This window comes from Momordica charantia, assembly GCF_013281855.1.
Source record: "Momordica charantia cultivar OHB3-1 chromosome 11 unlocalized genomic scaffold, Mcharantia_2.0 BLBB01000011.1, whole genome shotgun sequence".
NCBI classification, from domain to species: domain Eukaryota; kingdom Viridiplantae; phylum Streptophyta; class Magnoliopsida; order Cucurbitales; family Cucurbitaceae; genus Momordica; species Momordica charantia.
The window spans coordinates 6,617,975-6,854,079 of NW_028275159.1; the positions used below are offsets into that span (position 1 = coordinate 6,617,975).

At 32.9% G+C, this 236,105-nt stretch overlaps 27 protein-coding genes, 3 long non-coding RNA genes and 1 pseudogene across 58 annotated transcripts; 8 read left to right on the forward strand and 23 right to left on the reverse strand.

Annotated features, from left to right (window-relative positions):
• The first annotated feature begins 1,314 nt into the window (after nucleotides 1-1,314).
• LOC111025854 (cytochrome P450 CYP72A219) lies at nucleotides 1,315-4,140 on the forward strand. Its single transcript, XM_088120018.1, is given in 6 exon segments — nucleotides 1,315-1,874; nucleotides 2,250-2,467; nucleotides 2,553-2,613; nucleotides 2,616-2,796; nucleotides 2,885-3,278; nucleotides 3,563-4,140. Coding segments are annotated over 6 exon segments (1,554 nt in total). The 5' UTR covers nucleotides 1,315-1,600; the 3' UTR covers nucleotides 3,989-4,140.
• A 4,701-nt stretch (nucleotides 4,141-8,841) lies between these two features.
• Nucleotides 8,842-10,079, forward strand: LOC111007181 (cytochrome P450 72A397 pseudogene; annotated as a pseudogene).
• Nucleotides 10,080-10,515: 436 nt separating this feature from the next.
• On the reverse strand, nucleotides 10,516-11,288 carry LOC111022967 (uncharacterized). Its single transcript, XR_002603053.2, has 2 exons — nucleotides 11,162-11,288; nucleotides 10,516-10,761 (listed from the first exon to the last, which is right to left on the reverse strand). It is a non-coding gene; the product is annotated as an uncharacterized LOC111022967 (long non-coding RNA).
• An 8,828-nt stretch (nucleotides 11,289-20,116) lies between these two features.
• LOC111017168 (cytochrome P450 CYP72A219) lies at nucleotides 20,117-23,120 on the reverse strand. The gene is made up of 5 exons (XM_022292878.2): nucleotides 22,754-23,120; nucleotides 21,658-21,875; nucleotides 21,271-21,515; nucleotides 20,794-21,184; nucleotides 20,117-20,714 (listed from the first exon to the last, which is right to left on the reverse strand). Exons 1-5 carry the CDS (start codon nucleotides 23,028-23,030, stop codon nucleotides 20,289-20,291), a joined length of 1,557 nt encoding a protein of 518 aa, XP_022148570.1. The 5' UTR covers nucleotides 23,031-23,120; the 3' UTR covers nucleotides 20,117-20,288.
• A 6,617-nt stretch (nucleotides 23,121-29,737) lies between these two features.
• On the reverse strand, nucleotides 29,738-32,534 carry LOC111010835 (cytochrome P450 CYP72A219). Of its 3 annotated transcripts, none has more exons than XM_088119797.1 (5): nucleotides 32,186-32,534; nucleotides 31,544-31,762; nucleotides 31,230-31,474; nucleotides 30,377-30,764; nucleotides 29,738-30,283 (listed from the first exon to the last, which is right to left on the reverse strand). In XM_088119797.1, exons 1-5 carry the CDS (start codon nucleotides 32,480-32,482, stop codon nucleotides 29,855-29,857), a joined length of 1,578 nt encoding a protein of 525 aa, XP_087975923.1. In that variant the 5' UTR covers nucleotides 32,483-32,534; the 3' UTR covers nucleotides 29,738-29,854. The 3 variants fall into 3 exon arrangements, with proteins under 3 accessions (XP_087975923.1, XP_087975921.1, XP_087975922.1); XM_088119795.1 differs by having other exon boundaries at nucleotides 32,200-32,395; XM_088119796.1 differs by having other exon boundaries at nucleotides 31,544-31,772; nucleotides 32,200-32,340.
• Nucleotides 32,535-40,570: 8,036 nt separating this feature from the next.
• On the reverse strand, nucleotides 40,571-44,262 carry LOC111010820 (cytochrome P450 CYP72A219). Of its 2 annotated transcripts, none has more exons than XM_022284391.2 (5): nucleotides 43,953-44,262; nucleotides 42,860-43,074; nucleotides 42,079-42,320; nucleotides 41,394-41,784; nucleotides 40,571-41,306 (listed from the first exon to the last, which is right to left on the reverse strand). In XM_022284391.2, the coding sequence occupies exons 1-5, from the start codon at nucleotides 44,233-44,235 to the stop codon at nucleotides 40,878-40,880; spliced, it is 1,560 nt and encodes a 519-aa protein (XP_022140083.1). In that variant the 5' UTR covers nucleotides 44,236-44,262; the 3' UTR covers nucleotides 40,571-40,877. The 2 variants fall into 2 exon arrangements, with proteins under 2 accessions (XP_022140083.1, XP_022140092.1); XM_022284400.2 differs by having other exon boundaries at nucleotides 41,107-41,277.
• Nucleotides 44,263-49,351: 5,089 nt separating this feature from the next.
• LOC148208053 (uncharacterized) lies at nucleotides 49,352-51,651 on the forward strand. Of its 2 annotated transcripts, XR_015788725.1 has the most exons (3): nucleotides 49,352-49,507; nucleotides 49,595-51,112; nucleotides 51,229-51,651. It is a non-coding gene; the product is annotated as an uncharacterized LOC148208053 (long non-coding RNA). The 2 variants fall into 2 exon arrangements; XR_015788724.1 differs by lacking the exon at nucleotides 49,352-49,507 and having other exon boundaries at nucleotides 49,518-51,112.
• A 1,941-nt stretch (nucleotides 51,652-53,592) lies between these two features.
• On the forward strand, nucleotides 53,593-55,145 carry LOC148208054 (uncharacterized). Its single transcript, XM_088119671.1, has 3 exons — nucleotides 53,593-53,781; nucleotides 53,925-54,236; nucleotides 54,858-55,145. Exons 1-3 carry the CDS (start codon nucleotides 53,593-53,595, stop codon nucleotides 55,143-55,145), a joined length of 789 nt encoding a protein of 262 aa, XP_087975797.1.
• Nucleotides 55,146-60,078: 4,933 nt separating this feature from the next.
• LOC148208055 (uncharacterized) lies at nucleotides 60,079-61,209 on the reverse strand. The gene is made up of 2 exons (XR_015788716.1): nucleotides 60,564-61,209; nucleotides 60,079-60,463 (listed from the first exon to the last, which is right to left on the reverse strand). It is a non-coding gene; the product is annotated as an uncharacterized LOC148208055 (long non-coding RNA).
• A 553-nt stretch (nucleotides 61,210-61,762) lies between these two features.
• On the reverse strand, nucleotides 61,763-62,887 carry LOC111009159 (Carbohydrate-binding X8 domain superfamily protein). The gene is made up of 4 exons (XM_022282126.2): nucleotides 62,461-62,887; nucleotides 62,335-62,363; nucleotides 61,995-62,229; nucleotides 61,763-61,909 (listed from the first exon to the last, which is right to left on the reverse strand). Exons 1-4 carry the CDS (start codon nucleotides 62,513-62,515, stop codon nucleotides 61,884-61,886), a joined length of 345 nt encoding a protein of 114 aa, XP_022137818.1. The 5' UTR covers nucleotides 62,516-62,887; the 3' UTR covers nucleotides 61,763-61,883.
• A 1,720-nt stretch (nucleotides 62,888-64,607) lies between these two features.
• FAP3 (Chalcone-flavanone isomerase family protein) lies at nucleotides 64,608-69,257 on the forward strand. Of its 2 annotated transcripts, XR_015789008.1 has the most exons (6): nucleotides 64,608-64,960; nucleotides 65,634-65,735; nucleotides 66,224-66,379; nucleotides 66,468-66,682; nucleotides 66,828-67,271; nucleotides 68,599-69,257. XR_015789008.1 is itself a non-coding variant. In XM_022285154.2 (5 exons), exons 1-5 carry the CDS (start codon nucleotides 64,753-64,755, stop codon nucleotides 66,984-66,986), a joined length of 840 nt encoding a protein of 279 aa, XP_022140846.1. In that variant the 5' UTR covers nucleotides 64,608-64,752; the 3' UTR covers nucleotides 66,987-67,402. The 2 variants fall into 2 exon arrangements, 1 of the variants encoding a protein (XP_022140846.1); XM_022285154.2 differs by lacking the exon at nucleotides 68,599-69,257 and having other exon boundaries at nucleotides 66,828-67,402.
• Nucleotides 66,971-68,693, reverse strand: LOC111011399 (Protein kinase superfamily protein). Its single transcript, XM_022285143.2, has 5 exons — nucleotides 68,558-68,693; nucleotides 68,131-68,469; nucleotides 67,792-68,043; nucleotides 67,584-67,717; nucleotides 66,971-67,311 (listed from the first exon to the last, which is right to left on the reverse strand). The coding sequence occupies exons 1-5, from the start codon at nucleotides 68,691-68,693 to the stop codon at nucleotides 67,111-67,113; spliced, it is 1,062 nt and encodes a 353-aa protein (XP_022140835.1). The 3' UTR covers nucleotides 66,971-67,110.
• Nucleotides 69,258-70,420: 1,163 nt separating the features above from the next.
• On the reverse strand, nucleotides 70,421-77,580 carry LOC111008576 (SH2 domain-containing protein B). 4 transcript variants are annotated; one of them, XM_022281319.2, is made up of 12 exons: nucleotides 77,066-77,576; nucleotides 76,000-76,185; nucleotides 75,460-75,666; nucleotides 75,258-75,347; nucleotides 75,085-75,162; nucleotides 74,618-74,782; nucleotides 73,854-74,216; nucleotides 73,388-73,671; nucleotides 72,922-73,084; nucleotides 72,053-72,402; nucleotides 71,049-71,126; nucleotides 70,421-70,918 (listed from the first exon to the last, which is right to left on the reverse strand). In XM_022281319.2, exons 1-12 carry the CDS (start codon nucleotides 77,195-77,197, stop codon nucleotides 70,900-70,902), a joined length of 2,115 nt encoding a protein of 704 aa, XP_022137011.1. In that variant the 5' UTR covers nucleotides 77,198-77,576; the 3' UTR covers nucleotides 70,421-70,899. The 4 variants fall into 4 exon arrangements, 3 of the variants coding, with proteins under 3 accessions (XP_022137011.1, XP_022137027.1, XP_087976214.1); XR_015789003.1 differs by lacking the exons at nucleotides 70,421-70,918; nucleotides 71,049-71,126 and adding an exon at nucleotides 72,513-72,657 and having other exon boundaries at nucleotides 72,261-72,402; nucleotides 77,066-77,580; XM_022281335.2 differs by lacking the exons at nucleotides 70,421-70,918; nucleotides 71,049-71,126 and adding an exon at nucleotides 72,594-72,657 and having other exon boundaries at nucleotides 72,265-72,402; nucleotides 77,066-77,580.
• A 1,484-nt stretch (nucleotides 77,581-79,064) lies between these two features.
• On the reverse strand, nucleotides 79,065-80,279 carry LOC148208056 (11-oxo-beta-amyrin 30-oxidase-like). Its single transcript, XM_088119911.1, has 3 exons — nucleotides 80,272-80,279; nucleotides 79,790-80,183; nucleotides 79,065-79,505 (listed from the first exon to the last, which is right to left on the reverse strand). Exons 2-3 carry the CDS (start codon nucleotides 80,153-80,155, stop codon nucleotides 79,080-79,082), a joined length of 792 nt encoding a protein of 263 aa, XP_087976037.1. The 5' UTR covers nucleotides 80,156-80,183; nucleotides 80,272-80,279; the 3' UTR covers nucleotides 79,065-79,079.
• Nucleotides 80,280-81,880: 1,601 nt separating this feature from the next.
• Nucleotides 81,881-87,306, reverse strand: LOC111007168 (cytochrome P450 CYP72A219). Of its 2 annotated transcripts, XM_088120082.1 has the most exons (6): nucleotides 86,986-87,306; nucleotides 86,573-86,582; nucleotides 83,555-83,795; nucleotides 83,225-83,469; nucleotides 82,743-83,136; nucleotides 81,881-82,458 (listed from the first exon to the last, which is right to left on the reverse strand). In XM_088120082.1, the coding sequence occupies exons 1-6, from the start codon at nucleotides 87,260-87,262 to the stop codon at nucleotides 82,033-82,035; spliced, it is 1,593 nt and encodes a 530-aa protein (XP_087976208.1). In that variant the 5' UTR covers nucleotides 87,263-87,306; the 3' UTR covers nucleotides 81,881-82,032. The 2 variants fall into 2 exon arrangements, with proteins under 2 accessions (XP_087976208.1, XP_087976207.1); XM_088120081.1 differs by lacking the exons at nucleotides 86,573-86,582; nucleotides 86,986-87,306 and adding an exon at nucleotides 84,148-84,681 and having other exon boundaries at nucleotides 83,555-83,772.
• A 3,804-nt stretch (nucleotides 87,307-91,110) lies between these two features.
• LOC111004838 (Pentatricopeptide repeat (PPR) superfamily protein) lies at nucleotides 91,111-94,915 on the forward strand. Its single transcript, XM_022276060.2, has 2 exons — nucleotides 91,111-94,149; nucleotides 94,224-94,915. The coding sequence occupies exon 1, from the start codon at nucleotides 91,499-91,501 to the stop codon at nucleotides 92,876-92,878; it is 1,380 nt and encodes a 459-aa protein (XP_022131752.1). The 5' UTR covers nucleotides 91,111-91,498; the 3' UTR covers nucleotides 92,879-94,149; nucleotides 94,224-94,915.
• Nucleotides 93,284-94,577, reverse strand: MSRB1 (methionine sulfoxide reductase B 1). Its single transcript, XM_022276088.2, has 5 exons — nucleotides 94,394-94,577; nucleotides 93,971-94,088; nucleotides 93,829-93,894; nucleotides 93,543-93,740; nucleotides 93,284-93,469 (listed from the first exon to the last, which is right to left on the reverse strand). The coding sequence occupies exons 1-5, from the start codon at nucleotides 94,575-94,577 to the stop codon at nucleotides 93,439-93,441; spliced, it is 597 nt and encodes a 198-aa protein (XP_022131780.1). The 3' UTR covers nucleotides 93,284-93,438.
• LOC111004846 (protein SRG1) lies at nucleotides 94,629-98,393 on the reverse strand. 2 transcript variants are annotated; one of them, XR_002600661.2, is made up of 5 exons: nucleotides 97,876-98,393; nucleotides 97,534-97,772; nucleotides 97,083-97,407; nucleotides 95,356-95,675; nucleotides 94,629-94,765 (listed from the first exon to the last, which is right to left on the reverse strand). XR_002600661.2 is itself a non-coding variant. In XM_022276071.2 (4 exons), the coding sequence occupies exons 1-4, from the start codon at nucleotides 98,242-98,244 to the stop codon at nucleotides 95,418-95,420; spliced, it is 1,191 nt and encodes a 396-aa protein (XP_022131763.1). In that variant the 5' UTR covers nucleotides 98,245-98,393; the 3' UTR covers nucleotides 95,223-95,417. The 2 variants fall into 2 exon arrangements, 1 of the variants encoding a protein (XP_022131763.1); XM_022276071.2 differs by lacking the exon at nucleotides 94,629-94,765 and having other exon boundaries at nucleotides 95,223-95,675.
• A 2,203-nt stretch (nucleotides 98,394-100,596) lies between these two features.
• LOC111010463 (RING/FYVE/PHD zinc finger superfamily protein) lies at nucleotides 100,597-102,833 on the reverse strand. Its single transcript, XM_022283949.2, has 2 exons — nucleotides 101,629-102,833; nucleotides 100,597-101,013 (listed from the first exon to the last, which is right to left on the reverse strand). Exons 1-2 carry the CDS (start codon nucleotides 102,595-102,597, stop codon nucleotides 100,966-100,968), a joined length of 1,017 nt encoding a protein of 338 aa, XP_022139641.1. The 5' UTR covers nucleotides 102,598-102,833; the 3' UTR covers nucleotides 100,597-100,965.
• Nucleotides 102,834-104,420: 1,587 nt separating this feature from the next.
• Nucleotides 104,421-107,570, reverse strand: LOC111005764 (Sodium Bile acid symporter family). Its single transcript, XM_022277427.2, has 7 exons — nucleotides 106,820-107,570; nucleotides 106,099-106,192; nucleotides 105,988-106,021; nucleotides 105,847-105,901; nucleotides 105,410-105,493; nucleotides 105,036-105,323; nucleotides 104,421-104,933 (listed from the first exon to the last, which is right to left on the reverse strand). Exons 1-7 carry the CDS (start codon nucleotides 107,339-107,341, stop codon nucleotides 104,796-104,798), a joined length of 1,215 nt encoding a protein of 404 aa, XP_022133119.1. The 5' UTR covers nucleotides 107,342-107,570; the 3' UTR covers nucleotides 104,421-104,795.
• A 1,092-nt stretch (nucleotides 107,571-108,662) lies between these two features.
• Nucleotides 108,663-123,794, reverse strand: LOC111015419 (structural maintenance of chromosomes domain protein). 7 transcript variants are annotated; one of them, XM_088119948.1, is made up of 9 exons: nucleotides 123,600-123,794; nucleotides 123,380-123,506; nucleotides 122,373-122,974; nucleotides 122,102-122,268; nucleotides 120,363-120,445; nucleotides 117,837-118,004; nucleotides 112,096-112,163; nucleotides 109,149-109,419; nucleotides 108,663-109,019 (listed from the first exon to the last, which is right to left on the reverse strand). In XM_088119948.1, exons 2-6 carry the CDS (start codon nucleotides 123,380-123,382, stop codon nucleotides 117,912-117,914), a joined length of 948 nt encoding a protein of 315 aa, XP_087976074.1. In that variant the 5' UTR covers nucleotides 123,383-123,506; nucleotides 123,600-123,794; the 3' UTR covers nucleotides 108,663-109,019; nucleotides 109,149-109,419; nucleotides 112,096-112,163; nucleotides 117,837-117,911. The 7 variants fall into 7 exon arrangements, with proteins under 7 accessions (XP_087976074.1, XP_087976077.1, XP_087976078.1 ...); XM_088119951.1 differs by having other exon boundaries at nucleotides 108,663-109,419; nucleotides 123,395-123,506; XM_088119952.1 differs by having other exon boundaries at nucleotides 108,663-109,419; nucleotides 120,363-120,439.
• Nucleotides 123,795-125,051: 1,257 nt separating this feature from the next.
• LOC111012091 (uncharacterized) lies at nucleotides 125,052-126,920 on the forward strand. 2 transcript variants are annotated; one of them, XM_022286120.2, is made up of 2 exons: nucleotides 125,052-125,581; nucleotides 126,726-126,920. In XM_022286120.2, exons 1-2 carry the CDS (start codon nucleotides 125,194-125,196, stop codon nucleotides 126,875-126,877), a joined length of 540 nt encoding a protein of 179 aa, XP_022141812.1. In that variant the 5' UTR covers nucleotides 125,052-125,193; the 3' UTR covers nucleotides 126,878-126,920. The 2 variants fall into 2 exon arrangements, with proteins under 2 accessions (XP_022141812.1, XP_022141821.1); XM_022286129.2 differs by having other exon boundaries at nucleotides 125,052-125,571; nucleotides 126,726-126,854.
• A 331-nt stretch (nucleotides 126,921-127,251) lies between these two features.
• SWEET2 (Nodulin MtN3 family protein) lies at nucleotides 127,252-129,797 on the reverse strand. Its single transcript, XM_022286109.2, has 7 exons — nucleotides 129,307-129,797; nucleotides 128,628-128,664; nucleotides 128,290-128,506; nucleotides 128,032-128,190; nucleotides 127,824-127,943; nucleotides 127,596-127,731; nucleotides 127,252-127,462 (listed from the first exon to the last, which is right to left on the reverse strand). Exons 1-6 carry the CDS (start codon nucleotides 129,359-129,361, stop codon nucleotides 127,618-127,620), a joined length of 702 nt encoding a protein of 233 aa, XP_022141801.1. The 5' UTR covers nucleotides 129,362-129,797; the 3' UTR covers nucleotides 127,252-127,462; nucleotides 127,596-127,617.
• Nucleotides 129,798-138,078: 8,281 nt separating this feature from the next.
• TPS1 (trehalose-6-phosphate synthase) lies at nucleotides 138,079-154,719 on the reverse strand. 3 transcript variants are annotated; one of them, XM_022279712.2, is made up of 18 exons: nucleotides 154,544-154,719; nucleotides 146,162-146,633; nucleotides 145,590-145,687; nucleotides 145,077-145,465; nucleotides 144,630-144,744; nucleotides 144,419-144,520; nucleotides 143,845-143,995; nucleotides 143,085-143,173; nucleotides 142,824-142,872; nucleotides 141,736-141,836; nucleotides 141,250-141,437; nucleotides 140,584-140,701; nucleotides 139,873-140,049; nucleotides 139,670-139,792; nucleotides 139,488-139,575; nucleotides 139,261-139,391; nucleotides 139,063-139,161; nucleotides 138,079-138,699 (listed from the first exon to the last, which is right to left on the reverse strand). In XM_022279712.2, the coding sequence occupies exons 2-18, from the start codon at nucleotides 146,553-146,555 to the stop codon at nucleotides 138,319-138,321; spliced, it is 2,793 nt and encodes a 930-aa protein (XP_022135404.1). In that variant the 5' UTR covers nucleotides 146,556-146,633; nucleotides 154,544-154,719; the 3' UTR covers nucleotides 138,079-138,318. The 3 variants fall into 3 exon arrangements, with proteins under 3 accessions (XP_022135404.1, XP_022135412.1, XP_022135396.1); XM_022279720.2 differs by lacking the exon at nucleotides 154,544-154,719 and adding an exon at nucleotides 147,760-147,945; XM_022279704.2 differs by lacking the exon at nucleotides 154,544-154,719 and adding an exon at nucleotides 147,191-147,454.
• Nucleotides 154,720-167,180: 12,461 nt separating this feature from the next.
• On the reverse strand, nucleotides 167,181-170,988 carry LOC111008476 (zinc finger BED domain-containing protein RICESLEEPER 1). Of its 4 annotated transcripts, none has more exons than XM_088120050.1 (3): nucleotides 170,799-170,988; nucleotides 167,604-169,612; nucleotides 167,181-167,529 (listed from the first exon to the last, which is right to left on the reverse strand). In XM_088120050.1, the coding sequence occupies exons 2-3, from the start codon at nucleotides 169,567-169,569 to the stop codon at nucleotides 167,474-167,476; spliced, it is 2,022 nt and encodes a 673-aa protein (XP_087976176.1). In that variant the 5' UTR covers nucleotides 169,570-169,612; nucleotides 170,799-170,988; the 3' UTR covers nucleotides 167,181-167,473. The 4 variants fall into 4 exon arrangements, with proteins under 4 accessions (XP_087976176.1, XP_022136908.2, XP_022136915.2 ...); XM_022281216.2 differs by having other exon boundaries at nucleotides 170,682-170,988; XM_022281223.2 differs by lacking the exon at nucleotides 170,799-170,988 and adding an exon at nucleotides 170,478-170,639.
• A 1,749-nt stretch (nucleotides 170,989-172,737) lies between these two features.
• On the forward strand, nucleotides 172,738-175,853 carry EMB1473 (Ribosomal protein L13 family protein). Its single transcript, XM_022278511.2, has 4 exons — nucleotides 172,738-173,119; nucleotides 173,775-173,960; nucleotides 174,107-174,277; nucleotides 175,497-175,853. The coding sequence occupies exons 1-4, from the start codon at nucleotides 172,847-172,849 to the stop codon at nucleotides 175,611-175,613; spliced, it is 747 nt and encodes a 248-aa protein (XP_022134203.1). The 5' UTR covers nucleotides 172,738-172,846; the 3' UTR covers nucleotides 175,614-175,853.
• A 197-nt stretch (nucleotides 175,854-176,050) lies between these two features.
• LOC111006439 (putative leucine-rich repeat receptor-like serine/threonine-protein kinase At3g14840) lies at nucleotides 176,051-184,858 on the reverse strand. The gene is made up of 24 exons (XM_022278391.2): nucleotides 184,732-184,858; nucleotides 184,085-184,274; nucleotides 183,935-184,006; nucleotides 183,782-183,850; nucleotides 183,608-183,679; nucleotides 183,466-183,537; nucleotides 182,310-182,381; nucleotides 182,135-182,206; nucleotides 181,987-182,058; nucleotides 181,826-181,897; nucleotides 181,672-181,743; nucleotides 181,379-181,450; nucleotides 180,660-180,722; nucleotides 180,087-180,149; nucleotides 179,966-180,001; nucleotides 179,815-179,855; nucleotides 179,173-179,549; nucleotides 178,797-178,992; nucleotides 178,516-178,674; nucleotides 177,931-178,049; nucleotides 177,628-177,838; nucleotides 177,289-177,526; nucleotides 176,967-177,117; nucleotides 176,051-176,626 (listed from the first exon to the last, which is right to left on the reverse strand). The coding sequence occupies exons 1-24, from the start codon at nucleotides 184,841-184,843 to the stop codon at nucleotides 176,291-176,293; spliced, it is 3,009 nt and encodes a 1,002-aa protein (XP_022134083.2). The 5' UTR covers nucleotides 184,844-184,858; the 3' UTR covers nucleotides 176,051-176,290.
• Nucleotides 184,859-186,932: 2,074 nt separating this feature from the next.
• Nucleotides 186,933-190,978, reverse strand: LOC111006509 (putative LRR receptor-like serine/threonine-protein kinase At1g53430). 3 transcript variants are annotated; one of them, XM_088120052.1, is made up of 6 exons: nucleotides 190,737-190,978; nucleotides 190,390-190,520; nucleotides 189,821-190,018; nucleotides 189,493-189,731; nucleotides 187,793-187,943; nucleotides 186,933-187,631 (listed from the first exon to the last, which is right to left on the reverse strand). In XM_088120052.1, exons 3-6 carry the CDS (start codon nucleotides 189,860-189,862, stop codon nucleotides 187,347-187,349), a joined length of 717 nt encoding a protein of 238 aa, XP_087976178.1. In that variant the 5' UTR covers nucleotides 189,863-190,018; nucleotides 190,390-190,520; nucleotides 190,737-190,978; the 3' UTR covers nucleotides 186,933-187,346. The 3 variants fall into 3 exon arrangements, with proteins under 3 accessions (XP_087976178.1, XP_087976177.1, XP_022134191.2); XM_088120051.1 differs by having other exon boundaries at nucleotides 189,821-190,031; XM_022278499.2 differs by having other exon boundaries at nucleotides 186,936-187,631; nucleotides 189,493-189,721; nucleotides 189,821-190,031; nucleotides 190,737-190,975.
• Nucleotides 190,979-197,092: 6,114 nt separating this feature from the next.
• On the reverse strand, nucleotides 197,093-211,301 carry LOC111006465 (putative leucine-rich repeat receptor-like serine/threonine-protein kinase At3g14840). 3 transcript variants are annotated; one of them, XM_022278432.2, is made up of 24 exons: nucleotides 211,144-211,301; nucleotides 209,119-209,302; nucleotides 208,816-208,887; nucleotides 208,669-208,737; nucleotides 208,501-208,572; nucleotides 208,346-208,417; nucleotides 208,118-208,189; nucleotides 207,936-208,007; nucleotides 207,775-207,846; nucleotides 207,608-207,679; nucleotides 207,458-207,529; nucleotides 203,279-203,350; nucleotides 201,782-201,847; nucleotides 201,619-201,681; nucleotides 201,495-201,530; nucleotides 201,349-201,389; nucleotides 200,783-201,159; nucleotides 200,460-200,655; nucleotides 199,664-199,804; nucleotides 199,278-199,396; nucleotides 198,973-199,183; nucleotides 198,643-198,877; nucleotides 197,790-197,940; nucleotides 197,093-197,563 (listed from the first exon to the last, which is right to left on the reverse strand). In XM_022278432.2, exons 1-24 carry the CDS (start codon nucleotides 211,235-211,237, stop codon nucleotides 197,213-197,215), a joined length of 2,982 nt encoding a protein of 993 aa, XP_022134124.1. In that variant the 5' UTR covers nucleotides 211,238-211,301; the 3' UTR covers nucleotides 197,093-197,212. The 3 variants fall into 3 exon arrangements, with proteins under 3 accessions (XP_022134124.1, XP_022134114.1, XP_087976175.1); XM_022278422.2 differs by having other exon boundaries at nucleotides 198,643-198,880; XM_088120049.1 differs by lacking the exon at nucleotides 209,119-209,302 and having other exon boundaries at nucleotides 198,643-198,880; nucleotides 211,144-211,229.
• A 1,123-nt stretch (nucleotides 211,302-212,424) lies between these two features.
• Nucleotides 212,425-222,670, reverse strand: LOC111006454 (putative leucine-rich repeat receptor-like serine/threonine-protein kinase At3g14840). 3 transcript variants are annotated; one of them, XM_022278410.2, is made up of 24 exons: nucleotides 222,499-222,664; nucleotides 222,003-222,186; nucleotides 221,132-221,203; nucleotides 220,946-221,014; nucleotides 220,770-220,841; nucleotides 220,627-220,698; nucleotides 220,386-220,457; nucleotides 220,204-220,275; nucleotides 220,046-220,117; nucleotides 219,880-219,951; nucleotides 219,735-219,806; nucleotides 218,284-218,355; nucleotides 217,294-217,359; nucleotides 217,131-217,187; nucleotides 217,008-217,043; nucleotides 216,871-216,914; nucleotides 216,301-216,677; nucleotides 215,977-216,172; nucleotides 214,861-215,007; nucleotides 214,484-214,602; nucleotides 214,182-214,392; nucleotides 213,830-214,067; nucleotides 213,223-213,373; nucleotides 212,425-212,901 (listed from the first exon to the last, which is right to left on the reverse strand). In XM_022278410.2, the coding sequence occupies exons 1-24, from the start codon at nucleotides 222,596-222,598 to the stop codon at nucleotides 212,557-212,559; spliced, it is 2,988 nt and encodes a 995-aa protein (XP_022134102.1). In that variant the 5' UTR covers nucleotides 222,599-222,664; the 3' UTR covers nucleotides 212,425-212,556. The 3 variants fall into 3 exon arrangements, 2 of the variants coding, with proteins under 2 accessions (XP_022134102.1, XP_087976171.1); XM_088120045.1 differs by having other exon boundaries at nucleotides 217,008-217,073; XR_015788977.1 differs by lacking the exon at nucleotides 213,830-214,067 and having other exon boundaries at nucleotides 212,761-212,901; nucleotides 217,008-217,073; nucleotides 222,499-222,670.
• A 1,874-nt stretch (nucleotides 222,671-224,544) lies between these two features.
• LOC111006481 (putative leucine-rich repeat receptor-like serine/threonine-protein kinase At3g14840) lies at nucleotides 224,545-233,829 on the reverse strand (the record flags this gene model as incomplete). The annotated part of the gene is made up of 24 exons (XM_088119672.1): nucleotides 224,545-224,792; nucleotides 224,909-225,279; nucleotides 225,706-225,856; nucleotides 226,174-226,411; nucleotides 226,527-226,737; nucleotides 226,827-226,945; nucleotides 227,213-227,356; nucleotides 227,604-227,799; nucleotides 227,991-228,367; nucleotides 228,616-228,656; nucleotides 228,789-228,824; nucleotides 228,917-228,973; nucleotides 229,069-229,134; nucleotides 231,388-231,459; nucleotides 232,323-232,394; nucleotides 232,468-232,539; nucleotides 232,655-232,726; nucleotides 232,813-232,885; nucleotides 232,935-232,938; nucleotides 232,975-233,041; nucleotides 233,209-233,280; nucleotides 233,377-233,448; nucleotides 233,535-233,603; nucleotides 233,693-233,829. Coding segments are annotated over 23 exons (2,757 nt in total), but the record flags the coding sequence as incomplete, so codon positions are not given.
• Between the last annotated feature and the right edge of the window lie 2,276 nt (nucleotides 233,830-236,105).

The window sequence follows — 236,105 nt, forward strand, 5'->3', positions numbered from 1 at the left end:
CATTTAGTCTCTTATATATCATTGATATACCTCAAAGTCATACCATTTAGTTTTTCTATATTGATGTACCTTATTTAATTACCGATATATATATGTATCCTGATATGCTATTGATGATTGACCGCCTGTCTTCCCATATGATTTTAGATTCTTTATAAATCACTAATTTTGAAGTAAGAAAAATGAGGTTGTGATCATGTATATATATAACCAACCCAACTTAAATATTAGTTTATTACATCTTTTCCGTTCATAAAATAGAGTATAGAGTATAGAAGAACTATATATAAATTGTAAATCAGGAGTAAATAAAATTTAATCATTAACGTGGCAAGGTATATCAAGTTTTACTATAAACTTTTAATTTCATCAAATTGCACTTTAACTTAGATAAATGTTGCAATCTTCATTTAAAATTTTAAAAAGTATTTCAATTTGTACTCTTCAGTAGATTTTCGTTTTAAATTTTATTAAAAAACGTATTATTGTATATGTCAATTAGTTATAAAACATGTATAAGTTACAAAATTGATAGAATTGAGACAACAACATTATAGATGGTTTTTTTTCTCCTCTTGTTAATTTTTTTTTTTGTCTTTGAAGAGTTTTATAATGGTAGATTTATGGCACTAATCAAATTTATAATCTTGATTTTCATTAAATTAATATGTTTTTTTAAAAGTTTTTTACATTATTTTTATTTTAAATTAGTGGATAACCTGCCAGCTGCATGAGCTCAACTCTAATTGACATCAATCTCTGAACAAGAGTTAAATATATAGATTAAGAGTGTGTTTGAGAGTGATTTTGGCATGCATTGTTAAAATCAATTCCCTTTCTATTAATCAATCATGTCTGACAAATTAAAAAATTGATTTTTAAGATATTATTTCGATGGTAATTTTAAAAAATCAATTATATTAAACATATCCTAAGTAATATTTAAAAACTAAACTATAATAAGTCATTACGACATTAGATGGAAAAGTAAAACAAATAACCTAAAGTATGACTTTATACCTACATAATTTGATATTAACTTATTCAAAATAAAATATAATTGAATTATGTATAGAATAGAGAGAATGTCTACTAAAAAACAATAAGAGAGATAATTAAATTTAAAGATATTTAGTAAAGTTTTTTTTTTGGTTAAAATTAAATTTCTTAATAAAATAAAATGACTTAATTTAAACGAAAAAATTATTTAATATAATGTGATTTTTCTAGAAAACGAAAAATATACTTAAATGAGACATAATAAATTGCATGGAAGATAGAAATATGATAATTAAAAAAAAACACGAAAGAGATTAAATATGAGCCAAAAAGAAATAAAATAACTAAAAAATTTTGGAGAGATATCAAACTCCTGTGCTGTCAATTGTGAATGTAACAGATGTTCACTTAGAAGCCACTAAGCTAAAGCCCATTTTTAGAGGTCGACATATATTACTCGAAATTCAAGGTCCTCGGTAAATCCGTCCCAGGCCACCTATTAAAACCACCGTGTTCGTAAATGAGTCGATCCGATCAAAGAATTGCACCAAAATTCTCTCAAATAACTTAGTATTTGTTATTCCTCGTGTGTGGAGAAGATATGTCAGTTGTATGGATTTGGATGGTGGTTTTGGTGAGCTTGGTTGGATTATTATGGGGATGGAGTGTTGTGAACTGGCTTTGGCTCAGGCCGAAGAGACTTGAGCAGTTGCTCAGAGGCCAAGGCTTCGCCGGAAATTCCTACCGGATTTTCTACGGCGACTTGAACGACGGATTGGCCCTGTCGGAGCGGGCAAACTCCAAGCCGATGAACTTCTCCCATCATATTGCTCCACGTATCATCCCCTCCGAATATCAAACCATACAAAACTATGGTAAATTTACATCCCTTCTTTATTCGACCCTTACGACGGATGCTAATGAGTTCTCAGTACAAATAATATTTAGGTGTTTATCAAGGTAGGTATATCATTAAAAAAATTGTCAACTACTTATTTTTATTTTCTCCATACATTCATATTTCTTAATTATCATTTTTTAGTGGTCTTACCTATCGGCAAACACTTAAATTTTATTCTCATTTGAATAAAAACAAAGAGTGATGTTTAAATAACTTTTCTCGAGAAAGTTATTCCACTCTATGATGGATCTATTTGGATGACTAGTTCTAAGATTTCTTTACGAGAAAAAAGAGAATTTAAATGTTTATATATTATGTTTAAGGAGTGGATATATGAAATATGTTGCAGGTAAGAATTCATTCACGTGGTTTGGGCCGTATCCAAGAGTGCACATAATGGAGCCAGAAAAACTCAAAGATATATTTTCTCTAATTGATGATGTTCCTAAGCCAAATTTAAACCCCATGATCAAGCTACTTTTAGAAGGAATTGTAAGCTACCAAGGGGCAAAATGGGCCAAACACAAGAAGATAATTGCCCCTGCATTTCACTTCTTAAAGTTGAAGGTATTGAACATTATTAATTCTCATATTATTCCTTTTTCTTTTGGAGTTGCTGAATTCTAATTGTTAGATCCACACACATTTACAGGACATGGTACCAACATTCTTCAACACGTGTAACGAGATGGTTAGCCAATGGGAAAGATTAGTTTCAAAGACGGATCGTGCGAGTTGGATGTCATGCCTTATCTTCATAATTTAACGGCCGATATCATCTCTCGAACCGCATGTGGGAGTAGCTACAAGGAAGGACAAATGATCTTCCAACTTTTGAAAGAATTGATTGAGCTGGTAACTAAATCAGCATCTGGGTTTTATATTCCAGGATGGAGGTACGTAAAACTAATCATTTCTAATTTAAAATTTCTCTTCTCCCTGATCACAAGCTATTATTATTATTATTTTTGTGTGTGTGTGCAGGTTTGTACCAACCAAATCGAACAATGAAATGAAAAGATTAGACAGAGAAATAAGTAATTTGCTTTTGGGTATCATAAAGAAAAGGCAAAAGTCCTTAGAGAATGGTGAATTAGCAGTACAAAAAAGAGATTTGTTAGGTCTTCTCTTGGAATCAAATTTAAATGAAATTCGAGAACATGACAATAATAAAGATGTTGGCATAAGTTTAGAAGATGTTGTTAAAGAATGCAAGGTTTTCTATCTAGCTGGCCAAGAAACCACAGCATCATTACTAGTTTGGACGATGGTTCTATTGAGTTCACACAAGGAATGGCAAGAACGAGCTAGAGCAGAGGTCCTTCAAGTCTTTGGAAACAAAGAACCTCATTATGATGGTTTGACTCACCTTAAAGTCGTAAGTCAATTTATTCTCTACTATTTTAATTATTATTGTTTATCTTTTAATTAAAAAAGTATAGTACTATAAGTGAAAAATAAAACAATAAGAAGAGTATAAGGTTTGAATCTCTGCCATGCATTGTTGAACTAAAAAAAAGAAGAATATATTGTACAAGATCTTGAGAAATAATGTGAATTTTATGTTAAGATTCATAATTGGTGATAAGAGGAGCTGCTAATGCATCTTATAGGCCTTGTTAGGTCCCTTCATGTCTTCCTTAACATCTTACAATGCCACAGGTAACTATGATTTTGAACGAGGTCCTACGGCTATACCCACCTGCTGGTATGCTGAATCGTATTTTTGAAAAAGAGACCAGACTTGGAGAATTAATAATGCCTGGGGGAGTGTTGTTGGGCATACCAGTTATTCTAATCCATCGTGATCGTGAAATATGGGGGGAGGATGCAGATGAATTCAACCCAGAGAGATTCTCAGAGGGAGTTTCTAATGCAGCAAAAGTTCAACCTGCTTTCTTCCCATTTGGATGGGGTCCTCGAATATGCATGGGCCAAAACTTTTCTATGATGGAGGCAAAAATGCTACTATCTTTAGTTCTTCGATCCTTCTCATTTGAGCTTTCTCCCTCATATACTCATGCTCCTATTGCTATTATGACCACTCAGCCTCAACATGGAGCTCATATCATCTTTCACAAATTGTAATGGTAGTCACCCTACGTTTGTGTTAAATATGACTCGTTTTTTAATTTTGGAAGAGATCAATTTATGGGATTGATATTTAAATTATTTAGCAAATTATGAGAACATATTTATTCTTCAATATCAAAATAAAAATGCAACCTCTCTTGCCTTTATTACAAGATATGAGATATTTTGGGATAAAAAGGACCAATCGACAGTTTAATTTTAAAAATGATTTTTATTTAGTTTTTAAAACTTGGCTTAAATATTAAAAACGTTTCTAAAAAGTAAATATCATAGTAGTATTTATAAGTTTAAGTTAGAAAATTAAGGGTCCGTTTGATAACCATTGTAGTTTTTGATTTTTGTTGTTTTTAGTTTTTGGTTATTGGTTTTCTGTTTTTAAAAACAAAAACCATATATGTTTGATAACGATTTTTATTTTTTGTTTTTGAAAAACAGAAAACCAAAACATGTTTGGTAACCATATTTAGTTTTTTATTTTTAAAAAGTTAGAAAATTGAAAATACATATTAGAGAGAGAAAATTTTTATGTAGAGAAGATATGACAATGGTGTGGGAACGAGTGGGGATGCTCTCCCCCGTGAAAATTTTTAGTCTCCGTCTCCACCTCGTTCTTGGATCCGAGAGATATTCTCGAGAAAAATTAACGATTTTATAATTGTTTATAATTATTTTTAGAATTTAAGTATAAAAAAAGTGTAACAAATATATATTAATTATTTAAAAAATAGAATCGGGGACGGGACGGGGTTGGGACATGCATTTCCTATTTTTGGGATATGCGGAACGCCTAATGTACAGACATGAAAATACAAGTTTAGAGGAATGCAAATAAACTTTTGAAAGATAAATTTTAGAGAGATAAATAAAAAAATTTAGAAAAAAAATAGTGAAAGAAAAGTTAAAGACAAAAAGAGAAAAATTGTAGAGAAAAAAAATAAAGTCGAGAGGAAAAGATATGTTAAAGAAAAAAATTATAAAGAAAGAGAAAAATTATAGTGGAAATAAATTTAGAGATAAAAACAAGATTCAAAATATAATTTTTAAAGAAAATAAATAAATACAAAGATAAATAAAAGTTACCGTTAAAGAAAATTGAACGAAAAAATAAAATCAGAGGAAAGAATAGATTACGAATAAAAAGAAATGTTATAAAAATGAAATTTTAAAGAGAAAAAAGTTAGAAAAGATATTAAATTTTTAGACAGAGAAAAACTGGTCTATAAGGAAAAAAAACAAAAATACAGCAAAATTTGGAGAGAGATAAATAATAATAAATATTCAAAATATGAAAACTCTTCACAGAGAAAAATAAAGTTTGTAGAGAGAAATTTAGAAATAATAAAGTTTTAGAGTGAGAAATAAATTGTTTAAACATAAATGAGAGAGAAAGAAAAAAAAGTTGAGTAATAGAAGAAAAAATGAGATTTTGAAAACTCCATTTTTTTTTGTTTTTGAAATTTATATAGAATTTCAAAATGGTTTTTGAAAAACAAAAAACAGAAGATTGAATTAATTATCGAATAATCATATTTGAAAAACTAAAAATAAAAAACAAAAAACAAAAAACGAAATGGTTACGAATCCAACCTAAAACAAACAAGTTTTGGTCCAAGTGAAAGTGTTGAAGAAAAGTATAAGAAGAAAGTGACAAATGGAGAGAGAACTTGGAATCGCGGTGCCAAGAGGCAGACTTCACCTTGGGATAGTTATGAGCAACTTGTAATTTTGAAATTTTAGATTGAAAGAAAATTGCTTTTTTTTTTTTTTAAATCTTTATTAGCATATAATAGAATGTGTATAAATCTTCGTGGGTCTATGGAAAATACAAAGACATGATCCATTTTAGACTTGTATATCTTGAGTGAAATTATACACCATACTTTGAATTCTGTTTTCAAGTTCCGTTTCATAACCATTTTATTTTTTATTTTTGGTTCTTAGTTTTTCAAAAACAGGTTTGCTTGATAACCAATTTAATTTTCTGTTTTTTCTTTTTTCAAAAACCATTTTGAAATTTTATGTAAATTAAAAAAAAAAAAAGTAGTTTTCAACGACATGTTTTTGTTTTCAAAAATCTGATTTTTTCTTCTAATACTCAATTTTTTTTTCTTTTTCATATTATCTTTAAAAAAATTTATTTCTCATTCTAAAATTTTTTTATTTCTAAATTTCTCTCTACAAATTTTCTTTTTCTCTCTCTAAAATTTTCATATTTTGAATATTTATTATTATCTGTCTCTCTTCAAATTTTTATGTATTTTTTTCCTAACAGACCAGTTTCATTTCTCTCTCTAAAAATTTAATATTTTTCTTAATTTTTTTCTCTTTAAAATTTCATCTTTTATAATTTTTCTTTTTCTTTGTATTTTTTCCTCTGAAAATTATATTTTATTTTCTCGTTCAATTTTATTTCACTGTAACTTTTATTTATCTTTGTATTTATGTATTTTCTCTAAAAATTATATTTTGAATCTCGTTATTATTTCTAAATTTGTTTCCATTATAATTTTTTCTCTTTCTTTATAATTTCTTTTTTTTCTTTAACATATCTTTTCCTCTCGACTTTATTTTTTTTCTCTACAATTTTCCTTTTTTTTGTCTTTAATTTTTCTTTCACAGTTTTTTTTAAATCTTTTTATTTATCTCTCTAAAATTTATCTTTCAAAAGTTTATTTACATATCTCTAAACTTATATTTCATGTCTTTACATTAGGGGGAAGACAAAAATTTCCGCAGGGTCGGGTCCAATAAATAGGAAAAATATATATTTATTACACTTTTTTTATACTTAAATTCTAAAAATACTTAAAAATAATTATAAAACCGATAATTTTTCTTCAGAACATCTCTCGGACCCAAGAACGAGGGGGAGAGGGAGACTAAAAATTTTCATGAGTACGAGAATGGGGGAGAACATCCTCGCTCGCACCCACATTATTGTCATCTCTATTCTACATAAAGGAAGAAAGATATCCGAACATAAGATTCAGTGTTTCACATGAGTGACTCATAAATTGTCTCTCTATTTTGATAAATATCTAAATGTTAGAGTTTTTAGGTAATTAAATGCCTAAAAAATTCTAGTTCAGTTGCTATTTAAAATTTACATTATTTTCGTAATTTGTGCTTTAAATAACATTATTCTCAAAAACCTTCGTTATCCAATCTACAAGGCGAGACACTACTCTAGCATCCAAGCCAACTTTTCTTACCAATTAATTTCTCAATCGATAATCTTTGAAAAAGTTGATGGAATTATAACTGTAGTTGTAAATGCATCAATGACAATTTTAAACTATCATTCAAGCTCATATTTCTAGTAGTGCAATAGTACATTTATGTTGTCTTTTGTTCAATAATTCACATGTTTCTTGATTGTTAAGGCTCTCTCTCCATTTATCGGTTGGTTGGAATTCTTGGTAGCATCAATTTTTGTACTCTCTCATTTTCAGTACATGGCTCTGAATCTCCCGCTTTTATATCATTTTAAGGATGAAAAAACCATCACTCAACCGAAAAGCTTAAACTGATGGATTGAATAAATCTAATTCATCTATTATTATCTCAATTGAAGAGGGTATTCACGCGATTCACATGAATGAGATACAAAAAAGAAAACAAATCTTTTTTTACTATATAAATCGATCGGTCGGTCAGATCGACATCGGATCAATGCAACTCTCAAACCGTTCAACGGACTTCAGTTTGATTGGTTTTTTGGTCCACTCACAACTTCCTAGCTAGTAATTAGCTCAATACACATCTCTCTTCATAAACTTTCCCACTCCTCCTTTGCTTGATATCCATCCAAACGGTGAAACCGAACTGCTAGAACCGTCCATTTTTAGTTCGGCTCGGCTTGGTTTTCTACCTATCTTGTCATTCGGTTCAGTTTAATAATTATCATTTCTGAAAATGCGGTTCGGTTGACGGTTGACGGTTGACGGTTGACGGTTTTTATTTCAATGGCATATTTGTGTCGTTTACAGATAAATATCTGATTTGCATTTGCAATATCATTATTTATTGTGTTATTATTGCTTTATACATTTTTATTAATTTTATTTTTGAGTCAGTATATTGGGTGTTATTATTATTATTATTATTTTTCTTTTAAAGTTTAACTTTGTGTTCGTTCTTTGACTGCAGGCTATTGGGTGTTGTTTTGCAATAAATGGTTCGGTGAAATTATTTATTTCGTTTAAATAAAAATACACACAAGTTTTATCCATTCTTTGAGTAAATGAAGAGAGAGGTTTAAGTAACTTTTCTATGGAACTTACCCCACCCTATTTCAACCTATTTCAACAGTTATAAGATTCCTTCACTGAGAAAAGAGAGAATTTAGGATGTGAATAGAGAGAAAAGGTGATTTTATTTCGAGATCATGCATGCAATATTTTCTTAGAAAAATAAAATAATTGTTATTTTTTTAATGGTGGAAAGTGAGGAGATCATACCTACCCACGGGTATTAAAATTCTTTGAAATTATTCAACATGAAATATAATTAATATATAATTAATGTTATTGCTCTCTTCTTACCAGAAAAAAAATGTTTGTTGTATTGTCCCATATAGTGACAATAACATACATTTGTATATTATGTTTAAGGAGAGCATAATATATATATAATATGGTTGGAATTTGATGGTTGCAGGTAAGAATTCATTCTAGAAGGAATATAAGCTACCAAGGGGCAAAATGGGCCAAACATGAGAACATAATTGGCCCTGCATTCCATTTCTTGAAGTTGAAGGTATCAACATTAATTAATTGTCATATTACTCTTTTTCTTCGAGAGTTGGTGAATTCTAATTATTAAATCCACACACACATGTATAGGACATGGTACCAACATTCTTCAACACACGTAATAACATTGTTAGCCAATGGGAAAGACTAGTTTCAGAAGATGGGTCGTGCGAGTTAGATATCATGCCTTATCTATACAATCTAATGGCTGATATCATCTCTTCGAACAACTTGTGGGAGTAGTTACAAGGAAGGACAAATGATCTTCCGACTTTTAAAAGAATTGACTGCTCTTGTAACTAAATCGACATCTGGATTTTATATTCCAGGATGGAGGCACGTAAAACTAATCATTTCTAGTCTAAAATTTCTCTTTCCCTCATAAGCTATTATTAATTTTTTGTGCAAATTCGTACAAACCAAGTCGAACAATGAAATGAAAAGATTAGATAGAGAAATAAGCAATTAGCTTTTAAGTATCATTAAAAAAAGGCAAAACACATAGAGAAAGGTCAATTAGCAGTACAAAGGGATTTGTTAGGTCTTCTCCTAGAATCGAATTTAAATGAAATTCGAGAACACGACAATAACAAAGATGTTGGAATAAGTTTAGAAGATGTTAAAGAATGCAAGGTCTTCCATCTTGCAAGCCAAGAAACCACAACATCGTTACTAGTTAATTTGGACGATGGTTCTGTTGAGTTCACACACGGAATGCCAAGAGTCGAACTAGAGCAGAAGTCCTTCAAGTATTTGGAAACAAGGAGCCATATTATGATGGTTTAACTCACCTTAAAGTCGTAAGTCAAATTATTCTCAGCTATTTAATTATTATTGTTTATCTTTTAATATCTTACGGTGCTATAGGTAACTATGATTTTGAATGAGATTTTAAGGCTATACCCACCTACTAGTATGCGTCTTTTAGAAAAGGAGACAAAACTTGGAGACTTAACAATGTCAGGAGGAGTGTTGTTGGGCATACCAGTTATCCTAATCCATCATAATCGTGAAATATAGAGGGAGGATGTAGATGAATTCAACCCAAAGAGATTCTCAGAGGGAGTTTCTAATGCAACAAAAGTTCAACCTGCTTTCATTCTATTTGGATGGGGTCCTTGAATATGGATGGGCCAAAATTTTTCCACGACGGAGGCAAAAATACTACGGCTTTCTCCATCATATACTCATGATCCCATTGCTAATATGATTATCAGCCTCAACATGGAGGTTATATCATCTTGTGGTCCCATGTTTGTGATAGATATGACTTCGATCTGACTTTTTCTTCTTACTTATTTATTTTTTTATAGTTTGGGATGCAACTGTGAGGTTGCCATTGCATTTAAACTATTTAACGAGTAATGAGAAAATATTTATCGTTGAATAGGAACATAAAAATGCAACCTCTCTTAGCTTTATTCCAAGACATGGGATCTTTTTTTTTTTTTCCGATAAAAAGGAGCCAAACCACTGAAAAACTACTCCTCCCACGAAAGAATATCCAAGATGAATGGAGTAAATTTAATTCATTTATGATATCTACCATAACCACATCATAGTTTATATATCTCAACAATTCATCAATAAGTAGTCCCATACTATGATTCCAAGAATGAGGGAATTCCATGCTAGCTCTTTCCTTCATCCCCAATTTATTATAATTCTATGTCAAATTTAAAAAATAAAAGCAAAATTTATGAAAAGATAGCATTAAAATAATCCAACTATTTTTTTAAATTGATCATATCGGTTTGATTCATTCGGTTTAACCAAAATCAAACCGAATCGAGCCCGATATTATTGTTATTATTATTATTAAAAAAAAACCCTCTCTAACTATGAGCCTCATTCTTTTTCCCTCTTTGATTCGAACTCCCCATCCTTTATTCTTCTTCTTAGCTCTCCCCTAGCGATATCTCCTCCAAGCGACGAAACCCATCGGCGAACGGTGCGACCTTTTCCTCTTCATCACGAACACGGTGCAACACATCCTTCCCCTTCGTGCGTCTCCTGGTTCGATACAGTTTTTATTTTTTAGGATAAATTTTTTGGTTTGGTTTCAATTCAGCTCTTAAATCGAGTTGAACCAATTGGTGAACACTCTCTAATTTTGAAAACTACTTTTATTTAGTTTTAAAACTTTGATGTTGGAAAATTAGGCGCTGCATAATAATTTCAGCCAATTACAAAACAAAGAAAAATGTAGGGAAAATAATAAACGACGCAACAGATTTATATTGGTTCACCCCAATTATTTATGGTCTAGTCTTCCGCACTCTCAAATATATCTCCCCACAAATGTTCACTCTCTAAAGGTCCCAACAAAAAACTCCTAGCTTCTAAGTATTTAACACAATAATGATACTTAGGTAGATGAATGAAAAATTCACAAGAATCAAGATTTAATTACCTCGAATATGACTATCTTGATCTATCTCAATGCTGCTACCAATACCCTGAGCCTATGTTTCCAATCTGCCACAAACTGCTATGACAAACAACTTGAAATAGTTCAAAAACCTAAAAAACGCGATACTGCATAATTTATAAGTCGATACAGCGCCATGGCATGTGGACGAAAACTTTGTCTGTGCGCCCACATCAAGTTCAGGAGTCTTTTGTATATGGAAAATGTCTTAGCACCCCACAATACTCGTTCATGAACAATAATTTATTTTCTCATATTATTTTCAAGAAAAATGGCTTTCAAAGAAAAAAGAATTTTATTTTTATTTTTAAATGTAATTTGGCCTCTTAAATCGCCATAGAACTTTTTTTTAGAAAAAAAGATCTAGAAAAATATTAAAGAAAAAGATTTGATCGGTTAACTTTTAGAAATATCAAATACTTCTAAAAAATGTCAAACTCTTTTTTAGGAGGGGAGGGAGTGCTTCTACAAAAATATTTTTTATTATTTAAAAAGCCTTTTTTAACCACAAAACTAATTACAAAAATGAAAAAAAATATATTTTTTTAATTTTTAAAGAAAAGGTGTTTATTTGTTTTGAAATTTAATTTTTTTTAAATACAAAAAATTTTGTATTGTTGATTTAATTATTATTTTTAAAGCAAAACATGGTTATAAATGAGAAAATGACGATTAAAAACACACAATTTCATTACGAAAGTTAGAAAAGATATCGAAAATCAAATCTTGACCTCCCGAGATATTGATCTTTTAACCTCAAGAATCCAAAGAATCCAAGAATATTGACCTTCCGAGTATTTAAGGTTTTATTGTTAGAAAGTTGCAAATTTTAAGTTGAAGATATTTAATAAAATTAAGAAAAATAACATTTATTGTATAATATATTACATAATATATACATTTGCCAAATATCATAGGTTAGAAAGATAATCAATAAGATCTCATGTTACAAATAGTTCAAGCAACCATAATATGAAATTAGCAAGGAGTATAAAGGAAGAAACATATCCGAACAATAATGTCGAAAGAATTAAATTTATACTTGGAACATAGGGTAGACAAAAATAATACATGAGGAAGTACATCAATCTACTTTATTCGATAACAATATGGAAACTTACCGTTCTGAAAACAAACTCCAATTTTGCCTTCTTATTTAAACGTATTGCGAATCAAACGATGAAGAAGAAAGTTATGGTGAAAATAGTGATAGAGCAAAATTTGAGAGTAAATGAATAAGGAGACAAAAAAAAATGAAGAAAATAAAATAAAGTAGTAACCAAAGAAAATGGAAGAAGATAAAATAAGTTAGGGTGAGTGAAATACCGTGCGATAGAATACGAAAAATGAGTGAGGAGTGGTGAGAGAGAAGTTTATGACTAGTAGGCCTCTCTTTGTGACTGCTTCTCCCTCCCCAAAACCTAACCACTTGGTTGTGAATTCAAACTGTCATTTTAGGAGAAGATCAAGTCCTTAAAATTTTTTTTTGTTATTAATTAGTGGAATCTTTAAAAGAAAGAAAGAAAAACGAATTATTATTCCAAACATCAGTTAAAAGAAAAAAAATTATTATTCCAATCATTAATTAAAAAATTATTATTAATTAGTGGAATCTTTAAAAATATCTCCGGTTCATTGCTTTCTCAACTTTCCCTTGTTAACTAAGGCATCGGAGCCCCACCGGTTCAGATCGATTTGGTTTTGCAGGTATCATCCCTAAATTATCGAGTTACGTGTGTGTGAGGAGGAGAATCAGAGGACCGAAATCCACGCATCAACAAACTCGAAAAAAAGAAAAGAAAAGATGATACAATCAATAGATAGAGGGATAAAGATTAATTAATTGAGTGGCAGTACAAAAAGTATATGTAACATCAACATAATCTCTTGGAGGTACCATTTATAGTAACATAGTCTGTATAGCCGATCCAAACATGGTTAAGACACTTTTCTTTTGAATTTCGACCTACTTTTTTTTTTCCTCTCCCTATATTCAAGTAAAATTTTGATGGTTGTTTTGGTAAAAAGACATTGAGATTCCAAAATCTGCTGTTATGTGGATTTGTAAGGATGATTCTCTACCATGGAAGAGTAAAAATTATTCACATTGGAATTCTGTTACGAAGAATTTCTTACGTGGAAAATCTATGTAGAACTACGTTATGGGTGTGCGCTTTAAACCTAAAGACACAAGGCAAATAATTATGAATCTTTGGTAGTTAATTCGCAGGCTGACAATTTGAAGATTATCACGTGGATAAATTATTCTATTACGCACTCCATTGAAGCTCAGTTAGCAAAATATGATACTACTAGCTTGTATACCAAATCTAACTTTGTCAAACAATATCAATTAGAGACGGATATTATTAATGACTCATTACATTTATTTGTGGAACATGCGGTTTCTATTAAAGATCCCACGTTGAAAAGAAAAATGATCTTACACAAGTTTATAATAAACATAGACTACTCTTCTCATTATCAATTTATTTTGAAATGAAACCCCGTGAATATTGATAGTTTTAAAGGGGATATATATATATATACACACTTATATATATTCACACATAAATATACATATATTTTGACCAAACCTAATCTCTATTGAAAATCATTGGAAGACTTTCATAAATTCAAAAGCATGCAAAATAATCTAACATAACCAATAACCAACTACAATTTGTGATACTATTTTTGCCTCCATCAAAGTTTTGTCCCATGCATATTCGAGGGCCCCATGCAAATGGGAATGTTTAATTAGTTAATTAATTTATTTGAATATCTTTTAAAATAGGTTTTAAATTTTTTAGTTATATTTAGTTTTAAGTTTTTCCTTTTTTTAAAAGAAAATATTGGAAGAAACCATCCTGAATTGTTCATTGGTTCAAATTTCATGATGCCCAAATTAGTAATTTTTATTTATTTCACATAAAAAATAGATAATTTTTTTTCTGTTATTCAAAAAACTAAAAGTTATCACCATGATGACAACCGATAAGAACCTAAATAATGCCTTATCCTACAGGAATAATAGAGCCACACAAGACCTAGTCTCTGTTCAAAAGCATACAATATAATCTAACATGACCAATAACCGTCACTAGCTGTAAGAAACTGGAAACAAACCTCAACTAAAATATATGAAAAAGAATATCGTAGATATTGTAGCCATTTTCCATTGTTGGGATATGATAAGAGGTTAACCAACCCAATGATTAGATACTATATTTTATTTGTAGTAAAAAAAAAAAAGATACACTATATTATATTATATTATATTATATCTTTCGTCGTACTTGAATACGAATAATTAACAATGATTAATCGACACCATGATCGTGCGATTTTGCCTGTTTGTCGTGCTTCACGTGTTTCTTTCTTTCTTTTCTTTTCTTTTTTTTTTCTTTTTGCTTCTTCTGATTTCTTAGCATAAAAAACTTTCAACCATGAGTTTGGATTAATTTGTCAACATTTTAAAATGGTTTGTAATTTTGTTCTACGAATTTTAAAAATATTACAATGGTTACTGTTCTTCATCCATAGTGTTCATGTCCGATTACTAAATGCAACAGAGACATAGATCTAGAATTTTATGGTAGGGACATAAATCCAAATAAATATAATAAAAAGATAAATAACTTAGAGATTAAGAGGTAGTATGACCGAGGATCGTAGTGTAGGAAACCAACTGGCCACTCTTGTTCTATTGAACAAATTGTATACTATGTTATATTTAATTAAAATTGATTAAGGAGGCACGTACCTTGGTCCCAACGTGGAACCATCCCTGCATGCAACAAAGGAAATTAGCATTAGTGTATTACTATAATGGTAACAATCATATGTTTTTATTTTGACTCTTTAATCGATGATATATAAATTAACTAACGTGTTGAGCTAGACTTAGATTGGTTACGTGATAATTAAATTAATATTTGACCTTTATTAATAGTAATGATAGTAATTACTAATTAACCTATATGTAGGTGGACATAATTGCTTGTTAATTAATGAGAATTATTGATTTGAATGGTTATATTTGCAAGTATTGTTTGAGGTGATATTTTTGTATATTTGTTTAAGTTCTTGCGATACAATAAAAATGTCGATTAACTACTTATGTCAATATCGCACCCCGAACATATGAAAATATTTATAAAAGTATCGACATGGCAATGGAATTTTAATACATAATTCTCCTTTTTTCGAAATTTCAAACATACAATACTAGACATGAACAAATATATGGAAATCAAAATTGGTGAATTGATTGAGGCCTATAAAGAAGACGAAGTAAACATTCAATTCTAGCCTACGTCAGGTCAGAATTGGTGGAAGAGACTCACACCGTTGAAAAAGAAAAAACAATGAACAAAATGTCAACAAAATATGAAAAATGTCACAGATAAGAGAATATTATATTAATCATTTTAAACTTATATAGAAATTTTTATTCGTTGATTTATATATTTTATTCTTTACGATTTTTTTTGTTTTTATATTTTTTCAAAAATATCTATCGATATCGACATTTTATTAATATTTCCATCGACATTTAAAATCTGAATCATCAAATCAAAGATATTTTTCCAACTAATCCTTTGTTTGTTTTGCTATCCAAATATTTTGTGTATTTGCATTATATTAAAAGAAAAAAAAAGTGTCGTACATTTGCAATAAAATATTTTGTCTATTTGCATACGTTTGAAAAAAAGTTATCAATAACAATAAGACACTCACTTATTGAATTCAATAATTGAGTTGAATGAGTGAATGAATGACACTGACGAATCCATTTTTTGTTTTTGAAAAAAGAAACATAATTTGGAGAGTAATTAAAAAAAAAATGCTTAGACATAGAGAGCTCCATATAGAACAATACAATTTAGCCTACTCAAAAATATCTCCCCCATCCCGTTCTTTGGAAGCTTCTTAAATAAATTCTAAAAAATATATATGGTGCATTAGGTTTGTCATTTCCATTTTTCTAACTTATCTTTCTCACCCTCTCCTTTTTAACTCTAAAATTTCTCTAACTTTTGATGGGAAATTGATCAACCTTATTGATTTCCTCTTCTACGGAAAATATCTAACACAACCACAAATATGCAAATAGGAAGAGAAACAGTAAACACAAATAAACGACACAACAAATTATACTGGTTCACCACTAAGGGCTACGTCCAGTCTTCCACTTACATGTGGGTAATTCACTAATATTGTTTAGGATAAGATATAATAACACTCCCCAAAATATCCCTTAGAAGTCTCAACAAAAACCCCTAGCTTCTAAGTATTTTACACAATTGATACTTAGGAACAAGAATGAAAAACTCACGGAATCAAGATACAATTACCCGATAATATCGATCTTGATCAACCCTAAAGCTTCTACCAATGCCCGAGTAGCTGTCAAAACCCGCTAAAAAACGGCTGCAAATAATCTCTTATTTGGTTGGTAAAACCCTAAAACCCGAGGATTCGTATTTATAAACATTGAAACAGTGCCATGGTGCTACGGACGGAAAACTACTCCCACGCACCAACCAGGACAACGTCGAGGCGCTGTCCCCTAGTGTCGCAGTGCTGTCTTCTTGGCCCAAGTGGCCTGCAGCATCTCGCTTCTCTGTTTTTCATCCTCGTTTCGACCTCGAAGTGTCCCGACTCTTCCCTAGCTCGTTCCGACGTCGTTCTGACTCCACCAATCCCAACAACTTTTTTATCTTTAACTATTATTTTTGTCTCCCTAAATTTTTTCTCCCAAATTTATATGATCTCTTGAAAATTTATTTCTCCAAATAACTTCTATTTTCCTCTCTTGTATTTGTCTTCTCTGGCCTATCTCTCCCCCTCGTATTTTTTTTTCTTTCGTTTCTTTAGCTCTTAAAAACAAATAATAATATATAGATATCAAACATATTTGGTTTTCTATTTAAAAACGAAAACAAAAAATTTATCAAATAAGCACTTTAAAATATATAGAAAATAAAAAAAAAAACTATTTCAAAAAATTAAAAATTAAGAAGTTTTTCTAAGCATAAACCACCATTCAATCCAAAAGCTTAGATTGATGGGTTGGATAAATTTAATTCATGAATATGGATTCTAACAGGGTTATGACAACGTGTACAAACAAAAATATCTAAAAAAAAATGTATATTACTAATATATTTGTAGTTATCAATAAAAATATAAAAAATTGTATATTATACTTATATTAATTCCTGGTTATAAATACAATTATAAAAATGTATACTCCTAGTTCTTATTTCTTAATAGAAATATATGAAAATAAAATATATTAAAAATTAAATGTACTCGAAGTTACTATAAATATACTCCTAATACAACATAAACTCCAATAAGTTCTTCCCCATAGCAATATCTCACACACACACACACAAGAAAAAAGAAAGGTGGAAGGAAAGTTCCAACATATCAGAGAATGCATGAAAAACATAATTTTTGTCAAAAAGACACACAGAAACAGGAAAGAAAACAAATAAAAAAAAAACAGGGACCTTTTTGTAATATTATAAAAATATAACGAATTATTTACAAATTGTTTTTAAAAATAGTGCCCATCCCAATACTAGCTCTGTCTCTCAATAATTATTCCGACATTAAATCATCTCCTTTTCTGTACCAGAGGAGACCGTCTCTTAAGCAGATAACATGACTAGACATTTCTTTATAGATTTATTTGCTTAAAAATATTTACTAATTTACTAATTTTGTAGATGCTCTTCTTGGATGATTTTCGAAAAAAGTCATTTTTAATTAAAACCACTTTTCTATTAGTACTTTCAATTTCCTAGGTAATTTTAGATAGCTAAAACTGGATTTTTAAATTTTTTTTTTTAATAATCTTCACTATTTTTTCAGATTTTTTTTAAATATTACTTTGTCTTAAATTATTTTCAAAACATGTTATCCACCGAACTATTTTCAAGAATAATGTTTGAAAAATAATTTAAGAGACTTGCACAAACTGACTTTTTTTTGCCTTTTTGTTTTACAGGTCATCTTTGAAAAGATAATAACTGATATAATTTGTTTTTCAAAATCTGATTATTCTGCGGCACTGCAAAGATTTTCTTATTATTTTTTAAAAACAAACTTCAAATTAAATTTAACTAAAAAAAATCTAATTTTAAAATAAACCGAGAAATCTGTTTTTTTTTCTAAAACAAACTTTAAATTTAATTTAAGTATAAAAAATCTAACAAAATCTAAAAACAATAGATAGCAAAAAAAAAATTAAACTAAATTTAACTATTACAAAATCTAACAAAATCTTAAAAATTGATTTAAAAAAAAACAAACTTTAAATTAAATTTTTTAAACAAATCAATTTAACTAATTATTATTATTAAACATTTAAATTTTAAACTATATGAAGGTAGTATTTTAGATTCTAGTCAAACATGTGTTTGTTCCATGACGTTCTTTACAACCCAATAATACTGAGTCATCGATCTCCAACTCGATAATCACTTACAACTCATTTTTCCTTCACCAACCTCTCATTCATTCGCCGGTTCGATATGCAAAATGACAACTTTAGTGAAAAATCATTCTCTCTTTATGACATCTAGACTTGAGTTCTAGATCCCACGTAACAATTCTCCATCATCAAGTCGTTTCTTTTCCATTAATATTTATGGGGAATATATCATCAATTTCATTAATATTTATGTGGAACATATCATCAATTTATTTTTTAAATTTTGAATGGATTAATTAGTTAATTAATTTATATTAAGAATTTTTAAAATAGGTTTTTAAATTTTTAGTTATATTTAGTTTTAAGTTTTTCTTTCTTTTTAAGAAAATATTGTAAGAAGGTAAGGACATGGAAGATATTTTAAAAAAGACCTATACAAATCTCAAAGGTGGTCAGAGACAACCTGCATTGCATGACTCTCACCTAGCATGATCTTTAGAAAAATATATATTTTTTTAACGTAGCACCGCATCTGAATAGTAGAAGACCAATTATTTTCCAATCATTATTCCTGAAAATAGCTCGGCGGAGAGCCTATGTTTTGAAATAGTTTAAGAAGAAAACAATATTAAAAAAAAGTCCCTGCCTTGTCACAAGCAAAGAGGTATTTTGAAGTTCGGGAAATATATTTAAAATAATAGTGTTGTTTATGTTTGCCTTCTTTATTTTATGTTGTCTTTTCCACCTGCTTTCTAATTTAATTTACTTTAACTCGTCTGATCCACAATCAACAAGTAATTTCCAACTTTATTGTTAATTGATTTTGTTATTCACACAAGATGTGATCATTTCAAGGCACAAGAAGAGAGGAATATTTAGATGTGTTCATCCTGCAAAATAGAAGAGTACTAAAGATCGGTGTGACTCTTGTCACACAGACTTCGATGTTTAAGTTAGAATCGGACTAGTCGAATATGGAGAGTAGGACATTTTATTGTAACAAATAGTAAGGACTTGTAACGTATTTTAGCGTGCCTTTAGGGTTTGGTTCATCCTCTTATGTATAGAAGTCAAATCCTAATCCTTTTATGATTTACATAAGTCGAATCCTAGTGTACTCAGGAGATTCAGACTCCTGGACTATGTGTTTCGTCGTGGGCCTAATATCGAATCGAGGGTCTAGACAAGGTAGGTTTGGGTTGGGTGGCACAAAGGTTGAGAGAGAACTGCCAGGGTTCTCAGCCGGTGGCCGAGAACTCCTCGGTGTCGACCCCAAGTCGGTCGGGTCGACCGTGGTCGACTCAGGCTGCTGGGTTCGGGCTTACCTGGTTTGTGTGTCTGATCTTTCGGATTGATCTCCCCTTCTGCGGCTTGGTTTGTTCTTTTTTTATCTTCCCATAACAACACCCGTCTGTTTTTTTATCACCATTGAATTTATGATAAGAGGAGAAAAAATACAAAATTTTTTTTTCCTATTATTCAAAAGAAAAACTAAAAAGTTATCAAATTTTTATTGATAGTCACCATGATAAGCACCTAAATAATGAATTTTCCTAAGGGAACAATGGAGCCACACAGACCTAATCTTTATTGAAAGCCATTAAGAAAGTTTCACAAATTCAAAAGCATACAATATAATCTAACATTACCAATAACCAACTATAGTTTGCGTAGGATGATATGAGCTCCATGTTGGGGCTGAGTAGTCATAATAGACGTGGGAGCATGAGTGTATGATGAAGAAAGCTCAAATGAGAAGTGTTGTAGAATTATTGAAAATACTATTTTTGCCTCCATCATTGCAAAGTTCTGCCCCATGCATATTCGAGGGCCCCATGCAAATGGGAGGAAACCAGGTTGAGCTTTTGATGCGTTAGAAATTCCTTCACTGAATCTTTCTGGTTTAAATTCATGTGCATCATCGCCCCATATCTCTCGATCACGATGTATTAAAATAACTGGTATACACAATATTACTCCAGATGGTATAGTTAGATTTCCAAGTCTAGTTTCTTTCTGAACAACACGATGTATAGTATTTGCTGGTGGGTATAGCCTCATAACCTCATTCATAATCATAGTTACCTGTCACGATCGTAAAACTCAGGTGCGTAAATGGTATAAAAACAAATAAGTACAAGAAAGCTGATATAATTCGACTTACAACTTTTAAGGAACTTAAACCATCAAAAGTTGGATCTTTGTTGCCAAACACTTGCAGGACCTCTACTCTTGCTCGATCTTGCCATTGCTTGTGTAAACTCAAACAGAGCATCGTCCAAATCAGTAAGGACGCAGTGGTTTCCTGGCCAGCAAGATAGAAAATTCTGCATTCTTTAACAACTTCTTCTATGCTCATTCCATCACGTTTGTTGTTTCCATGTTCTTCGATTTCCCTTAGATTCGATTCTAGGAGAATGCCTAATAAGTCACTTTGTGCACCCAGCTCGCCTTTCTCCATAGCCTTTTGCCTTTTGTTTATGATACCCATAAGTAAAGTGTTTATTTCTCTATCTATTTTTTTCATTTTTCTGTTTGACTTCGTTGGCACAAACCTACACAAAATTATAATGAGAGTTCGTGTAAATATAGAAATTAAGTAAACTTGTAACAGTTTCTAATCACAAATCTTTAGTTTTACCTCCATCCAGGAATATAAATGCGGGAGGCAGCTTCAACTACCAAATCAGTCAATTCTTTTAAAAGTTTGAAGATTATTTGTCCTTCTTTGAAACTACTCCCACATGCCGTTCGAGAAATGGAATCAGCTGTTAGATTGTGTAGGTAAGGCATAACATCTATCTCACACCATCCCTCTTTTGAAATCAATCTTTCCCAATCACTAATCATCTCATTACAAGTGTGAATGAATTTTGGTACCATATCCTGCACGTCAATTCAAGCTAAGGTTAAGTCGATTTTTTGTTTTTAATCCAGTTATAACATAGAGATTAGGAATTATAGTCCCTTTTAAGTAGTTGTTAAACTTTTTTTTTTTTTTTTTTTTGGAATTAGATGAGAAAGATACCTTCAACTTTAGCAAATAAAATGCAGGGCTAATGATCTTTTTGTGCTTTGCCCATTTTTGTCCTTCGTAAGTTAAAACTCCATCCAACAGTAACTTCACAATGGGGTTAAAATTTGGCTTTTGGATTTCATCAATTTGGGTAAAAGTTGCTTTAAGGTGTGTTGGGTCCATGATGTGCACTCTTGGATATGGGCCAAGCCACATGTATGAATTTTTACCTACAATTCTCCAAAAATAATGCATATTTCACAACACAGTTCAATAAATAAATATAAAAAAAAAACCCAATTAATAAATCCTAAAACATAATCTTCTTGATATGGTTAAGATTACTTGTTCAGATCGTCTTACAACTCCTACCGTTGAAGTTAAATTATTTAAGGGAGAGAAAATCAAAATTTTACCTAATTCTTAAAAATTTAGAGGAAAATTAAAACATCTTTCTCTTAGAGATGACGACCTAATTCATGCTAATTTCTTTCCCTTAACCAAGTATAAATCATATAACTTTAATATTTCCCAACATGCTGATCAGACCTTACCTGATTCTGTTTTTAAATAATAAATATATATTTTACTCACTGTTTCACCAAATTATGAATCAAATATTAAATATTTTTTAATAATTATTTATAGTAGTAAATAATAAATTTTCAATAAATATATATAATTTTTGAATATTTATTACTCTTTTTTAGTTTTTTAAATTCTAAAAATAATTAAAAATAAATACTAGGTCCATAACCTTCCTCATCCTAGACCTCGATATCTAGAATTAGAGAATGGGATGGCACCCCAAACTCTCGCTCAAATCATCTCTACTCTATATAGATTTTTTTTTTCTAGCACATATCTTTTAATTTTCTAAAAAAATGTGATATTAAAATATATTTGGTTTTCTATTTTTTAAAAACAAATAACAAAAAAAAGCAAATATTTTTGAGAAATGTAATACAGAAAAAGAATAAAAAAGACCAAAAACTAAAGGTAGAAATAGTTATCAAATAGGTCATACGGAATCAAATTAAACTCATCATCCAACCTAAAAAACAAGAATGTTACCAAAAGAAGGATAACGATCGAAAAACTATACTACCGTAGTTTTGAATGGTTTTGTATTCGGAGGGGACTACACGTGGAGCGATATCATGGGAGAATGTTGGCATGGGGTTCGACCTCGCCTGCCCGGATGCGGCCGCCAACTCCTTCAAGTCTCCGACGAAAATCCGGTAAGAATTTCCGGCGAAGCCTTGGCGTGTGAGGAAGTTTTGAAGCCTCTTAGGCCGGAGCCAGAGCCAGTCGAAAACTCTCCATCCCACCAAACTCATCAAAACCATACAAATGGAAACCACAACCTCAACTGAAGTTTCCATTAAAATTTAGAGACACAAAATGAAAAATAAAAGAGACAGAATTCACTTCAGTCTATGTTCAGTTTTTGCTGTCGATTTATTCAACTTAATTAAGCTATGCCCATTTTATAACCACCGCACCCAACACATCAGCGCCTATTTCTTTCCTTTATATTTAGTATTCTTTTTTTAGCCGTTTGTAATTTATGAGTGGGGTATCTTAAAGGAAAAAGAAAAAGACATCACTTTCCTAATTTAGTATTAATTATTTTATTCTGTTTTTGCTTTATTGGACGGTGAGGGTATCTTTTATTTTAAAAAAGAAGAAATAACTCAACCGTAATTAGCACATCCTCACACTCCAAATTATGATACTAAAAAAATTATATATTATTGTAATGACATATTAAAAATACTAAATATACTGCAATAAATCTTGTATAATTAAGACTGCATTGTAAAATATTTAATCTTTATTGGTAAACTTGTTAAAATAGGATGATTATATACAACTAGATATTGATTGGGAGTGAGTTAAAATTTGAAGCAAATAAATACTTTCAATATTTGAAACGAAGTGAATGGATTTCTTTTTTTATATATATACAACGTAAAAAATTAGTTTTATATAGCAAAATAGTCATTCAAAACACAGCTATTGTTATGTTTTGCATCATAAAATTGAATGCCCCCACTGACCACAGTTATCTCGTCGGCACTGGCCGTAGGACCCAGTCACATTTATATTTGTTGATTTTTTGCTATAGAAAAAAAAAATCTCAATTCATCCCTGCGTGAATGGCGTCTTGACTAATAAAATATTTATGAAAATATCGACATTTATTCTTCTCAAGTCTTTTCACACCATGAACAATGATGAAGGAGAATAAAAATCCAACATTCAATACTAGATATAAATCAATATTGAACCAACATGAACTTAGTTTAGAAGTAATTGGTACGTACTTTTAAAATGAAATAATAAAAAATAATAAAAAAACTTAGAAAACCAAAATTGTTTTGAGATCCACGCACGTGAGAAGGGAGAAAAGTAACATTCAAGAGTTCTGTGATGGGTCAGAACTGGTGAATGAGACCCACACACATTATATATAAAAAAAAAAAAAGCAAAAACAAAAACAATGGGGCCTTAACTTTTTATTTTAAAATTTGCTTCAAATCAAAGATCTTTTTTCCCACCAAATCCAATATTTGTTTTTTTAATCCAAATCTTTTGTCTATTTGCATATAGTAAAAAAAAAAAGATCGATAGTTGAATAGAATGAGTGAATGAAACCAACTAATCATTTTTTAATTAATTAATTATTTATTTATTTTTAAAAAAGAAACATAATTTGTAGAGCAATAAAAAACGTGCTTAGACATAGAGCTCAGCCTCTTCAAAAATTTCTCCTCCATCTAGTTGGAAAGCGTGTTAAATGAACTCTAAAAATGGTGGGTTTGGTTTGGTTTGGTTCGGTGGTCTCAAATTTTTTAGTTTATATTTTCAGCGCTCTCTTTTCTCTTCAATAATTCTTTATTAAAAAATTTGATATTTGAAAGTTGGCTAAATAAAACTCGAAAATATGAGGTGCATTTAGGTTTGTGGTTTGTGATTTCAAATTTTCTAACTTATATATCTTTCTCACACTCTCCCCTATCTTTAAAAATTTTCTCTAACTTTTTCCTCTCTCTTGTAATTGAGAATGAGATGATAAGCATTTATGAACCAAAATGGATAGTTCTTGTCCTAAGTAAGAAGATTCGGAACTATACCACGGGGAGAATGGTTTATAAGAAACTCTTTTAGTAGGCTTGTAAAAGATGTTTAGAGTGAGCTTAAGATATTTCTTCACACGCGTGCTACCGTCGTCGGATCAAGTTCAAATTACTCATGATAATTGTGTGCAAAATAAGAATAATTTTTACTTTTATTTGAACCAGAAAAAATGAGAAAATAACTGTAAATAAAATTAATTTCTTTGCAAAAGTTTTCATTGTTCAAATTTTTATTAGAGAACCAAAAGTGTTTTTCTCATCTGCACCCCATTTCAATTCTTCTTTTTCATGAGTGCACGTTTAGAAAAGAGTGTTGTGTTAACTTTGAGAAATAATTAACGTGTGATGATTTAACAATAAGATCATGTCGAAATTACTTTCATGGTATTGATTTCTTCCATGGCAGAACGAAACTAGTTTTTTCTCTCGTTCCCATATTCATTTTCTGTCTATACTAACTAATCATTTTATCTCCCTAAAATTTATCTCTCTCATACTTATCTAATCTCTCAAAAATTTCTTTCTATCATATTTTCCTCTTTGATATTGTAGACACCGTATTTGATCCGACTTTATTTTAGTTTTAGTTTTGATTATTTAATTTTTATTTTATTAAATACTATAGGATTACTTTATTATTGGTTATAAGCTAAAGTTTAAATTAAATTAAAAAAATAGATTTTGTTTTAAAGAATTTGATTTAATATTAAAATAAAAGAAATAAAAAGATTTCATTTGATTTATATAATTTTGTTTTAAATAAAGAAATTTAGATTCTGTTTTGGTTAAAAATAAACCTTTTGTTTTTCCTCCCGTTTTTCGTTCGTCAAAACCGAATGCTTTCCCTTCCCTCTTTTTCTTTGGTTTTTCTTAGACTCACGCATGTTATTTTTTTGGTATATTTAAAGGGCACACAACACAGAGGAGGGGAGAAAAAAGAGAGAGCACACAGAAGAATGATTTGGGTAAAGAAAATTTTTTATTTTTTTATTTTTTTATTTTTTCCCTTAGTCTCTGAAGGCGGTTCAATAGAACTCTGGTGCACAGCTCACGACGAATGACATCCGTGGTAAAAATCTTTGCACAGTATACCCCTACATTTCTTTTAATAATAAAAAAAAAGTTTATTTTTAACAAAAAAAAATAAAAATTTCCTTTTAAAGAAAATAAACTTTTTAAAATAAGTTTTGACAATAATGTAGATAATTTTTTTTTAAAAGTAAAATAAAATAATTTTTAAATAAAGTAACAAAAAGTTAATTTCATTTAAATAAAAGATTTTGCATTAAAGTTTTGTAAGTTAAAAATAATAATAATAAGGGTTTTATAAACTAAATCTTTTAAAAATAAACTTGATTCTTTAAAATTTCCATTCAGAAGTTCTTAATTTTGTTTTCTTAATTTTTTTATTTATTTTTAGAAAGAGAATTTCTGCTGCAGGGATTTAAAAAATAGAGGATTTACAGAAAATTGTTTTCTAGGATTTGTTTTAATCTTGTAACATTTGTAATTTACAATAAGTTGTTAGGAGAATGAAATCTTTTTTTTAAACGATGATTATTATTTTAGAAAAGATCTTAACAATTTGTTTTAAGTAAAATTGATTTTTTTAATTAGAAATAAAATACTTTCTTGAAAAAATCTTTTTAATGTCAAAATACGTAAAAAATTATTGTTTTTTCTTTAAATTTAACAAAATTCGTAGGTTCTTTTTTTAGTTTAAAAATAAATTAAAACTTTTGTTTTTGTAAAAAAGTATAATATTTATTTCTTAGGGTGTTGACATAGTGGTAAAATGTTTGGTTTTTAATATACATACCCAAGTTCGAGTCTTTGCATGCCTCTTTTTATCATTGTTTTTACTAAATAATTATTTTAAATAAAAGATTTCGTTTAGAGTTTTTTTTCTTTTTTTTTAAACAAAATTTAAAAATACAAAGTTTGTATTTTCAAAAAGAACATAGATTACATCTTAAGGTGGTGGCACATTGGTGAGATGTTGGAATGTTAATGCTTAAGTCACTTGCTCAAGTCTTAATGTGCCTTAAAATAAATTTTTTTGTGGGAATTGCAACCCAACAATTTACTCGAGGTGCGACAGACATATTTCTCATCCTTGTAATTTTTTTAATCAATTTAAAAAGATCCTCGAATTCCAATTCGTCAGAACCTTTAGGGGCTGTTCCTCAAATTGCGAATTTTTGTTCATTTTCTCAGTTAATAACTCATAATCAAATCTCGGTAACTAAATATTTTCAACTTGACAATTTCAAAACAATATTATTGTTGATATTTTTCGTATTTTGTCCTTTTTTTTTTTAAACAAATCTTGGAAATCAAAATTGGTGAATGAGATCCACACACATTAAAAACAACAAAAATAATGGGGCCTTAACTTTTTATTTTAAAATTTGCTTCAAATCAAAGATCTTTTTCCCAACAAATCCTTTGTCTGTTTTTTTAGTCCAAATCTTTTGTCTATTTGCAAATAGTAAAAAAAAAAAGGGTCATTTGCAATAGGACACTCACTGATTGAATTCAATAATTGAATTGAATGAGTGAATGAAACCAACTCATCTTTACTATTATTATTATTTATTTTTTGATAAAAGAAACATAATTTGAAGAGCAATTAAAAAATGGCTTAGACATGGAGTTCAATATAGAACAAGAAAATTTAGCATCCTCAAAACTTTCTCCTCCATCTAGCTTCTTATCATTGAAAGTAGGTTAAATAAACTCTAAAAAAATATGCTGCTTTTGTTTGGTGAACTCAAATTTCTTTTAGTTTATATTTTTCTGTATCCTCTCTTCTCTTCAACAATTCATTACTAAATAAGAAATTCGAACAAATGCTTGAAAATATAGTTGCACCCTCTCTTCTCTTCAACGATTCATTACTAAAAGATTCATGATATTTGAAAGTCGGCTAAATGAAACTTTAAAATTATATGGAGCATTTAGGTTTGTGATATCAAAATTTTCTAACTTATCTTTCTCAACGGCTCTTCTATCTTTAACATTTTTCTCTAACATTTTTCTCTTTATCCTAATTTTTGAGAATGAAATGATAAACATTTATGAACCAAAATGCATAATTCTTGTCCTCCATAAGAATTAGGAGAATGGTTTATAAGGCGAACTCTTTTAGTGGGATTGTAAAAAGATGTTTAGAATAAACCCAAGACATTTCCCCACATATGCTACGGCCGTCTATTCGAGTTTGGATTACTCGTGCTTGCACGAAACATAAGAAATAAATTTTATTTTTTATTTCTTCTATTCGAACCAGAAAAAATGGACGTTTAATTAATTAAATTAATTTTCTTTTATTATATAATTACTTTCCTTGAAAAAAGTTTTCCTTATTCAAATTTTGATTACAAATAGAAAATAAGACAAACCAATAAATACAAGGATTAAAAACGCACATTTTAAAATTTCATGATTAAAAATAGGACAAATCTAAAATTCGAGATAAAATTTTTTTAAAATTATATAATATGTAGCACATTTAAATATTGAGTTTTCGAATTGTACGTTGGCCTTCAAACATTCCCCGTCAATCTAGTTTCAAAGAACCGGTTTCTCGAGTTCATTTAAAATAAATAAATACATAATCAGTATCGATGTCGACAGAAATATGTCTAGCTCTCAATTTTATAGAAATACAATAAAATGTCGATATCGATAAATAGTTCTAGAAGAGTTGTTAAAAAAACGTAAAAAAAAATATTTAAATTAACAAATAAGCATTTCTGTAGTTCTAAATAAGTTTAAAATGATTAATATTAACATTGTTTCTATTAGGGATATTTTGTTGACATTTTTCATATTTTGTCAATTTTCTGTATACTATAAAAATATTGATTTACCTCTCATGTTAATATCGAACCTATAAACACATAGGAATGTCGATAGAAATATTGACACGTTGACAGAAATATACTACTCTATCACAACTTTGTTTGCGGGTGGACGACACAGCACAAGACACGTTCTTTGAGAATTGTGGCATTGGGAGCATAACAAATGGTCAAATTGCAGAGTCGACGTTGTCGAGGGAAGCGTAGGATTGTTGTTTATTATGTTCTAGGTAGGTGGTGGCTCTTGGGTTTGTAAAGTGTGAAAACAAAATTTCATATTAATTAGGAAATGAAGTGATCCATGGTGTATAAAATAGGACAATTATTTCCATTGGTATGAAGTCTTTCAAATTATGCCCAAATCGAACAATATCATACCGACCTAACTGTGACAATGAAATTAGGTACAATCTATTTACCAGCACGTACAAACCTAACTATTTCATTTCTCTAAATCCATAATTTTGTCAGACTCCTTTTAATTACTAGTGCAATATAAAAGATATATTAGCATAATTAATTAATGAAATATATTTTATACAATTAATTAATCTAACTATTTTGGTTAGTTTTTGTTAAAGTTAATAGTTTTTAAATAATAATTATCTAAAATGTGTTAACTTTTTAATGAAATATATTGATGAATAGTAATTTGGTGATAATCGGTAATTAAATCTAGTAGGATAACAATGAACTAATAATTAAATAAATCCATGGTAAATTATATGTTGGATAAATTAATTTGTATAAAATAATTAAAAATTTATTTTAAAAATAATTATCAGAAATAAATGGGGCGAATAAATGCATGTATTAACATTTTTTTTATTTATACTGAAAACGTTTCACTCCCAAGGAAAACAAAAATTTTAATATAATTTTAATTATTTTATCAAATAATTAATATATAAACTATCTATTATTCATTATAATTCTAAATACACCAACCAAATATTTTTGAATAAACCCCAAATTTAACGAAGTAATATCCAAACACAGGTTTAACAAACATATAAACTTAGCAAACCTATTTTATGCACAATATAATACACAAACTCGACTTAACAAATCCAAGCAAGCTCGTGAACAAAATAATCCCGGAGCATTATGTTCATTTGTGTATATATCTTTTACTAAAAATAACTGAAATTATATACAACAAAGTACTTAATTTCACAACTTTTGATTTGTTTAAGTAACTTAGTTGAGTTTGTGGAGGATGATATGAGCTCCATGTTGAGGTTGGGTTGTTATAGTTACGAAGGGAGCATGAGTATATGATGGAGAAAGCTGGAATGAGAACTGCTGTAGAATTGTTGACAGTGCCATTTTTGCCTCAATCATGGCGAAGTTTTGTCCGAGGCATGTTCGAGGACCCAAACCAAATGGGATAAAAATGGTTTGATTTTTTGTTGCTTTAGAAACTCCATCAAAAAATCTTTGTGGATTGAATTCAAGTGCATCTTCACCCCATAGCTCACGATCATGATGGATGAAAATGATTGGTAACCTCAATATCACTCCCGCTGGTAAAGACAAATTTCCAAGCTTCATTTCCTTTTCAACGACACGATCAAGCACACTTACCGGTGGGTATAACCTAAGAACTTCGTTTAAAATCATAGTTACCTGTGCAATTCCAAGAATTGTAATCCTTAAGTTTATTTGCACGAGAAGATAGAGCACAAGGGTAAATACAGAAAAATGAAATCACACACTTACAATTTTTAGACGACTTAAACCGTTATAATCTGGCTTTCTGTTATCAAAGACTTCTCGAACCTCTGCTCTTGCTCTTTCTTGCCATTCTGAGTATGAACTCAATAAAATCATAGTCCAAATTAGTAATGTAGCTGTAGTTTCTTGGCCAGCAAGATAGAAAAGCTTGCATTCTTCGATAACATCTTCTATACTCATTCCAACATTTTTGTTATTTCCATGTTGTCGAATTTCGTTGAGATTAGATTCCATCAGTATGCCTAATAGATCACTGTATGCAGCTTCACCTGCCTCCATAGCCTTCTGTCTTTCATTTATAATACCCAATATCAAACTTTTAATCTCTTTACCCATCTTTTTCATTTTATTTTTTGACTTGGTGGGTAAAAACCTGCACACAATTAATGCTCACATCAAATAATTTTGAGGGGAAACTTTTTTCGTAATGGATTATGTTTTGAACCAAAATGAAGAACATGGAGTAAATAGAACAAATATATATATACCAACAAGATATTTTGATGTGACTAAGCTCTATGATTCATGAAATATAAAAATATTAGCTCTCTATTAATACAGTTTTTTTTTAATCTTTTTGAATTCAACCGTTGTGAGGTGAGAAATTGAACCATCGACCTCAGATATGGTAATTGAGGTACTTGAGAATCATGTAATTTGTATAAGTAATAAAATAGTAATAATAAATCTTTACAAAGTGAAAGTTAAATTTACCATTGGTGGATGTGGTGCTTGTATAGACCTAAAACCTTCAAATTATAAACAAAAAAAGGAAAAGAAGGAAAAAAAAAACACTTTACGACAAGCTAAACTTTTAGTTAGAAATGTTTGTTTTTACCTCCATATTGGATTGGTCATCATTGACAAATATTTAATCACCGAAAAATTTAGTTGTTTTTGAAGTTCGAAGATCTTTTTTCCTTTTTCATAGCTACTCCCAAATGTTGTTCGAGAAATGGCATCGACAGTCATAGTTTGTAGATAAGGTATTACATCCAACTCGCACTGTCCCTCTTTAGAGACCATTCTCTCCCATTTATTAACCATCTCGTCACAACATTGATAGAATGCTGGTACCATATCCTATAAGCCAATAATTGAAGGATACAAATAAGTAAAACATAAAATCAAAATCAAAAGAGGGAGGTATACCTTCAACTTTTCCAAATGAAATGCAGGGTTGATTATTTTTCTGTGTTTCTCCCATTTTGGTCCTTCATGGTTTACAAGTCCATCAGCAATCAACTTAATAAGATGGTCCATCTTTGGCTTTCGGAAATCATCCACTTGCATAAATGCTGTTTTAACTTGTTCTGGCTCCATCGTCAGCACACTTGGAATGGGGCCGTTCCACGTAAATGAATTTTTTTCCTGCAATTCCCTACCATTAATTTGCATATTTTACAATAAAGTTTTGTTGTTCTGAGTCTAATAATAAATCGATTGTTGGTTTGAACGTTTTGGATTCTAATACCATATTAATATTTATGGATTCCATCCAAAAACCAACTTATAAATTATTGTAAGTTCATTTTTCTTTCAAGGTGAGATCTTTAACGGCGTTGATGTTCGTGTTTGAGATCCAACCATCAACTTTGTGATGAGATAGGTAAATATAATGAGCCAGTGCATACACGGATTAGTACTATTCCTCAGTTTAGTTAACCAAAAAAAAAAAAAACACATTTATATATAATCACCACCAGATGTTCTTGATCTAAGAAAAAAAGACTAATTTTTCTTCACAAACTTTGCTTCAATTTTGGGGCATGATATATGATATGATATGTATGCGTTTGTTTGTTTACCGTAAATTTGGATGGTTCGATGAAGGAAAGGGACGATGCGTGGAGCAATATCATTGGAGAAGTTCATGGGCTTGGACATGGCCTGTTTCTGCATCGCCGACATGTCCTTCCAGTCTCCGACGAGAATCCGGTAAGAATTTCCGGCGAGGCCTTGATCTCTCAAGTACTTCTCTAATTTCTTTGGCCTCACCCAGATCCAGTCCACAACTCTCCATCCCCATACCAGTAACCATACCCCAACTATTATCCAAATTGAAATCGTAGCTGCAACCCACGTTTCCATCTATAGACAAGAGAGAAAGAGAGAGAGAGAGGAAGCGATTTCAATCTCTACCAGAGGAAATTGCAACTAATATATGTCCTTGCCGACTCCCAGTGTTCCGTACGTTCAATTTGGTTCGGTTTTACAGTTGAACCGACATGGAACCGCATTTTCAAAAATGACAATTAAGCGTGAGTTGAGGTAGATCGAGCAGGCGTCAAACCACCGTAGAATCTAACCGACTCTAGAAATTCAAAACAAGGTTTTAAACATCAATATTGATGGAAAGATCATGAAAATGGCAATAAAATATTGATTTCGATATATATTTTTGGAAAATTTATAAAAGTATAAAATTATTTAAATAAGTTAAAAATAATTAATAGTATGATTACGATTATATTAGTAAGATTTTTTTTTATATTTTGTTGATTTTTTTTTGTAATATTATGAAAATCTAGATATACTTCCTTGTATCTACGTCGAATCTATAGAAACATGAAAATGTCGACGTATATTTAATAGCTCGGAGCAACAAATTCGACAATATATGAAAAAATATCAACAAAATGTCACTAAATATATATAATATGAATATTAATTATTTTTTAAAAATTTGTGAATTTAAATATTTTGTACAATTTTTTTAATTTTATAACTTTTACAGAAATACCCATCGACATCGACATTTCCATCGATTATCGATGGAACCAATATGACCCGAGCGATCGAGTTAAATAATGAACCCGTCGATGTCGGTTTTTTCCTTTGAAAAACTAATTAGTCGATAATTTGGCTTATGCCAAAGCAAATCGAAGGATCAATTATTATCCACCTTTTTATTTTCATGATTCATATGCGTCCACGGCACTTTTATTTTTCTTTTTACGTGAGCCACTCTTTTTTAGTACTTATCTGTTAAACTTATCTCTCACCCCCTCTTCTCAGTATTATTATTTTGGTGAGAGATTCTTACACTCCACCATCTACCAAAAATTGACCCATTGAAGTTTCCAACTGACCTAAACCAAATTGTTGATTTTTGGTGTCAATTTTGTGCTAAAATTAAAAACTGTACACCCAAAACAAATAAAAGGTTAAGTAGACATAGTCTATTTTTATCGTATCATTTGTAAAAGTGTTTACGATCTCAAATATTTATACATTTGTCGAGCCATCGTTATACAAATAATACCATTTGTAAGCACCTAAATTGTTGGAATATGAAGTCAAAACTAATTGGACCAAGAAAAACCTAAAAGCCCAAAAACTTCTTTTCTTTTAGGTCTGCCTTCATTCACACACACACACCAAATTTGAGCAGGCGGCAGAAAATTGGATGGGTTGATTTGGGTGGCAGTTATTTTGTGTTGTTGCACAGAATCAGAGGCAATGTTGGCAGCAGTTTAGAGGTGAGTTCCGGGATTGTAGTGCATCCTTGGGAACTAATTCTTCCTAAGATTTTATTCTTGTAGTTACTAAAAGTTGGGTACCAATTCTTCCTAAGATTCTATTGTTGTAGTTACTAAAAGTTGGGTGCTTTTTTTGAGGCCTCTAGATTTTAGAGATTAATGTATTGTCCATTGCCATCGTCATTGCCATCGCCATCGCCATCGCCATCATTGTCTTTTTAATTTCCGATGCATGAGAGCAAAAATAATTGAAAGTAAATTCCCACCACGGATTCCGATAAATATTAGTTCTTCGGAGTACAATGGTTTAGTAGAATATATTAAAGACTAGAGGAATAATTTAATGTTTGGAAAAACAAATTTGAAACATTAAATATTTTACATCTAACTAAAAATAATTGTATAATAAATATAAATGTCATAAATAAAGGTAAATTTGGTATTATGAAAAAATTTAAAATCCATAAATCTAGGATTATAAAACAGGTAAACATTGAACATTTGTGAAAATAAGTTTCCAAAATGACTCGTCCGAGGCATTATCTGTTATATTTTTGTCCACAATATATGAAATAAATGCAAAGGACTTGGCTTCATTTGCAAATGTTGAATTGAGGAGTGGTGGGTCTCCATCTTTGCTAGGTCTTTCTCTGCCTTCTTTACGACTCTCCCAACAATTTTCTACCCTCGAATAAATGCAAAGAACAAATATTGTTAGGGATAATGGATCCTGCATAAATATTATCCGTTTTGAACATAACTCTCACGACTTTACTTTTGTTTGATCCAAAAGATCTCAGAACAATAGAGATGTATATATCCATGATCTTTCTCTTATTTGGTCAATGTAGAACTTCGGTCACATCCCCAACAAATTTCTTAAAATCTAATTACTCACATATATCGTTCAATTATTGACTTTATAAATGTTGCAACAAGATGATTAACAAATGGGAGAGAATGGTCTCTAAAAAAGGACTATGCTACTTGGATGTGATGTCTTATCTATCAAATAATAGGGTTGCTGAGATCATTTCTCAAACAACATTTGGTGATTTACCTTAGGGATTTACATTTCAGGATTGAGGTAAAAACAAAATTCATAATAGAAATTTGAGGACTCGGTTGATAATCCTCTCGTTTTTCGTTTTTGGTTCTTGGTTTTTTAAAAACAAGATTGTTTAATTCAAATTTACATTTTTTTTTCAGAAACCATTTTAAATTATATATAAATTCAAAAACATATTTCTATTTTTCAAAATCTAATACTCTAATTTTTTTTCTTTCTCAGGTTTATCTCTAAAAAATTTCTTTCCCATTCTAAAATTTTTTTCTTTCTAAATTTATCTCTACAAAATTTAATTTTCTTTCTCTAAATATTTTTTATTTTTCATATTTATTATTATTGGTCTCTCTCTATACAAAATTTTCATCTCTATGTATATTTTTTGTGACATATTAGTTTTATTTCTCTTCCTAGAAATTTAATATTTTTCTGAACTTTTTTCTTTCTAAAATTTTGTATTATATAACTTATTTTCTTTCACTTCCTAAACTATTTTTTCCTCAAAAAATTATATCTTATTTTCTCGTTCAATTTTCTCTGTAATTTTTATTTATCTATGTATTTATTTATTTTCTCTAAAAGATATATATTGAATTTTGTTTTTATGTCTAATTTTTTTCCCGTGTAATTTTTCTCTTTCTTTCTAATTTCTTTTTTTTTCTTTAATAAATCTTTTCGTCTCGACTTTACTTTCATTTTCTCTAAAATTTTTCTTTTTTGTCTTTAACTTTTATTTCACTAATTTTTTTTCTAAATCTTTTTATATTCTCTCTAAAATTTATCTTCCAAAAGTTTATTTATATCTCTCTAATCTAAACTAGTATTTTCATATCTCCACATTATGGATAACAAAAATTTTCGTACGGTCGGATCTCAAAAGTAGGAAATGCATGTCCTGACCCCGTCCCTAATTCCACTTTTTAAATAATTAATAATATTTATTAAACTTTTTATTTTTTAAATTCTAAAAAAATAAAAACAATTATAAAACCGATAATTTTTCTCGAGAACATCTCTTGGACAGAAGAACGAGGTGGAGACGAGGATTAAAAATTTTCACAAGCACGAGAATGAGGGAGAGCATCCTCACTCGCACACACTCTATTGTCATTTCTACTTTATATAGAAATTTATTGTTTTCAATTTTCTAACGTTTTACAAATAGAAAACTAAAAATGATTACCACCAAACATGTTTGGTTTTCTATTTTTTAAAACAAAAAACAAAATATGGTTTTCAAATTTTGTTTTTTAAAAACAGAAAACCAAAAATCAAAAACTAAAATATACAGACCAAAAACTGAAAATAATAAATAGTTATCAAATGCACTCTAAAATGTTTAGGGTTAAAGCGTTAATTTTCTTTTCTTTTCTTTTATTTTATTTTTAGTTGAAAAGGGCTTAAGCACTGCATCAATAAATAGTAAATTTGTACAGATTTATTATTACTATTTTATTCTTATACAAATTGCCTAATCATATAAATATTAAGTTTTTCCCGGGGAAAAAAAATCCTAGGATGATTTTACCTATCAAGAATTGGAATGAAAATAAATAGTTTGACTTTGTTTATTAAGAATTTTCTGAAAACGAAATTAAACAAAAGAAAAAGAAAAACATTGATGTTGTTTACTAAAACTTTATAGAACCGAAATATAGGCACATATGACAATTACTATAGTACCATTTTTCTATTTCTAGCCAATTACACATATATGATTAATCAAACCAATAATAAAATTTATTTTTAATCATATATGTTTCTGCCAAAATCAACGAGGCAAGATCTAAGTGAGATGGTTGAACGAGCTGAGCATAGTGAATTGAATAGGAAGACCTGCCAGCAAAGAAAGAGCACTTTGACACTCTAGTCAGAAAGTCTGAATCTTTAGATGAGTTTGAGACAAAATTGCATACCTGAGTGGGTGGAGTGATGATGTATTTTTAGGGATTTGATGGAATCATCCCCTTACGAGAATTATAGCAAGGATCACATGGATATTCTTGGCGACCACTTATTCTGCTTAAGTCGCTTTCAAATATACACAAGAGCTGATTGGTTCTTAGCTTGGGCAAGACAAACTAATTAGAGTTTCCTTCCTTCGCATGAGGTTCTAAGTTATTGGTAGCGAGCTCCACAGGTCGATACCATGAGGTTGGTGGCAGACCTCTATGTTGTGGTTTTTCCTCCCGACAATATATATAGTATATATATATAAAATAATAATATATAAATAATCTAAATTGTTTTGTTTTAAATTCCAAACATGCTCATTTCTCTAAATCCATAATTTTGTCCACTCTTTATAATGATTAGTACAATATAAAAAATATATTAGAATAATTAATTATTGAAATATATTTTTTATAATTAATTAATTTATCTATTTTGGTTAGTTTGTGTTAAAGTTAATAATTATTTAAAATGTGTTAACTTTTTAATAAATCTATTGACCAAGTAAAGAAGGTCGAGTTGAATAGTAGATGATGATTAGTAAACAAATTTAGTGTTGTTTTTTTATACTAACAAATTTAGTAGGATAGCAATGAACGAATAACTAAATAAACTATTGATACTTTTTTGTTTGGAGGTCAAAATTTACATGTTGAATAAATTTATATTAAATAATTAGATATTTATTTTAAAGAATAATTATCAGAAAAAAGAAAATTTGGGCGATCAATTGAATTAAATTTTTTTATATATGGAAAATGTTCACTCCCCGAGAAAACAAAAAATTTAATATAATTTTAATTCTTTTAATCAAATAATTATTAACGATGTTTGACTTGACAAAACTATTTTAGGCACAATATAGACTCATAATTAATAAAAATAGACTAAACAAATTTGGGCAAGCCCACCAACAAAATAACCACGAGACCGTAGTGGAGAAATTTAACATAGCAGAGAACTGAATTTCACAACTTTGAATTATTTAAATAACTTAGTCGGACAGTTTGTGGAGGATGATATAAACTCCATGTTGAGGTTGGATCGATACACTTTACAAAGGGAACATGAGTATATGATGGAGAAAGTTTGAATAGAAGTGCGGTAGAATTATTGATAGTGTTATTTTTACTTTAATCATGGCAATGTTTAGTCCGAGACATATTCGAAGACCCCAATCAAATGGGATGAAAATGGTTCGATGTTTTGTGGCTCTAGAAACTCCCTCGGAAAATTTTTGTGGATTGAATTCAAAGACATCTTCACCCCATAGCTCACAAACATGATGGATGAAAATGGTTGGAACCTTAGCATCACTCCGATTGGTAAAGTCAATTTTCCAAGCTTTATTTTCTTTTCAACGACACGATCAATGAATCTTTTGTCAAACTTTTCATGGGATTGAAAAACGTCACGAAATGACAAAAATCCGAATCTCTATTTCTACCTCCAAAAATATGTTTTTTTGACCTTTTGTGACGTTTATTTTTTAATTTTAATAGTCTTTTACTGTTCCTAGGTGTCACAAAAATCTAGAATTCTAGTAGCGTTGGAGGAACGACGACGAGGCGAATAATGGGCGATGGAGGCGAGGAGGTGGCCCAACCGCAAAGTTCACGGGAAAAGAGAGGAGGAGAAAAAAAGGGGATGGGAGATGAAAAGTCTCACTAAAATATTGTTAAATTTCTTTGCAAGAGAAAACATTATTAAATAAATAAAAATTTCTAATCAGCTATACATGGAGTCATTTAACAACCACATCGGAATCCGAAAGAGTTAGTCAACTAATGATCAACTATCTTAGGAACCATTTATAGCTATTTTGTAAACCTCAATAACCAAAAGTATATTTTCTCTTAAAAAAAATTACATCAACAAGAAAACATTACTATAATTTTCATTACAACAACTTCTTTTGAGGTGGTTGTTAATACCCTAAGCTCTTGTCATTGTGCCAAGACATTAGTATACAACTTAACTGTTTTTAAAATACAAACGTTTTACTTTTTAATTTGGTTTAAAAAATAAACGAAAAAAATCATTTAAAAAGAAGAAAAAACTTTTATGTAAAATAATTATTTAGTAAAAATACTATTTTAAAAAAATAATAATACTTTTATGTAAAATAATTATTTAGTAAAAATACTATTTTAAAAAAATAATAATAAATAAAGTAAAAAACATTTTGTGGCAATCATGAAGGCTTGAACTTAAATCATGGGTGCCAATACCAAAGTTCTTGCCACTATGCCACACCAAAGGATGAAAACTATGTTTCATTTTCAAAATACAAATATTTTATTTTTGAACTTTGTTTTAAAAGAAAAACCATAAACGAAAATTAAAAAACTCGTTTTTTTTTTTTAAAAAAAAAGAAAATCTCCTATTTAAAGCTAAACTAATTTCCAAAAATTAAATAATAAATCTTTCAAAAACAAACTTTACTGAGATGATTTGAGATTCATTTTATCTTAAAACAAAATTTACTTAAAAAGAATCAATTTTGTTTATTTGAAACAAAGTCCTATTTTATTTTAAAACCTTCCCTTTTCTAAATACATTCTTTAGAAAAAAGATTTTTCCTTTTTTAAAGTTTACTAATTTAAAAACATTTATTTTAAAAATCAAAACAAGATCTTTTACCATTATCCAAAAAAAAAAACAAATTTAAAGAAAAATAAAAAATAAAACTTTAAAATAAGCTCTTATTTTAAAATTCTCATTTTCACCTCTGAAATTCAAAACAAAATTTATTTCCAAAATCTTGTACTCTTTTTTAAAAAAATTATTTAGAAAAATTTTAATTTTGAAACAAATTCCTTTATTTAAAAAAAGATCTTTTTATTTTATTTGAATTTAAAACAAAATTTTAAAACTTAAAACAAATAATCTCACCTTGATTTACCCAAAAAAAAAAAATTTTTTAAAAAGAAATTTCATTTATCAAAATTTTTTATTTTTTCAAAAACATATTTTAAAAGATTTTGTTTTATTTTGAAAAGATTTTGTTTATTTAAAATAAATCTTTTTAATTAAAAAAACAATTTTGTTTTTTAAAAAAAGAACTATCATGCGTAATACTTTAAACATTTTTTTTTTATGAAAATATCGTGTACAAGTTAGCGTCGATATGAAAATCTTGCTTGGTTGGAATTTTGCTAGCTGGCGTCAGGATGGGCTGCTGGAATTTATTGGAGTGAGAGAAAGAGGGAGTGGTGAGGTAGAAGATGAAGACGAAGGTGACCCTTTTTAAGAGGGATGATTAAAACTGAGTTTTCTAGAGGGCAAGTACCTTTTCCTTCTCTATGTGATCTGTGTATCCATGCGTGCCTTTCTCGTGTTTCTCTCAGACTTTTTTAAATACATACAAGAGGCCACGTGCGTGGTTTTGTCGGGAAAAAATCAAGGAAGAAAAAAAACTGTTATTAAAAACAATCATTTAAATAAGAAACCTAATTTATAAAATAAAAGTAAACAAAATCAAATCAAACCCTTTTGTTAGTACAACCAAATCAAATCATTTTTAAAACAAATTTATTTATTTCTTTGTTAAATTTAAATTAATTAAAAATTATAATAAAGTAAATTTATATTATTTTTTAATTAAAATAAAAATTAATAAAATAAAATACAATAATAAAAATTAAAATTAAAAATAAACCGGAACAAATACGTATCTAAAATTTATAAAATATTGTTGCTTTTTTATTATAATATTGAATAATAATAATTCCATTTTAAGATACAGACTTAAGTTTAACAAGTTTTACAAAGTAAGATCCAAACACGCGTTTAACAAATACAGATACAGACTCAACAAACTTATTTTAGGCACAATACAGACTCAAACTTGATAAACATAGATAAACATAGACTTAACAAACCCAAGCAAGCCTGCAAATGAAATAGCCCCGTGACGATATGGAATTGAAATTACGCACAGCAGAGAACTTAATTTCACAACACTTTTGGTTGTTTAAATAACTTAGTCGAGTTTGTGGAGGATGATATGAGCTCCATGCTGAGGTTGAGTTGACACACTTGAGAATGGAGCATGAATATATGATGGAGAAAGCTGAAATGAGAAACGTCGTAGAATTATTGATAATGTCGTTTTTGCCTCAATCATGGCGAAGTTTAGTCCGATGCATATTCGAGGACCCCCACCAAATGGGATGAAAATGGTTTGATTTTTTGTTGCTTTAGAAACTCCCTCTGAAAATCTTTCTGGTTTGAATTCATGGGCATCTTCACCCCATAACTCAGGATCCTGTTGGATAAAAACAATTGGTAACCTCACCATCACTCCAGCCGGTAGAGTTATTTGTCCGAGTCTTGTTTCCTTTTGGACAACACGTTCGAGCATACTTACCGGTGGGTATAACCTGAGAACCTCGTTTAAAATCATAGTTACCTGAGCCATTACAAGTCACATGCTAAACATATCTAGTCCCTCCCACTTAAAGTTTATTTGTATGAGAGAAGAATAGAGCACACTTACAATTTTTAGGCGACTTAAACCATCAAAATCTGGCTCTCTGTTACCAAAGACTTGTAAAACTTCTGCTCTTGCTCGTTCTTGCCAATCCGAGTATGAACTCAATAAAATCATAGTCCAAACTAGCAATGTAGCTGTAGTTTCTTGGCCAGCAAGATAGAAAAGCTTGCATTCTTCAATAACATCTTCTATACTCATCCCAGCATCTTTGTTGTTTCCATGTTTTTGTCGAATTTCGTTGAGATTAGATTCTATGAGAATACCTAATAGATCATTGCATGCAGCTTCACCTGCCTCCATATCCTTTTTCCTTTCATTTATAATACTCGAGATCAAAATTTTCATTTCTTTATTGATCTTTACCATTTTATCGTTTGACTTAGTGGGAAAAAACCTGCATATAATTAGTGGTGACATCAAATGATTTTGGGATAATAAGAAACTTTTTCACTTTGTACTTATTTTCTTAATGGATTATGTTTAGAACAAATTTATATACCAACAAGATATTATGAAATTTTAAAATATTAACTCTCAATTTACTATTTATCGATGTAGTGCTTTCGTATAAGCCTAAAACCTTCCAATTTTAAACTTAAAAAAACAGAAAAAGAAAACACTTTACCACAAATTTTCAGTTAGAGATGTTTAATATATATATTTTGAAGGAATAAATGTTTAATTTTACCTCAATATAGGATTGGTAATCATCATAGATTTAACCACCAAAGCACTCAGTTGTTTCTGAAGTTCGAAGATCATTTTTCCTTTCTCGTAGCTACTCCCAAATGCTGTTCGAGAAATCATATCAGCAGCCACAGTTTGTAGATAAGGCATTACATTCAATTCGCATTGTCCCTCTTTAGAGACCATTTTCTCCCATTTGTTAACCATCTTGTTGCAACATTGAGAGAATGCTGGTACCATGTCCTATAAGCCAATAATTGAAGGATACATGTGAGTAATCAGAGAGACTGTTGATACTATATTCTATATATGATCTAACGGACTCAAATGTTTTTCTCTCCATTTTTTGCTACAATCCATCTCAAGCTCAATGAAACACTATTCATTATTAGGCTTCTTATTCACAATTTCCTTAGTACTTATTTTTTTCACCTTTCTTAAAAATACATTCCAATTCTTAGCCAAATTAGAAAACAAAAACTTATTCTTTTAGTTTTCGAAAAGTAAATACAAAATAAACAAATACAGGGGCGTTTGAGGCTTAAAAATAGTGTTAACTGTTAGGAACCTGACAATTAAGGGTCGTTAATATAAGTGGGCTACTTCTCTCATCGTCAATTGGTTTTGAGAAAAAAGTCGTTAATATTAATATGATATCAGAGTCCAAAACACCCAAACGAAGGATCCTATATTGATAAGATAAGGGACCTACAAGAATCAAAATAATAATCAAACGATATCTAAATTATATTTCGTTGGCAGGTGGGTCGAGAAAGGTGTACCTTCAACTTTTCCAGATGGAATGCAGGATTGATTATTTTTCTGTGTTTAACCCATTTTGGTCCTTCATGGTTTACAAGTCCATCAGCAAGTAACTTAACAAGAGGTTTTATTTTTGGCTTTCGGATATCATCTGATAGTAGAGCTGTTTTAACTTGCTCTGGCTCCACGATCAGCACACTTGGAATCAGGCCATCCCACATAAATGAATTTTTACCTGTATTTCCCAACCATTTGCATATTTGAGAACAAAGTTTTCTCTTTTTGACTCCAATACTGTAGTCGAGATCAAACCATCAACTTCGAACTAAAATAGGTAAATGTGATGAACCAATGCATAAAATAGAGTATGTTTTTTTTTTATTTATATTTTTGTTTTTTGAAATGAGTAAATCTAAATAGGTAAGTTCTCACAAATTTTTTTATATGGTTTTAGTCTTTCAAAACAACATATTTGAACATAAATAATTTCAAAAGCAAAAAGAAGTAATTTTTGGAACTTTTTTTAAAGTTTTTAAAATATTTTTAATAAGTAAATATTAAATAAAACAGACACATGACATAGCAGGAATTAGTAGTACTGTTACTCAATTTAGTTATTAAAAATAAAAACATAAAACAAGATTACTTAACAAAAGAGAGGCTTGTACTAAAAAAAAAAACAAAGAAAGGCTAAAGTTACAGAGAGTTATCAATGTTTCAAATTGTATTTTTTTGGTTCTAACCGACGAAAAGATACACTTCCTGGAAGAAAGTTTTTTAAGATTTAGATAATAAATTGACGAAGGTAACCTAAACATAGAACAACTATTATATCATAAAAATATTTGAATCTCCAACCTAGTTCGACTTAAAAAAAATACACACACAACACACAAAACAAAACAACGGTGATTAAGAAAAGTTGAAGATAGAATCCATAATTTTATCATATATTTTTCTTTTTTCTTTTTTCTTCACAAACCAAAAAAAAATTCTGAGAGATAATAAATCACCAATCAACTCAACAGTGGATTAAGGTAAATTTAATCATATATAACGAACATCTAACGTAGGCAAATATAAAATATATGATGATCCATGTGTTTGTTCTACCGTAAATTTGGATGGTTTGATGAACGAAAGGGAGAACACGTGGAAAAATACGATGGGAGAAGTTCATAGGCTTGGACATGGCCTGAGCCATCCTCGCCGATATGTCCTTCCGGTCTCCAACGAGCAACCGGTAAGAATTTCCGGCGAGACCTTGATCTCTCAAGTACTTCTCTAATTTCTTTGGCCTCACCCAGATCGAGTTGACAACTCTCCATCCCCATACCAGTAACCACACCCCAATTATTGTACAAATTGAAAACGTAGCTGCAACCCACGTTTCCATGAGGAGAGAAAGAGTGAAGAAAGATTAGTGGTGAAGTAGAAGCTGAAATTATGTGTTCTATTTATAACCAAAGGAAATTGTTGTCTCCTAGTGTTTTTCATTCACGTGTTGAATTTGATGGTATGCTTTCATAACTGTGCCTTGTGTTGTTTCCATCAACGTATATAAAATATCAAGTCGCAATAATACTCTCGTCGGCCATTGGATTTATTGTCACTAGGTAAAAAGAGAATAGGGTAAAAGATCCGAACCAAATCGAAGAATTATACCGAACCGACGGCTATATTAGATGTCATTCGGTTCAGGTCCAACAAACTAATTGTTTCAAAAATCCTTACGCTAATTCATCCTTCTTCTTTCTTTGCATGCAGCTGACGGTTCACGACGTTAGCAAAAGAGATCCATTTCTTATTTTGATTTTTTTCCGTCTCTTCTTTTGATTTTTTGATGGATCTCTTTATTCTTTATTTTGATGGTGAGTTTTGATGTATTTTGAACAAGGTGATTTTTTTATTTTGAAACTTATTTTGATCGATAGAGGTGGGTTTTGCGATTTTGAAGGTTTTGAAGGTGGATTTTGGTAACACATCCAACATTTGCTTTCCTTACCCTGTTTGGCTTCTCAGAAATAAGAAAAAGAGAAAAAAAAACACATTATTTTTTTATTTACCAATTGAAGTTCTTTTCTTTTTTTTTTTTAGATCTGGCTTCTAAGGTTGAAGGAGGGTTGAAGAGGAAGACCGTCCTAGATTCCAAAATCCAATGACGACCTGAATGGACTCAAATGAAAAACCGAACATTTTCAAGTCGGGTCGATTTTTAACATATATTTACACCCCTAGTCAGAATTGAAATTTTCTGAATCAAACAGAAAAATGAGTGAGAATAGAAGGGAAGGAAACTTTAAATTTTAATTTTTCCTTTTTTAAAATTTTGATACGCCTTCAACTTTAAATTTGATGTTTTCCTTTCTATTAAATCCCATTTTAATGTTGGTTTTTTTTTTCTTTGAAGAACCGATGGCTCGTGCTCGTCTGCCACCAAAGCAAATTGAGTGACCAATTAGTAAAATAAATTATTTGAAATAAAAAAAAAATCCCTCAGCAATCAACGTCGTACTAATAACTTCACATGATTCATGTGGTCAATCTTGGATTTTCTTTCCTTTTACATTTTGTCCTCTTCACTCACTTATATATTATTTACTTTTCTTATTTGTCTTTTTTTTTTTTATTACAAAACAGGTGAGATATAAGATTGAACTTATGGTGGTAGATATATGCTAATTACAGCTGAACTATATATGCTCGTTGTGGCTTCCTTATTTGTTCCTGACAGTTCAGTATTTTTATTTTTGTTTTCCATCATCTTATCTCCTCCATGCAGCTCTTTATCATCACTCGTTCTATTCTATTCTATTCTTTTCTTTTCTTTTCTTTTCGGTCTTGTTTACTCACTAGCAATTGGAATGAAAATGACTTGGAATGAAAACCAATTGAAATGAGAATATTATATTGTTTACCATAAATTTTTGGAATCGAAATCAGAATTAGATATATAATAATTACTAGTATACTAATTTTCTTCTTTCTAACTAATTACAAATATACTAGTAAGAAACACGTGGTTGAAATTTTATAGTTTTGTTTTAAAAGTTTAAAATCTAAAAATTTATTAAATACTTAAAATTTTAATATAATTTGGCTCTTTTATCTCTCAATGTTTTCCTCATCAATTTTATATATATATATATATATATATATATATATATATATATATATATATATATTTTCATGTTTATGTCATAAAATCGACGTCTCAATAATTTTGATCATCCACCGATCCGGTTGATGTGACTAAAAATTTTGAGAAGTGTTGATTACTTGAAAAATTTTCATGAGTAAAATACAATAAACAATAATAAATAGCTTAACATATATTCATCGATTACTTATAATTTTTTTCGTAAAAAAACACATTCATGAATTTTTCATTATTTTTTTCCTAAATACAACAATGCATAAAAGGAAATAAAAATTTGTTTTGATTTCTTATTTGAGTCATTCAAAAAGAAAATAAAAAAAAAAACTGCAAATTTGTCATCTCTTAAACTTTTTTGAATAAATTTCTTTGAAATAACAATCATTAAAATTGCATTGGAAAAAAATAAAAGTTGAATGTCAGATAAAAAAAAATCTAACTAAAATATAAGCAAGCATAAAATATTGACTAAATGAGAAAACCATACCGAATGAGAAAAGAAGAAAAGAAGGCTCAAGTTTTGATAAGGAAAAAATTGGGAGAAAGAGTAAAAAAAAAACTCTTTCTATAATGATAGAAAATAAAAAGATACAAAACTTTTGAAATTCTATATTAATTATAATTAAAAATAAATTTTAATTTTTTTATTGATCCATAGAAATGAGGAGACAAAACTATACCTATTCTAACTTTTTATATTCTAATCTTCCCGACATAGAGAGTTCGAGAGAGAGAGAATTAATTAGAGAAAAGTGAAATTTGTACCTATGAAAATAAAATATTTTGAAAGAAATAAAAAAAAAAGAAGAGAAAGAAAGGGGGAATGGCATGGAAGGGAGAGAGAAAGAGAAAGAAGGAATGAGAGAGAAATTTTTGGATAAAATTGTCCCAAAAAACTTAGAAAATGTTTAAACTAAACAGGCAAAATAGAGAAAAAAAAGTCCTTCAGACTGTTTTATACGTAGAATAGATTATTGTAGAAATCTTTTTTGAATTAAAATAGTAATAAATTTTAATTTATTTTGTTACTATAATATTGATAGCAAATATTTCTTTTACTATAACAATTTATCTAATATTAATAAATAATTAATAATTAAAATAAAATTTCAACGACTAAAATACTTTTTATTACAACCACCACCTATATAAAATAATTCACTAAAAAAAGTTCGGATGGAACACCAGCACAAATCGTTCCAAAAAAGATAGCTTCGTGCCCAAACCAGTCGAACGATGACAGAACACATGTGGATCAAGACTTGGGCTTGCCACTCACCATGTTTATAAGCTCACTACATGGTTTTGGCTTATAAATCAATTTTTCAAATGATAATTTTTCCATGTGGGACAAAATGAATTAGTTTACCTTTGTCATTCCCAACAATCCCCCACGAATGACAAAGAGTAAAACAGAAGAAGAAAGATAAGAACAAATTTTTCTGAGCAAAGGATAGACAACTTAAACATTAATATCTTTTGATTTGAATTAATGTATTAGTGAAGTAGGGCAACAACCTAAGTAAATATAGAGTAAATGGTAAAAACTCTCAAATAGAGTAAATATACAAATTTGAACTTACAAAAATTTCAATCTTCACACCAATAAATTTCTCTCACAAATAAGATGGAAAGAAAAATTGAGAACTTAAAGATATTAGCAAATGAGAATTTTGAAGTTATAAAGGATTGAGAATAAGAGAATTGTTGTATAATTTTGAAGAAGAAGTTGAGTTTAAATAGAGGGAAGAAAATGGTAAAAAAATTAAGTTTAATTTTGAACTATTAGATTTTAATTATTAAAAAACGAAGGGTTGAGATAAATTTCAAAAAAAAAATATTTAAGAATTATATATATAATAATAATAATAAAATAATATATATATATATATATATATATAATGATGTGATAAAATATATATATATAAATATATATAATGACGTGACAAATTTTGAAATATATATATATATAATAATAATAAAATAATATATATACGTTTGCAAAAATTTTCTACTTTTTTTTTACACTGACAGCATTAAATGCTCAAAATAAGTTTGTCATTTATCACGCCTACGAACTGTCCACGTCATCTTCTCGGGTATTTTTCTTTTTGTTTCGATCATGATCTAACAGTTGTTGGAATCGTTGTAATGAACTCTACGCTCTAGATACTTTAAAATACAAAAAATGTCAATAAATAAAATTAAGTTTGTTATCATTAAAATATTAATTAATTAATTGATAGATAAAATAAATTAGTTTACCTTTGTGATTTACAACGTTAATCTCTCTCCACTATTCCATTTTTTTAGACATGGAGTGATGGGTACGAGAAAGAGGGAGGAAACCTATTTTTAGAGAGAGAAAGGGGGTGGGAGGAAGAAAGAGAAAAAGTAATTTTTATAGTTGAGAAAATCGAGGAAGATGAAAAGACAATAATAATAAAAATAATTCTCCTCTCTCCTCTCTCCTTCCTTTCGCTCACTCTCTCTCTCACTCTCCTCTCACTCACTCTCTTCTTCCCTCCCTCTCCTCTTACTCTCGCTCTCTCTCCTCTTCCCTCTCTCCCCTCTCCTCTTCTCTCCTCTCTTCTACTATTCCCTTCTATTATTTAAAAAAAAAAGAAAAATAGATATAAGAAGAGAGAAAAAGAGAAGAAAAAAAAGGAGAGAAAGAATGAGATAAAAGAAAAAAATGGAGGGAGGGAAAAAATTCTAGAAAAAGAGAGAGGGAACATAAGAGATAAATCTTAAGTGGAGGATAATGAAAGTAAATTGATATTTAAAGTGATGTCGGCAAAGTTTAGAAAACTTAAGTTTTAAAAAAAGTGGGTAAAAACAAATCATCCCCTTCGAAAAAGAACTATACAGCCCAAAAATCCGAGAGCGATACCACCTTTTCTAAAACGCGCTACCTCTTCATTTTATCATTTTTCTTCTAATCTCTTCTTTTCATCTCTCCACACCCCCTACCAAGTTCTGAAAAGCATAAGCCCTAAAATCCAAAATTGATAACCCCTAACGTAACGATTAAATAAAAAGTCATGCAATAATAGATGATAAATTTTGTAAAATAATTCTTGCAATTTTTTGGGGCCCACCAACGTGGAAATGAGATTTCCCCCTTCTATAGAGATGCGTGAATGACACCAACTAATCTTTATTTAATTAATTATTTTTTTATTTATTATTAGAAATAAAAGAAACATAATTTGCTTATTTTTTAAAAAGAAACATAATTTGGATAGCAATTAAAAACGTGCTTAGACATAGAGCTCCCCGTATAGAATTAGAAAATTTAGCCTCTTCAAACTTTCTCCTCCATCTAACTTTTTATTGTTGAAATCATGTTAAATAAACTCTAAAACTATATGGTGCCTTTTGTTGGTGATCTCAAATTTTTTTAGTTCATCTTTTCTGCACTCTCTCTTCTCTTCAGTAATTCATTACTAAAAAATTTATGATATTTAAAAGTCGCTAAATGAAACTCGAAAATATAGGCGGCATTTAGGTTTGTGATTTCAAAATTTTCTAACTTATCTTTCTCACTCTCCCTCCTATCTTTAAAGTTTCTCTCTAACTTTTTCTTCTCTCTTAGTAATTGTTGGTGTTATGGGAAGAAATACATTCAACAGAGGAAGCGACGGAAAGGGAGTAGAGAAGTGCGCAGGTAAGCATCGAGGATCGTCGGCCCGGGTTTGGTCAGCGCCGAGGTGTGGCCGAGAACCCTTATTTGGTTCTCCTCGATTCATGTGCAGCCCGATCTGAACCCCCATCTGAACTCGACCCTCGATTCGACATTAGGCCCATAACAAAACACATGTGTCCAGAAGTCCAGATCTTCTAAAAACGTTAGGGTTCAACTTCTATAAACCCTAGGGAGATTAAGATTCAATCTCGGGAAGTAAGTCACACCTTGATACAGTAGTTTCTTCCACAGCACAATGAAACTACTGTCTCTCTAGTTCTTATGTTCTTTTTCTATTCTACACTAATTTACTAATCCTCTTGTCTCCCTAAAATTTCTCATTCTCATACTTATAACTTTGTTTCTCTTTCTATTGTATTTTCCTCTTTGGCGTAGAAGAAGAAGAAAATGCATGGAAACTGATTCGATATTATATTGTACATTATTATATTTCCTTGTTGGGTTTTAGGTTGTGAATTTTTAGCTTTGTTTCCTTGTTTAGATTATGGGAAAAACATGTATATTTGTATCTTTTTGATTCAATGAGAAACTGAGGGAAAATTATTCTCAAAATTGTCGTGGTATAAGAGCCCTGTTTTTATAGGGCAATTGTTTTTTTCTGTGAACCTAATTTCTAGGAGTAGCCTACGTTGGTGGTTGCTTAAACCCACGCACAGTTCTGGGATTTGATTTCCGCCCAATTTTGGGGTGGGATCTGAGCATTTGATTTCAGCTCTGTTCGTGGTGGCCGTTAGATTGGTGCAGTGCCGGCGGAGGAATCTCGTCTGTCGACCCCTACTGTAGTTGTTTGTATCTGCCGCTGTTGCCGATTACGTTTGCTGCCGCCGATTGAATCACCAGCGTTCGTGTTCAGCTTTGACCTTTGCTGAAACAGAGTTCGCGTTGCTCGGCGTTCGTGTTCGTCCACCGTCGGTCCCACAACAGTTGCCTTGATCCACCACCGGCGCCGCTGCAGACGTATTGATCGACCCAGACCGCCGGCGGTGTTGCAGTCGGGCTCGCGAAGTCGCTGATCGCACGATCTGGGAAATCCAAAATCTGCTGCCTCTACCCTAAACTATAGGGCTATTTTGTTTCAGCCTGGGAACATTTAATTTTTGGTTCGGCACAGCATTTGATTCGGTCTAATTTTCCGGTTTGGTTCATTGGGCCGGTTCGGTCTAAATTTCTGGTATAATTCAGATTATTGGTTCATTTGTGTGTGCAGATTTGGGTTTTGTTTAATTCCACCATGAATATCCATTGATAGTGGCCGCGATGAGTACTCTCAATCAGTTGCATGGTAATATTGATTGGATTATTAACACTCATCATGTTACCGATAATAAATCTTGTTTATCGAATATTCAAGAGGTTTCATCTTGTCATGTGGGTCTTCCGGACGGACAAACCATGGTTGCTACTAAGGTAGTGTTGTGAAGCTAACAGAGTCTATAATACTCCATAATGTTCTCTTTGTACCTCAATTAAATGATGAGCTCCATTGTTTTATTCAATTTAATTCTAATTCATGTGCTATACAGGACCAACGTTCGAGGGAGGTGATTGGCACAGGTGAGCGAAGGGATGGATTTTATTATCTGCAACAACGTCTTACAGTGCAAGCTGTTTCGGTCTGTAATTCGAAGTCATTGGAATTATGGCATCATCAATTGGGTCACCCTTCGGAGGATGTAGTAAGGTTGCTCTCTTTTCTTTCCAACTCTAAAGGCCATTTGGATAAGGGATGTGAGGTATGTCATCGTGCTAAACAATCTCGCAATAGTTCCCTTCAAGTCAAAATAAGTTCACGTGGATATTTGAGTTAGTTCATTGTGATTTATGGGGTCCGTACAATGAATTTTCTTCTTGTGCTGCACGCTATTTTTTAACTTTGGTGGATGACTATTCTTAGGTTGTATGGGTTTATCTCTTGATTGATAAAAGAGAGGTTTTTCAAATGTTTATGTCAATCGTTGCCATGATTGATCGTCAATTTTCTCAAAAGGTGAAAATAGTTCGTAGTGATAATGGAACAGAATTTATTTGTCTGAAGAATTACTTTGTAAGCAATGGAATTATGTTTCAAACCTCCTGTGTGGGTACACCTCAATAGAATGGACGAGTGGAACGGAAGCACAAACATATTTTGAATGTCACTCGCGCTTTGCATTTTTAGGGAGGATTGCCAATATATTTTTGGGATGAATGTGTTTTGGCTGCTGCTCATCTCATCAATCGAACTCCATCTAGTGTTCTCCTCAACAAGACCCCGTATGAGATTTTATTCGGCTGCTTCTTTTGCTGAATTACGTGTTGTTGGATGTTTGGCTTTTGCCCACAACCAAAACACTAAAGGTGACAAGTTTGCTAGTCGAAGTCGCAAATGTGTTTTTGTTGGCTATCCGTTTGGAAAGAAGGGGTGGAGCTTATTTTGCATTCCCACAACCGATGTGAATGCAAGTGTAAGTATACACTATATTCTTGCTAATTGTAGTATAAACAAGATCGAAATCCACAGGGACTAAGGATGTTACTTTAAGCATGCACTTAAGAATACCAAAAAATGCAAATAAAAGATAAATAGTGTTTGTAGAATTATAACTAAGTAAATAAAACACAGAAAGAAATATTGTGATAACAGATGCTGGGGCAAAGAAATGTTGTAGCAAAATGAACAGAACAGGGAAACAGTTAATGAGATGGAAACGGGGGAGATCGTGACATGCTTTCACTCGCTCACAGAAGACGCTCTAGCATAAAATCGCTACTGATGCTCAAATCGACGTGGTTCCCTTCCGAGACACCCAAATATGAATATCTACAATTTCCGTTGCTAAATACCCAAGCATAAAGAACAGTTTATAAGCATGGTTAGGCAGACCTTATCTCTAAGCATCCACAAATTTACTAGAAAAAAGTAACTAACCACAAAGAGAGCCAAACACGCTACCTATATATCCTTCTAAGTCATACAAGAGCAAACAAACTGATAAATGTGACCAGCATAGATCAGTAAGATGAAAATATTATATCAACTCTATTTAACAGCAGCAAAATCAGCTAGAAAGCCTCTGTTTACAAGCTACGGCAAAGGATCACCCAAAAATGGGGTTTAGTTCATGGGGAATGGGGAAAATACAATGGGTAAAGAGAGAAACAACTCATTTGGTGAAAAAGCTTTGAGAAATCCTCTGAAACCCCCAGCTCAGTGAGAAACCAGCAATTTCAGCCTCCTCACGTCGGCTTTCTCTCGAAATGGGGGCAGCTTTCCTTGTCTTCAGCACGTTTTCGGACTATTTTCCTCTCTTGGGATCTTTTCCCCTTTGGGGATTAATAATGAGATAGCCTCATCTTGTTGCTTTTATAGCTCTCCCGAAAATTAGGGCAAAACTCAGTAAAACGCACGTTGTACTTACAAAAGTAAAAATCATGTGTTACTGCTGCCCAGGAATTTCTGCAGCATTGACATGCTCTGGCACAACAATGCTCCGACATTTCTCCTCTAATCCTGGCATTCTGCTGCTCCTCAACAAGTTCTCCAAATTTTGCACAATTAAACCAAATATAGGGGAAATAAGCAGGAACTTGCGTAAATTCAACAACATCATGATTTAGAACGTGGTAATAATCTTTTTCACTCAATTCCTCACTTAAGCATGCAATTTAGACACAAATGCCCTCACATTAAAGCACAAATTAACCCAAATTATTAATAAAATAACCCACTTTTGGAGAGTTATCACTTATTTGACCTTGAAAAAAGGGAGTTCTTTGTATCACAGGATGTTAAGTTCTATGAGAATATATTCCCTTTTTTGACTAAGAATTCTAGTCTTCAGCCTACTATGGAAAGGGTTGATGTTTCTTCTCAATTATTTATTAATGATGTGGGATTTGACGAGATAATGTGTGACAAGGGCATTGATCATCTACCAACCTTGTCCCCATGTCCATGTCTTGAGCCGTCGTCCTCATCATCCCAGTCTCATTTACCTGCCATGGACACTTTTTCACGACTTGACGAGGGGATTGGTGAAGACCATGTTGATGAAGGAGTTGGTGAGGAGCACATGGGTCGTGGATGTCGAAAGAAGGTACCATCTGTTAAGTTATAGGGTTACATGATACATATAGTTACTACGAAAAGTCCATCTCTTCCCTCAACGTCGTCATCCTTCCTCAGGTACTCATTTTCCTACAGCACATTATGTTAGTTGTGATAAATTTACTGCACCAGATGGAGTTACATAATGCCTTTCTTCATGGTGATTTGGATGAGGAGGTCTATATGAAACTTCCTCCAGGCTTTACATCCAGCGACTCCACCCTAGTTTGTCGATTACGAAAGTCGTTGTATGGTTTACGTCAGGCTCCTAGGTGTTGGTTTGCCAAGCTTGCGACAGCTTTAAAGGGGTATGGTTTTCTTCAGTCTTATTCTGATTATTCCCTATTCACATACACTAAAGGATTAGTTCAGATCAATGTTTTAGTGTATGTCGATGATTTGATCATTTCTGGCAATGATTCCGTTGCGGTGAAGCAGTTTAAGGCATATATTTGAGCCAATGTTTTCATATGAAGGATCTTGGTGTACTTAAATATTTCCTTGGTATTGAGGTGGCTAGAAATAATTCAGGTTTATATTTGTGCCAACGAAAGTATGCTCGTGATATTATCTCTGAGGTTGGGTTATTGGGCTCCAAATCGGCTTCATTTCTCTCGAACATAATCATCAGTTGGCACGTGCCACGGGTCCTCTTCTCTCAGATCCGGAGTCATACTGACGCTTAGTTGGGCGACTTATCTATTTAGTCATCACTCATCTTGACTTAGCTTACTCGGTTCATATTTTGTCTCAGTTTATGCAGGAACCAAAACATGACCATTGGGATGTCGCGTTACGTGTTGTACGTTATTTAAAGAAATCTCTAGGTTAAGGAATTTTGTTACGTTCAGATAGTGATCTGTCCTTGACAGGGTGGTGTGATTCCGACTGGGCAACTTGTCCTCTTACTCGACGGTCTCTCACTGGATGGTTCGTTTTTTTTTTTTTTTGGGAAATTCACCAATTTTATGGAAGACTAAAAAGCAACATACAGTCGCTTGCTCTTCTGCTGAGGCATAATATCGTTCTTTGGCTTCTATTACATGTGAACTAAAATGGTTGAAGTGTCTACTCTTGAGTTTGGTTATTCATCATCCAAAGGCAATATCTCTTTTCTGCTATAGTCAGTCTGCGTTACACATAGCGCAGAACCCAATTTTCCATGAACGCACCAAGCACATTGAAGTTGACTGTCACTTTGTTCGAGATGCTATCAAGGAAGGTCTAATTGCACCATCTTATGTTCCCACATCGACACAATTGGCGGATTTTTTTACTAAGGCGTTGGGAAAGAAGCAATTTGATCTTCTTCTTAGCAAATTGGGCATTTACGACTTACATGCTCCAACTTGAGGGGGTGTGATACGATATTATATTGCATTTGTTGGGTTTTAGGTTGTCAATTTTTAGCCTTGTTTCCTTGTTTAGATGAATGAAAAACAAGACCCACATAAAAGATCATTATTCCAACACTAAATTGTCTCTTAATAATTATTTCATCATAAGTCGTCTCTTAGTATTATCCCCATACTAGTTTGTCTCTTAATAATTATTTCCACACTAAATCCTCTCTTAATAATTATTTCATCAATAAGTCGTCTCTTAGTCCATATAAGAGGAGGTCATCTCTTAACGAGATGATAATTAAAAATGGTTTTTTAATAATTTTGTCACAAGTAAAAAAAACATTTAAAAAACATTTGGGTTCTTTAAAATTGAGTTTTGAGGTTCTAAAATCTTTTTTTTTAAACGCTCAAAAATAGATGATTGTTTTAAAATGACATATTTGTAACTTTAAGTACTCAGAGGTGTTACTAGAGGAGAGGGGAGAGAGAGAAGAAGAAAAAAAAAATATATATATATACACGCACACTAGAGACTAAGGATCCCCGTTGAAAAAAGATGGACTTTAAGATAGCACCCAACAAATGAGATTCGACCAGATCAATTAGCCACAAAAGCCACGATTTTGAAAGTTATTAGTCTTACAATTTTGACTTATTACAGCAGTAGAAATAGAGACATCATCCGTTCATGGGAAGTCTTTATACTTATATGATACGAGGATGCCACAACCAGATTGGCGTGGATCCAAGTCATTCTAGCAACATTTTTTTATTGTAGTATATCGGCTACATGGAATAGAATTGACCAAATTCGAGTGCTCCCGTCATATGCACAATTAGCAGCTGTAGTGAGGAGCAAACCATCGACGATCCTCTTTATGTTGCTAGAATAACTTTGGATTTACGCCATTTAGGTCGTATGTTTGCCTTCAAACATTCCTCATCTATAGTATATATAAAATGGGCTATAGGCAGAAACTTTTTCTCCCTATTTTGCCCTTTTAATTTCAACATTCTCATAGATATTTTGAGGACAATTTTGTCTTTCAAATATAAATTTTTCTTCCTCGCTTCTCCTTTCTCTCCCTCCCACGCCACTTTCCTTTTTTTTCATTTCTTTTAAAATATTTAATCTCCATCATTACAAATTTACTTTTCTCAAATTAATTTTCTCTTTCTAATAAACTCTCCCTCTTAAACGTTAGAATAGAGAGGGTTTTGCCTTTTTATTTAAAAAGTTATAACTTATTTTGAATTATAATTAATAAGGAATTTCAAAAGTTTGGTAACTTTTTATTTTCTACAACTATATAAAGAGTTTTTTCTTACTCTTTCCCCAAACTTTTTCTTCATCAAAACTTGAGTTTCTTTTCTCTTTCGATATGTTAATTTTCTCCTTTAGTCAATGTCTTGTGTTTTCTTATATTTAGTTAGATTGTTTGATCGAATATTCAACTTTTTTAGTTATTTTTTTCCAAACGACTCAATCAAATAGAAAAAGGAAAGGGAAAATGAGTGATAAGATCGAATCACATTGGACGGATCCACTTTGGGATGACACTTGATAACCGCAAGGACTCTCTCAATGACCTCCTCCTTCGTAAGGCGATCATCGTGTGATGAAAGTAGCTGAAGCAATCTATCGGAACATGGCTGCGGTTGGCATTCCCAGCGAGCTAGGGCAAGGAATTGGACCAGAACCGAACATGGCAAGGAACGACTGTCCTGAACACATCTCTATCTCTCACTATTTTTTTTTTGTCATTTTATTTTTCAGTGACTCAAATAAGAAATTGAAACAAAGTTTTATTTACTTGTTCGTTAGTGGGTAATAAGAATTATTGAGACGTTTGATGAGATAAACATTGCAAATAGGAAAAAACTTGGTGATGTAAACATTTAGAGATAAAAAAAAACCAAATTAGATTATAAATTTTAACTATTTAATTAAATTATATATTTTTAAACATTGAAATAAAAATTATGAAATTTCACGTGCATCACACGTGTTTCTTACTAGTCAATCTAATTTTAAAGAAGTGATTTGTTTCATTTTTATTGTTGGGAGAGAAGTTAGATCTCCATAACATCAACCAAGATTTTAAATATTGATGTCAGAAATTTCGAGGTCCCAATTTTGTAGAAATACAATAAAATGTCGAGATCTATAAATATTTTTGAAAATATTATAAAAAATCGAAAAAAATATTTAAATTGACAAATAAGCATTTCACAATTTCTAAATAAGTTTAAAATAATTAATATTAACATTATGTCTATATTAGTGATATTTTGTTAATATTTTTCATATTTTTTTGGGTAATATTATAGAAATATTAATTTACAAAAATCAAAATTGGTGAATTTAGACCCACGTAGAGAAAAGAAGAAAAGTAACATTCAACGATAGAGTTACATGACCTGATGAAAAACAAAAACAATGGGCCTTGATTTTGTATTTTAAAATTTGTTTCAAATCAAAGGTCTTTTTCCCAATAAATCCTTTTTGTCTGTTTTTTAACCAGGGTTCAAAAAGTCATGCTCGACGTCAACATTGGAGAAAAAGTTCCTTTTTATCGAAAAAATATTGATATTTCGACGATATACAACGAAGAGGCGGGGAGGGGCTTTTGTAGGAGGCGCTCCACTCCCATGCTTGTGTTCTCTCTCTTCTCTCGTTCTCTTTCTTTCTTTTTTTTTTTATTTTGTCCTTTCTCCTTGCAAATTCTAATAATAACAATAATCATTTCTCCGACCAGATGGTCGTCGCCGGTGAAGACGAATACGATAGAGAAAGTATTAGGGATACGCATTTCCTTATTTTGTCCCTTTTTAATCTGTGTACGTGAGATCCTCATTTTGTCCATTTCTGATTTCTCAACTTGTTTTCTATTCTTAGTTTCTTGTTGAACGACTGACTCAAAAACGTTTGTTTATAAACTGAAATGGAAAGTGGAAAATCTGAACTTCTCTTCATTCTAAAATAAACTTTTCTTATTATTTGGGATCTATAATCTGGTCAATAGAAGGTTTTTGACAAGGATTCCAAGTTTAGGGAACCAAAGATGGTGGAAAATTTTGCCTGAAAATATTTTGAGAATCTTATAAATACAAAAATGAAAATAAGTAAAATCAAATAAAATGAAAGGGTCACCAATAAGATTTTTTCTCAAGGAGTCAAAAATTCAAATGGATTATAAAATAATAAGGATGGAAGAGAGAGAACGGTGCCAACGTGAACAAAACCGTAAACCGTACTCAAATTGGAAATCTAACTATAATGGTGGTGCATAGCAAAAAAAAATTTAAATCAATCTCTCTCCCGCAATCCCCAACCTACTATCAGGTCAATAGTACTATGCTTAGGTTGACCGTAGTTCGGCTCTACTCTCTTCTTAATGCATTCATCTCACCTACTTGTCACACAATCAACACAATGTTGCCGACATTCCTCATTCTTCCAAACTTCAAACTTCATCTGTATCAAAGGATCTTGGTATTAAACTCACCATAAGATACAAACTTGAAACATCCAAATCAAAATGATCATGAAAGCCCCAAACCCTTGCCAACTGGCTGCCCGAGCTCCAAACCTTCCCCAATATAAACACAGTTGCTTATTCTTCTAATGAGAAATACATACAAGTTGTCAATGCACTGATTATTTATGCATTTGTTCCTTTAATTTACCTGCATACAAGTGTTTGGAAGGAGCCTTGCAAATGGGCTTCTTCCGAGCAAATTCAGCTAAAAACTCAAGTATTGAGCCCAGTAAAAGCTTGGAAAAGTCGCCCTTTTTTCCTCTCTCTATAAAGTACAAACCTCACGGGTTGTTTTGAAAGTTGAAATGCTTAAGCTTACAACTTGAGTCATGAGATGAGAATGGATTTTTTTTTTTTTTTGAAAAGAAGCGAGAATAGAAAATAAACAAAGGATATATTTAAATCATAGTCTAATTGACTTAATTAAGTCAATTATCTATGGGTCTATTTGACATTAATTAGAATTTCTATACTTAACTTTGAATTTTCTCGAGCTTTTATCAACTAATACAAAGAGAAAACTTCTTATACAGGGTATTGTTAATTTACATAATTAACTATGGTTTATTTAAAATTAAACTTATAAACATCACTACCTTAAAAGAAATTTTTTCTGCAAGTGAAACACAAACATTATGAAAGAAATTGTGGGAAAACGACCCCAATTTTAATTGTTATATAGTCTAAAATTTTTACAAGGAAAAAGCAACTTATTTTGACAAAATTGATTCAAATGACCTTCCAAAGTTTTTGAAATTAATCCTGCAAAATGTGCAGCATTAATGATATGTCAAAAGAAATGAAATAACCAACATACCCTTAATTATAGGACATTACCCCCGAAAAAAACCTAGTTGAGATCATATTAATACTCAACCATTATCCTTAATTTTGCTGTTTTGATTTCTTCTGAAGATTGTAAAATTGAAAACAATTTTACTGTTTTATTTGCATTGATTTTGAAATTTGTCATTTTTAAATTTAGTTTCATATTATTTTGTTAAGATTGACTATGAACTTCAAGTAAAAGCTCTAGTTTCCTAGTCGAGTTTCATAAGAAACAATGAACCTCAAGCGAGGTTTCGTAGGTTTTGCCGAGGTCAACAATTGGTGATAGAAAAAGTTAACGCAATGTCATTTTTCTCGGGTTCAACCTCGGGCGAAGTTAAGTCTGTAATTGAAAGAGGCTCAACCTCAAATGAGATTTTTCGAGATAGTTCTATAATTTCGCTGCCTTATATCGTTGGATCATTTAGGCACATTTTGAAGAGAGGGGCCATTTGAGCATTTCACAGACTTTTGAAAGTCAAACTTTTAAAAGTCACTTTAGAGTCAAATTCTCCCTGCCATTGTTGCAGAATCGGAAAACATCATGGAATGCTTTGGATGAATGAGATGTCGAATAAAATATTTGTTAATTAAAATGGCTGCTTGTTTAGGCCGCCTCAAGATGGCTCAAGCACCTCTGTAATTTGTTCAAATCTAAAACTATTTCCCGCAGAAAACCACCCAACAAACAATGAGATCCAACTTTTCCACTGAAGAACCCTAGGGGACGGCGTCGTTCGTCGAAGAAATCACAGAATACAAACCTAATCTAATCAAAAGAAAAATCTACGCACGAGAAAGAGAGAGAGAGAGAATTTAGGGCAGTTTCCTGAATTAGAGCATGAATACAAGAACATGCAAACCTTAAGGAATGCTGCCCCGAATCAAATCTTGGCCGGGTGAAATTGAGTCCTCGAGTAATCGTTTATCTCGTCTGAGAACCCATTGGATCGGCCTTGAAGAAATCAGCTTTAGTTTTACAAAATAAAGAACAATAATGTAATGTAAATCCTTCCTGCGAAACTGCAAATCGCTTGATCAAGAATCAAACTTACAGAAATTGAGAAGAAGGAATCCAGAATTTGATCTGTGCCTGCAACGGAACAAACAGCGCCATTTTTCTTTCGACGCTCTGTTCTCTCAAAGGCAGTGGCTCAAACCCTAGATTGGCTTCTCCTTAAATACGCGAAATACCTCTGCGCGAAATGACACTTTTACCCTTATAAACCTAAACCCTATTAAAAGGTACTTGTTCATGATTTTAATTGGCCCCTAATTTATTTCTTAATCTTTTTAATTTATTGATTTTATATTTAATGTATTAAAATTTTTCAATTAGATCTTTCCAAATTTATTAATAATCTAAATAACTCTCCACTAATTTGACATATATCTCAAGAGCCACCTTCACAACTCATTCGTTACTAAAATTCAACTTTCCTATTTCCAAAAAAAAAATTTATGCGATGTAACCAAATATGTACAATTTCACTGAAGAATATCAAATGGAGAATTTTTAAAGATTAAAGATAAAATCGAGAAAAATCATAAAGATAAATAGGGATCATTTCATAAATTTAGTCTATTAAATTATTTGCCTTTAATTTTATTATCTGATATTAGTTGTTGTATATATTTATTTTCACTTATTTATATAGTTTATTCTTTTAACTTTTTTGATAAATATAATGGATTTAATATTCTCCATGATATTTTAAATAGGGTAAATACTTCAAGGTAAAGAAAATTAATTTTTAGCTTATAGTTTCAATTAGTTATTAACTGTGAAATTGAGAAATATGATGATATCTTTTAGAAATTACTCATCCACTTACTCCATAGTTAAATATCCACCTCCTAAGAAAGTGGTCGTTATTGATATTCCACTACAATAAATAAAAATGGACTTTAAATTAGGGGTGTAAATAGTTTAAATAATATAAAATCCAATATTAATAATTAATAATTTACTACTTTATAATATATGTGATCCCTATATTATTTTTACTTCCCGTTAAGAAGAGGAGACATAAACTCGATATTGCTAGCTTCATTCGACTTCTTCGAAAAATATTTTAGTTGAAAGTACAAGCAAATATATATATATATATATATATATATATATATATATAATCTTCAAAATATACACGATCTAAACAGATTAAAAAGAAAAATTATAACTCAGGGGACAAGGCACATTAATATTAGATGTTATTGTTGAATTTTTAAAAAAAAAAAAGTTAACAATAAATAATTGATGCTAAAGCCCAAATTTCTGATGTAGTAGCTTTCATTAATTCAGTATCCTATCTCTTTCTCACTTACATCGAATCTTCAATAAAAATCAGAGCAAACTTTATAATCTATATATAATTTCAAGGGTAAATGCAGTTTCCATAACCTGCAAAATTAGAACCACAAATCAAAAAAGATGAAGAACGAACAGGAACAAAAATTCCAAAGATCAATCAAAGAAGCGGACTCACTTGGATCAGTGATGACAATGAGAGCAGAGCCTCTGAAATCACAGTTCCACTGATTCTTCCCTCTGGAATGATAATAGAGATTCATGGCTACGGAGGCGCCGTTGATCAGATTATCAGGATAAAAGCAGGGGCATCCCTTCTGCATTATCCTGCAATCCACCTGCGAGCAAGCGTAATTGATATTCGCCAGTAGCGTAGCTTTATCCGACGACGGCCTCGCGACGCACCACGTCTTCTGCAAATTTCATATCGCATGGAGGGGGAAAAATTAAAATCAATTCAGTTTTCAACCTAATTCTGTTCATGCTCTGATCTGCAATTCGACGAGAATTAGAATTACCTCTCCATTCACCGCCAGCAAATCTCCTTCTGAAACACAAATCGGAAGTAGAGAGAAGGAAATTCAGCAATGATTCATTCAGATTCAGTTGATTCCTCGAATCGAAAACTGCGCAAATTAACGCACCTGAGAGGAAAGAGAGGAACAGAAGCGAAAAGCAGAGAGCCGCCGCCGCCGCCATTAATCGTACCTGATTTCTGCAACAACCAGATCTGAAATCGAAGAAAGAGCTACAGATACGTGAAATCGAGGGCGGAGGATTTGGTGATCGCCAAAATCAGAGGATGGAGGAGGATTTATAGCAGGAAAATCGTCGGGTGTCCATGGTAACGGCTACAAATTCCAGTAGTAATGCGATGCGGAGCCGTTAGGGTAGGTGGGGGAATCGAAATCTTCTCGGGAGAAAAGAAATAGAAAAACGGAAAGCGAAGAGATTGAAGGAGGCTCAAAGGACGGGCACATGATGGCGACGCTTTTTGTGGATTTTTCCTCCTTGCAGTTGCAGCTTCTTCTTTTTCTCCCACTTTCTCTTCGACTTTCTTTTATTTTCACAAAAAATTTACTTTTCTTGACCATCGGATCGAGGTGCACGTTCATGGAGGCTTTTAATAACTCTCCTTTTCTTAAAAATTAAAAATAAAAAATGTTAAATAACACTTTTGATCATTCAAGCAATGACTTAGTTCGTCTCTATATTTTCAAATTGAAGTTTGTAACAATTTAGTCTCTATTTGTGAATTTTTTTGGTTAATTTTTTATATATGTAGACGGATAAATTGATAAATAATAGAATTAGTTTATATATTACAAAAATTAAATCGTTCGAAAAAATTGTTATCAATATAAAAATATAAGGACTAAATCGTTACAATTAAAAATTCAGGGACTAAATGTACTTTTTAACCCATAAAAAATAAGTGCTAAAAAAATCATTTATTCTTTTAAAACTCTCAATTTTAAGCACAATTGTATTAAATATTTATTAATTAAATCCTTTTATATTTTTTTCTTTTCATTGGGTACAACCAATGGGGTGGCAGGCCACCCTGGGTTTCTCTTTACTCATGTCAGCATTCTCACTTCTCACTTCTGATATCTTCGGAGATTTGAACTCACGTTGGCATCAATTAATTTCTTTTAGGAAAATTTTGTTAATAAAAAGTTAATATATTCTTGTTTTATTTTGTCTTTATAACCTTCCTAAAAGGAAAAAGAAGATTAACTAAAGTCTCTAAGTTTTAGATTATACATATGTATGTATATCTTTTTGTTATCTTTAAACTCAAATTTATTGAGTTCTCTCAAGATACCAAAATATGTCCACCGAAAGAAATGTTACAACGACCTTTCAAATATTATCACTTTAGGCGGAGAAATAAGATCAACTCTAAAATATTCACTTAAAAAAAAGGGCTAATGTAGGTGATTGTAGTCCCATCTTGATAACCAACCTGAATATTATTCAATGAAAAATTACGTCTACTTTCTTTTGGGTTGGAGATTTAAATTTTTATACACATATTTATTGTACTAACAAGAATATCTCATCTCGATCTATAATGATAAAAGGGTCCCAAGAGAATTTTATTCTACTTTCATAGTGGAATGCTCCGTGGGAGGAGTTTTTTCTTGAATCCTAGAGTTACTATTTGAGGGACATTTCTCCCCCTAAAATTAATTTATTGTTTTCTTTTAAGTTTCAATTTGGGTGGATTTTGAGTTCAACCATGGGAGTATTCAAATCTTTTGACTTTTAGACAAATAAGTACAAGTTTTAATCGATTGAGCTATGTCAGAAATTTAAATTATCGTTAAGTTTGAGCACTTCATTGCTAAGTTTGACTATTTTTTCTTTTTTAATCTATGATGAGTTTGAGCGTTTCTTTGACATGATTAATTCTTATACTAATCGAAGTTTAGAGTTTAAAGGAATGAAATTCAAAGTTTGAGGTTAAAATTGACCACCTATAAAAGAACAAGTTCTTAGGAAAAAATTGAAAATTTTCAATTTGTTTATTTCCATGTAAGCATAATGAAAACCTATCTATAAAAGTGAATTTCAAGCTATCCATGAATAAGAATCAAAATTCACTTTTGTTATCTTCTCTTCCCCTCCCTTTGATTGGAAGCATTTGGTACCCAATTCCAAGTACTCATTTAATATATATTCTTTTGGTTTACACTATAATTCTTTTTTTAATTTTAAATATGATTGAATCTCAAATATCATCAATCAAACAATACTATGATTATGAAACTAGTATACTAAGGGATGAGGACAATAAATCCAAGTCAGAAGGTGCTGTTTTGGGCAGAAACAACAATCCCTTGGATCTACTCTCTTATCCACTCCTTTTTACTTTTGTAGAGAGTTCAAATCCCACTCAGAATTTCGAAAGAGGAAGAAGAATCTCTACAATGGCTGGAAATGCTGCAAATTCCACGCCATTAAAGTTCCCCTCCACCATTCCCACTGTGAAATGGAATTCCAATCCCAGAATTTGCGTCCTAACAAAACCCCCAACTCCATCTCTCTCATTGTACCAAGTTCAGTCTCTCTCTCTCCACAACAACTGTAGATTTTGCTCCAGTTTCTCTCTCAAAGCTTCTTCCTCCATTGCTTCAGGTAATGGAAATGTCAATCTCCTGTAGAATCTGTATCTGTTCTATGTTTCTTTTCTTTTCTTTTTTTTATTACCTTTTGTCTGTGGAGTGATTCTTGAGTTTCTGCTTAAAGGGTTCTTTTTTCGGCTGTTTTTCTCTTAGTATAGATTCATATATGATGAGAAATTTGGGGGTTAAATCAGATGGAGTTGAATGTAATGATTTATAAAGTTGAGGGTAATGTTGAGTATAAGTTGTGCCTGTTTGTTTGTAACTAATCGATTTTCTATGATGATATGATATTGTGCGAGTTGAAATGTTGTTCTCACTTTAATACCAACAATCTTCTCCTTAAACGATGTACCACCAAGCCTCCTTCGAAATGGACAATTTCATACCATCGTAGAAATAGGGGTTGGCCCATTGTTCGTGTGCGTATTAACCACATAAGAACTTATGCAGATGTTCACATGAAAGCTAAGTTGGAGAAATTTCAGAAATTAATCTGTTAGAAAATCAAGATTTAGAAAAGAGGAATGTTAGAGATTTAGAAAATAGGAATGTTGGAGAAACTCCATCTCTCTCAAAGAAAAGAGGAATGTTAGAGATTTTTCATCTCTGTCTCTTCTTTTTTATTTTTTTCCCCTCAGAAAGTAGTGGTAAAGCCTTTTCACTTTAATCAATGGTTACAACAGTTGGAAATACAGAATATGTGGTGGAGCCTTCAACAAATGTGAAATTTTCGACGTCCTTGTCTCTGCCAGGGTGCTCAACTTCACTGTCACTGCTCGGAACAGGTCAGTTCCATTATATTGTCTTACTGAATTGAGAATTCTACTAAAGAGGAAGAAGAATACAGTGTTCAACTGAATTTATGAAAGTTTATAACTTTATACTGTTGAAATCGTCCACTGCTCATATTTTGGCTGCAATGCACAAAAGAGAACCATTAGAACCAAAGGCTCTCAGAATTTTATACTGCAACTGTAACAAAATATTGGTGCAGGCAATAAAATTGCTCCCAAGTCTCAAGAATGAAGAGATCAACAAAATTTTCTTACGAGCGAGGAAGAAAAACGACTTTCTGTTAATAATACCGTCATTAAACGCACAATTTGTTGGTTGTAAGATGAAGTTTTATGTTACTGCAGCAGAAACTGGATCAAAGATGATAGAGATGTTTATTGTCCTAATGCAAACTATGGGTTTTTTACATTCGAAATTGTGATACTTGTAACTGGACTATGTTCTTCAATTGGATCTTGATTAGCTGCAAATATTTCAGGTTACAGAGAGAAAGTTTTTGCAATCATTGGTGTTAAGGTTTATGCTGCAGGACTATACATCAATACATCTGTCTCAAATGAATTAAATTCTTGGAGGGGACGATCAGCCACTGTGATCCAGGAGGACTCTTCCTTGTTCAATATAATCTTTAAGTGTAATACTAATAACCATACATATAAATTTTGCATAACTGTGTTGAAGCTCAGTTATGTAACTATAGGTTTCTTTTCTTTTAATGGCAGCTCCCTCAGAAAAATCTTTACAGATTGTTCTGGTCCGAGATGTTGATGGTAAAACTTTCTGGGACGCCTTGGACGACGCTATTTCTCCGAGAATCAAAGCACCAACACCGGTCGATGAATTGGCATTATCTACCTTCCGTAGCATCTTCCAAGGGCGGTCTCTTAAGAAAGGAACTTTCATATTCTTGACATGGCTGGAACCTCCAAAGATGCTTGTATGTTTAAAATTTAGATGACCAAACATTTTTAACTTCTTTTTCTTCCAGCAGTTATGATATGGCATAGACATTCTTAGTTTTATCTTCTACCTAGTTTCAATTTGCAAATTCTGATACGGGAGACGTTGCGTGTGAATTGCAGGTCAGCATCTCAGTAGATGGCCTGCCAACAGGAGTAGAAGCTACAATTGAATCGAATAATGTGACGTCGGCTCTTTTCGATGTTTTTTTCGGAGACTCCCCTGTTTCTCCTACTTTGAAGGCTTCTGTTGCAACTGGATTGGCTGCAGTTTTGAAATAGATCCTCATCTTTCTTGTACTTTCAATTAGTTTGAATGAACATTTGGATATGGATCCACCAATCAAGTTACAAATCAGAGATCAAAATAAGTGTATTATGATACATGTAGGAGAAAGGGGCCAACTCAAGAATATGTTACAATTCGATTCAACTTTATCTGCTCAAGCATTTTGAGAACCTGTGCCATTGTCGGTCGCTGAGCGGGTTCTGGTTCAAGACACTTCATTGCAATGCTGAATACGCCATTAACTTCGTCAATCGGACAACAGACCAAACTACTGTCAAGTACATATTCTTCCCTTTTCTCCTGAACAACTGTTTTCACCTGTCATTTCCATTACACCATGAAAGTTAAGAAAAGGAATAGCCTGTTATTAAACTATCCATTCTTTTTTATGAATGATGCTTTCAGTTTATAGCACTTGAGTACTGAATTTATTGCCTCTTGTTCAGTCCAAGATATCACCACAACATCTGGGTTGTCGGTGATCGAACACATCGAAAACTATCCATTTTATATAATCAATATGAGCAGTCAACCAACCTAAAGACTATGACTTTCTTAGGCTACTAAAATATGGTTCATGATTCACTTACCCACATCACAAGTTTGGTTCCCTCTTCCATAAATGCTTCATCGGTCGGTTTTTTCCCTGTTAAGAGCTCGAGTAGTACTACACCAAAGCTGTAGACATCTCCTTTCGCCGTTGCTCGCCCGGTATCGAAGTATTCTGCAGAAATGAAGTTAGTGTTGTCAATGCCAAGCAAGGGAGGGGTAAAGTAGAATGGCTTTGTGAGCTTATACCTGGAGCCAAGTATCCAAATGTGCCTGCCACAATTGTTGAAACATGAGTCTTGTCTGGTTCCATGAGTGTTGCCAATCCAAAGTCGGATACTCGGGCATCCATGTTTTGATCCAAAAGTATGTTGCTTGACTTGATATCTCTGTGTATGATGTGCGGGATGCAGTCATGATGAAGGTACGATATGCCTCTCGCTGCACCTACTGCTATTTTATATCGCGATGGCCAATCCAAAATCTTCTCATTTGATCTTCCTGCAGTATCATTGATTTCAGGACGAAATCAACACGCTATATGATCACTTAGAAGCATCGTGAAATCAAAGGCTTTGATATATATACCATGTAGGTACGCATACAAACTTCCATTTGGCATTAGCTCATATATAAGGAGATTATAGTGAGGGGCAGTGTAGTATCCATGAAGTGTTACGATATTCCGGTGCTTTATGTCGCCCATCGCTTCCAATTCTCGTTCAAATCCTTGATCTCTCTCGACACTTCCTCGGTTCAGTCTTTTCACCGCATATGTCGTGGAGTCGCTTAGTGTAAGTTTGTAAACTGTCCCATGGCCTCCAGAGCCAATGATGTCTTTGTTGTTCAGCTTTAGTGTTTTCTTGAGGAATGCATCTGATTTTAGGGACTTTGTTCCTGCAGATTTGAACATGACCATCGTCCCACCTATATATGCATTCAACCCGTTAATTTTAACCAATCAAACACCTATTCTCAAGAAGTTTCTGCTTTTCGAGTTTAGAATCAATTATACCTGATATCCCGTCTTCATAAATCACGTGTCTTCTTTTCCAGCGTTTGTAAAGAAGCAATGCTATGAAGATCTTCGACACAATGAAAGCGACGCAACTGATCGTGGCATAGAATGCTATAGCCTGACCTCTGTCCATTTGATTCTACAAACCGTAAAAATGTTCAGAATAGTTTGTATGGAAGGCAGCACTCTTGAACTCCCGACGTTTCCACTAATCAACTCTACATGAAGACGGCAAGTTGACGATCTTTCAATATGTTTCTCGGCATCAGTGAGCTGTAGCAACCGAAGGTTTTTCTCTGCCACAACTGAAAGATGCAGGAAAAAGATATTGACCATCCAAAAGGCAGACTACAAAATTCAGAGAGGATAACAACCCCAAGATCTGAACGAAAGATATGGAACTTGAAGAATCAAGCTTAAACAAAGAAACCGAACACTGGGTTGAGCTAGAGAAGCAATCAAGAAGCCAAGATTTCAACATAACAAAATGAAAGCAAGAACAGGAGAAGGCTGTGTATGAACTTACCTGATCTCCATAAGCTGTAACATGAACAGGGATGGAAACCAGAAGAAAAACAAGCAGGAGAGAGAGAGAGAGAGAGAGAGTGCAACTTTGGAAGAGGATGACAGCTTTTCCTGAGGGACTGTAAATATGATTGGCTGATTTGACAAAAATGAAAGCTTTATCATTTGCTCATGGGGATTTGTGTTTGTCTGTACTTTTCTGATTGACATGCCTCCAATTTCAATGCAAAATCCCACCACAAATCACAGTTTGACATGTGTCTAAGACTGCCTTAGAAACAGTACTAGATACTTTTAGTGCATTAGTCGACTTTTAAGAGATATTCTCATGGAAAATACTCGTGTAAGGAGCAATTTTGTCCTCGTCACTATTAAATATTTAACAATTAAGAGACTTTTTTAAAAGAATGAATTATCAATTTTTAAATGGTGGTGAGGAGAAGATTTGGTTCTTTATAATTAAGGAGCTAAATGTTTTCCTACCTTTATCCTAATGAAAAAAAAAAGCAGTTAGTTTATCCTATCATTTTTAAGTATTTTATTTCAATCTCTAAACTCAACACGAAAATGTATGTTATCTCTTGGTTATCAAAATTCATTACAAAATACAAAGCTTGTTTTACAAAATTAGAACAGGTGTTTTTGTGGAAAAAAAAAACAATCTTTCATGTGGCTAGATCTTACTGTTTACACTCACAGCCTCCCATTTTGACCAAACTCTAGTGTTCATCAACATCTTGGTTTCGAACACTTTAAACATCTTGCCTTTTCCCTTGTGCTGCAATTCAAATTTATGACTTTGAGCAATTATTCATGTAGGAAAAGTCAACATTTCCCCCCAAAAAGAAAATAATTGCATGGGAACTTAGTTCGCTCTTTGTCGATGTTAACGGTTGTACCAATTTCATCTCTATATTTTAGTCGACACCTACTAAACGTTCACTAATGAGAAAATGTCAAATATAGGAAACACGAACCAGCATGACACTAATATGATGATAAAATTTTAAAATTTCCTTAACAATTACAAATGTATGGATGAAAATCTGAGCTACAAATAGTTGATGAGTTGGTAGAATAGAGAGGATGAAAAAGGAATTGGCAAAGCATGCATCATGTGAAAGGTTGTGCTGTCGTCCATAGATTCTGTACCATCTGTCCTTTGGCTTTCCCTCAAGGAGTTGGGAAACTCACAAGCCAACATATCAATGGCAAATTGTGTCAAAAAAGGAAAAAAAAAACAATATCAATGGCAAATTAGGAAAGAAATACAGCTGAGGAAGACTACTTTTTTATTTATTCACATCACATGCTTTGGCCTTCTGTGACTTGAAATGGGCTCTCAATATATGTTTTCATTCAATGGAAGAAGATGGAGATTTCACCTTAAAAAATGGTAGTTTTTGGATCACTCTTGGTGGAATCAGTTTTAACTCATACAGTAGATTCTACTTTGGGATAAGAAAACATTCACAGGAATTGATGACTAGTTCAAGGATTTGTTAAGGAACTACAACCAAAACTGCTGAGGGACGATTACACGACAGAAGACTAACAATCAGATCGTCTTCATCAATATTCAAGTTGATGTACAAGTATTACCGACGAAGTTCCACCATTTTTACTTGATAAGTAACATCCCGAAGAGAGGACCTTTTAAATCTTGGTTCTGGAATTTGCTCCGACGTGCCTATAAATATTCACCTCAAGACGACTCTTGTATTCGCAATATGTACAACTTAACTGGGAAGCTGTCTGTAGGTAAAGCAAACAAAAGAAATGATGTGGATGGACATTGCAATTTCTGTAATGATTCAGTGACTTCGTATTGCCCTGTATATTATGGATTTACATACATTAGCAGGGTGTGTTTGACCTCCCCACAAACACAGGAAGAAAAGGGTGATATGACAGTCAAATGAAGAGACGAAAAAAATTCATAAAGTAAGGTTTTGGATTGTACCTTCCTAATCGAGAGAGCTCGGGTTCTGCTAGGAGCATGTCTTGAAGACTCCTCATACTCTTCTCTCCTTCAGCAGAACTACAAAAGACAAACCTCATGGTTTAGGCATGTAGAAGGTGAATATACTCTCTAAGAGGCAAAACTATCACTAAACTTGCACAACCACACAGGCATTGTTGTCTATAACTTGCTGAGAATAGTCGAAATATGTTTTGACAAGGCACCTTTTCTATTTTAATGGATTAATCCATTACATTCATAAGATATGAAGTAACGTACTTGTTAATTAATAACATGATACAACATCACTTAGAAGTACGGAAGATAAAATGCATGGAACTTTGTAGATACAATACCCCTTTAAATGTACACAGTATCAGAGATATCAATGATTAAAAGGTTATGTCCAACACGGCCAAACTCGTTTCCACTAAAGAACATTTAAGCCTTCTAAACTTCACTTTTTCTTTTATTTTTTATTTTTTAAATAACCAGGCCTCGCATTATGCTCCGACTCAGAGTCCACCCCACTAATCTTCGAGAAAGTTTCCCCTTTGGTAACATTCATGTTTTTTGTTTTCAGTTTTATTTAGAAATTTAAGCATTTGACAACTATTTATGTTTTCTGTTTCCCAATTTTTAGAAACGTTTCCAAAATTGTATAGAAATTTTAGAAACAACAGAATCAAGTTTTTTGTTTCTGGTTTCCGTTTCCAATTTTTTTCCAAAACATAAATAAAAATATTGTTTTGCTTGACTTATAAAGATTACCAAATACAATTATATTTTTCTTTATTAAAAAAGAGGAAACAAAAGACAAAAATCTAGAACGTTATCAAACAAGCCTCAAGTTTTCAACCTAAAATTCTTCTGTACTTAAACTTTAGATTTAGCCTTCCAAAGAAAATTCATAAACCCATTTAAGGGGGAGTTGTCCAGCAAATATGACATCATACAAATTGCAATGTTATTCATAACTAGGATAAACAAAATGACCTTATTACCTGAAAATGTGATCAAGCAAAAGAAGCCTATGATGAAGAGAACAATCACTACCAACATAGGTAACTACCAAGCTACCAGCATCAGGGTGAGGCCAGCTTCTTGAAGTGGGAAATCGGAGAATAAACGTCCCAGGCTCTTGAAGACCCGTCGGACCTTGAAGTGATAATTCAGCTTCTTCCTTAGTAATGAATCCTTCAATCCACTTGGGCGACAAAGAACTCCACATTGCATTTATCCATTGTCTGGATAAAGTAAAAGCTACAGGATATAACCAACACCACATTCTCTCAAAGTTCTCTTGGGCCAGATACTCTTGGCAACCAGAAATTCTCCTCAGCAACTCAAAGTCCTGATTTTACAAACAATCTCTTTTAAGTAAGACGTTTTAAGGAAAATATGTCTAGTACTCAGTCAGTCATAATAACCAAGAGTAACCAGTTGTTGAATATTCAGTCACACCGATCTAGATTCGGCTTTAAAAGGATGCCGTCACAAGAGACAGTTGACCAATGGAAGGAATTTCATAAGGAATGGCAGAACCTAGAGGCTAATGGACTGATGAAGAGATGGTCTTGAGCTTCATCATTAGCTTTTCACATAGTACCTAGCACACCATCAGGAGCTCCCTATAAAAATTTTTACTTTCTTTGGACAAAGAGAGATACATGTTAAAGTTAAATACACAACACGAGTAGTTAGAAGGTGACTAGTTTTAATTTTTTTCATTTTAATTTTGAAAAAAAAAAGGTTTAGTTCATCGATATCCTACCACCATAAAACAGGCCCAACCAGATTTGAATCCAAATAAATCATTTCAAAGTTGAATGATTACAGATGGTTAATTCTTGCAAGAGAAGATGGGGAATACCTGCTGAGTGAGAGATCTAGAGCTGCAGCCAGCAATTCTCATGAATTGCTCTTCAATCTCAAAAACAACACTCTCCCAGTGAACATGATTCTTGTTTTGTGAGATTGAATTCCAAGCTCGCGTTCCCTCCTCTACTAACTTTCTTGCCATTAAAATTTGATGCCTGAGGTGAAAAGAGAGAGAGAGAGAGAGAGAAAAAAGTGAAGTCTTGTCTTTTTTTTTTCCTTGTCTTACTAGAAGCGAATTAGATTAGTAGGTAAGTCTATAGGGGAGGAATTAGTATAAGACATCACACAAGGTTAAAAAAATTATATTGCAATTGCAATTTAAGACTAGCGAGGAAACTAGTATAATACAGCACACAAAACAAAAGAAGAAAATTCAGTGTTTTGATGAACCCTGGGGAATAATGTCACAGAAATCCCAAAGAAAGTACAATTACCGTGTAATTAAGATTGTAGATTACCTGTGGTGTAAACATCCAGAATATAGGGAAACATGGTCGGCAAAGTCCATAACATCTTCCTTCGACACAGAGGTTGCAATCTCCTTGAGCAGAAGAGACTTCTCAGATAAACCTGCTAGGCAATATTTGAAAATGTTAACATCCGAGATTGGATTTCCACTGGTTGCAGTTCTATTTAGAGCCGAATGTCTGGCTTCAGTGCTCCCGGAGTCCGATGGAGAGGCTCCTATCGATCCATTATTTTTGGGTCTTTCTGTTAAATTTGTGCGAAATCCATTTTCAGCCTAGAACAGCAAGACTTGTTAACAATGTGACTAAGATAAGTCACTAGACTAACAAAAGCATAAGAATTTCCATTCAGAATGCAATCTAACCATCCTTGTTTTTACAAAGTTTACTTTTATTGAACAATCATCCATTATTGGGGTGCATGTTAGATCAAATTTAAAAAGTAAATAACAAATACCTCATTAGCAGTAAAAGAATGAGAATTGCATTCTTCATCTGGTTGCCCTAATGCAGCATCATCATTAGAGGTTGGTAAAACTCTATCTTGTCCTAATTTAATCCTCTTCAATAGTGGACTTGGTTTTTCTTCATCTAAAGAAACATGTTCATGTTCTGATGTTCCATTGTCCAAACCAGATGACCGAGATACATCATGTGGATGGAAGGTAGATCTTTTCCACATCAGAGTTGACATGCGAGTGTTTCGACTCCTTGAGATGCAGCGAATTGGAGAAGAGAGAGCCTCGAGGAAGGGATACCTCTCAACTTTAGGTATGCAAAATCTAATGCGGAAGAGCTTGTTATCGCATTTAGAAGATAGCTGAAATCGCAAAATAGAAAGTTATGGAACAACTATAACATAAGTTGAAAAGAATAAGGCAGAGGAAATCTAGTTTTGATTCAAATTACAAGAGGAACTTTCTGTTCCTCATTGTATCCATCAATATATAACATCAATTTATTTTTAAAAAAGATTGTACATGGCAACAAGAGGATCATGGGCATAATCAATCCAAAAAAAAAAGAAAGAAAGAAAAAGGATGACTGTATTGCTCATAGGGGTATAGAGTTCTCAGACAAAGAAATTCCTAGTATGCAGATGTAACATGATCCCTAATTACCACAACTTTCAAACATTTTGAAGACAAATGATAGAATAACAATGTACAGGAATTTTGGAAAATTTCGAACAAATATCAGCAGATTTATCCTGCCATCTACCTGAGATATTTTTAGCTTAAAGGATGCACGCCCATGCAACAGTTTACTTGGTCTGTCACTTGAAGCAAATTCAACACCATCGTAGCTTGCCAAAAGGGGAGCTTCTTCATCACCTGACTTCTCCACAGCTTCCCCGCTATCAGCATAGATGAGGGAGGCAACAACCTGTCACGAAATGAGTAAAAACTGCCAAAGTGAGCGTCCAGATGTCACCTAATTGACCACTATCTCCTTTTTTTTTTTAATAACTAGGAGTCGGAGCTTTACTCCCCTATACCTATGGGTACCCGCACCCGCCTCAAAGCCCGGACCTAGGAGACATCAAGGGTTTTTGTTATTAAACTCATTGGAAGGTATGAACTTGAGACCTCTAAGCCAGTATGACCAAGAGACCAAGCCCTTGCCAATTGGGAATTGGCAATCTCTTGAAGACTACAATTGACCACTATCATATCATTGGCACAAACCTCGAGTTCCTTCAAAACAGGCTGGCCGGAGGAATCTAACAGCATAACATCCAACGCAAAATTTCTACGGCAAGATGGCTGCGGCTTGCAAGGAAGAAGCAAAAAATTAGCATCAAGAGAGGTAAAAAACGTAACCATTGCAACTAGAAGCAGGTAACAGAAAGCTCCCTAACCTTGCCACCAACTATATTCCAAATGCCATCACTGCCCTCTTCAATCTCCATGGTGGAAGAGTTGTCGATAAATAACTTAACCGGTAGGTCCTGGTAAGTATTGTAGCAGCATAAATGATCAAAGAAAAATTTTCTTGGTTTTTCCATGAAATTCAATTAGTTCATTTTAAAATCAACATATGGAAAGACAGTCCCACCGTACCTCGACGTAATGATCCCTAATCGATGAAACCAAGGGAAAAACTTTTGCATTATGAACATAGCCCTGCACACTGTTGTCTTCACCATTACTGCCTAAAACAATCTTCCCCAAACCCCTTGGAATGGCATCTTCACTAAGTGAGGATGACGCAGACTTTTCTCCAACCATTTTCCCATCAATATGAAGCCGGACAAAATCAGTGGAGACCTGAAAATGAAAACTCAGAGTAAGCATCTCTTTTGTGGCTAGCACATGTGCTAATGGGGAAAAAGGCCACGTGTGCTAATGAAAACTCAAAAAGTAAGCATCTCTTTCATCCTATATTTAGCTGTAAAATATCTATAGCAATTGGTTCGCCAATCAGCAATTTCATCGACCACATATCCTTTATAATAAATTGTTTTACTTAAACAATTTGCAACATATTTCAAACAGGAAATATGAGAATATAGTAAGAGTAAAGATCAATTTAATCAAATAACACAGTTTGGAAAAATATTATGCTGCAAAAGACTTGTTAAGTAGTCGAGCTGATAATACCTCACATCCAATGTGAACCCATTTTTCCATAAAATCAGAGTCATGCGAAACTTCATTTCCAGAAGAAGAACCACCAGGGCTGGAACCTTCATCAGCTTTGTGTAAGGCAGTCAATGGCATAATCTTTATTTTATTCCTTTCACTAAGAACGAGAAAAGGAGACGTGCCTGATGAATCTAACTGCACCTGAAGCAACTCATCCAAAACAAAGTAGGAAAGGTAAAATGGTACTCAACTCAACAGTCTAGAAATTCAAACCATTGACATGTGAAAACCAAGAAAGTGAACTTATCTAGAAATTTGCTCAATCCAAAGGCATCATTCCTAGAAACTATCAAAGCACGTAATGAGAGAATTGTATTCCTAGATTGAGATAATTGGATTTCACTGTGAAATCAGAAGATAATATTGATCACTGCATCTCAACTAGGGGAACATTTCAAATATCCATACGGATTCCTTTGCAATGATATTTTATAACTTCCAAATAAGAAATACCCGAATTACCAAAGCATGTAACTTTGAAGAAGAAACTAAATTTTTATCCAAAGTAAAAGAAGTTAAAAAAAAAATCAAAGGAGATAAAGGAGATAAAGGAGGTAACCTACTTAAATTTAGCATAATTTTCCATGTTCTAGTCATAGTGTTCATAAAAGAGCTTGACAATTAAAAGCAACAAAGTATATGGCTTCCTTACTATTACATGATCAGTGTAAGAACTGGTGGGCTCGTTTCAAAAGATGCCAAAAATATTAAAGAAAAAAAAACACACACATGGAAAAAAACTGCGCATACACACATATTATAAGATGCCTGAAAAATATGATGTTCAGAATAGGTCAGAGGCAAGACAAATGAATATCGAGGATTTTATCAGATGTACTACAAACATAGAACAGTCACTCTACAAACAAAGGGTGCTCAAAAACACCCAATTCTTAGACCAAGAAAACAAAAAAGAAACAGGTTTCCACATAAAAAATACACAGGAAGACGATAATGGATACAAGATCAAGGGGAAAAAACAAACATTAGCAAATATAAGATTGGCAAAAGTTAAACAAACCTGATGAAGGATTGTAACAGGGAATGTGGAAGAACTCATGAGATAAACCCAGAAGCAGAGAGTAAACCTTCCATCATCTCCATCAATTTCCAGCCTCAGATTCTTGAGCAGCGAGCATTCCTCGCTACCCATGATTCTCACTCTTTCGAGCAACAATCTCAAAAGGGCTCCTTTGTTTCACCACAACCCATCAAAGCTGAACCTCCATTTCCACTCCCAAACCTTTTTTTCTCTCAAATCCACGATTACTACGGCCTCTCCCAAGGGAAACGCAGCTCCCTTCTGACGGCTGTTAACGGTTGGTGCAGTGCTCCGATGGCGCTAGGAACTGGGTTTTGATCGGGTGGTTCGATTATTACCGTAGACGACTCAAATTGACCGGTTGTGATTCGAAGTCAGCGATTTGAGTCGTTGGTATTGTGTCGTGGAAGAAGATGATTGGAAGAAGAAATTTGGCAGGGGTTTTCGAATGTTGGTACTGTTTGTAATTTGTGCATTGCCCTGCTTGAAGATTGATTGAACGAAATCTGAAAATTTTGGATAAATTGTAAAATCTTTGGAATCCCTCCCGCGGTCTCCTTTTTTACTGTTTGATTTTGAAATTTTAGGAAATACACAGCTTTATTGTGCAGGGAAATTTTATGATGTAATTTTTCTTTCTAATTAAATTTTTTTTTCTAGTAAGATTGGAATCTCCAATCTCGTGTTACTGTAAAAGTCGAGAACTAATTATTTTGGTTTGTTCAACTTTATTTTATTCAATTTATAATATACATTCTCTCGTGTTACATTGTGTCAAATCGATACTTGTTAGTTGATATAAACTTTCATTAATATTTAAGTAACAATATCAAAGACAAATCAAAGCAATAATGCGTATATATCTCTAATTAATAGATTTCAATCTCCACTATCTTGTATTAAAAAAAATCAAAAGACCGATAAAAGTTATTCTAAAATTTAAGTGGTTTCTTTTAAAATTTAGAAACCATGTACCATAACATCATTATTTCTTATTTTATTATTATTTTTATTTATTTATTTATTTTAGAAGAAAGTAGGATACAATCGTGATGTTCATGAACTGAGGTTGTAATTTAACCATTTTATATTTATTTCATGAATAAATATTTTCACTGTCAATTTTCCCATTTAATATTTTTCTTAATATATTTTAATTTAAAATTTAGAAATATATTAAAAAGCATATTTGATTTTTGTATTTTCATTAAAGTAATGATTTAGTCTCTAAACTTTTTGTAAAGATTTAGTCATGTTCGGTAACAATTTAGTCGTGGACTTTAGTTGTAACAACGTAGTCTCATAGTTTAAAATTTGTAAAAGTTTAGTCCCTAACTATAAAAATCTCATAAAAATTAAATTTCGATTTCTATCATATAACAATTTAGTCTTTGTAATTTATAAATACATTTGGTCCTTCGTCGTTTTATCAATCTACATATATAATAAACTTTACAAAAAAAAATTACAATAGGGACTAAATTATCACAAACTTTAAATACATAGATTAAATTATTACATAGGGACTAAACGACTACCAATTTGAAAATACATTGACTAAATCATTTCAAATTAAAGCATTAAGAAACTAAATTGTTATTTCAATGAAAATATAGGATAAAAGTCTTTCTTGTAAATGCATTGGGCTTAATTTCAAAAACAAAAACAACTTTTTGAAATTTTAGTTTAGATTTAAAAAATATTTTTTTTAAAGATAAATACAAAACAAATATGTTTACGAATCTAATTTTTAAAAATATGAAAAATAAAAAACAAAATAATTACCGAACCAGATATAAAATAAAACAAAACACCGATGAAAGTTTTGAATTTGTGCCTTTTATTTTAATTCTAACCACAGATAATGACATTGAAGCCATATCCAAAACAAAAAAAATGGTGCCAAGAAACCTGTCCCATTGAGCAACATCACAAATATTGCATATAGAAATTAACTCAAAATAAATCATCTAACACATTTAGGTGATTACGATTACAATTTGTGAAAGATGATACGAGCTCCATGTTGAGGCAGAGTATTCATAATGACAGTAGGAGCATGAATATATGATGGAGAAAGTTCAAATGAGAAGGATCGAAGAACTAAAGATAGTAGCATTTTTGCCTCCATCATAGAAAAGTTTTGGCCCATGCATATTCGAGGACCCAATCCAAATGGGAAGAAAGCAGGTTGAACTTTTGCTGCATTAGAAACTCCCTCTGAGAATCTCTCTGGGTTGAATTCATCTGCATCCTCCCCCCATATTCCACGATCACGATGGATTAGAATAACTGGTATGCCCAACAACACTCCCCCAGGCATTATTAATTCTCCAAGTCTGATCTCTTTTTCAAAAATACGATTCAGCATACCAGCAGGTGGGTATAGCCGTAGGACCTCGTTCAAAATCATAGTTACCTGTGACATTGTAAGATGTTAAGGAAGACATGAAGGGACCTAACAAGGCCTATAAGATGCATTAGCAGCTCCTCTTATCACCAATTATGAATCTTAACATAAAATTCACATTATTTCTCAAGATCTTGTACAATATATTCTTCTTTTTTTTAGTTCAACAACGCATGGCAGAGATTCAAACCTTATACTCTTCTTATTGTTTTATTTTTCACTTATAGTACTATACTTTTTTAATTAAAAGATAAACAATAATAATTAAAATAGTAGAGAATAAATTGACTTACGACTTTAAGGTGAGTCAAACCATCATAATGAGGTTCTTTGTTTCCAAAGACTTGAAGGACCTCTGCTCTAGCTCGTTCTTGCCATTCCTTGTGTGAACTCAATAGAACCATCGTCCAAACTAGTAATGATGCTGTGGTTTCTTGGCCAGCTAGATAGAAAACCTTGCATTCTTTAACAACATCTTCTAAACTTATGCCAACATCTTTATTATTGTCATGTTCTCGAATTTCATTTAAATTTGATTCCAAGAGAAGACCTAACAAATCTCTTTTTTGTACTGCTAATTCACCATTCTCTAAGGACTTTTGCCTGTTCTTTATGATACCCAAAAGCAAATTACTTATTTCTCTGTCTAATCTTTTCATTTCATTGTTCGATTTGGTTGGTACAAACCTGCACACGCAAAAAAAAATAATAATAATAATAGCCTGTGATCAGGGAGAAGAGAAATTTTAAATTAGAAATGATTAGTTTTACGTACTTCCATCCTGGAATTTTCTTTCAATCTAAAATTTCAAAATTACAAGTTGCTCATAACTATCCCAAGGTGAAGTCTGCCTCTTGGCACCGCGATTCCAAGTTCTCTCTCCATTTGTCACTTTCTTCTTATACTTTTCTTCAACACTTTCACTTGGACCAAAACTTGTTTGTTTTAGGTTGGATTCGTAACCATTTCGTTTTTTGTTTTTTGTTTTTTATTTTTAGTTTTTCAAATATGATTATTCGATAATTAATTCAATCTTCTGTTTTTTGTTTTTCAAAAACCATTTTGAAATTCTATATAAATTTCAAAAACAAAAAAAAATGGAGTTTTCAAAATCTCATTTTTTCTTCTATTACTCAACTTTTTTTTTCTTTCTCTCATTTATGTTTAAACAATTTATTTCTCACTCTAAAACTTTATTATTTCTAAATTTCTCTCTACAAACTTTATTTTTCTCTGTGAAGAGTTTTCATATTTTGAATATTTATTATTATTTATCTCTCTCCAAATTTTGCTGTATTTTTGTTTTTTTTCCTTATAGACCAGTTTTTCTCTGTCTAAAAATTTAATATCTTTTCTAACTTTTTTCTCTTTAAAATTTCATTTTTTATAACATTTCTTTTTATTCGTAATCTATTCTTTCCTCTGATTTTATTTTTTCGTTCAATTTTCTTTAACGGTAACTTTTATTTATCTTTGTATTTATTTATTTTCTTTAAAAATTATATTTTGAATCTTGTTTTTATCTCTAAATTTATTTCCACTATAATTTTTCTCTTTCTTTATAATTTTTTTCTTTAACATATCTTTTCCTCTCGACTTTATTTTTTTTCTCTACAATTTTTCTCTTTTTGTCTTTAACTTTTCTTTCACTATTTTTTTTCTAAATTTTTTTATTTATCTCTCTAAAATTTATCTTTCAAAAGTTTATTTGCATTCCTCTAAACTTGTATTTTCATGTCTGTACATTAGGCGTTCCGCATATCCCAAAAATAGGAAATGCATGTCCCAACCCCGTCCCGTCCCCGATTCTATTTTTTAAATAATTAATATATATTTGTTACACTTTTTTTATACTTAAATTCTAAAAATAATTATAAACAATTATAAAATCGTTAATTTTTCTCGAGAATATCTCTCGGATCCAAGAACGAGGTGGAGACGGAGACTAAAAATTTTCACGGGGGAGAGCATCCCCACTCGTTCCCACACCATTGTCATATCTTCTCTACATAAAAATTTTCTATATGTATTTTCAATTTTCTAACTTTTTAAAAACAAAAAACTAAAAATGGTTACCAAACATGTTTTGGTTTTCTGTTTTTCAAAAACAAAAAATAAAAATCGTTATCAAACATATATGGTTTTTGTTTTTAAAAATAGAAAACCAATAACCAAAAACTAAAAACAACAAAAATCAAAAACTACAATGGTTATCAAACGGACCCTTAATTTTCTAACTTAAACTTATAAATACTACTATGATATTTACTTTTTAGAAACGTTTTTAATATTTAAGCCAAGTTTTAAAAACTAAATAAAAATCATTTTTAAAATTAAACTGTCGATTGGTCCTTTTTATCCCAAAATATCTCATATCTTGTAATAAAGGCAAGAGAGGTTGCATTTTTATTTTGATATTGAAGAATAAATATGTTCTCATAATTTGCTAAATAATTTAAATATCAATCCCATAAATTGATCTCTTCCAAAATTAAAAAACGAGTCATATTTAACACAAACGTAGGGTGACTACCATTACAATTTGTGAAAGATGATATGAGCTCCATGTTGAGGCTGAGTGGTCATAATAGCAATAGGAGCATGAGTATATGAGGGAGAAAGCTCAAATGAGAAGGATCGAAGAACTAAAGATAGTAGCATTTTTGCCTCCATCATAGAAAAGTTTTGGCCCATGCATATTCGAGGACCCCATCCAAATGGGAAGAAAGCAGGTTGAACTTTTGCTGCATTAGAAACTCCCTCTGAGAATCTCTCTGGGTTGAATTCATCTGCATCCTCCCCCCATATTTCACGATCACGATGGATTAGAATAACTGGTATGCCCAACAACACTCCCCCAGGCATTATTAATTCTCCAAGTCTGGTCTCTTTTTCAAAAATACGATTCAGCATACCAGCAGGTGGGTATAGCCGTAGGACCTCGTTCAAAATCATAGTTACCTGTGGCATTGTAAGATGTTAAGGAAGACATGAAGGGACCTAACAAGGCCTATAAGATGCATTAGCAGCTCCTCTTATCACCAATTATGAATCTTAACATAAAATTCACATTATTTCTCAAGATCTTGTACAATATATTCTTCTTTTTTTTAGTTCAACAATGCATGGCAGAGATTCAAACCTTATACTCTTCTTATTGTTTTATTTTTCACTTATAGTACTATACTTTTTTAATTAAAAGATAAACAATAATAATTAAAATAGTAGAGAATAAATTGACTTACGACTTTAAGGTGAGTCAAACCATCATAATGAGGTTCTTTGTTTCCAAAGACTTGAAGGACCTCTGCTCTAGCTCGTTCTTGCCATTCCTTGTGTGAACTCAATAGAACCATCGTCCAAACTAGTAATGATGCTGTGGTTTCTTGGCCAGCTAGATAGAAAACCTTGCATTCTTTAACAACATCTTCTAAACTTATGCCAACATCTTTATTATTGTCATGTTCTCGAATTTCATTTAAATTTGATTCCAAGAGAAGACCTAACAAATCTCTTTTTTGTACTGCTAATTCACCATTCTCTAAGGACTTTTGCCTTTTCTTTATGATACCCAAAAGCAAATTACTTATTTCTCTGTCTAATCTTTTCATTTCATTGTTCGATTTGGTTGGTACAAACCTGCACACACACACAAAAATAATAATAATAATAGCTTGTGATCAGGGAGAAGAGAAATTTTAAATTAGAAATGATTAGTTTTACGTACCTCCATCCTGGAATATAAAACCCAGATGCTGATTTAGTTACCAGCTCAATCAATTCTTTCAAAAGTTGGAAGATCATTTGTCCTTCCTTGTAGCTACTCCCACATGCGGTTCGAGAGATGATATCGGCCGTTAAATTATGAAGATAAGGCATGACATCCAACTCGCACGATCCGTCCTTTGAAACTAATCTTTCCCATTGGCTAACCATCTCGTTACACGTGTTGAAGAATGTTGGTACCATGTCCTGTAAATGTGTGTGGATCTAACAATTAGAATTCAGCAACTCCAAAAGAAAAAGGAATAATATGAGAATTAATAATGTTCAATACCTTCAACTTTAAGAAGTGAAATGCAGGGGCAATTATCTTCTTGTGTTTGGCCCATTTTGCCCCTTGGTAGCTTACAATTCCTTCTAAAAGTAGCTTGATCATGGGGTTTAAATTTGGCTTAGGAACATCATCAATTAGAGAAAATATATCTTTGAGTTTTTCTGGCTCCATTATGTGCACTCTTGGATACGGCCCAAACCACGTGAATGAATTCTTACCTGCAACATATTTCATATATCCACTCCTTAAACATAATATATAAACATTTAAATTCTCTTTTTTCTCGTAAAGAAATCTTAGAACTAGTCATCCAAATAGATCCATCATAGAGTGGAATAACTTTCTCGAGAAAAGTTATTTAAACATCACTCTTTGTTTTTATTCAAATGAGAATAAAATTTAAGTGTTTGCCGATAGGTAAGACCACTAAAAAATGATAATTAAGAAATATGAATGTATGGAGAAAATAAAAATAAGTAGTTGACAATTTTTTTAATGATATACCTACCTTGATAAACACCTAAATATTATTTGTACTGAGAACTCATTAGCATCCGTCGTAAGGGTCGAATAAAGAAGGGATGTAAATTTACCATAGTTTTGTATGGTTTGATATTCGGAGGGGATGATACGTGGAGCAATATGATGGGAGAAGTTCATCGGCTTGGAGTTTGCCCGCTCCGACAGGGCCAATCCGTCGTTCAAGTCGCCGTAGAAAATCCGGTAGGAATTTCCGGCGAAGCCTTGGCCTCTGAGCAACTGCTCAAGTCTCTTCGGCCTGAGCCAAAGCCAGTTCACAACACTCCATCCCCATAATAATCCAACCAAGCTCACCAAAACCACCATCCAAATCCATACAACTGACATATCTTCTCCACACACGAGGAATAACAAATACTAAGTTATTTGAGAGAATTTTGGTGCAATTCTTTGATCGGATCGACTCATTTACGAACACGGTGGTTTTAATAGGTGGCCTGGGACGGATTTACCGAGGACCTTGAATTTCGAGTAATATATGTCGACCTCTAAAAATGGGCTTTAGCTTAGTGGCTTCTAAGTGAACATCTGTTACATTCACAATTGACAGCACAGGAGTTTGATATCTCTCCAAAATTTTTTAGTTATTTTATTTCTTTTTGGCTCATATTTAATCTCTTTCGTGTTTTTTTTTAATTATCATATTTCTATCTTCCATGCAATTTATTATGTCTCATTTAAGTATATTTTTCGTTTTCTAGAAAAATCACATTATATTAAATAATTTTTTCGTTTAAATTAAGTCATTTTATTTTATTAAGAAATTTAATTTTAACCAAAAAAAAAACTTTACTAAATATCTTTAAATTTAATTATCTCTCTTATTGTTTTTTAGTAGACATTCTCTCTATTCTATACATAATTCAATTATATTTTATTTTGAATAAGTTAATATCAAATTATGTAGGTATAAAGTCATACTTTAGGTTATTTGTTTTACTTTTCCATCTAATGTCGTAATGACTTATTATAGTTTAGTTTTTAAATATTACTTAGGATATGTTTAATATAATTGATTTTTTAAAATTACCATCGAAATAATATCTTAAAAATCAATTTTTTAATTTGTCAGACATGATTGATTAATAGAAAGGGAATTGATTTTAACAATGCATGCCAAAATCACTCTCAAACACACTCTTAATCTATATATTTAACTCTTGTTCAGAGATTGATGTCAATTAGAGTTGAGCTCATGCAGCTGGCAGGTTATCCACTAATTTAAAATAAAAATAATGTAAAAAACTTTTAAAAAACATATTAATTTAATGAAAATCAAGATTATAAATTTGATTAGTGCCATAAATCTACCATTATAAAACTCTTCAAAGACAAAAAAAAAATTAACAAGAGGAGAAAAAAAACCATCTATAATGTTGTTGTCTCAATTCTATCAATTTTGTAACTTATACATGTTTTATAACTAATTGACATATACAATAATACGTTTTTTAATAAAATTTAAAACGAAAATCTACTGAAGAGTACAAATTGAAATACTTTTTAAAATTTTAAATGAAGATTGCAACATTTATCTAAGTTAAAGTGCAATTTGATGAAATTAAAAGTTTATAGTAAAACTTGATATACCTTGCCACGTTAATGATTAAATTTTATTTACTCCTGATTTACAATTTATATATAGTTCTTCTATACTCTATACTCTATTTTATGAACGGAAAAGATGTAATAAACTAATATTTAAGTTGGGTTGGTTATATATATACATGATCACAACCTCATTTTTCTTACTTCAAAATTAGTGATTTATAAAGAATCTAAAATCATATGGGAAGACAGGCGGTCAATCATCAATAGCATATCAGGATACATATATATATCGGTAATTAAATAAGGTACATCAATATAGAAAAACTAAATGGTATGACTTTGAGGTATATCAATGATATATAAGAGACTAAATGATATGACTATAAGGTATATATATCAATGGTATATCAAAAACTAAATGGTATTCACTATGAGGTATATCAAAATGAGAGAAACTTGAGAGTAAATTGGAATTTTTCTATTTTATGGATGAGTTGAACCTCCAAGTTTTGCTATATTTACAAAAAAATAATAATAATAAATAAATAAAAATAAAAATTGAGATGTGATTGCTAATTTGCAAATAAATATTAGTTTTTTTTTTTTGCTAAGTTTTCAAGTGCCCCATGGTGGTCGGTAAGAGATACTTTTGATAGGCTCACATAGATGAAAATTGTTGTTTAAGTAAGAATAATATTTAGGTATTTACTGATGAGTAAGTATCTCTAATTACCACCATTAAAAAATTGACAGCTAAGTGAGAAAATAGTTCTTTTTTCAAGAAAAATAGTTGTCGATTTTTGAATAGTGGTTATATTTAGGAAGATACTTACCAGTAAGCACCAAAATATTATTATTCTTAGTAAAGGATCCACAACTTCATATCCATGCTGGTCTACAAAGAAAATCATACGTCTCTTTGTTCACATCCTATATCCTCTCTTTTCTCGATGAAGAAATCTTATAACTACTCTTGAAATAGATCCACGTGATCTACCATAGAGAGTATGGTAACTTCTCGAGAAAAGTTACTTAAACATCCCTCCTCGTTCACTCAAAGAAGGATAAAATTTAGGTACTTGCTCATAAATAAGCCCACTATTAATAAAATAACAACTAAAATCTAGGAATGCATCGAAAAAGAGAGAGAAAATATAAAAAATAGTTGTCAATTTTTCAATGTTTGTCGAATTTTATCTCTTTTAGCTGTCAATTCTTTAATGATATAGTAACTAGGATCAAGTACCTAGATAACCACCTCAAATATTATTCGTACTGAGAATCCATTAACGTCCATCATAAGGGCTGAACCAAAAAGTTAAGAAGAGACGTAAATTTACCATAGTTTTGTATGGTTTGATATTCGGAGGGGATGATACGTGGAGCAATATGATGGGAGAAGTTCATCGGCTTGGAGTTTGCCCGCTCCGACAGGGCCGATCGATCCTTCAAGTCGCCGTAGAAAATCCGGTAGGAATTTCCGGCGAAGCCTTGGCCTCTGAGCAAGTTCTCAAGCTTCTTTGGCCTGACCCAAACCCAGTTGACAACACTCCATCCCCATAATAATCCCACTAAAACCACCACCCAAATCCAAACAACTGACATCATCGTCTCCATGCACACAGGAAAAACAAATACAAAATTATTTGAGAGAACTTTCAAGCACAATTTCGTTTCAGCTTATTTATTAATGGTTGTGGCGAGGGAGGAGAGTTCTAGAATATTTGTACATTCTAATAATACGTAGACCACGTATTAATATACTTATTATTAAACTATTTAATGGAACAATTAAAGTCATTGGCAAAGAAATGGACTTATTTGACTTTCATTAAGTATGAACTTTTATTTAGGTGTGTTAACAAGAATAACGGTACTTTACAATAGTATGATATTGTACGCTTTGGATACAATCCGCACGGCTTGAAGTTTCACCTAAAAGGTGTCATACCAATGAAGATATTGTTCTCATCTATATATCATCTATAATTCTCTTGCCTAGTCATTTACTCTTATCCGATTTTATGGTGTCTCCAATACGGTAAACATATTTCAGTTCTCCTGTTTTCTATAGAGTTCCGGTGCATTTCGTTGAGGAAGATCTAATCCAATAGAGAGGTACTGTCGAAAACACGATTTAATTCAAGTTTGATCGTTCTTCATCTATATTTCTCGTCTAGTCATTTAATCTGACTAGATTTGACGGGGTCAGGAAGAATTTATAAATAGGACACAAAAGTTATGGTCTCCAATACGATAAACATATTTCAGTTCTCCTGTTTTCTATATGACAAGAGAGAGTTTTGAGTTATGGTGTATTTAGTTAAGAAGATCCAATCCAATATAGATGTAATCATTTATGTTCTCGATTTTAATAATTTGATATGCATAATCATCTTAAGGTTATTGCTATTATTAGTAATTACACCAAATGGTATCAGAGTAAGATATACACATATTGTTTTTGTTGAATTGAAAGTTTTCACAATAGAGTTTTTTATTATGAAATATGTTTATAATCATGGATTCTGATTTGATATTCATTTTCAAACATGTTGTTCTACATGGTCGTAATGGAAGAATTATGCTATTTTTTTATTTCTTCTTTAATGGTATGTTGCTCGATTTGAAATTGAATTTCAATATCAAATTGTTATATGATGTTGGTAAACTATGGTTGGAATGCCTAAATATATATTGTTTTATGAAACACATACCATAATAGTTGTTTTACTGAGACTGACAGATGGCGGTTAATAAGGAACCACGGTTCCGGCACGTGCCACGTATGGTCTCTAGGCTCGCCACGTGTGTCCTCTTCGATTTTTGAACCAAACCGGTGGGCCGCCGAACCAAATCAATGTTGGAATAATTTGTCCGATTCTTAAGTTTTAATGGTTGGATTTGGTTTTTATGGGACATTTGGCTTATTTTAAGGACCTTTTACCAATTTAATAAAATTTATACATGATTAATTATTTAAAATAACTTTGATATTTTATTTTCATATAAATATAATTAACAATATAAAAAATTAAATCTTGCGTGCATAACTTTATTTTAGTTATATCAAAGTGAAGGAACATGTTGTCAAAGTAGCATTTGTTACTAAATAATTGATATTGTTAAAATTATAAGATGTTAGTGAATTTGCTATTTATGCATTCTTGTAACCGTTCAAAGGAAGCTACTATTCTGGTCCAATAACATATTCACTTACAGCGATGAACATAAATAACATTAAGCTATGCCATGTGGGTTTTTGTCGATCCAAAAGAAGGCTTGCACCAAATTAGTTATTAATGTTCGAACTGCCTTAAGAGTACTACTTACAAATTAATAGTAAGCTCAAAAGAAGACTAGCTATTAATGTTGTGTTTAATATCTTATTTATTTTCAAGGAATTTTTGGCACAAGCATTCAATTAGTTCGGACTTGTTTATTGTTAAATTAAAAACGGGATAAAAAAAGTTCTTCTATCAAAGAAGCCCGCGCTTCCTTCATTGAAGTAAGTACAAATGGTCTGGTTCGAAATTTTCTAAGAATATATTTAGTGACTTTTTATGTGCCTCCGATTCAAACTTTTCAATTCCTTAAACAGTGTTATTTAAGGGAAAATTTATTTTTCTTTTTTCTATTGTGTATAGGCTGAATTTCCAATTTTTGTTATTTTGGTTGTTAATTTTGCACCTAATTATTAGTTTTTTACTATTTTGCAAGTGCTCTTTTGATATACGTGAGCTCTAAGTAATAATAAATACAATATATAATTAATCTTTGAATGATTTTATTGTTTTCATTGTCTCACTTTCATCCTATTCCTAATACTACCTATGTATTAATTAGTGCGATAGGTAAAACTTACTCGATTAAGATTAATGCCAACAATAGAAGAACTAACTCTTGTGCTACATCATTAGATCTTCTTCTCCCACTCGCAAATTCAATACGCCCTAGAGATCAATTGTCAATGGACACGATTTTGATGATTAGAACATCTAATAATGAGAGAAGGGATCGATTTACATGAATATCTTATTTGAACCTTGACAGATTAGAGATAATTCTTTTATCTTTTGGTAGGAAATTATCAAATAATACCATCGTTTTGTGATAGCATTCTATTTTTTTAATTTTTTTTTTTTTTTGGTATTTTTCTCATTTAAGAAATATTTGATATTTTTTTAATTAAGAAAACATAAAAACGTTTCGTACTCAAATTTTAAATTCAAAACTAAACTTTTAAGCAAAAAGTAATAAATAAAATAATCCAAATAATCATGTTATAATTAATTTTTTAATACTTAATTAAAAATATTTATTATGAACTTTATAAGTCAAATAATGATAAAACAATTATTTTGTTTTTTGTATGAAAAAACAAGGAATGAGCATGAGAAACAAATATACATAAATATATGTGATTTCAAAATTATGGGAACCAAGTAACCATTTTTTTTAGGGTAAAATATATTTTTAGGCTGTGAGTTTGGAGATAGATTTTTATTTGGTCCCAAATTTCAAAAAGTATTGGAGATAGATTTTTATTTGGTCCCAAATTTCAAAAAGTAATAGTTCAGTCTCTGATCTTTAGAAAATAGTTCTATAAGATGTTCGAGTTAAATCCATGAGTAACACTAACGGAATGTCGATGTGGCTTTGTGAGTTGTATATTTATTTAATTTTATATTACTTTTAACATATTTGTGTACTTTTTTTATTTTTCTCTCTCTCTTTGCTCCCTCTTCCCATGTACCTCTGGTTTCTCTTCCTCCGCCTGATTATATTTAGATAGAGAAAAATATATTATAGTGACAAAAATTTATAATTATATTTGGATAGTGAAAAATATAATTACAGTGAAAAAAATTGGAAGAGAAAAATTTAGATAGAGAAGAGTTGACAATATATTTACTAGAGAAAAAAAATTTATAAAACGCGAAATTTTAGAGATAAAAATTTAGAAAAATATTACATTTATGAAAATTTTGGAGAGAGGAAAATTATATAATATAATTCTAGACATGGATGTTTCGAATTGAGAAAGAAAATTTTTAGAAAGAAATTTTTAGTAGGAGAAAGTTAAAAAGAAAACCTTGTTATTTTTAGAAGAGATTCCCAAATTGTATATAAACTTTAGAAATAAAAAAAATCATTGTTTAGTACAATAAATTAGGAGTACGAGAGTTTGAATTTTCGATTTCAAGAAAATAAGTAGGTATCAATTACCATTGAATCATGTTAAAAATAATAATAATAATAATAATAAAAAGAACATGTATCAATTATCATTGAAGCATGCGTGTTGGTAAAACAAAAAATATTTATTTATTTTATAGGAAGATTTTGAAAGTATAACATTAAAATAAATCAAATTGGAATTAAATAAACCAAAATAAAATTTTCATAGAACAAACAGCAGTGGACTTCATATCTAGAATGACATTCGGGACTGTGACTAATGGTAATCAAAAGCTCCCATCGATTAAGTCTCCTCTTGACTGTGTTCCTAAATGAGTTATCCAACGAAAAAGGTTACAGGACGAGCTTGAAATATGCATTACGTTTTTCGAATTTAAATGAGTAGTTGATGTCTATCGTAATTCTGTATTAGATCCTTAGTTAGATCTCGGTGCCGACGAGGACAAGCGTTCGAAGTACAATTAGAACAAAAAGCTAAAAATGCATGTATGTAATATTTTTACCCAAAATTAAAAGTTTGAAGTTATAATTGATTCATTTGGTGGTGTTGAAATCGAACCAGAGGGGGAATTGAGAGAGAGCCGCCAAAATCATCGAAAGGAAGAAGAAACTAGTTTTAAGCTGGATTAACGGTAGATCAACTGCATCCAAATGAAGACCCACAAACCGATTTCTCCCTTCCGGCTGTGTTCGCTCCTCCGGCTCCAAAAGGACCCAAAAATCGCTTTTCAGCACTTCCAGAGCCCTAATCCCAGCGCTGCGAAACCCCCAAAACCCTTCCGATACTCCCTCCTTTCTTACGATCTCATCATCTCCAAGCTCGGGCGTGCCAAATTGTTCGATGAAATGGAACAAGTCCTCCTCCAGCTTAAGCAAGAGACTCGTTTTGCCCCGAGTGAAATCATTTTCTGTAATGTCATTTCGTTCTATGGCCGAGCCCGCCTCCCCGACCGTGCCTTCCAAGTGTTCGAACGAATTCCGTCCTTCGGCTGCAACCGGACGGTGAAATCCGCGAATTCGTTGTTGGATGCGTTGTTGAAGTGCAGGGAGTTTGAGAAAATGGCGGAAGTTTTTGTGGGAATTGGAAGTTATGGATCCCCAGATGCCTGTACTTTTAACATTTTGATTCATGCTGCCTATTTATGTGGGAATTCGGATGATGCATGGGAGGTGTTCGATGAAATGCGAAAGAGAGGTATTCACCCTAATGTGGTCACTTTTGGAACTTTGATTTATGGCCTTTCTCTGAATTCTAAGTTGAAAGAAGCATTGAAATTGAAAGAAGATATGGTTAGAGTGTGTGGGATTTTGCCTAATGCGTCTATATACGCTACTTTGATTAAAGGGTTCTGTGGGATTGGTGAATTGATTTTGGCTTTCGAACTAAAGGAAGAGATGGTGACAAGCAAGGTCAAAATGGACTCAGCGATTTATTCTACTTTAATTAGCGCGCTCTTTAAACATGGAAGAAAAGAAGAAGTTTGTGACATTTTAGGAGAGATGAGAGAGAATGGGTGCAAACCCGATACGGTAACCTACAATGCCATGATCAGTGGGCACTGTAAAGAAAACGATCTCGAATCTGCGTTTAGAGTTTTGGATGAGATGGTGGAGAAAGGGTGTAAGCCAGATGTGATTAGTTTCAATTCTATCATCGGAGAGTTATGCAAAAAGGGGAAATGGAATGAAGCTATTGACTTACTTGAAGACATGCCTAGACGTGGGTGCTCTCCTGATGTGGTATCATACAGGACACTTTTTGATGGGCTTTGTGAAACGATGCAGTTACAGAAAGCAACTTCCATACTGGACGAGATGATCTTCAAGGGTTATGTGCCTCGTTCTGAAAGCATAAACAAACTCGTCGACGGGTTATGCCAGGAATGCGATGTGGAGCTGTTGTGGATGGTTTTAGACAGTCTAGGAAGAGGAAATGCCATGAATATGGACACATGGGCTAGAGTTATTGCTTTGGTTTGCAAGGAAAATATGTCGGAAGCCTCCAAGTTAGTTGATTCATTGGTTAGTTAACGAGTTTGCAGCTTTGTCAAGGGGACAATCTTATGATATCTATGTTTAAATTCTTGCTAGTCTTATACAACAGTTCAGACCTCTTGTCCTTTCTAGGATAAGAAACTCAACTTTCATTTCCCATCTCAAAGGCAATGTCGATTTACAACATACTCATGAAGTTAGTTTGGATCGGGTTAGAACTAGAGAGTGATGATCCCCTACCCGCACCTAGTTCTCTCATCATGCTATATTAGACTGAGCATAGCTCCATTCTATAAGCAGATTTTCTAGTTGGTAAATGAGAGAGAGCTTTGGCCTTTGGAAAGAATCAAGAATAATGAAAGGAGCTACTAGGGGTACTTTCTTATTAAGCCGAGAATCAATTTGTCCAGTCAGGGGTGACAGAGTCGGAGGCAACACATGTTGAACAAAGTCGCGAGAGGTACAATTATTTCCATTCAACACAAGTAAACTTATACATCTTGTAGGAATCCTTAGTTCATGCGCACAAACGTGTAACTAGGAGTAGTATGGGTTACGGAATTCACACGCAGGCACGCGAGTATCTTCACCATCGCCTACTGCTTCGGCTTCAGTTTAAGTGCAGCACTGCAGAGAGTTTTACTCACAGGTCAGCTCTGAAAATCAGTAAAAACAAGAAGAGCCAGCAATTTCAACTCACCTATTGATGCAGTAGCGCTTCCCAGTTGGCGCCGGTCCATCATCGAATACATGGCCCAGATGAGCATCACAAACAGCACAAAGAACTTCCTCTCGAGGCATGAAAATAATAGACAAGTCTAGCTTGGATTTGACGTTATCACGAACAGGCTGGTAATATGATGGCCAACCAGTCCCACTGTCAAATTTAGTAGATGATCTGAAGAGAGAATATTGCAAGTTATTGGAAGTTATATACAACAAAAGCAGCTGCATAGAGAAGTTTCTAAAAGGACCAGAATATTTACTCAAACAGAGTTGTGTCGCAACATATACAGTGGTATGTCCCTGGCGTTTTGGTGTTCCAGTACTCACTAGAATTGAAGGAAAAAGGTTAAAATAGAACATAATGAGAAAATGGTGCGTTGAAGAAACTATATTACAGCATACCCAGTAAAAGCTCTCTCAGTTCCCTTCTGACGAGTAATATCAAACTGCTCCTTTGTGAGCCGTTTCTTCCATTCATCATTGCTTATAGATTTGTAATCCGTGGTGTCAGCCTCAGCCTCTGCACCCAACAAGAGCTTCTTCAATAGTCAAATCAGAGACATGTTCATAGCACCAAATTGGTAAGAGAAATTCTCTCTCTCTCTCTCTCTCTCAATACTGAAATCTGGATTCTGATAAACTTTATCATATACAGTTCAATCTCAACTTGGAACCCTCCAGCATCAGAACGGAAGTTAAGAATTACAGTAATGATAGAAGTCAGTCTGAAGAAACAATATTTGATGGCGAAAAGGAAGAGAGAAAACACAAAGAGAGTATGATGAAATTTATGGTAAATCACAAGTAGAAAGGAAGAGAAAAAACCTCGGATGCCATCTGGTCGCTGGGAAGAGGAGGAGGAGCCCATTGCACGAACGAAAGATGATGAAAGCTTTTTGGGTGCTCTGAAACTTGGAGATGACACAAAGATGATCTTAAAACCTTGTTGGGTTTTGGAGGAATTGAGAAACCCAGTTGGAATTGATAAACTCGAACTTCTGGCAGCCATTGCCGACACTAAAATAAACTTGGGTTTTCAGTTTCTATTGAAATACTCGGCAGCAGAAGCAGGCTAGTGTAGTGTGCAAGACAGAATGTTATGAAGATTCTGCAATCTCAGCCGCATGATTGGGTGTGAAAGCTGATTGATGGAATCTGGATGGTTGGATTGGGCAGGAGTAATTATGGTGCTGTGTGCTGGGGAGCATTTGAGTGGTTGGATGAGAAAGTGTCCACGTTTATTTCTTTGCAATTGCATGGATATGACTGATAAATACTAATTGAACCCATTCATATTTCATATTAAATTATGGATGTTCTAATAAAAAAATATTTTAGTTTATGTAATTTTATTTTAATTCTTCTTTATTTATTAATATTAAATAAATTGTTATAAAAAAAATTTACTATCAATAATATAGTAAAAAATTAAATTAAAATTTATTACTATTTTAATTAAAAAGAAGATTGATATTTGTAATTAGCTAGAAGGAAGAAAGGATTATACTAATAATTGTTATATATTTGATGAATTATGATTCTGATTGTAGAAAATATGTGTAAATTTGTGTTAAATACTATCAAAGAAATAACTAACATTCTTCCGATTGATTTTTCACTTGGCCTAAAAGCATTCACAAATTAGCTAGAATAATTTATGAAAAAGTAAAAACAAGCATAAATTGAAATGATCACATACATATCATCTGAAGTTAAGAGATCAAAATAAAACTTAGTTTACGTATCTAGAGTACTCAATGTAAAGAGCAGGTAGTTTGCTTTATTACCCTTCATATGGGATTTTAGAAAGCCAAAGAAACAAGTTGTTCAATCTTCGACTCTTGATCGTTTAGGTGGGAGGGTGGTTAATTCGCATAGCGTCGAGGTAAGATTTCCCGTCGAGTTTGCGAGTGAAGAGGCCACTCACATAGTGTTGATATGTCAAAGATGTAAACAAAGGAGGGGAATGAGGGGTGATGAGGGATGGGGCTGGCCTTATTAGCTTCTCAAAGCTTGGATTGCAGAAGGTTGCTATGGAAAGCCTTTCACTCTCTGAGTTCACTGTTGCGCAGTGCTCTATGCTTCTGTATTTCCCATTCGTTATCATCTGCCAGTGCCACCACACTTACAAAATACACTAATAATTCGAAAAAAGAGCAAACTAAAAAATAAAACCATTATGGTTTTAATTATATTTCAGAAATTTCCCCTATCATTCTATCTTTGATTTTATTCTACTCAAAAAATATTAAAAATAAAGAACTCCTAAAATTGAAAGAATAACTTTTTTTTTTAAATACTATTTTAGGTTTTTACGTTTTATTCTTGCACTTTCAAAATGTACAAACGTTTCAAAAGTATTCGGACGAAAATAACAAAAATTGAGAGTGTAAGGACTAAAATGGTTATTTTGAAAGTACCTAAACAAAAATTAACCAAAGTTGAAAATACGAGAATCAAAATAATATTTAAACTTTTTTTTCCTTATAAAGAACCATCTTCTTTTATAAATATATTTTAAATTTTTTAATCATAATTTATCCGTTAACTACATTTCTTTTCATTTTTAAAAAAGTAATTTTGATTGAGCACTATTTTCTCTTTTTAAGCATTTTATATTTATTTATCAAGTTTTAGTCCTCAAGTTTCAAATGAGTTCCGGTACTTCAAAAAATGTCTAATAGATTCTTAAAATTTTATCTTTTATCTAATGAGTCTCTAAATTTTTAATTCTTTATCTAATAATCATTAACATGACATTTATTAAAATTCACACACCTATTAAATACAAAATTTAATTTTATATCTAAATAGATTTGTTAATTTTAAAAATATCAAATAGGTCGGAAATGATATAAAAGTTCAAGAACATATTAGACTCAAGAGTTTATATATCTTTACCATCTATTAAACACAAACCTGAAATTTCAATAACAAAATTTTTACTTCAACATAAAATTTAAAACCAAAAAAAAAATAAAAAAGTGGATTCCACCTGATAAACAAAATATAGTTTATAGATTGTGCGGGTTAGTATTAGTGAAAGTAATATATCCTTTTCAAAACAAAACAAAAAAAAAAAGAAGAAAAAGTAATATACAGTTTTTACATAGTTTGCTGGGACGTAACATCAAGGACCATTGCAAATTCAGAAAACAAGAACAAAAGAGAGAATTTTTTTCTTTTAATAATAAAAATAAAATGTTTAAATAATATTTTTGTCCAAATTACTTTCACTTTGGTTCGTCTCAATACTTCTAAAACATCCCCATTTTGCACTCTTTTTGTCCTCTAATTTTTATTTTTTGTCTCAAATTTTTCAATCCAAATTAAGTTTTATTTAAGCATATGAACGAAACATGTACTAGGCTTAAAATAGATATACCAAAATGGTATTTTGACAAAAACACGTAGCTTTTTTTTTTTTTTTTTTGAAACACATAAAAACACAGAGCCCTAAGAGATCAGAATCTCCAAAAATGGCAACATTTATCAGTGTAAAACGAAGGTTTACCTCCATGATGTCTCCAATGTTGACGATGAATGCATCTGGGAGTGGCGCCACCGGAATCCACTTCCCCTCTTTCTTTATCTTCAGACCTTCCACTTGGTTGATCTGCAGCAGAATCGTGAGCCCCACGGCGTCGGAATGAGGCGTCAGTCCGATCACCTTCTCCGTCTCCGGGCAAGCCGGGTAGTAGTTCATCCTCATCGACTGATTCCCGTCCTTGAACATCTCCGTCATCTCCCCCTCTTTTATCTCCAACGCCCTCTCCAATTCCCTCACAATCGCCGCCGCCACATCCTTCACCTCCGACGAGTAATCCTCCAATGCGTTTCTGCACATTCCAATCCCCAAATTCTATCTCCGATCACCACAACCTTAATCAGCTTTTAATTAATTTGTTTAGATTTCATCTTCTATTTCGATAAATTCATTTATAAACTTGTTTTTGAATCAGTACCGGAAGGAGAGAGGGAGGTTTTGAAATAAGCGCGGCTTCCTCTGATGTTCTGGCGCGGTACAGAGGAAGAAAATGTCAGACCAGTCCAACTTTTGTTCTTCAGATACCACAAAAGCTTGACCGAAACCTTCTACATCTCCTTCGATTTGCCATAGCTTCTTCCTCTCCTCAATCGGAAGCTTGAAAAACTCCTGCGTTTCGATTCGCATTTTCTCGATCTTCACTCCATGGTTCACTAACTGCACGCCTCAAAAAGATCCGACCAGACGAAGCCGATTGATCAGATTCTGATTCAGATTCAGATTCTCACGGATAGAAATAGAGAGAGAGAGAGAGACGAACCTGGAAGAATCCCCAATCTCTGCATGCGGAATGAAGCCGAGCCGATTCTGAGTCCATTGAAGCGCCGGAAAGCAAGCTCGCAAAGTCGATTACGGGGATTTCGGAAGCGGCGGAGACGATCGGCGAGCGGAGGAGATCGGAGCGGACGTATCGAGGTGGAATTTCGATGAACGGCTGCTTCGCCAATTCTTGAACAGAGGGCACAGGAATCGAGCTCCCGTATGTTGATGATGCGTTCTTCTCCATGTTCTTCGGTTGATAGGATTCAGATTTCGGCGCGAAAAGGCGAGATGAAAAAATGGATTTCGATTTTGGAGTTTTAGTTCGGACGCTGTTCTTGTTCGTCTCTGTGAAATGAGCGGTTTCCATGGAAGTGGACGACTCAGCGATCAACGGACTGAACACGTTTTTTCTCTCTCTTTCTCGATAATTTTTAAACTAATACTTGCCAAAGTGAGGCCAGGGTGTTAAATGTCCGATCAACATTTCCACTAAAATTTTCATATATTTCTCTCCTCTATTCTCCGAGGATAAATAAACATTTATATAGTATGGTTAAAAAATAGATAAAATATAGAAAATATCTACCAAATTTTATTAATATTAATCCCTTTTTATTTATTTAAATACGTTAAAGTACTTATTTGTTCATTTAGACTTTTTTTTAACTATTCCATAAATATTCATTAACGTTTTCATAAAATTGAGACATCGACATTTTTATTGACATAGACAAGAATAATATCAAATTTTTGGTATTACTTCTTTATCATATCAATATTGTATTAAAAATTGTAATGAGTAGTAAAAATCTTTCATACATTTTAAAATATGTCACATGTTTCTTAAAATTAGCACAAAATTAGAATTATTTTTCCAAATCTCGCGCATAAAATTGGGCCTCGTTTTTCCTTTGTTCGTATATTAAATACTTAAATCAATAGTATATTAGATACTCATATCAATTGTATATCATACTTTTTTTTTAAAAGTGTATATCATTCACTTATATCAATAATATATCAAATATATATCACATACATATTGCAAATATATCAAACATTCATATCACTCGTATATCGAATGTATATATATATAATAGGTTATGACATATTACAAATGTATCTTATAGATACAGCACATATTACAAATATATCACATGCCTTCCTCCGTTCTTCTTTGACGACTCCATATTTCGGGCTTATAAGATAAATCGGACATTTTCTAAGTTGGGCATCCACTTTTGTGAAAAAATTAATATATTTTAAAATACTTAAATGTTAGTGCTAAATTTATTATTTTACTTAAATCTTTTTGCTATTGTTGCAAGAGTCCCAAAGACGTCAAAAAATTCAATTAAAATTTTTTCTTTTGCCAACAGCCTATCCTATCAAAATCTTTGACATGACCACCCTTGTTTTTATCATAAAGTTTATAAATTTATTTAAAAAAAATAATCACGTCTAAATGATAGAGTTGGTTGAAATTATTTCACAAATAACCTATTTGAGAATGATATTTTTTCTTATTTTTTTCAAATGAAATGTTTTTTTTAGTGTTTATACTTAAAAATATGGATTTGCATGATAATGGAATTGAATCAAATCTTATTTCTTGTTTTCATGTCTTAAGAAATAAAACATTAAAAACTATCACATGGTTTTAAATTTTATGATATTTTAAGTTTTTACATATAAAGGGCCAATAATATTAGAAAAAGACAACGACAAGTCAACAATAATCAAACTTTACTTAAAAAGAGAGAACAATAATTTAATCTTACCAATTCCATCCGAGATCACTTTCTATTATCTTGAATTATTTTAAATCACATTTAAAAAAAATTTATCTTCACCTACCAAACCCACTGGCAATAGATATTAGTTTTTAATTCTTTCTTTGGTTGATTTAAAGGGTAAATCTAAACCAAGTTAAACTATAAGATATTTATTCCTATCATTATATTGATATGTTTAAAATGAGATTTATATCTTATTTAATTGAGTTATACTTAGGTAAAATAAATTGGTAGGATAGATGGTGAAACTTAAACTTAAAAGCATCAATTCTTTTGGAGTTTTTCATATTTTAAAATGATAAAATATACTAGTTTTAACATAATTCAATTAGTTAAAATTATATTTTCAATTAAAACATTAATAGATTCAAATTTCCACTCGTATTATACTAAAAAAAACAAACAAATAAAATAAAACTATTATTTTTAAGAAAATATACTTCCATCCAATACTGATACTTGTTAATTCAATGTGAAACCATCTATAACAATCATATTAATTTTACTCAACTATTCAACAATTCCTTTGAGTTATCATCTCAGACAATATTTCCACTTCAATTTTACCTTCTATTTAGGATAAAAAAAAATTTCAAAAAGTGATTTTAAATTATGTAATTTGAAAACCAAGAAAAATTTTATATTATTTATCTATTGAGAATAATTAAAAATGAATATAATTGAATTTATTTATTTGAATGTTTGATAAAGATAAAAATACAATTAATTTATTATTTAAACGTTATTAACAATGTTAATTAAGTAATTTGCTTTAAAATTCTATAAAATCCAACAAAATCTAATTGTTTTAGTCCAAAAAAAAGAAAAACAATTGGAAATCACGTTTTCTGTCCTATAATAACAAACAACAAAATACATCTGAAATCCACAAAGATTGAAAATCATTGCTACCAAATAGACCATTAGTGTTGCTCCCATTAAACTTTTAACATTAAAATATGGATAAAAAAAACTACAGGTACAATTTTGTCATTTGCTAGCATCAAAATTACAAATTCTAAAACGTAAAAAAAACAATATTTAAACACAACTTCAAAGTAACTCACCTAATTGACATATCCCAATCGAAAGATTATGAATTCAAATCTTCATCATCTATATTATTATACTAAAAAAAACTATATCTAACCTAATTAAATAGTTAAAACATCTATACCTCCTCTGAAAAATCGAAAATTCCAATCTCAGATTAGAGGAAGAGCAATATCTAAACATTGATCCTAAACTTGAGGCCATAGCTAATTTGCTGTTTTCTCAGTAGCAACTACAACTCACCTTTCATCTCTGGCCACAATCTTGAACTTCCCTGTTAGTTGTTGCTGCAAGCACAAGAGTATACAACATTCAAACCATAACCCACATTGCAATAACTTAGTGACCCAAAATTTTAACCTTAAAATATGTTTTTGATGATTTCTCCTTAGGAGAAAACTCCTACAGAGGTAGCAACAAGGATGGTTCAATTGCCCCTTAGTTCATATTAAATTTTAAAAAAAAAAAATTGTACAAAAACTTAAGGTTTTAAAGCTTCCTTTAAATGGAACATTTCTTCACTAATCTCTACCCCTGGTTTCCTGCACTTCTTCTCCTCCATGATAGAGTGAAGAAGGAAGGAGATGATTGTCTCCTTTAGTTCATATTACATTCAAAAGAATGTATACAAAAAGATCAAAGATTTAGAATCCTTTCTTCAATTTTGCCTTCTATAACTTCTAAAATTTAAAAAACATACTATACATATAAAAATTTGAAAGGTAAAGTTTAACTTTCTATTTCCACCCCTTATCTCTTGTGATCTCTTATGCTAAAGGTGAGTCATCATTCCAAGAATTCTAGCCAACCCTTTAATGGCTGAAAACTTGTTTTTCATATGCAGTAACAATTAACATAAAAGATTCAGCTGAAAAGAGAGAGAGGAGAATGTAATTTTATACCTTCTTCCACAAATCAGTATGGTTTCTGCAGAACCCAGCTACAATAGCACCAGATCTTCTTCCTTCTTGGTATTCAATACAAAGATCCTCCTCCAACCCACAGGTAACATGGAAAGCCAAATTGCACTTGGGCTCAGAGCAATCAATGGCACAGCCGCTAGAAGTTTTGCAGATATAACATCTGGATTTCCATCTCCTCTTCAGAATCTTTGAGCAATCAATTCCTTCTCGGCCATCCGGGTCCTCGAAGAACACCTCAGGAACAAAGAGGCCGCAGACAATATGAGCCCACCGGCCATCTTTCGTCGGCTTCATAGCCCCACCTTTGAGAGGACAAAGGCAGCAAGAAAATGGAGATTCTGAAATCTTCTTCTCCGTCTTGGAAGACGAAGAAGAAGCCAAGCATTGGCTGCAGAACCAATCGCCTTCCGGTACGCTCTTTACCAGAGGATTTCCATAGCACGAAGCGTGAACCATCAGATCGCAGCCATCACAGAACACGATCGGATCCGAAGGATCTCCATCCGTGCTCCGGCAAATCGCACAGAGAATCCCGTCGTCTTCGTCCTCGTCTTCTTCTAGGTTAGTTTCAACATCGGAAATTTCATCTCCCTTTCCTTTTCCCTTCTCACTCTCCTTTTCCTCTCTCTCTGGTGCCGCTTTCGAAACCGATTCTTCCTCCGGATGTGGCTTGTATTCGACATTGAGATCCAGCGATTCAGATGCAAAATCAGGGCGAAGCGCCCACACTCTTTTCTTGGTCGGCAAGCAGTAAGGAGAAGCAGACATTGCGGTTCTGTGAGGCAATGTAGCGTCAGGGAAGAGGAACGACGAGTCACGAGACTCCTTTCGCTTCTTTGCTGGGAGGGAGCATGAATCGAGCAATTGGTCCGCTTGCTGCCGCTTTCGTTCTTGTTCTTGAAGAATTCTGAGCCTTTTGAGAGGAGGTAATCCATGGAGGGAATCCATTTGCCTCTGCAAGTTCGCTGTGGGGTTTTCGTCGATCCAACGAGGAAGAAGAAAGCGAATGAGGTAGAAAAATTGGGGACGGTTCGCATTTTAGTATGAGAATTGGGAGGGTTTTTTTATGAGATTTTCGAATTCGAGAGTTCCCGCGAACCGGAAAGAAAGAAAACGAAGATTCACAAATTTTTGATTTGGGAGATTGAATCCGGCGGGGAACTGCAAAAAAAAGTTCGTCGTTCAATTTTCGTTTGAATTTTTTTTTCTTTTGGATGAAATTTCACTTTTTGGTTAAAGAAAACGCGCCAATGTCCCGCGCTTTTTTCCGAAGTATAACGGGTCGGGTTTCTCTTATACCGATAAAGGAATTGGAGGCCCGTATTTTTGCCACGTAAGATCAAATCTAATTCATGGATGAGCTCACGAGGAGATATGAACCCTAGTTTTCTTCTTCTTCTTTTTTTTCTATATTTTATCGTTCTTGTGAACACATTTAAATTTTAAAAACAAAATAAATATTTAAAGTGCTATTTTAATTTTTAAATTGTCTTAGATTTTGAACACGTTCTTAAAAGAGTAGATAATAAAACAAATAAATACACATGTAGGATTAATGTTTATAAATAAAATATTTCTCAAACAAGCCTTAAATTTTGGTTAAAAATATAGCTTTCATCTCTAGATTTTTTTTTCTTTTTTAGAGTTCAACAATTGCAGGGTCCTTGAATCAAACTATTGATGTTTAGGATGGTAATAGATTCTTACTCGAACTATACTCGGATAGGTTTTTATTACTATAAACTACCCATGTTTTATTTATTCTTTTGATGTTAACATTGTTTGTTTTAATTTGGTCATATAATCTAAAAAAAAATTGCATTTCACCCTTTTTATTTTAACCAAATTTCAAATTCAATCTTTTGCTTAACAAGGGATATGAATCGATCTAGATTGAGTTATAGAGTTTGTTTGAATCACTTTTGTCGCCAAAAACAAACATAGTTCAACGATAATTGGTATATACCTCCAACTTTGTAAGTTCAATACACTCCCCCAACGTGCTGTACTAAAAAAAATCACTTTTGTCATTATCAAAATTATTTTTCTTTCCATTGACCATATCAATCAAATTATAAAATTGATTTTAAGAAAACTTAAAATTACTCTAAATATATCCGACTTACGCATAACTCAATTATTAAAGCATCAAACTCGAAGTTCCACCCTAAATGAAAACCATAATACGAAATGATTTCTATAACAATTTTCTAGTTTCTGGTTCTTATTTCCAACAAAGTCAATTTTTTTTTATCAGAAACGAAATTAAGTTTTATTCCTTAAAAAAATAGTTACCAAATGTAATAATGTTTTTGTTTATTAAAAAAGATAGTAAAAAAATAAGAAAGGCAAAACGTTACCAAACGACACATAAGTTTCTTATCCGCGTATCCAGTTTTTTTCCAAAAGATTAAAGCATTTGTTTAGCATTTTTGACTCATAAAAAGTATAATAAATATTAAAAAAAATGAATATAACAAAATTTTTTTAATATTTAATTAAAAAATTTTAATTTAAAACTTTAGAGATTGAAAAATAAGAAATAGTTATTAAACATGTTTTATGTTTTTTTAATAAATAAAAAAATTAATTACCAATTTTTTAATAAATACAAAATAATTAGCAAACACGGTTCTATTTTCACTTATTTAGAAAATGAAAAACAATCTTATTTAGAAAATGAAAAACAATAAATAGAAACACGATCCAGAGAACCCTAAATGAAAAAAGGAATTTAATCTCAAAAATTAAGAAATCCTAAAAAAAAAAACTGCAGAAGAAAAGTTCTTATTCATAATCAGACAGGTAACATTAAAAGAAGTCGCAAGATTTTTATACAACATCCAAGGGCTTTTTCTACAACAAACTTAAACTTGGCTAAACCGAAGCATAGCTCAAGTGGTTAAGACACATATCTCTGACTAGTCATGAGTTCAAATCCACACTTCTACATGTTGTACTAAAAAAAACTTAAACTTGAATCAAAATTCAAACATAGAATGATTGCAAAAAGCACCATCTCAAGAATCGGCAACAATTAGAAATTACCCTTGAGCCCTTCCAATCTCTGAAATTTACTAAAACAGAAACATGAAATGCGCTGCGGATAAAATGTGTAGAAAATGTGTAGAAGACATCATTTTCATCTAACCTTTGCTTTGTCTCCAGATCCCAGCAAGAATGCTACCAAAGATTGAGTGACAAACACTGGAAACTGCGCAAGGCACTGCTGTCAGAGGATTTCCAAAGTGTTGGGTAGCAAGAACGACGCCTAACACCGAGTTCTGTAACCATAAATCAACTCGTTGGAACCAAGCCGAGACCGATGAGTTATGTGGTAAAACATTGGGAAGCTAAAGGGACTGTAGGTAAAGGAAATGCTCTACCTGCATGCCAACTTCAATGGAGATAGTTCGAGAAGATGAAACATCGATACCGAGCATTCTTGCAAGCACATAACCGAAGAAAAATCCCGAAGCATGGAGAAGAGATGCAGCCAGCACGACTTGTTGACCAGACATGAGGATAGCAGAAGAACTCTGGGCAATTGCATTTCCACATAAAACAGCTACAGTACCAACAGCAATAGGGGGCATCAATGGGGAGACAAGTCTAACCAAGCCATGGAAATACTGGTTTAAAAAGGCACCAGCCAAAACCGGAAGAAGCACAATCTGCATATGATGAAAAGGGAAGTTACTAATGCAGTAATTAGATCGAAAAAAATGTCGGTATCCAGGTCGATTGCTAGAAATGTCACCTGCAGTGTGGAAAGTAATAACCCAGCAGCATCCACAGCAACAAATTGACCAGCAAGTTTAGCAGTGAGAAATGGGGTCATGATCTGTATATTGAAATGAAAACTTAAGTCTTCAATATTTATGAAACTGTCTTCTTATATTCCTTCAAATGAAGAGAACTACAAAACAAAATTTATATGATGCTAGATCATAAATACTTGTAGTGTTCGATTAATGCTTTTCCTATGTTAATGTAAACATGAAACTAGAGATAGCTATGGTTTTGCTTATTTGCTTGCATTTCTACAAACAAAGACATTGAGTTTTGTTTTAGTTGCAAAAGAACTATATAAAAATGGAAATTTTCTTGCTAAAATGTGTCTCAGCTTGCCAGTAATGTGAATATGAAAAATTAAACACCGAATTAGAGAAGGCTTCATAATGTAGGTTCGCTAACCACGGCTGCTACAGTGCTTGCCGCTGTCATCAGCACAGAAAGAGCTACATTTCCCCTGGAAACCCATGAAAGTATTCTTAGCCTCTCAGATAAGCTCACGAGAAAGAAGTTAAACGATGGCATCTCGAAAAATTAAAATACCGTGCAATGTAAGCGACGATATTGCTTGCTGTTCCTGAAACCAAAAGACAAATGAAACTATTAAAACAGAGAGAATGAGAAAGACTATTCACACTATCAAGAGATGCATACCGCCAGGACAGCAGCCAACCAATATTAAACCAGCTGCGTAATAAGACGGCAGATTTAAAAGCTTGCTGACAAGAAAACCAGATATTGGCATCACCTGCAACAAGAACCATGAAAATCTATCAAGTGGAATTTCATTCATAAATCAAAGTTCCTAGAACCACAAAAGAAACTGAAATTGAAATCCATATGGCCTCAGTACTGAAGTGCATGATTACAAACTCAGTAGGATCCTACACAGTGGAACAATAATGGGAGGTTTTCATAAAAATGAAACGCTTGTCCTCTCACAGTTAGCATACAAGTCATAGAAAGTAATGGCAAATAAAAGACAACGAGACATTCGACCTTTTGGCTTGTAATAGCAATCTTCATCTCATCCTGATATTTTAATATGGTTAGACATTTCCAATTCTGGAAACGAGAGTCTTAGCGTAAAATTTGATTGACTGCCTGGCGATAGCATTGACTTGTTGAAATTTCAGTTTGAAAATTTCTCTCGTTTCTTATTCATAGATCGCGAACATTTCTTCTTTCATTTTCCCTTTCCATGAACTACTTTCTAACATTCCCAGCCCCCAGGTGCCTCTTTCTATTTACAGATTCAGAATTCTATCCAGCATACACAAGATTTTACTCGAGATTAACAAAATCCGTAAGCTACAAATTCGTTAGAACAACAGTGTAATCGACAACAATGAAACAAACAAATGAACGAACTAACCGAATACTGGAGCAAGAACCCAGAAATCAATTCCTTAGGCATAGCCAGGGCTCCACGAAGATCGTCGAGGGTCAATGTCATACCCATACCAAGCATTGTGAGGGTAATACCGAGAACAGTCCATCTCGGTCGGACCCAATTGAACGCAGCCGGCCTGAGCAGCCCTAGCAAGCAACCTAACGCCACCCACACTGGAAACGCAGTCGATAAAGCTTCACCGAGCAACTCGATCCACTGCCTCAAACTCCGCTCGCCCTCGACGCCGCTGCCGCTCGATGAAGGTCCGCACCGAGGAGGAGGAACCGGCAATCTCACATCAATCCGCCTCGCTCGGGAACGGAAGACCGGATTCCAAACCCTAATTCGTTCGTCGGACAACCGTAGCGAAGATGCAGGGCGAAATCCAGCCGGAGAAGAAGAGGACAAAGACGAAGGGAGAAAATTGCCGGAAGTAGAAGAGACGAGAAAAGGGCGGTAGCTGCAGCTTGGGAGAGAATATGGCAGAGACAGCATAATATTCATCTTCTCTCTCGGCGACGACCAAACGGAGAACGAGAACGAGAACGAGACCTGAATCGGTACGTGAATAAATGAAGGCCGCCATGTGAAGAAGCTAAGTTCAGGGCACGGCCGGAGCTCGGTCGCCGGCGATTCTCGATCCCGCCAAAAACTATTGTCAGTTCGTTGATATTATTTTAAGGGGAGTGGGGCCCACTCCCACGGGGATGGAACTGCAACAGGCAATTTTGAATTTTCTGTGAATTAATAATTTAATATTATCAAAAATTATTTCTTCCTAACAGCCCGCTTAAAGAATTATTTTAATAATGAGAAAATATTTCTCTCTCTCTTTTTTTTTAGACTAAATTGAGAAAATATTTGATGATTTTAGAACTACATTATTGGTATTATATTATATTATATCATGCATACTTTAAACTTTGTTAATTGTTATAATTACAATTTCCACTTCTAATTTGAATTTACATTTTGAATTTTGTTAAAATGCAAGGATAGAATTTTGAACACGAGAAATATATGCGAAATGTATGTCTTAACCCAAACTCAAACTAGTCATTTCTAAGTTCTAAATTAAAAGTAGATAACTCCGTGAGGTATTTAGATATTTATAATATTATATTATAAAAAATAAAAATTAATAAAAATTACAACTCATTTGAGGTTAAAATAACGTCAATTTGTCTAACTAGGGTCTCCGGTCCACATTTAGTATGAAACTTAATTCTGTTAAATATATATTTGACAAATTTATGTGATCCTAGTAATATTTTAAATTTGAAACTTTAAATGTATATTAAAAAAAGATAAAACTTTGATGAGTGTACAATGTTATAAAATTATTTTATTTTGTTAAAATCAAAGTGCATAAAACACTATATATTATAAATAATATGATATTATAAAAAAAATAATTTTATACCATTTATAACATATATTAATTAATTAACAATATCTTAAAATAAACTTAATAACTACTGCTAATTTACAAATATATATCACTAAATACTCCAGAACAAACTTTTAAATTTTTAAATCTGCCACCAAACACAAATTTAAAAACACTTCATGAAATACAACTCTGAATCTCCTATTTCCAAATTTTTATTTCTATGTTAGCCTCATTTATTCCATAGATTCTAAATAAATGTTTTGAGAGGAAAATAATAATTTTGAAGCTGTAGATAAGATGAAACTGCATTTGCTAGTCTTCTCTTGATAGCTAAACCCTATAAATCTGCTTACTTTTTTTTTTTCAAATGTTCATATTAGAAACGGTATCTAAAATAAATATTTCATTTCAGTTCTGAAGAAGTGCTACAAATCACTATAAAACCTGATCTCATATATTGGTAGTTCAAATGAGAATTATAGACTAACATATGTAAAAATATCATCAAACTGTGACAAACAATCATTTGTGTGATTTGGAAGCACAGCCACGGGTGACAAATTTCAGAAAAACAAGTGCCAACAAGCTTTAATTTGTTTTTTATTTCACCCAACTCCAAAACCTACCCTAATTCAAAAATGAAACTGGAAGGGGATAAAATTTGTATTAAACTCTGCCAAACCTGTTTTGTCATGAGGCAATGTAGCCAAGCTTTCCATACACCGATTCTGACACTTAAACGGTAGGTAGTCAACGGATGTGTGACGCTTGAAGTCGTGGTTCATGCACCTGCACCCAGTGGAAGAATGATGATCCCTTGATATCTCCTTTTTTATGTCAATGTAAACGAGTGGTAACGTACAGGACATAGGTGAAAGTTGGAGAACCACAGGGAAAATGTATCAAACTGTTCTCCACCTTTTGAAACAGTGAATAAGAAAACTCGTGAACTGACTTTGGAGGTTCAGAGCAGATTTTTTCGGCAGAGGGAATGAACCAACCACTGGTAGCCATAAATTTTGTGAGCACAAGCTGCTCTGTGACAAATTTATGCAACAAAGAGAAATTAATCCCGTATCGAACTTTGCTTCATAAGATGGAACGTATTGTTCGTTGAGGCTGCAAGGGGCAGCAACTGTAGATGGACGATATTGGAATTCAGCTTACATCGCTATTGTAAAATTACCACCTAAGAACAGAAAAAAAACCAAATCAGATGCGAAAAGAAATGCTGGCAAGACCATAAATCATGATAACATAAAGGCAGAAGGCTATGTTTGCTCAAAATCATAATATTTAGAAGTGATTCGTAAGTACTTTTAGAAAAAACAAAAAACACTTGAAAGATATAGAGCTAAACATCATAGTGTTTTTGTTATAATACTTTTGCTAAAAACACAAGCACTCTCAAACACACCAAAAATCTGAGATTTGCACTGTTTTTTCAGAAAAACTGGTATCTATGGTTCTCTTCAGAGGATAAGTGGTTATGGCCTTAGGCCTCTGAACTCCAGAAATACTTTCTCGGTCAAATCTCTTCTCAATTACTTAACTACAAACCAAGTGCCCCATCCCCATGTTTCGTTTAAGAATATCTAGGAGAGTGTTGATGTTGAATTCTACCAAGTGTCGTAGACCGGCGTGGATTAGGTCCCAACGTGCTGGAGAAGGAAAACCTGCAAAAACAGGTAGAGCACTCCGACGCTCAAGTTAATTCTACATTCAAGTTGGGTAGACCAGCCTCAGACAGATTTTAGTTACTCATTGTCGAACGGTAAAACTGTTTCCCAAGTAGGTCACCCACTCCTCAGTTTTGATAGTACCTTATGATGTCAGAGCTCGCTTCTGACGAGCTCAGATATAGTTTATTTGGAGGGGTCCTTTGCGCCGACCTGCGGACTCGGTGTAGATTTCGACTACTGAGCTGGCCCATGTGGCTTGTGGCCTCGCCTCCCAGCATTGGCCCCCTCTCATGTCAAATCGTCGGGCGACCTTTTGCAGAGAGGCGTTGACGTGGGGCAAGCTGTCTCATTCAACAGCAGTAATAAATGGCACCAAAAGGTCAAGTGCCAAGCATGTTAAGCAAGCCCTACTCAAGTACTTAGCATTTTCGTGCGATTCGGGCCTTTAGACGGGGGGTTACATGGAAGGCCAGGATCATCCCCCTCTTTTTTTAGCTCGAGTAGTAGTAGTGGCCCAAGGTCAAGCGAGAACAGCTCGAGAGAAAGTTATAAGCCGCTGGAGGGAGGCGACTCTCCCCCTAGGGAGAGAACTTCATGTAGTAGGTCATCAGCAATAGGTCAGGCCCCCACTAGGTCTAAAGAAAGTGTTACTCAAAACATGGAAATTCATGCCTATGAGGGATGTGCTTCCACTTCGGAACGGTACGAGGATAGGTCGTCCAAACTAGCTTATGGGACCTTAGCCTTATTAGGGATGGGTATGAGGTGCCAGCGGCAACATCCATTGGGATGAGGTTCCTAATGAAGATCGAAACGATTGAGAAGCCACCTGAAGGGCATGTAGCCTTATAGCAAAGAAGTCTTTGTATCTTCAATTGACTATCTCGTATCCTCACTCACCACCTTTTTTCTCTCTTTAGGGAGGTATAAAATTCCAAAGAAGATTTGATTCTTTGTTTGTCTCGTGACCTAGGGAGTGAGAAGGATTGACACTAGAAAGTTTTATAGAGAACCTACACTCAAGTTATAAGCCCAAATTAGTATATTTCATATAGGTGCAGTGTGAGACAAAATATACTTTGACCAAGTGATGAGACAAAATATACTTTGACCAAGTGAAGAGAAGAGTCGTATTTCATTGTTCTAGGCCCCACGAGGGGTGGGCAGAAAAGCTCATTCCCATTTGACCAAGTGAGACTCAGAAGTCGTACCACTAACACTGAAAACGAAATTTCTGATAAGCTTTTCAATATCATTGATGATTTTCCTTGGAGTTCTTAAGAGGGTGAAGAAATAAATAGGGAAACTCATCAACACCCGATTGGGCAATGGTAAGCCTCCCTCCTTTAGGAATCATCAAGCACCTTCATTTATCAAGCTTTTCTTTAAATCTGTCGTAAAGGAATTCCCAAAAGGCCCTTTTTCAGTGATTGCCTCCCAAAGGGTACCCTAAATAGGAGAATTGGAATTTAAATACTTTGAAATCCAACTCAATCGACAGAGAGCTGACATTTTGATCTTCTATTTTGATCCCAATGAGCGAAGACGTCGTGGTGTACAATGATAGACCAACTCCATGAAGAATAGCTTTCAAGATTACCCACCAATCGAGGATCAAATTATCTTCGGGGCAAAAAGGTATCATGTCATCCACTACTGAAGATGGAATATCTCTATGCAACTCCCACCCACCAAAAAGCCTGTGAGAATCCTTCTTTCACAACAGAAGTGCAATGAACGACTCAATCATCACCCACAATGGTAAACAAGAAGGGAGAAATAGGATCTCTCCGCACAAATTTTCCCCTAGGTCTCCGCTTTATAATAATCAAGAAATTGGTGTGAGAGAGGCAATCCCAAATCCATCTCCTGACGAAACCCTTTAATTAAAGAGCGTGGTCTAAGAAATTCCACGCCACTTTGTCGTATGCCTTATCTAAGTCAAGCTTTAACAGAAATCCCCCTCTTTTCAATCTCCAATCTTCAAAATTTTATACAACTCATCAAAGATAATAATATTAATAATATCAATTTGATTTCGAAAGTAACTGTGTTAAACTTGCATAATTCATGGCATATCATATAAAACAAATATATTTAACTAGAAATAGTGATATCACAATGTAGATATAATCAGAACCAGAGAAAAAAAAATTGAAGACAGCATAAATAGGTACACCCACCTTAGTACAATCTGAGATCAGTTCATAACCATAAATGAAACAGATCACGAGGGTCCACAAACCTGCAACTGAAACGTGAAAGTGCAAATTTACATTAGAAAATATTAGAGAAAACAGAGATGCATTATACAATTGCATAACATACCATAAACCATTATAAAGCTTCCAAGAAAAATGAACATAAAATCACCAAAGTTAAACTCAATCATTTACACAGGAGAGAAAATGAATGCTCATAATTCACAATGTCATCGAGCCTGCTTCTCCAACGAGTTAAAAGCTACTGGTTTTCGTTTTCAGATAATACAGATTATCTTGATGAGAAAAAGCTCGGAAAGTGGTGGCAGGGAGGACAACATATCTTCCAAAATCCTAAAAGCTAGGAAATTTAAAAAAAAAAATAAGTAATGAGCTAGTAGCTAAGTTTAATACAAAGCTCCCATTAGTAATTCAGGCATAACAAACACAAAACTACAGGCAATATCTTTTCCTAGAATTTACATAGAAGGGGTCAAGATATTGCAGAGGACTGCATAATCTGTCGAAAAGAATAAATTATATTGATAAAACAGCATTAGCTTTCAACAGAAGGATCATAGATATATCAGCTTCAAATATCTCTAGCGACTAAACTGGGAAAAATTGAATTTACAGCCCAGGGAGACAAAGTAATGCAGAAACTGCATTTGAAATTCAAACTACAGATTTCCAAAATAGTAAAAAAAAATTGCAAAGGTTTCCAAACGAAAAGTTAGCAGCATTGACCATTTTGACTGCTTTCTGACCAAATAATAAGACACTTCCAGCTTCTTGCTGCTTCTATGATGTAAAAAGTAATATTTGCCTTACAAACTTAAATATCTGATACTCCTTCAATCCCATTCAATATCTACCATTAATTGGTCACTTGCATGAGTCAATAAAAATTTCTCATTTCCATAAACCATCCTACATTTTCTAGCAATAACATTGTCCAGGACAGGAACAAAGCTCTAACTACATAACTAAAACGTTTGAACATCTAAAGTCTAGCCAAAATTATTTAATCTACACTTATTAGATGCTATTGTATGTAAAACCCCTAATAAACCTACAATCTAACAAGCGGATCAAACAAGGCGATGGAAGGAAAGGAGAAAGAAGCACATAGCACACAAAACCTCAATCAAGGAGAACGGAGATTCTACTTAAGGCGGCAAAGTGAGATTGCCATCTGGCAATAGGTGAGGACAAAGAAAACAGATCTAAAGATGTCCACAGGAGCAAGGAAAAGGGAAGAGACTGGGATAACAGGTGATCAATTTTTTTCAGAGAAAAAAATAAACACTTACTTGACTGTTCATCATGTGGCTCCATTGTTGAACTGTCTTGGCAATGAGCAGCCATTTCACGCAATAAATACGCGTCTCTCAATTCTTTGCTGTAATTCTCTAGGGCAGATGAGAAACATAGAGTGTCTCTTACATTTCTGTAATTTTTTTGGTCCTAAAACCATGGAGGAGGTCGAGACATTTTGTATCACCAGCAAAGCTTGAGATCCCAATAATTACACCTATCATTCCTACTCTGCTTCACTTAATTAGCCCACTGCAAGATGATATGGTTGCAGTACACTACTTGGGCTACACCCCAAATTCGCACTTCATACTTCGTACTTGGAGGATACAGACAAAAAAATACTCTCCCATAACAACCATGGAAGATACAAAAAAAATATAGAGATAGGCATATAACAAAACCATACAAGGACAAAATAGACCAAAAAATAAATAATGGAAATTGTTGACGTTGAACCCAAAGCATTTGTTCATGCTCCTAAATGACAGACCAACAAAATAGAAAGAAGGAAATAATTACCAAGGGGTCCAACAAAAATCCTGTGAATATAACGATCAATAATGTAGGGTAAAAACTGACTTAGAAGTTAGAGGTCAGAGCAACAGGACTCGTCAATTGTTACATTTAATCCTGGATTCTAAGGCCTAGAAAGTTAATGGCAAGGGAAGAACAGACAGAGACAGAGGAAGAACAAAATGAACGGAAAAAAAAAAACATGATAGAGAAAAGGAATGGAGAATCTCAAAATTCAAGTTGCCTATTATCCATCAGTACCGTGTTCATTATACTACCGAGCAATTTGATCTATTTAAAGCCACTTAAACCTTCTCTTTAGATTATGGTAAAACCCCAAGACGCCCTCTGAATGGATGGATAGTGGCGAAATGGTGTCAGATATTACCAAGACAAATAAGCAGAGTTGAAAAGGGAAAAGTCGTGCAATTCCTTGGCCTCTTCAAATGTAACACGTGTGAAGGATTAAAGGCATCATACAAATCCATTTGAAACTACAAACCCCCCCCCCCCCCCAACCTCTTTAGGGGGGAAAAAGAAACAAAGAAAGCAGGACATCCAATAAACGAGAATAAAATTGACGGAACCCTTCTTAAGATCTTCTAGAGAAAAAGTATAGTTTGATCTCCTTAAGCATCAATAAGTAACTACGTGAAGATGGTTGAGAATGGAATGAATTACATGAACGGTGTGTGATAAATACGAACAAGCAACTACCGATTGGACAATAGAAAATCAAGGACCACTATAACCAATAGTCAGAGATGCATTAACGTGAAAATTCTTCTAAAATCGAGCACAAAACAAGAGCTTGTGTGAAGGCAAAGCACATAATTTAAATAGTTAAGAGTCTGAAAAAATCTTTGGATTTGAAAATTGTATACAATAGAATCCTATTATATACAAAGTTGTTAAAAAAACAAAGGAAACCAGAATTATAAATATGTTATCATTCGCTGGGGAAAATTTCGAAAAAGAGCAGACCAAGAAAAAGCTAAGGTACCAATATGCAAGAAAATAATAAAAAAGGAACTAGAGAAGAACTAAGGTCTTCACAAGGCCCACAAGGCAGATCAAAGCACAAGGTGCAGTAAGGAACATGCCTCTAAAAAAGTGGCTGGAGCCTGAATGTGAAGGGTTACCGATAGTTGAGGGAAATTTTCCTTCTCCGAAACCTAAGCTCAAGCTTGTTGATAGAAAGCTCAATAAAGGAAAACCAGTAATGTCCCTTAGAGCTAGCATCTAGGGACACAACATCTACCTATGGATTAGTAGGGGTTGGACCACATACCACATAACCAACAAAATATATGGTTGGATTGGACTCTAGGGGCATGCCAAGGCATACCTTTAAATAGGGAATCTTTGGCAAGCCTATCTCATTGTTCTTGCCTCCATCTCTTATAGAACCCAGGTTTCAATCCACAATTCCAAGCATCAGAAATTAAAGATTTAAAAGGATGACCCAGAACTCCACTACAACTAAATGAATTAGAATAAAGAACTCCTAGACAGCTAGGTCTGTCCCCAACTACAAACTTAATACGATAGCAAACCACTTGAACTATACATTTTATAGGCTAGCATCCATACCTTAAGTTACAATTTTTGGTAACTTGATGAACAAAAATAATAAAACTTCTATAGCAAATAATTGTTAGGTACATGTCTCTAACAAATAAAACTTCTATAGCGATAATTGACTTATAAAAGTGCTTTAGCTAAAATAGATCCTAAGTCGATGAAATTTGAAGACAAGGTAAAAATCATATGACATATCCATATATATTTGTCTTCCACCTGGTCTGTTTCATTTGATTACATTTACTGTTTGTAGAAGGAAGATACTAATGGCAAAATCAACCATGTTACATTCAAATTGCTTCAAAAGCACTGATCTAAAGATCCTTCAAATGTGTATAAAGAACTACAGAAGAGAGTAAATAGGGAGAAGTGTTCCATTACATGAGTTAATTGTAGCTTTTGTTGCTGAAACGAGTCGAGAGGTTTGTAGCTTTACCTTTGGTTATCTAGGTTTTCCCTCAAGTCATAATGCTGGAGATCCTTTTTTTTTTTCATATAAGAAACCGATCTTTCAAGAGAAAAATGGAAGAATATACTAATCCTAAGGCTTCTCTTTGGGGCATAGTTGATGATAAAGTTCAAAAAAGGTCCAGTGCTTGGAGGGAAGCCTTCATTTTCAAAAAATAAAAAATGTAGACTCCCTTTCATCCAGTCATATATTGAATGGAATTTCACCCAAATCTTTTTAACAAGATACAAACTTTTCATTGATAGAAATTCCACCATACTTAGAACAGGGGAAATGGATTGTAAAACTATTGCCCTTTTATCCAAATGTTATGGAGATTTCCCTTGAGACCTCAAGCCTGGTTGTATCAAGTAATTGCTTAGTATGGGATCCACTCAAAAGTGGGACTCTGATGCGGGGGTCTTCGAGAACCCCTTTAGGGGCCTGAGAAAGGTGATCTCCCAATGTCTCTCAAGTTTTCTACCATTTATTAGATTTTCAGTGGTAGATGATTGTCAAGTTCATTTCTAGGATTCTTGGCTTCAAAACTATACCTAGTGCTCTTTTGTATTCTTTATCTCTTACCAAAACTTCCTGATTTCAATTGATATTTCAGGTGTTTTCACTAGTAAGTATATGTACACGATTAATTCTTCTTCTTCGAACCATCCTTTCTCCGGTAGATTTTGGAAGTTGAAGAAATAACCATTCTTTTGTTGGCTTTTCGTGGACTTTATCCAGAGAGCCTGCATCTCTGTCCTTGGAACCACCTGCTCTATTAAGACTTAAGCCACCCACCTCTTGTGGCTGTGGGTTTTCCCTTTTGCTCCCAAAGTGTTGGTGTTGATTGTGACAAACGTTCAGCTTTTCTATGTTCTAGAATTTGAGTTTTTGCAGAAGATGTCATCTAGGTCCTCTTTATTTTTTGGAGCCGAAGATAGTTTACTAAGGCATGTTGGTTTTATAGTTTTTGGTTGTTTGGTGGAAGGTTTGGTCAAAGAAAAAAAGAACCTTTCGAGTTCGGATAGATCATAAAAGAAGGCTCAGGGTTTGGCACATATTACACCTCTCTTTAGATTCATACTTCTAAAGTCTCTTGTACTTGGCCTTTGTTCTTGATCTTGGTCACCAACAATTTAAGATCCTTTTTCAAAAGTTTTTCTAATCCCTATGTTGACTGTTGGACCTTTTTTTAAGGGCAACCTAAACCCGAAAGCAAGTTTGATAATTGAAAAAGAACTAATGATATAATTGGTAGACATACTGATCTGGATATTTGACATTTGTGCAAGATCGAGCACAAAGCATAGGAAAACAAGGTTTCTGGACACCAATGTGGTTACTAAGATCAACTGTTCAGTTAACAACAGGAAACTTAGTCTACTAGATAACGAACATAATTAACCGAAAAATAAAAGGGAAAATCAGCAATACACCTCCAATGGCAGAAAATGAATATTATGAGATCATCCCTATCAGAGATAAGCAAGAATAAATGTCATAAGGTGCGCAAGGACTCAGCATAGCCTATCTAAATCTTACAACTTCATCCTTGAAGCTGCCAACATACATAAAGCAATATCAGAGTTTACACACCAAAAAACCTGCAATGTAGATTCATAATTCAAAAAAATACCTGATCTTCAATGTACCAAAATCACCATGGCATGAACATAAAAATCAAATATCAAATTTGGAATGTGCAGAAAGGCATGTACATGGAAAATAGGTCATTTGAAACTAAAAGTAGCATACTGCGTCGTCATGCCAAATCAGTCTAGTTCAAGTACAGCTTGAAAACCATATATAAGCAGATGTCCTAAAATTTTTATCACAAAACAACACTTCAGATTCAGACCTAATTATCAATGCTTTGTGCTTTGAACCTCAGGCCCTCCACAAGACACATCTTGGATGGATATGGTGCACTGGCCTATCTGTGTCCTTGAGCTCGTTGCATGTCATATGCACCCCAGGAAACAGATCCAGCTCCATATGGAGGATAACCATCTGTACCAGACTGTACCTATGATTTACAGCAAAGCCATAATAAGCCATTCAAAAAATCTGAGAATGATAGATAAAGGAATCAAGAAGGAAGAAATAATAATGGGAAATGACAAGAATAGCAATGACCTAAAACCCAACATGCTTGTCCGGAATTGGAAAGCGATCCTTCATTATTTTTTGTTGGGCGGGGGCTTTCTCATCCCCCGGCCTTTTGACTGTTACTTAATCATTTATCAATACAATCACATCCATGTTCATGATAAATAAATAAATAACATGCTTGCACAGAAATTAATACATAAAACTGAAAATAATCCAAGAAAGCCTCTAGTGTATGTGTCTATGTTGTCTTATGACAAACCCTTTATTTACTGCACATAATATGGGAACAGGCTTGTACTTATTACCTTTTTTTTTTCTTGATAGGAAACAAAGTACTTTTTTGGTCCTTGATTGGTGTTGTCAGAGATGTTAATGTGCAAGGTACCTGATGTTTACAAACCTTGCTTGGATTTAGGAAAGTGGAGTACAGCATTGCTTCCAGTTATATATAGAGGTTTGGGGGATGGGTCTTTTAATCAGAGAAATAGTACACTCTTGATGAAGTGGTTGTGGAGTTTACTCGAGAGGAATCAGCCTTGTGGAAGAAAGTGATAGTTAGCATTTATGGTTGGTTGGGAAACTTCTTCGAATGGGAGATAAGAGTGGGTTGATATTACTATGGAAAGAGGTTTCTTCTTTCAGAATCTTAATTTTAGATTGGAAGATGAAAAAAGAATCAGATTTTGGTAAAATTGCCGGCTTGGTTCAAAGGCGCTTTTCCAATCTTTCCCTACATGTACGTGATTTCCTTGAAAAAGACTTTAAAAAGGGGCGGTTGTTACAAATTGTTGGAAGGAGAATAAGCAGCATGGGACTTGGGGTTAAGGAGAGAGCTTTTTGATCGAGAGGTGGAAAGTTGGGTGGCCCCTCTTGTCTGGGCCCACAGTGGTGCGTTCTCTGTAGGAATGCCTCAGAAGACCTTGAGCATTTGTTGTGAACTTGTCAGTTTGCACAAGATCTTTGGCTTTGTTTCTTTAGGTGTTTTGGGATGATATGGGTTCGCACTAGGGATTGTAGGACGATGATGGAGGAGGTGTTGTTACACCCTCCTTTTTGGGATAGGAGGCGTTTCTTGTGGCAAGCTTTTTTTTTGGCTACTCTTTGGGGATTTGGCTGGGGAGGAATCACAAATTGTTTAGGGGGTGGAGAAATCTGTGGATTATGTTTGGGAGCTCATTAGATTTAATACTTCGTTATGGGACTTTGTTTCCAAGGCCTTTTGTAATTATCCGTTAGGATTCATTCTAGGGGGCTCCCTTCTTCTGGGCTGTCTTTTTGTAGGCCCTTTTTGTATTTCCTGTACCTTGTTTCATTTTTCTCAATGAAAGAGTAGTTTCTTATCCAAAAAAAAAAGAAAAAGAAATTGGCTCTGTCTGTTTGGGCAGAGAGAAAGACTCAATTTTATGGGCTTCTTAATCTACAGGTGAGTACTCGACCAAATTTAGGTTCCTTAGCCTAACATACTATCCCCTCAAGGAGGAACATAGTGGTGAATCTAGCGTGGAACTTCAAAGTTACTAGAAAGGTGAAATTTTTTTTTCTTTGGTATTTGACCTATAGTATAGAAGTCTTAATACTCGAGACAAATTGCAAAGGAATATGCCAAATTGGTCCTCATCCCCTCCCCTCTATGTTGTTATCTATGATATAGAGACAATGAGTGCTCGTTTGGTAACATTCCCGTTTCTTGTTTCTCGTTTCCAGTTTTCTTAAGAAATCTAAGTATTTTAAACTAACTGTGTTTCTTGTTTCTTCTATTTTTGGGAACATTCTCAATATTGTATAGAAATTTTGGAAACAACCAAAACAAGTTTCTTCTTTCTTGTTCCCATTTCCAATTTGTTCCAAAACATAAATAAAATGATTGTTTTGTCATAAAAGGATTGTTTTCATGGATGTTGGAGTCATGAAATTCATTTCTCTTTATTAAAAATGAAAAAACAGGAACATTACCAACGGGCCCTAAGTCTTTGGATCATTTATTCCTTCATTGTCCATTTGCTTATAGGGGTTGGACCTTCTTTTAGAGGAGGTTGGTCTCTCTTTATGTTTGCCTTATCGTATTGAAGATTGGTTGTCTGAAGCTTTTGGGATTTAAGGGGCAAGTTCTCATTGTTTTCTGTTTTAATTGAAATATTCATCCACATTCCACAAACTTGAACAGTAGATATTTATATCCACGTGTCAAACATTTTCTTCTTGCCCAGATTTATCAGATTCAGCACTACTCAAACAACCAACCAGGAAAACATTGAACAAAATAAAAACTTACGGAGTTCATGCCATAGTTTGATGAATATGGATTTCCAGCATATCCAGCATCAGCATTGCCATAATTTGCACCATACCCTGCAGCTAGATAGAAATTATTTAATCACATTCAGAGAGAACATACAACAATGTGAGGTACAGAACGTTTCAGGTGATGAGATATGTTGCATAAAACTAACCAATGCTCTCATCTAAGCAATATCCTTTTTTCAGTTACAGACCATAGCCATATTAACGTTCCTCAAGAATCTATTGTTGACCTCTCACAATGTTCAAGAAAAACTAACTTGGTTTGAGGTAAGAAACAACCAAGAAAGAAAAGGGAGAAAAACTAATCCAGTAACTTTTCTTCACAATTTAACTACAGTTTCCGTACAAGTAACAGCTTAAAAGAATGTGAATACAGATAAGGGGGTTTAATGCAAGCCACTCACGTCTGCAGCCCCAACATTATATACAGCATCAAGTTGCTGGAAAATATTAGGTATTGCCATTATCATGTTTATGGTAGAAAGTATTTCAATTATTTAGTATTCAATAGCCTACAATAGTGAATCACTTCAACTATCAATTGCTAAGAAGCACGGACACGGATACGGGACACGGACACGGACACGATAGGACACGGCGATACGTCAATTCCTAAAAAATTAGGACACGGACACGTTGGGATACGTTTTTTTTTTATTTTTTTTAGGATATATGTAAATTTAACACAAAAAATATTTAAAAAGTCCTTGTAAAAGTTTTTTAATATTTTTTTACAGAGACCAAGTCCTTGTAAAAAAAAAAGAAAGGGACAGAAACAAAACGCAGGTACTAAGAAAAATAAAGTTTAAATTTAGTGAAATAAAATGGTCAAAATTCAAAAAGCAGTTTAAAAAATGAGAATTGTTTTTAGTATATGAAAATGAAAGAAAAACAGAGGGTTGAAAAATAAAAAAGTTAGGTTATTAGAGTTTACCTAAGAAGCAAAAAAGAAAAACAGAGGGCAGGGTTGCATCGTCGGCAGCGGCAAGGGCAAGCGGGCGTTGGCGTCAGTGGCAGCGGCAAGGGCGAGCGGCGTCGGCTTCGTGGAGTGGGTGGTGTGTTTCATTTTCGTGGGTGGATATTAGTTTATTTATCATTTATTTGTTTTTTTTAATTACTAATGGGCATTGGGCCTTCTTATTTGGGCTCAGAAAACCCACAAAACTATCATCCTGTGTCCATCTCGTGTCCATACCATGTCCAGCCGTGTCCGATTTAAAAAAAAAAAAAAAAAAAAAAAATCAGACACGCCAAAATGCGTGTCTGATACGTGTCCGGGCGTATCCGTGTCGGACACGTGTCCGACACAGATACTTCGCCCAAAAATGTGTGTCCGTGTTTCCTAGATCAATTGTTTTTCACGGTGATAATTTGAACATGAGCTGAGATCTAGGCAGGTTTAAGTATCTGACGTGTGAATAACATGGATTATCCTATGGTTACCTTCTAAAAGGTACGCAGCACATTGAATTGCAACTATCATTTTATCTTCGTTCACTTATTGGGAAGTTTCTTTAAACTACTTCTTATCCAAAAAAGTTTCTTTAAACTACAATTTTCTTTTGCCGTAAAGAGTGGACCACTGGTCTACCCCTCCAATGTGCACATTCTCTCAGTTGATAGAAAGAGAATGAACAGCCCCAAATAATATATAATATGATCTTAAATTAAAACATAGAAGCCATTTGGAGCTCAAAATAATGTGCATACCAGCATTTCCAACAGCAACAGCAGAAGCATGAGCTCTCTTCTCCGAATTAGCAACCTCAGCTCGAAGTTTCTCCAACTCCCTGGCCATTGAAACCAGTTTCTTCTCCATTACCTGGCCATGTTCATAATTCTCTGCATATCCCTTCTTTTCATACTCAATGGCAACTCTTGATATGCAAAACATCAAACACGCAAATCAGCAATTACAAAAAACCAAACAACACTTGATATCACCATTGATGTTTAGAATCCAAAAGAATAAATAAAATACCTGGCACGATGTAATTCCTGCTTTACAGTTTCAATTTCTGCCCTCAAAGCCGGGACTTGCTGCAAATCAGCAGTAATTCTAGTTAGATCTTGTGTCATTGCTTGTGCTTGACCTGTGAGGTCCTGCCTTGAAGCAGTTAATTCCTTGACATCAGAATGAACTTGAAGAAGCTCCGCCCGCATAGTCTCAACTCCACGCAGATCTACCTCTAGTCTTACTGATTTTTCATACAATTCTCTCATCTGAATGTCCCTTTCTGCATGTAAGGAATCAGCAATATGAGCCATGCGTTGTAGCTCATGCTGGGCTGCTTCTAGTTCCTGCTTAAGTGCAACATGGGTTGCAGCTAGTCTCTGGTTGTCAAGAAGAAGACCTTGAATATCTTGATGCTGGGCAGCAAGACGCTCCTCTATAATTACAGGGTGTGGAGGAAGGGGTCCTGGATGCATTCCATACTGTGTTTCTCTGATTTCCTCGAGAAGCGCTGGATGTGGCATTGGCCCAAGGCCTCTGCCAAAAGGAGGTTCACGAACTGGTGGTAGTCCACCATGAGGCACGCCATTTAGTGGGACAGGCGGTCCACGGTTTCTTCCAGACATAATCTATGAAAGAAATAACAAAATAACGACTTAATGAAAAATCAATAAATAAACTAAAAATAGCGTTCATATACCACGTGTAACCTTGCATCAAAAGAGGAAGAAGAAAGAAAGCAAGCAGACGAAGAATGGCTCAAGAAAGAGGCGACGTACTTAATTATAACTACCCGAGATAAATAAGAAGCCAATCAACGATATAAAGAATCTGGAAACCTATTTAAGCCTACAGAAACCCAAGCATTTAAGCACAAGAAGAAAAACAACCGCCAGTATGAAAGATTGTTAATCAGACCCAGTCACCCAATCATATCAGAGGACGTATTCGATATCTACGAAGACCCAAAAACCAAAACTATATTTCCATTTCTTCCCCCGTCCTAAATTTATCGGTAGTAGCACTATGATAACCATAAAGAAGCCAACTTTCTGTCTGCTGTCGGGAAAGCCGCTCCGTGCGAAACAGTCGGAATGTCATACACCCCCGAAGAATTCGATAAGTTAAGCTTCCCATCAGCCGAGCCATGCCGAATACGAACTGAAAAATCATTATTTAACACGAACAGGTTTCATTGTACACGAATACGATGACAAATGGAACTACGCGATGGATCGAAATCCAGCTACTAACCTTCTGGCAGAGGAGGAACCAACGGAGAGTGGATTAGTAGGAGGATAGAAGAACTCGGGAAAAGGAAAATTAGGGAATTATCATCCCTTGAATTGAAGTGAAAATTAGAAGAACAAAAAAAAACCCTAGTTCGTAGCAGGGTTTCCTTTTTCCGCCCTTTTCTTTTTTGTTCGTTTTACCGCCGGTTTGGAAACGAAGAAATCAACTTCTTTAAATAGGGTTGACCAGTCAAAGAAAATAAGCAGACGCCCACGCGCCAAGAGCTTGTTAATTTTATCCGTTTTTACTCTTTTATCTTTTAATTTTATCAAATTACATCTTAGACACAATTTTTATCTTACACTTAAAAATATATTGTAAGATTTGGATAAATATTCAAATATTAATTTCGTTTGAATAATAGTAAAAAAAAAAAAGTATTTTCATATGCATTCCATTTGAAAAAAAAATTATTTTTGAACACTGCATTCAATAAATTATAAAACATATGTTCGATACGAAATTGATAAAGCTACAAAATTTGATATTTGTTTAAGTTATTCAATTCAATTAAATTGACCATTTGTACATAAAATTTGATATATCATATCATATTTATGGGTAAACTGTATTTTCCTTACCTCAACCGATATATTGTACGAACTTAATTATCTAATAAGTTGTTGTAAGGAATTAATGCAATATCACACATGAGTGGATATGCTCTATATAATTATGACGATTGTACTTATCTTATATGAATAAATGACCAATTTAAGTTTAGTTTTAAATACTTTATTATAAAAATTTTAAGTATATAGACAAATATGTTGATTAAAATATTTGATTTATTTGATTAAAATGCCTACATAAATGCATTTGGAAAATTAAAAAAACTAAACATAAGCAAATATATACATAGCTCAGTAATTAAGATATGTCCACTTCCTAGATTAAAACATTTGCCTGATTTTTGTGATGTGGTATTATTCAAGACAGACACCAATTTTAAGGTTTGGTATAAATATTATCTACTATGTTTTATATACTTTTTGTTTCAATTATATTTTTCCAAAATATTCACTATGGTTCTTATATTTTTAATATTGGTCTTACTTTAATATGACTACGTTCTAAAGGTTTATTCTTAATGGATCTAAAATATAAAATATAAAGATCGAAATAAATCAAAACTTAAATTATATGGACTAAAATAATATTTTAACTGTAAATAATTTTTAGGTGTGAAAATGAAAATGGATAGAAAATGAGAAATTTAAAGAGAGAATTAAAAAACAACATAAAGGAAAAAATATATATATATATTTATAGCATTGAGTTTAAAACAACTAAAATTATTATTATTTTTTTTTTTGCATAAAACTCAAAAAAGTAATGATATTCAATACATATTTATTTGATACCAATATAATTTCCCAAAATTGAAACTATAGAATAGTAATCATTATTACCTTTTTTATGACAACCTTCAAAAGCCCGTGAGTCGTCTTCAACACTCGGCGAGACCAGCGGTGGTCCTCACATGGCGGAAAAACACTCCACACTCAGTTCAATTATATAAACCGATCTCAATTCCGACTCCGCAACCTCAGCCATGGAAGCTCTGTGGAACTTGGAAGACAAATTGAGGCTCTCCACGAAGCAAGCCCTAATTCTCTTCACATTCGCGGCGGCCGCCGTGGCCGGGCTCTGCGCGACGGCGTGGGTGAAGAAGAGAGGCCGGCGACGGAGCGGGTGGGCGCGGTGGGGCGGAGGAGGCGGAGGCGGAGGAGAGACGCCGGTGCGGCTGTTGGGAGGGGAAGAGGAATTAGGGTTCGGAAGCCGGAATTCGACGGCGGCGGTGTGGCAGAGGCCGATTTTAATGGGGGAGAAATGCGAGATGCTCAAGTACAGTGGGCTTATTCTGTACGACCAAAGGGGAAGATTGCTGCACGATTCCATTGCCGCCACCGCCATGGAAGGCGCTCACAAGGTGCTGCTTCGTAAGTCGTTCAGAAATTATTTTTTTAGATTTTTGTTGTTTTCTTTAAAAATAAATTAAATTTTCAAACTAATAATTTTCTAAATTTCAAATCACACTGTAACTCAATCGTAATTAATATATTGATATATTTCTCTCTTCGATGTTTTTAAAATTTCCATAATTTTTTTTAAAAATAATGGTCGAAAGACAGATTTTTCAATAAAGATAGAATCATTAAAAAAAAAAAAAAGGAACAATACCAAACATATCGTTAATGTGCTGAAAATATTATTTCCAACACATCTCAAACAAGGTATTGAAGGTAACAATTCCAACAATTATCCAGTTATATGGTCTAATTTGATGAATTTAAAATATGTAGGTAAATTTGAATTTTCCTCATATTTTTTTAATTGTTTTTTATAAGAATTTTATTGTTTTTTTTCACCAGTGATATATGATTTAAAATAACTTGAAAGATCGTAGGTTTAAAAACTTTGACCAATTATTTTAAATGTTAAAATACTATTTTGGTTCGTGTTATTTTAGTCTTTACACTTTTAAAATGTTTATTTTAGTACATACATTTTCAAGATTGGTTAATTTTAGTTCTTATATGTTCAATATATTTATTTGATTCCCGTCATTTTAAAAAGTGACTATTTTATAATTAATTTTTTTATAGAATAAAGAAAATGATTATCAAAATGTTATTTTAGTTTAAAAATGGAAGTGGAATTTGAAAAGCAAAATTATATTTTGCATCCATCATTTTCATATGGATAGAAATTATTTTATTCATCAATGAGGACCTTATATCATATGTTAAAAGCAAAACTCCAAATTATCATATATTTCTAACAATCTTATCCAATTCTAGTGGAACAATAACGGTAATTGTACTTACAATAATCTTATCCAACATATATATATAAAAAAATGAATTAAAAAAAACCAATCGATCCAATAATGGGCAACGTTTATATTTACATTTTCTTTTAAAATGTTAATATTTTTTCAACACACTTTAAAAATTATAGTTGAATTCTAAAATCTTGAAAATTTATCATTTTATTGCTTAGTTTTCAAATTTTGGTTAAAGATTTAAAAAATATACATTAAACATACTCATTATGTTGTATTTTTTTACGAAATACATGTAGGAAGGAGAAGCCATAGTAGTGAAGACAAGGTTGAAGGATCTACTCTGATATCGTCTCCTTTTATGGAAATCTTTTATGAAATACATATGATTGGATTGTGCAAAAGAATAAACTTGAGTTTATGTTGTACATGTTCGGTTTACCGGTTTTGACTTTCTAAATACTAGAGTATACAAATCAAATTCACGAGACAAACACATACACATCAATTTAAAAATCGACTACAAACTAGTACGTATGACTTTGGTATACGGTCCATCATTGTGGATCAATATAATTGTCAAAAATGAACCAACAAAAGTCGATTGAATTCGAGCACACTCTTACCATATATATCAAAAATGAACCAACAAAAGTCGACTGAGTTCGAGCACGATCTTAACGGTGAACGCCAAAGTTTTCGGAAGAAGAATAAGATACCAGAGTGGCCTATTTCCTTTATTAAGGTTCTTCATCTAAAACAATACTCTAACAAATCCAAACAGCTTGCAATCAAATCATAAATAGAGAGCAGCAGCAGCAGCCATAGAACAAAGCTTTTCGATCAATAAGGCTGGAAAATATTACAACATTCTTCACTAATGAGAATCTTGGGATTGGTTGTATAAAAATACACCATTTAACTGATTGACAACTAAAAAACAAACCAATCAATTAAACTGGAGAAATGAATGGGAGAAAGTAAGTTTCTAACAAACACAGTAGCCAGAACAACAGCCCTCCAAAATCTATGGTTCCTGCAGCAGAAAATGGAAAAACTTCAGATTGGTTATCGTCCCATTCGCCACACCAAAAACCAAAAACCGAAAAACTAGATCGTCAAGCCCTGTGGGTAACAAGATTACACGAAAAAGTACATGGATTTGGTACCTTATTGTTATAATGCGTGTATTCACGCATACGATACGATTAAAGGTTCTCTAGACTCCTCTGTAGAAACTTGACTGTAGTAGAAGTACAACACCAATTGTACTATCCCCAACACAGCTCCTATCCCATTTGGGGCCTGAAGTTTGACAACAAAATACTTATTCATGTCCCGAACTCGATCGAATAAATTGCACGACGAATGTAGGAAATGGATGGGAAAATGCTTACATATATGAACGGGTCGTAATTGAACAGTCCATAGAGGAAGAAAGATGTGCTCACGAGGAAGGTTGCAAGGGACAGATAAAATGGCATAAACTCGACACTCTTCGTTCGAATCACCAAATTCTGAGAGAGGTGAGCAGAAGTCAACCTTTAAAACATCATACAAAAAGCAAAAAAAGGGTACAAAAGAAGCTAAACACAATAGACTTACTATTATAAACAACGGAGAAGCGAACATCGATATGAGAGATGCGCAACTCAAAAGCCCAACAATAGTTTGTCGCAACGGGAGGTCAGCTATTTGTAAGCTCCCAGCAACAATGACTATAAAAAAGCCAAAGACTGCAAGCAACAATCCCAGCATTTTCATCTGATACAAACATGAAGAAAGAGTTCACTAAATAAAGATATTTCACAAACTTCATCACAAGGACGAGTATCACAACATATAGACAAACAAGCAATCCACCTTTTTATCCTTTTCAGCATAGGTTATGAAGAGGATGATGTAGACTAACTGAAAAACCGCACCGATCGAATTGACCGTCATGACCATAATGTTGCTTGGAGAAATGAGGGGCGAGCCATACCAGAGGCAAATGAGGCAGTTTAAGAGAGCGTATATATATGGCAACCCCGAAAACTGTTCTGTTGTTCGGTTTCTAATAACACGCCTAAACGTATCTCTGTAAATCAATCCCAAAGAAAGCGAAACAAGGAATGGTGAATATTTAGATTCTACCTCTATTAATTCATTCAGAAAGTCTTGTAGAAGTTGAACAGACAGGTACCATGGATAAAACTTACAAGGGTGATAAGAAAAGCCCAAAAGCAAAGATGTGCCCTGCAAATAATTGTCAATTTGTCATCAGGAAAAAGAAAAAAAAAAACTAAATATAAAATTTCTCAAATCATTTTCCTAGGTTTTTTTCTTTATTTGAGTTCAACAATTGGGGGTGGGAGATCAAACTAGGTATTTTGTCCAGTATTCTTCCAGAATTCCCTAAATGGTTCATTAAAGATACAAACAGTTCATGACATCTTAATTTGCTGCTAATCATTAGACTAATGTTCTCCTCATCAAAATGGATACGGTGAAATGGGATTCGTTAGCTTGATTTGAAGAAAGAAAATACAGGGGAAAAGAACAACCATTAGAGTTGAATGAACTATAACAAAAAGCAAGAAGTTTGCCGTCAAATAAGCCGACGGATTAGGGTATATTCGAAGCAACAAATTAGTATTACTTTAAAAGCAAAAGTTCGAACACATGAGCTCCAATTTTGATACATAATTTCAACCGTTGATTCAGTAGCAAAATGTTCAAAAGGGAATTCCAAGATTGAAGGGAAGATCCATTTTCTCCCATGTTACTCGCCAAGAAAACGAACTTCTCAAGCCATTAATGGTTGAATTTAATAGGGAGAGAGAGAGAGAGAGAGAGAGAGAGAGAGAGAGAGAGAGAGAGAGAGAGAGAGAGGCGTACCGGCGACTCCAGCTACATCCCTGCTAATTGAGAAGATGGAACCGAGGAGAACCATCTACAATGATTTCAAGATATACAAAACTATTCGTCTCTTCCACAACAGAGCTCCGCCGCCACCGCCGCCGCCGCCGTCCAGAAGACTAAATCACCAGGAAATCCGCCCCAATCACCGATTCCCTCTCTTTCCTCCCAATCAAACGCGTGCAATTGATTTCGTACTTCAATCGCCGGCACGTTTAAGATCAGTAAAGCCCCACAGAGAAGGAGACCGCAGTGAAGAGACCCAGAAGAGAAATCTGTCGCTCTTTCGCTCTTGTGGTCTTTTACTGTTTCTCCCAAAGCCCAGAGACTTCCACAGAAAACTTCCCAAATCAAAATGCAGAGGAAGATGATTGATTCTCTCCACCCAAAACCCAATTGGGAGAAACGGATAATTGGGGAGGAAATGATAATCTAAGCGGCTTTCGTTGAGAGGACGAACGGGAAACGGCTTATTTATAGACGCAAAAGGAGACTGGACCTCCATTTCCAATGGTGTTGTGTTGCTGAAACGTGATTTTTTATTTTTTATTTTTCTCTCTCTCTGTTTTTTAGTTTTTATTTTTTGGTTATTTATTTCTTCGATCGCATATCTTTCTCTTCTTGGCCATGGAAACAAAAACAAAAAGAAAGAAAATGAAAAAATAAGGCAAATAATTTTTTTTGAACAAGTGGCTTAAAAGTTTCACTTTTTTTTTTAAGTCATCTGGAGGTGTGAATTTGAACTCGTGAACTTTTGATCAAAAATATATTTTTAATCTATTAAACTATGTTCAATTTGACTCTTAATTTAGATTTAGAAATTCGAATATCTACTATGTAGGATAGATGCAGATTTTTTTTTTGTCGGAGAGGACTTAAACGCAATTAAGTTTATTTTCTTTGCAATTGTGGTAATTTTCTAGTTTTTGTAATATTCATTTGTGTCGATATTTAATATAAATAAAAGGAATATACCAACATTGAAAAGGAAATCATAACAAAATGTCAAAATTACAAAATTAATAAATATTAGCCGTAAATTAAATAATTAAATACTTCGTATTTGACATTTGTTAATAGATAATAGTTATCGATTTTAGTTTTTTTTTTAAACATGGTTTATATAAAAATAATAATAATAATAATAATAATAATAATAATAATAATAATAATAAAGAAGTTGGTAGGCCCCCGAGCGCAACGTGGCTCTGCCAGTTGTTGTCATGTATTACAAAAATTGAACGATGAACAAATTTTAATTATGCACCTTCGGGTGTGGCAAGAAGCTTAGGTGTTGATACTCAAGATCCAGGTTCAAGCCCTCATATATCTGTAAGTAAAAACAAAATTTAATTATTAAGACTAGTCATTGTCTCTCTAACAAGAAAATTACCTCATATATTTAACTAATAAGTTCTGAGTTCGAATCCCTACCTTTCTAAATCAATTGGAATGTTAATATTATTTATTTTATATTGCGTACTATAAATACTATGATATCATATCATTATTCATGATTTTATTTCAAAATCAATTGCAATTGGAGGAGCAGTCATACTATTTTCAATGTAGGATCCTTAATACGCCTATCAAGTTGGTAGTTATTTTGGACTCGCCAATCTTGACCATATCTTATTTTTTTACCGAATACTTATTTGAATTTATTAAGCTCTGATACCATATCAATATTGATGAGTTTCACCTCAAAGTTAATAGACAATGAGAGAAGTAACAACAAAATATTATAAGTATTTGTTAGATTCATTTCCTAACAAATCGAGATAAAAAATCTATTGATGTTTACTAAAACTATTTGAAATCGTAATATTAATATATATATCTTTATTATTAAGCTACTTACAAATGTGTCATAATATTAGTTCTTCATCTATTTTTTTTGACCGTAGATATTTATTATTATAAAAATTTATTTAATATTAACAAATACTAAATAATTAAAATAAAATTACAACAATTAAAATTTTAATATAAAATTTATTACAACAACCTTGCGTGAAGTATTTTATTGTTACGATATTTAGTGATAATTGTTTTTTTAATCAAATAATAATGAATTATATATCGACACATTTCTATTTAGAATAATTAGTAAGAACAATTTTTCATCCGCTATAATTATAAGAATATTTTTAAGAGATATAAGTCAATTACGAATTATACTCACTTTGACAAATAAAAAAATTGTTATTTAAAATGTCCAAATGGAATTATAGTAAAATATAAAAATTAAAATGAGAATTTGATATATTTTTATTTACCATTAATGAAAAGACAAGACTTTACAAGTGGTCGTTCTTTGATGGGTCGAATAATACAGAGAGATATTTTTATTTTTATTTATTTATTAATTATTATTATTATTTTTTGTGGATAAGACTATGAAGAAAACCTGGAGTCGTACATATAAAAATTGATATATATTGTAATAACATATTCTCTCTCTTACGTGTAAAATTGAAATCTATTAAACAGTAACACACGTTGCCAAATACACTAACAAATAAATGTTGAATTACAAATTTAGCCTCAAATGCCCCGCGACAATAGATAACTATTTTGTTTAATCTCGTATTTTTTTTAAAAGTATGTTTATTTTCTATAGTTTTTGGCATGTTTTTCACATTTAGTAAAAACATATTTAGATTATTAACCAATCATTTTATTTTTTATTTAAAAATTAAGCATATAAACACTGCTTTCATAATTTTATTAACCGTTTCTTTGTTTTGTTATTTAATTTTAAAAATATTTTTAAAATCTAAATTATTATTGTTTTTTAAATTTAGCTAAAATTTCTAATGCATTTATAAGAAATGTGAAAATATAGCAAATAAATTAATTTTAAGAAATAGAAAACTAAAAAGGGAGGAGATCAAAATAACAACTCCAATAAAACTATAATTCCTAACTTTGAAAAGTACCTAAAATTTAATGTATCTAATATGTTTATAAAATTGTGTTAGTAACTTTAAATAAATTGTTGGACTTTAAAAATTTGAGTCTAATAAATTCTTTGAACTTAAAAAACTGTCTAATAAATTTCCGCACTTCTAATTTTCTATCGAAGATAATATACTAAAAATATATTGACTATATATATATATATATATGACTAAAAGTCATAAGTTAAAATCAGCACTCCAAATATTGCACCTGAAAAAAAAAACGTGAGAAAATTGAATAAAACCAATAATTTATTAACAGCCTGGCAAGATTTTGGATCGACATGAAATGAAATCTGATCCCCACGTATTTGTGGGGATATCATCTTCCTCTTTTTAATATATATTTTGTTTTGTTTTTCTTTTTCTGTTACTTTTGGTTGGAAATTTTTTTCTATATTTTAATTATAACTTTTTAGTAAGGACTAAAATAAGAGTTTGAGATTTGGGGTTTTATGGATTTTGAGTTTAGTTATCAATACGAGTCATTTTAATATAAAAACTATATAGTCCATAATCCATGGAAAGGTATGTTACTTAATTAATTAATGTAAAATAATAGTCTGTTCTAACTTTTTTTATTTTAAAAATTTAGTGGGGAGATGGGTTATGCAATCATTTGTTATAATTAATGCTAAGTCAACCCCGTCGTTATATATATGTATGCAAGTTTTTTTCCCTTATATATTGTCAACTTCACTATAGTTTGTTTATGCAAAAAAGGGATCGAGGTATGACATAGTTAAGGTTGACCACGTGAGGGAGTTGATTTGCCTTGAACAGATGATCGAAGGCAAACTCTTCGACACTTAAGTGTAGCTCAGACTTAATATAAAGTTCAAGATAGAATTTGATATTTGTCACTGGAAATGGTGCCGTCTATTTCTAGGTTGGAGATCAGACATACATTCCGATAGTTGGTTATCCATGTCGGAAGCCAGGTTGGACACGTCGAAGATTTTCTGTTGGACCTGGTAGGAGATCGCACATAGGATAGTAAATGTAGTATCATTTTGGTTAAATAAGCTACCTCAGATTCGAGGTGGACATGACTTTTAATGTTTACCAGTATGAATCATTTTTTTCCGACTAAAATTCACAAATAAATATGCTACAAATAATTTTTTTAAATAGTGAAATATTATTACTGATGATATTTCTGTAAATTTTAAGTTAAATTTTAGTTTTCCTGCTTTATCATGTAAAACGTGGTTGCTTTATACTTTTCAAAAGTCATGTTTTGGAAAATGATTTCTTTAAAAACTACCCAACAAGGAATCATTTTGCTATTCAAAAGTTAACTTTTTGAAATTGACAAAAAAAATTTCTATTATTTAAAAAAAAGGATACGTTAGAAATTTTTAAAAATAAAACTAAATTTTGAAAGTTGAAGAATAGAACTTACAACGTGCTATTAAAAAAAAAACCAACTCATACTCATTGCATATAATGAGAAATTTATATATATATATATATATATATATATATATATAGAATAATTTTTTTAATTCACATTTTGTTCTCTATTGTGGAACCTTTGTCTGGAATAAATAGAAAAAAATAGATTGATATTGGTGTATTATTAAAGATTAATCATAAACTAGACTGATTTTTTTTCTTATTTTTATTTTTATGACCTAATAAGTATCATACTGATTCGTAAGAAAATTTAGTTGCTTCAAACCGTGCGAGCTTTTTAGATAGAAGTAATTTTTTTTTTAATTTTTTAAATTTTGTCTCAATTTCAGTTAACTAATAAAGAAATCTGAACCAATGGAATACTTTTGCCACAAATCCATCGAATTGCACACAAACAAATAACACACAATCATTAGTCACAGGAAAAATATACAATAGTTTGAATAAAAAAAAAATCTCAGACAATATTTAATTTAGACGTACAAAATAATGGGTGTGGGCCATTTTTCTTTTTGAAAGGTTACAAAATAAATAATTGAATAAATGAGAGGAAGAGATAAGAGCAGGTGTTTATTGTCACAAATTTTTGTACTTTTCAATAAATCCTCTTTAATGTGTATCACTCATCAAATAAGAGGAGGAGAAAAAAAAGGGGCTTTTTAATTGGTTCAAAATCTAGAATAAGATATCCACAAATTTCCAAGCAATTTTCCACAATTTTGAATCACTTTTATTTATTTATTTTTATTATTTTTAAATTCTTCTTCTTCTTCTTCTTCTTGAGTACACACTTGTCTTTTTGCTGATTCCTTCCATCAAATTTTATCCACATTTTTGCTTACGTGTACTCAACAATTTTATTCTTGAAAGTAGCATTGTTTTTGAATCTCCAATGCCAATTATGTGTTGTGTTTATGTTGTTTTTTCAAAATCAATGCTTTTTTTTTTAATTTTGATGTTAGTTGTTAGGGTTGAGCAACACTCTGACCGGTATAAGACTGAATCTAAAATTTCATAATAAGTGATATCGCAAAATTCAAGATCCTTGACCGAGGCATGATTTATTTAAATTCCATGTATTTTAACATTATTATATTTTTTCCTAGTTCAACAATTGTAGAGGTGGGGATCGAATTATCGACCTTTAGAATGGTAATATGTATCTTATCTTGATCCATGCTCAAATTTGCTATTTTAACAACTTATATATAAGTTCTACATCAATCTTTTTTTTTATAACGACGATTTAAGACTATTCTTAATTAGTTATTTGTACGTGGAATGTTATGTCATATGAATTTGAAGATGATATTATCATTTTTTTCCTCCTAAAATTTATGCATATAGAACGTGTTCATTGTTTTCTCTCTCAAAATTGTTTTTTTTTTTCTCTCAATTGATAATATAGTACTACAGATATGGGGTAGATAGTCGAATTTCAACCCATAGAAAAGAACTATAGATTAACTATTTATAAGTTAGGGTTTAAACATATTAAGTTATATAATTTTTACATCTATTTAAGATCATATATCTCTCTGAATTTCAATTAAATAAAAAAATAGGTTTTATTGTCCGTCTATTTTATTGTTAAAAAACTATATATATAACCATTTTTATGATCTCTCAACATTTAAAACCATATAACTCACCATTTTCACATATAGAAACTAATAAAATGAGGAACAATAATACCTAATATATATACTTGAACCACTAACAATAGCTCTACCAACCGCAAATATATCGACAATATATATAATATTAAATATAGTGTATTTTGTAGTCAATTTGAACATAACTCAACTAACATATATGTTTCCAATCAAAGGGTTTTAGGTTCGAATCCCTAAAAAAAAGAAAGGACTAAGGACAACCGTGTGTAAAAAATTATATGATGAATGATAAAATGTGTGTATTTACCCTGAAGAGGACAATAATGTTAGGTGTATTTTATACATGAAAAAGTTTAGGAAACATAACGATTAGGAAAATGTTTTTAAAGTATAAATGAAAATATAATCTGAGCATAGCTCAACGAGTTAATTAACATACCTAGTTCTATCGGAAGGTTATGAGTTCCAATATCTACCCACGTATTTGTACTCAAAATAAAAATGAAAATATGAATATTTAATTAAATTATAATAATAAGAATTTTTAATTAAAAAAAACACTTACCACAATAAATAATTAAAATAGATAAATAAAAATATAGAAATTGAATGGATTCAATCTATTAATAACAATCAATTATGTTTAAATAAAAAAAGAACAATCTATTAAAAGGAAAAGAAAAAAAATCAATTTTTTTGTACTTAAAAAACTAATCAATGTTCAATGTTGTTTATTGATACGCAGAAGGGTAAATTTGAGATAATAAAAATAAGGAAAACAGTATAAAGAAGAAAATGTATCAAATCGTCATCTACATAAGTTTTCTAAAAATGTGATTTTTAATTTTATTTTTTATTTTAAAAATGATTTGAGCTAACTTTCCGCAATGAAAGAGACCTAAAATCTTTGAATGTAAATTTTGTAGCCTCAATTAATTTTTGCATTAATCAAATTATTAATTTGGACATTCAAACCTTAATCAAAGAGACCTAAAATCCTACACGTAGACGCAACATCTAATTTTGCGTAATTATATCAATCTTTGAATAGTTAAAAGAAAAAACAAATAGCATATATGAATCGTCTAGCTGTATTTTTTCAACCAAAAAAAAAAAGAAAAAAAAGAAAAGAAAAGAAAAGAAGAATGCTGTTCAATTACGCATTTATTTGTTTTGATTGATTAAAATTTAGTGCAAATCATAGATAATTGTTGCTTCTACATTTGGTCATGACCTAGTTTAAATAATTAAAAAAAACATGGAATTTAGCAACATATTATGAATTTATTGTTTCTTTAGTTTGACAATTATCAAGGGGCCGAAGAAGATCGACTCCCCCCCCCCCCCCCATTTTTATTTTTATTTATATGTATTATAAAAAAGCTTATTATTTCATCACTAAAATTTAAAATATTGTAGTTTTAATTTAAGCGAAGCGAAATCGTCTTTGGAAGGAAGACGACTTTGTCCAGGTGATAAAAACGTCATCTTTTCAAGAGACGACTTTGCCACACATACAACATGGTTGTATTTTAGAGTGCCGTTAGAGAGTATTGGGTGCGGTGTGGCAAAGTCTTTGACAACTTTTTGCCCACTTGAACAAGGTAGTCTCGTGATTTTGCTTCCCATACATTAAAACTACAATATTTTCAAAGTTAATTTTGAAATAATTATTTTTTTAATATTAAAAAAGATCCATCGACCTTAAGATAGTAACAAATGTCTTATCTACTTAAGCTACGTTGCAATTAGCCGAGTTATTGAATTTATTATTTATAACATCACATTTAACATCAATCACATGGATCAATTTAACCTTATCTTTAATTTATTTACTAAGATGTGCTACACTTCATCCACCTTTAAAAATATACTTCCAAAATTTTTAACAAAAAATGAGTACAAAATTAAAATAAGAAAACAAACAAACATATATCTACAAATAAAAGTGTATGAAACTTTCCAAAACGAGCATAGTTCAGCGGTAATTGGCATATACCTCCAACCGTATACGTACTCAAAAAAAGTGTATGAAACTTAAACTATAAATTCACAAAGTATATTTACGATTACAAGTCGTTATCATATTACAAACAATTTATGACTTATGTACTTGGTGCGATAAATGTCGATCAAGGTCGTCCTAATCAAGGTAAGCTGACTCGGAGAGCTAGTTTGAAATTCGACCTTAGTATGGAGATTGAGTTAGAATACAATATCCAACTCAAAAGCGAAGTGCCTTTTTTATTGATTGAGGTATTGGACAAAGAATCCAATCGACGATAGGCTCGAACATGCATGGTTTGGATAGGGAGCCCTTCATCTTACTTATGCCATCTTTAGGAAATATTTTCCAACAGTTTTCAAGGATTCAAGTAGTTTTGTGAGGTTTGGATGAGTTCAATTCAAGATTACAAACTTAAATCCAAATCCAAACCATATGGAGACTAATTAATTAACATCACGTATCCAGTTTTATAGGTAGGCATACCTAGGAGGCCAAATTGGTAGTTTAGCTTTATTTTTGCATGAAATTGATAATGGTATGTTCCGTTGAACTACAGGTGCACAGGTTCTCCAGAAAAAAGTAAAAAAGACCCAACAGTCTTATGATCAATTTGGCATTTTGAAAAAATCCGTTGATGGAAAGGTCCATTTCGAGGCCATGCGAACCAATCAGTGAACACCCCTACTGAACCACCTAAAATGGTATATCTAAAAATAAATACAAAGGCGCGCCATCCAAAAGGGTATACTTTACAACTAACCATTAACTTATTACTTCTTTTTTAAGGGACACTTAATTTTCTTCACTAATGGGCCTGGCGCTATGAAACACTACAGATTCCATCAAAGCCGAGAGGTAAAAAAAAGGCGAAGAAAAGAAACCACAGAAACCAAAGCAAGCAAATTACAGAACATAACAATAACTGAAAAAAAAAGTTACTAGACCCACACTTTAGACCAAGATCTAAACATGAAGCACTTGTACATCAAGAAGATGCATTTGCACTTGACAACTCCTTTAGGAACGCCACGACATCATCTGACGATCCAAGTAGATACCGAGCATTCGTCCGAGTTCGTCCAACAGCACAAGAGAAGTAGTTCTCGGCCTTGAGATCAAGCACATTCCATTGGATCTTCTCTGGAGATGGCTTACGACCGTTTGCACAGTTATGATTCGAATTTTTCTTCTCCGAATTCGACCGCGCCTTATTGTGAGGCGATCTCGACCCATTCCTATTTAGAGGAACTTTAATGGAAGATCTTCTCTCACCAGTTAACTTAAGTCCGTCGGTTCCTCTGGTTCTTGCCATTCCTATGGTATCCGATGGAAGCTCGGGCTCAAAGAAGGTGTAGACATCTTCATCCTGATGACACAAATGATTTAAATGAGTTTGAGGGCTAAAAAATACAATCCTGAACTAATAAATCCGGAGATGAATTTTTTCTATTGAAAAAAAATAAAGTTAAACTAATGTCTAATAAAAGTTACGTAGACTTATTTTTAAGACTTATAGGAAGAAAACTCAAACTCAAAGTTAAAAGAAGTCACCATCAAATAGCGAGCTCTTATTAGTTTAGTAAAATCAAGCTCCAAAAAACGAGAGACTCAAGTCCCAAGTCTTGTAGAACCACATCGTTTGAAACTAGATTAAATGAATGGATAAACGTAATGATCATTGATAATTTATCGGATTCAGTGATCTATAATTTGTAAGGACAAATGTTACCTTCCCAAGAAAGTGGCCGACACACAGGACATAGTCTATTGGAGTCGTCATGGACTTGCTGTGAACTATTTCTCCCAGTATTCGGTCAATTGCTGATCCCTAACCCAATGAAAGGAATGGCGCAGATAAGAGATCACGATTTTATTTGGTACAATGCCTAATGGTTATATCAAATCCAGGAAGGGGAACAAGGCTAACCTTGGTAACGCCAACCGCTCGGACCTCGACAGATCGGCTACCTTGAACAACATCAACTGATGCATTGGAAATTGGACCTGTCCACAGATGCTGCAACATATCCCTTGCTTGAAGCCTTCCAAACTCGACATCTACATCAGGTAATGAGAGAAAAAAGGGATGAAAAAGAGGCTATCATTTATGATACTAGCATTTAAGAGAAGGCGGTCGGTTCTCGCATCAAGTACCTGCATATTTGTAGTTCCAAACAAGCGAAGTTTCCCGGAGCTCAAAATGGGAACGGGGAGTTCTCTCTGTGAAGTACTCAAAAACATGCTGTAGGAAATAAAAAAGGGGGAAAGAAAAGAAGAACCCAAGATTAAAAGCTGCGGAGAATATTCTACTTCATTAATCGTTTTAATTTAAGCACCTTCACACTGTCGACCCATTCCATATTCAAATGCTCAGGCATTGTGGTCATCCAGTCTCCTCTTGTGAAGCGTAGAAACATCCCATTCTCCGCTGCCAACCACATGTCGTACTCTCCAAAGTTCTGCAAAAGCACTGGGTTAAGAAGCAGATGGATAGATAGGATAGGCCTGAAAAGAAGAAACATGAAGGCAGAAGAAGTACATCATCCAAGACAGTTCTGTCACTCCCACTGAGGATGACTACTGTCGTATTCGGGTCGTTGCAAATTGCTGTCAATGGTTCTTTCAGATCCGGGTGCAGCTTCAGTTCCATTTCTCTAATCTGATCGCCTCTTCTCTCGGGCGTGTCCACTGGTTCAGTTAGTGTTGCATTGAACCCCTGAACCAAGACCGCAAGAACGATGTTAAATCAGAATAGATTAAAGATGCAGTAGTCTATTTTCTAATTTCCCAACCAAGATGCTTAAAAAATATTTAGCAGAAGGCCAGAATTAGAATGCAGTCATTACGAAATCCAAGCAACGGATCTCTCTCTCAAGTTTGAATGAAATTCGTCTCTTTTCCTGCTAGCGCTTTATAATTTTGAAAATCTTTGTTTGATGTGGCAAAAATGTTTCCGCTCCAAAGTAAAAATCATGGACAGTTCAATACGTAGAAGATCATTAAAAAGGAAGCTACTGTATTCTTAGAAAAAAGGGGCGTGGCTCTTCCGGTCTCTAGACTAGAACACAGGTTGGCATACTTTTGGGATGACGTGAATTAAAAATACCATCAACGTTAAACCAACACTAATGTAAAATTACTGTGGTATCTAAACAGATTTTCGATCATTGATCTAAGTAGGCATATATGACTACTAGTAGGAAATGTTCATAAGATAATTTTAAATACTCCACAAACAAACATGGCTTACTAGTATAAGTAATCGATTGGTAGATTGCTCATAATGTTTGATTGCATTGTTGAATGGAAGTGGGGGTGGAGCTTGTCTTATCCTCAGTTCAGCTTCAACCACAGTATCATTGAGTTCACTGCAGAGAAATAACAAAAGTAGATATAGCACCATGTTCGTAAGAACTAAGACTAAGTTAGCATCATACTATATTTATTACCAACATTGATTTCTGATCTCTTTGTATAAGCCTCTACTACTAGCCAGGTTTCACAAGAGAACAATCAAGCATCTTGAATTAGCCTTTAGGATTTACATTGCAATGACAACCACAGATGCAGAATATTAGTTTGAGGGAGAACTCGTGAATATGACGATGAGATACATCATCTTTTGATGCTACATTATTGCCAATTATTATTGAATGCCTACAAATTACCATATCATCATAAACCAGATCAAAGTATTATATTATTGAGGTTAACACTAACCTTCTGTGCAAATATTTTCTACAACTCCAATCTCGAACATTAACGTATTTAACAAAAAAACCTAGTTCAACTTCGAGCTAATATTTTAGGTAAAAAGAATTACACAATTTACAAGTTTTTAGAATCCACAGAATTACCCATACTTAACAAATACTGAGATAACAACGGTCTAATACAGAGAAATCTAAATGGATACCTCACAAAAGTTTCTGCCCATTCCTGGGCAGTGTGTGTTGTCACATGGAGAAAATTGTGCCTATGGCGCTTTTCTCTTTCTTCAGCATCCATATTTAATGCTCGATCGATTGATTTTGCGACTTCTGTTATGTTCCAGGGGTTGACCAGAAGGGCTCCAGCACCCAGAGATTGTGCAGCGCCAGCAAACTTCAAAAAGCTTGAGAATTAGTAAAGAAAGGAACAATTCAAATTTGAAAAACTTACAATGTAGAATAGAAAGTACCAATACCTAAATGTATTACCAAAAAGAACATGGCAATCATATTGACCAGCAGAGTCTTTTAATTGTCATCTTATTGAATTCATGTAAGATCGTTTAAAGGAGAGAAGTATTCTATACCCAATTCACCATGTTTTAGCATATATTTATACATAATACTAGGGACTGTGAAAATAAACAACAATGACAGCTGATAATATTGCCACCAGGGAATTCCAGAATTACCTCGCTAAGAATTAAAACCCCTTTCTTTGCATCCTGGCAAGCAACAAACTCATAGCTGACAAGATTCATTCCATCCCTCAAAGATGTGACAAGTGCTACGTCTAAAGAGAGGCAAATAAAGAATTAGTAAAAATCAAATTAAAAACACAAATTTATCTGCACCATTATATGGCATCCCTTCAACACTTCTATGTTATACAGTGCCAATGAAAGAAGGCGACCTTGTGTTACAATCTATCTCAATATTTCAGAAGCAAATACGATAAAATGAAATAGTAGTTAACACAACCAGGAGAGCGACGTATTTTAACTTGCACTGAACAGCCTGCCTCAGATCAGTTTCAGTGTTCAGTTTTATTTCATATTCAACCAATAGTTTGGATTTATTCCAATCTATGAAAACTAGTCAGAACAGAACTGAATCAGCAGGCATCACAAGTCAGTTAGGACCTTGTGGTGTACCCCGTCTTATTTCAAGAGGAAAAGTCAAGATATTCAATTACCTCAAACTAATTACAAACTATCAAAGCACTGATGGGGTATATTATATACAAATGATAATACTATGAAATTAGCCACAATGACGGAGAAAAATGGAACCTAGAGATAAAATAGAAGTACCACAACTTCATCTTGGCATTTTTTCTAGAACTCAATAAATTAATAGAAACTTCCAAATACGTGCACTATGATCCATCCAAGGTGTATAAAATATATTAATGCTACTTTGATCCACAAGGTAAGGATTGAGTTTATCTTATACATAATACTTCTGAGACACTTTAAACCTTAATGAAACTATAAATATAACCTATTATTTAGTCTTACACAATTAAGGCACCCTTTCCCAAAATATCTCACTGCCATATGATTACAATATCAAATTTAAGTGAGTGCATCATATACATAATACCTAGGATCTTAGACACTCTTTAACATGTAGGGATCACCGGATCAGACCTACCCTTGATGAAGAGAATTAAAATATAACTATTATTTAATAAAGGCAATAAGAACTATCCCAGAAAATCTCAGTGCCAAATGATTTCAAGATCAACATTTGGTAAATGGAGAATGAAAACTAATACCAGTAACAGCATATAGAGCACATAATGCATGAAAATCAAGGGAGCGATCCTGCAGGAAAATAAAAACTTGTTTGAAGATGTTGCAATATTTCAATATGTATAGAAATTTGATTACAGCCACTACAATGACAAAAAGATGACTGAACATGATTTACTCAAAGAAAACATCTGAAGCTTTCTTAGGTACAACACATTTTAACCATAATAACAATAATGCTAACTTTATATTCAAGACACGAAGTAAAGAAACCAAGGACAAACCAGATGATGTATAGGCACAGTAGTCAAAGTTCCAAATCTCCCATTAATGCGTCCAACTATCTCATGAACCTGACTCGTAAGCTTTTGATCTGTGAGAACACAAGATAAGAGTTATAATTGACATTTGAAAATACAATGCCAGATGCGTAATACATTAAGCAAGTATATCTTTTATTTGTCTGAAATAATATCTGGATACACTAACAATACTGACATTTACATGGATATATTTAGTTTTAACTACATATCCATGATGTTCCAGAAATCTTCTTCTCTCCTCATTTATATATTAGCACATTACAAGGTAACTGACATTTTCACAGCCATGAAGTTCTATTTATGAGATTTTAGCAATCAGCAACACAATGGATGCCTCATAATATCTATAACTGGATCGGATGGTTGAAGTGAAAGGACCACTATAGTCTGAAAAACCAAATATTAATTGGCTCTAACAGCTTATTCAGCTCTAAAAAGGAGTAGCCTCTCTTAAATATATCAAGAATACAAGGCACTACTTGAGAACCACTCGGCCACTCTCCCCTTCCCGGGCGTGGATGCGGGTCGCGATTTCTGGTTAAGACAGGACGGATAACGTGGCAATCTAAGCATAGCCTAACTAGTTAAGGCATATATCACAGACCAAAAAGTAAAAAACTCAAATCCACACCCCCCACACATTGAACTCAAAAATATATCAACACTACAAAAGTTCATTAAAATAGTAAACTTGCAAAAACTTGCAGAGAAACAACCATACATTCTGGCACGTCTGTTCTTGTTGGCACTGCAATTTGCAGCAAAACAACTTTATCACGCCAAATAGGGTTTTCCTCCAAGAACTTTTCAAATGCTAATATCTTTTGAGGTATTCCCTTAATCATATCAAGCCGATCAACACCTAACATTACCTGCAATGTAAAAACAATTGCAAGATTCTGAATGACATCACACAGAATGGAGAGGAGGAGGAGGAGGGGGGCAAAGTTAAGGAGCTGCATAAAAAAGTTCATAAAAAAATTGAAATATCATATTTAGAATAAACAATTACCATCAAATTGCATTCTGAAATTAATGATTTATTGGATCTCTCACTCTCATTTAGTTTCTTATACATTCCCAATTTTAGTGGGAACAGGATGAGGATCAATTAGGTAGGTCAGTGATATCTTGGATTCAATGCTACATCAAAACTGCTCCCATATGGTATGCAGGCAAACAGTGACTTAGTCCAAAGATTTTTTATCAACACACATTAATGCATAAAATCTACTGTCAGTTATATTTTTGCATGACAAATGACAAAAGCACCCTGAGTTAAGAAAGAAATATACCTTCCGGCCTTTGAATCTTTCCTTCAACTCTTCAATATGTTCTTGGACTTCAGGGATCTTGAGAGCACGTACGAATCGATCTGAGTCTATACCAATAGGGAACTGAAAATTTAAATTTAAATTAAAAAAAGACAGGGCAAATTAGTGAGGACCCGAACCATTTAATTAATATCAAATCATTCCCAAAAGGACAAAAATAAGGGAGACATACTGCAGCAACTCGCGTTAGTTTTCCTTGATCCTCAACTCCTTCAGGTGTACCCTCGAGTCCAAGAATACGAGTACAAGCACTTACAAAATGACGAGCATAATCATATGTGTGGAAGCTACAAAATTATAGTAATCATAGGAAAAGAAAAATCGTTAGCATAACTTCATTACATAACTATAAAGGCATAAACATTTCAGCTGTTAAAAAGTCATTATGTAAGAGTAAATATGTAAACATTTTTTTACAAGGAACATTATCGTTATTTTTGGAAAAGATTAAAGGATGCAGATCTCTTTTGACATAATTCTCTAGATAGATATACAGGTGCAGAAGGTCACTAGGCATAGCTCTTTCTTTAGGCATCTAATTTTGACAAACCCCATCTTTTTATGGCAGACCAAAACAAGCACCCAAGAGATTGATGATCAGTAGTAATGAGGAGCTTACCCAACCAGATCAGCAGCAAGTACCGAGCGCAAAAGCTCTGATCGGGATGGAAGGGTCCTGTGGATTTCAGAAGAAGGAAAAGGTGTATGGAGAAACCAGCCGACTTTCATCTTGCTATTATGTTCTTTGAGACATTTTGGAAGAAACATAAGATGGTAATCATGGCACCACACAACATCACCCTCCTCATAGTGCTTGTTAACAACATCAGCAAACATTTGGTTTGCCTTCTTATATGCGGCAAACTGAGACTGAAAGCTACGGGTGGTGGCAAGACGATCTTCTTGAGGAAGTCCAAGGTAATGAAATAAAGGCCATAAAATGTTGTTACAATAACCATTGTAGTATTGATGAACAATCTCTTCATCAAGGAAAACAGGGATACACCTCTACAAGAAGCAAGCATTGAAAAATGAGGAACATCAATAATATTTTTTGAAAGGCATCAATAAAAACTGCAGGATTACATCTTTCTCTTCTCATCAATCACAAAAATGCTGTGGATACACGTACCTTTTCAGCCAAAGCTTCAGTCAGTGCCTTTTGTCCTACCTCGTCTGGCACATTTACACCAGCCCAACCAATCCATCTCGCTTCAAATTCCTTTACGCCTTTGAATAAATCCATCAAGCATACATCATATTCATATTTCAAAATTAAGAGAATGAAGAATAAAAGGTAAACTAAAAATTTGGTCTATGAACCTCAATTTAGTTCTTGTATTTTAAAAAGTTTCTAATAGATCCCAAATCCATAAACTTTTAATTTAATTCTGGGTTTAAAAGATCCATGCCATTATTATCATTATTATTTTTACTTTAATACTTAAGTAGTAATGGTGGCTATTTTAGTTAATGATTTATGGCGGGCTGGGCATTCAGTGGTGTAAGCATGCACAGTTTAACGAGAAAAAACCCTATTAAGCACAAATTTTGAAAGTTCAAGAACTTTATCAGAATCTTAAAAGCATATAAACCAAAAAAGATATATGCATGTCTCAATTATAACTTAAGAAAATTAAGAAAGCAAAAAAAACATTAATGAGCAAACAATACAATAAAAATAAGGCAATAAGGACCCCTTACCAAGAAGTGCACTCACTAGACCTCCAGCACTGATCTCCAGAGACCAAGAATCTTCACCTCTCCTAACTGCAGAGACAGGCAGCCTATTGGCCACAACCAACAATCGTTGTCGAGGAGGCTTCCCCTCTTGGTTTTCACATCCTTCGCCATAGGCCCTTGAGGCTATAGAAGCTTCCAGAAATTTAGAGGAAACTCCAGGGCTTTCTTCTTCTTTCAAACGAAGGTCATTTTCAATTAGTTCAGAAGAATCCTTACTGTACTCGTTTACCTCGTTCGAATATGAATCCTTACTGCTTTTTTTCCTTAGCTTTCTCTCTCGCAAGAGTCTTTCCACTCGACCTGGAATATGGTCTGAAATGTCTTTTGAATTACCGTTATACTTATTCCCAGGCATACGCTCACTTCAGAGCTACCACCTTCAAATATCAGTTTGAGAGCACTTCCGCCTTTTAGAACAGTCGCGCAGTGCGTCCTACAATTTATTAAGCATTTTGTTAACATTTACGAGAATAACACCCACAACAGGTACCATGATGAGTCTAAATCAAGTATGATACAAACTTTTAGTACGCTAACAAGTGGGAAGAAAAGACAAACAGCACCAACAGAATCAAAATTGACATGAGGAAAGAATCAAATATAAAAGATAAGGCTAGGAATTCGATCCACAGAACTGCACCAGTCAAATTAACAACAAAAGTAGAAATAAAACATGGGGTCTACCACAGTGTTCAGGATTTTAAACAGCCCTTGTAAGCAAACTCAAAATATTATCACCGACCTTCTCATGAAGACTTGTGATCAAAATAATGCGATATATTAAATAACAAAAAAAAAAAGTTTTTGAGTTCCGAGTCAGCGAAGGAAAAGAACAGAAGATCATGGTCACGACGCGTTTTACCCAAAAAACAGAAGAAAAAATAATCAAGTCTGAAAACTAAATAATCCTAGAAGATCAAGTGAAGAGGAGAGATCAAAACCTTGATACAAGATAAGAACAGTTTCTGAAACATAAAATGGTGGTCTTACCTATTATCGAACCAATATTAGTAATTACTGCAAGCAGGTTTCAACCATAACTCTATAACTGCACTGGCTTAGAGATATATAGAAAGTAGAGAGAGGAAGATAATTAAGTGAGAACAGAGGGAAAATCTCCAATATCCGTACGACCGATAACCATCACACTTAGAGACAAAGCGAGGAACAGCAGGATCCTCGTGTAAGCTTTATAGGATAATAAAGCCGTCCAGCCATGCAGGCAACGCAAAGGATTTATGTAAAGCAGAAAGCAAATAACTTTACAGGAATAAAAAAGATCACGAGGTGAACCAAAATAATATTAATAGTAAAAAATCCAAATCCCTAGAACACAAAATGCATTTTATTTTAAGTGACAAATGGGCAAGGTAAAATCTGGTAAAAAAGAATTACAAATTGTTGGTTCTCCTCCCTCAAGGACTGCACACCTCTCTGGGTGAAGTCCAACACAAATTCTTTCGGTTTCATTTTCGCAACATTCAATTCGCTTAGACAAATTATCGATGAAAAATGACTAACAGAAGCCTTGAAACAGGTATATATGAAAATGAGCTCACACTTAAAAAAAAGGAGTGACAAATGATTATGACCACCACAGTACAGATAAATCATCCAACGGATCTCAAATATTTTAGAGGCACTTCTTCCCAGAAGAAAAAGAGTAAATTTTCCTGAGGAGGGTGACGGCAATGAGCTCTGAGAAAAACCTAAATCTGCTGTACAGATCAATGCGAGACTGATATGAAAAACCCAGAATCTTATACTACTATATCCGTACCAAAAAGGGTCAATGACCAGTCCAATTATGTCATCAGTCTATCAATAAAACAGTATTGAGGTAAAAAAATTAAGGAGGGAAATACGAATGTCAATAATCAATGTGATCTGGACTCTTTATTTACTGATAGAGATGGAACTATCACCACACACTTGGGCAACATGCATGGCGCGGCGACAGCATATTATTGTCGTTTCTCGAATGGTCTGTAACAGTTCCATTCTTTACAAAAGAATATAATCAAATTGACTTTTGCAACCTCACCGCGGATTTGTGGGTTATTGCAACACGAAATTAAAAAGACTGAATTGAATTTAAATTACAACTTTATCTGCTCCTTTTAAGATTACGATTTGTGAAACATTTGCTCCGAAAACTTTTTTATCTTTCGAAAATATGTCCCCGGCGCCTTTTTTCGTCCCTCGGATTTGACAGATACAATTGACCGATACCTAGGGGCTACGTCACCATTTTTTTTCAATTGCTTTTGGATATATGCATATAGGACAGACCGCATCCTAAAGAATTCCTAAAAGGGTAAAATAACTTTAAAAATATTTCATGAATACCTAAGTTAGGTTTAATCGATTATATTTTTTTTATTTTTTTAGTTCCAGAATTTAAAATGTTACAAAATATTTAATAAGTATTTTAGTTTTGTGTTTAATAGCTGTATCATTGAATTGATCGATGTCTAAAGATTTTTTTTATCACATTTAAAATTTATTAGACACAAAATTGAAAGTTTAATCAAATATCTACTAGGCACAAAATTAAAAAAGTTTAAAAATTATCCACATCAACTTAACTTAGTAATAATTAGCACCAATCTCTAATCGTGAGAGGTAATGAATTCGAATCTCTCACTCCACTTATTGTACTAAAAATAATTTTTGAAATTCAAAAATTTATTAGATAATTTTAAAAATTTTATGGCCATTTTTCTTAATGAGATTGAAAGACAACTTTTATTGAGAAGAAATGAAAGAATAAAAGAAGACAATATATATATATAAAGGCAAAGTTTGCAAAAACAATAGAAAGTTTGGAAAAACAAGAGAGAAAGAAAGCCAAGAAGATCATTAAAAAAAATGAAAGAGGAATTCAATTAAAAAAAAATAGACACTACAAGATTTTTGGCAACTAAATTAATTTCATCGCAATAAAATCCTTTTAGCGACAAAATATAAAAGTAACTGTGACAAAATTCTATTTCAATTTAATTCAATTCAGAAAATTGTTAAACCTGTTATGTATGGTGACAAAATTTAATTTTTTTTTTATCGTCGAAGATGAAGTCTTTGACGACGATAAATATTGAACTTTGAAATCTAATATTAGTAAAATTAAGTCCCCAGTGACGCAAATCCAAAGAAAAACATTGAACTTAGCCAAGCTTTAAACCTCCCCCTCCTAACAACTTTCTTCATCACTGAAGACCCTCCTTTGCAAACTGAGCATAGTTTAATTGTATTTAAACAGTGAATCTCCTCCTTAAACTATTATAGAAAAAGACTCTCCTATTTTCTCCCAAACCCAAAAATTCCATATATGTATTATGGCAGAAAAAAAAATACCGGCCACAAATTTGTAATTTAACTTCAAGACAAAGCAATCTGGTAAATATTTGTTCGGGTAGACTATTCAAGATGACACTGCAACTGAAAATTATTAATATCCAGTACTTCTGCAATTACTTTTTATCTAAGATTCCCAAGTACCAAACGCAGAAACCAACGAAACAAATTGAAAAATACTATTCGGAACTTTCATATTATCTCCACAATCCACATAGGGCTAATAACCCCACACTTCGTTCTTATTCTGAAATCAATTTCTCGAAATGCTCAATATCCGGGTTTTCTATCCACGACAAAACACCGTTTTGTCCTTCAGATTAAAGATCTCTTTCCTTGACTTTTTATTTTATTTTTTACATTGCATGTCAATCTTGACTGCTAAAACCAGGCGAGGCAGCTAAATCAATGGGAATTAGAATTACCTTTATAAAGTTTAGATCCAGCGTCGGCACAGGAAAACAAAATTTAGGAGAAAAAAACGTTTGAATAATGAACCCACCAAATGGGATGTTTTTCTAATCTAATGAAACTGCATATAAACGTGCTTTAATCCATTTAAGTCAACATTACTGTGCTAGTTCTAGAAACGAAATGCTCACATACACTGCCACTCAAAAAGTGAAGGGCATGACCCACGGTGCATGCACAAAAATGCCCACTTTTTTATGGGATGAGCATGGGCCATGAGGCATGGGGCGTGACCCATGATGCAAATTAAATGGCCAAGGAAAATCAAAAAGTTAACCGCACGATCCACAGTACAATGGATAATGGGATGTGTTACCATTCGAAGTCCAAGAAAAAAAATTATATATATTCAAGAAGTCATCATGCTTCTTCAATCAAAAAGACAGACTTTACCATGTTTATCAATTAGTTTTGAGACTACTCTTAATTAATTTTGAGATAGAAACTTACAGATATTAAGATGACATCAGAGCCTAAAATGAACATCTAATTACCAAAAAAATAAAAAGGCATCCAACTAAAATTAGTAAGTTGAGATGTAATGAAAATATTAAGAGAATGAATAAGATGTGGTCGTCCTTTAATAACTACTGGATGTAAATTTAATATATCTGTCTGTCTCTAATAACATACAAGTCACACATAAATTTTCTTAATCTAATAGAGGATAGAGAGCATTACATCTAAGGGTGTAAAATCATTAGTTGTATTATTCTAGCTCTATCCAATATTTTCTTTGAAGTTGAACCTTATAGTATTTCTTGTTTCCAAACATGGAATTAATATTTACATATAAATAAAGTTGTTGGGCTTGTAAAGAGTGCAAACAAAATCCCACGTTGGTTAAAGGAAGAGAATGATCCCTGATACATAGATGATGACAATCTTTATCACTATATGAGACATTTTGGATGAAGCTAAAAGTAAAGTGAGTTTTATGCCCAAAACAAACCATTGGAGATAGTAACAAAAACTAAGGAGGGCGTTTGTTCTTGGAAAGAAAGTCTGAAATAAAATTTTGTGCTGCCGATTTTGGTAATCTCTCCATGGAATAAAAAAAAAAAATCATCCTTCGTTCGTGAAAAAAAATAAGGTTGGAAAGCACCCTCATCTTTCACCTACTTTTTCAGCAATATAAGTGAAAGGAACAGTATCAAATTTCAAGTCCAAATGAGAATATCATCAGAGCAAAAACAACTACGAAGCAAGCATATTTTTAATGAAGACAACACTTTGTTCGTCCAAGTAGGTCACAGTTGAGGAGCTTTTGAAATCAAATGCATTAAAAGTTTTCGTAGTTTTGACTTTGACAACAAAAAATTAATCACAGGCACCGAAAAGTGAAAGAAGTTGTCGTGAACCGAATCAATAATCATCACAATTTTTGAAAAAACCGAAACAACTCCGAAAGAAAATGATGGGCGCAGCCTCTAATTAAGCTTTAAAGAGAACATTTAGGTGAGCAACAAACTGTTGGCACCTGAAAAAGATATTTGCCCGAGGGAGACTAACAAACATGTGGGGCTAAACACTATGTTGGCAAGATTTTCAAATATTCTAAATTCTTAATGTTTGATGGAAGATACTTATCACAGGAACATGTTTCGGAACATGTTTTCGCAAAAGTATCAAAATGTATGATCAGATGCGTACATTTTTTCTTTTTTCAAAATATAAATATTAATAAGAACTCATAATAACGACGCTACACATCAATAATTGCAACAAATTAAAAACTGAGTGACGACATTGACATGATACCATGTCTTCCAAAAACGTGTTCGCACTTTATATTTCACTATTTCAATATAGTAATCCTCTTGAAACTGAATAAATATAATTAGAATGCATGCACTTGATTTCAAAAGCTCCTCAACTGTTCTCTCTCGTACGTGCATGTAAAAATTGACACAGGAAAACAAAACAAAACAAAAACTGTACTATTGAGGGGGGAAAAGGAATAAAATCCCAAAAGACCGAGGAGTAATCTGAGGGAAATGTTGAGAGGAATTAAGGGAATTGAAAGAGTATCTTCAACTATGAGACTGTGGAGGGATAAACGTATATTTTTCTGGGCAGAAAAATAATTCAAATCCCAGAACTAAGGAGGATACTAAGGGGAATATAATGTCTAGAGGAAGGAAATTAAATTCAAACAGTGCCTTTGGGACCATGTCTGCTGACTATGTATGAATGTGCAGTATACAGTATGCTTATGTGCAGAAAACCGGCCATCGCGTGTTCTACAAAACTGAAAATACAAAAGCATAATAAACATCAGAGGATCTTTCAAAATATCTATTTTGGAAGATAAAGAAGGCATATGGTCCTCCTTAGACCTTTTGGCAAAAGGCAGAGGCACGTGACTAATTTGACAATTGGCCTAAGAAATGCTTCAAAGACAGAAGTTGACCGAACAGACTGGCTTGCAGCCTTGTTTTTCACTGGTAAATGAAGGCAAGTGGAGTAGAATTATTGCTATTGTCAGTGGGTAATGGGAATCTAATAGTAGGAGAGCCCGTGAAATCCATACTGTAGAGAGAGAATTTGAAAGGAACCATAAATTTCGACATCCATTTCAAAGAACTTGCAGGGGCCCGAAATAAAAGATATTCTGACCTTCTGGCCTGGATGATGGTAACCATTTAGTCTGGTAAATATTCCTTGGACGGCCAGTAAAATCTTCTTCGAGGAGTATGGCAGGTGCGCTTCCAGATCACACCAGACTGAAACTGTAAAATCGCGACAATCCGTTTCTGTGCCCCTTTTGAGTCAAACCCTGGAAAGTGCACAACTGCTGGGACAATACCCACACCTCAGGCTAGTGTATGACGGGTAAAGGAAATTACCAAAGGAAATGCTTATAAAAATATCAGTCTCTTGTACTGTTCAGCAGGATATCTTTACTTCACATTTCAAACAAAGATTCTCCATGAGCACAGCTTTAAAGCATTTTTTCTTGCCTGATCTAATCCCGGGCTCTCATTTTGCCCAATTACCGGAGGTTTTAATTCAAAGTAGAGCCTCAAATTTCCAAATACTAGACTAGTATCATATCGGATTTGTTAAATTTCTGGTTACTCTTACTACAAAGGCCCCTCATGTTTAGGAAATTTAAAAGTAAAATTCTTAGTTGGCTCCAACGGGATTTTTTGCCTAATCAGTAGGACTCCAAACCAACCCACTTGTCCACATGGTCGTGATTAATAACGACCTTTCTGGTACTCTGGCAAATACACATATAATATTTTTTTTCTATATAATTTTCTTGACGCTGACTTCTCACACAGTCGCACCATCCAAAATGATATTTCTCGAGGGCTGAATCCCAGCCTGACGAATACGGAAAATTCCTTCAGGGGATCTTCAAAACAGAGTCCCCGCATTTTTTTTTCTAAGTTCAATCAATATAATAATTACTGAAATTAATTTCTCCCGAGGACGATGAACCAGCATCTTCGGAAATCGCGCCCTGATTTTTGGCGGTCCGTATTCTACAGAAGGTACGGTAACAAGAGATTCTGCGAGATTATTGTTTTTCCTTTACTTGAATTCTTCTTCCCCTCCCTCGTATTCTTGTTCCCTTGTCCCCGCTTAAATGTAGAGGATTTCAAGCAAAGAAATAGACAGTAATTGAGCATGGAAGTTAATAGACTTCTACTCTACGCATAGTTCGTATCTCCAACTCACAAAAAAAAAGCCTCAGTACACAAATTTCCAATTATGAAATCTAATTAATTCAATTTTTTATAGTAGCGAAAAAAATCAAAGCAAAATTCGGTTTGGCTTTTCATTGGTCGACCATAGCGTGCTCGAGAGGCACGTTGATTGACAGAAAACACTGCGGTATTAATCCTGGAAAAGTCTGACCCGTTACCTAATTTTCCGGACCTGCGAGAGTGTAATCCTGGTGGAACGCTAATGGTTTTCACGAGATGAACAAAAGGCGGGATTGCTTTTAGGCTAAGAAAAATGGCGGGAAAAAAAATTAAATGCGATTCTACCAACCATGTCCCCTAGGCGAAAATATAGGTCAATTAGCTAGTGCGACACAGCCCCCAAATTCAGAGAAAAGATTATGATTCATTACACGCTCAAAATGGCTAAGCAGAACCAAACTATTCCAAAAGCCGAAATACGTGAAAAGGAAATGCAGTCCACTAAGGAAAACGAAAAGCAAGATTCGCCGTCGGAATAAATACAGCACAAAACAAATACGAATATATATATATATATATATATATATTATCTCTCGGCGCGTTTCCTTTTTCCTTTTTCCAAACAGAAGTTGGAACTACGATCTAAAACTACTCACTAGTATCACAATCAATCAGTACAGTAGTATATCGCAGTTCACGTCTCCAAATTCGAGGAGAACCGAAAAACCTTCAAGTTGAAGAACAATCACACAGAAGAGGATAACGCGCGCACACATTCATGATTGAGACAACGAAGATTAAAACAACACTACACATACACGGTATTTACGAGTAGTACAGAGAAACGCCGACTAACCTGAAGGTGTATATAATCGTCGGAGGGCGGCAGTAATCTGGAGGTAGCTTCTTATCGGCGGCCGGAGAGTTTGAAGAGCTCCGTTGGCGCGATTTACAGAGAGGGAGAGAAGAAGACGAAGAAGAGGAGAGGGAATAATAGTGGTTGGAGTGAGAGTGAAAGCAGTAGTGAGAGATGGATTGTGCGGTAGAGGTACATATAAAAGAGCGACGGAATAGAGAGAGAGTATTTGGTTCCGTCAGGGGCTCGATCAGCTTTGATGGCGTCCAATCATATGGAGGGAATTTGTTCCCTTTTTTTCTTTTTTTTTTCCTTATTTAATTCTTTAGGGTTAAAAAACACATTATTGCTAAATAATTGAGTAAAATTAGTAAAATAGAAACCACATTTAATTTTTTTAAATATATCATTTTTTAAAATAAAAAATAGAGATATAATTTTAAAGTATCAACTTTACCCAAATGATATACATCTATAATATATATATATATATATATATATATATGTAATATATGTGACTATTGATATACATCCGATATATTGTTGATTTGAGTGTTTGATATATTTGTAATATGTGTGTGATTTACATATGATATACTACTAATATTAGTGTTTGGTGCAATATGGATGTGATATATATCTAATATACTACTGATATGAGTATACGATATACTACTGATATACTATTAATATAAGTGAAAATTTTTGCTAGATTTGAAAATTTTAAAAACATGTGACATATTTTGAAATACATAAAAGATTTTTGCTACCCATTGCAGTTTTCTTTTAAAATTTGTAACAGTTTCGGGCTCGTTTGATAACATTTATGTTTTTTGTTTTTGTTTCTTTATTTATAAAATTTGTAACAGTTTAGAGCTCGTTTGGTAACATTTATGTTTTTTGTTTTTGTTTCTTTATTTTTAATAAAGAAAAAAAATTGCATAGTCCAACTTCCATGAATTCAAATATGACAAAACATTTTTTTTTATGTTTTGGATTAAATTAGAAACAGGAACAAAAAAGAAGAAACTTGCTTGGGTTGTTTCTAAAATTTTTATACAATTTTGAAAGTGTTCCAAAAAATAGAGAAACAAAAAACATAGTTAGTAGCAAAATACTTAGATTTTTTAAGAAAATTGGAAACGAGAAATTAAACAAGAAACATGAACATTACCAAACGAGCCCTTCATCTCTACCGTAAAAAATCTCATCAAAATTAAGCGTCGATTTTTATCGTATAACAATTTAGTTTTTATAATTTATAAATACGTTTTGTTCTTCATTGGGGTTTATCAATCTACATATATAAGAAAATTAACAAAATTTTTTATGATAAGGACTAAATCATTACGACTTTTAAACTACAAATACTAAATTGTTATATATTAAAGTCCAAAGACTAAATTGTTATCAATTTGAAAGTGCGAGAAATAAATCGTTACCGACTAAAGTTTTAAAGACTAAATTGAAGTAGAGAAAAAAAATGCTTGTTAAACTTTTCTTTATTTATATTTTTGGTGGGAAATGGGAATGCTTAGGGGGAAATGAAGCATAAACTTTTTGAGAAATTATAACAATTATTACTACAATAATTGTATATCAATTTTGTAATTAATTATTAAATCTCTTCTCCAACCTAACCTAATTAGTATAGCTTAAGTGGTAGATACTATGCTTTGTTTTAACCAATTGTAGATTTTTTCTTCCTTATCAATTCTATAATCATATTTGATTAAATTGTATTTTTAATTTTTATTTTTAATCGGTGCATCAATTTTATCATATTGTCGCTAGTGTTAGTAAAGACAAATGAAAATATTATGAGACAAGTTGATTTGAAGATGTGCGACGCTTTGTAATGTAATGTATTTATTACAATAGTGTGTGGGTATGATAAGTCACATCCAGTGTGATTTTGGATAATATTGGTAAGACAAAGGACGTCAATCATAATTAATTATTTACATTGCAATAATCATTAGATATATATTACTCCCGTTGTGTGGAATAGTATCCCCTCAAATAACTTCTCATGTTATAATTTTGTCCTACCTCATCGTCAATGAACAGTTTGTCCATTTCAATTTTAAAAAATACACGGTAACAGAAAATTATTTTATAACAAATGTAATGACGAAAGCATAAATTTGAATATTGAAATGATTATTGCGAGGGTGAAGAGTGTTTTTAGCCCATTAAAAGTGTCATTAATTACGACATTCTCTACATTCCACAATAATATGATATTGTCTACTTTAAACATAAATCCTTAGTTTCACAAAAAAATTTTATTTTTTTTATATCTGTGAGTGTTTGGGCTTATGTGCACACCTCGACTAATCTCATAGAACAGCCGCACCTTACAATGTTTGGTACCCAAAAACACATAAGGATTAATTCTTTAAGGTAGCTGGTATCCATCTATCATGACCTTATCCGATCATAGCCCACTTGGATTAATGAACCACCCATGATGGCTATATTAATAGACATATTGTCTCTTTATTCCGCCAACTATCATTCAACGATATAAAAATATAATTTATCATGAAGTTACTACACTGGCATAAAAAACACACACACATACAACTTTCCCTCTCATTTGTTTTAACACAACATGCGTGAGGATAAGAATTTGAACTTGCGACCATTTAATCGGACATAGGTGTCTTTAACCGTTCAACTATACTCCAATTGGCACATATTTTCCTTCTATTATATTGAACAAAAGGGTAAAAAAGATAAATTAAACTAAACTTTATGAAAGAAGCATCCTCCTTTTAGTGAACCTATATTATCGAGGAAGTAATAAAATATTGGCATGGTTCTTATGAGCCACTAATTGGGTTCTCTACTTTGGTTTTTGACCTAAGATTATTAATGGCCTTAAAGGGAGCAACAAAATTGCAACTTTATGCCTTTATATTCCTTCTTTAATTAATTTCGTGGTCTAATGTCACGTGACCCTCTTTTTGCACCATAACAAAAAGTATATAATAAACTTTATTTTTTATTTATTTATCTCTTTTCCTAACTTTTATGCATATTCAAGTGTGCAATAACATTTGTTTTTTTGGGTGCCTTTACAAAAAGCATCCCACTACACCTTTTTTGCCCACCATCTTTCTACATACAAAAATGACATTAGCTGTTAAAATAATACATTTCGTTAATTAAGTGTGTGTTATGACTTGCATCAGTATGTAGATATTTTTTTATTGATATTTTTGCATATCTACAGGTTTCGATGTAAGGGTGGATCGATATTTCTATTGTATAGTAAAAATACCGATGAAATATAAAAAAAATGTCAATAAATTATCGCTAATGAGTAGACACGATGTTACTATATAAAAAGAAATTTTAATTTATCTAAAAAGTGTGAAGTAATTATTTGTTATTTTAAATATTTCTTAGAGATGTTTAGCTAAACGATCTAAAAAAATATGTATTTTTAAATATAGTGGAATATGAGTCTAAATCAAAATCAAATTTATAAGTGGAAAAATAAATTTATAACCATTTTTATAATACATAATAAATTTGTGCTATGTAATAAATTTTCCCTATTTTTTATGATTTTTTTTTTAATTTTTACAAAACGGCCCTTAGTTTAATTCAAAAAATTTCCTGAATCACATCTTACATCATATTTTAACGTGGTAGTCATAATAAGGGTTGAATTTCTCAATACATAAATTACAGCATTAGAAAAAATATAAACAACAAGTTTGGTGGATGAGCCACACTTATATATTACCATCCAAAAGATCGATGTCGTCATTTCATCTCTGTCTCCACAATAATCTAAAGAAAACAAAAAGAAAAGCAATCAAATTTGAAATTTTACAAGATTGGAGGCCATCTATTTTTATAAACAGCATAAAATACAATAAAAAGTTGAAAATTTCTCTCTATTTAAAGAGATTTTGTTCCTTTTTCTCAGCAGTGGATGTCTGCGAGGGAACGCGGTAGCTTTCTTGAAAAAAGAAAAAAAAAAAGAAAAAGAAAGAAAGAAATATATTAAATTAAATTTATAAAGTCAGATTGGGGGTGTCGTTTTATATTAATAACAGCTGCCGTTTTGCGCCCATCCCGCCTTTGTTGTGTTGTCATGCAAGATTCTCTCTCTCTTTCTGTGCGCCGTCCGAATTTTTAAGGTCCCCGTTTCATCTTCTAACATGTTCTCTTCTCTTCTTTTGTCGGTTTTATTTTCCAAAATACCAACCCTTCTATTTGTTGTATTCTACATTTTTGGATAAATTTATAATGTACGTACTCAATTTGTCTACATGAATTAGAAGGCTTCAAATAATATATCCCACAACTTGTGCACTCGAAAAAAGAACCGTTTCTCCCTTTGTAATCTCACACTATCAACTATTTTTTTAGTACATAATAGGGGTGAGAGATCGAACTCACAATCTCTTAATTGAAGATGTATATCAAATACCGTTGAGTTATGCGCGTTTTGGCTTTCACACCACTAACTCAGTTTCTATGATTTGTAAAAAATTTTGAATTTTGTCACTATGATTTTAAAAGTTTCAGCCCTCACAATTTGGATTTAATTTCAATTTAATTATTAGATTTCAAAATTTTCGATTTGGTCCCTTATTTGTTTAGTCAAACTTCACCAAATTGCCCTTGTTGTCGTCGTGTTGATAAATTGTTTTCACATGTAGTTCTATTTGAACAATTGAGCAATTGTATTAGTTGAGTGTATTAAGATTTTAGGGTTGAACGAAGCACATAAAAAAATATTTTAATTTTTCAAATGGATAAAACAGACTAATTGTGAGATCTAACCATATTACCAATATGCAAAGGACTAAATTGAAGCTAACTCAAAATCATGAAACAAAAATTAAAAAATGATAATATTTTAATATTTAAATTAAAATACTATTTTGTACTTTAAGCTTTGATCATTTTCAAATCTACTTTTAAACAATGATCATTTTTGTCCCTTTTGATCACAGTCTGACACTGTATTCCTTAAAATGTAACCATAAAATTTTATTACAGAGTTTTCATTGCGTATAAAATTTGTATGTTAAAATTTTACAAATGTGATTAGACCAAAACATATATTTTGAAATTACAAAAACTAAAATAAGTTGAAAATAAAAATACAGAAATGAAATGAAAAAATGGTAGAAGAACCAAATATTTAAAAGTGAGTAGAGTCGTTGGAAACTTGAAACGCAAGTGGAAGTAGGAACTACAACTAGAACTAGCGATAAGATTTCATGCACGTAGCTCTTCTTTTTCTTTTTCTCTTTTTTTTTTTAATAATTATTTATTAATTAATATATATATTTATTTAGAGAATTCCAAGTTGTCCGTACAAAAAGATTTCATGCAATTGATGGGGGCCTTTACCAAAATTACCCGCCTCCCTCCATCATTATTCATTACTTTCTATTGACCAAAAAGACAAAACACAGACTTCCATTTCCCCCACACATTATCCTATGCTTAGGGACAATTGTTTTTGCTTACCATGTCTACCCACACTCCATCTTTATGCTAAATTAAATTACTATTTTTCGTTTGAAAAATACTTTTTGGTTTCTGAATTTTTATTTATTAAATATAATGGGTAGGAATTGAGGGATTCAAATTTATTACCTATAATTTTACTGTATCTTTAGAAATTTAATCCCTGAAATTCACCTATATATCTTATCTCTGTACCACTTAGGGAGCATACTATATAGTAAAAATATTGACATATATATGACATACGGTAGAAATGTTTTGATAAATTTAACTAAATTATACGCAAAGAATATAATAAAATATTACTCAAATTGAGTTGAAACCATGAATTCAAACTATATGAAATTTCTTTGTACACTCATGTAGATACATTTCTTTCTACACTGGTAAATCTCACTAATTAATTACCAATATAATCTAAACCTATTTTGTCTAAATTGTTTAAAATTTACACGGGTCTTTTTGATTAATTGGCCAACTCATAATGGTTTACTTCCTCTTATTTCAACTTCTCTTTACACAGTGTTATACTAATTTATGTTTTTCACACTCAGGAGGTAAAATTAAACAAGGACCCATTGACACATCTACTCAGTTTGAAATCACCAAAGAGCAAAAATTAAGCCAACTATCCATATCGACTTGACCATCTACCGAGTTGAGCAAAACGATATTCTATTCTACCGACCTGAGAAATGTAACCTCAGGTTCGACAACCGATTTGAGGCCCGACAGCTGTAACCATTAGTCGGAACTATTCCAACACCTTATCCTCGCCTACCTATAAAAAGGACACTCCACCTCATATCTCAGATATGTAATTCTTCTCCGAGAACGATTTATTGCAGCTTGTGCTCATTTTAACTTGAACGTCGTAGTGTTTGTTCCTTTTGTAGGTCTCATTGACTTGAGGATCACACCTCGACAACTCGTCTCGACTAACACATGATTGACCTGTGGTGGTTAGTTCGACAGAATTCTGCATCAACACCAACCTTTTTAATTTCAATTAATTTTTAGTTTAGCAGTTGATCAATTCTATAAAGTTGGATGCATAGAAATATATTAATAATTAAAAAAAAGTTTTAGTTGGATGAAAATCACTTTTGAAATATTAGAATCATACAACAAAAGAGATTTATAATTAAAGCACTTTTCTAATAAAGTAATACTTTTGATAAAAACGTTAAATTTAATACACCCTTGGAGAAACGCAAGGGATCCCTCCGAAGAAGTCTAGCAATTAGTGCAAATCGTGCGTTATTTTTATTTTTATTTATTTATTATTTCTTCTACTTTGGATACAATGAAAGAGGTGAATGATTCATATTCGTTGACTTTTTATAAAAAACATATGTAAGTTACTACTAAACTAAGCGTATGTTGGCGAAACCGACGTGCTATACAAAATTTTTAGTTATATTAAAAAAACACTTTAAAAATATATTTTTTTTAGAAGAACTATAATTGTACTTAAAAAAAATACTAAATTTTAATATTGCGATCAATCCGGCTTAAATTTCAAGTTTTAGCATCGGAGAAAATGTACACTTCATTGGTCCGAGACGAAATATTTATGGAATAAAATATACTTTCTCTATAATTTTTTTTACAAGGAGACAAATGAGAATATAATAAAGATATCCGATAGTAACACCTCCACGAATGACTTTATATAATATACAAAAAATCATACCTTAAATGAGAATAAATCAAACGCATCAACATCTCAAAATATTAGTCAAATTTTAAAAGTCACATTTGTCTAAAAAGATTTCCGGGAACAATATTGGAATATCCAAACAAGACAGAACCAGGAATTTCCACGTGTCACATCCACAGCCATTAGAGTTGCTTGCGTCACACAGATAAGAGTGTTGGTGGGGGCAGAAAGAAGAGAAAGCCCCATGCTGTCTTCGATAAATGCCGTTAAATAAACAGTATTTAAATCCATTTATGAAATTTTATATTTATTTTATTTGGTTAATTTTATGTATTAGTTTTAGTTTTTTAATTTGACAATTTCAACCTAACTCAACTTGTTAAGATATCTATTTTCGGTCAGATCGTCGTGAGTTCGAATTCATATATCCATATATTTTGTTGAAAAAAAGAGTATTTTATAAAACTATTTACATAAATAATATAAAATAATTATGTATTTTCAAATATGGTAGAAAAATTGAAATTTTACAAAATAGGACGGTTCAAATCAATATCAAAATAAAATGTAATATAAAAATACACCATAAGAAAAATTACACAAAAGGGAAGTTGTAACAGTTTGACAATACATATCAAATTGATGCTTTCTAGTAAAATCTCTCTATTTTTTTTATTTGGCTAACTAGTTCAATTGAAAGTATTAGAGTAAAATAGGAGAATAAGGTGGGTTTATTGAGTGAATAAAAAACAATTTATATACATATAAAAATAGTTAAGAAAAACGGTTTTTAAAATAACAGATGTTAAAATGAATGTTTTAAAAGATGTTAAAATGAATGTTTTAAAAGTTTAAGGACTCAAAATAAACAAACAAAAAGTATATAGACACTGAAAAAAAACATCTTGAAAGTACAATAATCAAAATGAACCAAAATCAAATATAAATGGATTAAAATAGATATTTTCATAAAATAATTATTCATAGAGTTCATAGTTTAAGCAAACTGAAGTAAGGTATACGTCAGGAGCCAACAAACTCAAAGAAAAATCTGGAAAAAAAAAAGAAAAAGAAAAAAGAAACTCGAGTTTAAGCAACAATAATGTTCCAAGGAAGATAAAAAGAAAAGAGGCAAAGTTTTTGGAGCATATTGATGGCCACCAGACATTGCCGGCCAGAGAGGAGAAAGCCCCTACCGACCAAAAGATTTCGAGATCTTTGCTTTATACCTCTCTCATTTTGAGAGAGAAATTCCATCGCTCCTAAAATTCCAACATCTAATTTAAATTTAAATTCTTTAAATTAGGCTGAATTATAAATTTATATTGTTGGAGGTGATTTATCAAGCGTCATGTAAGTCATTAGAAAGTGTCATGTCATCATAATGACTTACAACGTAAAAACATAAATTTGGCAAGAATAATAGCAACTCGACCACTTTCTTGACCAGGCTAATGAATATATGTGCCTTTGTAAAGCCTGAACTGATCAATGAGGATCCCAACGGCCGATTTTAACCATTTCTCCAACAATACACTGCAATTTATAGAATGGTTATAATTGTTGAGCAACTTGCATATTAGGCGAAACCTATAAGTAGGGAGTTCCAATCTCATTTATTAGGTACGCGAGATTATTATGCTCTCTAGGAATAGATCGTACTTAGATGAACATCAGAGTCTTTTCTCTCTATGTGATGTTTTGAGCATTGTCATGAAGAAACAAAAACTAACAAATAATTCCAATATAAATCTCATGAAAAGTAGCTTACACAGTGTGCTATCATTCGTCTTCTACCTCATTCAAACTTCACTACACTTGATTATTTAAACGCATTAACTAGATACAACATTGATAGTCGGGAAAGGTTTGGGCCTACCTATCCCGATATGTTTTTTACAGCAGCATTCCTTTCAAAAAAAAAAAAAGTCAAACTCCGATTCATATTGTTCATAGAGAAATCTCTGATCAACGATAGAAGGGCATACCTCAGGGGCACCCTCGGGCAAACATCGAGGGGTTAAGAAACCCTCCTAATCCCAACAAGACTACAAGAAAATCATGTATTGGTCTAGGTGAGATCCAATGTAGATCCAACTTTCTATTCTGGGATCCAGGCGGTCCAGAGACCACCTTGGATCCTCTCTTCTCAATAATCCATACATCCCCACCCTTGGGATCGAGAAACCTTTTGTTTCTTATTAACCAAAGAAATGAGACAGCTTACTTCCAAGCCGGCCCGCCGCGAGGAAGAAAGAGATCTTCGAAAGCATCTTTTGAAATCGTTTTCAATCTCGAACTGGACTTGACTATTCAAGTGAGAGTTGCCGAAAGCGCTGACAACAACAGAAAGGAAGGGTTTATGTTCCCACGCGAATCTCAGCAATTTGATTTATAATAACGATTTGAATGTAATGACTTGGGAAAAGAGAGAACAAGCAAGTGATATATGGCTACGACTAGGCCATCATATCATGTCATTAAACCCTTTCTTTTCTTTTTAGAATTATCCTAGATGGAGACCATCAATTTAAATGGACGAATTAATTACGTGCCTCTGCTTGAACCTCCAAAGATAAAGGTACATAAACGGTCATTTTATCCAAACCTTTTTGTTTCAATAGCTTCAAAGTCAAAGAGGAAGTTTCTTCTAATTAGAAGGTTTTCGCTGACGATCAAACATATATACTTTTAATTTTATGCTTAATTTTTTATGACTTTAAATTTTAAGACCTAACATAAATTTTACTTGTTCCTTCACCATTTGCAAGCGACCAAGCAACGAAGAGGCATGAACAATTGGGAAAATGGTGGTTGATGGATGGAGGAAATTACATTTGAGCGTTATGCACAATATGTAGATGAAGTGTTACTGAGCAACTCAGCAAATTTGAGGATTTTTCTTAGTGATTTTGTTATGTTGCCAATTGGCATTACTCACTTTGAAAATTAAGATAAAAGAGAAGCTAAAGTAAATTCATGTGTTCGTAATGTGTTATACTCCACGTTATCGAAACAAAATATCTAAGTTTCTTCCTCAATATTGTGCTTAAGTAAATATGGTTGAATCTTTGGCACTTCAGCGCGCCTGTCGTTAGCCCTCAAGGTAAAGTTTCGTCCCATCCAACTTGAGACCGATTCCTTGTGGTGTTATTAGCTTTTGCAAGATTCTAAGGATCTTTCAAAGATGAGGTGTCTTCTTTATAGGCTTTATCCTCGTTATTGCTCTAATTTAACTTAAAATTTATTTGCTTTCAAATTAATTTAATTTGTTTTTTGTAAAGTTAATTTGAATCCAACAAATCAAATCAAATCAAATTTATTAATTAAAAAAGATACAATTTTTCTAGACTTATTTGGTGCCTTCCTTTCAATTTCACATCCTAAAGCCATAGCCCTCCCCAAGTTTTACCCTTTTTTACTACCACCTATTACACATATAGCTTATAGAAGGGAAGGGACAATGGAGTATGGATAATCTTCTTTCCTTATCTCAATTTAATCTTTTTCCCTTTATTTTCAAACTTTATCTTGATCACAATGAAGAATAAGAAACTTGATCCTCCTCCAATAACTTTAATTAAATGATCTTTTTAATTAAAGTTCTTTTTTCTATGATTTCTCTTATTTTAATTACCGATCGGCTTATTTTGAATAGTTCTACTATCTCCATGTTGTCGTACTAAAAAAAGTAGTTCTATCCTATTGTCACCTTAAATGAGAAAAAATCATTCATTTCTTGCCCATTTTTCCAAAAATGATCATAAATCTTATAAGAGTGACATGGTATTATGGCTATATGAATTAAGTTACTGGTTATAAGTTTAGTAATAATTTTAATAGGTTTGTTTAGGCCGAAATGCTTGACTGGATAAAAACACTTCCAAGAGTATAGAATTAAAGGCCAAAGGAAGTATAGCTTAGTGGTAATTGACATTTATCTCCAATCAAGAACTTGTGAGTTCGATTCCCCACTCCTACCTAAAAAAAAAAAGAGTGTAAAACTAAACTTATGATTTATTATTAAACACTTTGTATAAAAATTAAAATACTTAAAATTAAACTACTTCTACTGAGAATACTTATCGTAGAAGCATTCCCACGCACACACCTTGAAAAACAGTCCAAAGTGCTTCTAGATGAATCACTTAATCAATGCTCTTTTTCAAAAGAATAGATATTCCACGATCGCAATATCACATCACATATAATTACCAACTTGACACTAGTGCCAATAAAGGACTTAGTTGAAAAAACCGAACACGCGGAGGATGAAATTGCAAATTTTTAAAAGATTAGAAAGAGAGAGAGAGAGAGGGAAGTGAAAATGAAGGCTATAGAATGAGAGGAGGAGAAGAGTGGGGCATGGTGGGTTGGGAAATGAATCTATGGTCTAGAATCTCCCAAACATAGGGGACCATTAAGATTATATATGCACCTCCTCTCTTCTTTCTTAATGAAATTTGAAGTGCCCATCTTTCTATCATTATGTCTATGCAATTTGGATATCACACTATTCCTATTCCTATTCCTATTCCTCCAATTAAATTTTCCATGTGACAATTATCAGTTGCCACATCAAAATTATTCTTTATTTCAAAAGCATGCATTGGATTGTTTTTTTGTTTTCCAAAGTCAAATATTTTTTTAGTTTTTCTTTTTTAATTAAAAGAATGAAAAACTTGAACAAACCTTCAAAATGGTTCTTTTTAGAATCCCTCTATGTAAAGTAATTAAATTAGTATTCTCCATCTCTTCATTCCAAAAACATGAAACTCTAGACGATCAATTTCTTTATTACATATCGGAATTTCATTTTGTTAAAAAGACTCAATTTGAATGACTTTTGTAAAAGACAACCCAAATATTTACTCATTTTGTTCTAAGTTTTATTTTTTTCGATCTTATTGCAATATATTTGGATGAGTCTCTCGAGAGCTTTTCTCTTGCTCGTTGAATGCTATATAGAAGGTTATTTTTCTAGGAAGACCATTGAGTTGAGTCCTTTTTGTTTTGTGAAAATCTAACAGAATAGATTGAACTCTTATTTTTTTTTTCGTTTCGATCTTATGGCAATATATTTGGACTCTTATTTTCTTATTTTGTTCCAAGTTTTTTTTCCCTTCAACTTCTCGTGTATATAACCAAAAGAGAAACTCAAAAGTAGTAGGCCAAAGAGTGGATTGTTGGGCTTAGTCTTTTGTAATGTTGTTTTTAATCCTTGTAAAAGATGCACAAATGAATCTTGGACTACTTTTTTATGATTGATTTTGGGAGTTCTTAACAAAGTTTGCCATTTAATTTGTGGCATCAAAATGATTTGTGAAATGGTTTAATAAAAACATCACTAAAATGGGCCTCTTAGCCTCTGTTTTCTGTACATATATCTAAAACTAACAAACATAAAAAGGCCAAGAACATGCAAGATTGAACCTTTCTAAATGATCAATCTTACACATAAAACATCACTGATCTAAATATTTACAGTTCTTATTACCAGAAAAACATACAAATTTTTGCCCATTGTCTGATTTATAGACAGACACTGAAAAGAAACAGAGTTCCATTATGCACAACACAGCTCATTTGGAGAAGGCTATGGTGTCAAAAACAATCAGAGCCATTGTATAAACTAAAAGATCCATCAGCCAAACATGACAGGCAAGACAGCAAAACAATTCGGTGAGGCTGGAGTCGGAGCATTGATATTGAGTGAGATACTTACATTACACCAGCACCTATTTGTACATCTATTTGTACATTTAACTGGGTCCGAGCAGAAGCGGAATGTAAGAAGCGGTAGACAACGGCCTTGGATCTAATACAAAAACGATTAACAGTTGTTAGTAAGAGAAGTAGAAACATACTATGAGGAATGCATTTTGTATGTACCTTCTAATTCTATACGAAGCCAATCTTGTGCACATATTAGAGCTTGTCGAGTATTGGGGCTTAAGGAACTTCGACCAGGATCGAGCACTCGATCTCCAGTGCTAAATGCCATCTCTGGTGCAATGCTCGACATTGGAGTCCCGATGACATCACGAGCCATCATGGACAAGATCGGGTACCTTGGCGTGTGGACTTTCCACCAGTTCAAGATGTTGAAATCGCAGTTACGAGGAAAGACTGGTTCATCTAAATATTTGTCCAAGTCAGATGTCACAATTTGACTTTGAGAAGTCTCATGAAGGAACTTGTCAAAGCCTTTTAGCCTGTCCCTAGAGTCATTACTGGTTCCAGGTAAACTGCTTCCAGGCAAAGCTGAACCTTGATCAACCATTGTGAAGCAGATAGAATATGCATCGTAAAGTTCCTTGATACCGTCGGAAACTTCCTTGATACGGTCCAAGGCCGTGCTACCATAAATCTGCGAATAGTAGTACTCTACCAATTTCATCTTGAACCTTGGATCTAAAACTGCAGCTACTGCCAAAGCCAGACTGCACATGTTCCAGTATTTATCGAACTTAGCTTTCATTTTTGATGCAAGGGAGTTCAGAAAATTATCTGAGCTCTTGCACCACTCGATTAATTGAATGTGAACATCGCAGATCTCGGGAAAATATATATTCGCAGTAGGAAATTTGTTCCCTAAGAAGATGTTCATGATTTCAACGAAAAGTTTCAAATAACCAGCAACACAAGTTGTCCATTCCCACTCCGAAACAGTAAGAGCTGATGTATAAGAATCATCGTGCTCCTGTAGAAGATTAAATGCGCCCTTGTATTCCAAGGCTGCCTCAAGCATGAAATATGTTGAATTCCATCGACTGGGACTGTCAGGAACCAAGTTCTTCTGATTGGTGATCCCAACTTGATGGGCCATCTCATTGAACCGCCCTTGAATGACTTGTGAACTTCTGATATATTTAAAACTCCCCCGAATCTTTTGGTTAACCTCTCTCATGGCTTCTATCACATCTTCGACGATCGAATTCAGGATATGTGCAGCAGAGCATACATCAAATAGTCGGCCATTACTCAAAAGAGGCCTTTTCTTCGATATGTGTTCTTTAATTCTCTTGATGATCTCATCATTGGTTGAACAATCATCAAATGTTAGTGCAAATAGCTTGCAATCAATGTCCCAGTCCATCAGGCATTTAATGATCACGTCCGAAAGCATGTCTTTCGTATGAGAAGAATCAAGTGTGATAAAATTCAAAAGCTTCTTCTGTAATTTCCAATCCTCATCAATATAATGTGCAGTCAAGCACAAACACTCCACATTTTCTGTTGAAGACCACATTTCGACCGAAACGTTAATTCTACCTTGCAATCTGTTAATCGTTTCGAAAATCTTCTCTTTTTCCTTCTCATAGATTTCCATACAAGAAATCTCAACAGCGTTATTGGGTAACACCTCAAACATCGGTTGAATGTTTTTGACAAAAACTTTAAACCCTACATGCTCAACAATAGACAATGGATAATCGTGCAATATGATCATACGAGCAAGATCATTCTGACTCCGCTCCTGATCAAACTTACTACTTGCAATGGTAACGACTTCATCCCTTCTCTGATCTGGATCATATTTTACAATTGCTGATTTCAACTCGTCTTTTCTCTGTCCTTCATCAAAGCTGATGTTTGCAAGGCCACCAGTACTATCCTTTTTCATTCTCTTGGCCGCAAGTAGTTGAGAAACATCGTAATTGGATCTCTTCAGACATCGCATCAAGTGATTTCTCAGATGCGTGGTTCCACTATTGCTTGAGCCACTGAGCTTCTTGTTGCAATGCACACAAACAGCATAACAAATGTCAGCCTTTCTGACCCTCTCGAAGTGATTCCAAACAACTGATGTCAACCTCTTCGGTTTCTTGATGGATGAGTCGTTAGATATCTCCATTTCATGGGGGATGAAACAAACCAAATTCTGTACAAGGTAGGAACTGAAAAGACAAAGCAAACACGATAACAAAATGAAAGGTAAGTTATTCTTTTCTGTGCACAGAAGAGACCAACATAAAGATTACAATTCAATTCCTCAGATGGTTAATTGAAAAATGGAACACACATAACAGTGACATACAATACAAAACAACTTAAACTCAACCAAAATTGTAAATAAATAGAGTCAAAGAATGGAAGGCAATTCAACTATGAACTATATGAATCAACTGAATAGGACTTCAAACAACAGTTTGAATCCAAGGATAAAATAGTACTTAAAATCTTAATATTCTCCCATTGTTTGGGCCATGCACAACCGGAAACCATTCAACTCATCACAACTATTCTTTATACAAGCACGTGCAGAGCGAAGAAGGAAGGAGAGGGGCAAGCCCCCTCTTTGTTCATCATAAATTTAAAAAATTATATAAAACCGTAACAGAGTTTTCTTTCTAATTTGCCCCCTTTAAATTTTTAAAATGGTAAAGTTATATCCAAAAAACAGTTAGAATGTAAAATTTTGCCACTCACTAAATTTTTTTTTGACTTCCCCCTTGTACATATAGAGATTGAAAACAACTGATGAACTGTGCAGGAAATAGCTAATGGTAACTGTAAAAAGCAATTATCAGTCACCTCACATTGGGTAGCACCCAATAGAAAATGATCATGAAGTTAATACGATAGACGGCCGATATTATTTGCTGTAAGAGAGATCACAAGTAAAAATCTCATGCTGATTGAGCATTTCGACGAGGAAAATGAATCAGAATTACAATGGAAAACAATACCAAAGCAAGAGAAAACAACTCAAAAGCTCTCGAGTCTACAACAGAGAGGGAAAATCCAAGCAAGAAGAATCACATTTTTATGAAAAACCAAACATGGGACAAATTTTCCAGCAGAGATGACGCAAATTCACCACGAATTCCCTCCAAAAAAAAAAACAGAAATTAAAGGCGCTCCAGATTACAAGGAAAAGATAGAATCTCAACAAGAAAAGCAGCAAAAGAAGAAAAAACAGCTGAGTAGGACCATCATTGAATCATAATTCGAAGTGGGTCTTACAGAAAATTGTTGAAGTTTCCTCCTTCGGATTGGATAGTCCGACAGGGTTAGGAGGAACGGATTGTGAGACAAAAAATGAGAATTTCGAATACGGAGTAGAGAGAGAGTGAAACCAACCGATGCGTAATTGGGTTAAAAAGATCCGATAATCCTGAAACCCAGATTGATGAAAAAGCGTAATTCGGGTGGGTCGACGATCGAGTCGAGAGCGAATTGCTAGCCGAATTGTGTGATGAAAAGAACAAAATAGAGAGGAAAAATCGAATCTCGAAAGGGAAATCAACCCAGATCCTGGACCCGTCAGGCTTATGGGTTTTCGATTTTGGGTAGTTGGGTTGGTTGGACTTAATGGCGCGGGTTTGTACCGCGAGTTTGCGTTGGATCGGGTCGGAACTGCGAATTGCCCAAAAAAATGGATTTTTCACCTCCACCCAACTTGTTTTAGAAACAGCCCAAATCAAAGAGATGTGCCACTTGCTTGTGAAAAGTTTTAGAAACAAATGTAAAAAGAAAAAAAAGAAATCTTTTAAATTATATAAAAATATTATAATGATACCTCTAAAATTAATCCCGGTTCAATTTATAAGAGTTGTCTTAGAGATTCTATAAGGTCACTATTATCGACCTGAGGTGTCTCGTGACAATAAATGTAATAATAATTGTTGGAGGCCATTTATCGTCAGTCATGTGTCAAACTCAAAGGTAACATTCTATTATTGATAATAAATGTAATAACAACTGTTGGAGGCCATTTATCGTCAACCATATGTATCAACATCAAACGTAACCTTCTATAGAATAATGAGAGGGATTAGCCGCACCTTTTGGATTGGTGCAAGTTTGGAAGACTTGGCAAGCTATAGTTGATCTGAGCCATATGTTACATTTTGGTCGACCTATACTAGGTACGAACCGACCTTGAAGAGCACTTGCAGGTAGGAAGGCAATGAAGATGTTCTTCGAGAGCACACTATATTTTTCGGGATGTCGGAGAGTCGTCAGAGTGCTATTGGAAGCCCTATCAAAAGCTCATCTCTGTAAATAGAGATTCATGCCTCCTACGCAAGGTACGCGAAACTATTCTCTCTGTGAGCATAAATCAAATTGTGTACTAACTTGATCGTCGGAGTGATAACTTTATCTTGCAGGTACTTCAAACTTCGATACACATCGTTCGAGGTTTGTAGATTCCAGGCTTGATCGATTCACGATCAAACAAGTCGATACATAATTGTTTCATTTTCTAGAAATAGAATGTCCCCGCTCGCTATCGAGCATCTAAATTCTTGCACAGATTTACCTCGGTCGAAGTTATAATTTGACTTTAATATTGGATGGTGTTTGATAAACATTATATGAATGTCAAATTTGTTCATTGCCAGTATCCTCAAGTTCATTCACTCCCTTTCTTGCTCTTACTTGATTAACAAATTCGGTCAATATTAATGTAGATGATTAAGCTCATACAACTTTCCACCAAAAAAAATTAAACAAAAAAACTTATGAAATGTTGCAACTTACCATTATTATAGATCTCGTATCAAGTAAACAAAGCTTAAATAATAATAAAAAAAGTACCTAATCAAATCATCAAAATAAGTCTTTGATAATTTCTTATTTATATTTCCTTAATTTTAATAAATAAAAATAGAATTGCAGGTTCGTAACACCTATAAATTCAAGAAAGAACGGTTTTATTTATATATTTAATGTTTTGAAATAAATTAGAAACTAAATAAAAAAACAAAAAGCTTGTTTCCAAAATTTAATTTTGAGAATGTTTCTAAATAATTGTCAAATTCTTAAATTTCTTAATAAAATTGAAAATAATAAATAAATAAAATAGAGAAAACAGGCTCTGACTATCTTGAAAGGAATGCTTATAAAAAGTTATTTTAAAATGTTGAAAAGAAAGCTAATTTAAACATATTCATAACTATTATAATATATTTTCGATCGAGAAGTCTGGAGTTAGAAATTTTCGGAGGCGGCTGAGGTAAAAGAAAGAGATAAAAATTTGTAAGAAAGAAAGTTATCGGAATTTAAAAGGCTGCTTGGCAATTTATCCCTTCCCCCGGTTTCTGATTTTGGTATTCACAGAAAGGCAGAGTCTTATCCACAATCAAGAGCAGAAATTCCCCAACTGAAACAGCGCCAGAGCTACAATGGCGATGCTCTGTGCTTCCTCCTCTACAGCCACCTTCTATTTACATTCCACTATCAACAATGGAGCCACGAGTAACAGAGGCATTCCCAGAAAGTCACTTGTTGCTGGTTTCCCACTCCCATTTTCGAAATCTTCTTTTCTTCAAACCCAGACCGCGATTACTCTGAACTCCAAGCCGGAGAGTTCGGTCCTTCAACTGCGGGCTCAGGAGCTCGATCGCGTCCCTTTAGAGCAGCGGTGGATGTTCGAAGGCGACGAACTCGACGGCCCTGTACGTCTGTAAATCTTTCAAAATGTTTGTACCTTTGGGATTATCTGGTAAAGGAAATGTCTTAAATCGCGTTCTTGCATAAGGCGCTAATGGGTTCCAAGCAAACCCACAAATCCTATCGAATTTTGTTATTCTGGAACTTCTCTGTGCCCTCAATCAATCTTGTTCTTTTGGGAGGGGGAGTTGAGATTTTGTTTTTAGCATCTCCACATTGCAATGTCCCCTTCCATTAATATTCTGGAGTCGTTTTGTAGAAAATATCAACAAATGGTTGAACATACAAACTTATTTTTGCTCGTCAGACCAATTTGATGCCCATTATCTGAATTTTGAATCCTTTTCCTGCCTTTCGGGTTTGTTTCTTTGTAACAAGCCTAGGTTTAAAGTATAGAGTTGCAAAATTGAGTTTGTGTAATATGTGTTTGGATTGCATTAAAGAAAGAATAGGTTATAGAAACTTAAGAAACTTAAGTTTGAGCTTATAAGACGTGGGTTTATGTAGCCGGTTGGACTAAAAAATCTATAGCTTCAAATAAATGAACTCACATATTAAACATAAACTCGACATTTTAATACCAAGTTACATAAGCCTACTCACGAGCCAAGTACCCCTTTCAATTTGGATATTTAGCAACCTTGATTCTTTTCCGTGCAGGACATATGGAATACAACATGGTACCCGAAGGCTGCTGATCATGTTAACACAGAAAAAACCTGGTATGTGGTTGATGCCACTGATAAGATTTTGGGAAGGCTAGCTTCAACTATTGCCATTCATATCCGAGGGAAGAATCTACCGACCTACACTCCTAGTGTGGATATGGGGGCTTTTGTGATTGTGGTATGTGGTTGCACTTATACATAATGTTCATTATGGGCAATGCATATGCTTTTGTACACTAACAAATTTCATGATATTTGTTTTCAATATAGTTACTTATTCACTGTTTCCCACAAATCAATACTTATTCTCTTGATCCTATCTAGGTAAATGCAGAAAAAGTCGCTGTGTCTGGTAGAAAGAGGACGGAAAAGCTGTACAGGAGGCATTCGGGGCGACCAGGTGGTATGAAAGTAGAAACTTTTGAGCAGCTACAGCAGAGAATTCCTGAAAGAATTATTGAGCATGCCGTTCGTGGTATGCTTCCTAAAGGGAGGGTAAGTAATTCCTACTACTTAAGTGCCATATGCATGAAAACTGAATTTTTGTGGGTGTAGAGCGATTGCTAAAGTCTTGATCACCCCTCTGTGTAGGAAAATGATGTCGAGAGATTATGCGGATAGTATATTTTCTGCTTTAGTTTGTTGACAAGTCTTTTTAGAAGTTTTAGTTGGTTAACTGAGATAGCTTTTACTGTTCCAAGGGCCTCACATCCTATAAACAATGGATTTTAGCGGATACTGTCCTATAAGAAAACCAAGATAGCTCTGTTCTGGTTGCTGTAGACTGTCAGTAATTATGTTCCATCTATCAGAAGTGTTCTTCTCACTTGTTATCTGTGAAGTTTATGGCTTCTGGTTTCGATATAAGTAGTTAGTTCCAAGGGCCCTTAAATCCTACAAACATTAGATTTTAGAAGCAACAGTTTATGAAAAGAATCTCCAATGATAAAAAAAATACGATTTCTAGTGGCCTTTCAAAATAAGTTGATGTCTACAAGAGGATATCAAAACGTGCGTTGTAGGTAATGGTGTGTAGAATGTGATGAGACCGAGTTACTTGTGGAAAGTTCGGATTGTTTGGGAAACTAACATATGGTCTTTTGCTTACTCCGTGGCTTCTAGCATTCTTTTGCTTACATTTAATAGGCAAAATCTTGGATCCTCTACGGTCATACTGTCACTACCAGAATCCAAGACCTGTACTGTTGATGGAGCCTGGCAACTGCATGTAGGGTGATTTTCTTGGCAGTATCCAGGACCAGGAAAACTAATATTTTGCTTTAGCTATGTTTTGAAATATTTTGGTTGTCTTTTGAATACTACCATTGATTTGAAAATTGAATCAGACTTTTCATCTGGGTGGCATTTGCACTTGCCGTTTATGATTTTTTTTTTTCACTGGGGGAAGTATAAACACTTCTGCGTCATCCTTTGAAGAATATGTTCGCGATGAACTGGCAGTTGTTTATGTGGTATATTCCGATGTCGATGCTTTGACACGACATGGATGAGATTTTACTTTAGACATCTATTGGGTTGATATGAGGTCTATGTCTTACTAGGACACCTTGCTTGAAATAGTGTAAACTGTCTCCTCACTTCTTATTTACTGTAAACTGTATCATATTGTGGTGTTTAGGAATTTCCCTGTTTCCTGCTTGCATTTATGTTCCTGAAATTTTCTTAGTTGTTAACCATGGCGGTTTATGTGCAGCTTGGAAGAGCACTTTTTAACCACTTGAAGGTTTACAAAGGACCAGACCATCCACATGAGGCACAAAAGCCAGTTGAGCTGCCAATAAGGGACAAAAGGATAAACAAGGAAAGATAGTATGAACTACTAAGAGAATGCGAACAAAGAAACAAAGCTCTCTTGCTCATGCTTCAGCTCAACTCGATTGTCGGTACTCGATCTGTAATTTGATTAGAAAGTCTAGTCTTCTCTGATAACATGCTTAGCTTAAGCGACATTTTCAAAGTTATTATTCAGAAGAGGAAAGTCTCAAGTCTTTGTTTTGTTGAAGGTTGTGATAATGATGATTTTGATTACATTTGTTGATCGTTTTCTCTATTTGGATAGTTTTTTCTTAGTGTAGGAATGGCCAGATGTCTTAAACAAAGGTGTTTATCTTATGTGTGGACTTTTTTAAGCCTAAAATACATATTAGTATCCTAAGATACCATGTGGAGATATTAAAAGATCTTATAAGTTATATCAAACACAATTATATAAAATCTATTTTTGATACTCTTTGAACCAACAAATGATAGAGGGAAAGGACTGTTTTGAAATTAGTAGTGTACAAATCATCCAACCACAAACTTTAAAAACTATTCTCTAGTACAAGCCGTCAAATAAGCCATAGCTTTCCTGTTCTATGATATTATACTACGAAGGCAATTTCCATTTGCTAGTGTGATGAAAAGCTGCACTTTTCTGGGCAATTGATACATATTACAAAGTCTGGACATTTACAAAATCACTAGAGAGAAATCATGAAATTCAGTCTAGTTTCTAGTATCCAAGTACTGGGACACATTGATTGGATAAAGATCGCTCACAGATGTTGAGGAACCTGTTGTTGGAATATCAGCAAGCAAATGAGTCCATGCTGCATTTCTTGCTTCCTCAGAGATGCCCGGACCCGAAACTATGTCCTCGACAGCCTGCTTGCCTTCCAACATGCTTACTACTGATGACATGTTGGGTCTTGCTGCAGGAGAGACATTAGTGCAGTGGAGAGCGATTTTGATCATTCTCAATGCCTCTCCTTTGTTGAAGTTGGAGCCTAATTTTGGGTCAACTAGCTCCATTAAACTGTTCTTCTCTTTCAACTTAAGTGCCTAGAAACAGAAGATAAATAACGGCTAAGTTGTAAGCGAAGTTTTGAGCAAACAGGTTAAAAACAACTTTGGAAATAGAACATGATTTAATGAACTCTGGTTAAGAAGATAACAAATAGAACAACAGATATAAGAGGTTTAGATGACCAAAAAAATCAAACCAACGAGGATCAAATGAGAGCTGGGTTAAATTCTTGTGGAAACTAAGGCTCTGCCCTCAACATTGGATAAAGACAGTTCTACAAATGGCTGATTTGACATATTCTTGTTAACTAACATGGTAAAAAGAAACTGAACATAGAAAAATAGCATTGTGTACACAACCAAGAAATTAGATTACCCAGTCTAGAAGATAAGAGAAGTCGTTATCTGCCTGGTAACTAGTGTTGCTCCTTCCACTAACTATTTCCAATGCTACAACGCCGAAGCTGTAAACATCTGCCTTATCGGTCAAGTGTCCTCGCATTGCATATTCTGGCGCCATATATCCACTACAAAATTCATCACATTATGAGTAAATATTCTTCGTTTTAAACTTCTCAAGAATTTGATTATGAATTGTATTTCATGCTTGACAGTTCATAGACACAAAATCAGAAAAAAAAGGAAAGGAAAAACTAAATCAATGCATCTACAAACACAACTTAGTCATTGGGACTTACAAAGTTCCAGCAATCCGAGTGCTTATGTGGGTATTTTCTTCTTCATCAAGCTTGGCCAAGCCGAAGTCGGATATCTTGGGGTTTAGATCTTTGTCTAACAGAACATTAGTAGCTTTGATGTCTCTGTGGACAATCTTTAGTCTTGACTCTTCATGAAGATAAGCCAAGCCTCTTGCTACACCAATACAGATCTTGTGCCTTGTTGACCAATCCAAATTAAGTTCACTTTCTTCTAGACCTTCAAGTATTTCCCATAATCCCATTAACCAAGTACTCTATAAGTATATTGATGAATTCTACAAAAATCAGTAACAGTTAATCATATGGAACAAATATTACCAAACAAGGCACGGGCAAGGTTATTGTTTTCCAAGTATTCATATACTAACAAAAGCTGATTTCCTTCAATACAGCATCCATAAAGCTTGACTAGATGTGGGTGTTGCAAAGCAGATATCATGCCGATCTCATTCACAAACTCACGATTTCCTTGCTTTGATTTTGAAGAAAGTTGCTTTACTGCAATAGCGGTGCCGTCTGCAAGAACACCCTGCATTTCCAGTGAAAGAATCACGGACTGTAACTACTATTTTTACGTAAGAAGACTGAAGAGACCCCGATAAGCGATTCAAATGACATTACCTTGTAGACAGGACCAAAACCACCTTCTCCAATCTTATTGGCAGCGTCAAAATTGTTTGTGGCGGCTTTTATTTGCCCTAATGTAAAAGAACAAGTCTGCAAATCCAAACCTCGTAACTCTGCACAAGAAGTAAAGTCAAGCTGAGAAAGAGTCCAAGATATTTAATACACGCATTTCAGTCCTATTTTGGTCTCGTGTTTATTCCATTTTGATACTTAAAACTTCTAACATTCCATTTTAGTCCCTCAATCATAAACAAGTATCGAAGAAATATAGGTTCTACCATGGTCAAGACTCATTCATTGCCAGGCCCAAATGTCATCACTAATCAGAAACTCCCATTACACTACACTAACTGGTCCTTGCTTTCACGATAAATTCAAGTTACCTCAGCTCTTCAATCACCACAAAGTAGTTTTAAAACTACGATTTTGATATTATAAACATTCACAAGCTGGCAAATGTAGCCAATAAGAGGCGAAGGATGAGAAGCCTAGCCATTTTAAGAGTCAAAAGGACAAGAAAGGACAAGAAAACTAGCAATTTTAAGAAAAGATAAGTAAATATATTTATCTCATAATTACCTTGTTCAAGTGTCTTTTCCCGTCGTAGACATACTATCCACCACAGGATACCGATGGTCAATAATATAACAAAAACTGCAGCAGCCACAATTCCAATAACTGCACCTACAGATACGCCAGACTTTCCAGTTTCTCCGCCCTCTGACGGAGGCTCAAAGTCTACATGAATTGAGAATGATAGACAACATGAATCAGAGTGCTCAGTCAAATAAAGTACAAGTAAAACGAAACATTGAACTCAAATTAATAAAAATATATAATTAAGGCGAATATCAGCTTACCAGGATCAACTGATATAGCTGATATAAGAGGACCATAAACTCCCCTCACAGGAATAGCATTTGTTCCCCTCCCGGCCCAATAGAAGCGGATCTCCAATGTACCATTTGTTACGGTAACTGGGATTTTTTTTATGACTGCTTTATCAACGCCACCTGCTGCATCCACGATATTGAAATCCTCCAGCACCAGCTTTTTCTGCAGTTCAGATTTTATTTTAAGTTGTCATGCTAGTAATCATGAAAAAGTATTTCTGTTTACCCAAGTCGATCGGCAAAAGTGGGGGTTTAATGGTGAAAATATTTAAAGAAATTTCAGAAGTTAGACAACAATCGGAAACTTTCTTGATGGGCGAAAGCTTGAAGTTAGTTTTAGTACCTGAACGTAAACATCAAATATGCGTCTGCCGAGACTACTGAATGTCTTGTCATCAGTAAACATTATCTCTGCAAAATGGAGGCTTACTGTGTAGTTTCCATTTCCCATGCAAAACCCATAATAAGTAAGAGATAACGGAGAAACCCGTGCAGTCATGTACAATTCAGGATTTATCATAGACAGAGTAGAAGAATTTGTTGCAGAGTATTCATCTTGAGAGTCACCATCATCCATAAAACTACCAGTGTTGCTGATTGCCCAATTTGTTCCAGTTACAAAAAACATAGAGCTGCCTGTATTTCGATCTCCTTTAAAAACGGTAGTTCCATTTATCGTTTGTTCCTTGCCACCACAATTTATATGGAGAGAGTACCAAGCTGTAAGAATAGAACATGTTACTTGCTATAGAAAGTAGAGCAAGAAAACAAATCTGAGTCAGTTTCTTTGTACAATTCTTCAGCAAACCTTAATACTTCCCTTTCTATGCACCAATTTATTTTAGTATATGCCAACTAATAGCCCTACGATGAAATTGGTTAGCATTTTTAGTTGGGAATATACCACTTGGTAAGAACCTAAAAGAATTATATGTATGTTACAAGATAAAAGTAAAGTTATAATGAACATTATGCTTCGACTCACATTTTGAACAAGACGAGCCTGCTAAACATGAAAGAATTCCACTGACAAGACAATAGAAAGCTCACTAGTTAGTGTCATGTAATGAGAAAATTTGATAAACATTGGTAAAACAAACTAATTCAAATGAATACACCAAAAGGTTAAAGCTTACTAATCATTGTCTTGTGATGAGCTTGCAAACAGGTTTCTGCAGGGAAGAGGGGGTGGAGAGAGAGAGAGATTAGATAGTGTTCTACAAAAGAAGATATGCAAAAGAATAGGTACAATCTTACACTTTTTGTGATCGACAGCTTTCCCCAGCAACCCTGACTGTAAAATTATTATAGGAAAGATCGCTGTAAAGGAAAATGTAAGGGTGTGACACCTTGAAGAAAAAAAATAACGAACAAGTATTTTGAAAAAGTATTTTCTGAAAACAACGTTTATTGAACACACTCAAACAACCATATTTTTTTTCAAAGAAGAAACAAATTTCTAACACGATTCAAAGTATTTGCTAAAACCAATACAACTTGATTGAGTCACAGATATTCACTAGAGCAGACAAATGGTATAACAAGTATCAAGTTAGTTTTCGTTGACTACTGATACAAACTAAAGAAGACTTCATATTATTTCTTTTGTAAATTAATACTAAACGAGGGGAATAATGGTAGTGAAGTATGATATAAGTTACTTGTCACAAGAAGTTACAAACAGAAAATGAGTGAACTTCCAAAGGACCCAGTAAAAAATTGGAAGGAAGATATAAAACTTTTAAAGTGCAAAGAGGGATAAAATAAATACCTAATCCATCAAATAACGAACTGCCAATTTATTTACCAGGAACTGAGAAAGATACTTACATGCCCTTTCCTTTCAACATCCAATCAGGCACTGATCCGTTTAGCATGTTTCCAGTTAAAAATCTAAAAAGTTCACATGAAACGTAATTACAAGTATGAACCATATGCATTACAGTTAATTGTGACTATCTAAAAAAGCAAATTCTGATCACATTTCAATAACTAGTCTAGTTGATATTATCACTTGTTACATACATTATACAAAAAGAAGGATATTTGTTACATACATTATACAAAAAGAAGGATATTCTTTAAACTAAAAAGAGAAACAATTATATTACCTTAATATGTCCAAACCAGGCACATTGTATATTCACTAGTACAGAAAGGGAAAAGCTTCACCAGTTTTGGTTCTTGAGGTTTGAGAAAGTTTTACTCCAATTGCTTAGTTTCAAAATGTTACATTTTAACCCTTAAATTTTGAGAAACAGTTTAAATTGGTCCTCGAAATCACTGTCCTGTTAGTGATACCTTGAAAAGATACAATCCAAGTTAGATAGTGCGTGGCTTTACTTATTTGGTCATTTTTAAATGAGCCGAAAAGTTTAGTTGGTTTTCTTCTTATTATTATTAATATTATTTTCTTATGTGGCATCTTCCCCTCCTTTTCCCTTCTCCTTCAAGCTCTCCTCTCTCTACAAAAAACTAAGGAGCATGAAAAAAGTGAGTATCTGCAGTCTCGACTTCTAAAACTTGCATTTCTGAACAAAATTTCTTACATGTTATCCAAACCTTTAAGAGCATCATATCTGGTTGGAATTCGTCCACTTAGTTTGTTAAAGCTAAGGTCTCTGCAGAAAAAATTTAAAACAAAAGAATAAGAACAATATGATGGTATTGCATATGTTTTTTAAAATTCTTTACCTCTATTTAGGGGGATCAAATCTTGATAGTATACAAAGTTTGGGTAAAAAGTCCAAAGCTGCTAGAGCTATTCTCTTTGTTTTCTTAAGATTTTCTAGCTACAACTAGTCTAGTCAGAGATGAAAGCAAACTTATACTGATTACTGACAAGATTTTCAATGATGGCATCCCATCCAGATAGTTGGGCAGTCTTCCAGTGATGTTGCAACTTCTCAATATCCTGTAGACAACCAAAACGAAAATTAATTCGCTGGTGGAAGAACTTGCCTTCCCACATGTTCTAAAGTAACTATGCAACTTACAGATTTGTCATGTTTTTCAAATTACTAAGAGGTGGAAAGGGTGACGAAGCTCCACTCAAGTCACTGATTCTCCTGCATTCAGAAGTTATAAAATGAATGATACCAAACATGTTGTTCATGAGGGAAAAGAAAATAGCTAAGAAATCAAAAGAGATACTAACAAGTCAGATACTTTTGTCAAGAGTCCAATGTCAGAAGGAATGGGCCCACTCAATCCACTTGCCTGAATGAATCTGTCATAATTAAACTAAATTTTTGAGAGAAAACACATAATGAATTGAGAGCAGGAAGAGTAAAATGACGTCTCACAATTCAGTAAGATCTGTCCAATTATGTATGAAATTCGGTATTGGGCCCGAGAAATTGTTGTCACCAATTCGACTGCATTGACAAAGGAAATGACTCAAGTATTCATTTATACTTTGAAACATCAAGCAGCTTAGGAAACGAAATGCATCGTTGGAAAAAAACTTAATAAGCTTACAATTCCTTCAATGTGGTCAGCTTTCCCAGTGACATTGGCAACCCCCCAGAAAACTTGTTCGAGGTAAGATGTCTACACAGCAACAAGCTTATGGTGTAAATCACAATCAAATAAACTATCAGGTCCAGGCATCATGACTGATAACCAGCTCTCTCCAAAGCGATTATAATAATTCATGAGAAAAGGAAAAAAAAGTAAGGTCCCATTTACTTCCGGGAATGAGAATCAAGGAAATGAAAACCTTTTAATGATGTTTACTCAAGTGTAGAAATGGAATCAATCGGTGGAATCCACCTGAAACTTAGAAATCACTCCTAAAAATCGGTAATCTAAATTATATATATGTATATTGGTACAACAATTAGGGTGGGAGGATTTGAACTCACCACCTCTTAGTGAGAGATTTGAGCAAATTACCAACTACCGCTGAGCTAAACTCATGTTGGCAAAAAACCGGTAATCTTATTCCTCTTCTAAAACCTCATCAATCTCATTCACATACTTTTATTTCGTGGGCCCTACACATTTTTGTTTTACAACTTTTACCCTTCCTATCTCATCTATACCTGATACCTGAATTCTATAACTTTTTAATTAATTGTTTTACAATCTTACCCTTTCTTTGTTTATTTATACTACTAATAATTTTTGTTTCTTTATACTATTAATAAACTTTCTTCTAATAAAAAAATTAAACTTTCTTCTAATAAAAAAATTACCTAACTTTGATGTGATTTTATTATAAAATATTACAAATTTTTTTAATGCATCAATTATTTAATTCTACTTTTTATTATTAATTAACACCAATAAAAATTGTATTAATCTTTCTTAGTTGATGCAATTTTATTTAAATTATTTTTTAATATTAGCTAAATTGTTATAATAACAAATATTTACTATCAATAGAATGGTAATAGAATAAACTAAAATTTATTATTATTTTAATGAAAAATAATATTAGCACAAATTAATTTAAATATAATTAGCTAAAAATAAGAAATGGGTATTCAAGTAATTGTCATAGATGTGATTCCTATTCCGAGATAATAAATAAACTTATCCACCAAAGTTCATAGACTTAAATTCGCAACCTAGAAAAAAAAAAGGAAAAAGAAAAATCATACGAACAATAATAAGAATATAGGTGCCTTACAGTCTCTGTATCTGGGGCAAATTTCCAAGCGTTTGAGGAATGCTTCCAGACAGCTGATTGATCTCTAAGACCCTATGCAATGGAAATCGAATTTCATTGGCAATGTCATCCAAAAAAAATGAAATGCACAATCAGAACTCACAAAGTCTCGAGAGTAGTGATGTTTCCAATCTCCTCTGGGATCGAACCCGTCAACCGATTTCCAAGAAGGGAACTGCAAAATCACCCACAACAATCATAAGGAACCATAAAATTTCCTCAAATGCATGAAAATCCTGCACACAGAAAGACAGAGAAACAGAGATTTAGGGTTTACATGTTGACGAGTTTCGTAGAGCCCCATTCTGGAGGAATTTTGCCGCTGAGATAGTTCCGAGAGAGATCGCTGAACGAAAATGATGGGGGAGATCAAGCTAATTTTAATCAAAATTTTGAGTTCAAAGAGAAGAAGAAGAGAAGAAGAACTTACATTTGCTGCAGAAATGGCAACCGCACAAGATTGGGCGGGAGAGCGCCCTGAAGGCTCTGCGATTTGAGAACTCTGAACCCCAAAATTTACATTTCAGAATACAAATCTCTAAATATATATATTTTCACAAAACTTAGAGAGAGAGGTTACATGGCGATGACATGGCAGACTGTAGCATCAAGAAATGTGCAATCACAGGTGAGATTATTTTGAAAATCAGAAACATTTTTAGGGATTTGGTTTGGCTGAGAAATCCATCCATGGCCTCCATTGCAAGGATCTGCACTGAAATTCCAATCCCTTTTCCCCAAAATGTCTCCTATTTCCTGTAAAGCTTCCACTGAAACATTTATGCATCAAATTTAATGTTCATTATACACATATATACTACTTTAATGGACACTGATACTTCTTTTTAAGAAATCTTTAAGAATATTTGTCCTCTGGGATTTGCTTTTTAGACTACTTAACTATATTCAAGTTTAATCTCTTCCATCGCAGACTTGAATCTAATTCAATTGGTTAAGATATGTATCATTTGAAATTCTACCCACCCAGATTAAAAAATCAGATTTTGCTGATATATTCAAACTGAGAAAGAACATATATTTGATGTTGTAGAAAAAAGATTAAATCTTTACCTTGAAAGAATAACTCAAAACTCAAAACTTAATGATGATTTGATATGAACAACAATTTCAAAGTTATAATATGGTTTTGATGATAACTTAATTACCATAAAACTCAATAACATAGTGCCATTAATGGGGCAGTTTTGTGACTGTGACTGTGAGTACCTTCATCAACAGGCAATCTAGTGGACAGAGAATGAACTCCAACAATGAAGAAGAAGAAGAAGAAACCAATGGCAGAAGCAAAGAGGAGAGTTCTAAACAAGAACAGCTTCATTTCTCCAACAAAATAAAATAAAATAAAATGAAGAAGCAATCAGTTTTGGAAAACAAACATCCATATACAAAATTTTACACACAAAAAATTATGAAAGATGCTTGTTAAATTTTTTTAGTTGAAACCAAAATCAACTTGGGATTAAAAAAATAAATAAAAGAAAAGAAAAACTTGTACCCTTTTGATCCAAGTTTCTCCAAACCAATTAAAAATTAGTCATGTACACTTTTTTTTTAGTTGATGAGAGATGTATATATATATATTATATATATATATGTAAATATTGCTATGTTTCACTCAATAATTTACAATTAGATTATAGAAGTCGACTAATAAGCCAAGCAAGAGAAGCTAAGTCGAATAATTTGTTCACACATACATATCAGTTTAATATGTTGGTTTCTTCAAGTTTCAACACATAAATATTTCAAGTAATTTTATCACTTAATTAATATTAAAATATACCTCTCTACATGCCAAAGCGAGAGGTTGTGAGTTTCATCTCTTATTAACGATCAAAATTTTATTCTACTGCAAATTAAAAAGGCATGACATTTAAAATCGTACTTGAAACTAAATTAATTTTAAACAAATGTAATTTTAACTTTTTAAAATTTAAAACTAAATATTTAAAATAAGGGGTTAATTTAACCAATTTAAAATTTCCACCGTGATTTCGCAATTCACATATTTGATTAAATGATGAATAAATAAAACCATATAGTGGTTAATCATGAACATAAAAATTATATTATCATTAAATTTTAAATGTTAATCAATACCATTTCAACTAATGGTAGAAACTTATCCATTTGTGATGTTGACTGATTCGAATTCAGTGGAGAAGAATTGGTCAGTAGAGACAAAATTACAAACTTTGGACTTAAATCAATAAAGTGAGATTTTATAAACTCAAGTTGATTCATTAGGTGAGAATTGTTAGGCTCTTGCTTGTTTATTTTGGTGATGCAAAATTTTATACCAACATAAAGTAAAGGTGAAAAGAGATATTTTCAAATTAAATAATAATTTTAGTTGACATGGTCGGATCATTAAAATGTCAAAGTCGATGGGTGATTATTTACTTTAACGTGTCGTGTTAATATTCATTGATCACTATAATTTTCTTGGTAAACAAAATTTGGTTATTTCATAAATACTATCTTGATTTAGTATACAAGTTCATCGTTCATATCAGAAATAAGATGAAAATTCAAATAAAACGAGTGAATATAAGAATAAAATTACTATTAACATTCTAATTCTAATACCTAAATGTTGTTTTAGAATTAAAAATGGAAAAAAGAGAATTTGATATTATTTTATTGAACTATTCAAATAATAAATAAAATATACATTAGCCTCCCTTCATTGCCCAATTGGTTAAAGATCAAATTTACTTCATTATAATAGTTCAAAATTGTTATAATTTAACATAGCATTAAAAGAAAAAGTTTTAGAAATCCCAACAACTGCATCACAAAAGTAAACTTATACTTGAAATAAGAAAAAAGTTGGATCGCTTTTTTTTTTTTTTTTAAGCTTTTGCACTTTTAATATTTTATCTGTATGTGTTTAAAAACGAGTAAATATGTCTTTAAACTTTAAATCAATGTTTCAGTTTAGTAGGTACACTTTTAATATGCTTATTCGTCTATGAAATTATTTGTCACATCATCATGTCAACTTATTTCAGAGATATTAACGATGATTGAACCATGACTCAACTATAAAATCATATAACTACTCTAGCACCCAAATCCTTGTACCTTACCTTTCTTTTTTGCGTAAAAATTTATAATCTAAATTTTTTAAAGTTAAAAAACTCAATAGAATTGTTCAAAATTCTAAAACTAAATTTATATAATTCAACCAAAAACCCATAACCCTTACTTATATATATAGACAATTTATCTATCTATACAGATGCAAATGTTGTTAAGTTTGTGAATAGTTCAGTACAACAAATGTTATATTGGCTAAGAAATAGAGAAAAATCAATGGTATATAAAGTTAAATAGGATAACTATCTCCATTGGTACGAAGCATTTTGGATCAAATCAAAAGTAAAGCCGTGAGAGTTATATCCAGAACAGACAATATTATACTATTGTGAAGATATTTTGAATACTTTGGGCTACCGTAACCGTTGTTCTTAACACATGTAAGTATGGCTCAATAATGTAAATTTGGATAGCCCCAAGAATGAAAAATGTAGATAGTATTTTAGGGCAAGTTATTACACACCAAAAACTATGGATTCTATAAAAGAATGGGGCAACAAGAAGCAAGCTCCCTAAACATATCACGTATCATTAATTTGCTCAACTGGTCAAGGCACCTATCTCTGATCAACTTCGAATTCCCATCCTTACATGCTGTACTAAAAAAAAACATATCACATACCATTACTGATATGCAGTATCAAAAGTCTAGCTTCTACGCTTTATCGATGTCGAAGAACTTGGTACTCGGCATGTCCGTAAACAATGTAGCCTCTACCTTATTTTCGATGTCGATTATTTCTTCGTTCTGCTGAATAAGGGGTCCACATTGCGCTCATCTCTTTTCTCATATCATTTGGATCTGAAACCAACTCCTCCTGGACAGCAGCCTTACCTTCCAGCATGCTCACCACTGAGGACATGGTAGGCCTCGCTGAGGGACAGACATTGGTGCAGAGCAAAGCAATTTTGAGCATTGCCATCGCCTCTTCTTCATGGAAGCAGGAGTCTAATTTTGGATCGACCAGCTCCATTAAACTGTTTTGCTCTTTCAACACACGTGCCTGAGAATACAGAGTTAAAATTCACACCGAAGACCAAGCATTGTTAAGAATGAATAAATCACCACTCAATCCAAAAGCTTAAGCTGATGAATTGGGTAAATGTAATTCATATATTGGATATCTAACAAGCCATAATTATACAAGAAAGAAATCTAAGTTACCCAATCAAGAAGATAAAAACACTTATCCCTTGTTGGATATATAGTGTTTCTCTTTCCACTGACTAATTCGAATGTCACGACACCAAAGCTATAAACATCTGCTTTCTCAGTTAAGTAGCCTCGTGTTGCGTATTCAGGAGCCATATATCCACTGCAAAATAATAGGATTAGGCACAAATATTTTCTATATCTTGCATTTGTAGGATCATAAAAAATTTTACTTTCAAAACTTCAGACAACATTTATTATTTTGGAGTAAATATTTCAAGCTGTAATTATACCAAGCGCAAGCCAACTTTAACTCCATAAATTTCTTGACAGCAAAGAACTTCTCTGATATTTGATAGGTATTTTATTATTAGAATAGAACTAGGGTATTAATAATTAGTTAGTGAAGGCTTTTTTTTATTATTATTAATTTTTTTTTTTTTGAGAAACGGCTTTTTTATTTTTTTATTATTATTTTTTTAATAGAGTAAGTGCGAAGGTAAGAATACTCTAGAGCGAGATGGTTCTAATACCTTGAATGTAGATGCTCGAAATTTTAGATATCTGACATCTTCAAATAACCACGTTTGTCCAGAAATATTTGGATTGCCTATTTGTAGGATTTTTTCTGGATGATGTTGTAAATTTATGTAATTTTTCAAAAATGCCCTCATTACAAATATTGATATAATTTATAGATTGATTTAATATAATTTACATTTATATTAGATTTGTTTTTATTAGTTTAATATCTTGTTTTTTTTTATATATTAACAATATTTTATTCCAAATAAAATACTAGCACAGGGGAAAAAAAAGAAATATATACGATTCATAAAATTAAACCTACAAAGTAAAGAATGCAAGAAAATGTAGAAAAGTAAGAAAACTTAAAGAAAATGCAGAAAATTAAAAATAAAACAAAAATGTAGAAGAATAAAAAAATGAAAATGCAGAAAATTTAAATGCAAAAAGTAAAAAAGACAGAAGACTAGGAAAATTAAAATACATAAAATTTTAGACAAATAATGTTGAAAATACCATATTGTTGTTGTTTTCAAAATTTTTTCAGGATTCTATTTAGGTTGTCCTTTTCTAAAAAGAGAAAAAAAAATCCATCAAACAACTTTTTTCAATTTTTTCTTAAACAAAAATAATTTTCAAATTCTATATCAAACACCCCTTGATTGCAAAATGAAAACACATAGAAATATAAAAAGTACAAAAATAAAATTACAACAAAATGTAGAAAATAAAAATAGAATCAAAGAAACAGTACGGAGGTCTGTGTCTTAACATAACTTTATATAAAAAAAATTATTAAAACTACGCAGAAAAGATAACAGAAAAAAAAAAGTGAAAAGGTAAAAAAAGAAAGCAAAATGGAAAAAATAGCAAGAAAGATAACGTGAACTAAATAATTGATGAAAACTGAGAAGAATGACGCAGGAGAAAAAAATAAAGTTTATTATAGTAATAAGGTTAAGTGTAAATATTATTGTTTTATGAATGTAGTATTAGGATGAAATCTCGAACTCTCATCCATTAAATGAGAATCAAGGTTGCTTCTTTGTGAGATGTCCGGTATCTTCGGATGCCTAATAATTTTAAGATATAAACGACCAAACAAACAGACCCTAAGTTTTTAAGGAGAAATTTATAAAATAAAATAAAAAATAAACAAAAACTTGAATTTAATCATAGTTACTCACAATGTTCCTGCAACCCGAGTGTTTATGTGAGTATTATCTTCTCCGTGAAGCTTGGCAAGACCGAAGTCCGATATCTTCGAGTTGAGATTTTTATCCAACAAAACATTAGTAGCTTTGATATCTCGATGAATAATCTTTAATATTGACTCCTCATGAAGAAAAGCCAAACCTTTGGCTATACCGGTACAAATCTTTTTCCTTGTTGGCCAATCCAGCCTTAATCGACATCCTTTGAGGTCCTCAAATTTATTATATTAAAGAGAGATAAATGGTGTCAATAATACTTTTATTAATAATTCAAGTAAAAATTAGTTCTGGCAAAACTTACCAGAGAGAGCTTGAGCAAGACTATTATTTTGCATATATTCATATACTAGCAAAAGTTGACCTCCATCAGTACAGCATCCATAAAGCTTCACTAGATGTGGGTGTTTCAAAGAAGATATCAAGCCTAACTCATTCACAAATTCGCGGTTTCCTTACTTTGACATTGCAGAAAGTTGCTTCACTGCAATCATCGTGCCATCTAAGAGACGACCCTAATTAATTCAAATAGAAAAATGTTGGACTCGATCGATCCAACGTTAAAAATTAACAATATTTATAATATACATAGACTATACTCTCCTTATTATCAATTATCGATCAGGTGTTGAGATAGAAATCCATGAATATTGATATTGACTATGGTGGCAAAGCACAACCAAACTAAGAAATAAGATTCAGCCCATATTGGTGAGTCAAAATAAAGTCACCATGTTGAAAGGCACGATTAATTAAGAATCTTGTTGGGGTTGCAACATGTGCGAGTAATCCATGGTATATAGATCGGGTAAGCAAAATCGTGATAATTATGCCGAAAGCAAATAATATTACATACATTCCATCTTTACTCACCTTATAAACAGGTCCAAAACCACCTTCTCCTATCTTATTGGAAATGTCAAAGTTGTTTGTTGCAGATGCGATCTGGCTTAATGTAAATGAACCAATTTGCAGATTTTGGTCCTTCAAATCTGGACAGGAAGCTGCATGTTCCAAAGAATTATTATTATGGTCAAAATTAATGAGGTCGCCTATTTTCATCTGATAGGAGAACAAACATAGTTTCAGAGGGAAACAGAATATGTCACACTACATTTATTTGTTGTTGTTTGCACCATTGAACTCAAAATTCTAATTTTTTGAAATAATTCTATAAAAAAAAAAACATCTAACATGCACAAATAATTAATCTAAATTACCTTGTCGATGTGTAGTTCTCCACCACAAAATTCCGAGAGCCAAGGTTATCATGAAAGCCACTACTACAGCAACCGAAATTCCAACAATTGCACCTGCAGGTAACGGTCGCGGCTGCGGCGGTGGCTGCGACGGCTGCAGCTGCGGCGACTGCAACGGCTGCAGCTGCGGAGGCGGGGGCGGCGGCGAGTCTACAATTTAATAATTTTTTGATGATATAGCTGTCAGATTCGTTTGTGATTATACTGTTTAAATTTTAAATCATATTGTTTGAATATATTAAAATAATTTTCTCTCTCTAAAATTAAGACTGAAATTCCAACCATGGCACCTGATGGAGGCTAGTCCGTGTCATGAAAAGATAACCAATGACTAAAACGAGAGATTCATTTTGGACATTTTTTTAAAGTATGATGACTAAAACGAATATTTTAAATGTATATAGACTAAAATGAACTAAAATTAAAAGTACAGTGACAAAAAATGAACAATTGAAAAGGTGGTCATAAGATCGCGACGCTGACGAGAAAAGTGACAACGGTGATGGACAACAAATAGGCAAGGTGTTAGGATAATTGAGCCAAAACAGATGACTTGTGTTTAAGAGGCGCTGCCACAGACGCCGGCACTTGATGAATGAACAAGAGGTGGAAGTGCCCTCCCTAGGAAAAGTATAGGATATTTTGTCTTATAACGATTACAATATCTTTATCCTATCAGGATTATAATATTTGACTTCCATAAACGAAACTTGAGTGGTTGTGGGCAGTGTGTGAAAAAGAATCTGTATCTCGTGGGTTTAGTGAAGGTATTTTGAATTGAAAGCAAGATAGTCATTGTATAATGATTATTAAGTGAGATCTTCATTGTATAATATTCCCAACTATAGTAGAACCTACTTTTTTGCAAAAGACTGAACAAGTCTGAAGATTTGAAATCCTTGTAGTGTTAAGCTTTTTCTATCTCTATTTCTTATTCTTTTGTTATATGCTTTTAACTCGTGGAACGGAAAATCAAATAGTTCATATTTGAATAACTTATCGGAGAATCGATTGATCTATATTTTCTTCTCATCAATTGATATCATGATCGTTTGGTTCAGAGTGTCATTGGATCAACAGAGAAGTCAAGAAAGAATCATGAAGTTCGATGGGCCAATTTCGGATATTAGAATATGCAAATTAAGGATTTCCTTGCTAGCAAGAAGTTAAAAAAAGATTTGAAAGAACGACCATAAGGGATGAAAGATGAAGATTGGGTAGAGACGAACGAACATGCAGTCGCTATTATCTGATTGATGCACTGACGAATAAGTACGAAAAACACTAAACTAATGATAAGGTATATCTCGTAAGAATATTTTTTTAACAATCGTATGGAAGAGAATACTTCTGTCAATTCCCACATAAATCAGATCACTGATTTAATCAATTCAATTGTCATAAGTTAAGATTACTTTTAGTGACAAAGTGAATGCTATTTTGTTGCTAACATATTTACGGACATTAGTTAGGAGATGAATCTCTAAAATATTTAGAAATTTGTGATGCGGCAATTGTTGAGAAATGTTGAGAAATTCGCACAAAGGAGAGTGGAAAATAATCTACTTCCAGACAAGACTCAACATTGATTGTTCAACAAGGTAAAGGAAGGTTGCGTCCGATGACAGACAACAGACAACAGAATAATAAGATGAGGGATTGGAAGAGAGATGTCAAATATATTCACTGCCACAAAAATGTCCACGAGAAAAACTGTAGAATATTAAAAAAGAATCTTAAAAGGTACATGGCGAAGGCAAATGCAAATGCGGACAATACCCTCGTACGTGTTGAGAGCAACACAAAAATAATAGGAACCAATCATCAAGTTGAGTAATAGACAGCGTAGCTTCAGTATACATATCTTCAAATAGAAGATTATTCACATCTTTCAGAAGAGGCAATTGCAACCACGTGAGGATGGGGAATGGAAAGCTTTCAAAGACTAAAGAAATTGAAAATATACGATTGAAGACCAATAGTGAGACTGAGTTATTATTGTGAAATGTCAAAGTATTTTTTTTTTTCCAAACCACATTAAAGAAAAAACCGGCAGTTGAATTGGTATGATAATCCTAGAGGGTGAATATGATTTAATAAAAAATTTATGAACTTTTTAACACAGTAGACTCAATTTAAACAAACAAGTAAATTTTTTACTAACAAATAATTTTAAAACAAATAATAATAAATTAAAAATACATTTTAAGCCCTCTAATTAATTTTAGATTCTACAAACATGAAGAATAAATTGTAACGATCAATTTCATACAAATTATGATAAAAAAAATTAATTGCAAAAATTAAATAAGAGAGGATTAGAGAAATTTTACATTGAAAATATATAGCGGTTCAGCAACAACGACCTACTCCACTCTCATGTTCCTCTTGAGTGTTTGACTAAGAAACCTGACTCTTTATATGGTAGGAGCCTTAGTAAAAAATGTTCATTTTGAAACTTCAGCGACCAATTAGACACCTACCACAAACCTCAGGGATCAAAAGTGTTCATTTTGAAACTTCAAAGACCAAGTGGACACCTACCTCAAACCTCAGAGACCAAAAATGTATTAAATCATCTTGGATTCTAGTCAAATACTTGCTTATTTCATTCTCTGCAACTCAATAAAGTATTCGAGTCATCCATTCCCGACTCTTCGGTGAAAATTCATATTTTTCTTATGACATCCAGACTTGAGTTCTATGCCTCCAAATAACAATTTTTCATCGTTGTTCTCTACCTCTTCATTAGTATTTATGGGAAGATATCATTTGATTTAATTTATTTCAGGATAGATTTAATTTATATTTTGAATACATTAGTTAAATTGATTTTTTTAAGATTTTGCTAAATTTTTTAGTTTAATTTAGTTTGAAGTTTGTTTAAAAAACAGATTTCTTAACAACCCGTTTGTTTTAAGATTTTGTTAGATTTATTTTAGTTAAATTTAAACAATAAAATCTTGGGTGTCACTTATGGGTTGTGAGATTTTGAAAAAAATAATAGTTACAAGTCTTCAAGGATGGCCAGCAATAGATGGCCAACACATAGGGATGGTCGTCTCTTATAGACGACAAATTGAGATTTAGTAAAAAAAAAAAAAGAAAAAAAATCCAACTACGCATGTCGTTTTTCCAATAAACGACTTCCACTATCACATCACCAAGTCATCTGTTCAAGAGACGATAAACTATTTCTAAACATTATTCTTAGAAATAATTCGGTCAACAATATATTTTGAAAAAAGTTGAGAAGAAACGTTATTAAAAAAAATGTCCTAAATTCCTCCTCTATCTGGTCTGTCATTTTGTTTTTTTCGAAATGTCATGTTAGAGCATGTAATACTGATTTGACTTTTATTTTTTCTAAACCAACGGTAACTTCTTTTTTTTTCTATTATTCTTTTTATTTATTGGTTAACCTGAAAACATTTATTAGTTAATTAATTTTAAATTAAGGACAAAAACAATCAACATACTTTTTTTTTGGTCAAAATAACTAAATTTGTTATAATTAAATACACATATATTATATATATACACTTTAAAATGTGGTTAAAAAGACAAAAGGTAAATTAATAAAATCTACCGATTTGAATAAAGGAGATAAAATTGGTTCATTGAATTAAACTTTTTCGAATACATAAACATCAATACCTTTGGACCATTTTTGTCTCCACGAAAAAGAAAACAAATGAAAAATGAGACCACTTTTTTGTTTTTTCTTTCATCTGATTATTGTAAATTTTTTGTTCTTTCTCACATGACCTCACAAGTCATCTCAGCCAAAGATAATAGTTCGTGTTCATATTCATAATAGGAGTAAGTTGTCAATGTTGTACTGAGTCAAGATCATGATTATAAATGCTTCCAATTTGGGAGTTCGTCTTTTAGAAACTGACTTATAACTTTTAGATGATTTTTATTTTTATTTTTTTGTTCTTAAGTTCAACTAGTTCGTCGTGTTAGTGATATTTTCAACTTATTCGATCCTACCTTAAAGTGGACGATGAATAATTGTGTGCAACTTGACAAGTGTCCATCACATATTTTGAAAGGTTACTTTGAGATATATCTTTGTTTTTAAGTTTAATGAGCTTGTTTAATGTTATGAGATAAGATTCAGTCAAGTGAGAAGAAGCGGGCTTATCTAGCTAGGCAAATCGAAGAGGCCCAAATAAACCGAATGATTGAACAAGGGCCAAGTAGGGAGCCAAGCGGTGCTCGGCCAAATAGCTAAGGCCCTCTTACCCCCTCTCATGTCAACAATTTTAGGTTCGTGTTTTTTAAGAAAAGCTTGTTTAATATGTACTATAAAAGAAATTTAGTTTTTAATATATATATATATATATATATATATATATATATAATCAATTGTTTCGAAACAGAGTTTTGTTTTCTAATCCCAAAAACCTTGTTTAGAATAGTGAAAATTTCGAAGTTTGTATTCAATTGAGTTAAGATAATTTTAAAATAGGATATCCTAAAAAAAAGAAGATAATTTTAAAATATACACATGAATGCCATCATAAATTTCAACAATTTATTTTTGTGTTTGAAATTATTGGACTAATACTTCCAAAGCAATTTTCTAAAAATAGAAAACAAAATAAAGAATTTATTTTTCCAAGCCACATTAAAGAAAAAAGAACCGTAATTAAACATATATACTTTTCAACTAAGTAAAGAAAAAAGAAAGAAAGAAAGTGTGAGATAAATTAATAAAATCTACCTATTTGAATAAAGGAGATAAGATTTTTGATCTAGTTAGACATCAATAGCTAAAACGAGCATAGCTCGACGCTCGGAAGGAATTAGTATCTATTCCGTCCTCAGTAAGAGGTTAAAAAAACAATTTATACATCAATATATAAATGTTATTACTATTATTATTATTTTAAAAGAATATATAAATATTTTGAGTAAATAAAGACAACTATTTATTTTTTACTTGGGACCATTTTCCTTCTCACTCCCACATAAAATTCAATTTTATAACGATATTTATAAATTTCAAAGCTATGACGACCAAGAGGCCTACTGTGGTACTTGACCTCACAAGTCAATAGTCACACTAGGTTGGAAATAATATCCTAACGTGTTTTATAGTACAATACGTGAAGTGAAAATTTGAACTCACGACCTCTTAGTTATAAATATATACCTAAACCAATTGAGCTATGTTTAAAGAATTCTATAACATTCTTAATTTTAAGATTAATTGATATTTTTCAATAATTCAATATTTGAAAAAAAAAAAAACATCTACACAACACAATGATCACCACTAAATTCGTCCAAATAAAATATATGTAATAAATACAGAAGTACTAATATAAGATTTATGATTTGCTTAGGAAGATACAAAATACCTATTTCTTATAAGAAAAGAAATGTTTCCTTTTGTAAGTTTCTTAATTTCAATTATCTTTTCAAGAATATCTATCCACATCACCATCAAATTGAGCTATTGATATTATAATTTTTATTGCAACCATATCATCGTAGCAAAATAAATCCAACAACATTTAGTTGCTAGCTGTACAAAAAATATATATAATATATATATATATATATGCTAAAACATTGGCTCACCACCAACATCTTCATCAACAATCAATATCTTTAAATAAGATTGGAAACAAAAATTTTAAATAAAAAAGACTACGACAGGGACAACAGACAACAATAGTGGCGGTAACATCGGGCAGTGAAAGTAGGGTAGCTAGAATTAGGGGTAGGGTTAAAGCTAGGGTTAGGGTTTATCCACTCTCTCTAATACCATTTAGAAGAAAAAATAAAATTAATTTTCTTATTAAAAAATAAAACCCTAATTACCTTTAAACAGAGGTGAGAAATATGAGAAACTTTCTTCTCACCCTTAACTAAGGATACCATAAAAACATAAACTCCAATTGCATAGGAAAAGTAAATATTTACAGTTTAATTATCTATTAAATATATAAAACCAACTTAGCAGTAACTGAAGCTTTTAAATCTTAGAAACATATGATAGACCCTGATCACTAAGGTGTATGCTCGGGATAAGAAGTTAGGAAGGGCACGTGAGAATTAGGAGAGGCTGTCTATTTTGGAACGTTTGTGGGCCCGAGGAATATTGTTAGTTAGCGGGTCTGTTATAGTAGATAAAAGGAAGGGAGAGGAGCATTACTTTTCTTTTATGCTTTTCGTTATCTTGAGTATTGTAACTCTGTTGAGTTTAAAGGAGTGCAGGGAACTCTCGAATTTTCCCTTGACTTCGTAATGTGGTATAAATAAAATTGGTTCGTATCAACATATTCAAGTAGAATCAAGCATAAGAACAACTGGCCTTAAACCTTGTTATACTGATCTCTTTCAGTTGAATAATTGTGATACTCATATAACAAATCAAAGCTTAAACATATCACATACCATTAAGGATGCAGTATCAGAGTCTAGCTTCTACTCTTTATCGATGTCGAAGAACTGGTACTTGGCATGTCCATAAACAATGGATTCTCTTCCTTGTTCTCGTTGTCGGTTATTTTCTCATTCTGCTGAATAAGGGTCCACATTGCGCTCATCTCTTTTCTCATGTCATCAGGATCTGAAACCAACTCCTTGACAGCAGCCTTACCTTCCAGCATGCTCACCACCGAGGACATGGTAGGTCTCGCTGAGGGAGAGACATTGGTGCAGAGCAAAGCAATTTTGATCATTGCCATCGTCTCTTCCTGGTCGAAGTTGGAGCCTAACTTTGGATCGACGAGCTCCATTAAACTGCCTTGCTCTTTCAACACAAGTGCCTGGGAAATAGAAAAAGTATTTAGGTAGGTTTGCTTTCATAGTGATTATCAAGCAATGCAAGGATCAGGATGGACCTAGAGTTAAAATTCACACAAAAGACCAAGACTTCGGGTTGCATTGGCAGGAAGAGAAATGAGATACTTTCCTTGTGTTATCGTTAACATGGTTGAATGAAAATAATCGACCATAACAAGGAATAGTTATACAAGAAAGAAATAAAGTTACCCAATCAAGAAGATAAAGGCACTTATCCTTTGACCGATATATAGTGTTGCTCCTTCCACTAACTATTTCCAATGCCACGACACCGAAGCTATAGACATCTGCTTTCTCAGTTAAGTAGCCTCGTGTTGCATATTCGGGTGCCATATATCCACTGCAAAATAATGATATTAGGCACAAATATTTTCTATCTTGCATTTGTAGGATCATTAAAATTTTAATTCCAAAGCTTCAGACAACATTTATTATGTTTGGAGTAAAAAGTTCAAGCTGTAATTATACAAAGCCCAAAGCAAGTTTAACTCCATAAATTTCTTGACAACAAAGAACTATTCTATTATTTTGATAGGAATACTATTAGGATTGAATTAGGAAAAGAGTATAATAGCAATTAGTTAGGAAAGTTGTTAGGAGATTTGTTATAAATAAAGCGAGCAGGAAATGATTGAGGTAGACAATTGTTTCATGTGGTTTCGGCTCGAATATGTGGTAAACAATTGTTTCATGTGGTTCAGCCTCGATTATGAATACTCAAGAGAGGAGAGTGTCCAAGTACCTCAAATTATTTGAGAGTTTGTAGTTCTTTTACCTTTTATATTTCAATATATTTCTAGTTGTTTGGTTTGTTTCGAGGGACGGTTCCTATTAGTTTAGGCTTGGGGTTTGGGTGGATTGTGGCCTACAAAAGCATTGATAAAAAAAACAAATTTATCTGATAATTATTTATTTTGACAATGTAATTCTGCAAGTTCCATAGTACTAGGTCTTCAGGCACTAAGTAAGAAAAAATTAAATAAAGCAAAAGCATATTCCATGAATGTAGGGAGAATCACTTAATCATAGGTTAGCTACTCACAATGTTCCAGCAACTCGAGTGCTTATATGGGTGTTTTCCTCTTCATGAAGCTTGGCCAAACCAAAGTCAGATATCTTGGGGTTGAGATTTTTATCTAACAATACATTAGTAGCTTTGATATCTCGATGAACAATCTTCAATCTTGACTCCTCGTGAAGAAAAGCCAAACCTTTGGCTATACCAATACAAATCTTTTGCCTTGTTGGCCAATCCAGCTTCAATTGACATCCTTGAGCTCCTTAAATTTATTATATTAAGAGAGATGGTCAATACTTTATTTATAATTCAAATAAAAATTAGTCCTGGCAAGCCCTATAAGGCAAAACTTACCAAAGAGAGCTTGAGCAAGGCTATTATTTTCCATAAATTCATATACTAGCAAAAGTTGATCTCCTTCAGTACAGCATCCATAAAGTTTAACAAGATTTGGGTGTTGCAAAGAAGATATCAAGCCTATCTCATTCACAAATTCGCGGTTTCCTTGTTGTGATCTTGCAGAAAGTTGTTTCACTGCAATCATGGTGCCATCCAAGAGACGACCCTGTATTACAACAGAAAAATATTGCATCCAATCTTTAAATTTTACGAAAAGAAAAGTTTACAAATCAAGTCAAATAGTGAATTAGTGATAGCACCTTATAAACAGGTCCAAAACCACCTTCCCCTATCTTATTGCAAGCGTCAAAGTTATTTGTTGCAGCTATGATTTGCTTTAATGTAAATGAACCAACGCGCAGATTTTGACCCTTCAAATCTGCATGGGAAGCCCAATGCGTTTGAAACAATAGTCAATATCTATGAAGTTGTCTATTTTCATTTCATGATAAGTTGATAACAAACAGACTTTTAGACTGTGCCATACCCAGAAAAACAGAATCTCACACTACAGTTAGTTATCATTGTTTGCACATTGAACCCAAAATTTTAAATTTTTAAAATTAGATAGTTGAACCTTGAATCCTAGAATATAATTCTAACATATAACACTCACAATTTTGGCAAATTTGTTAATCTAAATTACCCTGTCGATGTGTACTCTTCCTTCCAAGACAGCCTCTCCACCACAAAATTCCGAGAGCCAAAATTATAAAGAAGGCAACTGCAGCCGAAATCCCAACAACTGCACCTACAGGTAAGGTATTCCGGCCTCCTGATGGAGAGTCTGCATCAAGAGATGAGAGACAATTATTGCATAAAATTGTAGGTAAAGTAAGATGATATCCCTCTCCTAGGGATAATTTAATAATTTTGTGATGATATACCCACTCGAGAAATTTTAATTTTAGTGAAAAAGGAACTATGTTGGGTTGAAGTAACAAAAATGTACTAATGAGTTATGACTTATGAGTTCTAGGACTATTGTGCAATAAGAGATAACATGTCAGGATGCTATCTTGCTTATCTAATTTTGGATCATTTTGCATCTTAGCTTATTGAGTGTTGTTAATACTTGACTTAGCATAAATTTCTAAGCTTAAAGTGGTGGCAAGCTGTGATAGACAGGAGAGGATGTGATTACCAAAGATTATGAGATGTTTTAAAAATTTTAATCTAATTTAGTAATTTTGTTTCCCTAAAAATTAGTTCTTCTACCTGAATATGCAAGAAATATGCATTTGGACTAATGAATTAATTTGGTTATGCTGTAACCTTTAATTATTAGAATATATGAATATTGAAACTAATAAATGTATTTGTTGAATTTAATAACAGCATAGATAGAAAACATATGGACTGAAATGGAGTCAAAATAACATATGGGCAAAAAAAGATCTAATGAACTCGAGAGAAGAGAATTAAAATGTCACTCAACGTACCAGAAACTACTGAAATGGCTGAAATTAGAGGACCATAGACTCCCCTCGTAGGGATAGCAACTGTCCCCTTCCCAGCCCAATAAAATCGTATCTCCAAAGTACCACTAGTAATAGCAATGGGAATCTTTTCTATGAAAGGTTTACCTACACCTCCTGCAGCATCTGCAATATTAAAATCCTTCAGCACCCGTCTTCCCTACAATATTGAATTTCAATCAAGGCACTTTGAGCTTGTAATGAGAAAGTATTTGAGTACCATTAAAACAAAATTAAAAAAAAAAAATCAGAATCTTTTGGGTGGGGAGCAAAATGTCATTAATTACCTGCACGTAGACATCAAAAATACGCCTTCCAAGGCTGCTATAATTTTTATCATCAGTAAACTTTATTTCTGCAAAATGGAGGTGGATCGTGTAATCTCCAGTTGCCAAGCAATACACATAGTATGTAAGAGACATTGGAGAAATTCGAGCAGTCTCGTACAGTGTGGAGTTTATCATAGACAACGCAGATGAATTCCTAGCAATGTAGTCATCTGTACTTCGGTCATCATCCATAAAAGTACCAGAATTGCTAAATCCCCAATTTGTTTTACTTGAGAAAAACTGCGATGCTTTGCCTGTATCATTATCTCCTTCAAACTTAACATCATCAATGGTTTCTTCCTTCCCACCACAATTTATATGGAGATGGCGCTGCACTGCAAGAATATCAACATGCTTATCGATATTACAAAAAGAAAACAGAAATCACATTTGCAGCTTTGCAGCTTTGCGATGGGAAATAGACCAATGAGTCGAAAACCATTCCAGTTTTCAACATTCTTCAACCTCTCCCATGATTGCAATTGCAACAATCATGCATATGAAAATGACAAATTTCTACTCACCTTGGGCACAACTGCGGTTCGACAAACAAGATACAAGGCCACTAATCAAAAAATAGTAGTTACTAGTTAGTACCAAATTAATATAAGTGGCGTACCAACTATATAAACAAAAGTAGATGATTATACCCAAGAAAACTTAAACTTACGAATTATTGTCCAGGGAAGAGCTTGCGAACAGGTTCCTGCACAAGGAATAGTAAGAAATTATACATCTTCTAAACAAAATTAGTATAATAAGAAGATATTGGAAAGATAAAAGAACATTCTTACAAATTTCCTGATTGACACCCAGTGATCGTAGAGAGTGGTGTAAATTTATTATAAGAGAGATCACTGTAAAAAAAATGTACATAATGAATCATCTTCACAACAGGCATATCAAATGAACTTATCCTTCCCATAAACCTCAATAAAAGTTTGTAAGGAAATTTACATGCTCTCTCCTTCATGCAGCATCCAATCAGGCACGGATCCATTTAGCAAGTTTCCAGTTAAAAAACTAAACAAGAAAATATTAGAAAATGAGTACAATGGATGAGTGTGACCTTTCAAGTTCCATCATGAAGATGCAACCTTACAATGTAAATTATTATCCCATTTGAAAAGTGCTTGCTAGTAATGGACACAAAATAAAGCAAAGTGGAGTCGAGGGAGTGAGGTGTTAACATGGATCTTACTGAAAGAAATGTACTCTCAATATTAAAAAACAAAAGAGGAAAATATTTCTAACCAAAAAGTAAAGAAATTTTTTTTATTACTAGCCAGTAGCAACTTTCTGAATCTGATGAATAAACTATAATTCATGCAACATAGTACACTCTCCCCTTCAGTTGAGATAAATATAGACTCTAATGCATGTATCCAACATGAGACATGACATGATACTGATCGGTCTTAGTTGACCTATTTTAAAAATTTTATTAACACAGCAATAAAACAGTGAGAACAAATTCTCCAAACACTTAAAAGAGGCTAGGTTCTCTCCTCCTAAAACGAGTCTAAGCCTAAAGCAAGTACCAGCATAAAAGTAAAAACCCTCCTCAGGGCGAAGCCTCCCTAGAAATCCCTTCCAGTACAGCCTATTGTCGTACTATCCTATTACAAAATGGGTGGGCCCACCCACACCATACACTCTGCCTAACTAGTTTCTGCCTCCTCCTGCCTTTTTTTTCTTTGCGTACAGGTGACTCTTACTGACATGGCTACAGGATAGCCGACACATAAAACATTTCTTCTAATATAAACCAGTGGTTAAAACTAAGCTTTTGTATCTTGTTTGATTGTTAAGGATGAATAAACCACCACTCAACCTAAAAATTTAAATTGATTTGGGTAAATTTAATTCATATATGGATATCTCAACACTCTCCCTCACTTATGGGCTTGGATAATTACATAAGGCCCAACAATTAGAAATAATTATAAATGGAAAGGAAACTACAATGCTGAGGTTAAAACACATGACCTTCTCCTCTGATACCATGTTAAAGATAAATAAAATACCACTCAACTCAAAAGTTTAAGATGATGGTTGGGTAAATTCGATTCATATATGAATATCTCAACATTGATAAATTCCAAAAATATCCTACATCATACCTTCGTTTCTAGAATTTGAGCTCAAATTTTTAAGCATCTCAAGTTGTTAAAATATGAGATGATATTAGTTGCTTCCTTTAGACAATTCACACTGATCAAATTCGATCAGTTAGCTTAGCATATAGTATTGATGTAGTAAATCATAAGGGTTCTTCCTTTATACAGGTTGGCAGTTGGCACATTTCTTTCTGCAGGATATCTTGAAAATAAAATGAATTTCATCGATCAGTTGAGTTTGTCAAATTAACTAGTCCTCCCCTTCCCTCCCCTCAAGCCATGAGAGAATGACTACATGCAGTTATAATTGAGATTTCTGCATAAAGTTTCTTACATTTCGTCCACCATGACAAGACTTCGAAAACTGGTAGGAATCTGCCCACTTATTTTGTTAAAGCTGAGGTCTCTGCAAGAGTACAAGTAAAAAAGTGAGAACACATTAAGCACTCGTGATTAAAAGAAACTTCCAAGTTATCAACCCCCATGGAATTAGTACTGGAGAACTATGAACCAAGTTGGAAGTAGGCTACAATCGAAATTGTTTATGGAACGTCATAAAAGTTTAAAGTAAGAACCAACTGCTAGTTGCAAAAATTAAATTTCAAATAAAGTTTGTCTGATGCCTTTGTTAATTCAATGAACAAAAGGGTTTCTTCAGGGAGTAATTTAGTTTCATCAACAGCAACAAACCACCAGAAGAACGTGTCTATTATATTATGAGGCTCAATTAAAGTCAATGCAGAATTTCTATCACAAAAATAATAACACATATTAAATGCAATGTTTCAATGCCTAATAGCCTTCAAAGTCTGAACTTAACGCATTTCTTCTCTTTATATAATTTTCATCTCATATGTTACTTTCCATCAATTAATATAATTACATAATGACTTGAAGCTGTTATCTGGTCTGCATTAATTTATGTAAAGAAGGAAAAAACGATTGATTTTTGTGAAGTACAAATGAAATCGAAGAAGCTCAGGTTCATTCTTTAAATATATTAGCCATGTTAATGCAAGTCCAAGTAAATATGTTAATAAATTCTAAAATATCTACAAAGGTCAGATGAGGTGTGTTAAGGGGGCACAAACCACTCGTAGTTGTTTTAAGGGCATAATACACTGTTGATCCTAAGGTTTAGACTTATTTTTTATTTTGTCTATGAAATATCAAAAGTGACACTTCAGTCTTGAGTGGTTTAAGAAATAGTTTAAAATGATCTCTTAGTTAAATTGCATATTAGTCAAGTTAAATTAACCATTAGTTGACTAAAGTGAAAATTTTTAATAACAATATATTGTTTTTCGGTTTATGAGATTTATTATTTTTTTCACTCTTCCCCTTCCTCTCTTTCTTCCCTTCTCCTCCTTCGACGAGTACTAGCCGCCATGCCAACCATTGCTGATCCACCAATCCAAATTGCAACAGTCATCCTTCACCATTCACCGCTATGAAAACCACCGCTTTTTCTCTCTCTTCCCTTTTTTACTTCTTATTTTCCTCCACCAACTCGCTATCAAAGAGCCCCTGCCTAAGCTTCAGGTCCCAATAGGATAATACTTGGCTCCTTAACGGTGAGGATCAAATCTTGTCATCACCACCATGAAAAAATTGATAACTCGTTCTATTTAAAAGAAATGTTTGTTTTTGCATTTCTCTATCTTAGTTGTCAAACATTTAATGGTGGTGAGAACAAGATTCCTCCTTACCGCAAGCTTTAGGTCTCAATAGGATAATACTTGGCTCCTTAAGTGAGGACCAAATCTTGTCCTCACCACCATTAAAAAATTGACAACTCACTCGATTTAAGGAAAAAATGTTTGTTTTAGCATTTTATCTCTTAATTGTCAAACAATAATGATTGTGAGAACAAGATTTCTCCTTACCATTAAGGAGCCACGTATTTTCCATCTCGATAAAGGTCTCTATCTCTCCATCATCTTCGGAGGATAAGTGGTTATGGCCAACGGGCAACGGACTCCAAAAATACATTCTCGATCAAATCTCTTCTCAACAATTTAATCTCAAAATAGATGTCTCATCCCCATGCTTCATTCAATAATATTTGAAAGGAGCAATACCCCAAAGAGGTGAAATTCCTTATTTGGGAGCTCAATCACCAAGCCTTAAACACACAAGACAGATTGCAATGAAGACTTCCTACTCTGGTCATCTCTCCTAATTGTTATATTATGTGCTATAATGAAGCGGAAACACAAGACCACCTTTTCATACCGTGCAATTTTGTTCATAAGTTTTGGAATTTTCTGATTGAGGTTTTTGGAACGGCAGACTCCTTTGCATACCGAACATCACAGCAGTGCTACAAGCATCTCTGGGGAGCCACCTTCTAAGAAAAGAAAAAGAGATTCTACGGTCTCTTCTTATCAGAGCCTTCATTCGATGTCTTTGTAGATAAGGAACAACAAAACTTTCAACGACAAATTCCAACCATTCAGCAGATTCTTGAACAATGTTTTGGTTATAGGTCTTAGTTGGTGTAAATGTTATTATCCTTCTTTTTCATCTTATACTTTGAATGATCTTTTGATGAGTAGGAGGGCATTTTTCTAGCTCTTCTCCCTTTGGTCCTTTCTCCTTTTGTATATTTCATCTTTATCAATGAAAAATGTGTTTCTCATTGAGGAAAAAAAAAACATTTAGTGGTGGTCAGCACAAGATAGGTCTTCACCAATCAAGAACTAAGTATTTTGTAGTGAGCCTTTATCAAAGGAGGAGAGAAGACTGGAGCCAAAAATAACAATATAAATTTAGTAAAAATTACCACCTCAGCCAACCACTTTATGTTTCCGTTAGTCAACTAATGGGCAACTCCTCACAAGAGCTATATATAACTATTTCTTAATCTTCAAAGACCAAATTGTAAATTACCTTGGTTTCAAAAAGAACATTTAGTAAGACGAGAAAAGGAGAACTAGTTATTACATCGTATGCAATGACCCAATTCATCTCTAGAATATGTATAAGGTAACCGTATGGTTTAAAATTTCCAAAGTATTATATCAAATTTTGGATTGAACTCATTATTCACACGTGAAAAATAAAATAAAAAGCAAAAAGCATCAGATTTTCCCAATTCCTAAATTTTAAGGGCAAGTTTTAGATTTTGGCATATTTGGTTTTTAAAATTGTTTTTTGAATGCTGTGATTCAAATTATATAAATTTTAGATTACCTAGAAGTCGGCAACCCTTTGGCCTTTTGTGGGGAAGGCAGACTGTGATACGAATCCATTTGTGACCAATTACATGTACCAAAGGAGCAATTACAAGAAGCAAGACAAGAAGATTCAAGAGGCTTTCACACTGCACCTTCGAAAGCTTGTTAATGCACAAGAACCAACAAAGAATTTTGAGCCCGAATTTATTCATAATGTTACTTCAACGAGTCAAGAAGAGAATGGAGCAAAGATGGCACGGGAAAAGTTGTCTATTTTGAGAGATGGCACGGAGGACAAAAAAAGTGTGCAGATTCGTGAACAGGTGCCTTTGCAGATTGCACCTCTTTGGAGTTTGTGAAGTCAAAAGTTGTCAAACCATATCCAAATGTGAAGCGCCTCCTACAGCACATAGATAAGACCATTTGAAGCGTGACTACATTTTCTGATCTGCATTTAAGTGTCTAGAATGATGTGCAATCAAGTTTTAATTTGCATGTCTTATTTTCTACAATTTGCATTAAGTAGTATTTTGAAAAAACTTTTGGTGTTCTTATGTTGAACGACCATTTGGCCTATTTAAAGGCTTGTAATGGGGATAACTTAAGATTAAACATATTGGAATTCAAGAACTTTTGTTCCTTAACACATTTGGTGTTGCTTCATTGGATGTTAAACCGATTCATTGGATTAGTCTTAATCAAGCTAATTCTGGAGTGAGTCGTCTTAGGATCTAGGAGTGACCATCGTAGATTCTAAGTCCGATCTAAGAGTGATTCATCTTCTAACCTTACTCTTGGTTGGAATCATTCGGTAAGTTAGTTGTTTTTGTGAATGTTTGCAAGGATCCTAGAAGGACCTCTAGCTTTGTAAACCCAAGCAACCTCGACGCTTATCACACTGTCCTCATACTCGTACATACGCAAGGGGTCATTGCTTGGTGGAGCTGTGTTCTTTGTGGCTTGAACCCAAACCCAAGACCTCAAGGATATTCCTTGAAGGCCCAAGCTATCCCTGGGGACAGTTTACAAATATATTACTAAACACACTTGAAGAAAGAATTTTTAGATTTTTGTTTCCGTATCACTAACGAAAAGCACCTAAACTTCTCACTTCTCCATACAATATTATTCATCACACGGCACCAATTCTTTTCCAATCTTCAATATCTGAAGAGAAAAAGATCTTGACACGGTTGTCCCAATATTCTCATGGAAGACATGTGAGTCAAGATAATTCCAATTCCAGGAAACTTTTCAATCTATAAAAGATATTAAAAAGTAATATGTAGGAGCTAGTAAGAAGCTACAGAGAAGTGCAGGAAACTTATACTTACAAGATCTTCAAAGATTTCATCCCATCAAAATTATCAGGCAGCACTCCTGTTATATTGCAATTTCTCAATATTCTGTAAGTCATAAAAGACAAAATTAATTCGCTGAGGTGCTTCCAACAAGTTAAGTTATAAAGGAATGGAGCTGCTCACAGGTTTTTCATCTTAGTCAAATTATTAAGTGATGGAAAGGGTGACGAGGCTCCATTCAAGTCACTTATTCTCCTGCACGTTGAAATATGCATGCATATAAGAAAAAACACGTTTTTCTTTTCTTTTTCTGGAGACAATAAAAGCATGAAATAAAACTGCATACTAACAGGTCGGTTAAGCTTTCCAAAAGTCCGATTTCAGGAGGAATAGGTCCACTCAACCCACTTGCCTGAATTTGTCTGTGGCAATCAAATTACTTTGATGAGACACTATTCATGGTTATCGTGAAGAATTTTGAATTGAGCGTAGAATGTAGGGAAGCTCTCACATTTTACCAATATTTACCCAATTCTGAATGAATCTGGGTATTTGTCCTGCAAAGTTATTGTCACTGATTCGGCTGCATGGTTGTATTAGAAATTTTTCAATAATTTATTTTTGTGCCAGAAAGTAAATGTATGAATTAATTTAGAAACAAAACTCGAAGACTGAAATTTTGTAAGAGCTCACAAGTCGATCAGAGAGGTTAGATTTCCCAGAGACGCCGGCAGCTCCCCAGTGAAGTTGTTCGAGGAAAGAATTCTAATTAATAATTTATAAGAAAGAATCAAAATCAAGCCAAGCCATAACTCTGTAAGTGGAACAAAAGCTTTGCGCCAGGGAATAGCTAAACGCCTGAAGGAATTTAGGAGGGAAAACATGTGACGAGATTAAAATAATTAAACTAAATGATCTTACAATCTTGTCAAGCTCGGCAAATTACCAAGTTCTGAAGGCAAGCTTCCAGACAGTTGATTGGATTCCAGGATTCTATGAATAAAGCAAGACCACAGATGTTTGAATAATTGAAAAACTGAAATGAGAAGGGCAAACGTATGGTGATCAGAACTCACAGCTGTTCAAGTGTAGTGATGTTTCCAATCTCTTTTGGAACCGAACCCGTCACCCGATTTCCGAGCAGAGAACTGCAACATTTTAGATTGTTAGGGATGAAATTAAAACGATGGTCGTAATCTACTCTGACGCACGCAGAGAGGAAGAAATGGATGGAGAGAAAATACATTCCGACAAGCTTCATTGAGCCCCATTGTGGAGGAATTTCGCCGCTAAGATAGTTTCGAGTGAGATCGCTGGATTACAAGAAAATGTTAACGGGTAATTGAAACTCCATAGCCAAGAGAAGAGAGGGAAGGAATCGAAGTACGTACAGTATCTCCAGGTAAGGCAACCTGTAGAGTTGAGTCGGAAGAACGCCTTGCAACCTTTGAGACTTCAGAATTCTGCGATACCCAAACAAATGTCTTAGAATCTTGCGTTTGTGTTTAGTTCCGTGTCTAAGAAGTTTTCTATTGAAAAGCAACCGTAACTTTTGTATTAAAAGGAGAATTTGTATAAAACATTAAAAAACAGAAGAGTAACTAAAACCAACGTTTTGAGAATACAGAGACTAAAATAAACCTCCAAAACTAAAAATACAGAGATCAAAATAGTAGCGAAAATAGCGTACATACATGTGGGTGACGTGACAGACGATGGTAGCATTCCCAGATGAACAACTACAATTGATGTTATTTACAGGAAAATTATCTTCTCCAAGATTGGATTGCCCCCCATCGTACCCTCCACTGCATGGACCTAAATTGAAATTCACTTTCTTCTTTCCCAATTCGTCCATCACAGACCAGAAACCATCCGCTGTGTATTTTCCATAAATTAATACTAAAAAAAATATCATATTTAAATTCTCTTTCAATTTCTGAATTTTTATCGCTAAAGCTAGCATAGCTCGACGTAATTGAAATATATGATTGTGAGTTCGATTCTCCACTCCACATCTGAATTTTTATTATTAGTATAATGGGAAGTTGCATAATCTAGCTTAAAATAATAACAAATATAGCATAAACTAAAAATAATTTCAAATACGGTATAATTTTCTAAAAAAGTACTAATTAACATATCTCAATCTTATATATCATTCGTTACATTTTTCTTATCGACTTTAAAATACTATAATATTCGCCAACTAACAATTCCATAAAATGAGTTTTGCAGCCAAACCGAAGACGAGTGACAGCAACCTTGACTCCATTCAAAACTTGAGATCCAACCAGAATAAGATCTCAGATTTAACATCCCAATCAGGTTGCCTTCCTGAGTCTTGTTAGTGTTGTGTTACCTATAGGAATCTCAAGTCGCCTCATCTAAGTCGGGTCGAATTTTGCCAGCGACTTCATTAGGGAATATAAGCCTCAAATTTATGATTTTTGACTTTTTTAGGACTCACAAGAACCACGAGAGAGGTTTTCGTACCCTCAAATGGCTTGGTACGTGCTTGTTGGACCCTCACCGTACAGCTCTAACGAGAGCCAACATAAATCCTATCCAAAATTAAAAGAAAGAAAAAAACTTTTAAATATCTTCTCTAAATGAGCTATTAGTCCAATAGGCTAATGTGGTCAATCCTACCGTCTCATACTCCTATTTTCCCCCACACGATTGAATGTATAAGATTCACCATATCCCTTCATTCTTAAAGATTTGAAGACGACGATGCGGGGATATGGCAACAGCAGAGGGAGGGAGAGATGGAAGTAGAAGAGAGAAGGAGAAAGATGCCAATCACAAAAAATAATAATAATAATAAATATATTTTGGCAAATTATCAAAATATAATCCTATATCAGACCTAATAGCTAAGCATGCTTACGTTAGTATCGTCAAATAAAACCAACCTAAAATATAGTTCAACGGATACACATATTGACTAAAATATTTGGGTTCCAATATTTACTCCCATACCAAAAAAATGATAAAATAAAACTATCTCTAAAACCGGACTAAAAAATATGTTTTACCTTATTTCTAATATCCAAATTGCATTGTCTTCATCCCCAAACTCTATTTTCTATTATCCAAACCGTCTTGTGATCTTCATCTCCACACTCACTCCAAATAATCTTTATACAAACACACACACATATTATATATTAACCCAATGGACGTTTATATTTTCAGCCCAACTAATTTGAGCATATAGTTCAATTGGTTAAGAGATATAGTGGTGTGAATTCGAATTTTCCTAAAAAAAATTTCAGCCCACTTGTCTATGAAATGGAATTCCAATCACTTTGTCACTTTCTTTCGTTTTCCTTCGTATTACTACGACCTTCTTAATCCTCTTTCTTCAACATCGCCCATTTCTCCTCAGATTTGTTGGTCCAGCCGCCCCAGGGCTCCTAAGCTAGCTTCCGTCGAAAATCACCCCTAAACTTAAAAGCTTAAATTATTGCATTACCGAGAATTTAATCATTCATCAACACGTTCTAGTCGAGATAAATCTCAACAAGAAATGTGCCCGACCCAACTTTTGCAAGAATGAGATTAAAACCTCTCGCCTAACTTCTCTATCCCGTTGTCATCTCTAATCTAGGCTTTTATTTAAAACTTATGTAAAAATCTCAAGCTACTACTTTTTAGTTTAAATAAATATCGGTGAGTTTTCTAAAATGTTCATGAGTATTGATATTACGTACCTTCATCGGGAGACAATTGAGCTTGGAAAGCGAGAGAGCAACAAATAAAGAGGGAAGCAACCAAAAGGGCTGGAAATGGAGGTACACCCAACATCTGTTCAGACTTGAGGTGTAAAAATGATAGCGTATTTTGTTTATATGTGAAACTTGGATAAATGATTTTTCTGAGAAAGGGAAATTCATGAATAGTTCAGCTCGTAATATGGCCAAGTCAATTTTGCACCAGGTCAAGATGTGCATTATTGCAATAAAGACCAACCATTCTCAATATTGACTTACAATTTTGGATATAAATGTATATCAATTTTGAGTGTTTGATGATTTTTTTTTTTTGACTTGAGGATAAATTTTAATTTTCTCGAGGACAAAAAGAATTACAAGTCAATAAAAGAGATAAATGAATGCTAATTTTTACACAACTTTATAGAATTGATATTGTTTTTAGTATAACATGTGGGATAAAAATTCGAACTCACCACCTATTTGATGGAAATATATGTCAATTATACCGCCGGTTTTTGGGTATAAAAGTTATTCCACAAATATACACATAAATGTCATCAAATTTTTCGATAATTTATCTTTTTGTTTGAAATTTGGCTAATACTTCCTAACCACTCTTCTAAAAATAGAAAACAAAATTAAAAAAAAAATCCAAACCACATTAAAGAAAAAAGAACCGTAACTAAACACACCGTTTTTTGTCATAGTAACTAAATTTATCATAATTAAATAAATAAATAAATAAATATATATATATATATATATCTGAACTTAGTTAAAAAAAATAAAAGAAGAAGATAAATTAACAAAATCTACCTATTTCAATAAAGGAGATAAGATTTGGTTCATTGATTTGTACATCAATATATAAATATATATCCTTTTTTTTCAGAGGAAATATGTAAATATTTTGACTGACATCAATATTTTGGTACCATTACTGTCAATATATTTATATATTTTGGGACCATTTTTTCTCAACAAAAAAAAAAGACAACTTTTTCATTTTATTTATTTATAAAGATGATGGTACCATTTTCTTTCTCAGTCCGACATTAAATTAATGACATTTAATTATAAATTTTATGACCAAGAGGCCTACTGTTCTACTTTGACCTCACAAGTCATAGCAGCCAAGGAATAATATCTCTGCCGACGCGTTGATAATTCCATAAAATCCTTCATTTTAAGATTAATTGATATTTTCCAATAAATCATATAAATATTGATTTAATATAAAAAAAAAATAAAATAAAACATCCACACAACACAACGACCACCACTAAATCCCTCCAAATAAAATATATATCATAACATCTCCTTCCATTGAGTATATGATACGCATCACAAAATCAAAGCTTATACATACCACATACCATATTCAAGACGCTACATATGCAGTTTCAGAGTCTAGTCTCTACTCGTTATCGATGTCCAAGAACTTGGCACGTCGATAGATGACGCACTCTCTGCTTGGTTCTTGCCGCCAGTTTTCTTGTCATTCTGCTGCATAAGGTTCCACATTTCGCTCATCTCTTTTCTTAGGTCGTCTGGATTTGAAACCAGTTCCTCTACAGCAGCCTTACCTTCCAGCATGCACACCACCGCAGACATGGCAGGTCTCGCCGAAGGAGAGACATTGGTGCAGAGGAGAGCAATATTGATCATTGCAATTGCCTCTTCTGGGTCGAAGTTGGAGCCTAACCTTGGATCAACTAGCTCCATTAAACTGCCTTTCTCTTTCACCACAAGTGCCTGGAAACAAAACAAAGCATAGATTAGTTGAATTTACTTTCCTAGCTTTTACTCCAAAGTTATCGCTGTTGATCTCGTGATAATATACTCGTGAAGTAAATGGAAACTTGGATTTTGAAGTGAGTAAAAGTAAATGGATATATAAATATAGTTACAAGGTAAGATTTATTTGCATAGTGATTATCAACCCAGGCAAGGATCAGAATGGACACGAGTTAAAATTCAGACAGCAGACCAAGACTTTCCTAGTGGTTAACATGGTCGAATGCAAAATAATCAAACATAACAAGCTATAGTTGTACAAAAAGGAAATCGAGTTACCCAATCAAGAAGATAAAGGCACTTGTCCTTTGACCGATATATAGTGTTGCTCCTCCCACTAACTATCTCTAGTGCCACGATACCGAAGCTATAAACATCTGCTTTATCAGTTAAATAGCCGCGTGTTGCATATTCCGGTGCAATATATCCACTGCAAAAGTATGATATTAGAAGTAAATATGTTGTCATCTTGAGCATAGCTTAATAGGGTAAGACATATCTTCACCCAAAATATCTGAGTTCTAATCCTTATCCCTATATGTTGTACTAAAAATAAATAAATATGTCATTTCTTGTGTCTCAAGTCTCAACAAAAAAATGTCCAGCTGTGTAATTATACCAAGCTCAAAGAAATTTAAACTCCATTAAATTTCTTGATAGCAAATAACTAGGACTATAATCTGTTCCCGAGGGGCTGCCCCTCTTGGTTTAGGTTTTGGGGTTTTGGGTCGATTACGAAGATCTATATATTTGATATGTATTTATTAATGGCTATGATATGCTATAAGTTCCAAAATATAGACAAGTCCTTCCGGCTAAATTCGAAAAAAACAGCAAAAGCTTATTTGGATAATGCAGAGAGAATCAGTTAATCATAGAGACTTACAACGTTCCGGCTACCCGAGTGCTTATGTGGGTATTCTCTTCTTCATCAAGCTTGGCCAAACCAAAGTCAGATATCTTGGGGTTGAGATTTTTATCTAACAGTACATTAGTACCTTTGATATCTCGGTGAACAATCTTCAATCCTGACTCCTCATGAAGAAAAGCCAAACCTTTGGCTATACCAATACAAATTTTTTGCCGTGTTGGCCAATCCAATTCTAATTGACATTCTTCAGGTCCTTCAATTTATTATATTAGGAGAGATGGTCAATACTTTCATTAATTAACTTACGGGATGCATCAAAGAATTCTAATAAAAATTTGTTATGGCAAAGTATTAAGGCAAAGCTTACCGAATAGGGCCCGAGCGAGGCTATTATTTTCCATATATTCATATACTAGCAAAAGTTGATCTCCTTCTGTAGAACATCCATAAAGCTTTACTAGATATGGATGTTGCAGAGAAGATATCATGCCTATCTCGTTCACAAATTCTCGTTTTCCTTGCTTTGACTTTGAAGAAAGTTGCTTAACAGCAATCATGGTGCCATCCAAGAGGCGACCCTGCACTTTGAAAGAAAAACATTGCATTCAGTCTTTGACTTCTACAAAAGAAAAGTTTACAAATCAAGTAAAATAGAATTAGTGACAATACCTTATAAACAGGCCCAAAACCACCTTCCCCTATCTTATTGGAAATGTCAAAGTTATTTGTCGCAGTTGTGATTTGCTTTAATGTAAATGAACCAATTTGCAGATTTAGACCCTTCAAATCTGCAAAGGAAGCCGCATATATGATAGAATGGTCAAAATCGATGAAGCTGCCTATGCGCATGATAATAAACAGATTTTAGATAGTTGTCTATACCCAGAGAGACAGAATCAAAATCTCCACTTATTTGTCATTGTTTTCACATGGGACTTGAGATTATATATTTGCTAAGTAAAACAGTTAAACCCTGAATCCCATAAAATAATCTAAACATACAACATTCACAATGTTCGTGGACAAAGATAACTCATCTAAATTACCTTGTCGATCTGTACTTTTTCTTCCAAGACAACCTCCCCACCATAAAATTCCAAGAGCCAAAATTATAACAAAGGCCACTGCAGCCAAAATTCCAACAATTGCACCTGCAGGTAAGGTATGTCGACCTTCTGATGGAGGCTCAGAGTCTGCATCATGAAAAGAGAGACAATAATTGTATAAAGTTGTTTATATGGTAATGTAATGGACAATGTGATATCATCTCCTGAGGGCAATTTAACAATTTTATGATGATATACCCATCCAAGAAATTCTAATTTTAGTGATATGTGCTTAATTTAAGATTAATCACAATAATTGTAGATAGGTGTACTAAATAGTGTAGAATAAGAATTTATAGCAAATAATGGCCTAAAGCACATCGAACACTTGAGTTCAGAAATACAATTGACTTTTTAGATGCAAAATTGGATTCGTGAATTAGTACATTTTGTGTCCGGTAGATTTTTAAATTCAAAAAAAAAAATGTCTAATAAGTCAAGCACAAAATTGAAAATTCGAAGACCAATTAAACACTTTTAAAATTTATGCACCTCATAGCTGTAAAATTTAAATTTTAATGACCTATTAAACACTTTTAAAAGTTCGAGACCTAAGATACAACTCTAAAAGTTTGAAGCCTATTAAACACAATTCTAAAAGTTCAAGAACTAAACTGGTAATTTAATCTACTCAATACTAGACTTTGGCAAAAACAAATTCTATGTTGCAAGTTGATGGCAAGCTGATAGACTGAAGAGGATATGGTTATCGAAGTTTTATAACCTTATTTATAAATTTTAATCTAATATTTTTTCCCCTAAAAACTAGTTCTTCTACTAGAATATTCAAGAACTATGGATTTGGACTAAAGAATTAATTTTATTATGCTGAGACCTTAAATTATTAGAATATTATAACTATTGAAACTAATAAATGTATTTGTTGAATTTTTAATTTTATAACAACAGTTTCAAATGAAATTACATAATGCCCTAGAAAAGTTGGGTCATTATAGATAGATAATCTATGGACTGAAATACAGTCAAAATAACGTATGGGCAAAAGGGATAAAAAATGGACTCGAGAGAAGAGAATAAAAATGTCACTCAACGTACCAGAAACAACTGAAATGGCTGAAATCAGAGGACCATAGACTCCCCTCGTAGGGATAGCAGTTGTCCCCTTCCCAGTCCAAAAAAATCGTATCTCCAAAGTACCACTAGTAATAGCAATGGGAATCTTTTTTATGAAAGGTTTACCTACACCTCCTGCAGCATCTGCAATATTAAAATCCTTCAGCACCCGTCTTCCCTGCAATATTTAATTTCAATCAAGGGGCTTTGAGCTTGTAATGAGGAAATTTTTTAAGCAAAAAAAAAGGGGAAGAATATGAGAAAATATCATTATCTTTTGGGTGGGATCAAAATGTCATTATTTACCTGCACATAAACATCAAAAAGACGTCTTCCAAGGCTGCGATAACTTTTATCATTAGTAAACATTATTTCTGCAAAATGGAGGCTTATCGTGTAGTTTCCAATTGCCATGCAGTACATATAGTATGTAAGAGACACAGGAGACACTCGAGCAGTCTCATACAGTTTGGAATTTATCATAGACAGTGCAGATGAATTCACAGCAAAAAGCTCGTCGTTTTTGCGCTCATTGTCCAAAAACATGCCAGTATTGCTGCCTAACCAATTTGTTTTACTTGAGACAAACTCTGATGGGTTGACTTTATCTTTATCTCCTTCAAACAATACATCGTTAATGATTACGTCCTCCCCACCACAATTTATCTGGAGATGGTACTGAGCTGCAAGAATATCAACATGCTTATCAATACTAAAAAAAGAATAAATAAATACATTTTCACATTGCAGCTTTTCAATGGGAAATAGACCAATGTCCACCATCTTAAGTTGGCAAAGCATTCCAGTTTTCAGCATTCTCCCAACTTCCTAAGATTGCAACAATCATGCACATGTAAATGACAAATTTCTACTCACCTTGTTCACAAATGAAGTTCTTCCCCAAACAAGCTACATGGTTACTGATTAAAAAATAGTAGTTAGTACCAGGTTAATACAAGTGACATTGCAACAAACAAAGTACATGCTTACGCTGGAAAAAACTTAAAACTTACGAATTATTGTCCAGTGAAGAGCTTGCAAACAGGTTCCTGCAGGAGGAATGAAAGGAAACAATGTATCTTGGAAAGCAAATTATCATGGTAAGAAGATATTGGAAAGAACAAAAATATTCTTACAAATGTTGTGAATGACAGCTCGTATAGACTGGTGAAAATTTGTTATAAGAGAGATCACTGTACAAAAGATGTTTATGATTAATCACCTTCATGAAATGTATATCGAATAAACTTGTGCTTCCCATAAACCTCAATAAAAGGTCAAAGTGTGTACGGAATTTACATGTTCAATCCTTCAGTCTGCATCCACTGAGGAACATCTCCATTTAGCAAGTTTCCAGTTAAAAATCTAAACAAGTGAATATTAGAAAATGAGTATAATCAATGAGCGATGACCTTTCTGCATTAGCGAGTTCCATCATGAAGATGCAACCTGAAAATGTAAATTTTGATCCCATTGACATAATGCAATCTAGAATATTGCTTGTTATGGAAACAAAATGACACAGAGTACAGCCAAGGGAGGGAGGTGTTAACATGGATCTTGCTCAATGAAATGTGCTTTCTATGTTAAAGAACAAAAGAAAAAGAAAACATTTCTAACTAAAAAGTAAAGAGTTCTCATTACTAGCAAGTAGCAACTTTCTGAATCTGATGGAAAAGCTATAATTCATGCTACACGTGACACTTCCACTTCTTTTGAGTCAAAAATAGATTCTAATGCATGTATCCAACATGAGATATGACATAATACATGATGGACTGACTTTCCACCATAGGATGCTCTTTATATATTCTTCATCATGTTCAACTTACTACCATGAAAGGTTAAAGACAAACATGACTCCAGGTTAGGCAACACAGTGCAACATTTTTTCAGTATAAATCAGTTGGTAAAACTAAGCTTCTTGTATCTTATTTGACAAATCCAAAAATATCCTACATCGTGCCTTGATTTCTAGAATTTCAACTTAAATGTTTAGGCATCTAAAGTTGTTAGAATACGAGATAATGTTGTTTGCTTCCTTCAGACAACTCAGATCAAATTCAACCAGTTATCTTAGCATATAGGGTATTGAGGCAGTAATTTACAAGGTTTCCCCATTTATACAGGTTGGCACATTTGTTTTCTGCATGATACCTTGATAATAAAATGAATTTCGTCAATTGAGAATGTTAAATTAACTAGCCATCCCCTCCCCTCAAGCCATGGAGAAGAATTACATCACATGTAGTTATCTTATAACTGAAATTTCTGCATGAAGTTCCTTACATTCTATCCACTCCGACAAGATTATGGAAACTGGGAGGGATACGCCCACTTATTTTGTTAAAGCTGAGGTCTCTGCAAGGAAAATTGCAAGTAAAAAAGTGAGAAAATTAAGAAGTCGCAATCAAAAGAAACTTCCAAATTGTCAGCTCCCATTGAAGTGGTGGTAGGAACTACGAACTAATAAGGAAATTGGCTGCAATAGAAGTACAGAAATTCAAATAAAGAGCGCAGTGCTAGTTGCTAAAATTCAAATTTAAAATTGAGGCTCAACAGAAGTCAATGCAGAATATCTATCACTAACAAACGTCTTACACCTGATTCAATGATCACATGTTCAATAAAATTCTCAATCCGTATTAGTCGTCAAGGTTAAACTTATTGCATTTCTTCTCTTCATATAATTAGCATCTCATATGTTACTTTCTATCAATTTAACAAAATTACACAAGGACTCGACACTTTTGGTCATGAAGTTTAGACTTGACTTCTATTTAGTTTGTGAAGTTTCAAAAACAGTTGCAGAAGCAACACTTTGGTCTTGTGGTTAAAAAATAGTTCCAAAGGTCCCTAAGTTAAGTTGACTGTTACTTGGCTAACAGAAGAATGAAAAATGACGTGGAATACTAAGGTGACAAATTTTAGATGAGGTAACAATTTTTAGTGATTTATGTTTCTTGGGTTTATTTGGCTTTTTTCCCCTCTTTCCCTTTTTATCTCTTCCCTTCTCCTCCAACAAGTGCAGCGACCGTCCTCCAGGTTTCCCACTACATCAACCACAGCTTTCTCTCTCCCTCTTCTCGCCTCCTCCTTTCTCTTCTCCTCCTCTCATCGCTCGCTATCACTCTCCTTTCATTCCCATTTGTTGTTGTCCTCCCTCCCTCCGGATTTGAAAAATAACTGTTGCAAACATTGTCAGCAGGATTGTCACAGTGGCAAGTCTTGTCGTGGTAGTCGTGGAAACTTTCCTAAACCTAAAGTTCCAGCAATTGTCAAGTGAGATGGTCCATCTAAACGGCCAAACACACCATTAACACCGCCAACAAATTCCATTGAAACTACCGCATAAAAAGCTCTCCAACTCCTGTGTCCATTTGCGTGGGTGTATTCAATGTCTTCGAGCTTGCGCTACAGAGGTATTAGAAATGCTACTTTGGAGAGTATGTAAAGGTAAGCAAATAGTTTCGGCTCTAAGAACAAAATTTGTGTTGGTTGTAAGAGAGTGAATCCACTCGTTCGATGGATCTTTAAGCATTCACATTTATTTTTTGCACAATCTATTTGTCGGAAATACATGTCTTAGTCAAAAAAAGAAATACATGTCTTAGACAATTGAGTTATGTTCAGGTTGACCAATCTATATAAGATTTTAAAAAAATAATATATATAAGATTTAAAAAAAGTAATATATATGAGCAAGAAACTAGAAAGAAATGAAGTGAACTTATACTGACATAAGCTTCAAAGATTCCATCCCACCGAAATTGTCAGGCAGGGCTCCGGTTATGTTGCAATTTCTCAATACTCTGTGGGCAAACAAAAACAAAATTAATTGGCTGAGGTGCTTCCAACAAGTTCTAATGGAATGGAGGTGCTCACAGGTTTTGCATATTAGTCAAATTATTAAGCGATGGAAAGGGTGATGAGGCTCCATTCAAGTCACTTATTCTCCTGCACGTTGAAATATGCATGCGTATAAGAAAAAACACGTTTTTCTTTTCTTTTTCTGGAGACAGTAAACCATGAAATAAAACTGCATACTAACAGGTCGGTTAAGTTTTTCAAAAGTCCGATTTCAGGAGGAATAGGCCCACTCAGCCCACTTGCCTGAATTATTCTGTCGCAAACAAATTACATTAGTGAGACACGATTCATGGTTATCGTGAAGAATTAGGATCGGGCGTAGAGTAGAGAAGTTCTCACATTAGACTAATATTTGCCCAATTCTGGATGAAACTGGGTATTGGTCCTGCAAAGTTATTGTCACTGATTCGGCTGCATTGTTGAAGTAGAAAAAGTTAAATAATTGATTATTGTTCTAGAAAATAAATGTTTGCATTGATCTGGAAACAAAACTCGAAGACTGAAAATATTATAAAGCTTACAATCCGGTTAGAGAGGTAAGCATTCCCAGAGACTCCGGCAGCTCCCCGGTGAAGTTGTTCGAGGCAAGAAGTCTAATTTATAATTTTTAAGAAAGAATCAAAATCAACCCACAAGCTCTGTTTGCAAATTCACGAGTTGAAGACGGCTAATTAACTCTCTACCGAAAGTTTACACTGGAATAGCTAAACGACTAACGAATTAATGAAGATACGTGACGATATTAAAATTAAATGATCTTACAATCTTTCCAAGTTCGACAATTTTCCAAGAGCTAGAGGCAAGCTTCCGGACAAGTGATTCATTTCTAGGACCCTATGCATAAAACAACACAACAGATGATTTTAATGCTTCGAGAGGTAAACATATGTGTAATCGGAACTCACAACTCTCTGAGAGTAGAAATATTTCCAATCTCTTCCGGAACCGAACCCGTCAACCGATTTCCGAGCAGGGAACTGCGAGATTTTCGATTACAATGGATTAAAAAGATGGCCGTAACCTATAATTTGAATAAATGACGATCATCGCACACAGAGAGGAAGAAATGGAGAGAAATTACATTTTGATGAGGTTCGTAGAGCCCCATTGTGGAGGAATTTCGCCGCTAAGATAGTTTCGAGTGAGATCGCTGGATTGAATTAGAAGAAAAAGAAAACGAGTAGATTGTAATTGAAGTACGATCAAGCAAAAGCAAAACAATAAACTCCATTGCGAAGAGAAGAGAAAAGAAGGGTGAAGAACGTACAGTTCCTCCAGATAAGGCAACCTGAAGAGCTCCGGCGGCAGTGTTCCCGGCAAACTCTGCGACTTCAGAATTCTGCGCGTCTCAGAAAATTGTCTTTTTACAGTTGTAAATTTGTTATAACTACCTCAATGAGCTGGAATCATCCAAAAACTTTTTAAACTATAAATACTCGACTTAATTTAAAATATTAGTTTGGTCCAGTATTTATTTATTTATTTTGATCGGTTCACTTTCATCTTGATTCATTTTAGTCTATATACTTTTAGAATGTTTGTTCTGATCTCTCCCTTTAAAAAGTTGACCATTTTAATATCTATTTTCAAAATTTTAACACAAATTCTCAACATAATAAAAACCTTTTAATATAAACTTAGAGTTACATTTAGAAGAAATATATGAGTAAGAGTGTTTTGTTGAAATCTTGATAGAAAAAATGAGTTTAAAATAAAATTAAAGGATTAAAAGTATATAGACAAAATGAACATTTTAAAAGTACAGACATCAAAATGAACTGAAATTGGAAACACAGAAACCAAACTAGTATTTTAACAGAACAGCATAAAAAGTTTTAAAAAAAAATCACTAATTTAATAAAAATATAGCTGACACAAAGTTAACCAACAAAAATTTATCAATATTTTTCTTAAATCAACTCTATCTATTCTTATTTTTGCCTCAATCCTATCAATTCCATACTAACCCTTTATTTTTATAATAAATTGAATGCACATAATACTACCTTTTCCAATAATTTTATAAACGCTAAACATTTTTTTAAGTTTAAGGTAAAAATTTTAACACTTATCCGAGTCGAAGAAGTTCCAAATAAGGTGAATTTTTGTTGCATATAATTTAGAGGGGGAGAACACACATGTGGGTGACGTGGCAGACGGTAGCACTAGCATATGAGCAATTGCATGTGACGTTATTTTTGAAACCACTGCCATCCTTTGCATCTGCAGATTTCCAGCTAGATTCTTCTTCACTGCATGGATTTTCATTAAATTTCCAGTCCCTCTTTCCCAGCCTCTTTCCCACGTACTCTAAGCCTTCCACTGCGTCATTTTCATCATCGACATTTTTATAAAATCAAATACACTGAATTTCTATTTTAATTTATAAACTTTCATTTTCATAGTTTCTACGATTATTTAACAAAAATTTAAATCTGTTTTGAAGTTGAATACCTAACCTATTATATTAGGATTTCAAATACTTGTTTGATCATAACTACAATAAAATGTTTGAAAGTCTGAAATGAAAATAAATTTTCAAGATGAAAGATTCAAATTAATTATCGGGAATAAACCTAACGAAAAGATGTGAAGTTACTGCTTTTCAATTTGAATAATACAGATATTACGTACCTTCGTCGAGAGGTAGACTAGGAGTAAGAATGGTGGGAGAACAAGAAATAATTAATGAAAGAACAACCAGAAGAGCAATTGGAGCTACTAACATCATCATATCTTCACTTCTTGGAGCCAAAATGAAAAAAAGAGTTGCTTTCTCCAAATGAATAAGTTTGAGTGAGAGAGAGATATGAATAAGGACAATTATGTACAAGTCAAGATGTGAATAAATGCATGCAATTTGGGCCTGCGGGGTGTCCAATCACATCTTTTAGAAAGTGATTTTAACTTTGAGATATTTTTTTTCTCTCTTCTTAATTCACTTTCTATAAATATATATTTGTTTGGTATCTAAGCGTATTGGTTGATGTTCGTAAGTATTCAAACTAACTTGTTTATGTGCTACATTTTAATTGGCAATGTTGGAAGCAAATTCTCAACTTACACGTGGCATGTTATGGTTGGATGTTCAGCAGTACACGTTTCATCCCGCGCAAGTATATTTTCCTCAGCCATGAGTTCTCATACCGAGCCGACCAAATATATTATTTGGACTACTTCGGCCTAGCCCATTATCCGACAAACTCCACGACATAACACGCCACACTTCACGTCAACTTTAAAGAGTCGTTGTAGCCTTGTCGAGAACCTTATTGGGGACTTTGTCTATAAATAGAACCATTTTGCTTCATTCCAAGGTACGTGATCAAACCAATTCTCTCTGTCTAGTTGACTTGAACGCTTACTGACTTTAGCATCGGAATTTCTACTCTGTTTTGCAGGTCCTCTACACAACATGATCCAAAGCTTTCTGTCTAGCTCGTCTTAGCGGATCCGAAGCTCTGAGACTTGATTATTTGATCTTGATCAAACAGGCAGGATTTTAACTGACGTCTTAATTTGTTTTTATTTATTAAATCCAAGTAACAAAAAAATTGGACAATTCTCTTTAACACCCACCAACACAACAAGACAACAACACATAGGACATGAAATTAGTGGCTTTATAAATTTCCACAGCCGTGTCTGGAGAGACTTTTCTACAAATAAATACAAATAAATTAAATAATAAAAGCTATGACAATTGAAAATATCTGCCTGCTAACCAACCTCATTACAATTTAATTTGCAACCATGGAATAAAATATCTACCGACATATAATTTCCATGTTTATTTGGCATTTTCATAAATCCAAGGAATTGAATTGGACGATAATATTAGGAATCAATTGATAATTTTAGTATACCTTTCACCAATATTAATATAAATGCTACTAATCAAATTTATAATTTATGTTTTACAAAGTAGATAAGTAGTTGTGCTAGTTGTAAATAATTTGTTCATAACTTGTGTAAGGTTGAGATAGGTTGGTGCAGCTTTTTCAAGAATTGTGCAGTTGATTTTTTTTCTTTAGATTTATTATTATTGTACAACTGCCTCTGGTTAAAACCAACTTATCGTATATCTAAAATTGTTACAATAACATGGTTTCAATCAATAATTAAAATATCAAAGTATTAATTTTATGGAGATGTTGATGGATATTCTTGAAAAAAAATTATTGAAATTCTTAAACTTATGAGGAATTTAGAAGTATTAGGAAAAATATTAAACGTGGAAGAAAAGGAAAAATCACAAGTTTCTCCCACTTTAGTCTTTTCAAAATTTATAATCTTATATTATTTAAAAAACAAAATAATTAAAATGTATAATTTATACCTATTATTATTGATGATTTTTTGGGAAACTAAGACGCTTATCCAATTTTAGAGACGTAGTCACCGACTCGCTGAACAAATTAATTTGTTTACTACATATTATATATAAAATAGACAGTACTTCGTGATTTTTATGAATGGGGTGTTGTATATCCCATGGAGTACTTTCCGCTAGTTCAATCTACTTGTCGTACTAAATTTTCTAATTATCGCAATTCTTTTTCATATATTTTTTTAACTTGTTTCTTTCAAATCTTATATATATTTTTTTAGTAATATAATAACGAGTTCATATTGTTTTTTTTTCTTTTTTTTTTTTTAACATTTGGGCGAGTGACATCCTTTGAAATTAAAACACGTGATCTAAATAACTTATCATCCAAAGTTACTAAACATTACAATAAAATAGCCAATTCAATAGAAATGATTTATTTACCCTTTTTTTTTGGCAGACATATATAGAGGTAAAAAGATGGACTAAATGTTAAAATGAAAGACAGTCGAGTACCACTTCAACCAGAGAACAAGGCTTCTTTGGGTCGTTGATGCTCGCTTTGTGCCCGACTCCGTACACTATCTTCTAACCGTACCTAGAAATGAAAGTTAACCAGATAAGTTGTCAAGTTTAGACAACCAGATGGACAACCTCTTTCCTTTTGGGTAATTGATAAATATATCCAAATCAAAGTTTAGACGTATCACATACGACTCAAATCTTTGTAGGTGCAGTTGGAGAGTCTAGTTTATTGAAGAATTGTTAGATGGCATATCCATAGAGACAACCTCTGTCTGGTTCACACCGTCAGTTTGTTTCTGGCTCTTCTGCAACAAAAGGTTCCACATTGCACTCATCTGTGTTCTTGTGTCATTTGGATGTGAAACCAACTCCTCCCTCACAGCAACTTCTCCCTCCAGCATGCTCACCACTGAAGACATGGCAGGCCTTTCTGAAGGAGACACATTGGTGCAGTGGAGAGCAATATTGATCATGGCCATCGCCTCTCTCTGGTTAAAGTTGGAGTCTAACCTTGGATCTACCAGCTCTATTAAACTGCCTTTCTCTTTTAACTCGAGCGTCTAAAAACGTAGTATATAGTAGCTCATCAAAATTGTGTTACTCTTTTTTCCCCATTCCATACGTTAATATCACATGATCGTGCTAGCGAAACAATAAACTATACTACAACATGTAAGAAATATATAACAAGGGCAACTTCGGGTTTTATTGTTTTAAAGAGACTAGAAGTTAGGCATGAGTTTTGAAAAGAGTGTTTTAAGTGAAAAGCACTTATTGGAAAGGCATGATAAAGTAAAGTGCTTGGGATGACTTTCGAAAAAAGTGTTTTCAGTGAAAATCACCTATTTGAAAAGCGTGATAAAGTAAAGTGTTTTAGGGATTTTCAAAATCACTTTTTGAATATCAAATTGGAAAACTGTAAATTGACGTGCCAGATGAAATGCAATCAAACACAAAAAAACTATACTCAATGAAATTCATTTTACCCAATCAAGCAGATAAAAGCAACCATCCTTTAATTGGTGACTAGTGTTGCTCCTTCCGCTCACTATTTCCAACGCCACAATGCCAAAACTATAGACATCTGCTTTATCACTTAAGCGGCCTTGCATTGCATACTCCGGCGCAATATATCCACTGCAAAAGCAATGATATTACTCGTAAATAATCTAGAGCTTACATTTATAGGATAACTAAAATTAAACTCAAACTTTTTTACAATATACATCGTGTTTGGGGTAAAAATGTCTAAGCTTTAACTATAAACAGTCGAAAGAAATTTCAACTCTACGAATTTCTCGACTGAGACTAACTATTTATTAGATACTTATTAATAAGGGAGATATGTCATTGGTTTGATAACATTGTGGGAGTCAGGTTGGAGTTGGGTTGTAAAAAGATGCAAAAGCTCGATCAATTATTACACACAGAATAATCTAATCATAGCAACTTACAAAGTTCCAGCAATCCGAGTGCTTATGTGGGTAATTCCTTCTTCTTCAAGCTTGGCCAGACCAAAGTCGGATATCTTGGGGTTGAGATTTTTATCCAACAATACATTTGTCGCTTTGATATCTCTGTGAACAATCTTCAGTCTTGATTCCTCATGAAGATATGCCAAACCTTTGGCAATACCAATACAGATTTTCTGCCTTGTTGGCCAATCTAATTTCAGTTGAGTTTCTTCAGGTCCTTCAATTCATTATATTAGTGGATATGGTCAATACATCCCATGTATGAACTCACAAAATGCATTCATAATTTTCATAAAGGTTATTTATTGTAAAGCGTACAGTCAATAACTTACCGAACATAGCCCGAGCAAGGCTATTGTTTTCCAGGTATTCATATACTAATAAAAGTTGATTTTCTTCGGTGCAACATCCATAAAGTTTAACTAGATGCGGGTGATGCAAAGCAGATATCATGCCTATCTCGTTAACAAACTCATGAATTCCTTGCTTTGACTTAGAAGAAAGTTGCTTCACTGCAATTATGGTGCCATCCAAGAGAAAACCCTGCATATTCCCGTAGGATAACTTCACATTAGAAACGTACAAATCTAAAAAAGAAAAGAGATTATAACCATATCCAATTGTGAAAACACCTTATAAACAGGACCAAAACCACCTTCACCAATCTTATTGGAAGCATCAAAGTTATTTGTGGCAGCTTTGATTTGCCTTAATGTGAACGAACCAGTTTTCAGATTTAAACCTTTGAGATCTGTGCAAGAAGCATGTATAAATGAAAAAAGAGTCAATCGATTAAATATGCCTATTTTACCTGATACCAAAGAGATTCGAGATTGTTAGTCCTCCATGTTTGCCCATTATCCCAGATAAATAAAATCTCAAACTACACCATGCTCGCACTAAGAACTCATAATAATTTTGTTTTTCTATCAAAGTAGCTATTTGATCTTGGAGCATCACAACAAGTTTAACACAACATTGACAAGTTTACCAATGAAAACTATACCCACTAAACTACCTCGACGACGCGTACTTTTCTGTCCAAGGCAACCTCTCCACCACAGAATTCCAAGAACCAAAACTATAACAAGGATGACTGGAGCCACAATTCGAAGTACTGCACCTATTGGCAAGGCACTTTGATCTTTTTGAGGCTTAAATTCTGCTTCAAATGAAGACAAGACAGATTACAATTACATAAATTTCTGGTATAATAAGATGAAGAACAATATATGAACCAACATTCAATCATATGGAGTACGGGACAAATATTAGGATTAGAAATCACTCATATACGATATCGTCTCTTAAGTTCTAGCTGTTGTAGAATTTTGGTTGAACCCTATCAAGAAAGGAACTAAAAAGACATGATTTTAGAGAACAGATAACTAAGACAACAATCAACCTACCAGATTCTATCGAAATGGCTGATATCAGAGGACCATAGATTCCACCCACAGGGATACCATCTGTCCCCTTTCCAGCCCAATAAAATTGAATCTCTATGGTATGATTTGTAACACCAATGGGAATCCTTTTTGTGATAGGTATACCGACACCACCTGCAGCATCTACAATATTAAAATCCTTCAGCACCAGCCTCCCCTGCAACGTTGGATTTGAATCAAGGAACTCTTTTTTCTAGTAATGAGAAAATATTCACTATCGAATAATGAATTAAACAAGCTGTAGAAGTTTACATTTTGAAAGGTTTTTTCTTTTCTTTTTTATGCCAAGTTTTTGGAGTTTGAGAAAATATGAGTCATTCCAATAGAGAACAGAATGCCATTATTTACCTGCACATAAACATCAAAAATGCGTCTTCCAAGGCTGCTAAATTTGTTGTCATTTCTAAATGCAATTTCAGCAAAATGGAGGCTTACTGAGTAATTTCCATTCCCCATACAATACACATAATATGTAAGAGACAATGGAGAAATTCGAGCAGTCTCGTACAGTTTGGAATCTACCATAGGAAGCTTCGATGAACTCAGTTCAAGATAGTCTTTTGGAATGCGATTATCATTTAAAAATATACCAGTGTTGCTGAGTGCCCAATTTGTTTTACTTGAGACAAACACCGATGGCTTGCCTGGATCTTCATCTCCTTCAAACTTCGTAGGATTAATGATTTCTTCTTTCCCACCACAATTTATATGAAGACTGTATAGATCTGAAAAAACATAACAGGCTTATTAATATTACAAAATAACATACAATATGCATACCCGACATGATCCCTGGGGTTTTCTCTGCAACATGTTAAGTTCTAAAAAGAAAAAATAAGTAAAAACTGGGTCTGTAGCATTTAAATGAGAGAAGATATCAACATCTTTTTAGCTTTTAACATTGGCAAAAATACACCCATTTCTACCATTTAACCATAGATGATAGAAATAAGGATGTAAAAGTTTTACTTACTCTTGGGACAACGGAGGTCCGCCAAACAAGAAACAAGGTTACTGATAAAACAACGAGATGCTTGCTAGTTAGTACAGCACTGACATGAGTGAAATAGCAACAAAATAAACAAATTAAATGCTTTTTTTTAAATAAAAAAATTAATGCTTACACCCAAGGAAATTTAAACTTACGAATTACTGTCCACTGCAGAGCTTGCAAACAGGTTTCTGCATAAGAAACAAAAAGGGAACTCTGTATTCTTGGAAAGTATAATAACATAGATAACATTATAATTAAAAATACGAAAAATCATCCTTACGCAGTTCGAGATTGACAGCCTCTAGATGGGGATGTAAATTTATTGTAAGAGAGATCACTGTTGAAAAATATATAAGTTGAATTCAAGTATAAAATAAATTTATCTTTCCCCTGAATCTCAAGAAAGGATAAACATTGGGAAACGGAACTTACATGCTTTTTCCTCCATTTAGCATCCATTCAGGCACCGAACCATTTAGCAAGTTTCCGGTTAAAAATCTAAGCAAGTAAATAATAGAAGGGATATGGGAGGGGGATAGCACAGGTCAGCATAATTGACTACCTTCCTTCTATACGGAGTTCCATAAAAGATGTGCTACATGACAACATAAATTCTTCCATTAAACAATGTTGTGTAATCACTTGTTACACAATTTCAAATGGAGTACTGGCTAGAGGGTGGTCTGACACCATCAATCCATCAATCATTTGATGTTTAAAAAGTTTTTTTGGATAGGAATATATAGAGTAAAGAAATGTTTACAGTATTTAAAAACTAAAAATAATATAAAAGAGAAAGGGAAAGAACAGTTCAGCCGGGCACTGTATGCACGTAACCAAAACCGACAAGAAAGATGATGCATGATAGACCAACCTTGTGCCACGTTAGTTGTAGTTGTAGTATACACCAGTCACCAAAACCAGGCTTCATTTTATTATTTAAACTATCCGCAAAAATTAATTAAAAGAATCATTGTTGTGAATACGTAGACAAATCAATCCCTCTTTTGGGGGGCCTACATGGAATTGTAATATTACCATACGGTTGGTCAAGTTGAGTTTTGATTGGTGGAACCAAAGAAAGTAAAAAAATTCATTTTATTCTCTTCTTTACTATGTGCAATTAAACTTTCTTCCCATGGTCAACAAAAGATTTCAGAAGACAGGCTAGAAATTTTTTCTTTTTCTTCTCTAGATAGATTAGATTAAAGAAAGCATAAACGAGGCTTTATATCAAGTTGGACTAAGTTAGTAGCTGCTGCTTTTAGCTGGTTTTAATATAGAATATCATTTCTTAAGCATAAAAAAAGTGAAGAAAAAATCAGACAAGAAAGTGAGGTGTGCAAAGTCAATTAAGACGTCACCAAGGAGAGGTTGTGTCAGTGTTAAAGTATTGATTAATGATTAAATTTATCGTAAATTATCAGCTTGAGCGTTTGGTTCAGCGATCGTTTAACATGATATTAGAGCAGTAGGTCCCATGTTCGAACCTCTGTAATGTCATTCCCTCCCCAATAAACATTTATAACCACTTGTTGGACCTTATGCAAATTTCGAAGCCCACAAATAAGGGAGAGTGTTAAAGTATTGATAAATTATTAGATTTACTGTAACTCATTAGCTTAAGCACTGGGGTAGCTATAAGAAGAGATAAGCCTATTTATATTTGGGCTTTACCTAAAAGAAAATAGACGTGTGAGGCATTTGAGCTATACCATGTATAAGAGAGGGGCATAAGAAGAAACTAAGAGAGAGATGTCTTAAAAGCCATTTGGGCATCAGGAGAACTAAGAGAGAGATGCTAAGGAATCCTCAGTGAGAAGACAAAAAAAAATTATTATATATATATATATATATACTAGGACAAAGTATTTTATCCTCTTGATGTTTGCATCTTCTAGCATCACTAAAAGCTACACAATTTTAGTCTCTATTTGAAGTGGAAGATATATTCAGATTTTTTGTACTTGTTTTTTGCCGTTCAGGGTTTCCATGTCCCACTTTGTCTAAATCTCTCTTTCTCCATTATCCAATCCATTTATGCATGTGAGAGCTGATTCTTGGAACATTGGTAGCTTATATCTCGTCATAGTTCTTTCAAGACAACCAATATCAAAGTTCTGGGACAAGTAAGCCAGTTATGCTCAGTATGTAGCATCAGAGTTAAATCTATTGAATCCCAACATTCCTCCATCAAGGCTTGGTTTCTAGAATTTGAACTTAAATTTTTAACCATATTAAGTTGTCAAAATGTCAGGTGTGATATTTTCCCTTCATGGGGCAGTTAGCACATTAACACAACTAAAGAAACCAGTTATTTGTATGTATGCATGTATGTGCATAATGCATACATGCATGCATACATACATACATAGAGTATTTTTAAAACAGTAAACCAGCTTTTATTAAGGCAAAGGACGTGCAAAAATAAAAGGCAAAACTACAAGAAATGGCTCCAACAGTTGATAATTAGAAACAAAAGATGAGAAAAAAAAAACCGTAAGAAATAGCTAGAGATGAAAGCATTGAAGTGAGTCGCACCCAATATTTGTATATATTGATCAGTAATTTTTAAAGTCACCCCAATATTCATACTGTTGCCACATTAAGTTTCTCTATTATTCTCAGATAATAAGATGAATTTCATTCATTGGTTGAGACTGTCAAATTTATTTGTCCAGCTCCCCTCGAGCTATATGAGAGAATGATTAAATGTAGTTATAATTAAAGTTTCTGGGTGTAGCTCCTTACATGTTATCTGCTCTTTTAAGAGAATGAAACCCGGAAGGAATCTGCCCACTTATTCTGTTAAAGCTGAGGTCTCTGCAAGAGATCAAAAGAAAAAAGGAATAAGCAACTGAAGCTAGTTGAGCTATAAAAAGAACACTTGAGCTGTCAGCCTCCAGGCCTAAAGAAGAAAGTCAAAGTTAAGAACTTGAATGTAGTGCAGGTTTTCAAAAATTCCAAATTAATTTTATCTCAGACCTTTGTCAATTCAATGACAGAGGTAATTTAAAAAAAGGAAAATATATATATATATATTCAATCCAATCTATGAAGCCTAGTCACTCTTCAAAGCTTAATGCCTCTTTCTTCTCTTTATCTAATTACCCTCTCATATTGTATAGTTAACATTTCCAGTTAGTTCTTCAAGTATACTGGTCATGTTTGCACAAGTCCGCTTGAAAGTGTTTGGATAAGAAATTCCATGAAGCAGCAAAATAAAAATGTAGACATGATGATCAGTAGAGATGGAACAATGGATGGCAAGCAGGAAGGACTGGAAGGTACCAAACGTATGTTATAGAAAATCATATGCGATAATCCAAGATGCCAACCACCCATAGCCATTCTAGAAAGCAATTGAGAAGCTCAAACTATCAAGTGAAGTAGAGGAAAAGTAGTTATGACAGTCTTATGTGATAACTTAAATGGTATCTGAAATGCATCAACATCTGAATATAGGTCCCTCCTAAGTTATCAGAATGAATCATCCACTTTTTTACTCTTTAACATCTGGAACGAAGAGTAGATTTTGACAATAGCCTCTAGAAATTTTATACATGCTCGTGAGAGACATGGAAATCTGGATAATTCCAATTGCAGAAAACTTCTTCATCTGTATAAGATTCTTAAATTGCAATGTTTATGAGCAAAAAAATACAGAGCACAGAAGTGATACTGACAAGAGTTTCAAGGATGTCATCCTATCTAAATATTCGGGCAGCACTCCGGTGATATTGCAACTTCTTAACACTCTGCAGACAACCAAAAACAAAATTAATTGGTTCAGGTGCTTCAAGCAAGTTATAAAGGAACTGAGGCACTTACAGTTGTCTGATTTTGGTCAAATTACTAAGGGGTGGAAAGGATGATGAGGCTCCGTTCAAGTCACTAATTGATCTGCATGAGGAAATTTGCGTTTGTAAAAAACACTGCTTTCTTTTCTTTTCATTTCTTTTTCGCCTTTCTAGATGAAAAAAACAGAGCCAAGAAATCGAAGTGCGTGCATACTAACAGGTCAATTAATTTGGTCAACAGTCCGATTTCAGAAGGAAGAGGGCCACTCAACCCGCTTGCATAAACTATTCTGTGGCAATAAACTACTTGGGTGAGACATAATGGTTGGTTATCATGATGAAATTTAAATAAGGAAGAAAGTAGAGAACTTCTTACATTTGCTCAATATTTATCCAATTCTTTATGAAAGTTGGTATTTGTCCTTCAAAGTTATTGTCACCGAATTCCACTACAATATTGCAATAAGAAAACCTAACATATGAATTTATACTGGAAACAAAACTCGACGACTAAAAAGGTTTAGGAAGCTTACAGAACGATCAATGACTTCAGCATTCCCAGAGACTTCGGAAGCTTGCCAGTAAAGTTATTCGAGGAAAGAAAACTAGAAGATAATATACATGAAATGCGAACAGAAAACAATATCAAGATTCATGTTTTTCAATACAATAAAATAAGCTCTGTCCTGGATGCTTACATCGGAGTAGATAACCGAGGAACAAATTAAGAGGAAAAGAATCTAAAAGAAACTATAAATTCAAGTGGTCTTACAATCTTTCCAAGTTCGACAAATTTCCAAGGGCTGAAGGTAACCTCCCCGACAAATGATTGTTTTCCAAGACCCTGCGCGTGCACATTAACTTTCCATGTCAAATCAATGCTTTGAATAATTCAAAAACTGAAATAGGAGAATTAATCGAATGATAATCAAAAACTCACAACTCTCTAAGAGTAGTGATGTTTCCAATCTCTTCCGGAATCGAACCCGTCAACCGATTTCCAAACAAAGAACTGCGATATTTTAGATTCACATTCAATAAAGATCTGGTCTTAATTTTCGATTATGGCGCGTCATGGAAGAAAGTAAGAGAGATTACATTTTGAGAAGCTTCGTGGAGCCCCATTCTCGTGGAATTTCTCCGCTAAGATAGTTCCGAGTGAGATCACTGAAATATAAGAAGAAGAAATCGAGTTCTCGAGGATGATCAGACAAAATTGAAACTCCATTGTGGAGCAAAACATAGAGAGTACGTACAGTTCCTTCAAGTAGGGCAACTTGAAGAGCTGAGATGGAAGCGTGCCCGGCAAACTCTGCGACTTGAGAATTCTACATCTCCCAACAAAGATTTCAGAATTCAATACAGATTGTAAAAGCAAAATTCCAGAGCAAGATCATTAACAATCTACACCATATTTATAAATTTATTAAACAAGTTTAGAGATCTATTAGTATAAAATTAAACTGAAAAAAGAAAATCTATTAGATCTAAAATTTTATGACTAAACTTATAATTACTTTTTTTATCAACACTAAACTTATAATTTAACCAAGACAAAAGAGGTTTTAATATATAGGAAATGAAGGACAAGCGTTGCAAATAAATAGTCTTTTTTGCTTTATAAATAGTAACCTTTGAAGCCTTTTTTGCTTTTCCCTAAGGCTCTGCCAATGAAGCAGTTCGAACAGCCTGTTTTGTCACTTTGTCACCTTCCGTCTTTCTACGAGGTCTTAGATTTTTTTAGTACAACATGTAGGGAAGAGTTTCATACTCACAACTTATTGATTGGATGTAGGTCTCAATAACCGTTGAGTTATGCTCGTTTTAACTTCTATTAAACCTTGATTGGTTGGTGCATGAAATAATCAAACATTTCATGATATATTATTGTACATATATTAGATTTATTAGAGATGCGAAGGTTATGAAACTTTTTCTTTCCTTTCTATGACTTTTTATTCTAAAGTAACAAAAGTGAGGGAGAACGGGAAGAAGTAGATTATTGATCTTTTGGAAAATTCTCATTGTTGTCAAAAATCAAATGATGCTCCACGAGAAATTAATGTTGTGACTGGTCAATACTTAAATATTATTTTTTTATATGTATATGATATATTATATTGCAAGCAATAATTTAGTCCCGACATCAAATATTGTAGAGTTAGACGAATTCAATGACATCAATTGAGGTGTACATAAATATCAAAAAAAACATAAATAAATAAATAAACTTTTAGCCCCCAACTTTAAAGTTTGAAGCAAATTTAGTCTTTAAATTTTCATATGCGACCAATTCAGTTCTCATTATAATCACTTAGTTCTTACTTCAAGGAGTTCCTTCAATGTGAAGTATTAATTTAGTCTCGTAGATTTTTAAAATAAATTTGGTCTCTAAAAAACATATTAAAGTATTGATGTACAATACTAGGAACTTTTTATTATATCCTGAGGAAATATTGTACAAACAATTAAACCATTACAAATTTTGAACCGAGATAATTAAGCGCTTGATTATTATTATTATTATTATTATTTTGGTTTTTGGTTTAGTATTTTATTTTCTGTTTTAATAAGAAACAAAAAACATATACGTTTAGTCTCAGTTTTTAAAAAATTCGAAAATTAAAAATATATATTAGAGAGAGAAAATTTTATAAAGACTAGAGATGATAATTGTGTGGGCCAGAAGTAAGGATGTTCTCCCCATTTTTGTGCACGTGAAAGTTTTAGTCCCTCTTTCTACCTCGTTCTTCAGTCCAGAGAATTGAGATCCAAGCTAAAGAATTGGACGGGGATATTAACGGGAAAAATTACCGGTTTTATAATTCATTTTAATTATTTTTAGAATTTAAGAAAGTGTAATAAATATATATTAATTATTTTTAGAAGTATTGTTTACTATTATAAATAATCAGTTATAAAAAATATTTAATATTTCATTCACAATTTAATAAATATGTCAATAAAAAAATATATTAATGATTTAAAATATGAATTAGGGACATAGTCAAGATATATATTTCTTATTCTTGCAACAAGGACCCAAAACTACGGAAATTTTTTATCCATAATGTAGAGGCATGAAAATACAAGTTTCAAGAGATATGGAACAAATTTTTGAAATTTTTTTTAAGAGATAAAAAAACAGATTAAAAAAAAACAATTAGTGAAAGAAGAGTTAAAAGATAAAAAGATAAAAAAAAATTAGAAAAAAAGAGTAAAGTTGAGAGGAAAAGATATGTTAAAAAAAAGACAATAATGAGAAAAGGAATTAGAGATAAAAATAATATTCGAAATATAATTTCTAGAAATACAAATAAAAATAAAAGTTACAATGAAAAAAAAAATTTGAACAAGAAGATATAATTGTTAGAGGAAAAATAGATTAGAAAAAAAAAAGTTATAAAAGAAATTTTAGAGAGAAAAAATCGGGAAAATATTAAATTTTAGATGAATGTAATCCATTAGAATAAAATGAAAAATTATAAATATAAAGAGAAAAAAATTTGAAGATAGAGAAATAATAATAAATATTTAAAATTTGAGAGGGAGAAAAATAAATTTTTTAAGAGATATTTGAGAAATAAATTTGTTGGAAATAAATATGTGAAAGAAAAAAAGAGTGGAGTGTTTAATGAAAAAAAGAAATTTTGAAAAACAAAAAAAGAA

Bases quoted from the DNA above. Each gene is read 5' to 3' on its own strand.
- LOC111006439 (XM_022278391.2), bottom strand. From the start codon at position 184,843: ATGAAGCTGTTCTTGTTTAGAACTCTCCTCTTTGCTTCTGCCATTGGT. The intron at 181,898-181,986 runs GTTAGTATCTCT...TTCTGAATGCAG, and splicing joins TTGACAAAAGTATCTGACTT to GAGAATCAGTGACTTGAGTG. The intron at 178,050-178,515 runs GTAATTATGAGA...CTTCTTGTGCAG, and splicing joins GGAAAAGACACTTGAACAAG to AGTTACGAGGTTTGGATTTG.
- LOC111011399 (XM_022285143.2), bottom strand. From the start codon at position 68,693: ATGGACAGAGGTCAGGCTATAGCATTCTATGCCACGATCAGTTGCGTC. The intron at 68,470-68,557 runs GTATAATTGATT...ATGCATATATAG, and splicing joins TTATGAAGACGGGATATCAG to GTGGGACGATGGTCATGTTC. The intron at 67,312-67,583 runs GTAAGTGAATCA...TGGAAATGACAG, and splicing joins GAACCAAACTTGTGATGTGG to GTGAAAACAGTTGTTCAGGA.
- LOC148208056 (XM_088119911.1), bottom strand. From the start codon at position 80,155: ATGAAAAGATTAGACAGAGAAATAAGTAATTTGCTTTTGGGTATCATA. The intron at 79,506-79,789 runs GTAAGTCAATTT...ACAATGTCACAG, and splicing joins GTTTGACTCACCTTAAAGTC to GTAACTATGATTTTGAACGA.
- LOC111010463 (XM_022283949.2), bottom strand. From the start codon at position 102,597: ATGGATTCCCTCCATGGATTACCTCCTCTCAAAAGGCTCAGAATTCTT. The intron at 101,014-101,628 runs GTATAAAATTAC...TTGTGCTTGCAG, and splicing joins ATACTGATTTGTGGAAGAAG to CAACAACTAACAGGGAAGTT.
- LOC111004838 (XM_022276060.2), top strand. From the start codon at position 91,499: ATGAAGACCCACAAACCGATTTCTCCCTTCCGGCTGTGTTCGCTCCTC.
- LOC148208054 (XM_088119671.1), top strand. From the start codon at position 53,593: ATGTGTGACAAGGGCATTGATCATCTACCAACCTTGTCCCCATGTCCA. The intron at 53,782-53,924 runs GTACCATCTGTT...TTACTGCACCAG, and splicing joins GTCGTGGATGTCGAAAGAAG to ATGGAGTTACATAATGCCTT. The intron at 54,237-54,857 runs GCATATATTTGA...AAATGGTTGAAG, and splicing joins TTGCGGTGAAGCAGTTTAAG to TGTCTACTCTTGAGTTTGGT.
- LOC111008576 (XM_022281319.2), bottom strand. From the start codon at position 77,197: ATGGGTAGCGAGGAATGCTCGCTGCTCAAGAATCTGAGGCTGGAAATT. The intron at 75,163-75,257 runs GTTAGGGAGCTT...TGCAAGCCGCAG, and splicing joins GGAATATAGTTGGTGGCAAG to CCATCTTGCCGTAGAAATTT. The intron at 73,085-73,387 runs GTAATCTACAAT...TTTTCACCTCAG, and splicing joins TCTGGATGTTTACACCACAG to GCATCAAATTTTAATGGCAA.
- LOC111008476 (XM_022281208.2), bottom strand. From the start codon at position 170,284: ATGATCATTTTCTATTGGGTGCTACCCAATGTGAG. The intron at 169,613-170,249 runs GTGACTGATAAT...TTGTCTTTTCAG, and splicing joins TGGGTGCTACCCAATGTGAG to TTCCTACCTTGTACAGAATT. The intron at 167,530-167,603 runs GTACATACAAAA...TTTTTGTATTAG, and splicing joins GCTTCGTATAGAATTAGAAG to ATCCAAGGCCGTTGTCTACC.
- TPS1 (XM_022279712.2), bottom strand. From the start codon at position 146,555: ATGCCTGGGAATAAGTATAACGGTAATTCAAAAGACATTTCAGACCAT. The intron at 145,688-146,161 runs GTAAGGGGTCCT...ATTTATTCAAAG, and splicing joins TCTAGTGAGTGCACTTCTTG to GCGTAAAGGAATTTGAAGCG. The intron at 145,466-145,589 runs GTACGTGTATCC...TGCTTCTTGTAG, and splicing joins CTGAAGCTTTGGCTGAAAAG to AGGTGTATCCCTGTTTTCCT.
- LOC111010835 (XM_088119797.1), bottom strand. From the start codon at position 32,482: ATGGAAACGTGGGTTGCAGCTACGATTTCAATTTGGATAATAGTTGGG. The intron at 31,475-31,543 runs GTATACCTCCCT...ATTGGCTTATAG, and splicing joins TTCATTTGGAAAAGTTGAAG to GATATGGTACCAGCATTCTA. The intron at 30,284-30,376 runs GTAAGTGTGTGA...GGAATTGCACAG, and splicing joins GTTTAAGTCGTCTAAAAATT to GTAACTATGATTTTAAACGA.
- LOC111012091 (XM_022286120.2), top strand. From the start codon at position 125,194: ATGGAAGCTCTGTGGAACTTGGAAGACAAATTGAGGCTCTCCACGAAG. The intron at 125,582-126,725 runs GTAAGTCGTTCA...AAATACATGTAG, and splicing joins CGCTCACAAGGTGCTGCTTC to GAAGGAGAAGCCATAGTAGT.
- LOC111005764 (XM_022277427.2), bottom strand. From the start codon at position 107,341: ATGAATATTATGCTGTCTCTGCCATATTCTCTCCCAAGCTGCAGCTAC. The intron at 106,022-106,098 runs GTATGCATCTCT...TTTTGGTTTCAG, and splicing joins GGTTGGCTGCTGTCCTGGCG to GAACAGCAAGCAATATCGTC. The intron at 105,324-105,409 runs GTGACATTTCTA...CATCATATGCAG, and splicing joins TATTACTTTCCACACTGCAG to ATTGTGCTTCTTCCGGTTTT.
- LOC111010820 (XM_022284391.2), bottom strand. From the start codon at position 44,235: ATGGAAACGTGGGTTGCAGCTACGTTTTCAATTTGTACAATAATTGGG. The intron at 42,321-42,859 runs GTACACCTTTCT...ATTGGCTTATAG, and splicing joins TCCATCTGGAAAAGTTGAAG to GACATGGTACCAGCATTCTC. The intron at 41,785-42,078 runs GTAAAATTAAAC...AATTATATGCAG, and splicing joins ATTACCAATCCTATATTGAG to GTTTTTTCCCACTAAGTCAA.
- LOC111004846 (XM_022276071.2), bottom strand. From the start codon at position 98,244: ATGGAAACCGCTCATTTCACAGAGACGAACAAGAACAGCGTCCGAACT. The intron at 97,773-97,875 runs GTTCGTCTCTCT...TGAGGCGTGCAG, and splicing joins GAGATTGGGGATTCTTCCAG to TTAGTGAACCATGGAGTGAA. The intron at 97,408-97,533 runs GTACTGATTCAA...TGGAATGTGCAG, and splicing joins AACCTCCCTCTCTCCTTCCG to AAACGCATTGGAGGATTACT.
- LOC111006454 (XM_088120045.1), bottom strand. From the start codon at position 222,598: ATGATGATGTTAGTAGCTCCAATTGCTCTTCTGGTTGTTCTTTCATTA. The intron at 220,276-220,385 runs GTAAGCTTTATA...TCAACAATGCAG, and splicing joins CTTACCTCTCTAACCGGATT to CCGAATCAGTGACAATAACT. The intron at 215,008-215,976 runs GTACGTTGAGTG...TTCATGATGCAG, and splicing joins AGCCATTTCAGTTGTTTCTG to ACTCTGAGCCTCCATCAGAA.
- LOC111017168 (XM_022292878.2), bottom strand. From the start codon at position 23,030: ATGGAAACTTCAGTTGAGGTTGTGGTTTCCATTTGTATGGTTTTGATG. The intron at 21,516-21,657 runs GTATCTTTCTCA...ATTGACGTGCAG, and splicing joins TTTATTTGCTAAAGTTGAAG to GATATGGTACCAAAATTCAT. The intron at 21,185-21,270 runs GTAAAACTAAAG...AATTTTGTGTAG, and splicing joins ATTTATATTCCTGGATGGAG to GTTTGTGCCAACGAAGTCAA.
- MSRB1 (XM_022276088.2), bottom strand. From the start codon at position 94,577: ATGGCTGCCAGAAGTTCGAGTTTATCAATTCCAACTGGGTTTCTCAAT. The intron at 94,089-94,393 runs GTTTTTTCTCTT...TGTTGGGTGCAG, and splicing joins GCGACCAGATGGCATCCGAG to AGGCTGAGGCTGACACCACG. The intron at 93,470-93,542 runs GTGAGTTGAAAT...AACTCTCTGCAG, and splicing joins AAGCGCTACTGCATCAATAG to TGCTGCACTTAAACTGAAGC.
- EMB1473 (XM_022278511.2), top strand. From the start codon at position 172,847: ATGGCGATGCTCTGTGCTTCCTCCTCTACAGCCACCTTCTATTTACAT. The intron at 173,961-174,106 runs GTATGTGGTTGC...GATCCTATCTAG, and splicing joins TGGGGGCTTTTGTGATTGTG to GTAAATGCAGAAAAAGTCGC. The intron at 174,278-175,496 runs GTAAGTAATTCC...GTTTATGTGCAG, and splicing joins GTATGCTTCCTAAAGGGAGG to CTTGGAAGAGCACTTTTTAA.
- LOC111007168 (XM_088120082.1), bottom strand. From the start codon at position 87,262: ATGGAGACGATGATGTCAGTTGTTTGGATTTGGGTGGTGGTTTTAGTG. The intron at 83,137-83,224 runs GTACGTAAAACT...GTGTGTGTGCAG, and splicing joins TTTTATATTCCAGGATGGAG to GTTTGTACCAACCAAATCGA. The intron at 82,459-82,742 runs GTAAGTCAATTT...ACAATGCCACAG, and splicing joins GTTTGACTCACCTTAAAGTC to GTAACTATGATTTTGAACGA.
- FAP3 (XM_022285154.2), top strand. From the start codon at position 64,753: ATGGCTGGAAATGCTGCAAATTCCACGCCATTAAAGTTCCCCTCCACC. The intron at 64,961-65,633 runs GTAATGGAAATG...TGGTTACAACAG, and splicing joins TTCTTCCTCCATTGCTTCAG to TTGGAAATACAGAATATGTG. The intron at 65,736-66,223 runs GTCAGTTCCATT...CAAATATTTCAG, and splicing joins ACTGTCACTGCTCGGAACAG to GTTACAGAGAGAAAGTTTTT.
- LOC111009159 (XM_022282126.2), bottom strand. From the start codon at position 62,515: ATGGCGGCGGCGGCGGCTCTCTGCTTTTCGCTTCTGTTCCTCTCTTTC. The intron at 62,364-62,460 runs GTGCGTTAATTT...TTTGTGTTTCAG, and splicing joins GTTCCTCTCTTTCCTCTCAG to AAGGAGATTTGCTGGCGGTG. The intron at 61,910-61,994 runs GTGAGTCCGCTT...CTAATTTTGCAG, and splicing joins CATTGTCATCACTGATCCAA to GTTATGGAAACTGCATTTAC.
- LOC111015419 (XM_088119948.1), bottom strand. The intron at 120,446-122,101 runs GTATGCACATTA...ATTTCTATCTAG, and splicing joins TGTTGCTGTTGGAAATGCTG to CTGCAGGGTATGGTGCAAAT. The intron at 118,005-120,362 runs GTAAGTTTTTAT...TGTAAATCATAG, and splicing joins CAAACTATGGCATGAACTCC to GTACAGTCTGGTACAGATGG.
- LOC111006509 (XM_088120052.1), bottom strand. From the start codon at position 189,862: ATGAATATATGCAAAATAATAGTCTTGCTCAAGCTCTCTCTG. The intron at 189,732-189,820 runs GTAAGTTTTGCC...AATAAATTTGAG, and splicing joins TCTTGCTCAAGCTCTCTCTG to GACCTCAAAGGATGTCGATT. The intron at 187,632-187,792 runs GTAACTTAGATT...CTGTATTCTCAG, and splicing joins GTTTTTATCTTCTTGATTGG to GCACGTGTGTTGAAAGAGCA.
- LOC111006465 (XM_022278422.2), bottom strand. From the start codon at position 211,237: ATGTTGGGTGTACCTCCATTTCCAGCCCTTTTGGTTGCTTCCCTCTTT. The intron at 209,303-211,143 runs GTACGTAATATC...GAAAATACACAG, and splicing joins TCAATTGTCTCCCGATGAAG to CGGATGGTTTCTGGTCTGTG. The intron at 208,190-208,345 runs GTAAGATCATTT...ATTATTAATTAG, and splicing joins TTGCCGAGCTTGACAAGATT to AATTCTTTCCTCGAACAACT.
- SWEET2 (XM_022286109.2), bottom strand. From the start codon at position 129,361: ATGGTTCTCCTCGGTTCCATCTTCTCAATTAGCAGGGATGTAGCTGGA. The intron at 128,665-129,306 runs GTACGCCTCTCT...AATTATTTGCAG, and splicing joins GGATGTAGCTGGAGTCGCCG to GGCACATCTTTGCTTTTGGG. The intron at 128,191-128,289 runs GTGGATTGCTTG...TGTTTGTATCAG, and splicing joins ATGCTGAAAAGGATAAAAAG to ATGAAAATGCTGGGATTGTT.